The sequence below is a fragment of the Amia ocellicauda genome, chromosome 16, assembly GCF_036373705.1.
Source record: "Amia ocellicauda isolate fAmiCal2 chromosome 16, fAmiCal2.hap1, whole genome shotgun sequence".
NCBI lineage: Eukaryota > Metazoa > Chordata > Actinopteri > Amiiformes > Amiidae > Amia > Amia ocellicauda.
Genome location: NC_089865.1, coordinates 17960136 through 18188764, shown reverse-complemented (window position 1 = coordinate 18188764; position 228629 = coordinate 17960136). Strand labels below are relative to the sequence as shown.

Below are 228629 nucleotides of genomic sequence, written 5' to 3'. Positions count from 1 at the left end.
AAAAAAAAAGTCTGGTTTAAAGAACTAACCCTAGTCATTAACTGTACTGTATAAATTCATACCCTGTAGCATACCCTGCTGTTCTTACTGAAAACCACAGACGATACGATGTACAGGCTTCCAAAACAGCTGACTCGATCAGTTGTGCTTTGGGGCAACATCTGCCTGCTCTCAGCAGAGTCTGCTCGGATCGGCCGTTAGCATGGAGGTGACGAATGCTTGAGTTTATTTTTGACTTTCACAGGATCGTATCAATTAAGACATGCAAGACAGTGCCTTTGTTCAACCCAGTAAAGGACAGGCATGCAGGTACTGCCAAGTATCCATGTTTATGCAATTACATTAGTGTATACTGTGATGGAAGTCTAAAAAACTATTGCACCAGCCACAGAATTAACAGATCAAGATACCTTTAAAATGGGTAAATGCCAGGTAAACATACTGTTGTCAATATCACACAAGGTGACAGTTTTTTTGTTTCACAAAAGGGCCATATTTGTCTAAAACACACAATCATTGCTATGGTGTGGTATGATCTCTTCTCATGAAAAAGTAAAGGAATTGATTGAGTAGGTACTGTGGTGTAGACCAATTTTAGTGCAACTAAAACAATATGCATCCCCTAATACACACACAAATAATTGATGTTGTTTTCAGTAATAACATCACATCAATGTTTCCAAGTTTTAATTTATTACATAGAAAAACAAAACAGAGGAGATTTAAGGTCTATATATACACATAGGTACAAATCCAGCAAAAGACTTCCACCTCCATTATGCCTTTTAAACGACACCATGGAGCAAGAGCTAGAATTTCATACAATTCGGAATACAGACACAGAATAAATGGACTGATATTTACTTACACAAAAAGAAAAAGCTACCTCATCCCTTCAAATAATATTTGTGTAAGTTTTTATTTTTCTATAAATATTTTTGACATCTTTAACCAAATCTTAATGCTGAAGGATTAACAAAGTTACTACAGCAGAACAGAAGACAATGCTGGTATTAAAAGATTCCTCCTAATTTGCATTACATTACAAACACACAATGCATCCAATAAGGAGGTAACTGAAATTACTTTACCAGTTCAGTGTATTACAGCAATTACACTGAGAATTAAGTTGATAAGGCACTTAAACCCATATTTGGCGAAAGACAAACTGACACACACAAAAAACAAATCCCTGCCCCAAAACAACCCCCTCTCAAACCACTACAAACCGGAAAATACAATAAATTGGAATTGGCAGATATGGGAAATCCTCGGTTCCCCCTCCCTCCATCATCAGTTTAGCGTTACATTCTTTCATTGTAATTAAATATTCATTTCAGAGCTGATAAAGATAAAGGGTGATAGACAGCTGCTAGAATACTCTACAAGGGGTGGCCATTCTTATTTAATCGTAATACAGCAGATGCATAGTATGGTTGCTTGTATCTCATGTTACTTTTTTATGCAAGTAATACAGAGATCAATGGAGCATAAATGAATACCACAATACTACACCTTGCATTCAGTTTCCAGCTTTACGTTCACTTATAGCTGCTCTTGATAGAACAATCACCATCAAGATTATTGCCCCCCCCCATACATACACAAACCACTTGTGACAAAAGGCCACAATTGATCATTGAGGTTTTCAGTCATCATAAATTAGACCAGTGCTATCAACGTTTCTCAGGCCAGAATCAGATTGAGCCAAAAATCTCTTGCCCAAGTTGATTTTTTTTTACAATGAATAGCTTAGAATGGCATTATATCTGGTTAACTAATAAAGATCTTCTTTGGTCTCGAAGTCACTGCTAGGATCTTTTTTTAGTTTCCAGATATTATTATTATTACAACCATCAGTGACAATTTAACTAAGCTTAATTATTTCTCAAATGTTTGAATAAAGTACATTTATTGTAATACTGTGCTCACAGGTATTGCATTCATTTAAAAAACCCAACTGCAAGTAACATTGAATCAGGGAAAAAAAAGTTAGTGAAATGTGACCAGACATTGTATACATTTCAGAATAACTTTTAGGTAACTCTATAGCAAAATACCACAATAAATAAATATGCATACCATAACGAGGAACTGCTGTTCGACAGACATGCAAGAAATGGGGTCTGTCAGTTTCCACACACTGCGTACAAGACCAAAAACAATGAGTTTGCATAGCTGAAACAGATCTGAATAATACTCTTCCTTTGTACTAGCAGCAGGTCAATCAAACTCTCTCTCCTGTAAGGGTCCCAGAGAGTTTGGCACCGGGAAGAAAGATTTCAGATAACAGAAGCTGATAAGAAAAGAACTGTAAGACAAAGTGCCTCTTGCACAAATCGGAGCAAAACCAAAATAAAATTTGAGGAAGAATCATATTCAGACAAAATTTAAATTTGAAATGAAAAGGTCTGGGAAGAACTCTTGAGGACAAGTGGTTAATGCACAGGAATATGGTTTCTACAAAGATCAAAACAGAGTTCGGCACATTTCTGCCAAGTATCTACTTGGTTGCACAGTTATTTTTTCCTATGAATATTTTATTGTAATTTAATTGTATTATTTATTTGTTTTAATAATCTCCATGGAACAACAGAAAAAACTAACCAAAAAAAAAAAAAAACAAAAAAAAAAAAAAACAAGGATTCTTTACAAATGTCAACAAAAAAACAAAAACAAAAAAACAGTGTGCAATTATAATCAAAGTGCATAGAACGAGCAGTCATACTACAGTCCTATGCTTTGGTCTAGCTGCATTTTATACCTGTACTAACACACGTGCGCGAGAAGAAAGGAGGTACGAGTTCTCTTCAGTGCCGACCCCACAACTGTTCTCACGCCTTCACAGCAGCTTCTGGTTCACCACCTCCCACATCATCCTCTTTCTGAAGTAGGGCATGTGGCGCTGAATAAGAAAAGAGAAAAGACAGAGTGAAGCTGCAGGGAGGAAACTTAAAACGATACCTCCCCCAAATCTGCAACACAAGTGTACCTGTGTAAAAGTGAGGGGCCACCCTCGTGCAATGTAATCGGCGTATTTACACGCAAACACCCCGCAGTCACTACCGTTGTTTTGCTGAGGGATCTCCTAGGAAAGTCAGAGAGAAGGCATGAGTCCCATGGGAGCTCAGGCAGGGCTAGAGAAGCAGAGAAGTCAAGCCTCATCACCCCGCACTTACTGTTGACTTGGCACTGGCCACCGTCCACTTGGAAACTTCCAGATCTTTGTTCTTCTTAATCTTGAACTCTTCTTTTAGATAGTGCCTGAAAGGATGCAATAAAAGCCCTTTTTAGAACTTCAACATTAGCCATATACATGACAGATGTAAATAATACCTTGCATCGTTTGTAGAATTAGTAATCTGCTATGAAGTGAATTAATCATGAATTCAATATTAATAATATGTAATACTGCCATCGACAAGGAAAGAATGTTATGGCTAAATCACTTATCAAAACACCACCACTAAGGAAACCATTGAACTATACCACAAAATGATCCATGCTTACAGTAAACGTCTGCAAATGTCATCTTTTCTTTGGCCCATGGAGTCGTAATAATTCACAGTCTTGACTCTGAAGTCTATCACCTGATACATTGGAATGAAAAGGACAAAATTAACATTTGGATACAACCAAAAGGTAAAATGCTCTGTGCATTAAGTTTCAGCTCTGCAAAAGTGTACTCACTGCTATTTGCTAATATTATATTCATGCAAAGAAATTTAACACTTTAGGAACTAGTGGATCAATTAGGATAAGCACTACAACCAAAATACAAGCATGGGAGTCAAATGCAACACACATCCCCAGAAGCAAAACCAGAAACCAGTGTAAAATCTGACAATTGTTACATCCATCTTGATGACAGCATGACACCGACTTAATCATTAGAAATGGAGCAGAGCATGACACCCTGACCATGCCGTCATCTTAAAATTATGATCTCATCCTTCAACTAGCAAATGAGATCAAACAGCTCAATTACAGTAAAGAAAATAACTGGCATGCACTCAAGATGGCAGAACAGACAGAAATACCCCGATTAAGCTCTCAAAGTTCATCATCTAAAGAAAGGGTGTGAGGCTGATGTAAATGGGTGACAAGATGAATCATTTATCTGGAACCGAAACGGGAACCAATTTGATCACGGAACCTTAAAACACACCCTAAAAAGACGAACAGTCAAATGAAAGCGAGTGACACTCACTGCTAAAGACCAGTGCACTCCCAAATGCAAGGGCACCAGAACAATGTCCTTCTCGAACAAGTCCACTGCTTTGGTCCAGCGCCGCACTGCCTGGTGCCCCCCCGAGCACAGCTTGTTGAAGAAAAAGGTGCTGAAGGCGTAGACTTTGCAGTGCCCCTCCTGCTCGCTACGGGTCATCAGGAGGTTCATATAGAAATTGATTACCTAGAGAAAAGACCGCAGTTTGGCATGAGCACAAATGCAGCAAGCCACACGGAGAAGAAAACATATAAATCTATTCTCACAAGGACACTTGTGCTGCTAGGTCTATAAAGGCATGTTACTTCTGATCAAATGTAATGAAACAAGGTCAATTTGTTTTCTTCACAATTTTCTAAAATTATTTAATAATTAAAAGTCAGTGACACTTCCACAGTGCTTAACAGGACAGTGAAGATACTGTGAATGAGAACCTCGTCGTTGAGCCAGCTGTGGTCTCTCAGCGTACTGAGGTCTCTCTGCGTTATCCTCAGCTTGAAGGCACTGCTGACGACTGTATCAGGGTTACTGTGGCCCAATGCTTTACGGATATCCTGCTCCATTTCCTATAAAAATAAAATCAAACATTTTAGTCCAGGTCATGGCCGGGGTGGATGAACAGTAGAAGAAAGCACGGTCAAGACCAGTGCCTACCTGCGTAAACTTCGGGAACTCCTCTGAATCACGGTGGCTCTGGGCAGCTTGTTGGGAATGGGAGATGGGAGGTCGGGCAGAAATGGTCAGCTCACGGTCCACCAGGTTCAATCGCTTCGCAACCTCTGCAGACAGGTCCAAGTCCACGGGTAGTTTCGGTTTCTGACGATAACAAGAAAACGTTAACTAGGATTCACAGATGCAAGAGAAAAAACAATGATCCCAGAGTAAAAAAATAGAACAATATATAAGATTAGGTTATTTTTTAATTCAGTAGCATTGCTTTTCTGAACTATCTTAATTACTATGAGACAGCAGTGTGCATTAAGTGTGTATCCTTGCCATAAGGAATATTGTACTTCACTTCCATGATGCAACCAAATCCTCTCAACTGACAATGGATTGGCTATAGAGATCCAACTGCTATGTCACTGGCTTTCATGGTGTTACAAAATAAAGCACAATTTCAATTTTGTCTCAGTTTACAACTTTAGGTACAGAATGACTCGCACCTCCATTTTTATACTGCAGTCACCACACCAATGACTGCCATCACTGGGAAGCAAGCAGTATCCAGTGTTTTTTTTTCCCTCCTCTACCCAACCCCCAGCTTCTCACAGATCACATGTCCAGTTAAATGAAGAACAGGATCACAAGTAGACCCTGAAGAAAAGTACATGCTGTGCTCACCATTGCAGGATTATCTGGATCAGAGCTGACGCGCAGCGATGTCGAGCTGGCCTGCCTCTCGTCAGGCTTTGCCAGCAAATCTTCCACCTGTGAACAGTATTGTGCAGACAGTAAAATCGAGCTCAGAATGTGCTGCTCACTAAAAGCAAACACACAATGGAAAGGAATCACATTAAACTAATGCAAGGTCGATATAGTGAAGACATGATTTATAGAAGAAATTAATTCCTGCCATAGCCTTGAAGTCCTCACCATTTTATATTCCCCCGGTTGGCCTTCCACTCTCCTTTCTTCACAGTCTTTAAAGGAGCTGCGGAAGTTGACCTGAACCCTTCTGTGAATACAAAGTTGCAATTTTAAAAACTTTTTAATGTGCAGCTCTCTCCGGTTCATATTCAGGATCATGCCGAAGTAATTTGTTACATTTTACAACCTTTACAATCTTAACATATACAGTTAGGTCCATAAATATTTAATCATTTTGGCTCTGTATGCCACCACAATGGATTTGAAAGGAAAATGTGCCACTTTCATCTTTAATTTGAGGGTAGTTACATCCAAATTGGGTGAACAGTGTAGGAATTACACCCATTTTTATATGTGTTCCCCCCAATTTTAGGGGCTCAAAAGTAATTGGACAAATTAACAATCATGAATTAAATAGTGAGTTTCAATACTTGGTTGCAAATCCTTTGCAGTCAATAACTGCCTGAAATCTGGAACCCATCGACATCACCAGATGCTGGGTTTCTTCCCTGGTGATGCTCTGCCGGGCCTGCACTGCAGCTGTCTTTAGTTTCTGCTTGATCTTGGGGCGTTGCTGCTGACAAAAGCAGCAGGATGAATTTTGAAGTGCTTAGGACTATATTATCTGCTGAGATTCAGTCAAATGCTTCAAAACTCGTTGGATGGACAATGACCCGAAACATACTGCGAAAGCAACCCAACACTTTAAGGTGAAGAAGTGGAATGTTCTACAATGGCCAAGTCAATCACCTGACCTGACCTGAATCCAACTGAGCACGCATTTCACTTGCTGAAGGCAAAACGCCCCAAGAAATCTTAAATCTTAAAAACACTTAAATCTTGATTGTTTCCTTTCAAATCCATTGTGGTGGCGTACAGAACCAAAATGATGACAATTGTGTCACTGTCCAAATATTTATGGCCCTAACTGTACATAAGTGAATGCAAGCCTGACATTACAGAGCGTATTTGAGAAAATTGATTTCTGGGGGGTTGGGGGTGAAAGGGGGTCCTTACCCATCTTGGTTGTGCCTTGTCATGCAGTCATCTGTCCACACTGAAGCACAGGGTTTGGCTGTTGAAAGAGGTAATTTATTATATTATATGGCACAAATTTTATTATATAGGGAAGTTATTCAAGTGTTAAATATAGAAAATCAGAAAATATATCTTATTTGTTTCAATACATCTTGCTTTGGACACACCTGATGGGCACCTAGAAACACAACTACTCAAAATTCAGTGTCTAGCCACGATCTGATCAGGCTTTACCTCTCATTCGCATGAACGCGGCTGAAGCGTCGCAAGTTCCGTTTCGAACGACTGGCTTCAAATGCTTAGGTTGATAAGATCTAGGAAGTACAGAAAGAACATTTTAATTTAAAATTGGAGTGAAGTAAATAGAGTAGGTGATTGATTAGGAGATTTACCTTTTAGCAAAAACAATGCCGGGGTCCTAAATATTCTTTAGAGACAAATAGGGCAAAACAGATCAATTGGCAAAAGCACAATTACACTCCTGCTTCTGAGGTCATTCCATTGGTTGTCCATTACCAAATATTTATTTATTCAAATTGATTCAATTAAGTTGCTTGATAATATAGTTTTCTGGATCCCAGGCTGGTATGTTCCTATTACATACCACAGCATGCTGTTTCCTGGGCTATGAAAATAGATCTATCACTTACTTCCTGATACATGCAAAGATAAGTTTAAGGCCCCCATGCTTCTCAAATGATCAGGTTTACTCTTGAGGGAATATAATTCGTTCAAAAAGCTCAACTTGGAAAGGGCAAAAAAAAAAAGTTTGAAAAGAAAACCACAATCTGGGAATCAAACTTGACACAAGCACACCTTTTAGTACATTTATAACATGCAAGGATGGGTTACTTACATATACTGTTTGGCCTTGCTGAAGGGCAACTGTTGATGTGTTGAGTATTTCTCAGATACCATCTCCACTAAAAGTCTGTATTGTTCTCTGCCACTTTCTTTAAGATCCTGAAAAATAATTCGATTCATATGATGCTTGCTCCGATGCCAGCCAATGACAGCCCACAAAAAGCTCACACGTTGGCTATTAACACGTTTAAACTATCCCTTTTGTGTTAACAGTGAAGCAGCCCCCTCCCGACGTACCTCCTCCACTGCCAGGCAGGGTTTGTGGCCCTGGCCGGATGGATTTTCTGTGGACAGGAGGGTGCCGCACCGTGGCAGTCCAGTCGGCAGGAGCTGCAGAGATCGCCGGGGGTTCCTGTATCTGTTCTTGTCTGCATTGCACGTGTGTGGGTCTCCCACACTACTCAAGAAAACAAGGCACACTTCCTTCAGACAGAGAGACGTGTAGAATGCAAACCCAGCAGAGTCAAGAAAAACAAGCAATAGGGAAAGACGCTAAAGAAGCAATTACTGCCAGGTTACAAAACAAACTGGGGAAATGGACAGCATTTGTAGAATTACCAGAAGCAAGTACTGAAGGTGAATAATGACAGTTTTGCAGTGTATTTCTCAACAGCGTTGGCTTTGATGCAGTGTAGGAATGTGAAAGACTCGATCCCTAGCTGCTGGGACAGGGATAAGGGAGCTCTTACTTTTGTTTTGTCATAATCTGTGCCGCTTTCAGATGCACATTCTCCCAGGTCTTCTCTGGATTGTTGCTTCCAGTTTCGACTTTATTTTCTAGAGACAGAGAGATTTACATTGTTTTATTTGGAATCTGCATTTTTTTTCTCTTTTATAAAATTTCCAATTTGTAATCTCTGTTAATCAATCAGCTATATGGTTAGGTCAGATTTGAACCAGCACTAACTTGAGCCATAGGGCTCAACCTATACCTCAGGTCACTCTCAGTCCCCTATATATATATATATATATATATATATTTTATTTTTTTTTTAAGAAAAAGAAAATACTTCGACTCTCCTGATGAACTACTTGTATTTGAAAACCAGTAACAGATTCAAGAGGAGGGGAGAGGGAAAGGGCAAAAAAATAATTGCTTGTAGAAAAGAAAAATTCATGGAAAATAAAATGCAAGAATTTCTTCCAAGACTCCTTCCTAAAAATAAGCAGTGTTCACAGTAAAGTACCACAATGTAGTAAGGTTGCCTCAGCAAATCTACAGAGATTAAAATAAAATAAGTGAAATATTAAGTGCTCACCTAACTTCAGCTCCATTCTGTTGTTGTAATTATTGAAAGTGTTGTTTTGAATGTCATTGACACCAGAAGATACTTCTGGATGAACCTTTGAAGTAAAATCGGTGAATTAGTACACCTTAAATACGAAACAAATGCTATTATGAAAATGCATAAGGCGTTTACCAGAATCTAAACCGAGAAAGATCATACATTTCTTCTCAGAACGTGTACTACGTCTGATTTTAACAACTTGCAAGTGGAGGGACTCAACTAAATGCCTATCTACTTGAGCATTGACACACTGGTGTGTCAATGTGGATGTGCTGGATCAATAATATCAATAACTCCCTTAGGTGTGTGACGTGTTGAAGTAAATCTAAGCAATTGACACAGACTGTGTGTAAGGGAAAACGGAGATGCCTAACCTGATCGGTGCCGTTGGCCTTCTGGTTTTCAGAGCGAGATGCAGTCAGAGGACTGTGGAACCTGAAAAAGCCTGCAGCGGCCGTCAATCTTTTCTTGACAGCACTGACAACACCATCTGGAGAGGTAAGGGAAAGACTTCACAAAAAGCAAGTTCATGCTAGTACACAGACTCCTGCACATTAGGATTTGGTTGTCTATTGAAGCATTTCAGTTAATTAGCAACAGGTTAACATGAATACAAAGAGTCTACAACTTTCATGTAAGTGAATATCCCTTAGAAGTTATTTACTTTATATTATATTACAGGAATTAGCAGACTTAATAAATATCAAGATATAAGTTAAAACACATGAAAGAAGTGGAATAAATTAATTTCACCCCCCAGCAGTAAACCCTGCAAAAATGTATCCCAATAAACATTTTATTGGATCAATCCATTATTTTTACACAGAAAAACACGTTTCTGCATATGAATATTACAAAAATACATGCAAGAGATTGATGGGAGATCAAATTCTCAAAATATTAAATATGCCTCAAGAAATACCTCTTCTGGGTCTTTTAATCTCCAAATATTCACAGGTGCCGTCTGGACCCTGGATACTTGGGTAAGAAGTAAACAAATATATACATTATACAATACAATTTCCAACAAAACGTTGTACTGTCGCAAGCTGATTAATACAGACTTTCGTAGCATGAGTTTACGTTTTATTATATAAATTGGTTTTAGATATCTATATATTCAAGTTAAGCAATATAATGGAGAGAAAATACCATTGTCACGCATACATCAAGACATGCTAAGGTCACTATATTTGCAAATGGACAACGTATGCTTACTACAGTGTGTTCAATGGAAACTTTCACAAAATACATCCACATTAAACAAGCATAAGGATTTATACAGTATCCTAACACCATTCCGACACAGCTATATCATATGAAAAGAAACTCAGCAGCAGCAGCAATATTTTCTCATATTGAAACTTGGCATTTAATAGAAAAAATACAATGACAATCGTTAATCCCAAGGGTCTGCTTTGCGTGGATCCATCATCCGCTCTCAACGCCGCAACACACCGACCTCTGGTAGTTCCTCTTGGCGGGGCTGATGTGGTTGTTCTGCCGCTGCGCTGGAGAGGGAGTCGCGGCGCCACTCGGCACGCTTTCGTTCCCGGGCCGGCTCCCCGACTTCTGCCTGCTGTTGTGCAAGAGCGACGTGAAGCCGTTAACTATCCATTCATACATCCCAGAAATCCAGGACAAAATGGGCACCTGTCCGTCCGTCTGGTCCAGATCGGTTCGGCGTTGTATTGCGCTTTCAAACTGTCAACACACAGCCAGGCTGCACCGCACGGGCTTGCGTCACTGCCCACTCTCTCTTTGTACGGCACCCGAATAGACCAATAGAAACAACCGGTTGGCTGAATAATTTAAAGCTTTTACATACCGTGATTTCATTGGTCGAATGGATGACGACAAAATATGACGTCAATATGTCAAAAAGAAAACAACATGGTGTACAAAGTATTTCCCTTTACAAGTGTCGGATACAAGTCCCTGTATATCAATTTGCGCATGCGTCGAAAAAACTCTCCATAATTAAACAATGTAAAATGCCCAGAACTGTACACAGTATCCAGATGAGCTCTAACTATAGCATTGTACAGTCTGAAAATTACTGCCCTTGATCTCAATTCTACACTTTTGACAATATACCTTAACATTTTGTTTGCCTTTTTTATTGCTTCCCCACACTGTTTGGATGGAGAAAGTGAGGAGTCCACATAGACTCCTAGGTCTTTCTCATGCGTTACTTCATCCAGTTCTATTCCTCCCATAGTGTAATTATAGTGGATTTTTTTTTTACCTGCATGTAATACCTTGCACATTGAATTTAATCTGCCAGGTGTCGGCCCACAACTGAATATTAAGTCCCTTTGAATAACCTGTGCTGCCAAGATTGTATCTGCTGAGTCACCTATTTTAGTATCATCAGCAAATTTGACAAGTTTGCTAACTATCCCAGAGTCCAGATCATTAATATAGATTAGAAGAAGCAAAGGCTCTAGTACTGATCCCTGTGGAACTCCACTAACAACCTCACTACAGTTAGAAGCAATTCCTCTAATCGACACCCTCTGTTTCCTATACATCAACCAGTTCATAATCCATCTACTTACATTACCCTGAATGCCTACAGCTTCCAATTTTCGGATCAGTCTTTGGTGCAGAACCTTGTCAAAAGCTTCATGCTTTCACGTGATCTACAGCTGCAGTTGCATGTTCAAAAAACTCTTATCAATTAGTAATCTATTTTCTGTCTATTATGTGTTTCCAAAATTTTACAAGTAATTCAGGTGGGACTGATTGGTCTGTAGTCATTATTTATTTAAACCATTCTTAATAGATGTAGACCAACAAGTCAACCAACAAATATAAAAAAGGTTTTGTTTAGAACAATATGAAATCTACCTCTGTTTTTCAGTGTGACTGCAGCTTTGTAATGTTTACTTCCTCTAGTGTCCTAAAATTGACAAAAATATGGAATTTCTTAGAAAAAGAATGAGCCAGAAACATATACTATAATGTATTGACATTTGTTAGAGTTCTGTTTCTGCATGTTTGTATTTAAGCAATTTATCTCACCGGCTTTGGATCAGAGAGCTTTTCAAAAATACAATGCAAAGTGAATGACATTTAATGTGTGTTGTTCATATGAACCACGGGCACTTTATTTAAGTACATATATCACTGTGGATTTACTTTCACCTTATACACCTTCTGAAAAGTAGGGTCACTGAACTAAAGAAACAAAATGAATAAAACATGAAACAACAGCTTGGAGTGGCTGCATATTGTTTATATATAAATATTCAAGTTTTCACATTCAAAGCAGATTATAAATACATTTAAAAAAATGTTTTCAATTAATACAAATAAGTGTACAATTTGATTTGCTATGTGTCTATGCTATGTGGCTAGAAATGTACAGTTATCTATACAATAAGTTGCTACTTTATGATGTTTAACAATTAACAGCAGAAAACAAAATACATACAGGTCATACTGCAGGATTTCCTGAGGAATTCTTCTGGTGCCATGTTTTTAAAACCATGGGATTGGATTTGTGTTTTATTTTAAATATTGAAACTGCAAGCACTGAATTTAAGTCAGGTTTAATAACAAATATGTTACTTCTCTCTTAGCATGACTGCTTCATGTGCAGGTCACAGTGCAGTTTCAGTGTGGTCTTTTAAAAGGAGATGAACATTCAGTTTCTGATGGTTTATTTATCATTAAACAAATGTTGTACTGTAGATGCACCTGTACATATAGTTTTACACTTGACTTATAAAGGGACATATGAGATACAACTTTACATTTTTATTCTGACTAAAATGATTGACCTTCAATTCCCCTCCTTAGAAAGTATTACTATTTGGAATTAAAAATAAATGTGGATTTTCCCACCTGCATCATTACTGATTGTAACTGTTGTAAAATAAAGCATTGGTAAAGATCTGTATTATTTTTCTAAGTTTAATATGAACAATCATTTTACATGCTGAGATGCTCCTCTCTAGCCTTGAACAGGAAAGAAGAAACTGTAGTGGACAGCAGCCCCCTCCCTCCATTGCAGCAATGCTCCTCAGACCTGATCAGATCCTTGTGGACGTACAGTTACCTGAATGACCTGTCGCAACAATATGGACAGGGTTTTTAACAATATTTACAAGTCAGCTTCATTTAAACCTGTGCCACAGTTAAGAGTTTAATTTGAGAAAATGTTGCCGTCACATTTAAAAAATATATACACCTCCCACTGACACTCCACTGCAGAAGGGATCATTTTATTAATTCCTCTCAAGAGGTTGGAGGAGAATAGTTGCAGACATTGTCCATAGTTTTGCCCCCATCATGTGAAATAATGGGAAACAATGGAACTGTTGAGGAAGACACTAGGTGTTCCAGTGGTTTCATTTCACTCTTCTGAAGTTCTGATGTATGAAAGATGAATCTGCCAATTCAGACGCATCCCACAGTGATAAGACACAGTACCATGTATAGGTGCCACAACTGAAATGAATTAAGTTGGAGGAGGAGAAAATGCCACAGTGATGAAGTGGTGTTAGTGTATCGATTTGACAAATGGCCATCAGACATCCTGGAAGGCCATCCTGCATAAAAAGGATGCTAACTAAAACAACAGCTATATATAATTTGGGGTCATTTTCTTTTTTAAAACCCTCTTACCTCAAAGACCCAGTGGGACTCTGCTGTGGAAGCCATCCATTCCTACCCTTAAAAACAGAACAAAGAGCAAAGAAGAAGACAAAAATTCAGTTATGTTTTTATTGCAGTAATGTTTTTTTATTATACAGTGCATCCGGAAAGTATTCACAGTGCTTCACTTTTTCCAACATTTTGTTATGTTACAGCCTTATTCCAAAATGGTTTCAATTCATTATTTTCCTCAAAATTCTACAAACAATACCCCATAATGACAACATGAAAAAAGTTTGTTTGAAATCTTTGCAAATTTATTAAAAATAAAAAACAAATACATAAGTATTCACAACCTTTGCCATGACACTCAAAATTGAGCTCAGGTGCATCCTGTTTCCACTGATCATCCTTGAGATGTTTCTACAACTTGATTGGAGTCCACCTGTGGTAAATTCAGTTGATTGGACATGATTTGGAAAGGCACACACCTGTTTATATAAGGTCCCACAGTTAACAGTGCATGTCAAAGCACAAACCAAGCCATGAAGTCCAAAGAATTGTCTGTAGACCACTGAGACAGGATTGTATTGAGGCACAGATCTGGGGAAGGGTACAGAAAAAATTCTGCAGCATTGAAGGTCCCAATGAGCACAGTGGCCTCCATCATCCGTAAATGGAAGAAGTTTGGAACCATCAGGACTCTTCCTAGAGCTGGCCACCCGGCCCAACTGAGCGATCGGGGGAGAAGGGCCTTAGTCCGAGAGGTGACCAAGAACCCGATGGTCACTCTGATAGAGCTCCAGCGTGTCTCTGTGGAGAGAGGAGAACCATCCAGAAGAACAACCATCTCTGCAGCACTCCACCAATCAGGCCTGTATGGTAGAGTGGCCAGACGGAAGCCACTCCTCAGTAAAAGGCACATGACGGCCTGCTTGGAGTTTGCCCAAAGGCATCTGAAGGACTCTCAGACCATGAGAAACAAAATTATCTGGTCTGGTGAAACAAAGATTGAACTCGTATCTGGAGGAAACCAGGCACCGCTCATCACCTGGCCAATACCATCCCTATAGTGAAGCATGGTGGTGGCAGTATCATGCTGTGGGGATGTTTTTCAGTGGCAGGAACTGGGAGACTAGTCAGGATCGAGGGAAAGATGTACAGAGATGTACAGAGACATCCTTGATGAAAACCTGCTCCAGAGCGCTCTGGACCTCAGACTGGGGTGAAGGTTCATCTTCCAACAGGACAACAACCCTAAGCACACAGCCAAGATAACCACAAAGGAGTGGCTACAGGACAACTCGGTGAATGTCCTTGAGTGGCCCAGCCAGAGCCCAGACTTGAACCCAATTTGAACATCTCTGGAGAGATCTGAAAATGGCTGTGCACCGATGCTCCCCATCCAACCTGATGGAGCTTGAAAGGTCCTGCAAAGAAGATTGTGAGAAACTGCCCAAAAATAGGTGTGCCAAGCTTGTAGCATCATACTCAAAAAGACTTGAGGCTGTAATTGGTGCTAAAGGTGCTTCAACAAAGTATTGAGCAAAGGCTGTGAATACTTATGTATACGTGTTTTTTGTTTTGTTTTTATTTTTAATAAATTTGCAAAGATTTCAAAGAAACTTCTTTCACGTTGTCATTATGGGGTATTGTTTGTAGAATTTTGAGGAAAATAATTAATTTAATCCATTTTGGAATAAGGCTGTAACATAACAAAATGTGGAAAAAGTGAAGCGCTGTGAATACTTTCCGGATGCACTGTATGATCAATTCAAGGTAAAATCCATCATATCTGTGATTCCGATTCTAAAAACTACATTATTATACTGTTTCTGATATTTATTTACTCCATGTTCCCCACGTTTCAAGTGATTTTATGACGTATTGCATGTCCAAGTAAATGTTTTATGAGTGATTGACTCTTGATAGTCATTGACTTGCTTTTATCAACAGTGACCAGGGCAAAAGAAGATAATGCATGGTTTGTAATAAAGTGTTGTGAGGAAGAAACCTGGCAACACCAAAGGCTTGGAAGCAGATTGTGTGATGTGTGACCCTGCAACACTTTTTATCCGTCCCTGCCTTGTGTACCTCCCTGGTGCTGAGGTGATTCTTACGCATTTAGGGCAGGGAGTGTGGTGGGGCCAGTCATGTGATGCACTGTAGGCTGGTAGCCACCACCTTGTCCAATCGGATTAGAGGACATCATCTGCGGCCATGAGGAGTAGCCAATGGGAGGGAGTTGTCCAGGAAAAGAAGAACCTTGCATGGCAGGAGGGGTGTAGTGATGGTGGTGATGCACCGAACTTCCATGGGGTCTATCTGACTTCAGGATGATAGGAGCGCCCAAATGACTGTCCTAGAACATTTCAACAACATGAGAGGAGATATTAATGACATGAATGACATATGTAAATAATGGTTTGCCTTAATAAGGAACACTTGTGTCAGCCCTGGATAAGAGCAGACCTTTCTTGTGGTTATCGCTGAAAACCACATAACCTTGGTGATTCACATTTCGTTCATGTGTGCTGGTAACATTTTCTTGGGAATTACCATCTTCCAAGGTTACCTACTTCCAGTGTGGCTGAGGACAGTTGTGTTGGGATGACTAACCTGTCTAGGCTGAGATTGGTATTGGGGAGCAGGAGCAGTTGCAGGGCTTCCAGCACCTCCAGCAGGAGAGAAGGCCATGGGAGGAATGGCCTTCAGCATCATATTGTGCATGATGATCTGGTGCATCTGGGCATTCTGCATCAGCATCAGCTCTACCATGTCTGAGCAACACAACAACACAAGGGACAGGGCAGACCATAAAGACCACTGCACTCTCCAGGCAGCAGTTCAAAAGCTGGTAAACTGTTCCCAGTGCAGATTTTGAAAAGGGAAATCACTTCATTTATATTTACTTATTTTTAAATCCCATAGTCCCACAATAACAAAATAAGTGGGTAACTCATGTTTAAAGAGAAAGCAGCAGAAGTCACACATGGTTGTTATATTTTTTATCATAGTTAACAATGAATGTTATATAGTATGTTATAATGTTAAAATGTTATATAGTAAAGCCAAGTCCATCTGACAGGTATTAAAATTGTCTTTTTATTCTAGGTGTGTTGTTAAATGCCTTACGCCTTACGTTGACACCTTCCAGAGGAACAATAAATTAAAAGCAAACAAAAACAAACACAAAGTGCTTTGGTATATCACTGAACTGGTACTCCACGGTTAATCATGTCAATGATGCCACTCATGTCACAAGGGACAGAGAAGCCACAGCACTTTTGAGTGGGGAACATTGGGCCACACCCCCACATCCTGGAAAACTGCATGACAGAAGAATTCTTGTAAAACTTACTGAGTTATATTTACTATTTACTTTAAAATAATCATAAAAAGTCAGGGTGTTCATTGAGGATAGAACAATCACAGGTATGTTACTTAAGATATCATATAATGTAACATTTTACAGAGCTTCACTGACTGTACCGGGTATACAGGACCATTGTTGTTGCCCCTTTAAAAAAGACTAGGACCCACCTTCTTTGATGCTTCCAGATTTGACTGGTGGAGAAGCCTGTGGGGGCGAGATCTGTGTGATGAGTGGATGTTGCTGTGGCAGCTGTTGGATGATTGTTGCAGGCTGCTGAGGCACCTGGTGAGGGACAGATGTGGAAGCTGAACACTTGAACAAACACACTTTACACACTGTGAATGGTTGCCAAACTGCAAGTGTCTGATTTGTTTGTAAAACACAATTTGGAGAACTAATCATGTCATGAACTGTACAGGACACGATTTTCCAACCCGAGCTGCAAAGCCAGTTAGATGACACTTCTTGCAGAAACAACAGTAAAATGTTACAAAAACAATTTGTCCTCATTGTGATGTAAATTGTAACCTGTACATTCATATTCAACATCAAATTAATTAAGATCATAGAATGCAATTTAAGCCCCATTAGTTTCACCTGAATTCACATCCTAGTGCTCGTGTTAAACCTGCTAAATAAAGGGATGGATTGCTCTTATAGTCAACACAATCGATCTTATTCTATTTCTGGTCTGTGGATGTATTGATTACTGCTTTCTGGTTGTTTGAACGAGAGCTGTGTATTGTTGCTCTACAACATTGTTATTAATGGTTACAAAGTAGAATTATTTCACCTGTCTCTTAAATAGTTCTGATTATAACTCCTTATTAAACATAAGCCATTTAGAAAGAGAGAGCTAAAGAGAACAAGCCACTACCATCTGCTGGATGATGCGTGGCGGCTGGGGCTGCAGTGGGGGCGGGGGCGGGGGCGGTGGCGGTGGTTGGGGAGGCGGCTGGTAGATGTGCATGGGCTGCTGCCAAGGACCGTCGTCTTGTCTGTACCTTCGCCGTGTCCCTCCCCAGGTGTGAGGCCGGTTCAGCTCCTCAAGCATGTGCTGTTCCTGTAGCAACACAAGAAGTCAAAATCTAGTGGCGAGTGGAAGGTGTCATTGCTACAAAACACAAACGTATAGTATGTCACACACATTTACATCTAAAAAGGACTTGAACAGAAATTGTCTCTATAAAAATGAATACATTTGTAATCGATTTGTCATTGCATTTGAAACACACAATTAAAAGGAAAACAAAAAAAACGTACACCAGTTCCTGAACCTTCTCACTGTTTCTTGAACATGGGTTTCATTTTGTAATTGCAATCAGGCTGAGAACATTCATCAGACAAGTATAATTATATAGCATAACATAACCATGATTAATGTTTAAAAATACAAAAAAAATACCAAACACAAAAAGCTTATACTTTTTCAGTTTCTTCCAGCAAAAGACTTACTTGTCGGCACCAGGGAGGAGGTTCTGAGATTCTGACATGCTATCGTGCATCTGTGTACGGTAGGTTGCTAAGGAATAATAGGTATGAAACTCCTGCCTTTAACTGCTTTGTCAAGCAGCTTAAACATGAATGCTTTTCAGTCCTACGTGTTAATTCAAGATAGCTGGTACAATTAGCTGTGTTTAACATCGCACAAGTAACCACATATTAAAAATCAGTTAACTGTAACATAACCTCATTTGTCAGAGCCACCAGCATCAGCTAGCTGTTTACAAACTTATTCAGAGGGCGAAAAAATGACCCCATTCATTGTTAGGCCAGTCAAGCATGGCCATAATGAATTAATTACAGTGGTCAAAGTTCATCATGAGTTTAAAACATGGCTAGAATGCTCTTAATAATGATTAAGTAATGTTGTTACCATGACAGTTTCTCTAGGAACATTTGAAGAAATTGTTTGTATAACACACTTTTGAAGAGGAGCACGGAGTTACTTAGAGGTGGTGGAAACATTTAGCTTCCTAATTTGATCCCTTGACTCTAGAAGTGCTGGTGATGGTCACCTGTGGTGGCATGGATAGGGATGCCAAACTCAAACACAGCTCTGAATGTTACCCTCAATTTTTGCAGTAGGTCCTTCTTTCGCCTCAGAGCATTGTGCAGTGCGTCCTCGTGGCCATCAACGCTCCCTGCCCAAACACAGTGTGCAGCACAGTGAGGAGACAGACACCCTGCCACACGCGAAAACAGCCCACACATCTGACGTCTCACTGTCCCTACATTTACCTCATACAGACTGTTATATAAAATAAATACCATTTTATAAAAAAGCTTAAATTAGACACCCAAAACTGGTCTTCCCTGTTGTCCATTAGTTTCAATAGGTGCTAGTTCTTCTGATGGATCTACTGTTTGTGGGTTACAGTGGGACATTCTAGAGCCATAATAGCTTTTTCCATTTTCTATTCTATACTTCGCCTTAAGCACCATTACTCTGCTTCAATGTGCAGATTTTGTTGCCTGAAACAACAATTCTATCACAGACCACCTGAGGGCACCAAAGTTCAACATTTGTAGCTGAGAAGTATTAGGACATAATTATTCCAATTCTGGACATAAATAATACAATCTCTCTCCTATACTTCAGACCAGGACAGGCAATGCGAGTCCTTACTTGCTGTGGAGAAGGCTGTTTCCGATCTTTCATCCAGATGATCACGTTCATTCTCCAGTCTCTGAGGAAGGGACAACATGGACATGTTAGGAGAGACTTTCAGGCTGCATCTGACCATATATGGGAACACAAATCTGGGCAAAAGTCAGCTAAATGAGCTCTGTGAACCAAAGTGCAATTATCAGCAGCCGATCCCCAGCTTGTTCAGTCTCTGTGAAGAATAACTTGTAGTATATAAGGGACTTAATGAACCAGGATAAAAACATAAATCACCAGTGGAGGTTTGAAAGGCAAAGGGTTACATTAGAAGGTATAATCTTGGCATATCTAGTTTCAATATATGCAGTTCATAAACAGTGGCATGCACTGTGTGTAGCATAAAGTGTGTACAAAGGTTAATATTCAGGATATTTTACCAGATTAAAGATTGCAAGTAATGGTGATCAATTTATAGTTGGCTACAGCTGCAGAAAATGGTCCTATGGATACAAAATGTTTGACAGAAATCTATTTAAATGTTGATGGGGGATTGGAGAAGGCCAGTCCAGGCAGTGCATTTAGCTGTTGAAATGACACTGTGCAGGGAATCTCATAATTTAGCATATGAGCATAGCCCTGCCACGGCAACTGGACTTGTAGCTTGGGTCTTCTGCGCTACTCTAAATATTTGAAAAGCAAACAAAATGGATTACTGTGCTGGCTGATAGTGACGGCAGAGATTGTTGCTTTGTAAAGCCACTCTCTCCAATGGGCCTTGATCCGGTTGAAGATATGCTGGCTCAGGATGAATGAATGCAATTTGATTGGAAAATGCACATCCACCTCAGACAAGATTGCACCTCCAAGCTTCACAAGGAATTCCTTGTCACAGTTTTCAAACACCTTTCTCTCACACCATCCTTGGTTGTCACATCAGTCCTCTGAAACTGTCACCTTGTTATAAAATTAACTTAAAAAGTGACTAAAAACCTATGTCAATAATGTTTATGATATGATTTCAAAGGCCGTTTATTCCCCTTAGACAATCTTCAGTTCGAGAATTCCTTCATATGAACATCTAACCTTTCAAGTATATTATCTCTGGAGGTTGAGCTTGATTGATAATTTATAAAATATATTAGCTACATACATCAAGGCCCAAGATTATATAATGCCAGCAAGAGCAAGCATTAGTATGTTAAAATCTAAAAATCAATAGCTCATATTCTGTAATCAGAAAGAAAGGGTAATAAAATGTTTGAAAACTAGGAAGCTCCATGGAGAGCAAACAAATATGTGAGATGTTGCATTTCAATTTAACCATTAACAAAGTACACTCCATCCTCTGGAGATGAAGAGGGTGTGGACTGTGAATTTATACATACCGGATTGCCTGCAATAACATAATCCTCAACACATGGGAGATACCAGTTGCCATGAGAGTTGAGTAACACAGATATGTTTTTAAACACCTGTTTCACTTCCATATGAACATTACCTTACAACAAAAAACTGATAAAAATACATGTGTAAAATAAATAAATAAATACATACCTACATAAAAATAAATCGATTGACCTTTGAGAATTACAATTCAAGGTGAAAACAAAAAAGTGAATGGTATATATTGCAGACCTAATAAACCAGGAAAAAAATTAAGCTCCAGTGTGAAAGGCAAAAGTAACATTGGAAGGTATTATCTTGGCATATCTAGTTGAAATATAGACAGTATATACATATAGAGTGGCATCCACTGCATATAACATAACATGTATATACAAAAATGTATATTTCTGATATTTTACCGGCTAAAAGACTGCCCAATTTGGTAGCCAAAGATTGTATGTTATTCCTTGGCAAATCCCTCAGATTCTTTCCCTGTAACCAGAGATTGGAACTGGCATGTATCTGAATATATTACAAGCTCTGCCATTATATAATACACCCTGCATTTCCATTAACATCAAAACCTGTTATGTTAGTTAAAACCCTTGTGAAATATATGTAAATGTTCTGCACCGTGTTGTTACTTTTTTTTAACAGAACATAAGCACGCTAGCTTATTGTAACAAATTAAAATAGCATTTTGTTCAATTAATGCATTTCGAGAAAGCGTAATACGGATTTGAAATGCAATGTGTGAACCACTTTGTGAAATAAATATGATTTACTTAAACAGCTGGACCTCTGGGAATATGACAATGCTACTGCTCACTAGCAGCAGAAACAATTATTATTATTATTATTATTATTATTATTATTATTATTATTATTATTATTATTATTATTATTATTATTATTACTATTTTAATCACATTTGAAAAATACAACACTGTGACTTCACAAAACCTAAATTAAGTTGTTCTAAAATAAAAAATAAAAAAAACGTTTTAATTAAAATAGTTATTTTAGAGCACAAATTCTACACAACTAGTATCTGTTATCTAATAACTGGAAGATTTGTATCTGCTTATTATGTAATTTAAACAGCTTTTGTGTTGGTTGCTTCAGTTATATACAGTGGGGGAAAGAAGTATTTGATCCCTTCAACTTAGTACTTGGTGGCAAAACCCTTGTTGGCAATCACAGGTCAGACGTTTCTTGTCGTTGGCCACCAGGTTTGCACACATCTCAGGAGGGATTTTGTCCCACTCCTCTTTGCAGATCTTCTCCAAGTCATTAAGGTTTCGAGGCCGACGTTTGGCAACTCGAACCTTCAGCTCCCTCCACAGATTTTCTATGGGATTAAGGTCTGGAGACTGGCTAGGCCACTCCAGGACCTTAATGTGCTTCTTCTTGAGCCACTCCTTTGTTGCCTTGGCTGTGTGTTTTGGGTCATTGTCATGCTGGAATACCCATTCACGACCCATTTTCAATACCCTGGCTGAGGGAAGGAGGTTCTCACCCAAGATTTGACGGTACATGGCCCCGTCCATCGTCCCTTTGATGCGGTGCAGTTGTCCTGTCCCCTTAGCAGAAAAACACCCCCAAAGCATAATGTTTCCACCTCCATATTTGACGGTGGGGATGGTGTTCTTGGGGTCATTTCTCCTCCTCCAAACACGGCGAGTTGAGTTGATGCCAAAGAGCTCGATTTTGGTCTCATCTGACCACAACACTTTCACCTAGTTCTCCTCTGAATCATTCAGATGTTGGCAAACTTCAGACGGGCCTGTACATGTGCTTTCTTGAGCAGGGGGGCCTTGCGGGCGCTGCAGGATTTCAGTCCTTCAAGGCATAGTGTGTTACCAATTATTTTCTTGGTGACTATGGTCCCAGCTGCCTTGAGATCATTAACAAGATCTTCCCGTGTAGTTCTGGGCTGATTCCTCACCGTTCTCATGATCATTGAAACTCCACGAGGTGAGATCTTGCATGGAAACCCAGACCGAGGGAGACTGACAGTTATTTTGTGTTTCTTCCATTTGTGAATAATCGCACCAACTGTTGTCACCTTATCACCAAGCTGCTTGGCGATGGTCTTGTAGCCCATTCCAGCCTTGTGTAGGTCTACAATCTTGTCCCTGACATCCTTGGACAGCTCTTTGGTCTTGGCCATGGTGGAGAGTTTGGAATCTGATTGATTGATTGCTTCTGTGGACAGGTGTCTTTTATACAGGTAACGAGCTGAGATTAGGAGCTCTCCCTTTAAGAGAGTGCTCCTAATCTCAGATTGTTACCTGTATAAAAGACACCTGGGAGCCAGAAATCTTGCTGATTGATAGGGGATCAAATACTTATTTACCTCATTAACATGCAAATCAATGTATAACTTTTTTGAAATGCGTTTTTCTGAATTTTTTTGCTGTTATTCTGTCTCTCACTGTTAAAATACACCTACCATTAAAATTATAGACTGATCATTTCTTTGTCAGTGGGCAAACGTACAAAATCAGCAGGGGATCAAATACTTTTTTCCCCCACTGTACATGTACAAACAAATGTGTTCTTGAACTTTTGATCTAAAAGCTTTCATCATCTTTAAGTGTAGAATGTGCGTAGAAGTTTACAAGAATTTCACATTAAAAAGCTTTCGAAAATAATTCAAAGGTAATCTATTAGCTCATTGACCAAAATGTTCTGTCTGTATAGGAGCAGATGTTTTTTTTTTTTTTTACTATTCTTGTGATAGCCATGTGAAAATCAAATCAGAGCTTCATGATGCTACAGAAGATGAAATAGAAAGAGAAGGAAATCCAATGCTCCAGGCACTTCTGCTGAAAATGTAATAAATACAACCACGATCCTTAATTCTTGTTTTTCCCAGTTACTTACAGTGTTGAGTCTCATTTTTAATTAGGAGGTTTTGGTAGATGAGAATGGCAATAGGGGAGACATCTATTTCTTTCTGTATGTCAATCTGGTTATCTCAGCCCTCTGATCCATGGTTGAAAATACCAGTTTAATGCCAACTTGACGAAAATCAGTTCTACATGACAGCGCTTTATATATTTAAACAAATAAATAATAGTAATAATAGTACAAACATTTAAATTGAAACATCATATACTTATTTAATACCAATAACCAGATTTACCAAAATTCTTTGTAAGGTCATTCTCCTTTTGACCAAAGGTAAGTCACACTACAGACCAAACACAATATAAAATGTATTTGATGACACAACAAATAATCAATGACCAGGAGGCCCTCATAAATTAATAATACACCTGATAATGTTCCAATTGGGAAGGTAGTTACATACAAACAGGACAGGACAGTGGAAAAAATGCCATGACTCCCAGCAATCATGACACACAACATTTAGCAGTCAATTGAAATTCTGACCATGTTCGTTGCATAATTTGTACAAAAATGTGTATATAAAAATGTGTATCAGTTGGAAGGCTGGTATTCTGTAACTAGATACATTCTGCAGTGTACAGTATTAAAGACACAGAAACGCTTACCTTTTCTAAAAGCCTGAGCTTCAGCCTGGTCATTTGTTCCACCATAGAGTCCGTCATGGTGAGGGGATGACCAAGCACTGCTTACCAAAGCTAGTCAGGTCTTGTCAAAGGTCTTCTGAAGCCCCTCAGGTTCCTTGGCCTGTTAATTGTATTTCTTCTCGCACTGATTAAATGTTTACACAATGTATACTAAATCTAGAAGCATGTACACCTCCAAAGTCCCACCAAAACATATCCTGCACACAACTTCCAAATAATCCCGGGACCCGGTTTCTCCTTATCAGTGTATTATGTATTGTGGCTTGTGTATTTTCCAGTGTTTCCTTCTATATCTCCATGCCAAGCCCTTGTCTTTCATATGGTTGCTAGACACTGAGTGCTTCAGTCTGTCCTGCCCTGCTTCCTGGTTGCTAAGGCTCAATTGGCCCACCAAACAACTCCATCTCCAGGCAAGCGCAACTATGCAATGTAAATAAGAAAACACACTTTGCACACCTCGTTGAAACACTGTACATCCAAAACGTGATTCCACTCAAAAGTCTTTTGTGGGTGTTATCGTCACTGTAGTATATATGATGTATTAGAGGTTTGTTCTGCTGTGTACGGCAATGAAAAAAATATTAAATCAGAGTATATTTCCGGTAAAACCCCATCTAGGGTGTGCATCCACATGCGGCCCATGACCAGACCCCCCATTCCCAAAAATAATATAAAAAATAATGTAAGTAGTATATTTTTGACAAATGCTTGTTTTGTATCAATGTGATAAACCCTTAATACATGGATGATATGTACTTACAGCATTATATTGCTTTTTTTAATTGAAATATAGCATCTGTAGCTTGTAATTGTGGCAAAAGGGGTAATGTGACCCAGGCAGTTATTTGACAGCTGCACTGATTAATTAATTTTGCTCACCACTGCACTGGGGTCTAGACCAAATCTAAACCAAACTTGGAAACCTTCAGTTTACAACAGGCAGGGAACACATTTCGATTTAAAAACATAAGGAAATAGGCTATGAATAATGGTAAGTGTATCTTACAAGCACTTTCCTGGTGGCGGTACCTAAGGCGGCTAATTGCACAGGTAATAAACGTGCTGTTTCATAACCGCACATATACCATAAATATTCATGGCGGTTATGAAAAGTACATTTACATCGTTTTTTTTTAACTGATTAACTTCATTTCCCCGGGGCGACGCTTAACATATGACGATTGGTTAAAGTATGCAAAAGGGCGGTAATGCCTTTACTAAATTAGTCCAACAAAAAAAACCAGCCACTCAGCATGCAAGCATGCTTTTGAAAACAAAGTGAGGCAGTTATACTCATTCTTTCCTGGATTTCTCAAAGCTTCTCTCTGATAGGCTCAAACGCCTGTCAGTCAGAGCCTCGCAAAGTTCAGTCCTCCAGTGCTAGTTGTTTATTGGCCCATTTCATATCAGTCACACTCAGGATAGACCGAAAAATATTTTCCCGACTGCGCAGGTAAAAAGAACCCGGATGGCTTATTTGATTGGCTAAGAAATGGACATGTTGTGATTTGATTGGTTGCTCTACTGGGGGCAATTCGATAAGGGCGGAGCTAACAGGGTTGGGCGGCCATGTTGAAATTGTTACTGACAGTTATTCGGAAGAGTTTCTTGTCTCAAGTGGACAATTGAAAAGAAAGATTTGTCCGGAACACAATAGTGCCAGAATACACGTTTATTTTGTATGTTTTGTTTTTAAGATGGACCCAGAAGAGCGACAGAAGAAACTAGATGCCGGCAGAGCTAAGGTATCTGTTTTAGTACAAAAAACCTTTGATAAGTTTGCATAAATCTAAGGGAGTTTGTTATTGATTAAGCAGATGGGATAGCTGTTCATTTGTATTTGGGGAAAAAAACACACGCGTACATGTCCTGTTGTTCTTGGAGGAACTGAGGGAATTGATGCATTTAAGTTGAATGCAGTCATGTATTTGAAATCGGTGCTGATGGATTTCCTAAATTCGCAGTTTGAAGGAGCAAGACCTCGTTGTATGATATTATAATATAAAGAAACAATTTAGGCTATTTATGATGCATATTCTGGGATCACACTACAGTATTTCTTAATGATCACGAACGTCTTTTGAAACGGTTGGTGTTTTGAAATCAAACCCTTTTTAATTGTTAATTTGTTCAGTCATTAGCTTAAGTTAAGCCTAGTATGTGCCCACATTATAATTAACTGACATGACTAATTGAAACACCTAAGTGTAAATCAGTTTTACTTAGTTGCAACTCAAGAACAGTTTCAGAGACCATTAAGCAAGTGTTTGGGGGGGTTAACATTAAGATTTAAAAGTTGCAAGTTTTGCATCATCGTTCTATGTATGAATACATTGCAATATTGACACCCTTTACACTGTAAAAGGCACAGAAACATCTGAGGTAATCTACTACAGTTCCCAATGCATTACCAGGTTATCAGCTTCAAGCAAAGTTCATTTTGGTCTTTCAGCAAAAGTGTTGCCTTTATATTGAATTTTTGGTTCTCTGTGTTGACTGGCTCTGGCCATGCAGGTTTGTTTCTTGCAAACAGCAGCTGGTGGGGGTCATGCTTTGGCCTGTGTGTGGGTGCACAGTCGGGTCCCTGTCCTTACAGCTGCCGTTCATGAATGTGAATCAAACTGGATGCTGCTAGTCAAGATAGAAATAACTCCCTTGCAGGCAACCTGCCACCAACTCTTACCAAGTTATCTAACACGTCTGTTTTTTAAATCTTCACATGCATAGAGCTACATGCGTCTGAGTGATGAGGTTAAGTAGCCAGTGCAGTGAAAAAAATAATTTAAAGGAAAGCATTCAGAAGCTGGTTAGAGTGAAATGCAAAATTGCTTTTGGATAGTGTATTACAACTTCAATAACATGCACTGAAATAGTAAGACATTATAAGAACCGGCTAACTTCCCCAGATACAGGACTTCCTTTCAGTCCAAACGCCTTGAGTGAACAATCAGTCTGAATCTGCATAGAAATCGGTGTCGTTTGTAATCCTGTCAGCAATCGTATTTGAACGAATGGGTTTAAGAGAAGAAAAGGTTCCTTGGTGTACAAAGTATAGATGGTTTCTCCTGGGGAATCTGACACACTTCTGTCTCTGGGTAAGACTGGATTTTCCCAGGTGGTGGCTAAATTTAGTACATTGTAACATATCTGATGCAGAGTTGAGGGCTGAGCTGCAGAGGCAGTCTTGTCTGAAGCAAAGCCTAAAGCATATGAGACAACAAGTGCCTCTATTAGGATGCATTTCATTTGCTGAAAGCAGGACAGCTTAGGAATGAAATTCTAACTTCTAGAACAGCTGTTATAATGTGAAAGTTTTGCATTCTCATTTTGTTAGTGCATTGGGTTATATATATACACATGAGAGTAGTATGAACAATTTATTTTCTGCTTTTAGGTCAAATTTTTCATTCCCTTAATATGTCATGGTTACCAGTAGTCTGCTATTGTAACTAGTCTGCTAAATTAACCATAATAGAAACAAAATTGTAATCTGAATTGTAGGATGTTTCTCACATTTGCAGCCTCTTGTTAGGTTCAAACTGTTCCATATTTGAGATCACCTTGTTGTGTGGCCAAAGTTTCATTGTGTGTCAGATCCTGTAGATGGTGTAAGAGGGCCATTATGGGATCAGCTGGAAATATCAATGGAAAGTCCTGACAAATGTGCAGATAATGTGTACAGCTGCTTGGATTAGCACACATTCACCAGGATTTAATATCAACATATGAATCTCAGAACTTTATTTTATGCCGTAATTGTATTATTGGATTGCTCAACCTTGGCCATCAGTGCTTCTGGAGACCTGATCCCCACAATGTGTTGACCTTATGGCCCTTCGTGGTTGCAGAAAACCATTCACAATTGTTTGATCCTCCAATTCAAAATGAATATCCTAGTAACTAGGTTACACAGCTGTGTATGTTTGAAACCCACAAGAAACTGAAGTCATGTGCATAATTGTTGTTGTTTTTAATTGATGAGTTACTGACTAGAAGGCTCAAACTGTGATGTAAATTTCTAATTTATCAACCCAATTTCTCTTTCTAAGCACAATCGTCAATAGGCAGAGTAGCAAGAGATAATGAAAATATGGAGGGATCAGTATAGGGTGAGGAAGAAGACTTGTAGAGTTTGAGGTGACACAAGTAGGGGCAGGAGATGGCTGTTGGACACCTCTTAAGTGCATGCCCCCCCCCCCCCCCAATAATGAAACGAGTCAAATTTATAATAACCCAATTTTATTTTTCATTCAATTATGCTGAAGAGTTTCCTTAGATCTCCTCATTCTGTAGAGTGTATGGCTTTAAAATGTATATTTCCACAAATGTGACATACATTCACTATATTGAGTCCAGAGATTTTGACCCGATTTCTCCTGGAAACGAAGTCCATTTTACAGCTCCCGACTTGGCTGTAATTTGAGACTTGGCTTGCATGCTATCGTGGTGCTGTCTGGCCATTGAAATAATTGTTGATGTGGTGACGGTTCAAACCAAATGGGATAATCTTCTTAAATTAAAATGGTCTGTGAGGCAAACAAATCGAGATCAAACCTAGAAACATGAAGCAGATAAAGTCAATGTGAAACTGAAAGCTTGTTCCATTAGTGTGACATCGATTTTCCTGAAATCCACTTAATCCTGGCCTAGGCTTTAACCCAAAGTATTAAAGCCTTTGCCTATGTAGCAACAAAATCTTATCAGATTGCACTGGATGTGTTAGTAGTTGAAAGCGGCATTTTTGTTCTAAGTTTTTGTAGGATCTGCATGCCATGCATTGATGGGTAATTTAAAAACACTTTTTAGTGTGATAAGTTTGGATTGGCCTAGTACTGAAGTGATAACTGAAATGTTTGAGATTTCTTCTCTACATTTAGTGGAAACTAGAACAAAATCTGTTTAATATGTTAAAACGAAGTCAAATTATTTTGCTTTTTTCTTCCAGTGTTAAACTTGCTTCGGTCTTATTTTGCTCTCATTAGTTGGATAGAGTTAGAGATAGAGTTCGCACATGGATGTGGAAATAGTTCACTATTGCAGCCCCCTCATGTATAGTTGAATAGTTTGACACTGATTTAATGCACTGTGGCAATTTGGGGCATTAGTTTGTTCATTGGACTTCACTTCCTCCATGAAACTCATTGTAATAAATCAGTCAGGTCTGTAGTTGCAGAAGTCTTTTGAAATGACACTTGCTGTCGTTTTGCATTTCCTGGAGATTGAAAATAGAGAAATGTAATAATCTAATACAGATCCGAGGGATTGCATGCATTATACACAGTATATTTCCATGTCTGTGATTGTGTAGTATTCAAGCCCGTATCTGTCACTCACTGTTCTTTTTAACCTTGGCATAGAGTTTCTTGTTGGAAGGTAATCAAGTCTTATTTGTCTGCCTGCGAGACAATCATAGATGCTCCCTGTACGCAAGTTCCTCACTTTCAAATGCTCTAATCTACCCTAAGCTGCTTAAGGAGCAGCAGAGAGATGGGCAGTGGAATTAAACCGGGCTACTGTACTGTAGCCTTACAGCTGGACACAGTCGAGTGTTTGCAGCAGAGTTTGGAGTTGTTCAAGGAAACCCTGAAAAGATCTGGATTTGAGTGCTGAGCGTGCTGGAATGCTAGAAACAAATCTGGAAAACATCTCTGCCCATGACGGGACATCCTGTGGAGTGTGCTGTGGCCGGGTGCTGTGTCCACTCTAAACAACCACTGAGCTCCCTTCCTCCCTAGATAACATGCTGATCCTGTGGTCCTGCTACCTTTTCCTCACATACCTCTCCCTCTACCTCTCTTTCACCTTCCTTCGCAGCTTGCTCATTTCAGACAGCGAAAAGCAAAAGGTGACGGCACGCATCCGCCGAAAAAGACGGCGAAGAGGAAGGGCGTGGCTGTCCACTCGGATGACCTTCCAGCGCAAGAGTGCCCACTAGTGACAGAGGAGCTGTCCACCGACTGTGTGCAAAGGAGGGAGAGCAGCAGAGCCAGCGAGGTGACTAAAACTCTTCTCAATCCACAGTGTTTTTACAGTACTGATAAGCTACAGGCTTTGGGGTTTATGCATATTTTAATCAAAGCTATTTTTATTTCAACTTTAATATTAACATGTTAATGAGTACTGAGTTCCAGTTTTTAGATTCTTGGCATTCATGCTAGCCTACACATGTGCTTTGTCCTCAGAATAATTGTGAAATCCAATAACCCCTTTGCATGTTTTGCATGATCAAAGTTTTTTAAAACTTGACACCTGGGCTTCAGTATTAGTTTTACATGCAAAAGGAGTTTATTCGAAGTGCTGTACCAAAGAAGTATGAAAGGTTTCATTGTAAAAGTGAAATCTTTATGTATGTAATGTTTTTCTGTGCATTTAATCTATTCAGTCATGCTGTATTTAAAATGGTAGTGTTCAAGTTCAACAATCGATTGGTGAGCTACTTCACTTGGTGTCCAGATTACGGAGACTGTTGACTTCCTCACATGACAGCAGTGAAGTGCCTCTTAGCTGCTGTCAGGTGGAATTGGTACTTTACTCCATACACTGTGACAGCTGGCTATTTCACTTACTCCGGGAGACTTTTCCTTGATACACATTACCAAGTTGTTTGGAAGTGCTCCTGCCATTCAGGTTTTGTGGTTGTGCCAGTGTAAAGGACATTTGTGTCCAGGAGCAGCTGTGATCATAAATCTGACAGCGGAAGTGCAAAGAAGTGGTTTAAAGTTGCATGTTGCTGTCTAACATTTCATCATCTACTTTATTTTACCAGGAAATACAGGTTTGGTTTAATACAAATTGATTGCTACACAGGCCCCCTGATTCAGAGTGACCTTTCTCTCTTTAGCTTGAAGGCATTACTCTGTGCTTGTTTATCCTTATATGAAGGACAACCTCTATAGTGAGTTATTGCAATTTTTATACATGTGATTCTCTTTACACTAGACTCATGGTGAATTCTCAAGTTCCAGCACAGTTGGAGACCCTCACACTGAAGTAAGTAAATGCACATACTTTACAGGATGACTGAATGTATTGTTTAGAGCTCCAGGATTTCGCCAGATGTTTAAATGTTACCATGCCTACACAGTTGCAACCTTTGGTGCATTCAGAGCATTTATTTTCAGGCTTTTACTTGTGGCTTCTCAGCCTGTTTGGTTCAGGCTTTGTGGAGTTTGACAACATCCAAAAGTCCTGAGGAATACTCCAAATACAAAACATTGTAGATGGTTCTCAAAATAGTGATCGGAAAAATGCCCCAAGTATGAAAATTAAATGTTCACATTGTGCTGCAAACTCCCACATTATCCACTTTCCTTTCACGCAGGCAGCTATGTTATTAGACGACACCCTCCCACAGATGAGAAATAGGTCATCTGTTAAGCTGCTATGAGCAGATAGTGACACACTTAATCCTTAATAACAGGATGAATGTATGTTTTGGTTGAACCCGTAGGAGGAGCTTAACTCCGCCATGGAGCCGGCCCAGCTGGAGGTTCAGGAATATAAGCTGCGGATCATGGATCTCGAGGAGAGGCTGCTGGGGAAGCAGAGTGCTGTGGACCAGCTGGGTGTTGAGGTGGAGCAGTTGAGAGAGAAACTGGCAGCACAGACTGGTGGAGGCCAGCTTCAGGTATTCAAACACAATGGGGCCAAAACACTACTTTCACAAAGAAACCAGTTCATAGTAGGGCTGGGCGATAAATCGATAACAATAATTATCGCGGTAATTACTTATCTCGATAACGATGTAAAGACATTTAGATACATTTTCGATAATGTCGATAATTCGGTACAGCAGTCCAGTTCACCTCTGTGACGCAGCAGCAGCGCGGAGGAGTGACAGTAGCCCGCGGAGAGGAGCCCCCACTGAAACACTGTGCCTCAGACCCCTGCTCAGCACCCCAGAGTTGTCTGTGAATCCGGGCCGTGTCGGAATATCATTTGTTGTGGAGGAGCAGAGCAACTGTGGGTTTGGTTTGTTTAGTTTTAAAAACAAAAACCGAAAACAACACTACAAGCGATAGTCTGATGTGGAAAGGACTTTTGTGTCTATTTTATTCTTTCTGCTTTACATGATTGGAGACCGTGTAATAAATACACTTTTCTGTTAAGAGAGATTAAGAAGAGCTAAATTTGTATAGACAACATTATATTCAGACACGCATTACGTTACTGTAAGAAAATTTTTCCATTTGCAACAATACAATATTCGCTATTTATTGTTGTTATTGCAATCATCAAGATATGTGCTAGTAGATATGTATTTTAAACGGCACAACTTGACTCACTTAACGTATTACTCTTACTACAGATTTGTAACTGCCGTATTATTTTTAATTTACTTAGGAGACGCCCTACCAGGGCAAGTGACAGTTGAAACAAAATATACACGTTTCACGATTAATCATACAGTAACAGCAGCTACAATATAGCAGGTATAATTTAAAGTCTGCACGTTTCAGTCATGGCGTTTATGGACGCATTTATAAACCAGTCCTTAATATTTTAGAGGGAAACCCAGATCTGCTGTATTTATTTATGTATATTTATTCATTCATTCATTCATTTAACTTGTAAATGGGCACACGTTAACTAAATCGTGTTCGCCTTCATGCCAATTGTCTCTGCGGGGCTGTTATACATCAGACTGCAGATATTTATTTTGTTGACTGAAAAGGGAATTTACTTAATTTTACTTTAAAACATAATTAACCGTCTGGTTTCTTCAACTTTCACTCGGGGGCAAAAATCAGCCTTTAAACTTGAAAGAAATAATGATTGGACATTTATCGTGATAATTATAGATATCGACTGATATGATTTTTTTTTTTATCGTGATAACATTTTTGGCCAGTTTATTTCCTAGTTTATTTTCCATCTGATTGCTTGGCATACTGGGCTTCAAGTGGTCAAGGGAAGTTCTGAATGATCTGTTAAACATGTTTGCCAGGACTGCAAAGATGCTGATGTGGTTAGTCATAATTATTAATAGTCATAATTCAGCAAAGAATTTAAGGTGTCATATCCACTCTATGGGAATGAAGACTTTAATGTTAAAAGGTTGTCTGCTCACTTAACCATTTATATTTATATTATAACAATACTAGTTCAATCTGAACTAGTTTTATTTTTTAATGAATGTTTTTTTTTAAGTTCGTTTGGTGGAAATTATATTTGCTTGCTATAGATTGTCTTTTACTGCCTTTGGTGACCTAAATAGAACAAATAAGATTTGCTGCAATCAATAAAGCCCTGCTCTTCTAGCCCTGTACCATATATTTTTAAAGCATAGTTATTTTATTTATTTAGAGCAAATCTTTAAAATGCATTTTCTTAAGCCTTGTGATAAAATAGATTCTGGGTATTTGTAAGGTGTCATGGTTAATGCTTTTTACATAGTAACTCAGATACTGCATGTTTTAAAAGATCTATAGACAAACGAGTGACCCAGTTACACATGATTTTCACTGTAAATAGTTTGTATTACATTTTAAGCCTAGAGTATAATTTGTACAATTTGATTTCCTGCTGTTGGCTTAGATAACAAAAGCCTCTACCCTGCTGAGCACAAACGATTTGTTTTTAATGTAAACACACTGCTTTCTCCCAACCCCCCGAAGGAGCTTGAAACAGCTGTCCAAAACCGCAATGAAATAATCACCCAGCTCAGCGCCAACCTGCAGCAGGCCATTCAGAGCCGAGAGGAGGTTCAGCTGGAGGCCTTGCAGCTCACTGAACAAATCCAGGCCCTCAAGCTGCAGCTCCAGCAGGTGAGGCTCAGAGAGGACTGCTCAAGGCATTGCAGGAATCTTTATCTCTCCAGCCAAAGCCTTTGTATTCAAATAGAATACAAAGTATTCTTTAAAAGCCCTGTACACTCCAAGTTTTTACAGATTTAAACTTTGGGGATCTCATTGTTATTTCATATAGATTTTTCATAAGCTGAAACAAATACTGGATGTAATATGCATGAGGGTAAATATAATGTCTGTAATTGCAGGCAAGTGACTTCTTAAGGTTGAAGAGCCATAATTGTGCAGAGCTAGTCCAGGCGCAGCAACAGATAAGTGCCTTTCAGCACAGTCTAAACGATCAAATCTCCCAGCTAGACGCTCTTCAGCAGGAGCTTGAGGAATCGCAACAGGTAAGCGTTAAGTCTGCTAGCTTGCAGAAACATGATTGCATTGTATATGGAATATCCAGGTTAAACTTTCACAAAAGCCTCAAGCCTTACGGTGCTTTTTTTGTTTTTTTTTCTCTCCCCCTTCTCTCATGTAGAATGCTAGAGATCAACAGAATCTAATTGCACAAAAGGAGAATGTCATTACAGAGCTGCAGCAGAAGTTGAGCATCACCGGAGATACGGTATCCCAGTTACACAGTGCACTTTCGCTCAAGGACGAGGAGATGTCGGTCTTGCGGAACGAGATGCTCGCGCTATCGTCGCACCATGAAGCGCAGCCTGCTGGTGAGGATGGAGAGAGCCATGAAAATGTTCATTCACAGCTTCATAGACTCAAGCTAGAACTGGAGGAAGCTCACAAAGCCAGCCAAGGTCAGATCAAAGAGTTTGAGAGAGAGAGGAAGGAGATGGAAAAGCAGCTGTTGAGATACCGGGAAGATTTGCGGATTGCAGAAGAGCAGGCGAGAGAAGCACTGCATTTCAAAGCAGAGAAGGAGATGCTGAATTCAGAAATTGTCAAGCTAAGTGCTGTAGTTCAGGATCTGGAAGGAAAGTTGCTGGAGGAAGAGGAGGCTAGACAACAGCTGAAGGTAAAGTATGAAACGGACATCTCTAAGTATGACCTGCAGCTGCAGACACTGGTGCTGGAGAAGGAGATGGCCCTGGTGCAGATGGCTGAGACCAATGATAATGCTCTGAAGCACCTGCGAGATGAACATGAGGAGGAGGTCCAACGCCTTAGGCAGCAACTGGAAGGTCAACATGGCCCAAGTGTTGACTGCTACCGGCGTAACATAGAAGACCTCAAGGAGAACCTGAACAGAATCAAAGCCCGAAAAGATCAAGAGAACCAAGAAACTGCTAGCGAGTCCCAAGATTTTCTTGGACTGGATTTCTCCCTGCCTCAAGACCAAGGTGGTCATTTAATGGAGAAATACCTGTCTTCTGCAGCACCACGAGAAAGCTCCTGGTCAGAGGACTGTGTCAAAGAACAAAGCCTTGATGATCATTCTGAGAAATACAGGTTTGAGCTTGACAGTGAGATTTTACATGACCAAACAAAGAGTATGGTTTCAGTCCAAGGTTATCTTGATTGTTCAGAAGATCTTACTGGCATATCATTATCCATTGAAGATATAGATAATCGGGCTAAACCAGGCAATAAGCCCTTATCTTCAGTGCAGTTGGAGAAGTATACATCTGCCTTACAGGAGCTTGATGAAAGTACAGAGGCCATAGATTTGGAGAAAGCACTCTTAATACAACAATGCAAGGATTTGACAGAGGTGCTTGATGATAAAACGAAACAGCTGGAGGCACTTCATGTTGAGGCTAATAGATCATCTAATGAAGTACAAGAGGTCCTGGAGAAGTGGATGAAAGTGACTGAAGAACTTGCAGATTTACATTCTGCACTGGAGGCTGAAAAGCAGCAGCGGCTTCAGTGTGAAGAGAGAATTCGTGAAAAATCTCAAGGAGAAGAGAACTTAAGGAATAAGCTTAGTCTTCTTGAAAGTCAGCTGGAGCATCAGGAAAAAAATAATGCTAACACCGTGGTCAAAGACTCCTCTTTCACTATAGGAATGAAAGAGCTGATGAAGGAATTAAAAGAGGAAAATGAATTACTTGTGATCCAACTCAGAGAACAGGAGCAGTTAGTGAAGGATGTTCAGGAGCAGAAGTTGGCTGGAGATTCTGTGACCAGTGAAGTCCAGACTCTATTTGGTCGTCAGCTGTCTGCCCTGCAAACCCAACGGGATCAGCTACAGGCCCAGCTTGATGCACAGAAAGCCAAAAACCAAACTACCTCCGAGCTGCTGGGGCAGAAAACGCTCGAGCAGGAGACCTTGCAGGGGCAACTTCGGCAGCTCAAAGAGAGAGAGCAGAGCCTGCAGAAGATTGAAGAAGAAAATAAGGAATTGGAATCGAGGCTGCTGTGTGTTGAGCAAAATCTCTCCAATGCAGATGAAGCACTCTCTCAGAGCACTAGAGAGAAAGCTGATCTGGAGGAGCGTTTGTCCCAGTATGATATCAAACTCAAGAACATGGAAAACACTCTGGCTTCTGAACAAGAGGCTTGGAGCCATGATCTTCAGAAGTTTGAAGTGGAGAGGAAGAAAGCTGAAGTGGAGTATCTCCAAAAGGAAAGTGCCTTGGAAACGCAGCTTGCTGACCTCAAGAAGTCTATGGCAGATCTGGAAAGGGCACACGCAGAGGCAGTGGAGTGTCTCTTGCATCAAGAATCAGACAAGCTGGAGAAGGCAGTCAAGGAATCTGAAGATCAGCTGCGCTCCTCTTACAAGGAAGAGAAATGCAGACTCGAAGAGAGGCATCAAACAGAGGTGAGGGATTGCGTAGCAAAGTCCTTGTCTAGCAAGTTGTCTTTAAACGTAAACAGGTAGGTTTAGAAAACAAAACTACATGCATGCAGTGTAGAAGGGTTTAAAAAAACCTTTCGTAAACTCTTCATATTAATGTAATGTAACATTTGTTTTTAGGATTTCATGTTTATTAGAAAACATCTGCACAAATGAACTCTAGTTATTGATGGTAATTGTAATAAGTGGTTTTAGTCAGTTGTGTGTTTATTTTTCTAGATGAAACAGCTGAATGCTGAGATGGAAAAGAGGCTGTCTGATCTCAAGGCTGGACTGGAGGAGGAACAAAAGAAGCAGATTGGGCTGATTAAACAGGTGAGAGGCACATGCCAGCAGATGCCGGCACTACCTGGCTTTGCTTTTTCAGAGTGTTTTTGGAAGTTCTGATTGTTCTCCCTTCATAATGCTGCCTTCGTCTGGTCTCAGGTCCACGAGCGCGAACACGAGCGAGAGATGGCTCGTCTGGTCTCGACGCAGAAGCAGGAGCTGGTGTGTCTGCGGGCGGAGCTGAATGCTGAGCAGCAGGAGCTGTTTGACGAGCTGAGAGAGCGCATGGATGTGGCGCAGCAAGCCGAGCTACACCAGGCTCAGGTCAGACCTTTTCATCTTCATCATACTACCCTTGGCCCTCCTGGTCCTCTTTTGGTTTTGTGTTCTGCTTGGTCAAAGCATTCACTTATTTATGTATTTATTCAAGATTAGACCAATCAAATATATTTGCTGGAGACGGGAAATCCTCCTCATTATTTCTGGCTTTACCCTGAAGGTGTTGACCCTGTTTCCATGGTGGCATTGCCGTCCTTACAGATGGAGATGAACTTGGAGCTGGAGGCTCTTAGGCTGAGCCTGACCAATCTGCACACGGCCCAACTGGAGCTCTCCCAGAGCAACCTGCAGCGCGAGAAGGAGGCGGCGCTCAGCGAGCTACAGGAGAGCCTCAACAACAAGAGGGCCCAGGAGTGTGCCATGCTGCAGACGCGCATGCAATTTGAGCTGGAGCGCCTGCGGGAGCAGCACTGGGAGCAGGCCCAGCTCACTGCCCGGCAGCATCAGCAGGAGATTGGTGAGCAGAACCTGTATTCAGCTGCCTTCATGACAAACCTGTGCTGAAGGGGAGAGAAAATTTGAATATATTGAGAGAGGTTATATTTCACCCGTTTCATATTGCCCACACCTACCAGGTTTTTTTTGCGCCCTGTTTTTATTAACTTAATTTACTTACTATCAATCAATTACCTAAGTTTGCTTTTTGTAGGCTGTAGAATTTATAGTATTTTTCCTCTTTCAATTAAAAGCTTTCTTTAAGGCTCAAAATATTCCTAATTCTTGGGCTGCGTAATGAATTGGGATTATAAATTATTATAAAACCAATATGTTCGGTTTCCTGTAATGTCCCATTGAACCGCACCAAGCTTGACAACTTTTTTGTTTTATATCAAAGCAAATTGTTTCCATGGAGATGCATGTCTAGAGACATTAATTTTTAAGGAAGCATCTGTTTCTTGTTGTATGTTTCCAGATGAGCTGAAACATGCGTGGGAAACCGAGGTGTCTGAGCAGAAAGCCCACATGGAGGAAGAGCAAGCCAGTAAAATCGAGGTACAATAACTGCTTTATTTCAAAAGCTGTATTTGAGTAGGTACTATCTACATTTTTTTTTTTTTTTTTTTTTTTTTTACAATAGGTGCTGATACGCAAGATATAATGGGATTTAAATGTTTAATCCTGATTTGCTATTGAAAATGAACATTCTTTATTTGAAATTCTAACTGTATGTTGCACATTAAAAACATTTAATACCGAAGAAAAAAGCAGTGTGTAACTCAGATATGGGGAGATGCCGTAACGCTCAAGACTTGGTCTTCGCAACTTTCTCCTTTGTGAAACACTTGCTGTGATTGTCGGGATCTTATGTGCTGTCTGTTTTGCCTGCAGGGTCTAAAGCTGGAGTGGGAACAGGAGTCTCAGAGGAGGCTGGAAGAGCTGCAGCAGAGACTGACTGAGAAGCAGACAGAGCTTCAGGGCAGCAGACATCAGGAGCTGCAGAGACTAGAGGAGGAACTGAGCCGGGCACGGACGGACCGAGAGAAGGCTACACGTGAGTGTCTACCTTGTTAGAGGACTACTTGTCCATTCCTGAATGTGAAGGGTCTGGCTGAAGCATGTTGTGTATCATTTTCCACTATATGGCAGATCCCGTGGAATGAATTGCTGCCCATTTTTTCAGTAAGGCTTGGAATGGGATGCCTTTTTTTTTATATAACAGGGAGCATGTTTACATTAATTTATTTCATATCCACTGTACCCATTTTCAGGTGCGCTGGAGGAGTTGGAAGCGAGTCACAGGGACGTTCTACAGGATCTGGAGGATAGGCTGTCTCGTGAACACGCTCTCCAGCTGCAGGAACTGGGTACCAAGACCTCACAGACTGAGCAGCAGGTAAGGACTGCCCGGTTTAGAATTGCACAGCACTGAATTAACAGCGGCCATTAGTATGGCCTTTCTCAATTACCCAGTCAGACTGCTGCTGCTGCTCGCATGTCTGGTACATTGCTCTTCTTAAGTGTGTGGAAACTATGGATGAAACGGTTACCTGTTTCACGATAAACCACTGTGAAATTCATGATGGTTAGTATTACCGTTTCCAATTTTAATTATCATTAAAACAGTGTTTGATTACCGCGGTTTGAAAAACACATGGTAAATACTGTCCAGCATCAACCAAAGTTAGCAGCAGTCTGATGCAGGCGAGGTATAGTGTGGGATTTGTTTTGTGTGAAAACATGGCAGAAGGCAGTGACGGCGTTCGGGAGCGTCCTTTGTTTTCTGATGCAGTTTTGCCAAAACCACGCCCTGTTTATGCTAGGGGCGTGTCCTAGCCTTATAGGTCCGTGTCATTGGTCAACAGCTTGAGAGCGCTGATTGGACAGACTTGGAGAGACTCACAGTACGGTTACTTGTTCTGGTGTATTATATGAGTGCAATGTCTTAGTGTTGCGGGTTCTCTCTTATTGTGCTCTGTGCTTGTCAGATGTGATGAATGCACTTACCTTGTTTAAAAATGCCATTATATATGTGTTTCGAGGTCCTTCATATAAACAGTTACTGCGCTTCAATCTTACATCTCATACACTTATTACTGATGGATCTTCAGTATTTGAACATCATATAACCTTTCCTGTCCTTATAAGCTCCAGACATACAGACATATGTAAACGTTAGACATTGTCTGATTAAAACGCAGGTGTGTTTTAGCTCGGCGTTTGAGCAGGCATCCGATCTGGGAGTGTTTGTTTACAATGTAAATCGTGTTCAGCAATCAGGTCAACAATGGCAACGAGCTGAGAGAGCAGCGCACTGACTGATGATCGTGTCGCAATTGACCTGCCCAGCAGCAACACTCATTTAATGATTCACTGATTCTCGAGTCTGGCTGATTCGTTCGATTTAAAAAGAAACCAAGTTGCCTCTCAACTCGTTGAGTGTTATACAACTGCAGATGGGATGTCCCATGTTGGTTACACATTCGTTGCTTAGTGCATAGAGAGAAATAACTGTGTATGTATTTGTGTGTGTGTGTATATATATATATATATATATATATATATATAAATATAAATATATTAGGGCTGTCAAAATTACGCGTTAATAACGCATTAACGCAAATTCATTTTAATGGCACTAATTTTATTAACGTGCAATTTAGTGCAGCGCGCATAGCCTAGCCCGTAGTTGGAGAAATGGAGATGCAGCCATAGTAAGCCATAATACAGGAAAGGAAGCAGCAGCAAAAAGAAATGGAGAAAGAAAAGTTCTTCTGAACGGAAAATTCATATACAAAACGATGTCTGATGGTCCTGTCGACAAGACAAAAGTTGTCTGCATTTATTGTCGATGTGAATTAAATTATCACTGCAGCACGTCGAGTTTAAATATCACTTGATGGCGAAGCATACAACTGATGCAGAGAGCTCTCCTCCCCCTCGCTAAAGGCAGACCACACTAGATAATTTGCAGCGGAGACCGATGGACAACTCCACAGGCAATACACTCACCACAGCGATAACTAAATGGGTGGCTAAATAACTAAATGTAAACAGGCTTGTGTAAGTAAATTGCTCAGTGCAAAGAAAGAGAAGTAATGGGAACCTGGTATTTCCATGTTATTTTTTTAATGTGTCTAATAGACATGAACAAGTTTGAAAAGCATCTATGACCTTTGAAACATGTCTAGTCTTCATGCTCTATGTTGTGTATGGTTTCACTAATAATTACAGATTTGCATAAAGCATCAATATTTGTCCATGCCCATGTTAATTAGAGTATTAAAAACTTGAAAAGTATTAATTTAAGGTACATTTAGAACCGATAAAAATGTGCGATTAAATTGCGATTAATCACGAGTTAACTCATGACAATCATGCGATTAATTGCGATTAAATATTTTAATCTATTGACAGCCATAAAATATATACACTCACCTAAAGGATTATTAGGAACACCTGTTCAATTTCTCATTAATGCAATTATCTAACCAACCAATCACATGGCAGTTGCTTCAATGCATTTAGGGGTGTGGTCCTGGTCAAGACAATCTCCTGAACTCCAAACTGAATGTCTGAATGGGAAAGAAAGGTGATTTAAGCAATTTTGAGCGTGGCATGGTTGTTGGTGCCAGACAGGCCGGTCTGAGTATTTCACAATCTGCTCAGTTACTGGGATTTTCACGCACAACCATTTCTAGGGTTTACAAAGAATGGTGTGAAAAGGGGAAAACATCCAGTATGCGGCAGTCCTGTGGGCGAAAATGCCTTGTTGATGCTAGAGGTCAGAGGAGAATGGGCCAACTGATTCAAGCTGATAGAAGAGAAACTCTGACTGAAATAACCACTCGTTACAACCGAGGTATGCAGCAAAGCATTTGTGTAGCCACAACACGTACAACCTTGAGGCGGATGGGCTACAACAGCAGAAGACCCCACCGGGTACCACTCATCTCCACTACAAATAGGAAAAAGAGGCTACAATTTGCACAAGCTCACCAAAATTGGACAGTTGAAGACTGGAAAAATGAGTCTCGATTTCTGTTGAGACATTCAGATGGTAGAGTCAGAATTTGGCGTAAACAGAATGAGAACATGGATCCATCATGCCTTGTTACCACTGTGCAGGCTGGTGGTGGTGGTGTAATGGTGTGGGGGATGTGTTCTTGGCACACTTTAGGCCCCTTAGTGCCAATTGGGCATCGTTTAAATGCCACGGCCTACCTGAGCATTGTTTCTGACCATGTCCATCCCTTTATGACCACCATGTACCCATCCTCTGATGGCTACTTCCAGCAGGATAATGCACCATGTCACAAAGGTCGAATCATTTCAAATTGGTTTCTTGAACATGACAATGAGTTCACTGTACTAAACTGGCCCCCACAGTCACCAGATCTCAACCCAATAGAGCATCTTTGGGATGTGGTGGAACGGGAGCTTCGTGCCCTGGATGTGCATCCCACAAATCTCCATCAACTGCAAGATGCTATCCTATCAATATGGGCCAACATTTCTAAAGAATGCTTTCAGCACCTTGTTGAATCAATGCCACGTAGAATTAAGGCAGTTCTGAAGGCGAAAGGGGGTCAAACACAGTATTAGTATGGTGTTCCTAATAATCCTTTAGGTGTGGGTGTGTGTGTGTGTGTGTATATATGTGTATATATATATATGTGTGTGTGTGTGTGTGTGTATATATATATATATATATATATATATATATATATATATATATATATATATATAAATTTACATTTAGAATTGTTATTACCTACTCTTGTAAAAACACATGTTGTTCTGCTGCTGTATGCGTTGTGTGTCTGCAGACTCTATTCGCCCATTGCACACGATAACCCGTTATGTAGTTTAGTCACCCAACCAACATATTTTGTTCATTTAAAATCCGGCAGTCATCGACTTCATATTGCTTTACTTGTGTTGCTTTTATATGCACATTTGATTTGCTTACTTAAGGTTATGTTCATTCAAACCTGCACTAGGGAAACTACCTCTAATGGCCACATGGTGTATCTTTAATGTTAATATTATTTTAATGTTTATGCACACAAAAAGTGCATAGTGCTGCTAATTTTATGTTTGTTGGTTTTCAATATAAAACTTGGTGAAATGATTTCAGTGTGTGTATCAGTACTTTTTGAACATTTCCAGCACATTTTAACTATACCGCGATAATACTGATAACCGTGATAATTTTGGTGACTATAATCATATGAAATTCATAGTGTTTCATCCTTAGTGGAAACAATACATTTTTCTCTTAAACTCCATCATTGTTTTTCCACGCTGTCTGATATGATGAGCACTGATCTGCCTCTTTTACTCCAGTTGCTGCCAACCTTATTCCTTTACCTTTGATGTTGCTTCTGTAGATGGAGAAACTCCAGGCCGAATACGATGAGCTGAAGTCCCACTCGGAGCAGGAAGTTGCTCATCTGTGGTCTCAATTGGAGAACATGAGGACCAGCCGGCAGGAGCTGGGGGGTAAGGGCTTTGCAATTCACTGAACTTTTGAATGGTTTACACCAACTAAAACAGCCTTTTGACTTCTCCTTTTTATTCCATGGGATTCCTGGGTATCTTTTAAACAACCTTTTCTGGAGTGATACGCGTTTCCTAAATTCCTTGCTTTGCCTTGCCACCACTGTTTCATTCAGAGCTGAAGGAGCAGCTGCTGGCACGCTCGTCCCATGTGGAGGAGCTGGAGCGGCTCAAGCAGGAGTTCAACCAGCAGCGCCGGGAGCTCCAGGCACACAACGAACGGGAGCTGGAGAATCTCAGGACCTACTTCGAACAGAGACTGCGCAAAGCTGAGGACAGCTATCAGGAGGAGATCACACTGCTGCAGCTGAGACTGGAGCAGGGGCCCAAGGAGGACTCTGTACTGGAGACTGGTGATGTCAGGTCAGTTAGGCGCCGATCTGGGAAATCCTTGCCCCACTTTACACCTGTCCGTTCCTGCTTCTGCTTGGGCCAGTGTGGTATTGTGATTATCAGTTTGATATTGGTGCCCTGGGCCAGGAGTCGGAGGATAATGTGCATTGTTTTTCAATCCACATTTCGAAGGACACCCTTAACTTTTAGCATTTAGATGTAGCAACAAAAGAGCTGTTAACCACACAATGTAGTAGACTTTTAAAAGTGACCACAGTGTTTTCAGCAGAGCCAATGTAAATTCCAATGTTTGGATTTCAACAGCTACCTGTCTGAAGGGAGATTGGATGAGGGGAGAAGTGATCTACTTGGGGAAATAACTCAAAAACTGGAAAAGCACAAGGTATTTTTTTTTATTATTTTTTTTGGTGAAAGGTTCTCCAATAATTATGGTTACAGACTAGGTCCAGCTTTTTGAAGACATAGAGCTAAGTAGGTAACTCTTAAATCAGGCACAAATTTGGAAAGAGGAATGACTACTTTTGTGACTCTGATCATACTGTAACTTGTATCAGTAATGTGTAAGCCATGTCATGCTGTTGAGCAAACGTCAAAACGAATTGACAAATATAGAATTGCAGCACTTTTTGTAACCTATTCACTAGTACATTATACCAGTGTGATGTGGGCAGTTAAATACACCAGCCGTCTCTTAAGGTTTATGAGTCTGCCTCTCTCGTGTCTCTCTCTTAGGAGGAATTGGATTCCCTTCGTCTGCAGCTGGAGGAGAGACACAAGCAAGAGCTGGAGAACTTGAGATCCTGCTTATCCCTCCAGTACAGGGAGGACTTGTTACAAGTGAAGACGGACCTTACGGATCGCTACTTCTCAGAGATTCAAGATTTAAAGACCAAGCACTCTTTGGAGTTGGAGCAGCTACGGGCTAAACTGTCTGACAACCACATCAAAGGTTCCATGTCTACTTTGTATAAATATATACCTGGTCAATTTAGATGCCCATAAATGAGTCTCTTAATAGGAATAACTAGTCTTTAAGCAAAACAGGTTTGGTTCTTATCAGTGTTATTCCTTTATTTTGACAAAATAACTGGAAGATTATAGACATGGAACAAAAAACTATCAATGTGTCCATAATTGGATATCTTTGAAGTACTGTACTATCAATATGGGAACAGCAATAAATAGAGTAATCCTCAGTGTAGGAGAAAATGTTTAATTTATTTTTAGTCTTCAACTCATTCTTTTTCAAATTAAAAGTAGAGTTTTTCTCTCCTTTGTTGGAAAGTCTTACTTCTGAAACCCTAACACGTCGACTCTTTAGTGTGACTGATTGAATCTTTGCCCTTCAGAGATCACCAAGCTGCGTCTTCAGAGCGCCCAGGAGGCGGCTCGGCAGGTGGAGGCCGAGGTGGCCGAGCGGGTCCGGACCCTTGAGGAGGAACACTCTGCCCGACTGGCCCAGCTCCGGTCGGAGAGCGATCAAATCCATCAGCTGCAGACCCAGATTGGCCTCCTGAAAGAAGAGCAAGCCGCAAGGGTCAAGCGCATTAAGGAAAAGCACGAGGAACATCAGAACCTAGCTGAAGAGCAGGTACGGTTGCATGTTCGGCAGAGTGAAATGGGAAGGGTCTTCATGAATGAATGCAGCCTGTCATTTGTCATTGAAAATCAGAAGTCTTTAAAGATTCACAGTATGCACTTTTAGAGGGCCTTCTAAACTGGTACTGGATACTTTCATAAACTCCTTATTTAGTGTTGCAGAACTGATGCGTGTATTTTCAGTATTTGTCATTGATTTTGAAAGCTTAAGCAGGACTTCCTGGAAGACCTGAGGGTGAAGGTAGAAGATGCCAGGAAGGAGGAGGTAGAGAGGCTTTTGAGCCAGCTCTCACAGCAGAAGCAGGAGGAGATGGATCACCTGAGGAAGGAGCTGCAGGCCCAGGCGGAGGAACGGCTGATGAGCCTGAGGGAGGAGCTGGGCTGCCAGGCTAAGGAAGAGAGGGAGGCTGCAAGACAGGAGCTCCAGGACAGGGAGCAAGAGATTAAATGCCTGGAGGAGAAGCTCCGACAGGAACAGGGTCGACTTCAGCATCTACAGGACAGCCTTGAGACCGAGCAGAACCCCCAGATGCTCGCTGTTCGACAGAAGATCCAGGCACAGTACGACAGCGAGCTCAGCACTGCTAAAGCCACCATGGCCCAGGAGCTGAGAGAGCTCAATGCTGCCCTGCAGGAGCAGGCCGATGCCAGGCTGCAGGAGGCACGTGCCAGGTAGGATCAAAAGCTGCATGTTTTTCTGTTGCTCCTTAAGGTGCCTTAAGTGTAATCTTATGTCTTGACCTACATTATGAAATCCATACTACATGCTTATAAAATGGTCCACTTTTGCATTTGTATCCGAAGTAAGGTTTAATTGGCTCATTAAGTTCAGTTGGAAAATCTGCCAGTCTACTGCTACCATTTGTATCACAGCTCTTGGAATCTTTTGATTGACCTTCATGTAGAATTTATGCTTTGTCTGTTATCTGCAGGTTCAATGAAGAGCAGGAGCAGCTAATGGAGAAATTCCTCCTCCAGCAGGAGGCTGCTGTAAATGAGTTGAAAATTAAACATGCAGAAGAACTACAAGCCCAGAAGTCCAACCTGGAACAGAGTTTCTCTAAACAACAGGAGGATCTCGAGAAGGAATATGAGCAGCTCCAGCAGGCCAGTGTCCAGGCTTTAGAGAGAGACCTGAATGAGAGCCATCTCGTGCAGTTGGAGGTTTTGGAGGCAGAGCTACAGGCCAAACACAAGCTGGAGAGAGATGAATTGGAGACCAGGATGTTGTCCAACATGGACACACTGGAGTCCACGTACCTCGCTGAGATTCAGTCCATCCGGGATGAGCGTGAACGAGCTCTCCAAGACCTCAAGGCCTCCTTCAGTGAGCGACAGGAGCAGCAAGAGAAGAGCCACACCATGGAGCTAGAGAGACTGAGAGCGGAGCACCAGGCCCAGCTGAAGTGTGCTGCCGAGGAGCTGAGGAAGGAGCTGGCTCAGGTTCACATGGTCAAATTCAAAGCCATGGCTGCCGAGCTGGAGGAAGCTCAGAAGGTAAACGCTTAAACCACTTTATAATGGATAAGTGTGTCACCTACCTAGTATAGACTTCAGTACCAGAACACCATCGTCCTTCACACTAGCCTTCCCTTTCAATTCAAATTACCTAAAATAATTCAGTAGTGGGTAATATAACACACAGGTCTTAAGGTTTTTCAGGTGCGTTTCCATAAGTGTTTTTACTGTTGATTTTTAACTTTTTAAACCTGGGAGGCCTCTTTCTATGCCTTTCTAATTGAATAATGTATCAATCCTCTGAAGCATAAACAAACGCAGGCAATTGTCTACCCTCACTTCCGTTATCAAGCTGAAGAGAATTTTATTCTCTGAAGAATTGAGCCCTTGTTGCTAGGTGGCTCCAGGACAACAGGTCCTGACTAGTGTCTCTTACACACTGCTTGCAAGGTATTTATTTTCCATTTGATTGATCTAATTTGGGATGATCGCATTGATCACCTAAACATGGTCTAAATAGTGTACACAATGTTGATCTGAACTACTTATCTTGTTTTTCTTTGTCTTTTTTTACGAGATGAGTGCAGTTTGTAATGTTACAGCAAAGGGAGATGTCTTTTAACCTGATTATTATATACATTCTGATGTAACAAAGTATTTTGTGGTTCCCAACATTTCACATGTGGATCTATTTAAGAGCATGCTTATTTTCAGTTGTTTAACTCTCACTACTGTTTTCTATACAGTTTTATAAATGGCTTGCATACAAACTTACTGAACAACTGTTCATATGAATTCTGGGAAAACTAGATCATGTAAACATCCTCTTGGCATTTCCATTTACTCCATATAGTTCCTGGTTTTGTTTCTTAGGCCTTTAAGTCTTTGTACAGGTCTGAAAATCCCTTCTTTATTCTCTACATACTTATTGACAACTGACATACATTCCTTTTATCATGGTAGGCCTAATTTGTCTTGAGGGGGCCATATCTTATGTGTTCTGTAATGTCTTTACAAAGTGAGTTATGGTCTGACTGTGTTTACCTGTATGCTAGAACGTGTAATGTGTGCCAATATCACTATTTGTTACCAGTAGTCAGTTTGTTATGGATGGCTTGTACATCACTATACATTATTTAAGCATGAGCCTGTATCTCTTTTAGAGGGATGACTAGATCATAGGTGGTGTTTTTAAATTATAACTTTTTGGCATTTTGTTGAGGGAGTCCTCAGTGACAACTGTTCCTGACCTGTGGCCCATGTGTTTGTGCAGGAGGAGCTGGCCGCAACCCTGAGCAGTCAGAGGTCAGGTCTGGAGGGGGAGCAGTGCCGAGCGTTGCAGGCCCTGCGTGAGGAGGTGCTAGCGATGGAGGAGCAGCACAGCAAGGTGCTGCAGGAGCTCGGAGAGCTGCATCACTCTGAGGCCCACCGCCGGGAGGAGGAGCTCACACAGCAGCTGGCACGAGACATCGACACACTTAAGGCACAGCACGAGGAGCAGCTCAGGGTCAGTCGGGGGCCATGCAGCAGTACAGTTGGGCATTTAACTCCTCTTAGATGGTTTTTAACCTCGCTTATGATGCTTAAGTGTAGCAAAAACCTTTCAACATTGGTCTGTTTGTAAAGGTGTTATATTAGATAGAAAAAAATATATATATTAGCTTCAATAAATATTGGTGGTATATTCCTAGCACAGCGGTGTTATTTGGCATTGGGTGTGTGATGCAGTAGTGACCTGTGTGTCATGTTCCAGGAGCTGTCCACGGCTTCGGCGCGGGACCTGCAGGAGCTCAGGAGGCAGATGAAGGAACAGGCGTCCCGCCAGCGGCTGGGTTTCCAGGAGGAGATGGAGCTGCTCAAGTGCCAGTCGGAGATGCTGCTGGAGCAAGAGATCGCCCAGCTCAAGGTGAGCCAAACTGAACTTGCCATCTGTCGGTTAACACAGAATCGTAGTACGCCAGGCCTCAACTGATGGCCCACTGCTGAAGAAACTAAACAAAAAAAATAATAATACTTTTGACAAGCTGTTATTTCAGGGGAGCAGTAGTGGAGGCAGTTATCTCAAAGTTAAATATTTTTGTATTATTGATTGTATAACCTGACACGATTGCTAAAACAAACTCCAAACAGCAAAATCAAAACAAAACCAACAGCGTGGTGACTAGCAGTAGCAGCTTATATCCTGCCGGGGACATGGCAGTGACTGGAGTTTTCTTATAGAAAGACTTTGTAGCACATCGTGGCTGCCAAATACATTCGCATTTATGTGACCACGAGGAAGTACATGCAATGTTTTCCATTTAAAACCAAGCTGGATTAAGAGACACTCACAATTTAAAATGTGGTGATATGATGTTTAGTGTAGTTTTTAAATTTGCTCTGAAAGTATAAACCTCTATCCATTTTACATACTGTATACTCACACCAATGGCAGCTATTTAAATGACAATTGTAATGTGTGGACAGTATTTTAATTTTACTAGCTTTAAAATGTACAATTATCATGCCATATGATCAATACAAATGCTTAACACTCCTATAATATAAGTAATTAGTAACACTATCACAGTAACAAAATACAAAGGGCGTGAGTAGTTGTATTAATTTGTAAAGCTTTTGTTCTTTCACAGATCAGGTTTTAAAATCTGAACCTGTTAATAAAATAAAAATAAATATAAAGCCCTCCTTCCCTTGATGGCTGTTATTGTCCCAGGAGATGGAATTTAATCTCCACATTACTTCCATCCTGGCTGCACTCCAGACAGGGTTGGAAAAACTCAGTCTGTTGTCAACATAATCCCTCCTCCATATGTGGTTGAAAAAGATGGCAACCATGTGACACACAAGGTGTCTTTTAAGACCATTTTTAAGAATTTCTACGTACAGTATGGTGAAAGTCTTCAATATCCTACCACACTTGTATCTTAAACCAAAAATGATTATCTGGAATCATCAGTGTATGTTTTTGTAACATAATGCAACATTTGTTAGGAGGAGTTTGAAGCGCAGAAGTCATCGGCGCTTGAATGCCAGGCGTTGAGTTTAGAACAAAAGCATGAGAGGACAGATGCGATCCACCGAGAGGAGAGGGACCAGCTGACGGCGCAGCTCCAGGAACAGGCAGCAGGGCTTGCGAAGGTAAGAACAGCACCGGGCACAAGCTGCTTTTATCATTGAACTCAGGCCCTTTGCAGTTTAGATTTTTATTTGTATTCATTTATATGCTTTGGAAGTAGTTCACTAATGGCCGTACAGTGATAAATTGTATATGTATTATGTAATATGCATAAATGAGAGCATTTTGACTTAATACTAGACTCATAATACCAGAGATTGAATGTAGGACACATCTGAGGTGAACATGCAGTGCTTTCCTGTGAATTGATCACATGCAATACCCTGTAATTCATCAGCCTGATGTTTTTGCAGCGTAAACTGCATCTAATGGACGTGCTTATGTTTGTAAAATGGCAAACTTTTTCTTTTAACCAATCTCGTGCTATGTTGAACAAGGAAACTGCCTATGTAAGACAATTAAGGATGCCTCTGAAATATAAATGGAACTAGGTTGAATATCCCTTTCTAAACAAATGACATTGTGCATCTGTCTATCACTGCTTCTGTTCAGCTTTGGAACAAAATTAGTTTTAGAAAACGTACGGCACAAGCTCTTTATTATTTTATTTGAGAGGCTTTCTGTCACTAAGCTTTCCCTGGAGTCCTGTGAGTTTTGTAATTACAATACATTTTCCTTTTGATCTGAGAGCTCCTCCTTTTATCTCTTTCCCCAGGCAAGTCCAGACAGGTTTGTTTGGCCAGATGACACTCACAGTAGTTTACTTGTGGCATGTGAAATCGCAACTTGTGCAGGAGGCTAATGATCGACAGGCAGTAATTAAAATAAGTGGACAAATTCTCTAAATGATTTTTAGGTATTTGAATTTAAAACCTAATGGAGCATTCATTAAAAATATTAGCTGTACAAATTTAGTAAACTCCTACATTTCAGGTTTTATTTTGATGGATACATGTGCTCTTTCATAACCGGAATCTGCTGGAACTGTATGAGTTATTAGATTGTCCTAGATTCACAGGCATCCAAGCTTTTAAATGATCTCGGGGTTAATCTACAAATCTATGCATGCACCACATGTTGCATACTATTTATTCTTATTCATACTTCCAGAAACTCCTGCCTTTTTCTGCGGATATTGTATTTACTAGTAGTATGACACAGGGCTGTCCTTACACTCTTTAAGGTGAAAAGCTGCTAAAGATAGGAGGGTAATTGGTAACAAAAAAATGCTTTCTCCAGGCAATCTGTCTTTAAATCCGTAGGCTGTGCATTTTAGCAAAATATCCCCCAGAGTTCATCACCATAGCTTCTGCTGCACAGTTGTGTGACGGCGTCTGTCAGTGTTGTTCATCAGCAGGCATTCAGATCGCTAGCAGAATGTTAACTGCTGGAAACAGAATAGCAGGAGAATGTTTGGCAGACTGTGCCCCTCGCTCTGCAGTGTAATCGAGCGCCAGCCGGAGGATCGTTTCATTCCTGTCTGTTGCCATGGTAATGTAGTGGTGCTACGCAGTAGGTGGTCAGGTGTGACTGCTTGGATGTGAATGCCAGGATTTAAAATCGGCTCGACTTATTCCAGTTTGAGAAGTTTTTTTGGAAAACAGAAACCAGAGCTACGCGGACGTTATCGGCAGAGAACTTCACGAGGGGTGTGAACAGTAATTTAAACTGAGGCTGTTGTTCGAGGTGTTTGTGTCCAGCTTGGTTATTCAGTAACTTTTTGTCCTCTCTGTTGTAATTTTTGCATGTGGGTTTTCTAAAGGAACTTGCTGAATCCCCAGCTTGTGTTGTGAGTAACTGGTACTGATCGCAAAGACCATGTTTTTGTTGCTGAGGTGACCTCTCTCGGCTAGTGTTTACAAGCGAATGGACTCGGATACCATTGCCTTGTCTTTCCCGGGTGCTTCCGCTTCCTCGTGTGATGACAGGCTTCTTGTCCCTGGCCTCTCTGTTGTCCCTGCCCCAGCTGCGAGAGGAGGTGGCCGTCTTGCAGAAGGAGATGGAGAACAAGAACTCAGAGCTGGAGACGCTGCTGCAGCGAAGGGAGAGAGAGAACGAGGAAGGAGGAAACCTGGTGGCCATGCTGAGGGCTGACTTGACCAGCGTCACGGAGGAACGGTGAGCATTGGCAAGCTGCTCCATGATAACTACTGAGAAGGGGTGTTGATATTGGACATGTAACCACAGCAATGTAGACCTGTACTGACTTGAATATACTGTAAGTCCAAAGATATTTGCAATCAAAATATTAGGTGAATCAATCCACCAAACCCACTTTTGCTGCCCTGTTGTACTGGTAGTTGTACGTTACTTGGTACTCCATAGAGCACAAAGATCAGATAGTGGCTCCTATTATTGTATGTGGTTTTAAATGTACATCTTCAATATGTTTATACACAGGCTGAAATAAAACTATATAGGTTAGCATTGAGTTTAAAAGGGAATATTTGAGAAGTAAAAAAATAAGTCAAAGATAATACTGAATAGAAGAAGAGAAAATGTTACAATCACTTGCAGAAAAACACATTAAGTCAAATCTCATGCAGCACCCATCATTTTACATTTATTTAGTCAGATATTTGTAATCTACTTCATGTTATGCTACAATGATCATCCTAAAATTGTTTATAGTATTTGCTTATTTTAATTTAATCTATATTGTAAACGAGTAACTGCAACCCAATGCTTGATTTATACTATAGTGTTCTTATTTTATAGTTATGATTGCAAATCAATAAAATTGCGATACTAGACAGTATTAACCAATGCAAAGTTATTTTTAAAGCATCGTAAACATTTTTCCAACTTTGTCTTCCTAAAGTATACTAGACACCATAGTCCAGTCTCGGAAAGCCATGCTGAAATCTTGTGACATTACAATTTCACATCTCATCTCATTCTTTACTTGCTTGTTTGCTGTAGCTCTGTAAAAGTATTCAAGATATTTAAATATAATCTTTAGCAAGTGAAAGACAGTATGAGGACTTTGAATAAGAAGCATTCACTGTCAGTAAATAAAATATTTGGGCTGGAAATATTTGTGAATGACCGTTCTTTGGAAAAACTACAGGAAAGCCCTGCAGGATGCCCACGAGCGAGTGCTCAAGGTGCTGCTGGAGGTGGTGAGGAGCACGATTGCTACCGAAGACCTAATTAGCAGGAGGATTGGTCTGTGCATGGACAGTGGACTGGACCTTCCCCAGGACAGCCACCGCACCGAGCCTGGCCAGTCTCTGCAGGGGATCACTGAGAGAGGTTTGATCTGCATAATGCGAGACGGTCACACACCACTGCTTGTTTTCTGATGACATAATCTCTGTTTGCATGGCTTGAGCCCACACAGAATTATTTTGGGAAATGTTGGAGTAAATAAGCCGAATGGAGAGGGCTGCTATTGAAAAGCTTCTGTTCTCCTGTTCTAATCTTCATGGGTTTCTTTGAAGCACTTGCTAATCCTTTAGAAGTTATTTTGTGTGCTTATTTTTTGCTTGTTTACTGTTAAATGGATCCAGATACTACAAAAATTAGCCATGGTCTTGTGTAACATAATGTACAAGGATCACTAATTCAAGCAAATGTAAAAGCAGTGATTTGACTAGACCCTGAATGTTAAGCATGATTTATGTGCACACTTTACAAGTTAGATTAGATTATCAAGACCTTTTTTGAGAATACTTGTGGTTTTGGGGATCACCTCAGCAGCACAGTAAGCTACTGCTCTTAATCTTATGTGTTTTTTTTGGAGTGAAATGGCTGTTCACTCCAGTGTTGACCTGGCTGGTGTGACACTCCTCAGGTGAGGCAGAGGCAGGTCCTGACAGCAGCCTGTGGTCCGCCCAGTCTGACGAGGGCTGCGAACTGTCTCAGCGCCTCTCGGAGAGCCTGTTTTGTGGGCCGGAGCTGCAGCCAGACAGCGAGGAGGGCATCTTGAGAGTGTGTCATCGCCTGCACTCTGCTGTGGAGAAACTTCTGGAGCTGGTCACAGAGTCCACCAGACAGGTATGGCCTGAAGCTGGACTGAGAGCTCGGCTGATGATGCAAATTACAAGTAAATGTTTAGCTGCAGTCTACTAAACACCTTAACGCACAGAATGAAGATCAATGTTTAATGCAATATTGCTTTAGCAAGTATACCAACTAAATATTCTGTCTTCCAGCTGGAGCAGACCCAGGGCGTTCAGGCCCATCTGGAGCAGCAGTTCAGCCGTGGCCGGCAGGACACCGCTCAGCTCGTCACCCACCACCACCGGCTGCTGGAGCAGATGGATCAGCAGGCCGGGTTCAAGAACCAGCTGGAGCTAGAGCTGCACAAAGCAGAAGGTAAGCGCCTCAATGCACCATCATTCTCTTCAGAGGCACTAAACGAGGGTCGAGGGACAGCGCTTCTCATTTCATGTTTTCACTAGGAGGATCAAAATCATGGGTGGACAAATCACTTCTATGTGTGGTAGTCCAGTGGTCTACCAAATGGTAAACTATGGTAGCCCGCTACAGATTTTGGTAGCCCACATTTTTCATTTCCATTTAACAGTCCAATAAATAAATTGTAGACCGATCTAATTTCAAGGTGATAAAAGGTTCAGAACAGAAAAACACAAACATTCCCAAGTACACAAACTATAAATGCTTTTTGTTTTGTTGAAACATTCCACATTTAAACTGTCATATAAACTTGACAACAATATACCCCTGACAGAAAAAATATAATCATAGACCTAGTAGTAGCTCATAAAGTAATTCAATTCGGCATAGTTTTATTTCTGATGCATTGGACTCACGTCGGTGTTAATACGTTAAGGACTCTCATCCGGAAAGAGATGCTCTCCTTTCTCAATCTCAGCACTCATTCCTACATAGACTTCTCAGTTACCCTACAGTTAATAAAATACATCACGTTACTGCAAAATTTGCCTTCCCATCCACACAATACAAAGACTGCCACTGTATCTGTTTTTTGACGATCGCACGCAGTCTACCTGCGTTTTGATGTACACAGATGAAATGCCCTCGTGGGGTTTACAGGGTTTTAGTTTATTGCACTCGAGACAAGCTGCTGTTTACCCGACGCCGTGCAAATTCATAGCAAAGAAGTGAATTGATATGTAAATTAGCTCTATGTACAGCTCTCGCACTGTTTTTGCAGAAAGGGTGGTTTACTTGTGCGAGAACAATACTCGAGACAGTCTGTATTCAAAATTGCATAATATACATACTACATGCAAGCATTTCAACATTACTGAAGTGTTATATAGAACGTGTAGTACACAGTTTCGAATATATAGCTACTGACATTATTTAATCCATTGCTGTCATCGCAACACTGATGGAGCAGCAAGCCATGAATAACACACAATGCATTTAACACAGAACTCACCCCGACATGTTGTCAATCAAGACCAAGTCTATAAACTATTGTTTTAGAGTCACGGTAGTCCCGCCAGCTTTGGGACATTGGTAGTCCGGTCTCAATTTTTGGTAGTCCCGGGCTTCCGGACTACCGATTTGTCCACCCCTGAAAATGCAGCCTTTCAGATGTAGTTCAGTCTTCTGCATGAACTTGCACAGCCTAACTGCAGAGGATGCTTTTCACTTTGCTTTTATTACTCCAGTCAATGTTTATTTTGTTCATAGACTACAAATATTTCCATGTCATAAGTGCATTTACTATATTTTTTTGTTTAAATAAATGCTCCTCTGTTTTTTTTCTGGGTGTGAGATGTATTGTTCCTTAACAAAGGAACCAGGTTGCCACGCAGGTTTCTTAACAGAGTGCTAGTGCTTTGGGGAATATGGGTGGCCCTTGTTGGTCTTCGCTATAGTGTAATTTGAATATGTAAGCGAGCCCTTGAAGCTTTTTGACACACCTATGAGTGTGGTCATGTGACGGAGCGTGTGCTGTGCTGTGTGTGTAGGCCTGATCGAGGGCTATGTGGCGGAGAAGGCAGCCCTGGAGGAAGCCCTGCAGCAGAAGGAGAGCACTGAGCAGCGGCTTGTGGAGGAGCTGGAAGCCCTGAGGGGGAAGCTGGCGGAGCTGGGAGAGGAGCACAGCTTGCTGCTGCGCCAGAGAGAGGCCATTGTCGCTGATATGGGTGACTCCCAGAAGGGTAAGAGAACAGGGCCACCAATACACATCTATACCCTTTGAGCCTTCTGAAGCGTCTAACTACAGGGCCAGTAACGATAGCCATAATTAAAAAGCATTGTTAATCTGACAGCTCACTGAATACTTCATCTGTTTCCAAAGGGCTGCTTTCTCTTATTAAAAAGCTTCTTTCAACAATCTGTCCCTGAAACACTCAAAATAGCCTCCAGCTTTTAAATGGTTAATTTTACTCAATTAAACATTGCTTTTTGCTCATCCGTCACATAGCATGAAAAAGGCAGGTGTTATTCCATTTAAGTACAGTGGTGTTGTGTTTCCCTAGTTTCCGTTGATTGAATGGCTTTGAGTAAGCAGTGTTTTCTTGCTCTGTAGGATGTTCTGATATCACAGAGGAGGACACAGGTTTGTGGTTTTTTGGCATGTCTGGACATGTGGGCTTAGTGTGACTCTGTTGTGTTGGTTAGATGAACCATGAAGGGGGACCAGTAAAAACATTGAAGGTTTAATCAGCCTGTTTATATTCCCTGACACAAACATCCATCCTCCTTTCATGACTAATGACTGTCATTCTTGACACATTTTTGTTTTTCGGCCAGTCCGGTAGCTCTATTGGATCCCCAGTTTAAGCATGTTTCAGCTCATTCCCAAACCCTCTGTGTGCTTATGGATGTCCCACTGCTCAGTTAGGTCAATTCACCCACTCTCCATCCTGCACCAGGGTGAGGCAGTACTGAGCAGCCCCTGGGGATGTTTAGCAGTCACACTTCTGTACCAAGGGGCTTGCAAATGGACTACTTGTGCATGACTTGCTTCTCCTTTCAGTGAATTAAATAAACCCTGTATGTGAGATTACTCAGTTTGTTTTGTTAATGCTTTTGGGTTTGCATTCAATCAAGTGTAATCTGCCTGTTCAACAATGTAGGTAATGCTCATGCGTAACTTATGAAGTTAAGATTGAACCTTGGCTGTATTATGATCAATAACACTGGTAAATACTGCACTTTTTTTTCCAGTCTTGGTTTCTCTTTACATTCTGCTGTTGCAGTTTTTCTTTCTTCCAGTTTCTATGAAGTTGTGAGCTTTCTGAAAAAAGCTACATAATCAGCAGTTAATGTATTTTTATAATATTCTCCAATTCTTAAAACTGGTGCCTGTATAATGTAACTTGAAATTTAAAAATCTTTCTCTTGGGAGAGTGGAGGAGGGATTCACTAAGCCTATTGAGCCAAATCAATCCTGTAGGTAAAACGACTTGCTGGGCTTCCTTCCTTTGTTTCAGCAGCGAAGGATGGATATTTGTGGTGTAAACTACGATAACTAACCAATAACTAATCTGCAAAAATAAGGGTGCCATCATGTCAAAGCATTAGTTAAAATAACCCCTCCAATCCATGAGGTCAACTTATGATTTATGCAGTTTTTGAGGGCCTTCTACTTTACTAGCACCCCCCACTACGAGAGCCATCGTCCTGAATCCCTCAGAGCCTGTATGAAGAGGTCACAGGTGAGTCGGGCTGCTGCTCCAGAGCTGAGTGATGGGCTGACGTCCCGCTGGTCTCCTATTGGCAGGCCTGCTGGAGGAGGCGGAGCGGTTGGCCAAGGAGAAGCTGGACGTGCAGCGACAGGCAGAGAAGGACCGTTCCAGCCTGGGCTCCCGGCTCAAGCTCGTGGAGGCCGAGCTGGAGGAGCAGATGAGCCGCAGCCAGGAGCTGGAGGACAAACGGCGTGTCCAGACCGACGACCTGCAGCAGCACATCCAGGCCCTGGAGAAGCAGCTCCGCAACAACCGCCACTTCATTGACGTAAGGATAGACCAGACAAACTGTGGGGGGGGGGGCGTTCAACAGTCAAGTCAACACTGTTTCTCTGCCAGTGTTTTAATGGGCTGTGAAATGGCTTTTTGCTCCCTCTAGGAACAGGCCGTGGAGCGTGAACACGAAAGGGATGAGTTTCAACAAGAGATCAAGAAACTGGAAGCCCAGTTAAGACTCCCAGCGAAAGCCCACACTGGCGGAGACAACCAAGGCCAGAAGGTAACTGACCAATCAGGTGCAACTTGTGTGCAGGTGCTGCTGTTTAGGCCAAGGGTTTACAATTAGCACAGCACTAAGTCAATTGAATTGTGTTATTTGGCAGACTGCATGACTGTATCAAGCACTAAGGGTTTAAATCTCTCTGGGCATGTGACCAGATTCAGCCAAGTTATTGTGCCAGTCAGTTAATTGCTTATTCTTTGCATTTTAAAAAGCATAACTGAAATATCTACTGGCATTTGTAGACTAGATGAGATTTTAAAACTCCTATCTTCCGCCTCATATTTAAATTTTTTACCGATTTGACAAGTATAGATTCTGGTCCCAGGCTGATTTAGGTCTGTGGTGTACATGTACTGGGTTTTTCTAATGGTGAATGTTTTATAATAAGTTTCATCTTTTTTTTTTCCTTTATGCATTGTTATAGATTGAGGACTTGGTTTTTCAGGTATGGTAAATTATTGGTATTGCTTTGGCCCAGTAGATTTAATACTGCATAGCTTTAATGTTTTTTTTTTTTCTTTTTCTGCTGTTATTTGCTGCTTATTGCACTGCTTGGCACTTTACAAATATTTTGACAGTAACAGTGTCACTGGTTTACATATATAATCTAATTGTCATGAGCTTTAATTCTATCAAAAACTGGCTTTTCAGAATCGGATGGTCTAATATGCTTGACTTGATCAAATCTGTGAATTGTTCATTTAAAGACACTAAGATTTTATATAGCTCACGCAAGTTCCCACACTGTCCCTCCCAGATGTTCTAAAACGTTTGCTGTTAATTCATTCTTCCAGACCAACGGGTGATATTGAACCCCCAGTAATGCTTTTCCTAACTGAATTTGGTTTTATTTACAAAATACTTTTTCCAAATGACACATCCACTGTTGATGAATAATTGTTTCCATGTGATTTAAATCTGTGACCTCACTGTTTCCAGTGATAACACTAATATGTGCCTGATGTTTACTCTAATTTATATTTTGTACAAGGAAAAAAGAAATTAACTTAGTGGAAACACATCTTGGATTGTAGAAACAAAGCTTTGTAAAATCTTAATGTCTTTGTGTGCTGCTTAGCCTGCCTTCACTCATCTTTCAGCACCTGCTATGCATTGCTAGTTACAGCATTGTTTGAATGGCTCTTAATTAAACTAGCTAGCTTAATGCTCATTCTCTCTATTGAATATTTTCCCTGCTCAATGACTGTTATTGTACTCGGTTTGAATGTGGCTTTAGCCAGTGAGGTACAATACACAGATTTAAGAATTAGACTCTTATTCTGACAGATTTCACCACTACTATTAGAGGCACTTGTGAAGATCAAGGTTGAGAGCTAAGCCTGATCCCAATTTTAGGAAATTACTATTTGGCGATGAGTACAGCAGACAACTTCAATTCAGTAGGTTCAGGGAAGCAGTTCTGCATTTGAATTATGTATTGTTAGTACCAATGTATTCCTTCTCTCTTCAATATAGTATTGCAACAATGAAAAGAGCTCTTTAGCTATTGGCTAATGAATATCTTGAATCTTGTATTCATTATTTTGCTAAGTAATGATTGGTTTTAATAAGTATATTTATAAAAATTAATACAATTTTCTCCCTTTCAGATGCATGTTTTTTATGATCGTTTTTGTTCCCAGTCCTTTGACAGAGAACCTAAGATCCTCAGACAGAGTAGCACACTTAGACTGAGTCGGACCGGTTTGCACTAAGTGTTCAGCAGTGCTCTGATGTGCTGTTTTTTTTGTTGAAGGTGCAGTCCCTGCAGGCGACCATTAAGAAGAAGATGGAAGATTACAATGTGCTCCTACTGTCTAAGGAGCAGTACGAGCGAGAGGTCACTGAGCTCAACGAAGAGATTGATAAAATGGCAGCGAGGATCCGGGAGCTAGAGCAGGCTGTGCTGAGCAACTCGGAGGCAGAAAAGCGGGTCAGCCAACTGGAGCAGGAAGTGCAGAGGAGGAAGAAAACTGAGGAAGACCTTGTTCAGGTACGAGTAGGCGAGCTCACCGTGATGTACAAGTAGTTTGCCAGTGTGAGTGTTCGTGTCCCATGACCACTGTTGTGCATTTGATTTGTTGCAGGATAAAGAAGCCCTCCAGCAACAGCAGTACGCCAACCGGATACAGATATCCGCTCTGCAGTCCAAGCTTGACGAGACTCGCCACAGGTTCCCCGAGAGCACCCTGGACCAGGCTCTGAAGGACCAGCTCGAGGCTGGACACGAAGCCCTGCTCAGCAAAGAGAAACGGGTGTGTATAGCTCATCGGTCCAGATGAGGGCCAAAGACTCAGAGGGGCTGGGACTTGTATAGGGCTTACTCAGGTGAAGGGCTATACCAGTGAGGGTTTGCAAATGTAGTTTTGTGAACTTCCAATTCCACATCAAGTTTATTGTATTTTGGGTTTCATGTTGTTCTGCTCTTTCCAGTTCTGGATGAGGCAGTTATTAATGAGATTATTGTATGGGGTCTTAGAAAATAAATACAGAACTGAGTTATACATGTCTAATATTTTAAAGCCTTGAAAACAATTTGTGCTGTTTTAACCAAATCTAAACTGCTTCAATATTGCATTTTATTAGTTTGTGACAATATCTTGCATTCTGTGTGTTTGCCAAGAACTTCCAAACCAAATGTTCCCTCTAGTGGTCAAAAAGTTGTTTTGTATTGCTTGACCAGATTGAAGATCTCACAGATCAGCTGGAGCACCTGCAGAGAGATCTGGCAACTAAATCGGAAGAGGTTCATCGGATCAGCATTCAGCTGGAGTTCCAGACAAATCAGAGCTCTGCCTGCATTAGCCAACTGCAGGACGAGATCATTCAACTGAAGGTAGGAAGACGCCATTGGTCCTTTGCATTCCATTACGTAAGGCCATCGCTATTGGAGCCAAGAAGCTGAGCCAGACCAATAGTAGTAGTAGTAGTAGTAGTAGTAGTAGTAGTAAGAACAAATAGTCTGTCTTTAAGTCTCCTGAAACTGTTTATATTAACACCAATATATTTTCCTTAAGGCACTACATACCATTTATCAAATAGCAGGGCTTTAATCCCATTGGTCTGTTTGTCCTCCCCTCATTAGGAGACCTTGTCCAGTCTGCGCAGGCGGCAGGGAGTAGACCTACAGGATGACGAGGCCTCAATGCTGCTGTTTCCCCAGGCTCTGCTGGAAGAGAAGAACCAAGAAATTGACCATCTCAATGAGCAGATCATGAGACTGCAGCAAGAAGTAGACAACTCTCAGGACAACAAGGTATCCTCTTCTAGTCCTGCCTTGGAGTTTATGAAGAATTTGAGTCAGTCATTGAGGTGTCCAGTCATCGCTGATTTTTGGACTAAGGTTTTGTGTAAACATTGATCTAGTATCTCGTATAGTGAAGCAGAACTATTTGGATCTTGGTGACTGCATAGGATAATGAAATTAAAATCAAATCAAAATAAACCATATTAATTGCACATGGTATTATCTTTTGATAACAATCACTATTTCCTACACTACTATAGGTGCTTTCTGCTTCACATTAATTTCTTTATTTAAAAGCACAGGTACCAACATTTTTCTGTCTCAAACCATTCTAGGTTCTGGAAGAGAAGCAAGCTGAGATTGAGGAGCTGAAGTCTCAGATTGAACATCTCCAAGGAGATCAGGAGCGCATGCGGCACGACAAGGAGCAGGAGGTGGAGCAGCTGCACGAGGTCATAGAGAAGCTGCAGGAGGAGCTGGCCCAGTTGGGGCCCAACCGCCATGAAGTCAGCGACTCTCAGGGCAGCCCTGAGCCACAGGACTTCTGGCAGAATCACAGCCAGGAGGACAGCTTGGGCCACGAGCTAGCCAGTCATAGCCTACAGTCCTCAAAGGCCCGGCTGAAAGAGCTGGAAGGACAGCTGCATCTGGCGTCCATGGAAAAAGACTCCATCCAAAAGCTCCTTCAGACCCAGGAGGAGACCTTCAGGGCTCAGGTGGAAGGCCTGGGAAAGACCCTGCAAGTTGAACGCCGGCAGCTTGAAGGCCTCCAGGATGAGTGCAGCCTGCTGCGTGCCCACCTGTCTCAGCGCCAGGCAGAGGTGGACCTGCTGGCTGGCCGTGTGCAGGAGCTGGAGGACATCTTGAGAGAGCGGGAGGCCCAGCTGGTGGAGACAGAGCTGCAGCTGAAGACAGCCGAGGAGAGGAGGGCGGGAGTGGTGGCAGACCTGGGGCACCTCCCAGAAAAGGTGGCAGAGCTGGAGAACGAGCTGCGCCAGAGACAAGCTGAGGCAGAGGAGCTCGGGAACGTCAAGAGGGAGAAATCCCATCTGGACTCCCAGTTGCACAAGCTGCAGGAGCAAGAGGTGCAGAGCAGGGAGAGTGCAGAGACTCTACAGGTTGAAGTACAGAAACTGCAAACCCAGGTGAACGAGGGCTTCACGGAAATTCAGACTCTTGTGACCGTGAAAACGGAACTATACGCAGAGTGTCAGGCACTGCGGCAGAGGGAGAGGTGTCTCCAGGAGGAGATCGAAAGACTGAGGAATGAAATTACCTCAAAGAGCTCCGAAGTTCAGGAGCTGAAATCGCAGCTAGAGGACAAGAGCGCCAGGAGCTCAGAAGTACAGACAGAAGTACTGGTAAGTCCAACTTGGGGTGTGACAGATTCCTGGGCTTCCCACGCATTAGTGTGACTGAAGTGGAGACCTACTGCTCAAAGAATTATATTCACTGCATTGCTGTATTACAATGGGGTGGGGGTGGTGGGGGAGGTTAAAGGGAGGGAAGTAATAGGTTTAAGTGGAGAAAGTCCTATGTGTAATAAAAACATTTTAGACATTGAAGGGCAAATGGCATGGGGTAAAACACTTGACCTGATGAACACTACATTTAACATGGTGTGAATTTGATCCTTTTTTTTGGTACTAGTGTTTCCAAGTGCTGAAATGTTTTTTTTTAGAATTCTGTATATTTGGTTCATACCATCGTTTGATTCACTTTTTGGTTTTAATGTCACTGGCTGCTAATCTATACACTCTGCAAGACTGCAGTGTCAATGTCTGGTTAAACTTGGGCCCAGGAGCTGCAGGGAGTCAGAGCAGGTGGCCATCAGCTGTCTGCTCCAGGGGGGGCCGAATAAGGCAGCTAAATGGTGTCAGTTGCAGCTGCATGTTGTTCAGCCAGTGTAGATCTTGTTTGGAACCATTTCTCCTGCACTGTTTGACTTGTAACTAAGATGCACCTTGACTCTGTTTTGGTCACTTTATTCGGTTTTGGCGGTATGGAAATCTCTACTTTTTTTGCTATTTAAACTATTGAGATGCGGTAAGAAAGCTAACCAACAAAAGTATGTGTGCCTAATCATGTTGTGTTCATTTCTGGTTTAGTTTGATTTTACCGGCATCCTCAATACTATAATTAGTAGAGGAAAAGAGAAGGGAAATAGTATTACATAATACATCTACGTAATGTTATGTTCTGTATAACTGCAGCCAAGCTATGCATGTTTTATGGAAAAATGTTATACACTTGTGAAACAGATTGGATTGATTTAGCTCTTGGTGAGCTGGCTGCCTTTACATATGACCTCCAGTGTGCCAGTCACAGGAAAAGGAAGTGTGTGTGTGTGTGTGTGTGTGTGTGTGTGTGTGTGTGTGTGTGTTACGGGAATGAGGAACTCCTGAGCTGTGAAGGCTGCACATCTGTAAGATTTGTGGTATTTACTGGTGGGTTTTGTTTCTGCATGGACCTTTTTATAGAAATAATTAAATTTTTAATTGATCTCACTGCTGACGGGGTAAAAATCAGGATTGTGTTGCTTGGGAATAGATTAATAGTGTGTTCCCATTTTAAGCTGCTGCTGCTGACTTTGATTAGAAGTTATGGTTCTGCTTTAGATTAAGTTAATTTTAGAAATGATAGCGATGTAATCTTGCCCCACCCTTTTGCCTGAAGCTGTTTGTTTGGGTGCAGGCTCATTTGTATACGCTGTTTTCCTTTTTTGTGTGTGTATGTGTGGAAAACATTTTAATCTGTTTTAGTGCAGAGGACCCGCCCCTGGTTGATCAGTTTATAGTAGTCTCAAGGACTGATCAGACTGTCTTTTTCAGACGTGTGCAGAGGAGACGCTGGCCAAAGCAGAGAGTGCCCTGCGGCAGAAGGAAGAGCAGCTTGGTCAGCTGAAGCAGGAGCATGAGGCCCTGAGGGCGGAGCTAGCGGTGCTGAAGGAGGGCCTGAGCTCCAGCACTGAGAGAGCAGAGAAACTGCAGGAGGAGGGGCAGGTACTACAGCCCCGCCCACCATATTAGACTGACTTTAAATTGTTTACATTCTTTTGCTTGAGCGTGAATTTTTCATTTAAACAAATAATTGAAAGGTTAAAAGTAAATGTAGCATCACTCTGTTGTAGCCGAGTTTCAGACTTGTACCTCTATAGAAGGGATTTCACGATACTAGAATTTTGAACTTTGATAGGATACCAGTTCAAATTCACGATACTCAATACCACCCAAAAATAAATCTGCACACACAACATACATTAACATTTCTTTCATAAAGATAAAATTTTCACTCCAGATTAAATGGGCAGGAGCAGTAAACACAAGTATCAGTATTAAGTTAACTTTTTTCAGAATTCAGTAACCATTCAAACATTTTCTTCAGAACAATACAGGTGTGCAGGTAGCTAATAACACAGGTATATTTGGTAATTTATTTGACAGACATAACACAGAGCAGTGACTGGTTTAATCTGGCTTGTTAGTAACCAATCAATTTTGAAAAAATAAGAAATACTTACATTTTCAATGTGAATGCAGTGTTGCTGCCATGAAAATGTGTGATCATGTAAAATAAGTTTAATCCAGCTGTTTATTTTTCATTTTCTTCACACATCTGTTTTATAAAGGATACACACATTTTGCGGGTGCGGTGGTTGTATTTAATCTGAAATCTCGGTGGTTCTAGTGTTAAGAGCTCACCGAATGTAATCAGAATCCAATCAATAACAAACTTGAATGAAAATACTACAGAAAAGTGTTGCAATGTATTTGTGATAATTCAGGCTTTCCTTCTGTTTTTCTGCTGGAAATCTGAAATGACAGGGCTTTAGGTCCATCATAAAGGGAATCACTCGGAACACAACAAGTTTGTTTTATCTCACTTCTGGAATTTTCATGATGCAAGTAGAGTACTCCGATACTTCAGTATTACTGAATGCATAGCTCAGAACAGATTCTGAAATTTATCGAGGTTTATTTATTTTTGACAACCATACTCCATAGTCAACCAATTTATTCCACTCTGCTGAATAAACTGAAGCTTTATAAAATGGGCAACTAATACTTCAGAACCTCAGGTATTATCTGGACAGTTTCGGTTTAACTACTTGTAATCCTGTAATGCATACTAAACTGAATTGCGTTGGTTTCTCTCAGACAAAAGACAGAGCCGTGGCTGAGCTGGAAGTTGACAATCAGAGGTTGAAGTCGAAGCTGCAAGGCCTACAGGCTGACCTGGCCATGCAGGAGGAGGAGCTGGCCTTCCAGCAGAGGGAGCTGCATCAGATGAAAGAACACTACAGCTCCCAGGCCTTCTCATCGGCCGGAGAAGATAACCTCGATTGCCACAGCTCAGACCGGCCCTCCCCAGAGAAGCACCAGGACTACGTGTCCAGCCTGTCTGGTGAAAGCTCCCTGTCCTCGCCCGAGGTGTTGAGGAAGTACGACGCCAGCGTGGAGCGTGCCACAGGCTTCCACTCCTCCCACTTCTCTGAGCTCAGCACCCTCCACAGCACTGGCCTGGACCTCCTGCACAGCAAGGCCTCCCCCCTGCAGCAGGACTGCTCCCAGCCCCCAGAGCACCTCCCCCCTGACACGGACCACCCCAGCATCTGCTCCCCAGGCTCCCCTTCGGCCTCTGATGGGAACTTCTCGCTGCTGGACTCCATCGAGGCAGAGAAGGTTGGTCATTTGTAACCCATTGCTTAAAATATAATTGTTACTTGGCATCTTTCTGGTCCTGTGACTGCTCTTTAACTTAGCAGCAAAGTTAACTCTCTAGTGGTGTTATATTTTACATCTAGATCTTGTGCGTGCAATTTTAAACTTTTTCTGTCTAATTATGTATAGTTGAAGGAACTTGATGACCTGGAATCAATGCCATCTCCTTCCCCCGTGTGTGCGGCTTCTGCAGTCTCTGTCCAAGAATGGGCCAGCGATGGCTATGGAAGCAGTGAGTTCTAGTCATTCCGCATGGGTTGTATTGACATCCATACACGATTGATTATATTGATTCATGAACACTCTATGCCTGTGGAGGATTATGGAGGGTCGTCTTCCGCTTCTTTTCAGATGCAAGCTCAGAGCTGGGGGCCCGGCTGAAGTTGGAGCTGGAGACGACCGAACGCCTTGACGCCAATTTTGTGGAGTACCTGCAGCAGCGTGGCATGACCCTGCCGGAGAACATGGACAGTGTCGCCGACGGCACAGTGAGACCAGAACAGCAAATCTCTCCTGAGCTTCAGGTACAGGCAGCTCAATGAATGATTGGTCCCATCCATCCAGACCGGATTAGGATGGTGTGGTTTGGTCAATGCAGAATACTCGGTGAAGCTTTTTGTGTTTGTACATCAGGAGTATATAATTAACTTTAATGAGGTGAAGGGGACATAAATGGACTGTCCGGATTAGTTACATATTTCTTTGGGGGTGCCCTAACACAGGTGACTTAGTCTACACTATAAAATGGTTGCAGAAAGTGAATTGCTTTATTTCTTAAGGCTTTGCAGATGCCACTGTATTTTTCTGCAGTCCCTACCTGCCTTTAAAATGATCATTGCTAATCCATGGCTTTTCCAGAGTTAAATCGCAAGCACCTGATGACGAATCGAACATTTATTCCTGTTCCTCTTCCATTAACCTGATGCTGTTGAAACGGACATCTGCACTGTTGCCCCTTCTGTCAGTGTGCCATTATACAATTCTTTTAGTGAAACAAGCCTATTGAATTTGTTCATATTTTAAAAAATTATAATTTAATTTAAAACTTCTCTCTGCTAATGTTTTTGTATAACGTAACTATATAATTACTATAGAATCGGGTAGTACAGAACAAATGCACATTTTAGATTACAAGGTGTCCTTTTGTGAAAGCCAATTTAGAGTTCTCCAAGTTTTCTTGGGCACATGACAGGGTAACCTAAGTGTGTCTTGCGTTGTGTCAAGTGGATGGTAATGGCCTCACTGCATGTTTCTCCAGGGCTTGCTGAGGAAGGTGTATGAGGAGAGCTGCCGGGTGCTGGCCCTCTCCGAACGCCCCTTCCCCACCTCTGTGACTGTCTACCAGCAACCCCTGCCTGCTGGGCCACACAGCTGGCACAAAGAGAAACAGTCACTGCATGAAACCATCCATTCCCTCAAAGAGCTCCTCTCCAAGATGATTGATAAAGAAGAGAAGGTCAGTGTTTTGATATAGCGGCAGGAAAGATCAGGGTTCCTAACTGGACCTATGCTTAGCAGGGTATTAAATGTTCGTCTTTCTCTGCCCCTGTGCAGCACGGTGATGGGCTGGACTGGCGCAGGGAGCTGCTGCAGGCCGTGCGCAGTGTGTTCGACAGTGAGAGGGACTGGCTCAGGTCTGAACTCCACGCCATGATCGTCAGCAAGGGGCCCGAGGACATGAGCCCCTTCGTAGAGCGGCTGGAACGGCTGCTTAAAGACCAGGTGAACACCCCCCTCTGTGAGCCCTCAGGCATACAGCTTGCTAGTGATACCTGGTTTGGGGGACATTTTAAAGTTATCTTGGCAAACCTTTCAGCATTGGATCTCTATGTGGAGAAGTAGTTACTTAAAGAGTGCAGAGTTATTTGTATTGTTATCAATATCCGTTACAAGATGTAGCCTGTGAGTATTGGACAATTAGCAATTATTGTTTATGTAAGTTTACCAAATTAGCCCGAGAACCTCTTTAAAAGGAGCAAATCAATCACTATTTTGAGTAACTTACCAAACAGTTTGTCTGAAGCAGTCTACTTTTCCTGCACAATGTCTTTTTCTTTTTATCTTAACAGTTTAAATTTAGTTGCAGTGTATAGATTGTGCATCTGTGCTGGTGTTGTAAGCAGTGCTGTCTGTGTGTGTGTGTGTGTGTGTGTGTGTGTGTGTGTGTGCGCGTGTTGTATAGGAGCAGCAGCAGCAGCAGTCTCTGCAGCGCCTTCTCTCTGCGGACCGCAGCAGCCTGCTGGCAGAGGTGCACAACCTACAGGCCCAGCTGCATATCTGCAGCCTGCAGAGCCAGGAGCAGCTGCAGCAACTGCACGGCACACTGAGCAGCACTGAGGAGCAGGGCAGCCAGCGCCAACACCAGCTGCACAGGCAGGGTGAGCTGCACACATGCCCCTTCACACGGCTTGTTAAATGCCACAGCTAAAATGGCACCAGGCTAAATCGGTCTGAGGCGTTATTAAAGTTAAATGGGATAATTTACAGCATTAAACAGATGCTCTACTAATGAGGTGTCTCACTATGGTTTAGATTTTTCATATGCATTGTTGTGATCCTAAGTTTAATGTTTTATCACTGATGTAAAATTGAAGTTTTTGCCTTTTAATTTGCCAGTAAATCCTTTTAAGCAAATGGATGTCTTTTTTTGGAAGTGTTTCTCGCATAGTATGTTCAGCCAATAGAAATAGACCTGACAGTGGTTTTGTTCGATAGCTTTCTTCCATCGAATGCAGAGGTGTGTGGTGAACACTGTCCTGTGTTTCTCTGTAGTGGAGCTGCTGGAATACAAGCTACAGCAGGAGCGGACGCTGGTGGGCGACCTGCAGAACTCGCTGACGGCAGAGCAGACAAGGTCGTCCGAATGGCGCGCCCACCTCCGCACCGAGCAGGAGGCTGTGACTGAGCTGAAGAAGGAGCTGGCCAAATCCAGCCAGGAGCTGCAGAGGGCTTCCAAGGCACAGCAGGAGTTGCAGAATGAGATCCGAAAGCTGAGGTATGGGCCGGGCACTAGGTCCATTGTGTTTTTTTTGCTCTTGGTGAGCAGCTCTTAATCTCTTGGAGGACCTTTTTCTCTTGAGCCTTGTTATTCATAATCAAAGGAATGCATCTTTAATGCTGTGCTTTGTTTCACACTGTGCCCATCTGTGACTCTTCAATACAAAGGTGGCATTCATATTGTGGTTATCATCCAGCTAGGAGATTTTTCATCTTGTGTTGCATTGTGTACATTTTCATATCAGTTGTTCATGTGGATATTTGTTAGATATTTTGAATACTCTATTAGTCCATGCTTCTAAAAAGCAGCATTTTTGGTTGAGCCTGCTGTGCCACATGTGTCTGGCAGGTGTAAGCTGGAGAGTGTGGAGGCTGAGCAGAGCACCTGTACGGAAGCTCTGGAGAAGGAGCAACACAGAGCACAAGAGCTGCAGGCGGAGCTGGACCAGGAGAGACTGCACCTCCGGCACCGACAGGACCAGGAGGGACAGACGCACGAGGTGAACGGCGCCTGACATTAGACGTAAAGAAACTGTACGGGCTGTAGGATTTGTCTGACTTGTGCACTGTTTTGAGATTAAATGCACAATCATACAAAATAATGCGCAGAATGAAGGTAACGTTGCACTCGCCATAGTAGTGTAGGCCACAGTTTGTGGAGAATAATCCGAATCAATCATCCAAATTCCAAAAACCAAATTTATTTTTTAAACTGCAGTTTTTTTCAATTGAAATAAGTTAGAAAATGTAATTCCAAACTTCAAAACCTTTAAAACATAACTTTAGACATAGTAGCTAGTGTTTACTAGTGTTGATCATTTTCCTTTGGCTACGGTCTTTCTGAAACATCCACTAATACAGCCCGGATTGTGTCTTTTGTGTTGGAAAGCTTTCATTTACCATCTCGCACACCGTTGCTTGCGGCTCAGTGTGATGTTTTCTTTCACAGCGCCAAATTTAACCAATGATTTTCAGTGGCACTGTAAATTATGCAAGTGTTTATTTTCTCAAGGACTGTTGTCGTTCAGCTATTTTTGCTGCAATTATTAATCATTAAATATTTTGTGTAATCGGATCCTCTTGGCAGGACTCCCAAAATATTATGAGCTTTTGAAAACAGTGATGCCTCCTCTGTAAACTGGTGTGCTCACCTACCTGTTGCTAAACCACACAGGTGCTGCGACTGTCACTGGAAGAGCGCAACCTCCAGAACAGCCAGCTGTGCAGCGCCCTGGAGCAGGAGCGCACCACCTGCAGCAACCTGCGCAAGGAGCTGCAGATCGAGCAGTCCCGCTGTGAGGCCCTCATCTCCCAGGAGAGGAGCAGGCTGAAGGAGCTGGAGTGGCAGCTGGAGCAGGAGCGCTCCCGCTGTGCTGAGCTGCAGGACAGACTGGCCCAGGAGCAGCAGCGGCTCCTGGACGAGTTTGGCCAGAAGTTGAAGGATGAGTCCCAGGGCCGGGAGGGAGCTGCCAGCCAGGACAGGACCTTCATCCAGGAGCTGCAGGCCCAGCTGGAGCAGGAGAGGGCGCGGGGCCTGGAGCTGGCTGCCATGATGGAGAACACCCAGCAGCAGGTCATCCACGCCAAGCGGCAGCTGGAGGCGGAGGCCCAGCAGAGTCGCGACAGCCTGCAGAGGGAGCAGGAAGCCAGCGCCAAGCTCCGCACCACCCTGGACAGCCTGCAGAGCCAAAGAATGGAGGCAGGGCATAGCCTGGAGGTGGAGAGGCAGAGGGCTAACCAGCAGCAGGCTGAGCTAGAAGAGCTGCGGGAAAAGATCCAGGCCCTGAAGGAGAAGGAGAGAGTCCGGGAAGAGCAGAGGGAGAGGCAGAGGAGACAGGATCGGCAGGAGTTGGCGGAGAGAGAACGCAGGAATGAGCGCACTAATGAGAAACTGGTGAGGATATTACATGGGCTCTGCAGGTTTACTTAATCTCCTTATAACTGGTTTAAGAGAATCTGTAATATGCCCATTATTAAATTAGAATTTGAATGCATCTTATTGACGTTTTAAAGCTTCTGCAGTTTCTTCAGGACTTCTGACTGCATCAGTCTTGAACAGACTGGGATTGAATGTCTGTCTTCTGTCCCGTGTTTTGTGTCTCAGCATGAGGTGGAGCTGCAGAGACTGAGGGACCAGCAGCGCATCCGGCAGCTGCAGCAGACACTGGCCGAGCTGGAGGAGCAGGAGAGAGAGAAGACTTTCCAGAAATGCAAGCAGAGCCACCTCCCTCCTCCTATGGAAATGGACGCTGCCCAGCTGCACCACCAGCAGCTGCAGTTCACCCAGCAGCAGCTCCAGCTGGCCATGCTCAGACTGAAGGACTTCATCCACAGCTCTCGCGATGGGTAACCAGTTTTTTTGTTTTGCACTGCAATAGATAAACCGAAGCAACAAATCAGAAAACGATCAATACGAAAGCAGTCAGATTGATTTTGTCTGTCCACACGAATGTTGTACAGGACCAGCAAGGGCCGTCTGTGCGATGACGATGATCTCCGCTATTTGCTGAGGACTTTGACTGGCCTTGACCGAGATCTACAGCAGCTGTGCTCCAGCACTCAGGTGAGTGAGGATAGATATGAAACTCAAACATGCAGTGGCTTATATTGGAGAATCATACAGCTGGTTAATTGCTCATCTAGGTTTCCAGGTGCGCAATAACTTTTCTACAGGCACAAATGCGATTGCCTTGGTTTATAGACTCACCTAAAGGATTATTAGGAACACCATACTAATACTGTGTTTGACCCCCTTTCGCCTTCAGAACTGCCTTAATTCTACGTGGCATTGATTCAACAAGGTGCTGAAAGCATTCTTTAGAAATGTTGGCCCATATTGATAGGATAGCATCTTGCAGTTGATGGAGATTTGTGGGATGCACATCCAGGGCACGAAGCTCCCGTTCCACCACATCCCAAAGATGCTCTATTGGGTTGAGATCTGGTGACTGTGGGGGCCAGTTTAGTACAGTGAACTCATTGTCATGTTCAAGAAACCAATTTGAAATGATTCGACCTTTGTGACATGGTGCATTATCCTGCTGGAAGTAGCCATCAGAGGATGGGTACATGGTGGTCATAAAGGGATGGACATGGTCAGAAACAATGCTCAGGTAGGCCGTGGCATTTAAACGATGCCCAATTGGCACTAAGGGGCCTAAAGTGTGTCAAGAAAACATCCCCCACACCATTACACCACCACCACCAGCCTGCACAGTGGTAACAAGGCATGATGGATCCATGTTCTCATTCTGTTTACGCCAAATTCTGACTCTACCATCTGAATGTCTCAACAGAGATCGAGACTCATCAGACCAGGCAACATTTTTCCAGTCTTCAACTGTCCATCAACAAGGCATTTTCGCCCACAGGACTGCCGCATACTGGATGTTTTTCCCTTTTCACACCATTCTTTGTAAACCCTAGAAATGGTTGTGCGTGAACATCCCAGTAACTGAGCAGATTGTGAAATACTCAGACCGGCCCGTCTGGTACCAACAACCATGCCACGCTCAAAATTGCTTAAATCGCCTTTCTTTCCCATTCAGACATTCAGTTTGGAGTTCAGGAGATTGTCTTGACCAGGACCACACCCCTAAATGCATTGAAGCAACTGCCATGTGATTGGTTGGTTAGATAATTGCATTAATGAGAAATTGAACAGGTGCTCCTAATAATCCTTTAGGTGAGTGTATATTGCCTTTCAACTTGACAAAATCTGATTGTGCCCTGCAGAGGCCGTCCCAAGCCTCGTCGAGCCTGCCTGACCGCTTGCTGAGGGAGAACGCAGATTTAACCAGCCGACTGACCGCACTAACTGAGGAGAAGGTGGACCTGAAACGGTCCATCGCTCGCCTGGAGAAGGAGGTGCAGACCCAGCACAGGGCTGCCCGAGAGGAGGTAAAACAAAAAAATAAGTGTACATAATGCAAATAAAATACCATATAAAAATGTCTTGGTTTTGGTTCAATGCTAGCAAAATTGCCAACTACAACCATGAGATCAAATCTGAAGTGACCTCTGGTCCTGGCTCTTCCAGATGAGCACTCCAGAGCTCCACAATGCCACGCTGTCATCGGAGAAGCTGGCCTGGCAGAAGGAGAGGGCTTTCCTGCAGGCAGCCCTCAGGAAAGCGGAGTCCGAGCTCTCCAGAGTGACCGCCGAGATCGAGAACCGACCAGTGGTTGACATCACTGGCAACAAGGTACTTGTTCCTGTACTGTCTGTGCTGCCTACCGGTCTGTGTACATTTGTTTTAGGAGAAAATTAAACCTGGCACAAAATTCTTGGATTCTCTACATACTTTAAGAAAGTCCACTGTACCAGCAGACTTTTTTTTAATGATTCATTCATGGTTTAGTTTCGATTTTAAACCAACGAACCTCCATTTTAAGAAACCTCAATTCAGGTGTGTACAGCTGCAAATTCCCCAAGAGCAATATTTCCTAGACAGATTAAACAATATGCATTGAATTTCAATTTCGCTGTGTAGTTCCAGCGACTGTATGGGAAGTACCTGAGGGCTGAGAGCTTCAGGAAGGCCCTGGTGTACCAGAAGAAATACCTGCTGCTGCTGCTGGGAGGCTTTCAGGACTGTGAGCAAGCCACCCTGTCCCTCATCGCCAGAATGGGCGTCTACCCATCCCCCGGGGATCTCCAGGAGTCGGCCCTACGCTCCAGACCCATCAACAAGTTCCGATCCGCTGTCCGAGTAGTGATCGCCATCTCCAGGTTAGTGCTGGGAAAAGGAGTTACAGAGAAGCTGTTCAACATAGTGTCCAGGTGCGATCTAGAAATGAACGTATGAGGAAGAACGTCAACAGGGTGTCACAGTTTATATAAACTAATAAAAATAAAAAAAAAAGGAAAACCTGAGCTTTGGAACTGTCGTAGCTCAAGTGACAAACTTGAATCACAAGACAATGAGAACCTTTTAATTATTTACCCCATAAGCACTATTGCTTACTCATAAACTAGTGATTTGACTGAGACTCTGAGAGCTGCTGACCTCAAACCTTGATAGGTGTTACTGCTGACTTGACTTGTCCGTTTGTGTCATCTGCAGATTGAGGTTTTTGGTGAGGAAGTGGCAGAAGGCCACCAGAAAAGGTCAGTCGACAGCGGTGATTGTGAATGGAGCCGGCAATGGTGAGGAGACCTGGGTGATGGTGGTTAAATATTGTATCCTCAAATGATTGATTCCACACACACGGCCTATTCAATTTCCTCTTGCATCTTTTGAAATGGTAGTGTTTCTTAAAGGGATTAACACAGGCACCATATCGTGGTATAAATGGAGTAAAAGAGGTCTCCATTTTCAAGAACTTATCTCTCCTGGCTCTCGCCCCAGACCCGGCTGTCAGGAGTGAAGTGTTGAGACCGCAGCATCCCGGGGTCATCTCCAACTCCCCCCCAACCCGAGACGTGACGATCTCCTCGAGAAATGTCTTCACACACGTGGTCCACTCGCCCAAGTCTCCTTTCCTGTCGCACAACAGGTAAATCTAACCAGCTCTTGCTTGAACAATATGCGAGTCAGTTTTTCACCACATTGGCAGCATGTTGGACATAACTGGACTGTACTGTTGGTGGGGATGTTGAGATCCAGATGGCTTGTGTGATTCTTCTTAATTTTCAAGTGATCAGTGTTACAGCACACAATACGAGCACTGAGCTTTTTGTCAATGAGGTTTAAAGCACTGTGCTGTGCTTTGGTGGTGAGCAGCACACCTCTCTGACAATCTTTGCATCACAACCTGCTTTAGTGTTTATATAATGTGATATTTTATATAACATATTGCATATTTTGTTTTTATGACTTTTTACAAGTTTCATTTTATAAGCTGTGTAATCGGCATGTACTCTATGCAGACAAATTTAAGTCTGGAAGTATAACAGACTTTGACATTGGCCTGTCAGTCCTAGGTCGTATCCCAGTGCGATGGTGCGGTCCAGTGAGCGCTCCCTCACTCCCTCCCAGGACCCCGAGCGCACCCTGACACAGTACATCCAGCACCTGGAGACCATACAGCAACGCCTGGGGGGTCTGCAGCCAGGTGAGCAGAGCCCACCCCTGTCCTTAACTGCACTCCAGCACCGTGATCAGAGATCTCTGCTGCCATGGTCTAGAATATCAGACGACTTGGTGCGATACTCCAGTCAAACAGGGTTGTTTAGGGTTAAGAGAACGTCTGTTCCATTTCCCACTTCTCTTCGCTTGCAACACTTGGGAACCAGGAAATTCATTGATTTTTATGAAGGCCTGGTTACACGAGACAATGCGCAAAGGACTTGGTCAACATTGTTTTGGTATTGTATCAGTAATATGTAGGTAAGATCAGTGAAATCTGTACCTCCTGGTTTACTTTTTTTTTTTTTTTAAAGCTAGTTAGTGAAATTGGCTCGTTCCTAACAAGGTTTTTTGTTTTCTTGACACAGTATATTACCATCCTGTAAATGTGCCTCAGGGGAGAGAGCAGAGTCAGGTGAAACGCGTCAGTGATTTGATTGGATACCGTCGAAAGTGGTTGCTTGAAAATAGAACCTATTTGCATTGTCCCTCGCCTGTTTTGCAGTTCTTCTCAGGTGAGTTTCTGTTGATGCACTGCTGGGTGGTACAGCAAACGATTGTAGCTCCTGTCAGCCGTGAAAGACTGAGGTTGCTTGAACGTTTCTCTCGTGTAATCAGGCCTAAGATTTGATAAATGGATCATTGACTCACTTCTGGTTTTGGGTACTTTGGCTTCCTGTCTTCTACCTTTTTATTTATTTTAGCAATTCTGTAATCATTCTCTTTTGTTCAGGTTCACCAGCTGGACTCTTCTATTCCAGAAAATCGGACAGATGAAGGAACATTTCTGAAGTGTATTGGAAGACATATCCTGGTCTTTGGCACTATATGTATAGATGTATTTAAATAGTACAGGTTTTATCTTTTAGCAGTGTATTCATTTGTCTTTTTTAAAACAAGATTAAATCTTTATTTTAATTATATCTGGAGGTTTGCCTCACCATGTAAATCACCATGTAAGAGGTCACCTGAAAGTGCAGCTTGTTTTCTTGTGTAAATATTTTCACGTTTGTTAACACTGTTACTACACTTGTACATATTGTTCTTAGTTTGTACATGAAGCCAAATTAAGTTCTTCACTGTTTGAAAGCACAATGATAAACACACATGTTTTGTAATGTATTTTTTTTAAATCTTTTTTTACATCTGGCTTTCTACCAAATGAATAAATCTTTTAATTACCATACATCTTCAGATTGGTGTTAATTCTCTGAATACTGAACCTGAAACTATGAAGAATTGTATTTTAAAGATCTTTCTCATTTTATTTTTTAAATATGTGTCTGTCTCAACACCAGAGGCACATGGAGGCCATGTAGCACAGTATACACTGAGAAATGTAGCTCCATTTTAGCTGCTTTGCTGACCAGTTTGAGTTTTTAGAATAAGCTAGACATTATTTCACTGGTAACTGGTTTTACCATTTAGGTTGTTACAGAGTGGGGGAAAAAATACAAACCATAATGTTACTGTAGACATTTTATGTTTCACTACCTGTAGAGAAGAAAATGGAAAGGAGAGAAGTTTAAAACAGGCGAAGGAGTGTTTTAGGAGAATCTTTTTATTCATGAAAAATGTTATTTCCTTGGGGATGTGATGGGGTTGCAGGTCATCAGAGAGGGGGGAGTATTGATACTAGATCAAACTTTGTTCTTCATCCAGACTCATACAAGACCACCTTGTGGAAGAAATGGGGGGGGGAAAACAAATCAGAAATCATTATCTAATTAAATGATATGCTTACATCTCATATTTATAAAAGACTATATTAAGACTATCTGCAACCCTTTTAACACTGACCTGTTTTTGCACTGACATTTAGTAAGTGATTTAACTATTTGATGGATTCCACATTGTTTCCATGTTTTGGACAGTAGTTGAAAACCTATATTTATATATAAAAAAAAAAAAGTGTGTGGTCACCACTGGAATTGGTTTGTATGTATTAGTTTGATAGTGAACTGGAGTTTGCTTTGACTGTTGCTATTGAGCTGTGGAAGCTTAGACTTGAAATAAACTGCCTCTATGCTGGCGATGGTGTGTGTAAATTGGAGTGTTTTATCTCACCACATTCATAGAGGAGGTTTATTTTGTGTATGTCCAGGGTGCTGGGGCCTTCGCGCTGTCCAATTGCAACATTAGGGTTTGGTTTGGGGATGATTGTTGGTCCACCGTCCTCTGAGAAAGCATACCTGGGGAGTGAGATGGATACAAATTGATCAGTTTAGGTCTCCCTTACCATGAGTTTTATCCCATTAGACACTGAAGTCTCCAGTCACCCCATATCACACAGCTGCAAGTACACTGCTGCTTGCTCAGAAAGTGTCCTCCAGTGTTGACTGCCCTCTTTGGTCACCTTGTGAATTGAAGTGATAACCAGATTTCCCCCACTTCAGTCTTCCTGAGTGACAATTGAAGTCCCAGAAACAAGGAGTATACTATATATTCTTCAGTTTCCTAACCCTGATATATAATGGTAAACCTGAACATGATTGTTTCAGATTTTTTTGTAATGCCACCCACCGACTTATCTTGGCATGTGGAGTCTGGTGTTACCTTGGTCAGCTCCGCCAATACTTACTTTCCGTAGTGCATTAAGGATCCGTAGTCATAGATGGTGTTCAGATTGTTTGTATTGTACTTCTGGAAGTTATGCTCCCGGTCTGTAGGGACAAAATGAAGTTTAAAGTTGGAGAGGAAGACACTTTCCCTAGCATCTGTGGCACTCTCAAGAGTTGCCTTAAAAGCTCCAGGGGGAAGCAGAGTCTTCAATGGCCTGTGCGGTCTACTCCACAAACCTGTGTGGCTACTGACCTTTCAGGATGTTCTCCCACACGATGGTGACGTGGTCGTCTCTGTCGGAGCGGGACTGCTCGTGGACGAAGCCCAGCGCATGCATGAACTCGTGGGTGGCAATGCCAGACCACATGCAGCCCGGGGCCTGCAGGGACAGCGGCTGGGTGCCACCATTGACGCCAAGGAAGGACCAGCACCTGCAAGAGGCACTTTAAACTCAGACCCACACTGGACAGAATGGTGAGGGCATTGTTTTGATTTAACCTGTTTTGCTCTGGGGAATTTGCTCATTGTGTTGTAAAGAACTAGAGTAGGGGGAAACCATTCCAGTACTTGAGGCTAAAGGAGTTTGTTCTTGTAATTTCACCCCAGAAGTCCAATCACCAATTTATTACATGTCAAAATCAGTTGCTATTTGAAAGGTATCTATAAAACCTACAGGATCTTGCCTATATTTTCATACCCTCATCCTAAAATACAGCTGCTGTGAATTTAATAACTCATTTAATAATTAACAAAGTCCATAGAATACAAAAAAAAAAAACTAATTAATCTCTAAACTCTGAAAGGGAAGACTGACCCAAGTTTATTCTGGATGTCCAAATAGTTGGCTTCGTGGCTGCGTGGCACGAACTTCACACAAGTGCTGGCTGAGATGTCCTGCATGCCAATCTCAATGGTTATTCTGTCCATGTCGTCTGTGAGGTGACCCGAGAAAAGTGCCAGTTATTGTCGAGTACTGAGATCATGCTTTACACCAAGAAATACTGTTGCTTCAAAAGTAAGGCCTTGGTACTTATTGCTCCTGAGGGTTGGAAGAAGGAGCGAAGTAGGATGTGTAAGCTTTGTCATGATCTTGGATGTCTAAAAAAAAAAAAAAAAATCCCCACTACCAACGAAAGCAGTAATTTACACAAGCCAGCAGATGACTGGAGTTTTCAGAAATACTATCAGTTCATTTTAGGAATAGATGCAATTCCTCCACTGGGTAATCGTGCGGTTGCTGAAAGCTGAATCTGAAATGGGTTTTGAAGTAATGTGCTCTAAATTCACTCGCAGGCTGCACATAGGAATCGGATGATTTTGTGGGAAGGCTCTGTTGAATACTCACTGTAATCCGGAGAGATGATGTAAGGAACGTACACGTAGCCGTCCACAGACTTGGGCCACAGGCAGCTGTTCCCTGCACAGCTGATGGCACTGCGCTTGCTTGAGACTGCAATGTCCCCTTCTTTAAAAGTCAGGCCAGTGAGTTTTGGGGACACTGTGAATTTGAGATGGACACTATCATGTCAGAGTGATGACAATTAGAAATCTTGCTGCTGCTGCTCAGTTTGATCTTCATTTAGATATTTTCAAATCCTTTTTCTTCAGGATTCTCAAGAGATGGGTACAGATCAAATAAATGAACCCTTTTTGATCACGTGCACACTGATTTAGAAAATGTAATTGATTGTAATTTAATCTATCTGCAGAAGTTGAGCCAATTTTTGCACTAAACAGCTATACTGTCATTGTATTACACACACAGATAAAAACCTGCATATGCTTCCTACCCAGTAACCAAATAGTGACTGCCTGCTGGTTGCTCTGGGTTGAATTTTCTGCCGTATTAACTTACAATGATACTCGTTGGTTATCAGGATTTTGTCCATTGCGTTCATATCCTTCAGGGCCACAAATTCTCCTGCAACACAAGAAACCATATGTGAAAATGCTTCTGCAGGGTTAGTCCTTCACTGTTTTCTATTTGGCTGTACAAATACCCCAATAAAATCAATGTCCCATTATGAGTACAGCTTCAGAACTCACTATCCAGAAAATCATAGAATCTCAAATCTTCTTGGGTAGCTCACATTAGTTCTCATATTTTACAGTTTCTTGCAGCACAAATTCCTTTTAACAGTTGAAGCAATGAGCTTCCTAATCTAAGGCGACATCTCCCTGGCACTTGGACATTCAATTCCCCAATGTCCTCACTGCACCCAAACCACATGACACTTCAAAATTAATTTCATTTTCTGATGGACATATTTCTGACTTGAAACTGTTCCTGTGTGAGGACTTTCCTCATCCTCACAAACACTTTGAATACTAATGAATAGGAAACACCTGAGGTGAGAAAATGTATCTCTTTTAATCAGCTGCTGGTAGATGTATTCTTTCCTGTTTGACAGTTTTGCAGGTTTTTTAGGTTTCCTGCTGCTTCGCTTTATCTTTTGATAAGGTATAAAAAGGTTTGCTTGTGAGCCTTTGAATTTGTAAATAATATCCTTCTGCTCATCCTAGCTGCTCATAATGCGACATTTAGTAATTGGATGTAAAATGTTACCTGAATATCCTCTTTTAAATCTGTGCTTTTCCCCGTGTGTCCCAGTTGAATTCTACCAAGGAAACAAAGATAATTACAAATATGACCAAGGCAGACGTCAGTTTTCCAGCGTCAAACAGCCAAGTTGATGAAGAGAATTTACCTGAACGGGAAAGGCACAGACGTGTGCAGCCAGGCCCAGCAGGAGGAAGATCATGGTGGAGTTCATTGCAGAGCAACAGACAGGTCTGACTCCAGGTCTACTGCTCTGCGTCTGTCCCAACCCGGGCCATTTATACTGCTCTCCACCTGCACTTCCACACAAGGGATTTGCTGATACAACACAAGTGACTGGTCTAGCATCTATCCTTGAATTGTCACCTGCACACCGTGATGTCATACTTATCACGAAGCAGGCCCTAATTAGAAGAGCCGTGAGTCAAATTGACTTTAAGGAAGGGGTTTTGGGCTCCTACCACACCCTCTAGCATAAGCACTTTAAAATGAGGAGTAGGTGGATTTTATTTTATATTCATCTACTCTAATTGGAGTGAAATTTGACCATACCAGGGCTGGAACTGTTGCTGGGGTGGCGTACAATGTAAGCATGGCAACAGGCCTTTTCAATTGGATCTTTCTAGTTCTACTTTTTAATCGTTGGTCATTTCAGTGCGTTTCATACTGGTTGGGAGAATTATCAAAGAATAATTCATCAGACACCCATCTTGGTATCTCTTTGAGATGTAGGAACCCAACCCTCTTTCTCTCCCCTTGTCTGCAAGAACTTTTATGAACCCTCTTTCCATGACTGAATTCCTACAGCAATGGTGAGGGCAAGTATATCTGCAAGGCATTTGGCACATTAAGCAGTGTCAAATTGTCTATTCCTTTAATTATTATTACCTGATTTCTTAGTAGAGACTCTTATCCAGGGTGACTTAAATTGTTACAACATATCACATTATTTTTACATTGGTACCCATTTATATACAGCTGGGTATTTACTGGAGCAATCTACCTTGCTCAAGAGTACAACAGCAGTGTCCCCCACCTGGGGATTAAACCCACAACCCTCCACTCCAGAGTCCAGAGCCCTAACCACTACCCCACACTGCTGTAGGCAGTATACTGTCCGATATGTCTATGTTTAGCAAACCAGGGTTCAATATAGCACATGACCTCTGGCACGGCCTATTACCAGTATATGGAGAGTTTTCCCATTACCTTTGATAATATAGTAATATGTCTTGTCCTGACCCTTTGACTTTGAACACAGATTGTTGTACATCACCTATGGATTGAAATGACAATGGATGAGTCACTTTGAAGCATTGTTTTATTATAGAAACATTTGTAACACATCATTGATTGAGTTTCCTATATCATAACAAAATATATAGAGAGAATACATTGATCATCAGACATACATTTGCTACTGACTCATCAGAGTCCCACTGATATTCCCAGCAGTGAGAGAACAAGGGCTGGTGATATTTCACCACTCCAGACAAGGAAAAGATATCTACTTTATAGTTCAGTAAGGTCCTTCCTCCTGGTATCTGTGGGTCAATTTGTGTCCATCTGAATGGGGAAATTGTCTTCAGTCCTCACTCACACACGTCACACAGAGGCCTGGAATTATAGATGTTGTTAAACAAACAAATGCAGAGTAGTTTATTTTTAAATGTGTGTTTTCAGTCCAGTATGATAGTAAATACATTATGTAGAGAGGACCATTCTGAGAGCAAAAGTACAATGGCAATGGACTCTGCTATAAATGCTTTCAGCATTTATGTTTAAGGGTTAAAGCTGGGAAACAGTCAGGGTGAGGTGACTGTGCTGGCAACCTCTCCCTCACCCTGTGTAGACTCTCTATCCAGGCTTTGGCAGAGTGAAAATCAGTTGTAGTAGAGAAGGGAGGTGATGTACAGGGGACAGTGGCCTGAGGGTGTTTGATATTTAGTTTTGTATGAATTAACACTTCTCATCTTTGTATTGTATGTATACCTAATTGCTAAGAGTTTTTTCTATTAAGCTCATACAGGAAAGGTTTATACATTTGCTAACAGCCAGAGTTAACGAGGGGTTAACATCACTGCAAAATGGGAAAGCTGTGAAGGATGAGAACTCATCACAAAGGTTAAGATACAGAATTAACTGATAAAGTGTGCAACATCAGTCACCAGATCCACAACACAATGTACTTCTTTACCTTTCTTTGAAATTATTTAACTTTGTTCGTATCAATTCCCTTTTTATGTAATTAAAAATACACTGGGGCCTCGTCATTTTTGTTTTTTAAAATACATTTCTCAGTTCACTGACCACTTTATTTTCCACCTACACTGTGGACAGTGGCTGGTGATTATTTGTGTCACATATCTTCAGCCTAAATACTGCTTTCTTGAAAAATGAGTGAAAGTCCCAATAATGCTTAGTAACATTACAAAATAGTGTGTACTGTTGTGGCTATATATAGGCTGCCCTGTCTCCGCACGGGTACTTGCGGCTCGTGTGTTTCCAGTCGGACTCAGTAGCCACTGGACTAATAGGAGACACCTGCCGGCAATGAGTTCGGCTGTGATTATCACCCCCACGGGCACCAGTGATGACCTTATTTAACCTCCCCCTCTTGACTAGCAGTGACATCCCCCACACAGACTGTTTTCCCCATAATCCTCACAACCCGCCGTGAGGCCGAGCAAGGTGAACCCCATGTTTTGTTTGTTTGTTTGTTTGCTTCGTTCTCAAATATGAATCCCCTTGGTGTTTGTTTTCTTATTTAGCACCCTTAGGTTTGCTAGTCTGAAGATTTACCCGAGGGAATTTGTTTTGATTTTAGTTAGTGTCCCTCCCTGCCCTGAATCGGCTACAATTGTAAAACATGTCTTCTAGGACAGCAGCTATACTCGGTTAAAATGGAGAGCTCTATACAAGGTTCATGTTGAGTTGCTGTTTCAGGGTAAACATTCATTTATATATGAATTCTGATATAATTTTCCATAGTAATAAAGATGTGATGCAGTATTACCTCAGTTAAATATGTTTGAAGAAAAAGAAGAAACTGCAGTCCCTGTTTTTAATATTGAATGTACTCTCCACTAAGAGATTTCCACTTGTGATATCCGTTTTTGTAGTGTCTTTGTTTCACCATATGGTGACGGTACAGGCCCTTTGCATTTCCCACTATACACTATTGTCACTTAATGATGGAATATTAGAGTACATTTAATTAACAAGGTATGGACAGTCCTGTCAGTGGCATCTCATTGTGTATTTCTACATTGTGTCACTTTCCTTTTAATTCCCTTTATGTACACAATGAAAGAAGCAAGCCTGCCCTTATAAAGAAAGAAATAAAGAAAGGACAATGGAGACAATAGCTCAGTTCATGGAAGATCATTTTTATTAACTAATGGATGAGTTTGCGCTGTTCTAATGGCAAGGTACTGTTCTTCTGCTACAGACTCCTCAGTGAAGTGCCGCAGGTGGGTCCTCTGGTAGGTTCTGGGAGAGGGCTTGTTCTGGTTACATGCCTTTGGCAGAAAGAGAGGGATAAAAGCAAATTGGCAGATGAGAAGACAGAAGAAGAAGATCGGGCCAGGCAATGTTGCAGGTGAGTGGATTGAGACTGTGGGTGTTAGTAACTGGATTACTGAAACAACAACAAAATATATATATATTTTGTCTACACTCTGTCTGTCATTGAAATTTGCAGTTATGTCGGATGTCAGATACCATCATCAATAACCAGTTTCCAAAGTTTCTTCTCATTCTACCAATTAGTTGATTCAGTTGTGTCACTTACAAACAAACAGAGACCTACAAAACGTTCCCAGAGAAAACCAGTGATTATATATCACTTCCTAATGATACCCTTCAGCAAATATAATGATTGTTTATGTACCATCCTATTCAAGCTGTCTTAGGGAATTCAGGGAAGCAGACAATAAGACAGAGACAGGCTCACAAGGACAGCAATGTGAGGTAGCGGCTTGATAGGAAACTCTCTCAGGGTTCCGTTTTATCTTTTGTTACCAGAATAGACTAAACAAAATCTCACAAGATAAAGGAGCACCTGATTTCACAGGCTCTTGAGTTCTTCTGTTTGCTGATGATATTCTGACTCTAGCCGTTTTTATATTTCTAAACTGTGAACTAACCACACTTGTAGAGTTTATTGATTTTCATCTTGTCGATAGCACTGGGCCCGAACCGCTGCCCGATTTGGATGTTTGGGTTGGGTTTGGGCACAATGGTTGGGTCACCATCTTCGGAGTAGGCGTACCTGCGATAGGTGACAGCGATATAGAATGTTAATATGGAGACACATATAAACACTACTGTAGTCTGCATCCCAATTACATGGTTTATCCTGGTGTTCAATAACTTGAAATTATATATTATGTTGTCAATTAAAGGCACCAAATACAAGCTCAGGACTTCTAAATGTATCTATTTTATATATTTTTTTCATAGTCTGTTCCTAATTCAGCTATAGCATTACCATTTTACATTTTCAGAGCCTATATTATATGGAAGTTTCAAACAAGGTTTAACATGCAATTAAAACTTCTTGATTCACAGAACCTACATGATGAACACACTCTAGTCATGAAGAGACTATTTAATTCACTCACTAGTTTTATTGAAAGCTTGTATGTTTATTAAGCAGGTATTTTACCATAGAACTAGGTATAAAGGATATATATTTATATATTTGTTTTTGTATAATACAGAAATTAACTTATTGAGCTTTTCTGATGAACTTGGTACATTCCACACTCTGATTTATTTTAAAATCACATACTTACTTCCCAAAGTGCATAATGGAGCTATAGTCATAGGGGGTGTCCAGATTATTGGTCTTGTACCTCTCAAAATTATTCACACGATCTGTCAGGTGAGAAAATAGCACAGCGTGGCAGTGTAAATAAATGGTTTTGTGTTCGCTCCTACTTGGAAATGGATGAAATGGGGGGGTTGAATGGAAACAAACACTTGCAAATATGTACAAAAGAAAAAAGGGAAATAAATACATGCGTTTTGTACTTAGCTTTTAAGTGTTACAATTATATATGTAAATATATATTAAGTTAGTGTCTCATTTATTCTGGATCACTGGCACATCTGAGCTGTGGGATACTGGGTAGTGTTCACCATACCTTTCCAGATGTTGGCCCACAGAATGGTGATGTACTTGTCCCTGTCAGCCCGGGACTGTTCGTGCACGAAGCCTAGAGCGTGCATGAGCTCATGGGAGGCGATGCCGGACCACATGCAGCCTGGAGTCTGGAGGGACAGCATCTGAGCCCCACCGTGGACTCCGAGGAAGGACCAGCAGCTGCAAGAGACGCACAGGTCAGAGAGGCCCTGAAGGAGCTTCCTCACAGAGTGCTGGTACATCACCTGGCACTGCGGGGAATTATGCTGTCACATTAATCTCAGACAAGACAGTGCTTTCACTTCCAAAGCTCCCCCTTTCAGTCTGGTCTTGCAGAAATCCACGTGTAGAGACCAATAACATAAATTACTTTAAAATACTCTCTCACTTACGAAAGCAGTTTGTCAAAAACGTACCCAGGATATGTGAATGACTTACCCAGACTTGGGCTGGATGTCCAGGTAGTTCCTTTGATGAGTCCATGGCACAAACCTGATACAGGTGCCATTAGCAATCTCCTCCATCCCGCTTTCAATTGTGATTCTGTCAATTTCATCTGCAGGAAACAACAGAAACCTTCATGGGCATATGTGAGATTATTGGCACTCCAGTCTTCGGTCATAAAGCTTGTATACCAGGTGTGTTACGATTGTGTATTTGTGTAATTCATATAAATCCCTTTTTACCAATTAATGGTGTAATGAAAAGCAAAACCCCTTTGCTCCCTGTATTGTGAGTTTGGCAGTAAGCTTTCATTTGGTCAGTAAAACATTAATTGGAAAATGAGGACAGCAGATCATTTTCAAAGCAATAATAATATGCTACAGTATTTTAAATAAAGGCTTTTTACAGGGATAAAAAGTATATATTTGTTTGCGGTTTCCTCAATTATTATGTATGTTTTATGTAATAAGGCATTGTCATTTAAAGTGAAATGCAGACTGTACTTACTGTACTCAGTTGACATGTTATAGGGAACATACACAAATCCGTCCACAGACTTGGGCCACAAGCAGCTCCGGGCAAAGCAGTTCTCTGACCTCCTCTTATTGGTCACTGCAATGTCGCCCTCTCTGAAGCTGGTTCCCTGCAAGGTCAGGGCGGCTGCAATACAACACGTGTGCTAGTTAACACACACAGCACTGCAAAAAACAGCCATTTAATCAAAACTGTTTTAGGATTTGTCTTTTGTTATATCCATTTAAATATACTCAGGTGCTGCGGAAATATACCAGCAAACATGAACCCAGAGCACAGGAATACACATTTTAACAGCAAGTGGTGTTTTCAAAATAACTTACAGATACAGACACTTCTGTATCATTCTTCCTCTGTACATTTTTTTCTCAGGTGCAACACTTACTTCGCAATTCATTGGTCTCCATGATTTTGTCCATGGCTGTCATCTCATCTTGACTCATGAGCTCTTCTGAGAAAAAAGACAATGTTTTCATTAATGGCATTTGTCATTTTACAACAACACTATTGTGCTTTCAAAATTAGGGAAAAGGGAATATTAATTAATTAATTAATTAATCTATTTTACTCTGCTATTGCAGTATTACGGTATTTTGTGCAAATTAAATGCACATTTCAGTATAGATGATGTAATTCATAGAGCAAAGGGAATTACTTTTCAGTCTTGAGTCTGGAAGGCTGCTCGTTATACTTTTAATTAAGCAGGGCATTGAGGTATACAGAATAGACCTGACTTACCTGAAAAGGCTCTTTTAAACCTGTGTGCTTCTTCATTTATTCCAGATGTATTCTGGAAAATTACACAGAAAAGACAATTACAAGAGGAGTCCGAAATGGACCACAGATAAACGTATGCTACATTTTACATTTGAAGGTGTCTCTCCTTGGATCTAGCCATGCTATATACTCTTTCATAAACTGTAGTATCTAAAAATGAAGTGCTATATTGACAAGCAAAACTGGCAATAGAAACCATGAAAAGTATGTTACAGTGTACTGAAGTTTCTTGGATCATTTCTTTTTGAATGTTTAAATTGATTTATTTCAATTTTGTTAATAATTTTTTTATAGAATGAGTGCTTCAAATGATTGGAGGCATGTCCAATACTTCTATGTCTGAGAATCTATTCCCCTTATGAAATAGTCAAACGCTCTTACCATTCATATATAAGGTGGAACTGTTAAATAAGATATTCCATTACAAAGATTCAAATAAGATGTCCATTGCAACAGTTCTCTATTTCAGAAAAATGCACTCAAAGTAAAATAGCAAGCACAAAACACCAAGCGCCTGAGTTTGCCTACAATCGAGAGCCTGCAGAGACCAGTCGAATGTACCTGAATGGGGTAGGCACAGACGTGTGCAGCCAGGCCCAGCAGGAGGAAGATCATAGAGGAGTTCATTGCAGAGTGCCAGACAGGACTGAGTCCAAGTGTTCTGGGTCCGTCCCCAAGCCTGGCCATTTATACTGCTCTCCCCTGCACTCCGACACAGGGGATTTGCTGATTCACAGATATCCTACATCTGTCTAACAAGCGGCTGCCCTTGTGCCTCTGTGTTTACATGGTCATCGACAAATGAATGGCTGTATATTTAGGCTGATGCTCCCGGCTGCACACCCAGTAGTTGGCTCAAGCTATCTATCACTTTGAGGGATGATGGCCATTCCACGTACAGGAGATCAGAGAGGACGAAGTGATTGCCTTCACCTATCCTCTGTATCTCCCAAGAGCTGATGAGGCAATCTGCTGTGTGCATCATGCGTTTATTCCTAACTACCTAGTTCTTAGCCAGCTTTAATGGTGCTTCGCATGCTTTTATTTTTGGTGTCATCCACACCCTGTACAAGATATGACTTAATTCCCATAATAACAGGTCGGACCGTGTCTGATTTCCATGATGACAGCAGAAAGATCCTTTAATGTTATTTGGTATTGAATTTATCAGTAATGTTCCTGATTTGTTGGTGATATATTGATGATCCCTTTTTTACTTGTTATTCTGTAACACTAAGTACTCTGTTTGCTGTTGGTTGTTTTCGTCTGGGTTTGCGTCCCGGGCCGCCCGCGCTTATGTCTCCTGATCTCATCCATCTTGCCTACGTCCATTTCTGTCATTCTGCCTCTCGGGTTTACTGTTCTGGTTCTGTTCTGGTTTCTCATGTTCTACGTCTAATTCCCTTACATGTACAACTAGAATACTGTCATAAAAGAAACAAATGTAGAATCTGGAACATTGATAGTGTTTGGACCGAGAAAACAAATTATTTGGACAAAGGTGCCTGCAAAATTACATAACCATAATCATCATAATCATAATAATAAAGTAGGTAAAAATATCCAAATAAATGTTATGCACGTAATCTCAGCCCAGGACATTCAGACAGTGCTTTTCATTCTGTAATACCTTTTCTTCATTCTTCAACTGCTTACATATCTCAATGATTTCTCCACATAAGATTATTGTGATGTGATTTATTGACCACTTATATCTCGCTGTCATCATCATTATTATTATCATCACTTTTATGATGAGTGATATGTGACTCTGCCTGTCTAGACAGCCTGTGCTGCTGCAGTGCTTCTCTCAATAAGATTGCTAGTTTTTGCACACTAAACAACAATTGAGCTCAAGACTGCTAGTGCCATTGTGCTCTCTGTCAAATGCCAACTGGCCAGTGTCTGTTGAACCCAGACTAACCTGTGACCGGCTGTGTTAACATATAATCATCAAATTCATAATAGGCCTATCAATCTTTACATTTTCATATACATAATTCCTATTGGAAGTACATTGGTATTCATTTTTGGATATCAACAATTCGATTTTGATAGCAAAAACAGAATGGCTGACATCAAGAATAGTATTTTTGATTCTATTCTAAATATATATATCTGATATCAAATGTTACATTTCTTTATATCAAAAATTGTATTGTTGATAATAAAAATGGCTTACCATAGTCTGAGCATGCCGATAGATTGCTCACATTAATCTGTTATTGTGCTAACATTAACGTTGTCGACATTTTTAATACTGAGTTTCAATGCAAAAGATGTGCTTTCGAAACAATAGATGACTTTGGGTGTTGTTTCCTCTTGTTGTGGGAATCACAATACACACAACGCCGATCTGCAATAGTTTGCTCTCCGCGATTGGAAATGCACTGTATTGGATGGGGGAGTGTTGTTGTGGTAATTAGCAGCTGTGTTGTGTTGCACAGGTCGCTGTGGCGCCGTCATAACGTGTTTTTTCGAGCCGGTTGTGAATGGCGCATGTTGTAAAGCGGTGCCGTGGCCTGTATTCGTGGGCAGGTGTAGCTCTCAGTCTCACGCATTGCCCCTAATGTTAAGCATTTGACACAAACATGTTGTGCGCACCCCCCCTCCGGCTCCTGCTTTTGTCACCGCATTGTTGTTTTGAAAACTTAAGAGCTATGCAAAAACATTGTGTGTAATTGTACTATCGATTATTGTACATCCTGTGTTATCATCGACCGAAAATAAATCTAAAAGCGCTCGTCCTGCGTCAGACATGAATATAAAGTGTGTTGGAGCTTCACACTGGACGGGAGTTAAATGGTAGCGCTGCCTGTATTTCAGTAGCCGCTCCTCACTGCTGAGATGTAAACGGGCTGCTTTCTCCATTTTAGCGCCGCGACTGGAAAGAATCTGACCAATCAGAAGTGACGTCACCCCCACGTGGAAACACGCACCGTATACGCATGCGCCCCATAACAAACCGCGTGGAGATGAGAAGGTAATTAATGAGCTCCAGCAATATCCATTAGTGCATCATTGCACATTGAAGACAAACTCATTCATTACAAAGACAATGCATGGGTGAACATCACAGGAGCTCTACTTTAGTGACAGCTGTCCATAAAAGATACAGTATTCATAAATAATATGCATAATTAAATGTGATTTTTATTTTACATATTGACTTTATTATTCACTTTATGATATAAATAGTACAATTATATATTAGAAAAGGTCCCAAAATCATGTCCATGGTGATGTTTACACTTTATGTAAATCAAAAGTTTTTAACATGGTGTGCATAGGGGTGGGCGATCTTCCCAAAAAATCATATCACGCTCCACGATCTGAATCACGATCTTCCCAATTTTTAGATGTACTATAGAGAATATCCAGAATGGAACACGCCTATGGATTTATCTATTTGTACAATTTTAAACACAACATTAATTAAAAAATCAAATGGTCATTAAATGGCCTGAGTTTAACTTTATTTTAAATATTAAAGTTGCGATCCGCAGTCAATAGATAAACATTAAATAACACAAGATTTTAAAGTACTCTGAAATTGCAGTAATAAAATATAAACAACACAAAGGTGTGCACTTTTCAACTTCAAGTGGCAATCACAGCTAATAGATAATATGATAAAAAAGTAGAATGTGACCGCTTCTGTCACCTCTTTCCATCGTTTGCTGTTTTTGTCGTATGTTTTCGACTGCTCTAATGTGTCGGTCAGTGATAACTGTTTCAGGACCTCGTGAGATACAGATGAGTGAGGTTGTACCGACCTGAGTGAAACACTGTCGGCATGTGCCTTCGGTTGCTTGCTTTTCAGGTGGTTGAAAAGATTTGTCGTTTGACCTCCAGAAGAGCTGACCGTTACCCGACAAAGTTTGCAGATAACTTTTCTCTGAGAAATGTCTGACTTTGCATAGCCACACATCTGATGTTGAATATTTTTTCAGCACCAGCTCCTCATCCGCCATTCTGCTAGTTCATGTTGATTTTTTTTTCTAATATGTCACCATGCATGCAAGACACATGATTGAGACACGTGGTATAATTTGGCCAATCAGCACAGCCATCTAGTAGGCTGTCGTTACAGTTTTAACATTATGAGGACATAAAAGATCGCGATCTCTACGATTCGCTTGAAAAGTAGATCGTGGATGTCTTCAAGATCGATCACGATATAAAATCGTCAGATCGCCCACACCTAGGCATGTGTAAGAACAACATCAAATTATATATATATATATATATATATATATATGTATATGTATATACACCTATCAGCCATAACATTATTCACTTCACCTGTCAGTGGGTGGGATATATTAGGCAGCAAGTGAACATTTTGTCCTCAAAGTTGATGTGTTAGAAGCAGGAAAAATGGGCAGCGTAAGGATCTGAGCGACTTTGACAAGGGCCAAATTGTGATGGCTAGACGACTGGGTCAGAGCATCTCCAAAACTGCAGCTCTTGTGGGGTGTTTCCGGTCTGCAGTGGTCAGTACCTATCAAAAGTGGTCCAAGGAAGGAAAAGCGGTCAACTGGCAACAGGGTCATGGGCGGCCAAGGCTCATTGATGCACGTGGGGAGCGAAGGCTGGCCCGTGTGGTCCGATCCAACAGACAAGCTACTGTAGCTCAAATTGCTGAAAAAGTGAATGCTGGTTCTGATAGAAAGGTGTCAGAACACACAGCGTATCGCAGTTTGTTGCGTATGGGGCTGCGTAGCCGCAGACCAGTCAGGGTGCCCATGCTGACCCCTGTCCACTGCTGAAAGCGCCTACAATGGGCACGTGAGCATCAGAACTGGACCACGGAGCAATGGAAGAAGGTGGCCTGGTCTGATGAATCATGAATCAAGGTGTTGACTTGGCCTCCAAATTCCCCAGTTCTCAATCCAATCAAGCATCTGTGGGATGTGCTGGACAAATAAGTCCGATCCATGGAGGCCCCACCTTGCAACTTACAGGACTTAAAGGATCTGCTGCTAACGTCTTGGTGCCAGATACCACAGCACACCTTCAGAGGTCTAGTGGAGTCCATGCCTCGACGGGTCAGGGCTGTTTTGGCGGCAAAAGGGGAACCTACACAATATTAGGCAGGTGGTCATAATGTTATGGCTGATTGGTGTGTTTATATATATATATATATATATATATATATATATATATACACACCAATCAAAAATACAAAAATATATTTTTCATTTTATATATATAAAATGATAAAAATATTTGTGTAGCCGACACTCACTTACTAGGTATGTATAGCCCAGATGAAGACACAGTAGTGTCAAAAGGCATTGTTATTCAATAAAATGAAACTGCTGAAATACAAGAGTCCTGTCTAAATACCTAATAAGTGAGAGTGCGACTACAATATCATTTTTTAATTATATATTTTTGCCTTATTTGGGCTAGCACCTCATGGGAGTGAAGACGCTGCAGTGCACGGATGCTTTTAAGTTATATTCACTAAAGAGGTACATATTTTATATTGTTTATTTTGTTTTGTGTTTTATTATACAACTCTTTGGGGGGGGGGGTGTGAACAGTGAGTTTGCTAAGAAAACTCAAAAAAGGCTATTATATAAACCCCCCAGTGTTACCCTTTGTTAGTATTGAATACAATTGAAAGTAATTTCCAGATATGTGCCTAAATAACATTTATTTTTGTTGGATGTGGTTTTCTTCAAGATAAAATTGAGGAACCATAAAAATAAAATACCTTGATAATTTATGGAAAATAAAATGTTGGGATTAAAACATCAAATGAATCGCCCCTTTATAAGGCTCACAGAAACACATCCATATTCACTTTAATACTAAAATCACAATTTACTTTTACATTTGGTACTTAAGTACTCTTGAAAGTAGCTACTTTATAACTTTTTCTCAAGTACTGTTTGAAAGGGAGACTTTGTACTTTTACTGGAGTAAGTTTTTGATAGAATATTTGTACTTTTACTCAAGTATGACTTCTGACTACTTGTTACACCTCTGTACAAACCATACATTAAGTTATTAATATAAAACATTTAATGTTATGGCGGTTTGGGGGTCATGGTACCTGACATAAACAAAAGCACATATCTGCACTGGGAAAATATAGTTTAAAGGGATGCCTGTTTCACTTTATTACTAAATGAAATACTTGTGCAACATTAACAACTATCCAGATTGTGTCTCGCTAGGGTCTTCAGTCAGGCTGGTGTCGTATTACAAACCCCTCTGTACTGATGTTTTATTGGCGTTAGGGAACATTGCGACCTGCTGCTATGAAAATATCTGGTCACTGTAATGAAACCCCGGTCTAATAGTATAATGTATCATTTACATTTTATTTTTTTCCATTAACATTGCATTTTTAAAGAAAATATCCGCCCGAACAGGGACTTGAACCCTGGACCCTCAGATTAAAAGTCTGATGCTCTACCGACTGAGCTATCCGGGCTCTTAAAGAGGCTGTTTACATGCGCTCTGAAATGTAAAAGGAAGGTATAACTAATGTAAGCATTTACGTACGTAGCCGGCCGACATAAATGCATCGTTGATTTGGATATGTTGACTAAAAAGCAATTTCCCGGGGAGGATGGATTAAGGGCAAATAACCAAAATCACAAGGTGAAAGTGTTAAACGAAAGGGATCTGTGTTCTTGTTAAGGGAAACCGTGATGCTGAACCACTGACAAAGGCCGCGTTCGTGTAGCGCAGATTCCCGCAGTTCTGCGCAGAGCTGCAGAATCCCACCGATCCCATTGGCGTATGTCTGCGCTACACGAACGCGACCATTGCATTTGTCTCAAACAACACGACCGTGGCTGCAGCAAAGGATCCGGAAATAGGAAGGCATTTGGAAAGCAGCGCGAAAGTTTGAACTACATTATCAACAAAACAGCTCCATCCATATCATTTGCGTAGTAGATTTGTTTTATATAGAACATTTATTTTGTTGCAGTTCAGCATGTCATAGCGCATTGTCTGTGTCGGACTTGCTGCAATGTGTCTTTTTACACAATGACACGTAACGTGGGCAGCTGCGTTGCAAACAACCCCAGTAGCCAGCTTATTTAACTGACTACCGAGAAGTCAGGATGGAGAACCTGAAAAACGTGAAACTGCCAGAGGACGATGAGATTCCTAATCTTGACAAACACGAATTGGAGGTAAGTGACAGATGCCCCCCACGCACTGTTCATATACAACCTGGGCAAGACTGAATTTGTGCAATAATATAAACAAGTGCACTGAGAGAGGTGTATGCATATTCAATAGCTACAAATAATCGCCCACAGCACACTGTTGCTGCCTGTTAATGACATATAGTGTGTGTGTGTGTCTATATATATATATATATATATATATATATTATATTAATCCCATAACCTTTTCTTGTTCAGTAACATTTCTATAACTGCAGTGACCAATATGTATCTTGTTTGTGTGGTTGAATTGAACCTTATGCCATCTTTTCTCTGCCACCCCACCCTCCAGGTGCTGTTAAAGCAGCTGAAAGATGTGGTCTGGGAGTCGAAACAGCAGCTGAAGGCCATCCAAGATGAGACCCAGTGCACAGAGAAAGATATTGAACACAGGTACTGGTCTGGTTTACAGTAATGTGAGCTCCACATCAGTCCTGCTCTTTGCGGAGTGATTTCTGAAATATTCTGTTGAGAATCTCCATCCATTACTACTAAAACATGGTGCCACCTTTCTCCTTCAAATGACAGTACTTGTGTTGGCAACTCTTCACTGTATAGGCATCCAGCAGGCCTGTAATCACATTATATTGTGCCAAATGTAAATGTGTTCTTCTCAAAGCTAATGTTAGACAGTGATTTCCAAAGCTGTCAACATGCAATAAACCAAGTGGGCATGTAATGTGTGTGTGTGTGTGTGTGTGTGTATATATATACACTCACCTAAAGGATTATTAGGAACACCTATTCAATTTCTCATTAATGCAATTATCTAACCAACCAATCACATGGCAGTTGCTTCACTGCATTTAGGGTTGTGGTCCTGGTCAAGACAATCTCCTGAACTCCAAACTGAATGTCTGAATGGGAAAGAAAGGTGATTTAAGCAATTTTGAGCGTGGCATGGTTGTTGGTGCCAGACGGGCCGGTCTGAGTATTTCACAATCTGCTCAGTTACTGGGATTTTCACGCACAACCATTTCTAGGGTTTACAAAGAATGGTGTGAAAAGGGAAAAACATCCAGTATGCGGCAGTCCTGTGGGCGAAAATGCCTTGTTGATGCTAGAGGTCAGAGGAGAATGGGCCCACTGATTCAAGCTGATAGAAGAGCAACTTTGACTGAAATAACCACTTGTTACAACCGAGGTATGCAGCAAAGCATTTGTGAAGCCACAACACGTACAACCTTGAGGCGGATGGGCTACAACAGCAGAAGACCCCACCGGGTACCACTCATCTCCACTACAAATAGGAAAAAGAGGCTACAATTTGCACAAGCTCACCAAAATTGGACAGTTGAAGACTGGAAAAATGTTGCCTGGTCTGATGAGTCTCGATTTCTGTTGAGACATTCAGATGGTAGAGTCAGAATTTGGCGTAAACAGAATGAGAACATGGATCCATCATGCCTTGTTACCACTGTGCAGGCTGGTGGTGGTGGTGTAATGGTGTGGGGGATGTTTTCTTGGCACACTTTAGGCCCCTTAGTGCCAATTGGGCATCGTTTAAATGCCACGGCCTACCTGAGCATTGTTTCTGAGCATGTCCATCCCTTTATGACCACCATGTACCCATCCTCTGATGGCTACTTCCAGCAGGATAATGCACCATGTCACAAAGGTCGAATCATTTCAAATTGGTTTCTTGAACATGACAATGAGTTCACTGTACTAAACTGGCCCCCACAGTCACCAGATCTCAACGCATTAGAGCATCTTTGTGATGTGGTGGAACGGGAGCTTCGTGCCCTGGATGTGCATCCCACAAATCTCCATCAACTGCAAGATGCTATCCTATCAATATGGGCCAACATTTCTAAAGAATGCTTTCAGCACCTTGTTGAATCAATGCCACGTAGAATTAAGGCAGTTCTGAAGGCGAAAGGGGGTCAAACACAGTATTAGTATGGTGTTCCTAATAATCCTTTAGGTGAGTGTATAACATGATTTCTGCGTAATCTGTTGAATTGGGAGTCCATCTGGAGCAAAAAACAGCTTCAGACATAATCGATCACGGTTCTTTTTCTGTGTTGGTGGCTTTGTGTCTGTCAGAACTGCTGAGCGCAACCGGCTGAAGCCCCTGGCAACTCGGGCGGCGGGACTGAGCGATGCCCTGAGGGAGCTGGACACGGTCAAGCAGCAGAGAGAGGACCTCTCCCGGCAGCTTAAGGAGCAGAAAGCGGCCAGTGCTAGGTACTGTCCTCTGGTGCCTTTTTAGGACCCTGCTGGAGCAGTATTCTTCACATCCAGCCATCTGTGGTACAAACTTAAATCCATGGGGTTGTATTTCTGTTGAAACTTCTCAGGGAAGAATCTGATCAGGTGTTTAAACCTTTACACTGTGGATTCAAGTTAAGACTAGAACCAAGAATAATAGATAAACATCCTGAATACTTTGGTGCATGAATACATTGAACGATTAGTACATGTGGCACGCGTGCTGCAAGCACACAAACACACCCGTTCCTTCCGTCCTTCTGCAGCTCCCGGGAGGATGTGGAGAACAAGCTGAAGGCGATGGAGAAAGGGATGAAGAAGGAGCTGGTGGCCCTGAAAAAGCAAGAAGCCGCTCTGGTAACGGAGAACAAGCGAGTCGGCCTCCGGTGCAGCAAAGTCCAAGAGTCTCTCTCGGTGACACTGGCCCAGCAGCAGGCAGGTCAGTCTGGCATACCAACATCTAGACAGCTCTTCAGAGTGGACGAAGGGGCAGGTGTTTGAATGCAAATTGAGCACTATGCCTTGTGGCCTCCAACCCTGGTACTGGAGGGTATAATATAATATCCTAATAAATCTGGCCTAATATGATGGAGGGACCCTTGTGTCTAAGTTCTGAAGGGCTAGCATTTATTTAAGATCTTCCTTTTCTTCATGTCGATTAATGAAAATCACTTTCCCTGCATTTGAACGAAACCTAATGGTTGGTTTTCCTTTCTCTGTATGACAGCGGAAAGGGAACTCCAGCAGCTGAAGAGTGACCCCCACACGACAGGAACGGCCCAATTGCAGGGTAAGAAGGGGGACGAGCTGCTGGATGAGTACGTAGCCAAGCTTGGCATTCCGGCCACCCTGGGGAAAGCGGGCATTAAGCCACTGAGGGGCAAAATTGTCAAGTGATGCGAAGTTCCACTGCCCCGAACAGCTTCTCGCACAGCTGAAATATAGACGTCTCTAGCAGAGGACTGAGAATTGTTTTGCACTGGCTGTCAGAATATAGAATCTGGAACTGGATCTGCAGGAAGAGGTGGCACAAGAGATGGGATAGGTCTTGGGTTCTGAGGTCTGTCAGTGTTTTTTCGACCAATTTATCTTAATGAGCATTCTAATGAAGTCTGGTAAGCTCACAATATCAATATGATGTGAATTTCAGCCATCACAGTTGATCATTGAAGTCTATTTCTTTATGTGAAAAATAGAAGGCCTTTTAATTCCTTTAATTAAAAATATCTGGATGCGAATGGGCATCGTATATTGAGGCAGCAAGCACAGCTGCTGAATAAACTGCTAAAAAGTTATTATTGCTGTTGAGGTGTGTTTTATTGTTTGTCATTAATAAAAATAAAAAATACAAAGTTTTAAATTTTTCTTCCTACATTGAGTTTGAACTCTTTCCATAACCAACCCCATAGCCACAGTCCATCTTTCCGAAGATGGACAGAACCAATCACAAGCTTGATATGTTCCAGGGGCGTTTCTCTCAGCAGCAGCGCTCTCTTCAGGTTACCAAGACAAGTGCACATCACTCCAGCGAACAGAATTCTTGACTGAGACAGGTAATGCGTTCCATATCTGAATTAACCTAATGGCCGTACAGAAAATATTAATTTATTTTCTGTATCGTGTAACGTTATAGCAAAGTGTCTTGACAAGTGTCGTGATTAAAGCTAGACTCACTAGCATGATTTTTTATATCCCAACCGATATTTAAAGTGGTGGGCTGCTCGCACTTAACGAAAGGCAGGATTTCACCGAATGCATGTCTTTGCATCATGATGCCCCAAAACAACTATTGTTATTTGAAGTATTTTAATAAATACTTATGAAAATCTAAATCAAATACTCAAAATAATGTAACTTTATTTTCGTCTATGTGCTCGACCCTCATTGGCTGCTGCCAGTCTCTGTTCTTATAATGATCTTTGACCTGAGTCGAATCTTTAATATTAATCATGTTTAATATGCTCTTAGGCTGCTGGTTTTTGTCCCAATCAAACTCTCAATTACTTAATTGAACCTTAACAATCTGCTTAGATTTTACTTTAAAAAGTGTTTTTAATTTTTCTTAATACATTGTGCTCAGATGAGTTTGAATTCTTGTTTGGCTTTGATCTATGCTGTGATTTTCAAGAAGCAAAATTATTGATTGATGCTAAAACATACATTTGTATTCACTGCTAAAAAGATCTTTTGTATAGATGGGCAGATTAAAGTATAAAAAATAAAATTATTTTTAGTTCTCTGAGCACCAAGGCATTTCAATCATATATGCATATCTATTCCTTAGAGCAGTTATAAGAGCATTTGTTTGTGTGGTGTGTCATTGAATAAATAATGAAATGTACTTAAAACTCATTAAATACATTTTATTAATGGCTATACAGTTGTACAAAATATGCAATATTCAGACCTTTAATCTATAAAAGAAAAACACCATTATGCACAGTTCTATTGATAGTCACATCTGATTAATGAAGACTAATCTGACTTACACATCCACCTGATGTTACCTATTGACACGCATCCGTAATAGGAGCTACAGTGCAGGAGTCGTGCGTGTGTCTGGGGGAAGCTGGGAACAAGAGGTTCAGTTGAACAGGGAATGTGTTTGTACACAAAACCTATAAAGTAGAAGCTTCTGAATGTTGGGATTCTGATGCCTAACAGCTGCTGGGGAATTTCAGAATACAAATTTGTGCTGTGAAACTAGGATTATGGGTGCAGGACATTGAAGCTGCTGCTGTGCTATTTTTCCTATCTCCCCAATGGGAATGCTTCCTCTCATCGCTTGGTTACTGTGTAGTTGGCTGTTTCCCCACTGAACACAGGGCTAGTGTGTCCAAGAATGTGGTCAGTATTTCAATAACTAAGTATCCACCTTTGATTTGATTTATTTATTGCTTGCTTCAGTCATACTTTCTGCAAACTCGGATTACTAACATATATGAATCAGAACAGAACCTTCCAATATAATTCCCACTCGCCCAACTTCCTGCAATCACAATATTACATTTAATCTCATTTCATGTTTCATCTTCTTATTCCCCATGTGTGTGTGTTTAAACTTCCTCTTGTCTCACCACTGTTCTGCGGTTTTGTTTTGAATTTTTAATTGTGTGCCAGCTATCCAAAAAAAAAGTTTCCTCACCTCCTAAATATTTATACCGGCTGTATGATACCAGCGCACTCTACCCCACCCCTGTGCAAAGTTCCCATGATCTGGGAATGTGATAGACCCCCTCTTTTACAACTCTGCAAAGTCTCCCTATTGGTTCAGTGTTAAAATCCCCTATCATTAATGCTAACAGACAATCTTGCTTAGAAAAGGTATCATTTGTATTGGTAAAACAATGTAAAGTGCATACTAGGTTAAGTAGAAGCAGTGTAATGAGCAATTGCACATCCTGTTGGGCTTGTAGTTCTCTAATGAAAGTCAATGTGCTTAGTTACATGTAACCACAGAGGGTTCTGGATTCACCCACAGATATATCTAATTAGCACGGACTGACATTTAACCAAGATGTCATGGCGGTTTAAGCAGGCAACTTTCACAGACTATGAACAGAACGTAGCCATGAGCCACCATTCTCAAAAGCCAAGAGACCTCTTACATGAGGCTGAGACCATTAACTTGCACAACGCTGATAAATGCAACTACGTATTTGTTTTGAAAGCCAAATACATTTTTGCATCGCATAATATCTAGCTTAAGTGCTTTATTGTCCTTCCCGTTGTCAAATAGGTGTATTGAAGGTTGTTTCTCTTAAATTAACATTTATTTTACAGGTTACGTGTGAATTTCACAACAACACAAGTTTGTGGGCTGTTATTTACAGTTTGCTGCCTGACACACTACACACGGGCATGGATTTGTCAGTACTGAAGACACCTCCTTGTGAAAACATTGATCGAAAGTAGTTTTTCAAGTCAAAAACTTAATCCCATTCCTGTGTAATGCATACTGATGATACAAAACTTGCAAGAAGATGCAATTTGGGTGCAGAGAGAAGCAGTTTGTGTATACCATTGACAGCATACCAGTCAATAAATAAATATAAGCAGAATAAATCTGCATTTAAGTTGTAATAGATGCATCCTAATAAACATCAGGTTCCGAGCTCCTGACTTTTCACTTAAAGGGTTTTTCACATCACAATTAAAGTGCTGAAATGAAATAATATTCTGTTTTTAAATTAAAATGCATTTAACCATTACCTCAGTTTGAGTACATGTGCTCAACAGTGATTTTTGCTGCAAAGTTGCCATTTCTTCTGTAAATAATCAGTCATGCCTAGATGTTAGAGTATATCAAAAGAATTCTGCAGTTAATCATTTGGATTTATAACTATTCAGAACATAGTCCCACTTTCAGGTGAAGCTATTGGTCATGGAGTGTGTGAGAGAAGGTAGAATGTTTGGGACTATCTTACACGTTTTCATCTCAAATCAAATCTGCTTGAAAATTTAGACAATAAATCAAATTATAGCAAAATTTCCACCACCAATTTCCACCGCAGGCCCACTGACTTATTAGTCAAATTCTCGATTCTGGAACAAATGATAGTCACTTTAAACGTAAATGTCTATGGCTTTGTGTTGAAAGTGAATCCAGGGGAGCATCTGAGCTGAGGTACAATTTCCAAGGTAATTTTTCTTGAGGACACATCATAAGTGCTCTTCTTTGTCAGTTTCATGGCCTTACATCGTTACTGTCAATTGTCTTTAAAACCAATCCATCCAGCCACCTTGTTGCGTTACGACTTGAAGAGGCATGACAGCAGTCGTGTTTCACAGCCCCATTCATTCCTACAGGAAGTTGGCTCGGGTAGTTTGTGATTATTCGAAGTGTAATGATCCAGAATAAAAACGACTTGGCCTTTTCTTGTCAGTGTTTCAGTTGGTCATCTAGAAAGCAGGTGCAGGTGCCTTCAAAGATATGGTGAGCTTGGCATCCTCCAGTTTGGCACTGACCTCAACCAACATTGTTAACTTGAGAGCATCTTCTCCTTAGTCCAGAGTGGGCCCGAGGTCCCATCACCTTCCCCGCATAGAACATGGAGATCTTTTTGTCATAGAAAAGCAACTGGCTATCAGGTAGCAGCGAGGATGGCAAGATGTGGCTGCAGCTTGGAGGTGCAGGTGGGCTGAATGTACTGCAGGTCTGTGGTTCTGTCCGCTGTGGGGAGGATGTGTTTTGGTGCAGATGGGTGGACAGTTATTACTGGAAGTCTGAAAACCTCTTCCATCAAGAATGCTTGCTGGATGTCAATTATGTCACCTGAAGCAGGAGCAAAACAGGGAGAGGGAAAAAAATGTTTTCTTAGGCTTATTATATACTATCTGTTATACTATGAACAGCACTGAACTTTATCACAGACTGCTTTTGTCTCCTGGACTGCAACCACATGAATGACTGATGTCTCTCTTAGTCTCTCAGTTGTCCTAAGGGCTGTACCGGTCTCTGGCGGCTGTCTCGGACGGCGGCCTTGCCCTCACTGTGGGCGGTGTACCTTGTGGATCTGAGGTGGCAGCTCGTCCTCAGAGCCCTCCTCTGGCACAGTGTCATGCTGCCGTCCTGCCTGGGCCTCCTCTGCCCAGCCACCCATAGGGAGGCGGGGAGCCCTGGGGGCAGGCCGGGGGGGCCCACTCAGAGCATCTGGGGAGACGCACAATGAAACACCTGTCAATCTAGGGGCCATACATAAATATCCTCACAGACTAAGAAGTGGGAACAAACCTGGAATAGCTTTACTGTGTTTTCAGTATGATATGCAAGGCTCTCTGGATAAAGTCATAATTACTGCGTGGGCAAATCTCTCCCCTTGTTTTCTCTCTCCTCAAGACCTTTTCTGTCTGCCACCCATTTGCTTGTACCTGTGGTGCCCCCATAACGGCGGTGCCCAGTGGGCTGCAGTGGCGCTCCCTCCTGGCGCTGTGTGCCGGTGCTGGGGAAGGTGTTGGAGCGGGGCAGGGTGCGTGGGGCCTCGCAGTCCTCGGGGATGCTCTCGCTGCTCTCATCGCTCTCCTGCCGGTGCCACGTGTGCCGTGACAGGTCGTTTCGGGACTGCTGCTGGTGGAGCTGCGCACAGACACACACACAAACCACTAAGACAGGTTCAACCTGCAGGTGTTTGCTTGCCAAACCAGCCAGCAAATAGATAGTACCTGGTTGTACAAGAGGAAAGGTGTTAAGCTGTGAAAACTGACATGAATTTACAGTATGGAAGACTGTAATAAGAGTCAAGTTTTAATATGTTCCCTTCACAAAAGTTTTTTTTTTTTTTCTTTTGCCAATTGAGTTTCATGGGAAATTACACTGGTTGAGCAATTTGAATGCCCTTTTTTAATTAACATTTGTTTTAACCCCCATAAAGCGTATATTTTCACATAAATGATTATATATATAACGACATGGTTGTGCTACAAACTACTGTAAGATAGCAAAAATATTGGACACTTCAAAAATGTAGGTTGCTGCCTTAGACCATGGGCCACTTGTGAAGGGAAATTTTTTTTTCTAGTGAATGGCAAAAAATACAGCAGTTAGGGCCCGTACCTCGTGGATGTAAAGTGCGTGGATGCTCATCTCTGTGGAGGCGTACTCAGACAGCACCAGGCTGGTCATCTGACCCTCCCACGCACTGCTGCCAGAGCTGGCAGTGCGGGCGTCTGTCCTACATGGTCACAGAGATCATCAGTGTTAACACATCTTGCAGAATTAATCACACATACAGATGCAAAAATGGATGAGGAACTGCGCTCTCACCCTGAGCCCGCCATGGCCCTGGCCCCGGTGGGAGGAGCGGTGTCACTGCGGGGCAGGCGTGTGGAGGTGTAGCTGCCGCGGAGGTGCTGGCTGGTGCTGAGGGGGGATAGCGAGCGCAGGGCCGAGGCCACGTCGCTGCTGCCCATGCTGGAGGCATGATTGGGCACAGGGCCGTCCCGTCCCAAATGGAGCGATGCCAAGGACGGGGGCCCCACCAGGAGGTTAGCAATCAGACTGTGGGGCTGAAACACAGACACAGTCAGGGCCGGCGTTTCAAGGCATTTCTTCAGGGAGCAGTCAAGACATGTGTGCAACTAATGACTAGCAGCTTTGATACTGAATGGCAGTGTGGAAGAATGGAAGCCAGTCAGGCAAAGGGGTCTGAGTTAAGGGGACTGACAGACAGGAGCAGGTGGGGTACCTCAGACTCCGACTGAATGGACTGGATAGAGGTGAAGAGGTGGTTGTCTGGCAGGGGCACCTGCTGCCCAGTGGCAACCTCTCGCTGCACCCGCTCTTTCAGCTGGCTGATGAAGTGCGTGCTCTCACGGGGCGGTTGCCAGTGCGGGTTGGTGATGGCGAAGTGCATCAGAGAGAGCTCCGTCTTCCCGTCCTCGGCCTGCTGGTAGATCGAGGCCTCCGTCTTCCCGGCTGACATCCACTGCCAAAGAGAACGCCGGGATGAATTGCACACGGGAAACACTCGCAGTGAAAGAGCTCAATCAACAGCCAAATTTTGTACTAGATGGTCCACTCTTAGCTAAGCCTGAATTTGAACATGGAGGCCATGATTTGAAACTATTTCTAACATATGAACACCGCTATACCACTCCACAATTTCCTAACAACAAACATTTCTTATCGATGACTTAATATTACATGCATTGTTTTATCAGGATCTCCAATGTTATCAGAATAGTTATCGGCCCTCTGCAGTGAAAACAAAATGTCTGCATTCCACAGAGCAAGTGTTAAAACAAGAAACAGGAGCCATATTTGAATATGATTGTGCTACTCAAGATGGTAACCAATTGAAATGTTGACAGTTCTTCTCCCGCTGACCCCTCAGTGAGACCGGGAATTCACAGTCTCTCCAGTCCTGCTCAGACGCTGCTCTTACCGCTGGATGGCCGTGCTGTCGGACATCCATCTGTGCAAAGGAGCAGGTGTCCCCCACGCCCACGACCTCCACGGTGAAGTTGCGGAAGAAGTCGATGATTTCCAGGGATTTGCGGCGCAGACAGAAGATCAGGATGAAGGGAGTTATCACTGGGCTCAACAGCTCCTCCAGGATGAACACCTGCCAGGACAGATCAGGGTTATTATTCTTAACCCTCCAGGAAAGGAAAGAGTTCAGTTCCTCACAGTCCCTGATGAAGTTGCCAGGCCATAATTTTTAAATATCCACATTGTATCAGTCACAATTTTGCAGTATCTGTAACATCTCCATTCCCTGTTTTCATGATGAATCAGCTGGATATAATGCCCCAGCTAAACGTTTACCTCATATGATGCAGTTCTTAATGTATCTCTAAAGAAAAAAAAGCCCCCATAGCTCCTTGCAGACCCCGGATCTCCTCACTCACGGCTTTATACTGGAAGAGCTGTGAAAACTCGTCACGAGTCTCATAGCGGTGCGCGTTGCCCTGCCAATGGTCTGGCATATAGTGGATGTGGGCCAAGATCACCTTCAGAAGCTGCTCTGGGCAGAACACCATGTGCTTGTCTGGGATAAAGGACCTGCAGCAGAGAAGCAGAATGAATAAAACAATATCTCACCGCGTGAAATAAAATCTACTCAGCATTTTCCATCCTTTTTCAGGGTTTATGCTGTTAAAGTAAGATTACTGAAGAGACTGTCAACGGCATGAAATATAATTCCTTACTAGAGGTTCTCCTGAAGTAAAAAGAGATGCCATAAACATGGCACAAAGGAAGATCATTATGTTCCTTAAGCCTTTAATAATGATCTACAAGAAAGCACCTTGTAGTCTCTCATGGTATTTTATAAGCTTGTTCTCTGCCTGTGTGTCTATCACTCTTACCTGCAGATGGTAACACAAACCCCCAGCAGGGTGATGCTGGTGAGGACGTGCTCCACAGCCAGCACATCCTCGTCATAGATGGTGAGAGCAATGAGCACGGCCAGGATGGATCCGGCAAAGAAGGCCACATTCTTGGCCACCACAGTGAGCAGCGGCGACATGAAGCAGTTCATGTACTTGGACGAGGCCTTGTAGCCCTTGCTGAGGCGGGACATGAGTTCGTGGTCCAGCTCATTGAAGTGGCGCAGGTAGCAGCGGCCGAAGAGGGACCAGCAGCGGGCGCCCAGGCTACCGGGCTCCCTCTTGATCACCTCGGTGTAGCTGAAGAAGGCGTACAGGATCTGCCAGATCAGGATGACTGGGCACAGCAGCAGGTTGGCTACCCCAATCCACAGGATACGGTTGCTGAGCTTGTCCGCCAGCTCCAGGCGGTTACCCCCCCGCTTGTACTCGGGCTTCAGGCTCCACTCGTTCTCGAAGAGGGAGCCCGGGCCCCAGAAGAAGATCAGCTCGAAGTTGTACTTGAGCCCACGGGTGTAGAAGACCACGTCGCCCAGCAGGGGCATGCTGAAGCGGATGGGCAGCAGGGATTTGTTGACCATGGCCACCATGTAGTTCTTGAAGCGCAGGATGCGGTGGTAGATGTCCAGCTCAGTCAGTTCCTTCTTGTGGATACATATCTGGTGCTCCTTCTGGATCTCGATGATCCTTGCCTGCACTTCTTGCCATGTGAAGTAGGGCAGGTCGGCCTGTGAAGGACAAAGATCAAAGCTGTTTCATATCGTCCAGAGCTACGGTGGTGCATTTCACTCATGTGCCATTCTCTATAAAATGTAAATGATGTGCAATCTTAATTTTGGTTTCACTTTAGTAATCTTGCGCCCTAATAAATAACAGCAAGTCTGATTAGCTTTCAGGAAATACCCCCTCAAAAAACTAAACAACAACATGAACAATGAACAAATATACATGTTTTCCACACTTCAACCGATTCCTTTGGTACGGCACAAATGCATTTAATTTCCCACAGACATTGCAGTGAACCACTGATAGAATAGCAGACATTCTTTACCATGGGTATTTTCAGTGCATTGATATAGAAGGAACGGATTTCCCAAAAGCAGCAGATATTGTAGATGAACTTGACCAGGCGATGGAGCCAAAACACCCCTGCTATTACTATGATGAAGATGACAAACACATTGTTACGGATCCTGGAAAGAAGAAAAGAGGAACATCTGGATGAACTTTCCCCACATTTTTACAAGCTGTCAAAATCTCATATCACAAAATGATTTATTTTATAGATCATATTAATAGTTATAATGGTATATAATCTTATCTTAATGGTTAGGCCCAAAGCACAGTTATTTTCACAAAGGTTGAACAAACATCATATATCACATTTCTTTAAAATTTTTAATACCAATTTACCTCGCGCTGCAAATGTTGACAGGCAGGAATGCATCGGGAAGCGTCACTTTTGAAGTCTCCTGTGTGTGGTGAGTGTGGTTAACCATTTTGTTGGCAAACAAGATGTCATAATCAACACAGTTTGCCAGGAACACGGTGAAGGCAACAACAAACACCAGTTGCCTAGGAGAGAGAAAATATAAATATTTAATAATCGTAGCTGCAGTGAAGGGCACACATTTTCTTTTGAGATTATCTGGGAATGCACTTCTTACTGGAGAACTTGTTTCAGATGTAACATATCAGCTGCACAACTAGACTCGAACAGCCAATTATATCTCGATGCAAGCTTTAAACAAATTATTATTATTATTATTGATCATTATTATTTAATCAAATCTATGTCATCAAATACAAATAAATTCTGAATTTAAATTATTTCCAACAAACAGTTAAAGAGAAGGCTGGTACAGTCTTCAGATATCTTCAGATAAATCTATAATATACTCACACAAGCTCGAAGATTTCTCCCAGCAGCATGCATGTGAAGCCATTTTTCTGGTGCAGGTTATACACGTGGGATATCAGAGTTAAAGAACAGTTTTTGTACTTTGATAAGCAGTGCATAATAAACAATAGTAATTGAAAGTGTTTACCTATAAATAAATACATTATATATATATAAATTAAAAAAAATAGCTACTGTTTATTTTTGAACAAATAAACCCTACAATGTCTCGTCTTCATTTTTAAAGAGCAAGTTTCTTTGGTGTAACTGTACGAGATTAAGATTACCTATTTCTCAAGACGTCTATAAATTATACTGAAACTGACAGCCTTAAATAATTTGGCCTATGTGCCAACCTGGCCTTTAACTCCGACTTGCAGTTGACATTGATCCCCTGAAATCACAGATCCTATGTAATAAAATGGCCTAGCAATATTGTTCATGGTATGAAAACCAATTATTCAAATGAAGAGAAGCTGCACAGCAAGGGTTACATGAAGCCATTCAAAGGATATTCTCTGAAAAAACAGGTCCAGGTTTTCTATGTGATGCCACTGGGCTGTATGGGGACAAAAATAAAGAGAAAACTATTTAACAATGCCAGCAGTGTATTTCAAATGCAACATAACATAGAGAAGTCTTTAAATTCTGCCCTTTGTTTTTATCACCAGTAGATCACAATAACCAATGAACACTTTTAAGTTACAGTCATGGCACTTTATTTTCACAGCAACCCCTAAACAATGCACTTTAAGATGAAAAAGTGGAAAAACAAGGAGCAAGTTGTCAGCTCATAAAATGTTGTACAGATTGTGGGTTCTATGTGTGTATTCACACATGTTAATCTATGTATAATGTATCAGTGTGGCACACCTACTACCACTACAGCATAATTAGGCCTTGTGGGAGGGTGCCAGGCTGGTTTGAATCCTGACTGCATTAACTGGCCTACCAAAGATAAGAAACTAAATGGGATTACTGTAAAGCATGAATGCCAACAAGCTTAGATGTGAGAATTAGCACTGTGTCATAGTACTATCCACCGCATACACAACCAGGCCGATCCTTGTTCCCACAATTCCATAGTTGGCAGGACTCTTATGCCGATCAAACTAAAGACGAGCCCTGTCTAGTGTCCCACATCCAACTGATTAGTTAGCCAAACTGGAAAGAAGGTCAACTTTGAGGCAGTGTAAATGAGATGAGATGACTTACACTTGGTGCCCTCTGGGACATGGACCAGCATGTCCTCCTCTCCTGGCGGCGAGTCATTGTAGGATGCCTCCAGACGCTGGTACTCGGTGTCAAAGTGGGCCATTTTACTCTCTCATTCTGCAGCATGCATCACACAGAGCCATCACTCGCCTTTGTGAAAGAAAGAACAATACAGAATATATGTATAACTCCACTTCTCAATCTTCTCATTTAGACATCAGATGACCTAGATTGCTGTATGTGCTTTTGACTGTTCATTTCCTGAATTATTTTGAGAACTAATTATTTCAATACACAGCTTCTTCTGAGGAATTGACTTCTTATATATGACGCTCAAGAGAACAAGGGCTATTGTGTACAGATTTCAGATTCACTTGGTGGTCCATACAGTTCATCGATAATAAAACAAACTTAACATTGTAACCAACAACCATCCATATCATCAGTAATGCATTTCTGAAATCAGCGTTCTGTTGCTGTTTTGTCATCCTTCTAAAAAAACGAGTGAATAACAATCAAAGAAACTTATTTCCAAACGATGCTGCACATAGTTAGGACGATTATCTTTTTGACATTCAGTCAGTTTGGCCTAGTTAGAAAGTACCAGTATCAGATTATAATAACTGCTGTGCTTACATGTTATCAATACAGTGCTGCATTAATAAAAGAAAAGCCTTTTTGCATTTTTGTCAGTCCTATTCTAAAGGAAGACAAAAGCGTATTACAAGCATGCAACATGTTTTATGCAACTGAACTGAATGTTTTATTCAGTGCATACTATTCTGTGGTTCCTGAAGGGTTTAATGTAAATGTTAATCTAGTAATTCAATTGATTAATACTAAATTGTTTAGTTGCAAATTCACTTTTGGATAAAATATGCTTTTCATCCGGGTGTTTCCATTATTACCCCTTTGTAAAATGACTCTAACTTACAACAAACTCTCTAGCAAAGAAAAAATAATATAAGGCAAAGACTACGAATAACTAGTCTTTTCCCTGCAAAGTGATGATCACAATTTCTTAACGGGACAAATGTCACTGGTTCCAGTGTGACAGCTGAGGGAAGGGCAGGTGTACAGGACACGTGTAATAGTGCATCTATATACAAACCCGCACCTGTAATGTAAACACTGACACTGTTGGATTTCATCAGTTTCCATTAGAAAAAAAAATACTATCTGGAAGGCAATGGCAACGATTACAAATCATTCAGGGCGTTGCAAAGATTTTATCAAGATACATAACTCACCTGGGACACGTTTAAAACGGAAAGAATATTCAAGATAGGACACACGACCCAGCAGATACATGTTTACCCAAAAAAAAGAGTCAACCGTTTATGACTACAGTTTCCGTTTGCAATTATTTTGAATACCTGTTAGAAACATTCAGTCCCGATAAGGTAAACGTGTCGCGCACAGCTACAGCACGGATACGGGTTGCCCTGACTGCGTGCACCACCCACGCAGATATTACAATATAGGGGTTTTGTAGCGCAGATTCCTTTATTATGACCTTTCTTCTGAAAATGACGTTAATGTATAGCCTACATACTACCATGACACACACAAACATACGGGGGGAAACGTGCTTCGCGGTACATTTGTTGACATGCTAGCCGTATTTATTTGGGCCGGCACTATTTCATTATTGCTCAACTGCAGTCTACCTCTCCCATTTACATCGACTCGCCTGGATTATAAAAATGACAGCTGCCACATATCCTTGTCCTGTGTGTCCAGTGAAACCGATGGCACAGCGCTGTGTAAACACACACTGACTTATTCAGCCCCAGTAAGGTAACATGTAGCCCATACTACAGCACGGAATCGGGTTGGCCTGATGGATGTATTGGACGACTATTAGGTTTCTGAGTGTTAATAACAGTAATCGAGTTACCTATTTCCTATTCTTATTGTATTTCCCCTCAATGTCTCCAAAAGATACGTTTGTATGAATGTGTGCACGATCTCAGTGAATAGTGTTTCTGTATAAAACGTACACGGCATCGTATGTCTGCCACAATAAACGAATACACCCCTAGTTCCTGTTGTTGTAGTGCATTACATAACGTCCCACCTTTCATTGAACACTGCGATCCTGCCTTCCGACATTCCTCCACTTACCTTCATTTGACCTTTTCCAGCAATGCTGTTTCTGACACTATATCGCGATTTCTTTTTCTTTCTTTCTGACAAGTCACAATCACCCAGTTTTGGTTTCATTTCTCACACCACCCTGGGAATCTGTCAGTCATTGCTGTGACTGGCAGCCCCTACGGCCAACCAGCGACGGCTTCCTGGAGAGCGAGGGCAGAAACAACCAATCGCTGCCCACAGGGGGCGGGTCTCTGTTCTCATTTCTGTCTTAGGGCTGGTGTCCACATTGACTGCAGATGAGAAACACAACATGCCCCTCCACACTGCACTGCCAGACACACACTTTTGTGTGAAAATGACGATATATATATAGTAGAAAACATAATTCACTAAAAGTCAGTTAGTTTAAAAAACAAACACACAAACCCCATTGACATGTACAGTATACTGAATACATTCAGTTAAACTGAGTAAATCAGCATTGCAAGATGAATAAAAAGTTATTCGTGTTTATTAATGTTGATGCCAGTGTATAAACCAATAAAACTATTATATTAAGACATTTAAGGAAAGTACATCGTTGATCCACCTACTAACGCAATTTACTAAATATATGCAATGTTACGAGGCTAACGTTTAGTTAATATTAATGTAGTAAAGATCACAATGGTCGGTGTAAACAAGTGAGGTGTGTTAAAACAATAATCATTAGTATTACTGATGACCACATTGTTAAAATGACCATCACATTTCTTTTACAATGGTATATTTTATTGAGGACTCTTAATGAATTGGCTTTTAAATGCCCGTGTATCTCGTTTCCTTTTACCAGTCTACCTTAGATTCGCACATTAAAATTTTTAACAAATTTTACTTTGGCTATTAGTATTATATTATAAGCATTCAGATCCAGAGATATTCAATATTTGAATTGAACAGTTTTTCAAAGCCTTGAGGAATGAGATATCCACGCCTTTAGAGAAGGCACAGTAGTGGTTACAGAGGGCCAGGTAGCGCTGTGGGCTGTTTTTAAATGGACGTGTGCTTTTCTCATATCCAGTGTCCCAGGGCGCCAGAAGGGAGAAAGGACACCAGACTGATAAACAATCAGTTGGAAGAGTTTGCTAAAGTCTGGACAAACTTGGAGCATGAAAGGTCTTCTCAACTATTACAATGCAAATAGATATTTGTTTAGCTTTTGATAGATACTTTAATCTCGAGTGCTTCCACAAGGTCATCTTCAGAAAACAGGAATACAATAATGAAATGTCCTTTTATTACATTTAAAAGTAAAGGCAAGGAAAAAGTTAAATCTATTTGGAGTATCGGAATAATTTGGAGGAATAAAACAGGAAGGTTTGTTCTTGGTAGATAAGGTGAAGTTCTGTTTATGTTACATGTTGCGGACATATTTTGAGAGTAATGTTGAACAGTGAACCACAAAGACAGTGTAAAGAGTATTTTCAGCACAATCAGAAGTGCTCAGCACCTGGCAGAGAATCAAGAACAATGGAAAAATAATTTTACTGATTTGTATTGCTAATCTGTATTTAACAAAAAATGAGGTCAGTACATTAAAAATAAATAAATAAATGAATAAATAAATAAATAAAATTCTTCCATAAGCCCTGGTAGGGCTAATAGCTGGAGAGTGAAACCAGTTGTGAAATGTCACCCTGGCATGAGAAAAGTGCAAAAGCTTACAGCACCTAGTATTCCCAGGCAGTCTCCCATCCAAGTACTGACCAGGCCCGAGCCTGCTTAGTTTCCGAGATCTGACAAGATCAGGCGTATTCAGGCTAGTATGGTCGTAAGAAAGTTTTATATTCACTTACACTCTGCAACACCTGTTTCAGATTTTTCTACTGCCATTTGCACTCTCTCTCCCCCTCTTAGGATGCAAAGGCTTTAGATCAAGCTAGATGGTAGAATAAGCTCCAAATACTTAAGTTTTAGTATTTAATTATGAACTGCTTCACAATTGAATCTAGGCACAGTCCTGTCACAGTGGGTGAACCAGCCATCGCTGGAAACACTGCTCTGTGTTAGAGTTTCTACATTAAACTTCCATCTTATCATTCAAGTCACAGGCGTTGTACCATCATGGAGATCAAGAAGCCTGGAGGACGCCTGCTACTCCACCATGGATACACAAACTGGATACTAAAAAACTAAAACTAAAACTTTGAAAAACCGCACTGATTCTGTGTACCCGAGTACGTGTAACTGGGCACATTGTGCACATGAGCTCATAACAGTGACTTAAATGTTGGCATTTAGACTAGGTCTCAAGGTGGAGAGTTGCTGGTGTCCGTATGATCCTTTCAAACAGACACTGCCAGCAACAAAATGCCACCAAAAAGGCGGCATACGTTTGTGTGAATGGGGCTTAGGATATCTGGAAAATAAAACCTTGATACAAATGAGTCATATGTGTGCAGGTCAGTCTCGTTCCCCTGGCATGCCAGTGTATGAAGTGCACCTGTGTGCCAGAGATGATGCCAAAACTGAGTCAGGAGCTTTTGGCCGCCTACCTCTTCCTCCAACTTCCAGTTCTTCCTGAAGATCTGCTCCCGGAGCTGCATGTTTCTGGTGAGGAGTTCTCTGGCCGGTTTCCACCATCATACCTGGGGGGTCAAAACCTACCTTTTCAAAATCACAGACCTGCCCAGTATGAATCATGGGGGCTTAATTGATCCCAGTTGAGGCTGAGGCAACTACAACTGTGTATCCAATTAAACTGACGAGGATTAATAAAATGACCCAAAATAGCTGAACCCTTTATAAGTAAAGGAGATACAGCATTTATAAAGGGTTCATTGATGTAGTGAAAAGATTGTCTGTACTTTGGATCCACAAAGCACAACAGACTGAGGGAAGTCCAGCAGTGTCTGTAGTTTAATTCAGGCAAAATGCAACACGGTGTCGTAGTGACTTTCAGATGCCCCTTCCCTTTAGCTCATAGTAGGAATTCCTATGTCCGCACATACCTATTTAACTTGCATGCATTCTTTTATATTAACTTTATATTTAATATATGTTTTAATATGCGTCTTTATATCCTAGTTTCTAAATATAAAGATGTCCACAGATTATAGAAATTGGCTGGGGAACACCAACTACTGCGATTCGGACGCCATCTTGTGTCTCGTAGCCACCTACACAGCGGCCACGTTTCCCGCTCAAATACACATGACATATTCAACACATAAAACACAGTTTTACACATCAACCTCCCTAGCTTCACATGCGGTGCACTTTCAACGCAACTAACTTAAAATAACTACTGAGTTACTCACACATTTGCAGGTTGGAGCCGAAAGGATACTGCCTCAGTGCTGGGGGTCCCCTCTGATCTGCGGGGGTGCGCCAAAGGAAGAAGAAGGTAAGAAAAGGATGACCGGGGGGTGGGGCGGGGTGAAAGACACTGATGAAAAGTGGTGTGTAAAAATAGGAAGCGACAGTGGGTAGGTGGGGGATAAGGAGTACAGGCTGATTTAAACTTCTATGTAGGTAGGAGGAAATCCGCGGGAAAAAGAGCATGCGGCGCCCCTGCACCAGCTGATACCGCGTTTTTACATAGGCGGGGCAAAAGCATAAACGGGCGCTGATAGGCAGATTGCGCTGCCACTCAAATTATACCTCACGGCCCCGCCCCAAAATCGCAGATTAAATTTCATATGACCAAGTGAATCTGCGCAATAATTCACATTGCCTGCTTAGTTTAATGTATTTTGTCTGATTAGACCAATATGCACACAGACAGGACAAATAGATTGTTCCTTTGGCTTGTGTACACACTATAATCTTCACTTAGGCTAGTTGCAGGTTCCCCATCACATAGGCCTGATTCTGGGAAGGAAAACCCATGTATATCCTATGGCAACAATTTAATATTATTACAATAATCATCATAATCTCCTGACACCTTGTAATACTTTTAATTTGCCAAATTATAATAGTTTAAATGTATACCTAGAAAGTGTCAGTGTTAAAGCTTATTATTTAAGACCAATTTATCCTGAGGCTCAATTCTGTTTGTTAAAGAAAGTGGACACATAAATCACAGATAATTAACAAAGCATTTTGATGTTTATGTTGTAATGTATATTTTAAACTGTTGTACAGTGGGTGACCTGGCCATCACTGGCAACATTGCTTTGTGTTGGAGTCTCACCATTAAACTTCCATCTTATCATTCAGTCACCAGAGTTTTACCATGATGAGGCTTTCAAGATGTATCCACTCATGTTCTCCTCAAATCAGCAACTGATGGCAGCTGGTACCTTGGCTGTGAAACCAAAACTCACCAAAACATCATTATTGTAAGACATGGTGTGCAAGTTGCAACTGCTAATGTCTAGACTTATCTGATCAAAGCACCTACTCACTAAACTCTTGATTGTGATTCCATGATAATGTTAAAGTAAGGGAGAAACCATTCAACTCTACATTTGACACATCAAGAGCAACAATAATTGTAATTGGGACAACCTATTTATAATGCATGTAATTAAACTACACATGTTCAGTCTTTCCACAAACTTATAACTAACTCAAATACTTGGAGTCACAATTGATTTTTGTTGTGGGGTATGTGAAATGAGATGGAGAAGTGTGCGAAGGGATCAGCTCTTTATTCATTGTGCACAAGGGAAGCCCCCACTGTACATCCTCAGTTATACAGCAGTGACTTACAATCATGTCATTATTTTAAATTTTAATGACTTCAAAACTTACCCTCCCAATGAAACCCAACCCTTTCCACTCAATATATATAAAACTATTGGATGCCGTTTATATTTGATATTTTAAATCGTTAAAATTATGTAAAGGACACCTATCGGATCAAAATAATATTTGTTGTATACATAATGTAACTAATTAAATTTTAAAGAATAGAGACGCGCACATGAAAAAGCGAAGAAAGATTTCATCATCACTGATGTCATGTCCTGTTTCGGCTTCCGTAACCAGCAGGGGTGGTAGTGTAGTTGCTGGGTTTTCAAAGGCTCGCCGTAGTAATAGTAGACGATAAACTATCAAGTACTACATGTTCAAATATGTATTATTAATATAGTCATACTTTCTAATGTAAAGACAAGTGCCTCTGGAATAACAGCACAGGTAAGTTTGTACCTGAAAAATACGACATGATACTAAAACGTGACGTGTTATAATGTAGCAAACTTATCTTGTAATGGAAGAAGCCTGAAATTGTATATTGCAGATTCACAACTCACCCATATTACATTTTAAGTATATGGCAGCACCTAATCCGGATCAAAACGAAGCCTAACCAAAAGCAAAACTTGTAGGCAATGAATAAACGAGGGAATTATGTAGCAGCTAACTTGGAATAGTGACCCCTGGTTTGCAGTGAAAGGTGGTATGAAATGTTGAAGTTGGTTTTATTTTAATAACTGAGCTCCTTGCTGATTTATGGACAGATCGTTTACTGCTGTCATTTTCTTTATTTTGTCACTTGCGCTAATATTGTGATATTAGTTAGTTAGTATCATACAGTGGAAATACAAAACATTGTTTTGATGGTCAGCCCATAGAAAAATCAAGTTTGTTTTATTTAAATCTTACAAAATGTTAAAACAGTTGAGATAAGTGTCCATTAGCCATATTGACAGAGTGTGCAGTGTCTGATCCAGTGAGATGTATGTCCATGTATGTGATGCAGGTATTGCCCCAGTGTTGGCGATGACAGCGGTGCCAGAATCCCAGTCGTTGTTTGACAGCCTCCAGGACTCCGGTCTGTTGGCAGGGCTGCAAGAGGTGACTGCTGTCCGGGGCCTGGCTGTGCCTGCCAGTTCTCTTCCTCCTCATGAAGGTGTGGTATGAGCAAGTCTTCTGCATACAGAGTCCTATTGTAACATTTTGAGCCAGCCGAAACTGAGATGATACAATGAAATACTCGCCAATGGTGTGGGGTGGGGTAACAAGTTTCCTAACCTGCCCTCCAGCTCCATCTGAAGCAAACTAATAATGACACAAGATATAGGAAATCATTACAGCTTCAGGATAGCTGATTTCTGACCTTTGAACTTGTTTATTGCATATATTCCATTATAATAGCAGTGTATATTTGGTTTACAGACATTTCTTAGGAAGAAAAAACAAAAAACAAACACCTGATCTGCTATCCTTTGTGAAAGCGAGGTGCCAGTGTTGGTATGTGTTGCTAATGCCGAGTCCTGTCCTCTCCTTAGAGGAGAGCCTCGAAACAGACAGCAGTAAGAGAGAGAAGGTGACCATCGGTGAGGTGTCTGACCGGATGTTTTGCTCTGCCTGCCAGTGCTCTTTTGACAGCCGAGAAGAGCAGGTGAGCTCTCCTAGGCCCCTGGATGCCCTTCTTGTTTTGGATTTAGTTTATTTATTTAAAGCTTGAGTTGAAAGAGTTTCCACTTTTCACATATTAAGAGGCTTCTACAGGGTGGATGTCTTCTAGTGAATCACTTTCTGATGCTTGTGGATAGAAGCCTGTAACACTAGGAGCCAAATAGCCACTTTTTTGTTGCCATTTGTACTTTTCTGTCCTTTGTGTATTTTGACTTACCTTCTGCTTGAATTAGCAACAAAATCTATGTTACTCCTGTGTTTTCAGAGAGAGCACTACAAGCTGGACTGGCACCGGTTTAATCTGCGCCAGCGTCTCCTAGGGGGGCAACCATCCACGGCGGAGGAGTTTGAGAACAGGACTGGCACAGGTACCCAACAGCACTGCATAGGCAAGGCCAATGGGGGCATCCAGGCACATAGAAAGACAGGTTCTGTCTTTGAACACCAGCTCAGAAACTGTCCCTCAGCTGTGGGCTTTTGTATTAGTTACCTTATGGTTTGATTGATTGAAGCTCATGCTGGGTAAAGGCTCAGTGTAGGTGTGCTAATCATCTGGTGGAAAGACAGATAATGTTGAGGATTCCCACAGTAAAATAGTTTGAATTCAGTACAGTTTATATTAAGTAAAGAAACACACCTGCTTGATCGCAGATTTTAATGCTTGTATTCCAGGCGAGCTCTCCAGTATCTCGGGGTCTGACTCTGAAGACGATAGCTCTGACAGTGACTGGGGTTACAGCGGCGATAAGGACAGTGCCTCTGCGGGGACAGACAGTCCTCTGGAGATGGAAGTGTCCTCTGCACGCCAGTCCTGCAGGGTGATTTTCCGTAACACCAGGGGGCAGTATTTGTCTGTCTACCGCTGCATACTGCACAGCAAAAAGGTACGCCACTGGGCACAGATATTATCTACACTGCAGAATATAACAGTATAGCAACCCAGCTCTGTATGTATATTAATCATTATTGCCTACACAGTCAGTTGGGAGCGACCTGTATCAACAAGGTTTTACATTGAAGATTTCTGGAAAATTAGTTGGTTTTAATTGTCAGTTGTTTGATAGGCATGATTTCAAAAGTATATGTGTTCATTGTACTGTCCACACCCTGGTACCAAAATCAGATTATTCTCTGAAACCAAACCTTTAAACACTTAATTGTAGACTTTGTCACACACTTTGTATACTCGAAAGTTAAGGAGGATGATGATGAAAAGAGCTTCTGATCGCTGTTAGCAGGACATCTAGCCCACTGGTGAAGAATAAATGTGAACCCTGATGTCTTTCAGATGGGGAGTGAGTGTGACCTGGCAGCCTCTCTACTGAATATCAGCAGCAAGGCAGTGTGGGTAGTCCTGATGACTGGAGGAGGGCATTTTGCTGGTGCCGTTTTCCAAGGGTATGAGGTCTTTTAATTTATTACAGAAAAGTGATTAATTATGCATTTATTGAACAAATGGCATACAATCACTATTTAATGATTCATCACCAAAGGACAGTCTTTAAGTAGGAAATAAACTAATAATAGTTATATTATTTATAATACGTTCTTTTAATAAACTACTGGGCATGTCTGGTTGTAAATTCCTTCTCCTGTTGTTTTTTCAGGAGGGAGATCCTGCAGCACAAGACTTTCCATCGGTACACAGTGCGTGCCAAGCGGGGCATGGCACAGGGCCTCCGGGACTCCCAGAACCGCAGCCACGCCCCCAAATCTGCCGGTGCTGCCCTGCGCAGGTACAATGAGGCAGCTCTGGTCAAGGTAGGACAGTCATTTCTGTTCATCACTCTGCTGTCTTAGAAGACTGGCTACTACCTCACCTATGAAAGTCTTCCCAGCATTCATTTTGGGTGCTTTGCAACCATTTTCAAACGAAACCAGGAAAGTTGATTGCCTGTCTGTGTTCAGCTGCTGCAAACTTCACTATGCAGCAACATTCACCAAAGTAACTGTAGAAGGATGAATTATACCTAGGGAATTCTGCTGTTTTAACCGTTTGATGTAGACATGGGAGATTCCTCTAGCATAATTACACACATTCATTTCATTGATATTGATGTGCTTAGCATTAATGCTCATGCTCCTGTAAATTGATTAAGCTCAAACAGACCGATGTTAAACTGTCCTTGATCATGCTTTCAGGATATCCATGACCTGCTAGAGAGTTGGGCAGAGCAGCTGAGTGAAGCCAGTATTATCTTCCTCCGTGTCCCCACTTATAACCGGGCCATCTTCTGTGGTGGGCGGGTGGCCCCGCTGGACCGGAATGACCCCCGTATCCGCTCCCTACCCTTCCCCACCCGTCGGCCCACCTTTCGCGAGGTCAAAAGGGTGCAGGAGACCCTCTCCACACTGCACGTCTACGGTACGCCTGTCCCAACCAAACGGGTGGAATAGGTGCCCTCTCACCTGTTCTGCCTTCAGTAAATTCACAGCCCAGACAAGGGTTAAATCTCCAATCTCAATTGCAGGAAAAGACACAGAAGTCTGTGACATCATCAGCCCGGCCAAGAAAATGTGGAAGAAAGCAGCCAAACCAGTGCAGAAAACCCCTTCTGACAAGATAAACAGTGAGATACCTAACCATGCTTATAGCTCAACAGGCTTATTTAACCTCAGCTTCAGATATATCTCATGTCCACCAGAGGATTCGAGGTTGTGTGATGTTGTCTGCATAGCCAGTAATTGTGCATGGTCATCTTGTTGCTGGTCTCTCACTCTCAGCTGTTGCAGTGGAAGGGGAGAGCTCAGGGGAAGAGAGTCCCGTGGGGGAGCTGGAGACTGTGGAGCTGACCCTGAGCACGCTGGAGCTCCGGGAGTCCGAGGTGTTCCCACACAAGAGGAGGCGCAAGAAAAAGATGAAGGAAGGCCTGAAGGCAGAAGGGGCAGGTACTCTACTCTGTTGTATAGTCCAGGATTTAGATCTGTAACAGTCCCTTATTGTTCAAGTTGAAGTTTGCCTCGGGATGCAAAGCTTATTCAGTCTTCCCCTGCAGTTCTCGCTGGTCCTTGTTAAGGGGGCTGCTGGGCTGTGAGGGCGCTGTTGTAAGCTTGAGGCTGTGTTAGATGGGGGGTGGTATACCGTAAAAAACGATATACCTGTATTGATTTATGGACCGGTCTGGACTATACCTTCATATCGGTATTTTAAATTTTTGTATGCTAAATTGAATAATTTACTAATGACCGTGTCATTCAGTCATAGCATTAAGCTGCCAATAAACTGGATTGTGTTCGCGTATCCCGCACCTTACTTCGCGGCTGTTTGAGACTGTGCAGTCTAATGTGAGACGCAGCTTACCAAAGAACGCCGATAGTGTTCGTGTAATGCAAATTTCCGCAGATTTGCACAGATCTGCACGGCTCCACCAATGGGATCGGTTGGATCCTGCAAATCTGCGCTAATAGAACGCGACCACCTTTCTTTGCAAACCCTGCAGAAATCGATGTAATTGGATTGCTTAATTTATTTAAAAAAAATTACATTATATTTTTTAAAATAATGGATGTAATTATTTAATAAAGCATTGACAATGCTAAAGTGTCGATCTAGAATTCTGTATCTATGGTTTTGACAATAACTGTTACCAGCTTCATTGTGTAATGAAAGTTGACAAGGGGGCAGCAGTAGTTTTCATTCAGCTGAACTCGTCCCTCTTGATTTCTGCACAATCTTGTCTCGCAGCCGCAGCTCGCCTCCCGCAGAAGCGTTTCAGCTGCGCAGATGTCTGTGGGCGGCGCTTAGTGGCAACCCACAGAAACACTCCGAGAGCATGTGTGAGTCTGCGCAGAGCTGCGCTTCTCAGTGAGACCCTTGTTCTGGAGTGAATGCGCCTCAGACAGATACCGACAATAAACTCCTTGTGCACGGGCAGCACTGTGGAGTAGTGATTAGGGCTAGGGATGGGCGATACCACTGATTTTATTTTCGATCCGATACCAGGTAATACCAAGCCTAGTATCCCAATACCGATACCGATACTTTTAAAAGTGTTCTTATGTACATAAAAAGGGGAAATCTTTGTGATTTCTACAGTGAAAATTGGTAAATACAAACATCAAAAATTATATTTGAAAGCCTTTACATTAGTATTAAACTACCAATGATCAGACTTGTTTGTTTTCTGTTTAATAGCAGCAATTATAAAACACATGTTCAAATTGTTCTGGCTGGCATAAGAGTTATATTCACCAGATCATTCCTGAAGGTATCAGCAACCTGAGCTCTTTACTTTCAAAATGGTAACATTTTATAAGATCTATCCTGAGCAATGCATATCAGTTTTTCCACAAAATTGATATAATGCATTCAGATATTGTTTGAAAATGTGTCCAATCTAGCAGCCTATTGAGTGAGTTTACATGCAGAACCAAACCCCGGCCGGACAAAATGAGGTTATGGCAATAATTCAACTGAAGTGTTTACATGCACAGCAATACTACGATTACACAAAAAACCTTGTTTACATGGGATCGGTGAAATAGTGGGGTTTCTCTTTACACAGGACCTGGCGCCGGTTACATAGTCAGACATGAACGCATTTAAAAAACAGATAGAAATCTTTGATAACATGCCCAGATTAATCAAAGTGTTGGGCAGAAATCTTGGGGTGTTAACTGCTATTAAGACCCTGATTATAGATATCAGATAAAGGTGTTTACATGACTTTTTACATAGCCAGATATTAACCTTAGTCGGGGTATCGGAGTATTAGTGTATATGTACATGCACCCACTGTAATGTTATGCTCAAGAAATACAAAGTATTAACTGATTTCTGTTCAAATGATTAAAATAAGCTAATATTATCACTTAGATAACTTGATAATGCCTGCCTCTCAGAAAAGCTTCTGTCAGAGAGCTCTGCCTCACATTGTCACCAGCTGGTATCGATATGTTTATGTGAGGATCGATTCTCAAAAATGAAACGTCAGGATCGGAAGTATCGATACTTTGGATCGATCCGCCCATCCCTAGTTAGGGCTCTGGACTCGTAACCGGAAGGGGTTCAAATCCCGGGTGGGGCAGTGCTGTTGTACCCTTGAGCAAGGTACTTCACTTAGATTGCTCCAGTAAACTGTATAAATGAGTACAAATGTAAGTCGCCCTGGATAAGGGCGTTTGCTAAGTGCCGATAATGTAATGTAATTGCGTGTGGACATAAACAAACAAACGTGATAAATGCACAATGAATGAAGATGAGATGGAGGAGAGGAGTGTGGGTGACACTTCACAGCAAAGTGACCCAGTGAATCTGTCCTGAATAGGGAAATGTAATTCAGGTGTGTCCTATTATTTTTGCTATAAATAAATAATAAATACTATCATACCATCAAAAATGTTAAAAATACTGTGATACTGTATTTTGGCCATGTCACCCAGCCCTAGGCTGTGTGTGTGTGTGTGTTTGTGTAGATGCTGTATGTGGGGTGGATGAGAAGCAGGGAGAGGACTCTGAGAGCGCAGACCCAGGGCTGGCCCAGAGGTCAGAGAGACCAGCAGGGAGGAGCAAACCCAAGAGAAGCAGGAAGGCACAAGGTCAACCTTCAAGGCAAGGTGAGAGAGGCTGGGGAAATGCAATCACACCACTGCCCATTATTGTATTATCATCATTTTAATTATACATTTTGTAATGAAGATCATCCTTTGTTGTCTAAAAAAAAACTCACGTTTTTTTGTTTTGTTGTACATTTAAAGGGAAGGTCCCATCATTAGGAGAAAGGAACCTTTTTTCTGATACCCTACCCTAACCATTTTTATTCGCAGCACTGTTTGGTGATCACACACTGTTTTTTTCAAAGCAAGCAATTGTTTATCGTTTTCCCATCCCTGTAAGATTGCATAGTTTTGCTCTTGTGTTCCTAGACGCCGGGCCAGAATATCAAGAGTACGGCCTGCGCGACGCCCTTTTCACCGCCTGTAAGTGTGGAGACGTGGAGACCCTGCGCGACCTCCTCCGGCTTCCAGGGCCAGAGGAGGCCGAGGGGAGCCGTCCTCCCGGGGACGTGCAGGCTCCGACAGCCTCTGCCCTCCTGAAGAGCGAGATCAACCCCTCAGGGTTCACCCTCCTGCACGTGGCCTCCGCGGCTGGACACAAAGCGGTGGTCCGACTGCTGATGGACGCTGGCAGTGACCCTGCAAGCAGGTACCTATCGTGCAGTTGTCCGCAGCTCCAGTGACTCCTATTATTGAATCGCTTCTGTCTTTAGTCAAGAGAAAGATACATCTGATGACTTTAGAATCCAAAAAGATAATGGATGTTTTTTTGTGTGCGTTGTGTGTTTTTTTGGGGAACAACAGCCTTATTCTTTGAGAGGAGCTGAACTGTTTTTAAAGAGTTACACTCGCCCTCTCTAGAGACAAGAAAGGACAGACTCCCTACTCTGTGGCAGCTGAAAAGGACACCAGGAATGAGTTTCGCAAGTACATGGCTGAACACCCTGATAGATACGACTACTCCAAAGCACAGGTAGGCCAACACACGGCTACCGAAGATAAATCACATATGAGAAACCAGTCAATCACAGAAAATGTCAAAAAATCGGCTAAATGTTAGAAATATTGAATCTCAAAATGAGGGACACTGAGGGGAAAGTGTTTTAGTGGGAAAATCATGAGCATTGTGTAGCTGAATGTGAGTGTGTTTGTGCGTGAGGTCCCAGGGCCTCTAACAACAGAGATCGAGTTGAAGAAAACAGAGAAGAAACGAGCGCAGAAAGCAGTGAAGAAGCAGCGTGAGAAGGAGCAGAAGGAGGAGAAGAAGAGGCAGGAAGCTGAGGAGGAGGAGAAGAGGAGATATGCAGCACTGAGTGATCGGGAGAAGGTAAGAGCAGCTTTGGAGAGGAGGTGTGGATGAAGCACTGACTATGGACTCTGTTCAGATCAGCTCTGCTTGATATTTCCAAAACTGCCGTGCCCCTCACTGAAACCTGTGTAGTTAGTAACAGAATGAGAGTGAATTTACAGATGATATTGTCCCTTCTACAGAATACTAATTCCTAACATGAGAGTGATTCCGACATCAAACATATAGAGGACCATAATCTAATCCTTTCCAATATGATTCACTTTTTTCTAATGATATACAAAATAGTTGCAGACAGAACACAATGCCCATTCTCCAGTCCAGGAACAGATCATTCAAATGTAAATTATTCATTTGTACTTCTTTTAACGGGGCCTCCCTTGATGATAATTTCTCCCATAGAAGGTGTGAATGCATAACCAGATGTTGACTGGTTTTCCGTTGCAGCGAGCCCTCGCAGCAGAAAAGAGGCTGGCCAGCCAGATGGCAACAAGTGGGGTCACTGTTTCCAACCCAAGGTATCACATTTTCATGTTTTTATTTGTCTGTGCATGAAGCGAAGGGTGATAATTAATCTAAGAGGTGGACTGTTCTGTAGTTTTCCTTCACAACTGCTTCTGAAAGGCCCTTTTATAAAGTGTATTTTCGTGCCTCTGTTCAGTTTTGAAAGACATTTACAGAAATACCCCCCAGGTGGAAAAATATGACTACTGCACGTTCTCTGATATGAATGAGCTTTGCCTCATTTGACAGCCTGTGCAGTACTTTGCCATGTTGTGTTTCAGACGCTGCTGGCAGTGTGGGGAGACTCTGCTGGGGAAGATGCCCTTCGAGTATCTGGACTTCTCCTTCTGCACCACGCGCTGCCTGCAGCAGCACCGCCGCACCGGAGCCCCCCCCAACCGGCCCTGATGCATTTGCTGCCCCCCCACCCTGAAAAACAACCAGACCGGCAGGTGCCCGTGTCCCTCCTTCTGTGGTGACTGCCGTGGACTAACACTGGTGATAAAAACACTCGCAATTTTTTGTGTTTTTATTTTTCTTGTTTAACTTCCATTAAAATAGTTAACTGAGAGGATAAGTTTATAATTATGAAAGAAATTGTTTTTAAGGAAATGGGTGCTGCCAGATTTGAAGATTAATCCACACTGACTTTTTATGCAATCACACATTTAAAATCATAACAAATTCTCTACTTCTCTAAACAATATTTCTGTTAACATCAGTATGTTTGGGCTCAATATCAGATTGCATACTAATCAGAAGACCCATAGCCATTGGTTTGATTCAGATATCCAAAGCACTGCATTAATTAATAGGTGATATGTTTGACACATTGAGCCTTTCTGATTAACTTTATGTATTTGATCTTCAAGAAGAACATTATAATATATGGAATATCCAGATATTCTCTGTTCAAAGGGATATTTTTAATCATTCATTAGAGAAATATGTACCATAGAGACATTTTCCACTTAGAGTGTGAGTATTTCTGCCTTTGGTAGCACTAAACACAATCTCATAAAGACAACTAAGACCTACAAAGACAAAGAACTATGAAAAAAACAAGTAAGAAATGAACAGTAATTATATTACAAAGTCAATCCTGGAATAGTTATAATTTAAATATAGGGTGTATATATATATATATATATATAATGCATCTTCATACCGAGTGACACATATGTAAAAGTTTGATAAGGTTAAAAAGGATCTCAAATGACTGAAGTGTTTTCAGCAGGATATTTTCTTAAATATGAAATGAGAATGTATGTAATCTCAAAGAGGGACAACAAGAAAAGATGTTCTAATAAAAGACAAGGCATGAACCTTTGTAATATTGTATTTTGTCCGAACCGAACACCTGCAGTAGTCAAATGCCTATTTTCACTCCAGAAACACTAAAGGGGAAACCCATCACTTTAGAAGAAACCACAAACAAAAAAACAGGCAGGACTCAGGCTTCCTTGTAAAAGACCAAAAAACTAAATATAAAACTATATGTATTATCTCAGAATGCATTCTATTTTAACAAAATGTTTAATATTTTGTTTTTCTTTAGCAGAATGAGAACAAGCTGGAAATTACTAATAGACATCATTACTGTTGAATAGTTACTGTAAAGAGCTGCTACAGGTGGGGACTGTGAGTGGCATCTATGGAGATTTATGAGGTCTTATATGACCCTCAGCCAAAAATTGTTGTGAAAGGTTTTATTGGATTTATTTTATCATCCTTTTAAAATAATGAATTGCTTTTCTAATTGAGGTTACTATTGTATTGATAAAAGTATAATATAAAATGTAATTTCTGCATGGAAGAAAAATTAATTTTGAATTGAGCACGGTACCTTTCACACATTGTACTGGCCACAGCTTCCACACATCAGCAGTACAATGTTGATCGATAGCAGTCTTTTAAACACTTACACAAAGGATACTTTATGCAAGAGTTTTTAATTGAAAGAATCGTCCAACATTAAAAACTAAAGTCTTGTACAAAAATCACACCTGCTTTTGAGGCAGCAACATTCCTTGGAAAATTCATTCTTAAAAAATTGCTTCCAGAGCTATCTATTAAAATTGAACAGGCATGTCAAGACTTTGTTCTCCTGTGCAACATTTGTTTTTAAATCTATTTTTCAAACCCACACTGCCATTAGCAAAATCTCCTTTAACCCGTTACAGTTTCTCTTGGTAAATGCAGAAAAGAATCTTTTACCAATCACCTGATGTTAAACACAGTTTCTTATTACTTTACATAGCTCTCAAGTTTTGAAAACAATGCGTGAGATTTGTCACTTAAAAAAAATGCAGGGACAGAAACTGCTCCCACTGGCAAAACCAGCAGCCTGTGGGGGTGTGCGCGTATTTGTTGAGCTGGGGGAGGCATGCATATTTGTTGGGGGGGTGGATTGATGCGCACATAATATTTTTGTGGAAATGCATGAGATTTTAGCAACAGGGCGTGAGAGCGTGAGGTGAAGCCTCAATGCGTGAGACTGTGTTTATAAATGTTTTCTCTACAGCTCAGACGAATGAAGCTATAGTCAAACATTATTTCCAACAAAAGCCTTTTTAGAGTCTGTCACGAAGCAGCAGGAAAACTGCTTAAACTGAAGTGTGAAAGTAATTCCTGTCCTTTCAAAATAAAAAAAACAATGAAAAAGGAGTAAGTAGGCCTAGATATATGACGAAGGCAGGATGGCATTGGATAGTTCTGTGGAATTAATCCTGAATGCGCTGAGAGAAGGACTGGAGACTGAAGCTCGTCCTGTCTCTCTGGGTTTCAGGGTGAATGAGGTGTCAGGACCTCTCTGTGGATCTGTTGAGCTGGGCACGGTCCATGAACAAGACGCGGGGATCAGAGGGCACTTCCTCGAGCTCCAGGACAGTGATGTTGTTAGGCTGGGAGGTGCTGAGCAGAGGTCCTGGGACATACATTGTCTGCTGGGGACCCTTCTGCGGCCAGTATCGTCCCAGATTCACCCCGTTAATCCACACTTGTCCCTGAGAGAGCAAGACAGACCAAGAAGAACAACCATTCATTCACAAACGGGACTCTTTAGAAAAAATATTCAGATTACTGTCTCTAAGATAAAGGTTGCTATTAATAGGTAAAACTCAACGTAAATGCATCACAAAACACGAACACCAGCCTCTACATAACACACAATCTGTGATATCCTTTCCAAGCAGGTGGAGCCTTGACCTATTACTTTTGACAATGTAGTGTATATTGACAAGTCGCAAAATGTAAAAGTCTCTTTACTCTTATTACTAATGTAACTACTAATCAGGTTAAATGGTCTTACAATTATAATTATTTATGACCAAATGACACATTGACAGCTTTCTTAAGTCAACATCAGTCACATGAACACTAAGTTCAAAAAGCTGGGATTTGCCAAGCTGCTACTCACCTTGGTCCAGCCTCTGAGCTTCAGAAAGGTGTCCCAGGCCAGCCCCGTTGGCTCCAGGGTGCCCATATAGAACACTGGTCCTTTACAGTCCTGGCTGCTGGCTGTGGGATCGGTGTGTTGAGGCTGGGCATGGGGCCAGCCAGTGGCTATGGCCCCATCGATGTCAAGAGAGTAGATCAGCCAGTCAGAGAGGATATCCTGCCCCAGGTACAGGTTGCTCACAAGACCCTATGATTAGCAGTATAGGGAGCACAAACCAGTTAAAGAGCTTTACTCAGTCATGATGGTTATACATTTGACAGCCAGATCCCTCACCCTCACCCTCAAACGACTTTATTGAATCTAAAGAGTATTGTTTTCACCTTATTGAATGAGTTCCTTGATCCATAAGAAACAGCTGCAACTCATTGGCTCAGACTGGAGTTCAGGTCTGGCTCAGGTCTTCACTGCCTTACCTTAAGGTCATTGATATAGGGTCCGAAGTTGACTCTGCCCATGTTCTCCACCAGGATGTCCAAGGTGTCACCTTCTTTTCCAGTCACATTCAGCACCAGAATTGTCTCTCTCTCCAGCAAACCCTGGAAGACCTGCCACGACATGACTGACTGTCAGGTACCGATACACTACTATAAGCACTGTTATCTGTTGCGAGGGGCAAGAAATTATTAATTTAGTTTGCTCTATGTTTATCTGTTTATCTGTGTAGAGGTTTCAAAAAGTCACAGATTTGATTTCAAATTGTTTTGCCAGACCCTGACCATCATATATTCCCAATCCCTGGAGCCGACTTAAAATTTGTATGCAAAACTTCACACTAAAACTACTTAAAATATTGTATACTTGTTTCGTTTTCTGTGTATATCGATGTGCTTCAATATCAGACAGCAGTCGTCTTTAAAAGAGGAAGCAATTGGTGCAGTAGTTACCTGCTGATATCAATGTTTATAGTTTGAATGTTCACCAAGTGGGGTTACCCTGAATACAATGATCATTTATCCAACAGATGTGATACCAGGCTGTAATTCACTTGAAAGGGTCTGGGTCTGTGGCAAACACAGGCTAAATTCGCTGTTCTGTGGTGCAGTTACATGACTCTTGTTCAGTATATTAGAAGAGGTTGCTGCCTGGGGAAAAATCGCTACAAAATAGTGACCTGCTGCTTTGACAGGGCACTTCTCCAAGTCCTCTTACCCCATTGACTAGGACGTAGCCACGGTCATGAACGCCATTCAGAGGGGAGATGAGGGGCGTCTTGTCCTCGAGTGTCCTGGGCAGTTTCGTCCTGTACAGAACGTATCCGTAATACTGAAACACACATATGCACACAGTCAGGTTAAGGCAATAGAAACAGGTTTGCTAAACCTCCAATCAGAAGCACAGACCTTTATTTATTTATTTGTTTGTTTATTAATAATGTAAATTGACACCTAATGCTGAAAAAGCCATCTTGTATTTACAGTATAGGCCCTCAGTTAACTTTTGAACATGCTGCTCGTTTCTAGTTGCCAGGACACAGCCTACCTGTTTAATCTCCTCGAAGGTCAAAGGGTATTGGGAACGGAGAGGGCCCTGTGGGGAGAGGGTGTCCAATAGGGCGGTGATGTTGCCCACCTGAAGAAAAGAAGAGATTACAGCTCAGTTTGCAAAGGGAAATGTGTGGAACAATACAAGGCAGAACCTACCTTAATAAGTGGACAAAAATAAGATACCTATAACTTAGGAATGACTGTCAATTACAAAATATAAAAACGGCCTGGTGTTTTTGCTACATTTGTATTGTCTTGCTCTGAAGGCTGCTCATTTGAATAGGGCTGAATTCAATCATCATAACCTGTGTGTCGTGGTAATTCAGTGAAGATTACTGCTGCGCAATGACTGAAATGCCACGGACCTTTTTGAGAGTTACAAAGCCATAGGCGTACTTGGGAGTGGCAGGGGGCATGGGTCCCTCAGGCACCGCACGGAACTGGGAGAGAAACAAAATAACACATTTATGTCAGAAGGATGGATTTGTGCCATTGCCAAATATTTCTATATTTGTCTGATGAATTTCTGTTTCTGCACCACCTTCAACTTCAAGAGAAAACATTAGCAAGCCGAATCACATTGTTCACAAGGAGTGCTGCTGTTCAGATGTCTTCATTAATAAATTCTAGCCGGGTCAGCTGACAGATATCCAAGCGGTCCTCTAACTGTGTACCTTGCTGATGACGTTCTTGATGGCTAACAGCTTGTCTGTGGGGTCTCCAGCCTCTGACAGAGGGGCATCATAGTCATAGCTGGTCACCACCGGCCTGAATCCGGTGTCGTAGTCGGCTCCTACAACAGCACCGCAACAAAAAACCCCACAGAACTCAAATCACACACTACCGCACATGGCCACCGGGGAATATATGTTGGGAGTGTTTTAAATCTGGACTGGTATATTTAACACCATATAAACCCAGCTAGTCCTGTGAAGTTACAATGACACGTATAATATATGCGTTTATGAATTCACGATCTTTGGCTTTTGGTGAATGTCCTTCCTAACCAACTACATGTTAAACAAAGTTTCACTAGACAGACAACTTAGATTCATCTTATGTTTAAAGAGGATGCCACGCCAGAATTTCAAGAAAATATCTTGAGAGTCTCATATGCGACTTACCATTCCAGTATCCGAAGTTAGTTCCCCCTTCAAACATGTACCTGCAAAAATAACTGGATCAGCTATCTTCAAGGGTGAAGAATTGAAGAATTCCACTTCCGCACTACAGATTGTGTATAAACAAACCCAGTTAAATACATTTTAAAATAATATAATACCTGCTTCAAAATTAGTCACAAAGATGCGTTTTAAGTAAAGGCTATAGGATGAGTAAGAAACATGGTCTGAGTGGAACACCATGATGAACTGGGGTCTCTCACATGTTGACACTGGCTCCCAGGGTCAGCATGTCGTCCAGCATCTGGCTGACCTTCTCCAAGCCCACCTGGGCATGATTGTCGCCCCAGTGATCCAGCCAGCCTGTGTAGAACTCGGAGTTTACCTGTGACACAGCAGACCCGGGTCAGCAAAGTCATGGCAGCTCTCCTTTTTAAATTTTTCTCACATTGCATGACCAAAATGAGTCCTAATTCATAATAAGGAAAATCTATTTAAGCTTATATTATTGTCATTTATATGTGGAAAATAGTGCATCACATTCTCGTTGCTGAAATGGTAGCTGTGGCTCAGTACACTCACCAGGGGACCACTTGGTTCAAATCGACGCTGCCGTTGAAAAGCTTTGGTGATGTTGGTGTCTGAGACAGAAATCCAAGATTAGCTCAAAAGACCACTGCTGCACACGGCTGTTACAACAGCTCATATTTAATAAAATCCTGCTGTGTGGCCTACCTGTCCCAAAGTCAATAGTGGCGTAAAGGCCCTCTAGGGTCCCGCAAGCCATCTCTGAGTCCGTGTTGCCGTCGGTGGTAAACAGGAAGGTGTCCTCCAGAAATAACTGGAACAGCGTGTGCAGGTGGCGGAGGTAGTTGTAGTCGCAGGCGAAGTAGCTCCCGTACTCGTTCTCCACCTGCCAGTGTACAGGGGGAGAAAACTTTACAAACCCAGAGCTCTGTCCAATCACAGCGGAACTGCATTCAAATCTAAAGTGCTTACAAGCGCAGAGAATGTTATTAGATCGTGTAAAGCACACTCAAGTTGAAATCGTTCCTCTCTTTATCTGTGACACCAGTCTTCATTGCTTGCAATCCTGATATATTGTTGGGATTATGTGATAATTAAGAAAAAGTACTATAAGAAAGGAAAAGTAAAACTCGCAGTCTGTTTTGACAATTTCAGAAACCGTGAACGTAAACTGGAATTGTGGAACTTCAAATTCAGAATATTCTGCTCTGCCAAGCTTCACAGTACCTGGACACTGATGATGTTTCCTCCATTGCTGTAAAGCCAAGGCTTCATTTTGGGCAGAAGCACAGCCAGCCAGCTATCTACGGCCTGCAGATAATCTGGAACGAGGAACACAAGTAGACTGGTCAAGATCTTTGAGTCAGTCTTTCACATATCTGATTTAATAACTAAACAAAAAAAAAAACTACACAAAATTGCCTAAATTAAACTACAGCAGACGTTAATAATAATAAAAAAGAGTAAGTAGCATCCTGTTTTGCAATCTAAACGTACAATGCCAATGAATCTCTCAGTAGTGTATGACAAAGGGAAGTATCTCATGACCTACAAATGACAGTACTCACAGTTGTTGTATATGAAGTGTACAAACTTCTGTTTATTGTCTGATAGTGTGTGGTATCTCGTGTGGAATCGCCCCCAGGTGAGACCAAAAGACATACCTGGGTCTGCCGAGCGCAGGATAATGTTGGGCTTGTGGAGAAGCCAGGCCGGAAGCCCACCCTATGAAAGAGACAAAAACACCAGAGAATATACCAGTCAAAAAACCCACCAGACTTACACCAGTTGTAAGATTCCTTAGTATTTAATTGGTGGTGTTGTAGCTTTATATTTTTTTTAGTGACCAATGTGAGAGAAGTCAGAAGAGTATATTACATCATTTTCATATCATGTATCATTCAGTATAATTTTACATATCATGGGAACATAACATGATCTGTTGTTTTGACTGTCCTGACATTACTCACAGTCTTGCTTTGCGGTCAAATATTTATACTCTGCACGAACTGTACAGAAACCCAACAGACCTTAGCTGCAGAATTGCACATTCTGGATTACTAATTACATGCCTACAGTAGGAGCAGGAGGACAAAAGCAGACACTCAGTAGAGCATGATCAAAAGCATGTGATTGCCAGTCAGTCGTCTTTTCAAAATGCGATGACTTCACAGTATTTAAGTAAATAGGCCTCAATGACACTATGGGTTTTATGAGTCCACAGGCCATTCACTGGTTAGAACATGTCAAAACTGCTTACTGGACAGATCAGACAGAGACCAGTCACTAAATGACACCTTGCTGAAACCCCTTTAGCACTGTGATCTATATATTTTTACAGTATTCACAGCTTCAGGTGGGATATAAGGGCAGATTAGACTGTTACGATATGTTACTCTCAGTATACAATAGCTAAACCTGCAAAACTATGCAGGGACTATCTTTTCCTCTGACCAGGAACATTAATGAGGAGAAATAGCTTGTAATCACAAAGCCTTTATCTCTGTAGTTTTGCATAGGAAATTATTAACATAGTGCAAGGTATTACATGCAGGTAACAAAAATGTCCACTATAATTACACTATGGGAAGAACAGAAATAGATGAAGTAACGCATGAGAAAGACCTAGGAGTCTACGTGGACTACTCACTTTCTCCATCCAAACAATGTGGGGAAGCAATACAAAAAGCAAACACAAAGGGTATATTGTCAATAGTGTAGAATTTAAAACAAGAACAGTAATGTTCAGACTGTACAGTGCACTAGTTAGAGCTCATCTGTATACTGTGGACAGTTCTGGGCTCCACACTTCATGAAAGATATCGCTGCTCTAGAGGCAGTTCAGAGGATCAACCAGACTTATTCCAGGTCTGAAGGGAATGTCCTACTGAGAGACTGAGGAACTGAACCTTTTCACCTTGGAACAGAGGACACTATGTGGGGACTTGATTCAAGTCTTCAAAATCATGAAAGGCATCGACCACATCAAACCAGAGCAGCTTTTCCAGATCAGCAGGGACACACACACCCGGGGACACAAATGGAAATTGGGCTTCAAGGCATTCAAGACGGAAAACAGGAGACACTTCTTCACAGAGAGAGTCGTCACAATCTGGACCAAACTCCCCAGCAATGTGGTTGAAGCTGAAAATTTGGAAACATTTAAAATCAGACTGGATAGGATCTTTGGATCACTTAGTTATTAACAGACATTGTGTTTTACTGTTTTTTCAGAGCCTAAGGATCAAGGAACCACAGCATTCACAGTCTGGTCTCCATCACCACAAGCCAGAACCCCCAAGCGTCTCAAACGTTACGCTCTTCTGGTGCCACCCAGCCACACCGATACTCTAGTCAACTCTAATCGTTCTGCCTATCTACCACACAATACTGTGTCAACTTAAGAAGACCCCTGCCACTAAGACCCACCATCTCCCACTCTGCACAGATGTAAGGGCCTGGCCGCAGGATCACCAGCAGGCCAGTCTGGTTGGCCAGGTCCAGGAAGTGCTCCAGATCCCGGTCACCGCTGAAGTTGTAGATCCCTGGTGTGGGCTCGTGGTAATTCCAGGGCACATACCTGCAACCGCACAGGAAGCCAAGACAGTGGGACATTTAACTTGTTATTTAAAAGGTGACACACTCCCATGGATTTGAAGGCCCTTTACAAATATTTTCTTATCTTCCAAACACTGGGTTGGGGCCCCATTTTATAATACGTTTTGAAAGTAATTAACCACACCTCAAAATCTGAACTCAGCTGAAGACATTATTTGGAAATGCTGAAAAACATGAATGCTGCATGTATGAGAATGGTTTTATACATGTGAACTCACGTCTGGATGGCATTGAGGCCAGCCATGTACATCTTGAGCAGCCTATCCTTCCAGTAGACTCGCGGGATGCGGGAGTAGTGGATGCTGCCGGAGATGTACTGGAACGGCGCTCCATCCTTCAGGAAGCAGTTGTTCTTGTAGTCGACACCGAAACTGTGGCCCTCTGACAGCTGGGAAAACACAGAGACATGGAGGATGGAGGAAACTTAGCAGGGGGTTGGCAGCTTGTGTGTGCGGACACCAAGAGATCTTTCACCTGGAGTCTACCATACATTTATAGAAATGTATTTACTTGATCAGTTAATGGATTTGCAGACTAGATTTTGTTTTAAAGGAAAAAATATAAAACAACTGAATACATCGACAGTGTATCACTGTTTCAGTCGCATGAATGCCTGATAAGCAAGAAACATTGTTCAACTGCCCTTCAAATTTAAATACCATGTAGCATTCAAAGTATTTCACAAGACGATTCTATGTAATATACAGAATTGAGGTTTTTACCATTTACAGGACATTGTCACAGCACACCAGTTCATTTCTGTTTGTGAACCGAACAGTTTCTACGGGGCAAACAGCAAAGTTTATTTTAGTTTTACTTTTTGTAGAAGATCAAAGAACTTTTTCCAAGTATTTGAAACGCTTGCATGTAAACTCCTGTAACATACAGCTATTTATTTAGCAATCAATCCCTTTTGTGCTGCAAAATATATTCAACTAAATCCTCCAAGATCAGCTGCTTCATCGCACAGCTGGCAAACCAAAGATTTTAAAATGCTGAACCATACGCTTCTCTAGATGTTAACGAAACATTGGTATTTTTATAAATGCATTTGAATGTTTAAAGACAATATTTAACTTTAATATGTACTAGTCTTGTACCATGTACAGTGTTTCCACGTCCATTCATATTGTATTGTATGAATATTCATAATATTGTGTTTATTCGAATGTTATTAATAGTAATTAATTTGCTAAGCAGGCGCCATGGTCATGGGTGACATGATCACAAGTTGTAATTAAAGTGAAAGTACATACACGCCAAAAGCTTTAAAGCAGAAAGCAAAAGGTTTAAACACAAGAGACCTACCTCCGTTCGGCTTGTTACTAAAAAAAGTAAACTTGTAACAAAAATGAAACCAGGTTTAAGCTTCATAATTCGTGGTGCTGCCTTCTTCAGCGCATGCTCCGTCGGTTCCAGTGGCAGAACTATTCGCTAGTGATCGGGAGGGATTGTGGAGGTATGATCGATAATGTAGGGACGGGAATGAACAGAAAGTTGTCCTGCACACTATGCGTTACACAGTCATGTGATAAAAGCGCTTTTTTCTGCTGGGTCCTAAGCTGTGCCATGTCATTTTTGTGCGTGGATATTTAAGCCTCAAGCATTTATGCCTGTTTTCATGCATGTATGTATGTTATAATCCAGTATATCTGGAAAATAAACCGTTATCTTTAATAAGGGATCTACGAAGATTGATAGGCTTAACACAGGGACAGCCCCTATACAGTACGTTTTGGCAGTCACCCTAAATTATGAGGGTCCGTTTCGGAAATATTTCAAACCTTTCGTGCACACACATATTAAACACTCACACATTCACATATGTCACATTCACACATGCATCCATACTATACTCACACGCAATATACTGCACGTATCTAGCTTTACTGAAAGAGCTGGGGTATTGCAGTACGTCTGCTCTGCATGTGATCTGTGCACAGCATCACTGAATAACACGGGGCATTCACACAGGACGAGTACTGCAGGTAATATGTGTGACTGAGCTCAGAAAGCACGACTGCATTAAGTGTGAATACAGGGTCGAATGCAGCCTTTAATGCGGGTTTTCCATAATTAATCTAAAGTCCTTGAGTATTGTACAATTAAGTAGTACTGCTAATAATACACAAATACAGGAAAACCATTAAGTGTCATGATCTATATATTATTAAACATTAAGTTAGCATTAGTTGCATTATCTTCTTAATCTTGTGGTTAATGTTGAACATATTAATCAGCTAAATGTATTAAATACATTCATACATGCAAACACGGTTACTATACAGGGTTTTTCTTTGTTTGCATAGTTTCAGCTCTTTAGTTTTATATTTATTCACTTTAGTTCATTCCATGGTTTATTTTGTGCTTTATTTCACTAGGTGATCTCCCCTCCACAGTCTGTTCTAACTAGCAAACATTTTAATTGATTGTTAATTGGATAATTGGGAACAGATTTTTCCTGGTTTTTGTTTGTTGTAGGATGGCCAGCCTGGCCAGGATTGTGTGGGTGGTGCGGTGCGGTGCGGTAGTGAGGGGAATTATTTTCCTGCTCTCTCCTGCACTTCACTTGTCTTGAAATGTTTGTACCTCAATGCCAGAAGTATGAGGAACAAGACCTAGAAGCTAAAGTGCCGGTGAGTGTGACTATGATGCTGTAGGAGTGACAGAAACATGGCTTACAGAAAATTATGGGGATGAACACAAATTGAAAGGATACAAACAGTTTAGAAGAGCCAGGCATAATTGAATTGGTGGGGTAGCATTATATATCAGAAATGACATTGAAGCAGAATAACTCAAATTAGATCCTGCTAAGTAAATGTAATCATTGTGGGTACAACTTTTGAATGAAAGATCTGTAGGATTAGTGGTAGGAGTGTTACAGACCACCCAACTCAGATATTCAGAAAGATGTTGCACTGTACAGTGTAATCAGGACTGCATGTAGCAAGGATGTGGCTTTTATAATGGGGGATTTCAGTTTCCGAATCATAGACTGGGAAAGCCCAGTTGGGACTACAGAAGCAGAAATCGAAATGTTTGAGAAGGTAAATGACAAACTCAATTTGTCTAAAAACTAAAGGGACTAGCAGAATTAAAAACAAACAAATCACCTGGGCCAGATGGTATATTTCCTACAGTACTTAAAGAAATTAGGGAAATTAAATATAGGCCACTAACTCAAATATTCCAAATGACACTTAGAACAGGGGATGTGTCAACTGATTGGAAGACGGCAAATGTCACACCAATCCACAAGAAAGGTGACAAAACCGAGCCAGGAAATTACAGATCATGTCTTACTAATTTATTAGAATTTGTTGAACATGCAACTGTAGCTGTAGATCACATGAACGCATATGATATGATATACTTAGATTTTCAGAAAGCTTTTGATAAAGTACCATATCAAAGGCTGATCCTCAAATTGGAAACTGTAGGCCAGGGGTGTCAGACTCCATTCCTGGGGCGCCACAGTGTCTCAGCAGGCTTACCTAAAACTTTCACATTTTACAATCCCTTATTTGTTGATGACTCAATACATTGAACCCACAGAACAAGAGAAGGTTTAAATTAATCCAGTTAATTGTTTAATTAGACCAATTAAGGAGCCAAGAGCTGGGCTGGAACGAAACCCAGCAGACACTTCAGCCCCAGAGGACTGGAGTTCGACACTCCTCCTGTAGGCATTCAGGGTAATGTAAGTAGATGGATTATGAACTGGTTGATGTGTAGGAAACAGAGGGTGTCGATTAGAGGAGTTGCTTCTAACTGGAGTGAGGTTGTTAGTGGAGATCCACAGGGATCAGTACTAGGGCCTTTGCAGTTTCTAATCTATATTAATGATCTGGACTCTGGGATAGTTAGCAAACTTGTCAAATTTGCAGATGATACTAAAATAGGTGGCTCAGCAGATACAATCTCAGCAACACAGGCTATTGAAAGGGACGTAGATAATATTCAGTTGTGGGCCGACACCTGGCAGATGAAATTCAATGTGGACAAGTGCAAGGTAATACATGCAGGTAACAGAAATGTCCACTATAATTACACTATGGGAGGAATAGAACTGGATGAAGTAACGCATGAGATAGACCTAGGAGTCTATGTGGACTCCTCACTTTCCCCATCCAAACAGTGTGGGGAAGCAATAAAAAGGCAAACACAATGTTAGGGTATATTGTCAATAGTGTAGAATTTAAAACAAGGGCAGTGATGTTCAGACTGTACAATGCACTAGTTAGAGCTCATCTGGATACTGTGTGCAGTTCTGGGCTCCACACTTCAAGAAAGATATCGCTGCTCTAGAGGCAGTTCAGAGGAGAGCAACCAGACTTATTCCAGGTCTGAAGGGAATGTCCTACTGAGAGACTGAGGAACTGAACCTTTTCACCCTGGAACAGAGGAGACTACGTGGGGACTTGATTCAAGTCTTCAAAATCATGAAAGGCATCGACCACATCAAACCAGAGGAGCTTTTCCAGATCTGCAGGGACACACGCACCCGGGGACACAAATGGAAATTGGGCTTCATGGAATTCAAGACAGAAAACAGGAGACACTTCTTGACACAGAGAGTCGTCACAATCTGAACAAACTTCACAGTGATGTGGTTGAAGCTGAAAATTTGGGAACATTTAAAAATAGACCGGATAGGATCCTTGGATCACTTAGTTATTAATGAACATCAAATGAGCACGATGGGTCGAATGGCCTCCTCTCGTTTGTAAACTTTCTTACGTTCTATGTTCTAACAGAAATTATTCATCTTCCATTTGATTATGTGACCTGTAGGTGGTGCTATTAGACGGAGCTTTTATGCACTCAATCAAAAATATGTCCTAGTTTTTTTTTTTTAAGACAATCTATTTTTACGTCTTAATAGCAGCATTCTCACGACCCCCATGTTAAGAACTGCTGTAATACTAATATTATGAACTATGCCATTGCATGCATTAGGCTACTACAGCTTTTTCCGATTTTGTAAAATTATTATTATTATTACGGCACCGACAATGTATTGTGTGAGCCAAGTTAAGTACTATACAGTGAGCAGATGTCTACAGTGAATACACGGGTTCACATAACCACGAAGTTACCGTATAGTAAGGAATGCACATATAATGCTTATTTTCAATTGAATATTCAAAACTGAACATAAAAACCATACTCTTATAAATAAACCGATTCCCTTGGAATGAATTATTTACTAGAGACAATTATACCAAACGCAAAGATTATAGGCTATTATTAGTACCTATTTTCTCTGCTAAAAGTGACAGCACTGCAGCTCAGCTACATTATTATTCAATGCAATTTTGAATATGAGCAATGCAACATTTAAATAAAATGCCGTCGCAGCATGTCCATTATTCATAGCAGAATGCTTTAAAAATGAATTTACCAGCCTTCTTGTTTTTGTTTGTTTTTTACAGATGCTTTAGTTTATTGAGAGTCGCTGGTTGCAATTTTTTGGACTTGTTTTATTTGGAATGTGGTTTGGGCTTTAATTATTAGTAGCCTACATTATTAGCCATCTTAAATCGACATGTCTATACAAAAAGACAACAATAAAGATTCAGATGTAGTACTGAAGGTATTATTATTTTATAGATGTATTTTGAATCCAGAATTATATAAAAAAAAGGGGGAAATTAATAAATTCATACAATAATCCGGTATAGTGTTTTCTATGGGTGCGTTCATAAGTCGCAGACTTTCATAATTGTGTGATGTAGTAATGAGTGCCGCTGCTCCGCGCCGGGTTTGGGAAGTGTGCGCAGCACTACGACTGCAGGACGACAGATTACAAGAGAGATGTGAGTGATGTGAGTGGTACAGCGATTGTAGGATTTTGATTTTCATGTAGTTTGAAGCCGGTTTAAATTGACCATGGTGTGTTGTGCTGTTGCTCGACCTAAAGTGAAATAGACAATTATTGCTGCTGCTGTAGCGTAAGGTACAAATTTCAATTAAATAAGTGAATTTATAGTATCACTTATCACGAATCCTGGAATCTTGTAGAACTCAATTTCTGTAATAATTGGACGCAGACACCAATTCCAAAGATATAAATTGTCAAATGTATTCAAAAACAGACTAAATGTAGCACTACACTAATTATACAAAAGGGAAAAACTAATTAAAATTCAACTCTAGATCAACAAATCAAAGACAAATCACTTCCGTGAAAAATTAAGGACCATGGGATCGCATATGATAACATACAAATCGTTAAACAAAAAAGGTTATAAACACATTGACTACAATACCGGTTAGTAAGACGAAGGTGAGTCTCTCATTAGTATTGTTAGTCAGACATTAAATAACTACGCAGGTTAGTATTTATGTCAGGTAACTTCTCGTTATATATATATATATATATATATATATATATATATATGTCTCATTTACGTTTAGGTGCCGAGAAAGATCCTATCATTACTTGTTACCACAATTTCCCTTAGCTGATTATTATTCAATGATTAAGGATAGGCAGGGCCACCAATAATCTAATGTCTATTAACTTGTGTCAATTTCAGACTAAACAGTTAAACAGGAGTGAGAAGATATTTCTCGGCGTTGATAGATTTTATTTCTAAAATTGCCAACAAAACAGTTTAATGCAACACACATTTATATTTAAGCAAAACTAAATGATATTATACATTCTAGAGTTATGAATCACAGATTAACATTTCTAATTGATTTCTCAAATGTCATGAATCATGAACTCCAAACTGTTAGAGGCCTCTCTGCCTTCGGGTTCAGATAACAGCACACGGCACGAGGTCTGTGTAGTTTGGAACAAATGCAGTCCAGTTTCGGCTTTGTTGGGGGGTTTCGCGAAACAGAGTCTTTTCCAAACAGATTTTCCACTGGTTTGAAGGCTCCAAGGTTGTGCACAAAATCTTCTTGGTAAGCAGGTTTTTCCACCGTAGTTACTTGAAGACAAAGTCTTTGAGGAAAGCAGGGCCCTGTTCGTTTCCAAGGGTCAGGTTTCTTAAGTCTCAATAGCTATTTAAATGACTGACACTTTCGTATTCAGTCGACTTAGTCAATTGTCCAGCTGTAAAACTCCACTGATCAGGTGGGCACAGGCGGGCAGCGCAGTCTGTAAAGTTCTTTATTTAATAAAGTCCTTTAAAAGAATTATTCGTACGGCTCAATCTCCGTCTCCCAGTTTAAACTCTTCTGTTGCCGGCAAAGACTTGGTTGGTTCCGTTTTGGTTCTGGCAACAGAGCTGTAGGTTGAGCTGTGGCAGCGGGTTACTGGTTCAGGTGAGAGAGCAAGAGAGAGATGTCGTGCGCTACCCTTTATACGCCTGTCAGATCAATAGATGATTGGTTCTTGAGTTTGTGAGATTGGATTTCGGTTTCAGCCCCCAGTGTCCTATTGGAGGGGGGCTTGATTTATGACTGATGTCAATCCATGCCATCTTTTGGAAATGCTGGTTGGCCCGGGTTCGTAGCTCTGTGTCGGGATTTTGGCTCTCGTCCATTTCAAAGAGTTTTTATTACCTACAGGCCCCCTTCCCCAGTCATCTCACAGCAGGGATTCCAAGCTACACTCACCTAAAGGATTATTAGGAACACCATACTAATACTGTGTTTGACCCCCTTTCGCCTTCAGATCTGCCTTAATTCTATGTGGCATTGATTCAACAAGGTGCTGAAAGCATTCTTTAGAAATGTTGGCCCATATTGATAGGATAGCATCTTGCAGTTGATGGAGATTTGTGGGATGCACATCCAGGGCACGAAGCTCCCGTTCCACCACATCCCAAAGATGCTCTATTGGGTTGAGATCTGGTGACTGTGGGGGCCAGTTTAGTACAGTGAACTCATTGTCATGTTCAAGAAACCAATTTGAAATGATTCGACCTTTGTGACATGGTGCATTATCCTGCTGGAAGTAGCCATCAGAGGATGGGTACATGGTGGTCATAAAGGGATGGACATGGTCAGAAACAATGCTCAGGTAGGCCGTGGCATTTAAACGATGCCCAATTGGCACTAAGGGGCCTAAAGTGTGTCAAGAAAACATCCCCCACACCATTACACCACCACCACCAGCCTGCACAGTGGTAACAAGGCATGATGGATCCATGTTCTCATTCTGTTTACGCCAAATTCTGACTCTACCATCTGAATGTCTCAACAGAAATCGAGACTCATCAGACCAGGCAACATTTTTCCAGTCTTCAACTGTCCAATTTTGGTGAGCTTGTGCAAATTGTAGCCTCTTTTTCCTATTTGTAGTGGAGATGAGTGGTACCCGGTGGGGTCTTCTGCTGTTGTAGCCCATCTGCCTCAAGGTTTTACGTGTTGTGGCTTCACAAATGCTTTGCTGCATACCTCGGTTGTAACGAGTGGTTATTTCAGTCAAAGTTGCTCTTCTATCAGCTTGAATCAGTCGGCCCATTCTCCTCTGACCTCTAGCATCAACAAGGCATTTTCGCCAACAGGACTGCCGCATACTGGATGTTTTTCCCTTTTCACACCATTCTTTGTAAACCCTAGAAATGGTTGTGCGTGAAAATCCCAGTAACTGAGCAGATTGTGAAATACTCAGACCGGCCCGTCTGGCACCAACAACCATGCCACGCTCAAAATTGCTTAAATCACCTTTCTTTCCCATTCAGACATTCAGTTTGGAGTTCAGGAGATTGTCTTGACCAGGACCACACCCCTAAATGCATTGAAGCAACTGCCATGTGATTGGTTGGTTAGATAATTGCATTAATGAGAAATTGAACAGGTGTTCCTAATAATCCTTTAGGTGAGTGTATTTGGCCCATTCTCAGTGCCATCCTCCCAAGACTGCCACTTTGATGTAAACCAGTTCACACGCTGATGAGCTAAGGAAATCTGATAACTTTGGGGGGAGAGGTCTTCTTTAGATCAGTGCTTCAGCTCAGAGCTAAAATCCACCCCCCATAACGCTACACTGCTCACTTTAAATATGACTGTGATTGGACAGAGGGGAATGCAGTTTTGATCTTAATATGTTTCAGCTAGTTCTTTAAGTAACATTATTTATTTTTACTTTATATTTTTGGGTAGGGTTTTAGCCATTTTTATCGCCTATAAGATTAAAGGCAGTTTTAAAGGTTTTATAGTTACATTAATTCCCCGTAGATACTGTTACTTTTTGCCCTGTCCTGGATATTGTAACCTGAAATAAATGTGTGTATTAATTTACTTTGGCGTCTCTCTTGTTGATGTTTCCGGGGTCCTAACGTCCTATGCGGGGGAAGGTGTGGTTGAGTTCCCCGAGTCAAGTTTTAAATCAGGATGGCATAGTCTTTTCTAGATGGGTGGCACTGAACACATGCCCCCTTATATTAAACATTACATATGCCTTATTTTTTCTGCAGGTTAGCCATATATGGGTCTTCCTGACCAGTTGTCAGGCAAAAACTGACCTTCCACTCATCACTGGACAGACATGAGGGGCCGTTATCTATCTCTCCTGTCTGGTCTGAATAAAAGTGCCTGTAGTATGTAACTCAAACACCTCTTCCGTGTGGGCATATTAAATTCCTTTTGATTGACCATGCATCGCTCTCGACTATTTGGACTCTTTGGGATCTCTGCTCCGAATAGCTCTTCCCATCTCATCCCACAGATGCTCAATTGGACTGAGATCTAGTGACTGGGAAGGCCACTGTAGTAAAATGAATTCACTGTCATGTTCATGGAACCAATATTGGACAATCCTAGCCTCATGGCATGGACCATTATCCTGATGAAAATATCCATTCACAATGGATACACTGCTGCCATGAAGAGATGCACCTAATTGGCAATGATGTTCAGATATCCGTGGCATTCAAATGTTGCTCCACTTTCATGAAGAGGCCCAAGATGTGCCATGAAAACACACCCCTCACCATCATATTATCGTCACCAGGCTGCATTGTTGACACGCGGCATGATGTTGAATGTGAAAAACTTGGCAGCATTGCATTTCTTGACACACTCAAACCAGTGAACCTGGCACCTACAACCATAACTCGATCAAAGGCACTTGCCCATTTACACCCTGAATTGCCTATATAGAATCCCTTCTTTAACCTGTCTCCTCCCCTTCATCTATTTTGATTGAAGTGGATTTAACAGGTTACATCAATAAGGGATCATAAGAAAATCAAATTTACAGACAAGAGGAGGCCATTCAACCCATCATGCTCGTGTTAATGAGCTCTCTTAATCACTAATTGTTATTACATTTCACTTTATTTGATTTGGTTGTGTGTACTGTGTTTGAAGTTATATTGTCTTTTATTCTTGATTTATCCTTCACCTTATTGTTAATTTATCATTCACTATTATTATGACTGTTTGCATGTGTGCCTTATCATTATTTGTTTTAGCAACTATAAGAAGAAGGATAAAGACAGTTATTCTAGCTTACAGTGTTTGGTTACAAGCAAATTTGTTTCTCCCCAAACAAAGCATTATTATAGTGATTGGATGAATACGTACCATCATTGTATATCTGTGTTTCTTTTGCTTATGGAAAAATATTGAGATTCTTATTAGTACTTATTGAGGAACAGTGTGGTGTATAGCTATTTTTATTGTATATTTTTACTAGCATTTGTTTTTCTTTATTTTTCATTAGGTTAGGGTTTTAGCTTCTTTTACCACCCCTTGCAATTAAAGTAAATTTTTTAGGTTTTATTGATTGTTATTTTGCACACTGTTTTATGATTGCAGACTTCATGCTCTGCTTTTATTTCTGTTTATTGGAATAAATACAACTTTCTTACTTACCTGGGCCTATTGTGGTGTTCTGGGGTCCTGGTCCGAACCTGCGCATGGGGTGTGGTTGGTGGCATGAGTTCTGAAGACTGTATAGGATGTTGAAGAAAGTGTTTTGTGATAATTATATAATGTTTTATATTAATACTAGCATTAGAAGTAGTTTGTATACAGACTGAGCAGATTAGATTTAGCAGGACAAGTAAAGGGTCAACAAGGTTGGTTTGTTAGAATCTCCTGTCAGTAATGAAAGATTACACAGTGCCGAAATAGCCTACAGATGTCTGCTGTGAATTTGTATATGACTTAATCGTTTCTCAAGATAGGCTGAAATTGTATCTGTTAATGGGCGATTGACACTAGGTAAATGACGACCGTGGGATTGCATCTTCCTAGTGCACATCAAAGACAGACATCTGCTTTTTGGATCCATCACCTCTCCACGGGAGGACAGATCGTAAACGGACCCGGACCTGTATCTTCTGATTGGATGAACGGCCATAAGATGTTACGTCATTTTTCCTATAAAGTTGTACTCATGTTTGTAAACATTAAGTCTCACTGAAGGAATTATTCCTGACGTGGGGCTTCTGAGCGGCTCGATTAAAGTTCTATTTGCTTTATCTCCGCGACTTCTCCACTTATTTCCCCACACGGTTCTACAACTTGGCGTCACGAACGAGGATCTGAACTTGCCTCCACTCCTGGGACCAAAATATGGGTGAGTAGCTTTAAAAATGACCACCCTGTATATTTAGATTTGATCTCGGGATTGTGTGAGGCTCTTAGATTGTAATTTAAAGAGAACCTGTGAAGAGGCAGAGGTAAAACAAATAGAAAGGTTGACTGTACAGCGCAGGTTCACAGTAGGGTGAACTCCAGGTAAGACAGAACTGCGGGGAGAGATGCCAAGGAAACCTAAAGGTACGACGAGGCCTGCTGAGCTCCAAGTTAAGCAAGGAAACCCTTGTACACTAGGGCCAGAGTTAGTGGCAGTCAATAACCAGACGGAACCCGAGGTACATAAAGTCCAGCGATATAGCCCCATCGTTGGCAAAGATAGGATTGGCATAATGGCGTTACAATACGTGTCTGTATGTGAATTCCTACAAGTTTAAAATGTTAAACTTAAAATGGTAAAGGCAAGATAAAAAACCGACAAAGTTTCCATAATTCTTTGTCTGAATAATAAGAATTTAGAGAAGAAATTGATCATAATAGATCAAGAAAACCCCAAAGTAGTGTATTTCAAAGATTATTTTACATCTGATTTTTAATAATAACAATATAATAAATAAATAAATGCTAAGGGCTGTTTGAGACACTGCAGGGTCAACAAAACACGCCACTAATCTAATATCTGAATTATCTTTGGATTTCAATCTGTATGTGCTTAGTGTGTTTATGTATATATATAGTCTGAAAGTTATGTAAGGTAAATGTCTGTTTTGTATGCTTTGTATTTTTAATATTGTGCATAGTCCAGAATAAGACTGAGAAGGGAAGTAACCAATAATTTCAGAATCATTTTTACAATTACGCAGTTATTGATGTTTTAACAACAGATTAATGAGGATTTAGACATTTAACTGTATACAGAGTGCATAAAGCATCAGAAATAAGAAATGAATAATGCATTCTATTATAAGAATAATGTTAAAGTAATACAAAATATACACTAAATACATAGATTAATAATACTAATAAAGTAAATAAATAGTAATGGTGTCCTCTAAGACTCAGAAGAACAAGAATTTGTTTGTTAAAAATCATATTATGGACAAATTCTGTAAAGTCAAATTAAAGGAAAACTAAAGGCTGGAATCCACAGGAGCAGCACTCTGGTGCAGCCCTGAGTGACAGCCTGATGTAAAATCCATAGCAGGAGAATGTAAACAGTATAGTGACATATTATAGTCTTATTTTAGAAAATATTTGGTTATTGGTGCATAGCATAAAATACCTGAAATAAAAGTTAAAATTAGACCTTGGATTTAAGATGAGTGAATTAGTCAAAGGGTAAGAATTTTAAGGATACTATAGAAATATAAATTATGAGCATTGAATAAGTGAGCTAAAATTAGTATTGCATAATTTTGAAGGAGAAAATAAAACATAAAAATACTATTAGAATGAGTTTTACGAACCAGAAATAAAAAAAATAAATGTTGAAAATTGAATTAGAGCTAATTTTTGAAATGGGAATCTGAGGAAACAGTGAAATTTGGTGAAGATATGAATACATAGATAACCAGATACTCCAGGAAATTAAAGGTGTGGTCATTTGGTAGCTGTGAGTTCCACAATGAAGAGTTTTTGAAATCCCCAGATATAAGATCCCTAAATACAAGGTGTAGGTAAGAAATGAACTATTGATCAGTTCAGTCTGGCTTTGGGAACAGTTCTTCTGAGCCTGTACCGGTGTAGATTGGACTTCAACAGGAGGAAGTGACACAATAAAGACATATATGAGCCGTGCAGGCGGACAGTCTTAGTGCCCACGCAGGCTCTTCATTGGGGAAATCATTGACTGAACACATTTTTTGAAAATTTGATTTCCTGAGGTATCTGGGAATCATTATTGAAATCAATTAAAATGCTTATTTTCTAAAAATATATTTTATTAGGAAAATATCTACAAATAATGGAGCGAAATATGTGTATAAATAGTAATAATACATGTCAATAAATATAACTTGAATTGTCTAGTAAGAAATTAGGAAAAGGAGAAAGAACAGCTGTTAGGATACAGAGTGATGTTTTCAGAGGGTCTGAGCGATGTTCATGAAGGTTTGAGGAAGTTGACAAGGGGTTTAAGAGTTGATGAGGCTTGGGAAGCTGTAAAAAGGGAGTTTGGTATGTGTGAAAGAAATGTGCTGCCACTTTCAGCACAAGAGTTTTGATGGCGATTGAATGGAATATGAGGGAAAATAAGGAAGTTACTTAAGGTATAACTTAATGTAAAATAAATAAATCATTGAATGAGATATAGTTTAAACTCTAAAGTCTTGAAACTGTATGGAAATACTGCTTCACAAACAGAAATACCCTATTAATCAGGAAGGGATTCACCCCCCCAAACAAAAAAAAAAAAAAAAAAAAAAAAAAAAGGGGGGGGGGGGGTTAGTCCACAGGTTCCCTACTCACATGCCATGACACATCAGTGCATAGTCTCCCTTCTCACACTGGCCTCCGCTCTAAGTGCTGCAGCCCATAATCCGTCCTCATGGCCACTGATGCCAGTGTGTGTGGACGGACAGGAGGGAGGGGGATGGTGGAAGCATACGATGCTTACCATAATATTGTGAAAGTGATAAACTAAATAACTCTGCTGATTCCAATTGACAACAGGAGGGTGGCGATGTCCAGGAATAGGTGGACAGATTATTAACAATTCATTTCTGATTGATTTCAGGTGCTGAAAATAACAATTTTATCTTTCAGGAAAAGTTGGAGAAAGGCATGAAGAAACAATATGGAAATAGATTGAAAAGAAACATGAATAGTCATACAACTCCAACCTCTTTTAAATCTAAGCGCAATTGAAGGATACAGACTCTGGTGGGACTATGGGCATTTCATGAACTATTCTTTCCATAGTTTAATAGAGTGACTACTGGATTGAAAGAATTGTGCTGTTTGGATGTGTGACTGAAATGTGAAATGATATGTGATGTTTCAATGTGATGTAAGTGGATACACACTGAATAATGCTACTATGGTGTATTGTATTATTGTATATGGGAATTGAGTGAAAAACTAGTTCTAAAAAACGTGTGTGATAAGAAAGCCAATGCTTTGTAATGAACGAATTATACATATTTGCTCTAGTTAAAAAAGGTTTTATTGCATAAGTCTATTGGGCGATAGAATTGGCTTTAGAGCTGTGCCAATTTGGTTCTAACTTTTGGGAAATATAATGATAATGTTTATGCAAAGATGTGTACAGCAGTCATTACAAGGTTTAGTAGAATAAGGATGGAATTATACAAGGAATTATATAATCTATTCTTAAAGATGAAGGTTTATTCGAAGTAAATTTATATATGGAGACAATGAATGTCCATTAATGGGTAAAATACAAATCAAGACACTGGCAATGTTGGAAGGAAATATTAGAGAAATAAATAATAATAATGAAAATAGGAATAATAGGAGTTGTTCCTAATGAAACTATGGAAATAATTTCAAATGATGGTTCATTTATAAAGAATGAATTGAGGAAAAGATTAATAGCAGCCATCATTTACCTAACAACTATTAACTATGTTGTTGAAAGAGCTGCTGTAATAATTATTAAAATAGTCTCAGATATTTAAGTCAGATAAAAGCAAAGAGATAAGCACATTGTTTTGAAAGTTTGACAGCTCCACACAAAAGAGTATTTACACTAGGAAGTAAAGTTGATTCAGTAACACTGGAGATATGATGCTGCTGATGACAGCTGAGTGCTGTACTGAAATAATCTGTGATAAATTGGGATCAAGATTATTATGAATTGTCCCTTTACTGGAAACCTTATAGATTGTGTGAATGTCAGCTACTGTCCATGTGATAGAGATGCCTTTTATAAAGAGGATCTCTAATGTTGTGCAAACCACACATTGTGTCTTCAGATGACCGATTTATTCCACATGGGAGATATGCACATTATGTATCGTGTCCTGAAGGAACCGATGTCTGACCCGTAGTGGCAGAGGTGCATATGGAGAAGACGCTGGTGTTCTCGTTGAGACACAGTAGGCCGAGGGCGCGACTTTAAAGACAGCCTCACAGCATCTTGAACAGACCGATGTTGAGGTCCACAACGCTGAAGTGATGCTTGACTTAATGGAGAAATAAGTTAAAATACTGCTATTAAAGGTTGTCCAGATTATAGGAATCTGCAATACATTGTGAAAACAGCTCAAATGACATCTGCAGTAACATATATTCTTGTAGTGGTAGTTAATTTATAATGTACTTTTGGTGGAGATGTCAAATTACTCAAATGAATAGAATAAGAGTCATGAAGTAAGAATAAGGTTGTTGGTGCCAGACGGGCCGGTCTGAGTATTTCACAATCTGCTCAGTTACTGGGATTTTCACGCACAACCATTTCTAGGGTTTACAAAGAATGGTGTGAAAAGGGAAAGACATCCAGTATGCGGCAGTCCTGTGGGCGAAAATGCCTTGTTGATGCTAGAGGTCAGAGGAGAATGGGCCGACTGATTCAAGCTGATAGAAGAGCAACTTTGACTGAAATAACCACTCGTTACAACCGAGGTATGCAGCAAAGCATTTGTGAAGCCACAACACGTACAACCTTGAGGCAGATGGGCTACAACAGCAGAAGACCCCACCGGGTACCACTCATCTCCACTACAAATAGGAAAAAGAGGCTACAATTTGCACAAGCTCACCAAAATTGGACAGTTGAAGACTGGAAAAATGTTGCCTGGTCTGATGAGTCTCGATTTCTGTTGAGACATTCAGATGGTAGAGTCAGAATTTGGCGTAAACAGAATGAGAACATGGATCCATCATGCCTTGTTACCACTGTGCAGGCTGGTGGTGGTGGTGGTGTAATGGTGTGGGGGATGTTTTCTTGTCACACTTTAGGCCCCTTAGTGCCAATTGGGCATCGTTTAAATGCCACGGCCTACCTGAGCATTGTTTCTGACCATGTCCATCCCTTTATGACCACCATGTACCCATCCTCTGATGGCTACTTCCAGCAGGATAATGCACCATGTCACAAAGGTCGAATCATTTCAAATTGGTTCCTTGAACATGACATTGAGTTCACTGTACTAAACTGGCCCCCACAGTCATCAGATCTCAACCCAATAGAGCATCTTTGGGATGTGGTGGAACGGGAGCTTCATGCCCTGGATGTGCATCCCACAAATCTCCATCAACTGCAAGATGCTATCCTATCAATATGGGCCAACATTTCTAAAGAATGCTTTCAGCACCTTGTTGAATCAATGCCACGTAGAATTAAGGCAGTTCTGAAGGCGAAAGGGGGTCAAACACAGTATTAGTATGGTGTTCCTAATAATCCCTTAGGTGAGTGTATGTATTATTTAACTGGGGATTGACCTTTATGACCTGGGGCAGGATGAAATATAATTTGAGATACACAGTATAGCTCCAGGAAATTGTAGGTGGCCACTGCAATTTCCATAAGAGAGCTCAATATTCATTAAGGTATAGTTATGATATAATTGTTTGCCTGACCAGGCAAAGAAAAAGACATTCCTATCCCCTGATTATTTGAATACCTCACCGTACATACATACACACCTCGTAGGTGGCAGGTTGGGATGGATGGAACCTGAAAACGCAGCACTATACCACCTGCCCCTCAGGAGAAAGAAATTATTGTAACTGACAAACACGATTATTTTGGCTTCTATTCGCTTCGCTCTATTGCCAAAAAGGAGGGAATGAAGACTCTTTATAGGATGTTGAAGAAAGTGTTTTGTGATAATTATATAATGTTTTATATTAATACTAGCATTAGAAGTAGTTTGTATACAGACTGAGCAGATTAGCTTTAGCAGGACAAGTAAAGGGTCAACAAGGTCGATTTGTTAGAAACTCCTGTCAGTAATGAAAGATAACACAGTGCTGAAATAGCCTACAGATGTCTGCTGTGAATTTGTTTATGACTTAATCGTTTCTCAAGATAGTCAGAAATTGTTTCTGTTAATGGGCGATTGACACTAGGTAAATGACGACCATGGGATCGCATCTTCCTAGTGCACATCAAAGACAGACATCTGCTTTTTGTATCCATCACCTCTTCACGGGAGGACAGATCGTAAACGGACCCGGACCTGTATCTTCTGATTGGATGAACAGCCATAAGATGTTACGTCATTTTTCCTATAAAGTTGTACTCATGTTTGTAAACATTAAGTCCTCTCTGAAGGAATTATTCCTGACGTGGGGCTTCCGAGCGGCTCAATTAAAGTTCTATTTGCTTTATCTCCGCGACTTCTCCACTTATTTCCCACACGGTTCTACAACGATCAATCCAAGTCAACTCTAGATATCAGTTTGATCCCTCTGGGCATCCAATTTGTCTGTGTTGTAGTCAATCAGGTCATATTGCACGGTATTGTTGTCAAAGGTAAGAAGTGCAGGGAGGGGCTGAAAACCAAGGAGCTGGCAGAGTCTAGGAGTGCTAGTGAGTTGGTGGAAAGCTAGCACCTTCTGATGTGTAGAGTCAAACATTGGAGGGAGGCGTCTTGGGCTCAGGTAGTACAGCTTCAGTGTGTCCTACATCTTTCCAGCGATTGGTGGGCCATTGTCCAGTGGTTAATGTCATTATGGGTGGGCTTAATGTCTCTTGTCTACTCGACACCGGTTCCATGGTAACCACAGTCACAGAGGGTTTCTTTACTAAGTTTTTTTTCATCTTGGGGTCGGGAGCATTTGCGTGATTGTGATTGGCTTCAGCTTAAAGCAGCCAACGGACTGGAGATTCCTTATGTAGGATACATAGAGCTGGAGGTAATAGTATTGGGGAAGTTAATTCCACAATGCGGGGTGTTGGTTGTTAAAGACCCCCCCGATGTCTACACCCAGCAGCGAAAAGGTGTTATCCTGGGGCTATTGGGCATGAATATAATCAGTGCCTGTTATTTAATCAGCATGGCGCTACACTTTTTGCTTCTTCCCCAGTGATGCAGTTGGACCCTGACTGGAAGCAGGTGTTAAAACACTGTCAGCAGATTGAGGCAAGGACTGAATCCTTTAGGGAGGGTAAGTTAAGAGTACAAGGGAAGGCCATTATTAGCATTCCCACCGGTAGTATGACATGGGTAGAGGCCACTTGCCCCCGGGGGAGTAATTCCATCCAGTGGTCTGCCCTTTTAGAGCCTCAGCTTCCAGGAGAGGGTAGTTGGCCTGTTGGTGTCCTCAGCGCTAATAACTGTGGTAGGGGGTCTTGCCCATGTCCCTGTAATTAATGTAGGAACTAGAGAAGTACGACTTGGGGCATGAGAGGTGTTGGGAACCTTGCATTTGGTTGATGTAATAAGTCCTGTAGGGGAGGGTATAGTATTCTCCGAGGACATGACTGGACCAGAAAGGGTGCTTTATATTCAGTCTACTAGTGTAGGGGGGGTAACTGAAGAGGTGCAGCGAGAGATACAGTTCATGTGTTGGCCAAGGCTTTCTCCAGTGGATGAAAAACTGGTAGGATGGTCTTTGCAGTGAATGAAGGAGACCTGGGCTGCACTAGTTTGATACAGCATGACATTTGTACCCCCCCCCCCCCCCCATCTCAATATGAGGCTGTAAAAGCCCATATTAAGCAATTGTTAAAGAGCCGGGTTATTAGAGAGAGTAGAAACCCGTACTCCGCCCCAATCGTGTAGAAGAAAGATGGCGGCATCTGAATGTGTGTTGATTACCACAAACTGAATGCCAAGACCCAGAAGCCTACCCCCTGCCCCGTATAGAGGAGTCTCTGGATGCTCCAACAGGTGCTAAATGGTTCTCCACCCTGGACGTGGCTAGTGGCTACAACCAGGTACCCGTAGCTGAAAGGGATAGGGCTAAGACTGCATTTTGTACGCCTTTGGGGCAATTTGAATTCAACCGCATGCCATTCGGACTGTGCAATGCCCTGGGCACTTTTCAGTGCCTAAAGGAAGGATTTTTGGTGACCAGAGTTTTCACTCTTTGTTGCTATATCTGGACGATGTGGTCGTTTTTTCCTCCTCTATCGAACAGCATTTGAAGTGCTTGGAGTTGGTGCTTTTGCAATTGAGGCAACAGGGATTGAAAGTGAAGCTTGGCAAATGCCATTTTTTCCAACATGAGGTCAAATATCTTGGCCATGTGGTTTCATCTGAGGGGGTGGCAACTGACCCTGAAAAAATTGCTGCAGTTTCACAATGGAAGTGTCCAAGTCATGTCATTTGTGGAGGGTTTTGCTAGGGTGGCCAACCCCCTTCACCATTTGGTGGCTGAGCTCATTAGGATATCCAAGAAGGGCAAGAGAGACTCTGGGTTTATCCAGGAGGGATTATGGATTGAATATTGTGATACTGCATTTCAGGTCTTAAAGTCTAAATTAGTTTCTGCCCCTATATTAGCCTATGTTGACTTTACTAAACCATTTGTTGTGGAGATTGATGCTAGCCATTGTGGGCAGTCTTGGCACAAGAATGTGAAGATAAATTGCACCCTATTGCTTATGCCAGGCCTACTGAACGAAACATGGAGAATTACAGCTCCATGAAATTGGGAGTTTCTAGCCCTTAAGTTGGCTATTTTGGAGAAGTTCAGGGAATATTTGTTGGGCCATTGGTATATTGTATACACTGATAATAACCCTCTAAGTAATTTGCAGATGGCCAAGCTTGGTGCAGTGGAACAGAGGTGGGTGGCACAGCTAGCTGCATTTGACTTTGAAGTATGTTATTGCCCCGGTTGAGTGAATGGAAATGCAGATGCCCTCTGTCATCAATATCTGGAGAGTGTCATCCCTGGGAGTAGTGTACCAAAGGCTTTGCAAGACCGGGCCATGCAAGAAGAAGTTAGACATGCGGCTTTACAGGCTGCTGACCCAGTGATTGGGTCCTTTATGAAGTTCTGGTAACGAGGACATGGCCCAGATTGAACTGAACATGGGCGGCTTTGTAAAGGCGTGATTTGAGCTGCTACAGCAGTGGGATCGCATTGAGCAGCAGGAAGGGGTCTTGTATCATCGCATTTATACCCCAGAGGGGGGTCGGCACCCCTATATGAGCTGATTTTGTCACAGGCATTAACTGAGGTATTAACTGCTCTGCATGATGACCATGGCCACCAAGGAGTTGAGCGGACTATGCAGTTGGTTCGGAGACAATGTTACTGGTCCAGAATGTCACTAGTAATTGAACAGTGGTGTAAAAGCATGCAAAAAATGTACATTGACTAAAGCAGTACAGCCAGAGGTTTGTACTTTTCAGGGTAACCTGTTAGTGTCATGTCCATTGTAGGTCTGGGCTATAGATGTTACTCTGTTGGAGCCATCTAGTGATGGCTGAGAGAATGTGCTGATACTGACCTATTTGTTTTCCAAATACACCCAGGCAATACCTACTCAAGGTCAGCGTGCTACTACAGTTGCAAAAGTTCTGATCAATGAATGGTTCTACCGATTTGGTGTACCAGGGAGAATACATTCAGATCAGGGACGTCATTTTGAAAGTGCTGTGATTCAACAACTCTGTCAGCTGTATGGCGTCCAGAAGAGCCACACCACTCCTTACCACCCACAGGGGAATGGACAATGTGAAAATTTTAACCGTACCTTACATGACCTGCTACACACCCTTCCCCATGAAAAGATACATTGTTAGGCAGAACATCTTCCACAAATGTTGTTCGCTTAAAACACTTCTGTTCATCAATCAACTGAACTGATAGATCCCCTTATTTTCTTATGTTTGGACAGGAAGCTAAACTGCTAGTAGACTTTTGTTGGGCAGGGGTTACAAATGTCTTTCCATACTCACTGAGTCTTTCCCCGTGGATTTCTTTGTTCCAAGCCATACAGTCGGAATCTCCATGATCCATGGCATGTTTTGAACTTGTTGTAGTGGCAATTTCTTGCAAGCCGTGGATATTCCAAATAATAATTCAAAGAATTATTCCAAAGAATAATTCAACAAAATGAAATACGATTTGATATGAAAAATCTAATTGATTTGAAATCCAAAATTATAATCCAAAAGACTTTCCAAACAAAAAAGTCAAAGAAAACAAAACGTATGTATGTGTGGTTCAAAAAATATATGACATACACCCTTTCAAAACATTTTCTAAATCTTTCCTGCCCCACCCCTCAATCGATAGATAACCCCTTACCCAATTCCCCTTGCTTGTGCCCACTAAAGGGCATTTAGTCAATATACAAATTGAACCAACAGAATCAAAACAAAAATAAATGCATAAACAAAACCAAGACATACATAAACCATAAACAAACTAAATTAACTCTGTAAATAATAAAAATAACCTTAAACTAATAAAGATAGCAAAAAAGGAAAAAGAACAGAAAAGCTTAATCTGGCTCCAACAGTGATAGTCAACATGGGTTTAGACAAGGCAGATCACATCTTACTTATTTTTTAGAGTTTTCTCAACATGCAACTGCAGCTGTAGATCACATGAAAGCATATGATATGAAGCTTTTGACAAGGTTCTGCGCCTAAGACAGATCCTAAAATTGGAAAATGTAGGTATTCAGGGTAATATAAGTAGATGTATTATGAACTGGTTACTACCAGACTACATCTGGCATTGAAGACTACGTGGGGACTTTTTGAGCTTCATGGCATTCAAGACAGAAAACAGGAGACACTTCTGCACACAGAGAGTCTTTACAATCTGGAACAAACTCCCCAGCGATGTGGTTGAAGCCAACATTTCGGAACACTGAAAAATAGACTGGATTTGATACTTGGATCACTTAGTTATTAATGGACACCAAGCGAGTTTCACAGCTAAGGGTGGCCAATTTAGCTGGAGCACTATCCACCACGCCACCCTCTGTTTAACGAGAGAGGGAACTTGTAGAACCGTGTGGGAAATAAGTGGAGAAGTCGCGGAGATAAAGCAAATAGAACTTTAATCGAGCCGCTCGGAAGCCCCACGTCAGGAATAATTCCTTCAGTGAGACTTAAGCATCACTTCAGCGTTGTGGACCTCAACATCGGTCTGTTCAAGATGCCATGAGGCTGTCTTTAAAGTCGCGCCCTCGGCCTACTGTGTCTCAACGAGAACACCAGCGTCTTCTCCATATGCACCTCTGCCACTACGGGTCAGACATCGGTTCCTTCAGGACACAATTCATAATGTGCATATCTGCCATGTGGAATAAATCAGTCATCTGAAGACACAATGTGTGGTTCGCACAACATTAGAGATCCTCTTTATAAAAGGCATCTCTATCACATGGACAGTAGCTGACATTCACACAATCTATAAGGTTTCCAGTAAAGGGACAATTCATAATAATCTTGATCCCAATTTATCACAGATTATTTCAGTACAGCACTCAGCTGTCGTCAGCAGCATCATATCTCCAGTGTTACTGAATCAACTTTACTTCCTAATGTAACTACTCTTTTGTGTGGAGCTGTTAAACTTTCAAAACAATGTGCTTATCTCTTTGCTTTTATCTGACTTAAATATCTGAGACTATTTTAATAATTATTACAGCAGCTCTTTCAACAACATAGTTAATAGTTGTTAGGTAAATGATGGCTGTTATTAATCTTTTCCTCAATTCATTCTTTATAAATGAACCATCATTTGAAATTATTTCCATAGTTTCATTAGGAACAACTCCTATTATTCCTATTTTCATTATTATTATTTATTTCTCTAATATTTCCTTCCAACATTGCCAGTCTTGATTTGTATTTTACCCATTAATGGACATTCATTGTCTCCATATATAAATTTACTTCGAATAAACCTTCATCTTTAAGAATAGATTATATAATTCCTTGTATAATTCCATCCTTATTCTACTAAACCTTGTAATGACTGCTATACACATCTTTGCATAAACATTATCATTATATTTCCCAAAAGTCAGAACCAAATTGGCACAGCTCTAAAGCCAATTCTATCGCCCAATAAACTTATGCTCTAGTTTTTTTTTTTAACTAGAGCAAATATGTATTATTCGTTCATTTCAAAGCATTGGCTTTGTTATCACATACAATTTTTAGAACTAGTTTTTCACTCAATTCCCATATACAATAATACAATACACCATAGTAGCATTATTCAGTGTGTATCCACTTACATCACATTGAAACATCACATATCATTTCACATTTCAGTCACACATCCAAACAGCACAATTCTTTCAATCCAGTAGTCACTCTATTAAACTATGGAAAGGATAGTTCATGAAATGCCCATAGTCCCACCAGAGTCTGTATCCTTCAATTGCGCTTAGATTTAAAAGAGGTTGGAGTTGTATGACTATTCATGTTTCTTTTCAATCTATTTCCATATTGTTTCTTCATGCCTTTCTCCAACTTTTCCTGAAAGATAAAATTGTTATTTTCAGCACCTGAAATCAATCAGAAATGAATTGTTAATAATCTGTCCACCTATTCCTGGACATCGCCACCCTCCTGTTGTCAATTGGAATCAGCAGAGTTATTTAGTTTATCACTTTCACAATATTATGGTAAGCATCGTATGCTTCCACCATCCCCCTCCCTCCTGTCCGTCCACACACACTGGCATCAGTGGCCATGAGGACGGATTATGGGCTGCAGCACTTAGAGCGGAGGCCAGTGTGAGAAGGGAGACTATGCACTGATGTGTCATGGCATGTGAGTAGGGAACCTGTGGACTAAATGTGAGGGAAATTCATTGTTGCTGGTTCCTGTGAAGACAGATAATAGTAGTTATTTTCCTATTCATCTGTATCAACATCAGTATTATTAGCATTAGTAATGTAACTATTCTCGATTTCCCAGGACATTACTGTCTGTTGACAATGTTGCTTGGTTTGTAGTAGTACATCTGTATTTAGTTACAAGGCAGCTCTCTTATCTCTCTCAGTGGGGAGCTGACCTCACAGACACTTTCACTGCCCCAACCCCCCCCCCCCCCCCCTTTTTTTTTTTTTTTGTTTTTTTTTGTTTTTTTTTGTTTGGGGGGGTGAATCCCTTCCTGATTAATAGGGTATTTCTGTTTGTGAAGCAGTATTTCCATACAGTTTCAAGACTTTAGAGTTTAAACTATATCTCATTCAATGATTTATTTATTTTACATTAAGTTATACCTTAAGTAACTTCCTTATTTTCCCTCATATTCCATTCAATCGCCATCAAAACTCTTGTGCTGAAAGTGGCAGCACATTTCTTTCACACATACCAAACTCCCTTTTTACAGCTTCCCAAGCCTCATCAACTCTTAAACCCCTTGTCAACTTCCTCAAACCTTCATGAACATCGCTCAGACCCTCTGAAAACATCACTCTGTATCCTAACAGCTGTTCTTTCTCCTTTTCCTAATTTCTTACTAGACAATTCAAGTTATATTTATTGACATGTATTATTACTATTTATACACATATTTCGCTCCATTATTTGTAGATATTTTCCTAATAAAATATATTTTTAGAAAATAAGCATTTTAATTGATTTCAATAATGATTCCCAGATACCTCAGGAAATCAAATTTTCAAAAAATGTGTTCAGTCAATGATTTCCCCAATGAAGAGCCTGCGTGGGCACTAAGACTGTCCGCCTTCACGGCTCATATATGTCTTTATTGTGTCACTTCCTCCTGTTGAAGTCCAATCTACACCGGTACAGGCTCAGAAGAACTGTTCCCAAAGCCAGACTGAACTGATCAATAGTTCATTTCTTACCTACACCTTGTATTTAGGGATCTTATATCTGGGGATTTCAAAAACTCTTCATTGTGGAACTCACAGCTACCAAATGACCACACCTTTAATTTCCTGGAGTATCTATGTATTCATATCTTCACCAAATTTCACTGTTTCCTCAGATTCCCATTTCAAAAATTAGCTCTAATTCAATTTTCAACATTTATTTTTTTTATTTCTGGTTCGTAAAACTCATTCTAATAGTATTTTTATGTTTTATTTTCTCCTTCAAAATTATGCAATACTAATTTTAGCTCACTTATTCAATGCTCATAATTTATATTTCTATAGTATCCTTAAAATTCTTACCCTTTGACTAATTCACTCATCTTAAATCCAAGGTCTAATTTTAACTTTTATTTCAGGTATTTTATGCTATGCACCAATAACCAAATATTTTCTAAAATAAGACTATAATATGTCACTATACTGTTTACATTCTCCTGCTATGGATTTTACATCAGGCTGTCACTCAGGGCTGCACCAGAGTGCTGCTCCTGTGGATTCCAGCCTTTAGTTTTCCTCTAATTTGACTTTACAGAATTTGTCCATAATATGATTTTTAACAAACAAATTCTTGTTCTTCTGAGTCTTAGAGGACACCATTACTATTTATTTACTTTATTAGTATTATTAATCTATGTATTTAGTGTATATTTTGTATTACGTTAACATTATTCTTATAATAGAATGCAGTATTCATTTCTTATTTCTGATGCTTTATGCACTCTGTATACAGTTAAATGTCTAAATCCTCATTAATCTGTTGTTAAAACATCAATAACTGCATAATTGTAAAAATGATTCTGAAATTATTGGTTACTTCCCTTCTCAGTCTTATTCTGGACTATGCACAATATTAAAAATACAAAGCATACAAAACAGACATTTACCTTACATAACTTTCAGACTATATATATACATAAACACACTAAGCACATACAGATTGAAATCCAAAGATAATTCAGATATTAGATTAGTGGCGTGTTTTGTTGACCCTGCAGTGTCTCAAACAGCCCTTAGCATTTATTTATTTATTATATTGTTATTATTAAAAATCAGATGTAAAATAATCTTTGAATTACACTACTTTGGGGTTTTCTTGATCTATTATGATCAATTTCTTCTCTAAATTCTTATTATTCAGACAAAGAATTATGGAAACTTTGTCGGTTTTTTATCTTGCCTTTACCATTTTAAGTTTAACATTTTAAACTTGTAGGAATTCACATACAGACACGTATTGTAACGCCATTATGCCAATCCTATCTTTGCCAACGATGGGGCTATATCGCTGGACTTTATGTACCTCGGGTTCCGTCTGGTTATTGACTGCCACTAACTCTGGCCCTAGTGTACAAGGGTTTCCTTGCTTAACTTGGAGCTCAGCAGGCCTCGTCGTACCTTTAGGTTTCCTTGGCATCTCTCCCCGCAGATCTGTCTTACCTGGAGTTCACCCTACTGTGAACCTCCGCTGTACAGTCAACCTTTCTATTTGTTTTACCTCTGCCTCTCCACAGGTTCTCTTTAAATTACAATCTGAGAGCCTCACACAATCCCGAGATCAAATCTAAATATACAGGGTGGTCATTTTTAAAGCTACTCACCCATATTTTGGTCCCGGGAGTGGAGGCAAGTTCAGATCCTTGTTCGTGACGCCAAGTTGTAGAACCGTGTGGGAAATAAGTGGAGAAGTCGCGGAGATAAAGCAAATGGAACTTTAATCGAGCCGCTCAGAAGCCCCACGTCAGGAATAATTCCTTCAGTGAGACTTAATGTTTACAAACATGAGTACAACTTTATAGGAAAAATGACGTAACATCTTATGGCCGTTCATCCAATCAGAAGATACAGGTCCGGGTCCGTTTACGATCTGTCCTCCCGTGGAGAGGTGATGGATACAAAAAGCAGATGTCTGTCTTTGATGTGCACTAGGAAGATGCAATCCCACGGTCGTCATTTACCTAGTGTCAATCGCCCATTAACAGAAACAATTTCTGACTATCTTGAGAAACGATTAAGTCATATACAAATTCACAGCAGACATCTGTAGGCTATTTCAGCACTGTGTAATCTTTCATTACTGACAGGAGATTCTAACAAATCGATCTTGTTGACCCTTTACTTGTCCTGCTAAAGCTAATCTGCTCAGTCTGTATACAAACTACTTCTAATGCTAGTATTAATATAAAGCATTATATAATTATCACAAAACACTTTCTTCAACATCCTATACAGAGTCTTCAATCGTTGTGGGCCCTGCGCTGGATCCCACCTTTCCATAGCTTTTAACAGTCTATGCAATTGCATTTGTTGTCGGGAGACCACACTTTTCAACTCATTCAGCTCCAAGACATTATCCGACTTAGGAGACGCCACTTCAAAGTTTGCCCTGGTTGCTACCTAGGTGTCACAAGTATGTGGAGTAAGGTGACCTGCCCCACTCTACCCTCTCTCCTTTTCCCCTACCCACCAGATAGCCTCTTTCCTTACCTCCAGCAATGAAAGCTGACGTGTTTGAAGTAACAAACGCTTCAACATGTGCTGTATTGGTTTTGTAAATTATATCAACTACCACTCAGAAATAAAGAAAGGGGTCCAGGGAATCAAAGCTAGAAAGACATAGATTACGTAGGGTACAAATACAATAATGGGTCCCTCGAACATATCATCAGATCGGCCTCACCACTAGCATAAACACTTATCACTGATAACAGCAACATAGGCAACATGCAAAAGTCCAGGAACTCTTCCAGTGATGTCTGGATCTTACCACAATCCCCAAACGTTCAATTGTCCATCCAAAGTAAAGTCAGTAAATCCCAGATGAAAGGTGGAAAGCCCAAGCGCCAAAGATGTCAGCAACAAAACCCCAAAAGGTCAAGTCCAAATCTTGTCAACTCCCAAAAGTAGATTCTTGAAGTTAAAAAAAACAGATGGTGATTCACTCCTCCATAAGAAAACCAAAAGAAACTCTGTTAGCCCCAGAAAATGAAAAGTCCTTCTACAGAGACATTACTGTCTTTTGCAAGCACCAAAAATCAAAAATCAAAAATATACACCGACCAGATAGCCCTGCTCTATTGTTCTCCCAACAGCCATTCCCCCCCGGTCAACATCTAGTGGCCATCTTTAAAATGAAAGTGAGGCTATCTTAAAGAAACACACTCCCATTATGTGGCATCGCTACAGTGCAACATACTGTCTCACACATGCTCAGTAAACTGATCTCTCAACACCACCTGTGGATTGGCTATAGGATTGGCATTACTATGAGTTACTGCTTCCATTAACTCCATTAGAGCATGGGAAAACTCACGCAAGGGTTCCCCCTCCCGCTGCTTCCTTTAAAAAAAATTCTGTTGCAGATCCACATAAGAGGTAGAGCACCTGTATACTTTGGACAAAATTTCTAAAATCTTGTCTGGATCTTTCCTTTCCTCCTGAGACCGATATCGTATTTCGGCACGTGCTACCCCCTCCAAATGGTCAAACAAAAATAAAGCCTGATCAGTGTGAGACATATGCCGAGCTCCAATACTTGAGTGAGCCTCCGCTACACACTCCTCTAAAGAGGACACTAGCTGAACTAATGCCCCCCCGAGAATTTTGGACACTTTCTTCCTCTGGGCCCATACACTGACGCTCTACAGGGCCCTCTCTGGGACTAGACACCCCAGCCTGCCCTGCATTAGCACTACAAACCACTTCTCTCTCCCAGGCCAGGCAGTCATTGTCAGCTTTTAACCGTTGCAATTGTTCCCGCAGGCTAATCAATTCTAACTCTTGCGCCATGATTTTGAAAATCTACTGTAGCCAGGGATATAACTATTCTCCTATACTATACGTACTACTATACCCAATTATATATATATATACACTCACCTAAAGGATTATTAGGAACACCTGTTCAATTTCTCATTAATGCAATTATCTAACCAACCAATCACATGGCAGTTGCTTCAATGCATTTAGGGGTGTGGTCCTGGTCAAGACAATCTCCTGAACTCCAAACTGAATGTCTGAATGGGAAAGAAAGGTGATTTAAGCAATTTTGAGCGTGGCATGGTTGTTGGTGCCAGACGGGCCGGTCTGAGTATTTCACAATCTGCTCAGTTACTGGGATTTTCACGCACAACCATTTCTAGGGTTTACAAAGAATGGTGTGAAAAGGGAAAAACATCCAGTATGCGGCAGTCCTGTGGGCGAAAATGCCTTGTTGATGCTAGAGGTCAGAGGAGAATGGGCCGACTGATTCAAGCTGATAGAAGAGCAACTTTGACTGAAATAACCACTCGTTACAACCGAGGTATGCAGCAAAGCAGTTGTGAAGCCACAACACGTACAACCTTGGGCTACAACAGCAGAAGACCCCACCGGGTACCACTCATCTCCACTACAAATAGGAAAAAGAGGCTACAATTTGCACAAGCTCACCAAAATTGGACAGTTGAAGACTGGAAAAATGTTGCCTGGTCTGATGAGTCTCGATTTCTGTTGAGACATTCAGATGGTAGAGTCAGAATTTGGTGTAAACAGAATGAGAACATGGATCCATCATGCCTTGTTACCACTGTGCAGGCTGGTGGTGGTGGTGTAATGGTGTGGGGGATGTTTTCTTGGCACACTTTAGGCCCCTTAGTGCCAATTGGGCATCGTTTAAATGCCACGGCCTACCTGAGCATTGTTTCTGACCATGTCCATCCCTTTATGTCCACCATGTACCCATCCTCTGATGGCTACTTCCAGCAGGATAATGCACCATGTCACAAAGGTCGAATCATTTCAAATTGGTTTCTTGAACGTGACAATGAGTTCACTGTACTAAACTGGCACCCACAGTCACCAGATCTCAACGCATTAGAGCATCTTTGTGATGTGGTGGAACGGGAGCTTCGTGCCCTGGATGTGCATCCCACAAATCTCCATCAACTGCAAGATGCTATCCTATCAATATGGGCCAACATTTCTAAAGAATGCTTTCAGCACCTTGTTGAATCAATGCCACGTAGAATTAAGGCAGTTCTGAAGGCGAAAGGGGGTCAAACACAGTATTAGTATGGTGTTCCTAATAATCCTTTAGGTGAGTATATATATATATATATATATATATATAATTCTAAATAAATCGGACCCAGTATGTTAGAAGACCAATCCTCCAATAAATCCAGCACACACTCCTTGTCCTGGATCACATCTGAGGTTATGCAATTCTTTCCAAAACTTGCTCTTCTTTGTACCAACTACTGTTTCTTTTTTTTTTTTCTTAAAACACACAAAAAAAAAATTCCTATATCCCTAATTGACAATTACACTGCTTAAACTGCACCACTGTCTCTTAATCCTGCCAACTATGCCATAATGTAACCCCTGCCCAATGATAGTGAAGGCAAAAAAGGGAAATCAACTTCTAGGTCCCCTTCAATTCAATGAAGGAATGAGAGACAGTAGTGCAGTATTACAGTTTATTACAAAAGTTAAAAATGATAAATTACAAGATCTTCTTTGCTAGGTAACAGTTGATCTATACTCAGTTGGAGGTTTCTAAAGTTAAAGGCAGTGTCACTGGAGTTCTGCACACTTCGATCAGCCAATAAAAGAAAAACAAGAAAATACCCACAATAACAATATCCATAACTGAATCACCGATACAACCAAACAACTTCGAAAAACCTCAAACCATAATAATACAATCACACAGTGCATAAATCTCAAATAAGTGTAAATTAACTTAATCTAGTGGTCAGAAACACCAGGCGCTAAACTCCACTCTTCTCAAGTAACCCGTTAAAGGGTATACATAAGTATAGTCAAGCGCAAAGTTGCACTAACACCACAAAGAGATCACAAAATAGTCTTAACACAGATTAAACCCACTAAAAGAAAAAGTGGCTGGTTGCCTGGATTCCTCAATTGATCAGGAAATAATGCACACACCTGTCCAAGTCACAGGTGGAATACCAACTGGAAAACTTGGGAAAGAGGGCTGCATTTAGCTATGGGCTGCAATCTCTACCACTAGAACCACTGCACGTTTTATAAGGCAGGCCCTAATTGACTTCATCCAAAAACCTGTGCAACCACTTATCCCTGGGACTACCCAGTCTCACCCGCTACACATTGTTTGCATATGTTTTTATATGCTTGTTTTTGGAAACAATGGAAGATGCCCGCAACTTATTAAATTTTGAATGGATTCTGTGCAAACGTGTATGCCCTATATGACTGAAATTCTTATGTAAATGTGGGGGCGCAAAAATGGGGTATGCAGTGAATAGGGGCGCCGAACGAGGGGGGGCGCCATTATGCCAAAATCATTCTTTGAAAATATTCTTTCATAAAACGTTATAAATAATCAAAAGCTTATTTGTTAAATAATGAAAGGAAACATTTGTATTTAACTTTTGTTTAGTATTTTAAATGAGTTCAATTGAGTGAGTTCAATTTAAATGAGTGATTGCAACCGCTCACCCTCCGACAATACTCTGTCTCAGAGACAGTCACATGACCAACATGGATCGAGGAGGGAAGCGTTCTGGGGCGCAGAGCAGAAAAAGAAAAAGGGAACATGAAAAACAGTGCATTAAAATGAGGACAGCAATGTCCGAGTGGATTAACAGAGATTGGTAAACTTGACCTATCATTTTTATCACTGTAAGTCTTAAAGTTAATCAACATTTAACGTTGTTGCCTGAGAGGGCAAAGTGATTAACGTTAATAACTGTGTATTTATCTCTTATGTCGCTCAAAAAATAAAAGAGTGGCGGTATGTTTGTGAATGGGCGCTGGATTTATATTCGAGAGAAACGGAGGAGATTGTTCAAATTGAGCCCCTCCGCCAAACACAAGCTCGTTATTGCGCTTCTCGCCTCACCCTCTGTTAATGCAGACGAGCACCGGTATGTGTTGCAGCGCGCAGTCAACACGGTATCACAAACCACTGGATGTGCTGCGAGGAAAGTCATTGACTTGCTTGTGATGGGGAGGTTGCTTAGAACCAATCATTTGGAACAATTAAGCATTTTTTTTCTATTCTATTGAAAATAATGGTGCAGATAAAATTAAATTAATAATGTACTGTTTAGCAATTTTTATTTGTATTTGTATTGTGTGTGTGTGTGTGTGTGTGTGTGTGTGTGTGTGTGGTATATATAGTTTACGAAGACTATTCACTAATTCTCTTCTATATTATACACATTTATGCTATAAACAAACACTTAAGCATCCTCATAAAACAAAATGCTTAAAAATAACATTAAATGAAGATTTTTTTTAATGTAAAATGCAGAAAGTTTTCTTTGAGGGTTAGCGTTAGGGGATAGAATATACAGTGGCAAGAAAAAGTATGTGAACCATTTGGAATTAATTGGTCATAAAATTTCATTTAATTTCATCACAAGTATAGACAAACACAATGTGCTTAAGATAACAACACACAAACAATTATAATATTTAATGTCTTTATTGAACACATCCCATTAAACATTCACAGTGCTGTGGAAACAGTAAGTGAAAAGTTTACACCCCCCAGCCCTTGATGCATCATGTTGCCTTCTTGAGCATCAGTGAATGTTTTCACCCTTTGTAATAGTTGTCTATGAGTCCATCAGTTGTCCCCAGTGTGAAAAGATGGATCTGAAAATCATACAGTCACTGGTGGAAAGGGGTCAAATATGCAGAAGATGCTGGAAAACCAAAGAATGTGCAGGACCTGGAGGATTTTTCTGAAGAACAGTGGGCAGTTTAACTGCTCAGGATAAACAAGGACTCATGAACAACTATCACAAAACTAAAAAACAGTTGTGGATCATCCAGGTAACAACAACAAGGTAGTCACTTACAAAGTTCACTTACTGTTTCCACAGCACTGTGAATGTTTAATGGGATGTGTTCAATAAAGACATGAAATATTATAATTGTTTGTCTATACTTGCGACTTTGATGATGAGATGATATTTTATGACAAATTAATCCAAAGGGTCCACATACTTTTTCTTGCCACTTTATAGTCTGTACAGTACAGAATATACTGTTGAGAGTCTTCATAAACCACAAATAATAATGTGTGTATGTGTGTGTTAGGACCTGGTAATATTACTTAAATATTATATTTAGTACTTTTCATTTACAGGCACTAATACAATTGTGTGGAAAAAAACAGAGTATGCTAAAATTATAGGATTATATACTTTTGTTACATGTAGCATATTTCTCTCATATTTACTTCACCTTCACTGTTCCTGGGCATGGGGCGGATTTGGGGGCGCCAACATTGATCTTGCATACCTCTTAGCAAATGTGCAGTTGCGCCCCTGTGTAAATGATAAGTTATAGTGCTATCAGACTTAGTGTTTGCTAAACTGATGTATCGTTGCTAATGCGACTTTGGAATTTAATTATTTGAGTGTGAAACTGTGAAGTAACAATGGAAAAGATGGATATTGACACTGAACAGTGCGTGGATGAGCAGATGAACAAATTTTTTTTCACTTGGAGATATAAACTCGGCAGCTTATCTAAGAAAAAGAATGAGATTCCGGTGCTTAGGGACCAAATTGCAGAAGGTGATGTTGTCAATAACCATGTGCCATTATTTAATGGACTTTATGGAATTTCATGTGGCTGTACAAATGTATAGACTGAAGAGGAAAGAGAGTTTGACCATGCTGACTGGTATGAACCAAACTTGTTACAATTCAAGTCCTTTCTTATTAAGGTGGAAAGGTGGTTGCATGGGGAGTTGAAAATTGATCTGCAATTACAAAGTGTTAGTGGTCCAGATGAGAGTGCCATTGTACCGGAAACTAGTGATTCTGTATCTATGTCTCAGGCTGATGAGGAATTGCAAAGTGCCATTGGACCAGATGACAGTGTTTCTGTTATGTCGAAAAGATCACACAGGTCAAATGCATCTAGTATGAAGTCAAGTGTAGCTACTGTTAGAATGAAAGCAGAATCTGAACATGCTGCCCTGAAAGCAAAAGCTGCAGTGTTGGAAAATAAAAATGCAATTGTGCTGGAGGAAGCTCAACAAAAAATTAAGACAAAAATTGTAGCGTTGGAAATGGAAGCTGAGTTGGCTGCATCAGTTGCTAAACTTGAAGTTTTGGAAGAATGTGAAAGGCCCTCTCTTATTCAAACAAGTGGAATAGTGGTCAGGGCTCAGGACTGTTGAGTGGAGGGTTGTTGGTTCAATCCCAGGACTCAACAAAAAATTAAGACAAAAATTGTAGCGTTGGAAATGGAAGCTGAGTTGGCTGCATCAGTTGCTAAACTTGAAGTTTTGGAAGAATGTGAAAGGCCCTCTCTTATTCAAACAAGTGGAATAGTGGTCAGGGCTCAGGACTGTTGAGTGGAGGGTTGTTGGTTCAATCCCAGGTGGGAGACACTGCTGTTGTACCCTTGAGCAAGGTACTGCTTTATAAATGGCTAAACATAATGTGATATAATGTAATAATTATAAGTCACCCTGCTTAAGAAATTGAGTAATAAAATACATTTTGAATAAAATAGAATTTGCTGGTGCACAGGCAAAAATAACAGCATTGATGCTTTAGGGTTACAGTCTGCTGCACAGACCTCCCTCCCTTAACATTGGAGGTGTTGGCTACTCCTACTGAGTATAGGCCAAGCCATGGAGCATCAAGGCTCCATTCTACTTATGAAGACCTTCAGCCTCAGCAGGCATTAGTTACAACCACAGATGGCACTAATGTGCAACCTATTATTCACAACTTAGGGCCTAGCCAAATCACTGCCACTGTAAGTAATGATAATGCTTTGACCAATGACAGAATGACATTACTGAATGTCTTATTATGCACCAGCAGCTTTCTCTACTTCCTACTAGAAACATTCCAGTTTTTGATGGTAATCCACTTTATTAGAACTTTTCAACATGATATTGAGCACAGAACTGACAACATGCAAGATAGGCTTTATTATCTAGAGCAGTGTACTAGTGGCCAACCTAGAGAACTTGTTTGTAGTTGTTTACATATGTATCCAGTAAGGGGATATAAAGAAGTATTGAAATAACTTAAGTTCAATTTTGGCAATGAAATGAAAATCACAACCGCTTATATGGATAAAGCTCTCAGCTGGTCAGTTATTAAAGCAGAAAATGGAAAGGCATTACGTTCATATGCATTGTTTTTGAGAGGTTTCTCTAATACAATGCAGGATATTCAGTACATCGGGGAGTTGAAGAATCCAGCCCACCTTAGAGTCAGGAGAAGCATGATTGCAGGGTTAAGTTTAGAGATTTGTTTGAGTTTGTGGAGAAGCAGGCTAGAATTGCTTTAGAGACAGTATTTGGTGATATCCAAGACACTACTGGTCAAAAACCAGGTTTTAAGTCTAGGGGCAGAGATTTAAAGACAAGATTTAAACCTGCCAGCAGGGGGAACAGTTTTGCAACAGTTTTGCAGTTTTACATTAGTACCAGTGACTGAAAAGGTTGCTAATACTGACTGCACAGACAAAAGACAGGAAAGCTGCACCTCCAATTCGTATAAGAAAAAATCTGTTTTCTGCAATGGTAATCATATATTGGAACTCTGTCCGCAATTAAAACAAAGGTCAGATAAGGAGAAAGTGCAGTATCTTAAAGGCAAAGGGTTGTGCTTTGGATGTCTTACAAGGGGACACATGAGTAAGAACTGTCAGAAACGCATGACCTTTGTGGAGTGTCAGCAAAAACACCCTAGTTTGTTGCACATTGAACTGAGTGAAAAAGAGGCATGCAAGATAAAAAAAACTTTATAGCAAATAGTGAAAAGGCACCAGTGACAAGTGGTATGGTCTCTTTAGACAGTAATAGTCATGCTGGGGCCGGTTGTAAAGACTGTGGTCTCGCCATTGTTCCTGTTATATTATTGTCAGGTCAAGTTGTCGAAAGGAGGCAAAACTGTGCAAACGTATGCATTTCTTGACACTGGGAGTACAGCTACATTCTGCACAGAGGAGCTGTGGTGGCTTTCTGTGGTGGCCTATTATTATTATTATTATTTTTATTTCTTGGCAGATGCCCTTATGCAGGGCGACTTACAACATAAGTGCAAACAAAGTGCAAAAATACAGAGAAGTGCAAGGCATCAATCATTACAAATTCAACTTTAGCTAAAACATAGCAATTCAAAATAATACATTTTACAAATTCCAATTTACAATTTACACAAGTACAGTAAGAGACTTCCTACATCCTGGACGGTGAAAGCTAAGTGCTGTCAAGATGTAGGGTTACAGACGAGGGCTACGGGAAAGGGAACAAGGAGGAAAACAATCAAGAACGCGAGGAGCATAAAAAAGCTGAAGTGCAATATAGCAGGTATAGAGGACTAATATTACAAGTGCTGTCGGAAGAGATGCGTCTTGAGTAAGCGCCGGAATGAGGTCAAGGACTCTGCTGTTTTGACTTCGGTGGGCAGGTCGTTCCACCACTTAGGGGCCAGGGATGAGAAGGAGCGGGCTCTGGAGGAAGGAGAGTGGAGAGGAGGCAGAGTTAGCCTTCTGGCACTGGAGGAGTGCAGTGGTCTGGAGGGGATGTATGGAGAGACGAGTGACTGAAGGTAGCTTGGTGCAGTGTGGTCAAGACAGCGGTAGGTGAGGGTCAAAGTCTTGAACTGAATGCGTGCCGCTATCGGGAGCCAGTGGAGGGAGCGCAGCAGTGGAGTAGCGTGTGTGAATCGTGGCAGAGAGAATACCAGACGAGCCGCAGAGTTCTGGAGCTGGAGTGGGCGGGTAGTGGATGCAGGCAGGCCGGCCAGGAGGGAGTTGCAGTAGTCCAGGCAGGAGAGGACCAGTGACTGGACGAGTAGCTGAGTTGAGTAGTCGGTGAGAAAGGGACGGATCCGGTGTATGTTGCTCAGGAAGAATCTGCAGGTGTGCGTCAGCGTGGTGATGTGCTGGGAGTAGGAGAGCGCAGGATCGAGGGTGACTCCTAGATTTTTAGCGGAAGAAGAAGGAGAGAGTGTAGTGGATTCCAAGGGGATCAGGATGGGGAGGTCAGCAGAAGGTGAGGAAGAGTGGGGGAAAAAGAGGAGATCTGATTTGGAGAGTTTGAGCTTGAGGTGCTGCGAGTGCATCCAGGCGGAAATGGCAGACAAGCAGGAAGAGATGCGTGAGGGGATGAGAGGGTCAGAAGAGGGAAAAGACAGGAAGATCTGGGCATCATCAGTGTAGAAGTGGTAGGAGAAACCATGGGAAGCGATGAGGGGGCCCAGGGAGCGAGTGTAGAGAGAGAACAGGAGCGGACCCAGGACGGAGCCTTGGGGAATGCCTTCGAGGAGAGGTTGGGGAGTGGATGAGGAGCCTCACCATGTCACTTGGTAGGACCGGTCACTGAGGTAGGAGGAGAACCAGGTGAGAGCAGTCCCAGAGATCCCAAGGTCAGTGAGGCAGGAGAGGAGGATGGAGTGATCAACAGTGTCAAATGCTGCAGAGAGGTCAAGGAGGATGAGGACTGAGGAGAGGGAGGCCGCCCGAGCACGACTGAGGAAGTCAGTGACAGCCAGGAGAGCCGTCTCAGTGGAGTGAGCTGTGCGGAAGCCGGATTGCAGAGGATCAAGGAGTGAGTGTTGGGACAGAAAGTCCGAGAGCTGACGGTGGACTGCCTGCTCGAGAGTCTTGGAGAGGAAGGGAAGTAGGGAGACAGGGCAATAGTTCTGTGGAGAGGTGGCATCAAGGGTTGGTTTCTTGAGCAGTGGGATGACAGCAGCTTGTTTAAATGCAGAGGGGAAACAGCCAGAGAGGAGTGAGGAGTTGAGGAGGGAGGAGATGAAGGGGAGAAGATCAGGAGCGGTTGCTTGGAAGAGACGAGAAGGGAGAGGGTCCAGGTCACATGTTGTGGGTTTGTGACGTAGGAGGAGAGCAGAAACTTCAGCATCTGAGAGAGGTGAGAATGAAGAAAAAGAAGCTTGGTTGGTGGTCGGTGTGATGGGAGATGAGGGTGGAGTATTGAAGAGCCTGCGGATGTCTGCAATCTTGGAGGAGAAGAAGGAGGCGAAATCATCAGCAGTGAGAGATGGGGGAGGAGGAGGGGGAGGGGGGGCAAGGAGGGAGGAGAAGGTGGAGAAGAGTTTGCGAGGGTTGTTGATAGTGGATTCGAAGAGAGATTGGAAGTAAGACTTCTTGGCTGAGGTGAGAGAGGACGAGAATGTGGACAGTAGGGAGCGGTAGAATTCGAGGGTAGCTGGGAGTTTGGTGCTTTTCCACTTCTATTCGGCGGCACGCAGACTAGTTCGGGTTGCACGGAGAACAGCAGAGAGCCAAGGCTGAGGAGGGGAGGGACGGACAGGACGAGACGTGAGAGGACAGAGAGAGGCAAGGGAGGAGGTGATGGAGGAGAACAAAGAGAAGGTAGCACAGTTGACAGATAGATTTGAAAAACAGTCAATAGAAGGCAAGAGAGTGAGGACAGTGGAGGCAGGGGTGTAGGGGGGAGGGAGGGGAGAGAGGGGAGGGAAAGGGAGAAGGAAATTAAGTGGTGGTCCGAGATGTCCATGGGTGTCACCGAGAGTGTCGAAGGGGAGCAGCCTCTTGAGAAGATGAGGTCTAGCTGGTGGCCAGCCCTGTGAGTGGGGGGAGACGAGGAGAGAGAGAAGTTAAAGGAGTGAAGCAGAGGAAGAAATCCGGCACAGTGGGAAGGGTTGGAGAGGTGGATGGGATGTTGAAGTCTCCCAGGAGGATGGTAGGTGAGGACAGCGAGGGGAGAGAGGAGAGAAGAAAGTCGAGTTCATCCAGGAAGGAGGTGAGTGAACCAGGTGGACGGTAGAGAACTAGAAGGAATAGGTGAGAGGGAGCATGGAATTCAAAGCAGTGGGTTGAGATAGAGGAGAGAGAGGGGGGGGACAGAGAAGAGGCCTAATGGTGACACTTGTCAGTAACTTATTGAGTATAGAATGATGGTGCATCTTTTTGGTGCTGTATCGTCTCCGGGTTGTGCCACCTTTGCCTTGAGGAATACAGCAGATGACAATGGCAAAGATTATCCACCTGAGGTTGCAAAAACTAGCAAGAATGATTGCTGTGGGGAAACTTGCTTAAAAGCTCTTAATTCTGAGAGCCAAGTCATATCTCTTTACAGAGATGTCAAGGACATGTGTACTAATTGGAGGTTTCAATCTTACCAAGTGGATAAGTAAGTCGTTCTGTCCTTTCTTTTATCCCAGAGGAGGAAAAGGCCAAAGAGGTGAAGACACTGAATTGGATAGGGAGCATTTGCCTATGGAAAGAGCACTTGGAGCTCAGTGGAATGTTGAATTTGATACATTCAACTTTAGTTTGGCCAACTACAAGACATGGCATTCTTCCCATGGTGAGCTCTGTGTATGACCCCCTAGGTTTCCTATCCCCTGTCATACTTAATGCCAAACAAATTCTTCAGAACTTGTGTAAAACCAAATGTGGATGGGATTCAGATACTCCAGGTGTGGCAGCACAGCAGTGACAAAGATGGCTGTCTGAATTGCCCCAGTTGGATGCTTTTTATGTGAACCGCTGTTATGTAACAAAAGACTTTGAAGAGGTAACAATTGCACAATTACACCACTTTTGTGATGCCAGTGAGTCTGGATATGGAACAGTAACCTATCTTTGTTTGACAAATGACAGGAATGATAAGCACTCTACCTTTGTAATGGGGAAAGCTAGGGTGGCACCATTAAAACAGACCACCATCCCAAGACTGGAGCTGGTTGCTGCAGTCCTAGCAGTTCACATGGACAGGATGCTTAAAGCTGAATTACAATTTCAACTGGAAGAATTATTTTTCTGGTCTGATAGCATGACAGTCTTAAAGTACATTGCAAGCAGTACAAAAAGATTCCAGACCTTTGTAGCTAACAGAGTCCCCACCATTAGAGATCTGTCCAAGCCATTGCAGTGGAAATACATCAATCAAAGCTCAATCCTACTGATGATGTGTCTAGTGGCCTGCGAGCTGATGTTGAAATCTAAAAGATGGATTAGAGGACCAGTATTTCTCACAAGTCCAGAGTCACAGTGGCCACCAAAGCCTGCAGAAAATATAGGTGATGTGTCTGTGGATGACCCTGGGGTGAGAGAAGAAGTAAACTCAACAAAAAAGAAACGTTCCTTATTCAGGACACTGTATTTTAAAGATAATTTTGTAAAAATCCAAATAACTTTACAGATCTTTATTGTAAAGGGTTTACACAATGTTTTCCATGCTTGAATAAATGAACATACACCTGTGGAACGGTTGTTAAGACACTAACAGCTTACAGACGGTAGGCAATTAAGGTCACAGTTATAAAAACTAAGGACACTAAAAAGAGACCTTTCTGAGACAGTGCTACAGGGAGACAGGAAGGACAGCTGATCATCCTCGCAGTGGCAGACCACATGTAACAACACCTGCACAGGATCGGTACATCCGAAAATTACACCTGCGGGACAGGTACAGGATGGCAAGAACAACTGCCCGAGTTACACCAGTAACGCACAATCCCTCCATCAGTGCTCAGACTGTCCGCAATAGGCTGAGAGAGGCTGGACTGAGGGCTTGTAGGCCTGTTGTAAGGCAGGTCTTTACCAGACATCACCATGGGCCTATGGGCACAAACCCACCTTCGCTGGACGTGATTTCCTGGAAGACAGGAATGTCAGTGTTCTGCCATGGCCAGTGAAGAGCCCGGATCTCAATCCCATTGAGCACGTCTGGGACCTGTTGGATCGGAGGGTGAGGCTAGGGCCATTCCCCCAAAAAATTTCCATGAACTTGCAAGTGCCTTGTTGGAAGAGTGGGGTAACATCTCACAGAAAGAACTGACAAATCTGGTACAGTACATGAGGAGGAGATGCACTGCAGTACTTAATGCAGCTGGTGGCTGCACCACGTTACTTTGATTTTGACCGCCAGGGACACATTATTCCATTTCTGTGAAACTTGTTCAGTTTATGTCTTAGTTGTTGAATCTTTTTATGTTCATACAAATATTAACACGTTAAGTAAAATAAAATAAAAGCAGTTGAAAGTTTCTCGGTGTCATCCTCCCAAAACTGTCACTTTGATGTAAACCAGTTCCACACTTAAAGGAAATAACTTTGGGGGGAGAGGTCTTCTTTAGATCAGTGCTTCAGCTCAGAGCTAAAATGCTCTTATCAAAATACACCCAACATAATGCTACACAGACGTGAAACATGATGGGATGCAATATTTATTGTTTTGAGCTCTGGTTATGTACTGCATATTCTGACAAATATAGCAATCCATCCAGGTACTTTTACCATACTACAATTTCATATACTACATCCAATATGAATATTGCATACTACTGAAATGTTGGTATGTAGTACGTCTAGGATGGTAGTATGTGGTTTCAAGTGTCACGGTCCACATGTTAATTTGTCATGAACCCAAGACAGTTTAAGCTACAGACTGTTGCAATATTATATAAATCACTCATTTAATTCAATTACCTCAGTCGATAATTTGATCTTTCAAGACCACTGTGTTTATAGCCTAATGTTACCCTTTGTTGATACTGAGTACAAAAAAGACAGTTCCACATCTGTGATTCAATCAAATTTATTTTTGTTGGGTGTGGTTTTTGTCAAAACGAAATCGAAGGAACAGTAATAATACCTTGATTGTTTAAATAAAATGTTGGATTAAAACATCAAATTCAGTGTAATGTTTTATTTGTCATGTAAATAAATTCAACAGCAGAGAGAAACACAATATTAAAACCTGACAATTTCCTATACTACACATTCAAAGTAAATAAATAACTAACACAATATCTAATACATTTATTTCAGATTTTAGACACCTGGTGTAAGATCAATAATAATGAATATTCTACCCAAATATACAGTGAATCACTCATCACTTCACTATTGTAAAGTGTTAACATTTGTATGTGTTTCTTCATTGTTTGAGTGGAATCTTCATTGCAGAGCTATGACGCTACTCAGTCCGGTTCATCCCAGTCCTGCCAGTAGACCTGTGGGTTTCAGACACTCACTGAGGTGGGATCGTGTGCTCATGCCATGCTGCTCTTCACCCTCTCAAATATCTGCCTGACTCTGACGGCTGGGACACAGCCTTCTCTCACAATGGTGATGGTGCCTGGGAACAGAAAGCGGCAATGACATCCTGCTCAGTGCGTCTGCACAGTCTGTCAGATGTTGGTGATGTGTGAGAAGTGTTGTGAGACAGTATCTCAGAGAGTCTGATTCAGTGTCAATATGAAAAACAAATATTTACAAAATGAAGTAAACATAAGTAAAGTAAATGTAAGTATATAAAAATGTATTAAAATGGTTAAAATGGTAATTAAATGGTAAAATGGTAAAATTAAAATGGTATTAAAATACATGCTTGTGTTCTAAGTTCTAAGGGATAGTGAAAATATATTGCAGGCACAAGTAAAGAAATTTAATTTTCTTGTGAAAAAATAAATTATATTTTTTAAATTAATATCAGTGTATTTCTCCAGGCATAAGTTGACAAAGACATATAAAATGAAGTGAAGGCAGTGTTCGTCTGTGATGGTGTTTTCCGGCGTGAATACCTGACTGTAATTTACCTTCATCAATTTTCAGGCAGTTAACGACGGTTGATGCCACGACCTCGCTGGACTCTCCGTCACACAGAACTCCATTTAATTTGTGTCCCAGACGCCTGGACAACAAGATCAGGATTAGGCAAATCAGGATTCTGCCTCCACTTGCGCGTGAGAAACAGCCAAAGTTACAGATTTTCAGTAATATCCCGACAAAGCTGAAATCAACATCATACTGAATTATAAAAAATACATTTCAGGGCATCTAAGTTTCCCAGTACCACAATATCATGGTGAGTAGAGACACATGGGCGTTCCACAGTGACACTCACGTGATGACCATATCATGGTGTGTGCTGTCTGGCTCGCCGCTGGGGTTGGCGGACGTGATGGCCAGCGGGCCAGTCATGTCACACAAGTGTGCGGTCACCGTGTGGTCGGGCACGCGGATCATGATGCTCTCCTCGGTACCCACGCGGTCATAGGCGGGACCCACACCTGCATCCACAGAGAGTGGACTGTCAGTACTGGAGGGCAGGTGACTCCTCACAGCACTGGCTTCTGTTTATCTATTAATTTTAACATCTACAACGTACTCTTGTTAACTGACCTTGTATAAAGGCATGTGGCAAACAAAATAATAATAATCATAATTATTATTATAATATGAGACATCATCTCCTATGACACACCAGCCGTTGCGCAGCCCCGTTTTCATGTCTCAGGGCCCCCCCACTCACCCAGCTGGAAGAGCCACTGTCCCTTCTGCACGATACAGCTGATGCCCCCGGGGTAAACGTTCCTCATGAACTCCCACAGCAGGGGGCTGAAAGGGGGCTGGGCAGTGACCAGCTGCTGCAGGTTTGAGATGCAGATGCAGATGGGCTTCTCCGCCGGGCGGTCCTGAGGAGCAGAATCCCAGAGGCAGGGTGGGTGACTTGTCAGTGACAGCCGCCAAGTATGAACAAATTATTTCTAAATTATTTCACATTTGAGAAAAACGTTCTGAAAGTTGTAATAATCCGGGCTCTGTATTAAAGAATGTAGCAATATCTTCAGAAGCACATAGGTATAAGGTATGCATTTAAATATATGTTTGTATAGGCAGTCGCCTTTGAAATTATATGTCTGTCTGAGTAGTATTGAGTGCCTGTGTTTTTGTCACCCATGGCAGCTTGCTGGGCCTTACCTTGATGTTGTAGATCCTCTCTATGGCCTCGGGGTGGTGGCAGGAGGCTGCCAGGGCATACACGGTGTCAGTGGGAATACCACAGACCCGGCCGGTGTCCAGCAGCTTGGCAATGGTCAGCAGCCCGCTGGTCAGCCGGGAATTGGCCAGGGGGCAGGGCGCAGGGGGCATCTCCTCTGTCCTCTTCTGCAGAACCTGGGAGATATGAGAAATGATTGAATGAATTGATGCAATATCCTGCCAGACCCAGGAGAGGGGCCTATCCTTTTCATGGTTAAGTCTGCACTTCCCTAAGCAGTGTTCATCTGTGTTTTTGACCAAGGATGCACTCTCACTCACACATGAGAGCTGCTATTTAGTAATAATGAAAAACAATTCTCACCTTCAGCACTGGGGGCCCCAGGGGCAGCAGGTCCTTTGAGAAGATGGAGTTGGCCAGAGAGGCCAGCATGCCGTACAGACACACGATGGAGAATATCGCCAGCATGGCAACTGCAATAGAAGCCCAGCGGTTTGAGGACAGTACAAATAGTCAGGCCTGGTCTTGCCAAGCCCATCCTGTTGTCCAGCTCATGTGTTGTGTTCAAACTCTCAGCTGGGCAAGGTCTACACTGGCATCAAACACAGATATTCCCCAGACTGTCGCACACAACAGCAGCATCACTCTACATTAAACCACTGTTGTGACACAAGAAAGACATTATATACATTATTTATTTTTTATTGTATTGCAGGTGGGGGATATCTTACTCTCCAGCTTGTAGGGCAGCTTGCCCAGAGTGGAGAGGAGGAAACACACCAAGAGGACCTCCATCAGAGCAGTTAGGGCAAGCAGCACCAGGTTCCCATAGGCAGCTACACACGGGGAGTGACAGGAAATAGAGGAACCCATCAGAGACTGGGACAGACACTACACTACAGCCCTGGCAAGAGGTTCAAGGCATTGATTCTCTGGCCTGTGGGACCAGTTCACTGTTTTCATTCAGACAGAACAGGAAGGCATTAAGCGATGTGAATGTGCAGTAAGGATTGAAGGAATGATTTGACTATGTATTTATTTATTTAGTGATGCTAAATTACATGAATGCTTCTACAGCCAAGAACACCCAGGTATGAAATTGAAGTGGCATTCCATGGCATAATCTGAGCCAGGGGCAGGATAGGATATCAAAACTGAGACAAAGCTTTGTCCTATATCAAATAATTTATTGCAATGTGCAATGTAGCCCAAAATAAACAATTGCTAGGTTGGGTTGACTCACCAGTGAGCATGAGGAAGCCGTTCACAATCAGGAAAGCAATGGCACCAGCTGTGAAGCCCTGGGCTGAAGCCGGAGTCACATCAAGCAAAACACCTGAGAACAACATGCATCTCATTACCCAAAACAGGCCTGTCTGTGAATGACTGTGGCCATTAACTTAACAACAAAATAGCAAATAGAAGGTGACAAAGGAGGAGGTCATCCAGTGAGTTCACTAGCTTAACAATTAATAAACAATATTTTACTGATACCCACAAGCTCAATTTGCTACTTACCTGCAAACCGGTACCAGGTCCAGGTAGCCCAGATGGCAGCGTAAGAGAAGGCGATGACGGGCCCGAACCTTCGCCCTCCCTGGGCCTGTAACCTGCTTACATAAGCCTGCATGATGGCCCCAGAGACCAACACCCAGGGCAGGGAAAGATGCAGGAATGTGGAGGAGGAGTGGCTGTTGTGGACAGCAGAGAGGGCTGCCACCCCATTGGTGAGGTAGAAGAGGACATCGGGCAGTTGTGAGACTGTGCTAGGTGGCAGGTCCTGGGGTTTCACCCAATGCTTGAGGAAGCCCAGAGCGCTCTTCAGCCTGTCAGTGGAGAGAAGCTGGGGCCCGACGGGGATCAGAGCTTTCTCCGCTATGGTGTTAATTAGCCGGGCGAAGGTGCCGTAGAGGGACAGGGCAAGAAACAGGCAGCAGGCCACCCCAAAGAAGATATAGTAAGCCTGGAGAGGGATCTGGGGGACAGTGGCGATGGTCAGCAGCAGGAAGAGAGCATTGTGGGCCAGCTCAAGGATGTCTCTGTTCAGAGACATCAGGAAAAGCACGATGGCAGACATCAGTAAGAACCAGTCTCCGACCATCCCCTCCCGGGCGCTGGCAACTGCTGTCTCCTGCTGGCGGCTAATCAGCACCGACAGCACGAACTCCTCCCATGCCATGACCAGCCAGTAGGTGCAGTGCAACATGAACTTGGTGGCGTGGTAGCAGTCCTGGCGGAGGTAGGCGTAGAAGCTGGAGAGAAGCTGCGCCAGGGAGACAATGGAGACCCAGGTGACACCCACGGAGAAGGAGGGCACATAGCCAAAGCAGTAGAAGGCAAAGACGAAGGGTGACACAGTGTCACAGAGGAAGCCCAGAGCCATGGGTTCAGCATACTTGGTGTTCTTCTTCTTCTCGTCACCTAGGCTCTGAGAGCTATTGCCATTGACCGTGCCCAGCAGCAGAACATTGAACAGAGGGCTCCCAAAACCACTGAGCACGTACCTCTGGGTGACACCTTTCAGCAGCAGAGCAGCCGCCCCATACAAACTGCATGCCAGGATCACCAGCTCCATGACTCCCGAAACCACCAGTGCCCAGCCCCCCACCAGCCCCACTGCCTCGAACACCAGCGTGAGTGTGATGGCGCTGAAAACAAAGGGCATGATGTAGTTGACCGTGGCTGAGCAGAAGGCCAGGATGAAGGAGATGCAGATGTAGGGGACCAGACCCGCGATGGCAGACTGGCTGATAGGGAAGGGTGTGAAGATAGGGCTCCCCAGAGACAGATTGCTCTCTGAGCCCGAGCCGATGTCCAGCCCTGGGGTGCTAACTGTGAAGTTGCTCAGTGGTGGGTTGGCGCCCAGGAGGATGCGGGTGGCTCCATAGCTGCCCCAGAGCGCTGCATAGGCGATGAAAGAAGTCCCGCTCAGGTGGTCGTACTTGCGGAAGGAGAGCAGGCCGGCCACCAGCTGAGACACACCACCGATCAGGATGATGTGCACACCTGTGGGCAGGAGGCATGTCAGGGGTCAGAGAACAGTCAGGGGTTCATCTTCAGAGGTAGAAAGTTCTCTCAATAAATCTCTCATCTTTAGAGGCTGATAACTGTTGATATTCTGTGTAAGAATGTTGAAGGTCAAAAAGGAACCAAACAGGCCTTTCTAGCAGTAAGACCTGCACTGGCTCTTCAAGGGAAAAGAGAAGCCTGAATAGTTTTTGCTTTCTAGGGACATTACCTGAGAAATGTTGAATTGCATTGTTACAATACTGGCTGAACCTGAATCTACTCCTACTTCAGCTTTATCAGAGATCTGTAGATGAATATCAAAGTCTGAGTCTTTCTCGGAGAACTTGATAGACTAAAGTGTTGCTGCAGTGTGGCAGTGCGGATGGGGGGGGGCATACCAGCCAGGATGTTCTCCACGCCAAGCGGTGCCACTCCAGTCCGTGCACCGTTGAAGTTCTGCAGGAGGATGAGGAAAGCACTGATCCCATTGGCCAGTAGCCCCAGGACGCCTGGCTCTCCATAGAAACTGGCAGGGAAACCGTCTGAATGCCCCATGTGGTCTGTTTGTCTGTCTGTCTGTCTGTGTGTATCTGCTGAGAGAGAAAACAGAGCACTGAACTCACAGCAGGTGAACCCTAACCCACTCTGTAACAGGGCTCTTAGTCTGCCATCCTAAACAGTGGAAATACAGACAAGTGAGAAAACATAGACTTTAAATAGCGTTGGGATGGGGAATGGGGAATGGTGGGGGAGTTTCTACTAGCTAAACTGAAATGATTGGGCAAAGTTTTCTGGCACTGGGATTCTGGCTATCTTCAGGGCTGGAGGAGTAGCCAGAATCCCAACCTTAACAAACAGATTAAATTAAACCTCATGAACTACCATGTCTCAATTATATTACATTACATTGCTGGCTAAAATGGGACTCTTGGCAAAGGTGTAGGAACACATTTTATGGTGACCTTGGGAAATATTACATTTAATGGAACAGGTATTGCTCTTGGTTTCCCTGTTTTTTGGCTCAAGACGTTTCCAGACCTGAGGAAATACTAGAAACCTTGAATATATATTTCAAATGCCTGTACTGTCTCCTAATTTTCTACTCCCCACTCATCACACTGTATGTTTAGTGGAGAATGAAGTACAGAGTGAGGGATACAGGTGAGAGCAACAGCATGGAGAGATACAGGACAGAGTGGTACAACAGAGGCACAGACACTGAGTATCTGAATACAAACTCCACAGCACAGTTGTCACTTGGACCTAGAGCATGGTAAGTTTCCCTTTAAAGTTAATAAACAACCTGCGTGTCCACAGAAATGGGGAATAAGAGACTGAATAAACAGGCAAGTATTATTTTACAAATGTTGCTACAGCAAGTCCCAATTGGTAACTCATACATTTCATTATACTATTTTGTATGTGTTTAAGAATATTACTTTAGTTATAGGCTATGTAAGTATTTTCTGTAGTGATGTCACACATTGCTATGTTGTGTACATATAGTGTCTTGCATGATAGTTTGATCAAATGTGTGTTGCCTTGGGTAATGGTAAAGACTTAATAACTTAAGAATACTATTTATTATATACATTCCGACTATTTTTATTAGTTTAATTCATAATTTTAATTCTAGTTGGCTTTATTGGCTTCACCATTGCACAACCTCCTCAGTCAGCACACTGTACAGCAGAAAATGAATCACTAAATGCCAAAATAAGACAATATTGAAAGAAAATTAAATGTCACTTCACAAAATGCAATATAATACATACAAAAATATATGAATATATTATTATTATAATATTATCATGCATGCTTCATGAAAAACATGTTAAGATATTGAAGCAAGTGTGGTATTTACCTGGCAGGAGTCCAGATGTACTGCACTGTGGGTGTATGGGCAGTGTATTTTTTATACCATGTGTGTCCTTGGGACAGCAGGGGGTGGGGTGGCAGGAGGAGTTTGAAAACTTCCCTGACCATCGTCCCATGCAATGAGTCCCCAATCCACCTGACAATGGAATGACATCATCCTCCACCCAATTACATAACTAATTTCTTTGTGAGATGTTGAGAAATTCCCACTGAAAAAATACAAAGATTTGCATATGACCTCGGGGGAAAAGGGGTGTTTTGGTGAAGCTCCTGCCCAGCTCATCTGCAAGTGAGGTGTATAAGACCTGCAGGAGGTCTGGGGAGAGTATTAGGAGTTCAGGATTTCACCGAGACGATCACAGAGACACTGCTCACTCACAGCATGCTCTCCACACTGCAGGTAAGCACAGACTGACACATGCCTTGACTGCAATAGTTCAAGAGCTTGGTTAGAACTGTCTGAGAACTGAGGGATATTTCATATAAAACAAATGTGATTTCAATTACGAGTATACATACTACAGATTTAACTATTTGGACACATCAGAAGACAAGGGCGTCTGCAAATGAATAAATAATAATAATAATAGTATATACGTATAAAAATACTACAACAGTGAAGTTTGTATAAAGTTTTTTGTTGTTTTAGATGATCACACGCTTAACACTAACTGTATTAGAAGAAACTCACTGTTTCCTTTGTTATAATGAGAATGATACATATTTATTTTTACATCTTTCATGCTGTACATCCCCTGTGTTACAGATGTGATTGTCTGACTTAACTGACAAAGAGAGACTGAATGAGTTCCAGAATGCTTTGTTAGGGACATAATATGAAATAAAGGCAGCTCAAGATAAGCAAAAGAAGATAAAGAATTAGTTAACGTTTCATCTCCAAAAGATCTTCCGAGACGTTTGACCTGTTCTAATCGCGCGGTGTACACTTGTATGTGCAGCAGATAAGATCATGTGTCTGTTGAAAGCCAAAGGTGAGTTGTTCTGAGCATTTGAGCGTCTCCTCCTTTTTTCAGAGATCGGCCAAGAAGGTCTTCACCGTCCGCAGACTGCACACATCTGGACTGGAAGGTAAAGAAAGTGCTCAGCTCTCTCTCTGTCTCTCCACTGCATCAGTTCTTAATACATTCAGCTGTTTATGTTTTTTTACCAATTTTGTAAATTTATCAAAATCCCCTTTTTCTGTGTGTGTGTGTGTGTGTGTGTCCTGAAGTGGTGGAGAAGTCAGTGTCAGAGGACACAGTGACGGGCAGTTTCGGGAGCTTTATCCAGGGCGTGGTGGCCCAGCAGCTGTCCCCCATCCTGCTGCAGCGCAGTAAGAGGATGGTGCTCGACAGCCTGGGGGTGGGACTCCTGGGCAGCACCACACAGGTGTTCCAACTGGCCCTGCAGCACTGCCAGGTGAGCCACACTGTACTGTACTGTACTGCACTGCACTTCCACCTGTCCCTCAGTCAGACCCGTACTAACAGTCCCGTCAATCTGTGTCCAGACTGTGGAGGCTGGCGATGGGTAAGCTGGGTGTGGTTAGAGTGCCCAGCCTGGACACTAACCACCACTGTCTTTGCAGCACATGTATGCCCTTGATGACATCAGCGCTGTATACGGCCGCAGTCAGACCCGGCTCTCCCCGACACTGGCAGCCTTCGTGAATGGCGTGGCGGTAAGGAGACGCCGCTTGGGCACAGCACCCCACACTCTACGACACTCACCCACACACCACCATTCTCACTCACACACCACCACTCTCACTCACACCCCACGACACTCACTCACACCCCACCACACTCACCCTCATCCCACCACACTCACTCACACCCCACTACACTCACCCTATTACACTTAATGCACGAAGGCACAGGGAGAGAAGCATGCAGTTTCCTTGTGTTGTTTGTGAAGCCAGTCTCTCATGCCCTTATAACATTCTCTCTCCCATCTTTTTCCCCCCAGGCCCATTCTATGGACTTTGATGACACCTGGCACCCAGCTACCCACCCCTCGGGGGCAGTACTTCCTGCCCTGTTGGCTGTCAGTGACATGTTGCCCAGCTACAGCAAACCCAGTGGGCTGGACTTCCTGTTGGCTTTCAATGTGGGCATTGAGGTACAGGGCCGGCTGATGAGGTTCTCCAATGAGGCACAGAACATCCCCAAGAGGTGAGACCCCCAGAGAGAGAGAGAGAGAAAGTGGAGAGAACAGAGAAGGAGGCAGGGACTAGAAGTACAGAATGAGCTGTCGCTGGAGATGGTGTGCAAAGCAGTTCTCAGTGAGCCAGGCTCTGTTTGACCATGTAATCAGTTTGTAAAACTGGTTGTTCTTTGAGCAGAGTGTCCCTGTCTCTGACTCTTCTCTGCTTCTGTTTCCCCTGCAGGTTCCACCCCCCCAGTGTGGTGGGCACCCTGGGCAGTGCGGCAGCCTGTGCGCGGCTACTGTCTCTGGAACGCACACAGTGCTGCCATGCCCTGGCGATCGCGGCCTCCTTGGCAGGTGCCCCCATGGCCAACGCAGCTACGCAGACCAAGCCGTTGCACCTGGGCAATGCAGCCAGGCTGGGTCTGGAGGCGGCGTTGCTGGCGTCTCGTGGGCTGGAGGCCAACGCTCAAGTGCTGGATGCTCTGCCTGGGGTCGCCGGTTTCAGCGCCTTCTACGAGGACTATGTCCCACAGCCACTGCACCCTCCTGAAGACAGGGACCTGTGCTTCCTGCTGGAAAATCAAGACGTGGCCTTCAAAAGCTTCCCTGCACACCTGGGCATGCATTGGGTGGCGGAGGCGGCGGGCTCGGTGCATGAGCTGCTGGTTGGCCCCCAGGGTGGCAGTCTCTCGCCCCCCGTCGTGAAGGAAATCCTGCTCAGTGTGCCACCTTCCAAGTACATCAACCGGCCCTTCCCCACGTCCGAGCACCAGGCACGCCACTCCTTCCAGTTCAGCGCCTGCTCCGCCCTGCTGGACGGGGAGGTCACGCCGAGCTCCTTCTCCCCCGCCGCCCGGCGGCGACCCGAGCTGCACACCCTGCTGTCCCTGGTGCGAGTGGAGCACGCTCCCGACAATCCTGCCAACTTCGACCGCATGTATGCAGAGGTCCATGTCACTTTGGTGGACGGCACCGTGCTGCAGGGGCGGTGCGACACTTTCTATGGGCACTGGCGCCACCCGCTGAGCGCCGACGCCCTGCGCAGGAAGTTCCGTGCCAACGCGGGTGCTGTGCTGCCGGAGGAGCAGGTGGAGGAGCTGCTGCAGGCAGTGGAGGGGCTGGAGCAGCTGGAGAACTGCACCTCTCTGCTCTCTTGCTTGCATTGAGCCTGCCACAGAAACCTTCACCCTCACCCAGTGACTCAGGGGACATGTTTCAGGCTCACTGCTACTGCTACTGCTCTCACTACCTGTCCTTATTTTATGGAAATTACAAAATGATTACTGCTCTATTCTTTCTATTGAAGGGCTGTAAGATTGTCTATATAGAGGCATACAGATATACATAAATAATATATTTAATCACTGTATGTATTCTATTGTATCTGTTCTTCTGCTGTACATTATTAACTATAATGACATAATATATCTTAATATATAACTTTATCATTGATTTTGTAATTTAACTTAGAACATGTATTTTTATGACAAATAAAAGAGATAAAAACTGTGCTGTGTCAGGGTGTTTGACTCTTGAGGCTGCAGTGTCCATCTGTCCATTATTCCCTCTGACTAGGCTCCCCTCCTGTCTCTGTCTCTCTGTCCCTACAGTTCATACCTGATACCTTGAAGAACAGGGTCTGATAAGAGCCAGTTTTCACCAGCATCACATGGCATGTGGGCTCTGTTATCTTTGTTTCCTGTCTGGTGTAAATAAAAGTTCATGCACTTTGTAACTTTGCCTCTCGAACACCTCTTCTGTGTGTGTGCTCGTATTAAATTCCTTTTGATTCACCATGCATCTCTCTCTCGATTATTTGGACTCTTCAGGATTTCTGCTCTGAATATCTCTTCCCATCTCATCCCACAAATGCTCAATTGGACTGAGATCTGGTGACTGGACAGGCGACTGCAGCAAGTTGAATTCACTGTCATGTTGGTGGAACCAATATTGGAAAATTCTAGCCTTGTGGCATGGGGCATCATCCTGCTGAAAACACCCTAGCAGATGGATACACTGCTGCAATGAAAGGATGCACCTGATTGGTAATGATGTTCTGATATCCTGTGGCATTCAAACGTTGCACCACTTTCATGACACACTCATACCAGTATGTTTTTTTCCATATTTCTGTAGTACTTTGCAGTGAGCAGTAGAATATGACATCCTACTGGAAAAACAAACAAAAAAAATTAACAGGGCTGTGTTTAAATAGGCAGGAGGGAAACATTTGGGGCTTTTTTTTATGTCGTCTGTGTACAAATCTTTCCAGTATCTTCATAACAGGCTGTTTGTGAGAATGCAGAGCAGTGTGTCTGTGGTTAGGGCACCAGGCTCTTCCAGGGCTGGAAGGGGTGGTTCCTGGTAAACAGCATGGAGAAGAAAAACATGTTCTCTGCCTGCCTGGGTAGGGGGGGAGAGGGAGAGAGAGATGTAGAGAACAGAGAGGTTTGGGGCTGGAGTCTCTGTGTTAAAAGCAGTTCATGGAAACAAACAGATTTTATGAAAGGTGGTGGAACAGTGTCCTGCCAGTGAGCTTGCAAAGAAGGGGCTGTGGCTCTTTCCTAGCCTCTTTCCAGACCCTGAAGCACGACACAATAGATGGCAAGGTTTAAAGGAGAAAGCAGAGATGTGGTAGGGTGAAGGACCGCACCCTCTCTTTACTGCTAGTGTCGAATGCCACGTGAGAGTCCAGAGGGCACTGTTCGGTGTCAAGCTCTCCCTATAGAGAGTCCGTGTCGGGCCAGAGTTTTCAAAAAATAAATACGTAATCCATGCCCAAAAGGAAACTTCCCAGAACAGTCCCACACTGTTACTGCTTGAAGCCTGAGACACATCCTCACTGACACACAGGGATGGGACTCTCTTAAGGGGAATTTGCAGATGGTCTGCTCCCTGCTCTTAATGGCTTTCTCTGTCTACGTCCTAGAGACACACTGGCAGGGAGCATCCCGGAAATGTCCTATTGCTGAGAGCAGCCAGGCGAGGGTAGGACCTGTCTCACTGCCTGGCTCTGGCACTTCCTCAGCAGCCCTGCTGGGCTGGGCTTTTAAGCCCATCAGGCCAGCATAGAGCACCTCAGCAGAAGCTGAAGTACATGGCAGGTTGTAGAAGGAATTATTAAACTTAAATATGATTGTGAGTGTGTTCTGTGCTGTGCACAGCTGCACACAATTAGTTGAATGGCTTCTGTCTATGTGCAGTAAAAGTGGTTCTTGTGATTTCAGAGTGAAGAACTGCATTTCTTTCCCTGTGTGTCTGTGTGAACAAGGTCACTGTCTCACTGTATCACTGTGCTATGGTACTGTGCTATAGTTCAACCCTGATACCTAGATGAACAGGGTCTGATAAGAACCAGTTTTCACCAGCAATTTGGGCTTGATACATCGTACAAACCCCCCCTTATATTAAACATTACATATGCCTTAATACTCCCCAGTTTGACTATATATGGGTCTTCCTGAGCAGTTGTCAGGCAGAAACCGAACTTCCACTCATCGCGGGACAGGCGTGGGCCTGTTATCTTTCTCTCCTGTCTGGTCTGCATAAAAGTCCCTGTAGCTTCTCTAAGACTGTTCTTGAGATTGCCTCTTGAACCTCTTCCTTGCAGCTGCTTGTAATGAAAACCTTTTGATTGGAGGTACATCTCTCTCTGGATTTCTGTGACTGTTCAATAGTAATAATAGTAAGGCTCAACCATGAAGACCAAGAAGCTTTCGAAGGAAGTCAATGGAAAAATCATTGAAAAACACAGGTCAGAAGAATGGGACAAAAAATGTAAAAGTCTCTGATATTCCCATGTACACAGTCTACTCAATAATCAAGAAATGGAAGATGCATTGTACCATCCAGACACTACCTAGGTCAGGCTGTCTCTGCAAACTGAGGAGGAAACTGGTGAGGGTTGCCACTATGAGGCCAACAACAACTTTGACGAGGCCAAATTGGAAATTCTTTGCCTAAATGCCAAGTTTTGTTTTTTGCACAGGTGGGAGTGTGGGGAGCAGACAGGTGACTGGACCTGCTTTTGCTCGGCTCTAAGGCAGGTGGAGAAGCACTGGAGTACCAAGTCACAGTCCTGCAGATAGACAGGGATTCCTGGCTGACACATGGGTGGAAAAGACCAGGAGGGAAAGTGACCCAAAGACGCGGTTAAATAAAAACAGGAAAACAGTTTTCCTTTACACACCAGGAAAACCACAGTGGCCCCCACCTAACTGATACCACCCAATTCCCTGCACTCAGAGAGGAGGGCACTGTACTGCAGCCACGTGACTGTCCCAACACAGACCTTTTGGAATGCCCTGCTGCGACCCCAGTGCTGGCATGCTTCCTTTCCTCAGTAAAAGAAGGCACCTGCCTGTTGAACTCTGTTCTTATAACAACATAAGAACATAAGAAAGTTTACAAACGAGAGGAGGCCATTCAACCCATCGTGCTCGTTTGGTGTCCATTAATAACTAAGTGATCCAAGGATCTTATCTGGTCTATTTTTAAATGTTCCCAAATGTTCAGCTTCAACCACATTGCTGGGTAGTTTTTTCCAGATTGTGACAGCTATTTGTGTGACAGGGTCAACCAAGGGTCACTAACTCTGCACTCTGCCAGTTGTAAACAAGGTGGCATTTTCAACACAGGACCGAGAAACAACAAGCTTATCTCCACAGCGCTCACATAACAAATTCCACCAGCTAAATATTTAATTTCCTTCCCTCAACTGTGATAAATGAGGAACAAATGGCTGAATCTGTGGAATCTGCTATACCTTCATAGAGTGACATGCCTGCTGGTCCAGAACTGCATGGGACCCACCCATGAATCAGAAGTTCATGTTTAGCATTGATAAACCTCTCCAGTAAAAAAAAAAAAAGCTTTATCTATCTTAATCTGATTGTTACAGTAATAAGATTAGGAACAGATTTAATCTCGGCTGCTCAGCTACTACTGTGGCAGGAAGAGAACAACTGAAAGGGTGACCTCATTCTCTCCTGCTGATTATTTAATCATCATTCCTGTCAATTTGCTCTAATCAGCTCACCTGACCCTCGTTCCCTAACTCTAATACACTCTATATAAACCGTTTGTCACTCACGTTCTGTGCAAAGTTTTGTCTTCTTCCGAGTAGCAATCCTGGGCCTTTGTTCATAGTGTTAGCTTTTCTGCATAGCATAGCATAGCATAGCATAGCATAGCCTAGCATAGCCTAGCATAGCCTAGCATAGCCTAGCATAGCCTAGCATAGCCTAGCGTAAAGTTGAACTTATCGGCTCAAGATCTTCATTGCTCAACTACCTTTAATTGCAAGGCACAACTAGCTTCATAATTGGTTGCATATTTTTGATCACAAGTGTGCTGAAAAATTTTGAAGCACACTTGTGCAATTGTGCAACACTGTTGGTTTATGCAAGGTATGTGTAGCAAGATGACTTCACGGAAGATTTGCTGTGTTGTCTGATTGAATTGGGCTAATTTTAAAGGAGTAACAAGCGATGGTGCAACAAATGATGTGATTCTAGTGATAAGGAGACCCGCATGGTATCTTGTCTGTCTAGTGCTCAGGTTGCAGATCTCCCTAAACTAGTAGATGGGATACTGGCCAAAGCTGGGGGAAATCCACTGGTCATGGTCCACATTGGAACCAGTGACATAGGAAAAGGTAGGGCAGGAAAAAAACTAAAGAGCAGAAAACTCCATGGAAGTTTTCTCCAAAATACTTCTGATACCATGTGCCAGGCCAGGCAGACAGGCAGAGATTAGAAAGTTCATCACGTGGCTAAAATCATGGTGTAGGGAATAGGGCTTTAGATTTATCGGGCATTGGTCTATCTTCTGGGACATCTAAACAGAAGGGGGGCAAATGCATTGGGAGAGCATATGTACAGAGAAATTAAGAATCATTTAAACTAGGGACCAGGGGGGCAGGGAGCTCTGACAATGGGACATTATCCACTAAGGAAAGAAAACAAAGGGAAACTGCTAGTAGGAAAGTCCTGAAATGTTTGTACCTCAATGCCAGGAGTATAAGGAACAAGATGTTAGACCTAGAAGCCACAGTGCTGGCGTGTAACTATGATGTTGTAGGAGTGGCAGAAACATAACTTACAGAAAATGATGGGGATGAATACAAATTGAAAGGATACACACAGTTTAGGAGAGACAGGCAAAATCGAAGAGGTGGTGAGGTAGCATTATATGTCATATTTGACTTTGATGGAGAAGAACTCAAATTAGATAATTCTAATGAAACCTAGCATATGTTTAATAGCATATAGTCTGGCTGACGATACTGTGAGGAAAGATTTCAACTTCCACCTCCGGACAAATTTCTCCTGTATCCCGAGTGAGGTCAAGGACATTGAGTCTGAATGGACCTTGTTCAAGACCTCAATTGTGGAGGTGGCCTCAACAAGCTGTGGCATGAAGGTGGTTGGTGCCTGTCAAGGTGGCAACCCCAGGACCCGCTGGTGGACACCGGCGGTGAGGGAAGCTGTCAAGTTAAAGAAGGAGGCCTTCCGAGCGATGCTCACGTTTAGGTCTCTGGAGTCGATTGAGAGGTACCGGCTGGCCAAGAGGGCCACAGCAGTAGAGGTCACCAAAGCAAAAGCTCGGGTATGGGAAGAGTTTGGAGAGGCCATGGAGAATGACTATCGGACGGCTTCAAAGTTGTAGTCAATCGAGCTCTTTGGCATCAACTCAACTCGTGTTTGGAGGAGGAGGAATGCTGCCTATGACCCCAAGAACACCATCCCCACCATCAAACATGGAGGTGGAAACAGTTATGCTTTGGGGGTGTTTTTCTGCTAAGGGGACAGGACAACTGCATCGCATCAAAGGGACGATGGACGGGGCCATGTACCATCAAATCTTGGGTGAGAACCTCCTTCCCTCAGCCAGGGCATTGAAAATGGGTCATGGATGGGTATTTCAGCATGACAATGACCCAAAACACACAGCCAAGGCAACAAAGGAGTGGCTCAAGAAGAAGCACAGTATGGTCCTGGAGTGGCCTAGCCAGTCTCCAGACCTTAATCCCATAGAAAATCTGTGGAGGGAGCTGAAGGTTCGAGTTTCCAAACGTCAGCCTCGAAACCTTAATGACTTGGAGAGGATCTGCAAAGAGGAGTGGGACAAAATCCCTCCTGAGATGTGTGCAAACCTGGTGGCCAACTACAAGAAACGTCTGACCTCTGTGATTGCCAACAAGGGTTTTGCCACCAAGTACTAAGTCGAAGGGGTCAAATACTTATTTCCCTCATTAACATGCAAATCAATTTATAACTTTTTTGAAATGCATTTTTCTGGATTTTTTGTTGTTATTCTGTCTCTCACTGTTACAATACACCTACCATTAAAATTCTAGACTGATCATTTCTTTGTCAGTGGGCAAACGTACAAAATCAGCAGGGGATCAAATACTTTTTTCCCTCACTGTAGATCTATCCTATCTAGACAGAGGATCTTTACTGTAGTCCTTCCCCCATGGGATGCTGAGATTGTGCCAGATAATTACTTTCCAGTAAAAATTATGGCTGAAATTAAATAGAAACTTCTCAAGAAAAGCAGGTGCTTGTCATACCTCTATACCCATAATTTATAAAGCCTGATGAGTTAGTACCAGTGGTACAGTGGAGCTATACTGAAATTTGTTAATTTAGATGCAGTGTATGTGCATCATCTTACATGTCACTTACACCTACTCTTGCATATAGTCAAACCACACAATACATGTCGGTTTTTATGTACAACAGAAACCACAGCAGATTCACAATTTAAAACATGACATTACCTTTGTTTTATTAACACATAGTAAATGATATTGAGATATAATAAATTTTTTCATGATCTATGTTTCATGTTTAATGCTTCGCCATTGCACGGATGAACACTGAGAATGAACACTGAGATGAACGTTCAACCACCTTATGAAATAACAAATTAATGACGTAGTAATTCAAAGGGGTCAGGTGTGAGCTGGACTGAAACACAGCACTCTGGGAGTAGGTGAGGGATGGGGGTCTGGGGGCAGGGATTGTCCCAGGCTTTGAGGAATCAGTTTCCTCTTCTGTTGTTGCATGGACACACCCTGGGTGCCAACAAGACTCAAAAATTCTAACCTTTCCTCACCCAGCCCTTCCTAACCACACACACACTGGTCTCTAAAGAAAGAACACTATCACTGCCTGTGCTTTTCCAAACTTCAGTCACCAGTCATAAACTTCCAACACATGTTGTTGTATTAAGGAGTCCAGCCTTTAAATATGTATGATTTTTTTGAATGACACCTATACCCTAATATAACACGGTCCTCGGGAGCCAAAAACTCTGTAATAATAGTAATATTATTGGCTATGCAAAAACTGAAGCACTCTGCAATATCCATCTTCTGCACTTTGTCACTGTTTACAGCTTCTGGCATCAAGGTAATCCCTGCCCTCCTGGCCCAAATCCTCCCCCTGCCCCCTTTCTCTCAATGAGCGCCTGCAGAAGCTCGCTGTATGCACGCCGCTCCCGCCCTGGTCGAAAATTCAGCAGCACCTCCACCTCACACCACCCTAGTGGGCAATTCAATGACATCCCCTCTAGCCTAGACACTCTCCTTTTACTGTCCTGTGCACGGTACTGATTAGTCCCTCCAGAAATCTGCATTTCCGCAATTGTGAAACTTGCCTTCTCATGCAGATTTCTCTTCCTCCTGCAGAATTCTGCAGAATAAGACACTTTTTGAATGATAGACAGGGTGGTACCATATATAACCACTAGGTTACATAAAATAAGTAACACATGGTTGCCAAGTCTGCGAATTTCCCACAGATTTGGGCTTCTAGCTAGCTTAAACACAAAATAAAATAAGAAATTTCAATTTTGTATTATTTTTATGAGTGCTTGAATCTTTACGATCAGAGGCGCTATTGTACTTGCTTTCCCAAGCTTTCTGTGCCATTTTATGAATTTCGGCTATGTTCATATACGTTGCGTCTGCATGTAATATGATAATTTCCTTAATCGTTGGGAACAAATTAGCAACAAACAACCCTTTAAAGCTCACCTCTTCCTCGGCCCGAGTCGATCTTGACCCGCAAAATAGGTTTTCCTAAGCTTTTCATAGTAATCACGGGGGGACTCATGCTTACCCTGTTTGATCTGGTGTGCGGCAGTCACTGCTGCCACTGGATCAATGAACCTGGAATAGTCCCTAATTAATGCTCTGCACAAGCGTTGAAAACTATCGCAGACCATTGACCTTTGCCTCTAAATCCAAGAATGGACTTGGCGAGAGGTAGTTTTGCGTATTAGGAGAACCTTTTCCTTCTCCGTAGCCTCAGGATAGAAGCGCAAAGCATACTTAATGTCCTTAATATACGCTTCCACATTTCCTTCCTTGTCTGCTGGGTTAAAGGTTTCACAATCTTTAGCCAGTTCTCTCAACTGGCGCATGTTAACCTTTCGGTCAGGACTCTCGGGAGAGGAAGTTCGTCTGTGCGACGAGCTTCTTACCCTGGGTGGAGAAAGACTACAGGGAGGGGTACGATCAGGACGAGGCAACCCGGGGCCTAAACGTGGAGACGGTGTGCGACTCCGTGCATTGGCCGGTTCCGGCTGTTCCTTTTTGCTGTCAGGTGTCAGCTTTGCAGCCCACCGAGAGGCAGCTTGCAGGGCCCCTATTTGTTGCTTGAGACGCTCATTTTCAACTTCAGTTGATTTGAGTTCTCCCCTAAGCACCTGATTTACTCTCCTCATTTCTTCACTGTCCCTTTTTAAATGTATGACCTCGCCTTCGAGTATCTCCATTTTTACAGTGCCCAAATCTTTCTCCCTGACTGTTTTGCAAAGACGCATTTCCAAAACATCCCGGTCCTTCAAAACTATCCTTTCATTTTCAACCGCTTTACATCTGTCATTTTGCAGACCTTTTACTTGGATCAGAGTTGTTTCCAATTCGTCTTGACATTGTCTTAAATCATTTCCTAATTGCTCTCTCTGTTCAATTAAGTCCTCTTTTTCAGCATTCAACACAATGACTTGTTTTCCACAAGTATCTAGCTTTCCTTCAAATTCTAAAACCATTCCATGCCGTTTGGCTCTTTCTTCTTTCGCTTTTGCATACATTTCTCCTAGCTTTTTCAGTTTTTCAAACTTGCTTATGCTCCAGTTCACTAACCTTGAGCTCGCAAGTGCTAAGCTAGCCATAACTTTCACTACCTCTATCGAGTCTTTTTCGAGTTGCGTCGTAGTGTCGTTTAACAACTGAGTTCGACGTAACTCTACTTCAAAGTCCAAACTGCATAGGCGTCCAAGGAATTCAGGAATCTCTGTTCCTGGTACCTTTACAATCAATGCTTCACATGGGGACATTTGGGTAATCATTGTTTTGGCTATTCAGTAACAACCCAACAGAACAGTACTCGATTAATCACCTAATGACTCTAATGCCAACGCTTAGGATATCAACAATTGATCACAAGTAACTAAACAGACTTAACCTTTTGTGACTTTGGAAACCATACACATACCACGTGGGCAGTTCTAGAGCGTCCTCTAGAGTACAAACAGTGTATCACACCTACAAAAGTTTTCTTGTTTCAAAACTTTGGAATCTGGATTTCTGGACAAAGCTATCCAATAACTATTACAGAAATTAGTTATTTTCAGTCTAAGATTCCTCACACGGGGCACCAATTATGTAGCGTAAGGTACACTTATAAATTTCAATTAAAGAAGTGAACTTATAGTATCACCTTATCACGAATCCTGGAATCTTGTAGAACTCAATTTCTGTAATAATTGGACGCAGACACCAATTCCAAAGATATAAATTGTCAAATTTATTCAAAACAAAGACTAAATGTAGCACTACACTAATTATACAAAAGGGAAAAACTAATTAAAATTCAACTCTAGATCAACAAATCAAAGACAAATCACTTCCGTGACCAAATCAAAGACCATGGAATCGCATATGATAACACACAAATCGTTAAACAAAAAAGGTTGTAAACACATTGACTACAATACCGGTTAGTAAGACGAAGGTGAGTCTATCGTTAGTATTATTAGTCAGACATTAAATAACTACGCAGGTTAGTATTTATGTCAGGTAACTTCTCGTTATATATATATCAGTCTCATTTACGTTTAGGTGCCGAGAAAGATCCTATCATTACTTGTTACCACAATTTCCCTTAACTGATTATTATTCAATGATTAAGGATAGGCAGGGCCACCAATAATCTAACGTCTATTAACTTGTGTCAATTTCAGACTAAACAGTTAAACAGGAATGAGAAGATATTTCTCGGCGTTGACAGATTTTATTTCTAAAATTATCAACAAAACAGTTTAATGCAACACACATTTATATTTAAGAAAACTAAATGATATTACACATTCTAGAGTTATGAATCACAGATTAACATTTCTAATTGATTTCTCAAATGTCATGAATCATGAACTCCAAACTGTTAAACTTATCTGAACTTCATCGCAGAGAGGCCTCTCTGGCTTCGGGCTCAGATAACAGCACACGGCACGAGGTCCGTGTGGTTTGGAACAAAGGCAGTCCGGTTCGGCTTTGTCCAAGAACTTCCACTCAGTCGATGCACCTGGAAGTTGGGGTTTCGTGAATGTAGAGTCTTTTCCAAACAGATTTTCCACTGGTTTGAAGGCTCCAAGGTTGTGCACAAAATCTTCTTTGTAAGCAGGGTTCCACCATAGTTACTTGAAGACAAAGTCTTTGAGGAAAGCAGGGCCCTGTTTGTTCCAAGGGTCAAGTTTCTTAAGACTCAAATAGCTATTTAAATGACTGAACACTTTCGTATACAGTCGACTTAGTCAATTGTCCAGCCGTAAAACTCCACTGATCAGGTGGGCACAGGCGGGCAGCGCAGTCTGTAAAGTTCTTTATTTAATAAAGTCCTTTAAAAGAATTCTTCGTACGGCTCAATCTCCTTCTCCCAGTTTAACTCTTCTGTTGCCGGCAAAGACTTAGTTGGTTTCTGGTTCCGGTTCTGGCAACAGAGCTACAGGTTGAGCTGTGGCAGCGAGTTACTGGTTCAGGTGAGAGAGAGAGAGAGAGAAAGGCTGTGCGCTGTTCCTTATAGTCTGTCAGATCAATAGGTGATTGGTTCTTGAATTTTTGAGATTGGATTTCGGTTTCAGACCCCAGTGTCCTATTGGAGGGGGGCTTGATTTATGACTGATGTTAATCCATGCCATCTTTTGGAAATGCCGGTTGGCCCGGGTTCATAGCTCTATGTCGGGATTTCGGCTCTCGTCCACTTCAAAGAGTTTTTATCACCTACAGGCCCCTTTCTCCAGACATCTCATAGCAGGATTCCAACCTATTTGGCCTCTTCTCGGTGCCATCCTCCCCAAAACTGTCACTTTGATGCAAACCAGTTCCAAGCTGATGAGCTAAGGAAATGTGATGTGGAGAGGTCTTCTTTAGATCAGTGCTTCAGCTCAGAGTACAAATGCTCTTATCAAAATACACCCAACATAACGCTACAGAGCTCTTCCACTCTGTACTGTTTAGTTGAGTTGGATGCTCTTGTGCTGCGCGCTGACAGCATGAAGGTCTTGCTGTCACGCAATATATATGTATTGTGTATTGTTCAGCTCGGCTACTCTGTTGACTAGCCAGCTATGTATTATATTGTATTTTTCTCATTGGGTCTGTGGCCCCGCTCCTATTGGATCAGGGGTCCACTGCCATGATATTGCGCAGAGGACGCACATTGATTTATGTTATTGTTATTTCTTTGTAGAACCAAACATACATATTCATCAAACTTAATATTACAATTACTGAAGACACCGTTTTGGATACAGTGCTAGTGATGCAATAAAGGGACACTGTTTGAATGAGAATTGTGCATTCTTACCGAAACCCCACAACGATCACACCTTTTGAACGATCAGCTATTTAACTCTTTCATCAACCTCCATTACCTATAACATAATTTTGAGAAATACACCTTTTCTGTGTGCTGCACGAACCATCCACTTATTCTTAATTTGTTTTATGTCACTTGTTCGCTGCAAGATAGGCAAGGCGAGTAAGGCTGTAGAACAATGTTACATTATGCATATTGCACTAAGGTGTCTGTAATATAGTTTTTTCGTGCAATACTCTAATTTACATTGTATTTATAATTAGTTTTTTGTCACTTGTTTTTGACAGTACCGTGGTACTAAATGTACTATATGTACCATGGTACTGTCAAAAATACCATGGTACATACTTATGTACATGTGCTTTTTTTGTTTTTTATTTTTAATACATTTGCTAAGATTTCAATCAAACTTCTTTCACGTTGTCATTATGGGGTATTGTTCGTAGGATTTTGAGGAAAATAATTAATTTAATCCATTTTGGAATAAGGCTGCAACATACCAAAATGTGGAAAAAGTGAAGCGCTGTGAATACGTTCCGGATGCACTGTAAATTGGAACAGTGGATTATTTGTTTCAAATGAAGAAAATGTGGACATTTGAATAAACATTGTTGTAACTAAAAAAACACAAAAACAAATCTTAACAGAAATCTTAACATTTTAAATGTAATTAAAACATGTAATAAATTACAAAATATAAAAAATATATCTATATATGTAATATATGGCTCTATTTTATTGTTAGATAATTGTGGCATAGTACCTATGGGCATTCCAGTCCACCCCCCTATGATTTATTTTTGGTTATTACAGTACAAGTTTGAGTTACTGAAGGAATTCATGTCTTAATCTCTTTTATTATTTGAAGTTATTGCTTGCTGTGTGGTGATTTTGTGTTTATTTTAATTTATTTACTAAATTACTTGGGTTATGGGTTGATTGGTTATTTGCCGGGCGAATGCCACCCGTTGATATTCTTGCATGGATTCACCCGTATCGCTCCATTCTATGCAGCGAACCAGCATTGAAAGATTTCCTGACATTGTGATTTACAAATTGCTAAAAGACCACCGGAAGGAACCAGTGGATCCAGCACTTCAGCAACCGACAGAAGAAGCAGATGGCATATTCTCAAGGAAAAGTACTGGGATTCAAGCCTTTTGTATACACTGTAGAATTGCATGGAATACGTGAACACTGCCGGATGGAAGGATGCCGCACAGTTGGAGTTTATCCTTGTAGACAAGAGGATCGCTTCGATGAGGCTTCGTGTCTCAGAGAGGAAAACTTTGACTGTTGTCTGCGCATATGCGCCGAACAGCAGTTCCGAGTATTCAGCCTTCTTGGAGAAGGTGGGCATGGTGCTCGATAGGGTGCAGCCTACCGACTCTGTAGTCTTATTAGGGGACTTCAATGCTCACGTAGGGAACGATGGAGATACTTGGAGGGGGGTGATTGGGAGGAACGGCCTCCCCGATCTGAACCTGAGCGGTGAGTTGTTATTGGACTTCTGTGCTAGTCATGGATTGTCCATAACAAACACCTCGTTCGAGCACAAGGATGCTCATAAGTGTACATGATACCAGAGCACCTTGGGCCGAAGATCGATGATTGATTTTATAGTTGTATCATCGGACCTAAAGCCATATGTTTTGGACACTCGGGTGAAGAGGGGGGCAGAGCTGTCAACTGATCACCACTTGGTGGTGAGTTGGATCCGACGAACGGGATGCCAGCCGGATAGACCTGGGAGACGCAAACGAGCAGTGAGGGTCTGCTGGGAACGTTTGGCTGACGATACTGTGAGGAAAGATATCAACTCCCACCTCCGCACTTATTTCTCCTGTATCCCGAGTGAGGTCAAGGAAATTGAGTCTGAATGGACTTTGTTCAAGAACTCATTTGTGGAGGTGGCCTCAACAAGCTGTGGCATGAAGGTGGTCAGTGCCTGTCAAGGTGGCAACCCCAGGACCTGCTGGTGGACACCGGCGGTGAGGGAAGCTGTCAAGTCGAAGAAGGAGGTCTTCCGAGCGATACTCGTGTTTAGGTCTCCGGAGTCGATTGAGAGGTACCGGCTGGCCAAAAGGGCAGCAGCAGTAGAGGTCACCAAAGCGAAAGCTCGGGTATGGGAGGAGTTTGGATAGGCCGTGGAGAATGACTATCGGATGGCTTCAAAGTTGTTCTGGCAAACCATTCGGCGCCTTAGGATGGGACAGCGGGACAGCACCCAAGCTGTTCTCAGCAAGGGTGGGGAAACACTGTCCACTACTGGGGAGATCGTTGAGAGGTGGAAGGAACACTTTGAGGAACTCCTCAATCCGGTGGACATGCCCTCCTTGCAGGAGGCAGTGCTAAATAGCTCCGGCGGGATCGGATCTATTGCTGTAGCTGAGGTTGCTGTGGCGGCCAAGGGCCTCCACGGCGGTAAAGCTGCAGGGGTAGACAAGATTCGCCCGGAGATGTTGAAAGCGCTGGACAATGTTGGGGTGGCGTGACTAACGCGCCTCTTCAATGTTGCGTGGAAGCCGGGTACAGTTCCTTTGGATTGACAAACTGGGGTGGTGGTCCCCACAGAGGGTGTGTTCCAATTACAGAGGGATCACACTTCTCAGCCTCCCTGGTAAAGCCTATGCCAGAGTGCTGGAGAGGAGACTTAGTCCGATAGTTGAACCTCGGATTCAGGAGGAACAATGTGGATTCTGTCCGGGCCGTGGAGCAGTGGACCTGCTCTTTGCCCTTTCACAGATATTTGAGGGGGCATAGGAGTATGCTAATCCAGTCTACATGTCTTTACATGGACAGGATATCAAGGCGCAGCCGAGGTAGAGAGAGTATCCAGTTTGGGGGCTTGGAGGTGGCATCTCTGCTGTTTGCAGATGATGATGTGCTTCTTGCCCCATCCGACTGTGATCTCTGACACGCACTCGAGCGTTTCGCTGCCGAGTGTGAAGCAGTTGGGATGAGAATCATGACCTCCAAGTCTGTGGCTATGGTTCTCTCTCAGAAAAGAGTGGATTGCCCGCTCCAGATTAGGGGGAGCAGCTGCCTTTAGTGGAGGAGTTTAAGTACTTTAAATACTTGCTGGACTCACCCTTTGGGATAGGGTGAGGAGCTCAGTAATCTGGGAGAGCCTCGGAGTAGAGTCGCTACTTCTCCGGAATGAGAAGAGCCAGTTGAGGTGGTTCGGGCATCTGCCTGTGCAGCTCTACCGGGCACGCTCCACTGGGCGGAGACCCCAAGGCCGACCCAGGACACGCTGGATGGATTATATCTCCCGGCTAGCCTGGGAACGCCTGGGAATCCCCCAGGAGGAGAATCTGTCACTGGGGAAAGGGAGGTCTGGTCTGCCTTGCTTAGTATGCTGCCACCGCGACCCTCACCTGGACAAGCGGTATACAAAATGGATGGATAGATGGTTGAACACTGTGCGAGAAAATAAGTCTTTATTCAAATGGACAGGTGTCCACATTCATTCCTCCATGGGCTAGAGAAGGCCCTGCACTTTAATATTGGTTTCACTTTGGTTGTAGAGCCTGTCTCCTCCCCTTCTGGTGGCGATGGGTAGTGCTGCCACTCCTGAAAAGATTTCATTGTTTTTTCATTCGCAAGACTTAACAGTATTTGTCTTCTCAGGTGCATACTAGAGCAGCAGGCAGTCGAGATACCATGCGGGTCTCCTTATCACTAGAACACACTTTGTGATCTACACCTCTAAGAATCTCCTACTATAAGGACCTCCCTGTTCTGGAGGGGGAGTGGGCACCGTGATTCTCTGGTGCTCAACTGCCCTCCCATACCTTGGAAACTCAAAGTCGACTGTTTACTGTGGAGGCTGGAGCCATTTCACTGGCTGTATTTGTAAAACTATCTTACTACATACTACATACTACATACTCCATAAGTGCATACTGCATGATACATACTGATTTTCTGACTAGTAAGTAATGCAGTACGCAGTATGAAGATGATTCAGTGTACTATATCTGTCATGTGATCTCACGTGACAGACACGAAGCATGATGGGATGCAGTATTCATTGTATTGAGCTCTGGTTGTGTACCGCATATTTTGACGAATGTAGCAAGCCATCCAGGTACTTTTACCATACTACAATTTCATATACTATGTCCAATATGAATACTCTATACTACTGAAATGTTGGTATGTATTACATCTAGTATGGTAGTATGTGGTTTCGAATACATCCAGTGAATATACTCCAGAGCTGCAACCTCATTATGCCAAAGCGGAGCATCCTGTGAAGAGGACAGCCCTACACGGGACTTTTAAGCGTCGCTCTCATCCCTCTGTGTGTACCTTGCCTGTGCACCCTGGCTGTGCAGGATAGTGGCTGTCACACCCCTCCTCCCTTTCTCTTCTCAATCACAGCCTGCAGCTCATGTAGAGCAGTGGGAGTAGTGGTTGGTAATAAAAGAGCTGTTCTAATTCAAGTGTCACCGTCCACATGTTAATTTGTCTTGAACCCAAGACAGTTTAAGCTACAAACTGTTGCAATATTATATACATCACTCATTTAATTCAATTACCTCAGTCTATAATTTGATCTTTCAAGACCACTGTGTTTATGGCCTAATCTTACCCTTTGTTGATACTGAGCACAAATGAAAGACATTTCCAGATCTGTGATTCAATCAATTTTTTTTTTGTTGGGTGTGGTTTTCATCAAAATGAAATCGAAGAAACAGTAATAATACCTTGTTTAAATAAAATGTTGGATTAAAACATCAAATTCAGTGTAATGTTTTATTTGTCATGTAAAAAATCTTGAAAACTGAAGTTCAGATACACAATAATAAAACCTGACAATTTCCTATACTGCACATTAAATTTAAATAAATAGCTAACACAATATCTAATACATTTATTTCAGATTTTAGACACCTGGTGTAAGATAAATAATAATGAATATTGTACCCAAATATACAGTGAATATGCTAAGAAACAGTCACACAATGGGCACATGAAGACACTAGTAAAAAAAGCATTGTTTTAAGTGGAACGGAATTTTCTTGCAAAAAACTTAATATCTACAAAGTGAATTGCTTTATTTCATAGCTTTGCATTCATTTTATGATGTCCATGTGTTCATGTGCACTCACTCATCACTTCACTATTGTAAAGTGTTAACATTTGTATGTGTTTCTTCATTTTTTGAGTGGAATCTTCATTGCAGAGCTATGACGCTGCTCAGTCCGGTTCATCCCAGACCTGCCAGTAGACCTGTGGGTTTCAGACACTCACTGAGGTGGGATCATGTGCTCATGCCATGCTGCTCTTCACCTTCTCAAAAATCTGCCTGACTCTGATGGCTGGGACACAGCCTTCTCTCACAATGGTGATGGTGCCTGGGAACGGAAAGCGGCAATGACATCCTGCTCAGTGCGTCAGCACAGTCTGTCAGCTGTTGTTGGTGATGTGTGAAAAGTATTGTGAGACAGTATCTCAGAGAGTCTGATTCAGTGTCAATATGAAAAACTAATATTTACAACATGAAGTAAAGTAAAAGTAAGTATATTAAAAATGTATTAAAATGGTTAGGAGATACACTTTTAAAAGTAGAATGATAATATATTACAGGCACAAGTAAAGAAATGTACTTTTCTTGTGACATAATAAACTATATTTTTAAAAGTAATATAAATGTATTTCTCCAGGCTTATAATGACAAGGACATATAAAATGAAGGCAGTGTTCCTCTGTGATGGTGTTTTTCGGCGTGAATAGCTGACAATACTTTACCTTCATAAATTTTCAGGCAGTTGACGACTGTTAATGCCACGACCTCGCTGGACTCTCCGTCACACAGAACTCCATTTAATTTGTGTCCCAGACGCCTGGACAACAAGATCAGGATTAGGCAAATCAGGATTCTGCCACCAATTGTGCGTGAGAAACAGCCACAGTTACAGATTTTCAGTAATATCCCGACAAAGCTGAAATCAAAATCATACTGAATTATAAAACATACATTTCAGGCCATCTAAGTTTCCCAGTACCACAATATCATGGTGAGTAGAGACACATGGGCGTTCCACAGTGACACTCACGTGATGACCATATCATGGTGTGTGCTGTCTGGCTCGCCGCTGGGGTTGGCGGACGTGATGGCCAGCGGGCCAGTCATGTCACACAAGTGTGCGGTCACCGTGTGGTCGGGCACGCGGATCATGATGCTCTCCTCGGTACCCACGCGGTCATAGGCGGGACCCACACCTGCATCCACAGAAAGCGGACTGTCAGTACTGGAGGGCAGGTGACTCCTCACAGCCCTGGCTTCTGTTTATCTATTAATCTTAACATCTACAAAGTCCTCTTGTTAACTAATCTTGTATAAAGGCATGTGGTAAATAAAATAATTGTTATTATTTTATAAGACATCATCTCCTATGACACACCAGCCGTTGCGCAGCCCCGTTTTCATGTCTCAGGGCCCCCCCACTCACCCAGCTGGAAGAGCCACTGTCCCTTCTGCACGATACAGCTGATGCCCCCGGGGTAAACGTTCCTCATGAACTCCCACAGCAGGGGGCTGAAAGGGGGCTGGGCAGTGACCAGCTGCTGCAGGTTTGAGATGCAGATGCAGATGGGCTTCTCCGCTGGGCGGTCCTAAGGAGCAGAATCCCAGAGGCAGGGTGGGTGACTTGTCAGTGACAGCCGCCAAGTATGGACAAATTATTTCCATCCCGACACATTTGAGAAAAACTTTCTGAAAGTTGTAAAAATCCGGGCTCTGTATTAAAGATTGTAGCAATATAGCATCTGCACTATCTTCAGAAGCACACAGGTATAAGGTATGCATTTAAATACATGTTTGTATAGGTAGTCGCCTATTGCTGTCTGTCCGAGTAGAATGTAGTGCCTGTGTTTTTATCACCCATGGCAGCTTGCTGGGCCTTACCTTGATGTTGTAGATCCTCTCTATGGCCTCGGGGTGGCGGCAGGAGGCAGCCAGGGCGTACACCGTGTCAGTGGGAATACCACAGACCCAGCCGGTGTCCAGCAGCTTGGCAATGGTCAGCAGCCCGCTGGTCAGCCGGGAATTGGCCAGGGGGCAGGGCGCAGGGGGCATCTCCTCTGTCCTCTTCTGCAGAACCTGGGAGATATGAGAAATGATTGAATGAATTGATGCAATATCCTGGCAGACCCAGGAGAGGGGCCTATCCTTTTCATGGTTAAGTCTGCACTTCCCTAAGCAGTGTTCATCTGTGTTTTTGACCAAGGATGCACTCTCACTCACACATGAGAGCTGCTATTTAGTAATAATGAAAAACAATTCTCACCTTCAGCACTGGGGGCCCCAGGGGCAGCAGGTCCTTTGAGAAGATGGCGTTGGCCAGAGAGACCAGCATGCCGTACAGACACACGATGGAGAATATCGCCAGCATGGCAACTGCAATAAGAAACCCAGCGGTTTGAGGACAGTACAGATAGTCAGGCCTGGTCTTGCCAAGCCCATCCTTTTGTGTTGTGTTCAAACTCTCAGCTGGGCAAGGTCTACACTGGCATCAAACACAGATATTCCCCAGACTGTCGCACACAACAGCAGCATCACTCTACATTAAACCACTGTTGTGACACAAGAAAGACACTATATACATCATTTATTTTTTATTGTATTGCAGGTGGGGAATATCTTACTCTCCAGCTTGTAGGGCAGCTTGTCCAGAGTGGAGAGGAGGAAACACACCAAGAGGACCTCCATCAGAGCAGTCAGGGCAAGCAGCACCAGGTTCCCATAGGCAGCTACACACGGGGGAGTGACGGGAAATAGAGGAGCCCGTCAGAGACCGGAACAGACACTACACTACAGCCCTGGCAAGAGGTTCAATTCATTGATTCTCTGGCTTGTGGAACCAGTTCACTGTTTTCATTCAGACAGAACAGGAAGGCATTAAGCGATGTGAATGTGCAGTAAAGATTGAAGGATTTATTTGACAATGTATTAATTTATGATGCTAAATTACATACATGCTTCTACAGCCAAGAACACCCAGGCTTCAAATGCCAATTTGAAGTAGCACTCCAAAGCATAATCTGAGCCAGGGGCAGAATAGCAAATCGAAACTGAGACAAAGCTTTGTTAAGTGCAATGAAGCCCAAAATAAACAATTGCTAGGTTGGGTTGACTCACCAGTGAGCATGAGGAAGCCGTTCACAATCAGGAAGGCAATGGCACCAGCTGTGAAGCCCTGTGCTGAAGCCAGAGTCACATCAAGCAAGAAACCTGAGAACAACATGCATCTCATTACCCAAGACAGGCCTGTCTGTGAATGACAATGAACAATTAATTAACGATATTTTACTGATACCCACAAGCTCAATTTGCTACTTACCTGCAAACCGGTACCAGGTCCAGGTAGCCCAGATGGCAGCGTAAGAGAAGGCGATGACGGGCCCGAACCTTCGCCCTCCCTGGGCCTGCAGCCTGCTTACATAAGCCTGCATGATGGCCCCAGAGACCAACAGCCAGGGCAGGGAGAGATGTAGGAATGTAGAGGAGGAGGGGCTGTTGTGGACAGCAGAGAGGGCTGCAACCCCATTGGTGAGGTAGAAGAGGACATCGGGCAGTTGTGAGACTGTGCTAGGTGGCAGGTCTTGGGGTTTCACCCAGCAACGCTTGAGGAAGCCCAGAGCGCTCTTCAGCCTGTCGGTGGAGAGAAGCTGGGGCCCGACGGGGATCAGAGCTTTCTCCGCTATGGTGTTAATGAGCCGGGCGAAGGTGCCGTAGAGGGACAGGGCAAGAAACAGGCAGCAAGCAGGCCACCCCGAAGAAGATATAGTAAGCCCGGAGAGGGATCTGGGGGACAGTGGCGATGGTCAGCAGCAGGAAGAGAGCATTGTGGGCCAGCTCAAGGATGTCTCTGTTCAGAGACATCAGGCAGAGCACGATGGCAGACGCCAGGAAGAACCAGTCTCCGACCATCCCCTCCCGGGCGCTGGCAACAGCTGTCTCATGCTGGCGGCCAATCAGCACCGACAGCACAAACTCCTCCCATGCCTTCACCAGCCAGTAGGTGCAGTGCAACATGAACTTGGTGGCGTGGTAGCAGTCCTGGCGGAGGTAGACGTAGAAGCTGGAGAGAAGCTGCGCCAGGGAGACGATGGAGACCCAGATGACACCCACAGAGAAGGAGGGCACATAGCCAAAGCAGTAGAAGGCAAAGACGAAGGGTGACACAGTGTCACAGAGGAAACCCAGAGCCATGGGTTCAGCATACTTGGTGTTCTTCTTCTTCTCGTCACCTAGGCTCTGAGAGCTACTGCCATTGGCCGTGCCCAGCAGCAGAACATTGAACAGAGGGCTCCCGAAACCACTGAGCACCTACCTCTGGGTGACACCCTTCAGCAGCAGAGCGGCCGCCCCATACAAACTGCATGCCAGGATCACCAGCTCCATGACACCCGACACCTCCAGTGCCCAGCCCCCCACCAGCCCCACTGCCTCGAACACCAGCGTGAGTGTGATGGCGCTGAAAACAAAGGGCATGATGTAGTTGACCGTGGCTAAGCAGAAGGCCAGGATGAAGGAGATGCAGATGTAGGGGACCAGACCCGCCGTGGCAGACTGGCTGATAGGGAAGGGTGTGAAGATAGGGCTCCCCAGAGACAGATTGCTCTCTGAGCCCGAGCCGATGCCCAGCCCTGGGGTGCTAACTGTGAAGTTGCTCAGTGGTGGGTTGGCGCCCAGGACGATGCGGGTGGCTCCATAGCTGCCCCAGAGCGCTGCATAGGCGATAAAAGATGTCCCGCTCAGGTGGTCGTACTTGCGGAAGGAGAGCAGGCTGGCCACCAGCTGAGACACGCCACCAATCAGGATGATGTGCACACCTGTGGACAGGAGGCAGGTCAGGGGTCAGAGAATAGTCAGGGGTTCATCTTAAGAGGTAGAAAGTTCTCTCAATAAATCTCTCATCTTTAGAGGCTGATAACTGTTGATATTCTGTGTAAGAATGTTGAAGGTCAAAAAGGAACCAAACAGGCCTCTCTAGCCTGAATCTACTCCTACTTCAGCTTTATCAGAGATCTGTAGATGAATATCAAAGCCTGAGTCTTTCTAGGAGAACTTGATAGACTAAAGTGTTGCTGCAGTGTGGCAGTACGGATGGGGGGGGCATACCAGCCAGGATGTTCTCCACGCCAAGCGGTGCCACTCCAGTCCGTGCACTGTTGAAGTTCTGCAGGAGGACGAGGAAAGCACTGATCCCATTGGCCAGTAACCCCAGGACGCCTGGCTCTCCATAGAAACTGGCAGGGAAACCGTCTGAATGCCCCATGTGGTCTGTTTGTCTGTCTGTCTGTCTGTGTGTATCTGCTGAGAGAGAAAACAGAGCACTGAACTCACAGCAGGTGAACCCTATCCCTCTGCTGTAACAGGGCTCTTAGTCTACCATCCTAAACAGTGGAAATACAGACAGGTGAGAAAACACTTTAAATAGCATTGGGATGGGGAATGGGGAATGGTGGGGGAGTTTCTACTGGCTAAACTGAAATGATTGGGCAAAGTTTTCTGGCATTTGGATTCTGGCTATTTTCAGGGCTGGAGGAGTAGCCAGAGTCCCAACCTTAACTAACAGATTAAATTAAACCTCATGAACAACCATGTCTCAATTATATTGCATTACATTGCAGGTATTGCTCTTGGTTTCCCTGCTTTTTGGTTCAAGACGTTTCCAGACCTGAGGAAATACAAGAAACCTTGAATATATATTTCAAATGCCTGTACTGTCTCCTAATTTTCTACTCCCCACTCATCACACTGTATGTTTAGTGGAGAATGAAGTACAGAGTGAGGGATACAGGTGAGAGCAACAGCATGGAGAGATACAGGCCAGAGTGGTACAACAGAGGCACAGACACTGAGTATCTGAATACAAACTCCACAGCACAGTTGTCACTTGGACCTAGAGCATGGTAAGTTTCCCTTTAAAGTTAATAAACAACCTGCGTGTCCACAGAAATGGGGAATAAGAGACTGAATTATTGTTTTAAAAATGTTGCTACAACAAGTCCCAATTGGTAACTCATACATTTCGTTATACAATTTTCTATTTTCTTAAGAATATTACTTTAGTTATAGGCTATGTAAGTATTTTCTGTAGTGATGTCACACCTTGCTATGTTATATAAATATAGTGTCTTGCATTATAGTTTGATCAAATGTGTGTTGCCTTGGGCAATGGTACAGACTTAATAACTTAAGCATACTATTTATTATATACATACTGTCTATTTGTATTGGTTTCATTCATATTTTTAACTCTAGTTGGCTTTATTGGCTTTACCATTGCACAACCTCCTCAGTTAGCACACTGTACAGCAGAAAATGAATTATTAAATACCATAATAAGACAATATCGAAAGAAAATCAAACGTCACTTCACAAAATGCAATATAATACATACAAAAATAGTTCACAAATCAATATATTATTATTATAATATTATCATGCATGCTTCATGAAAAACATGTTAAGATATTGAAGCAAGTGTGGTATTTACCTGGCAGGAGTCCTGATGTACTGCACTGTGAGTGTATTGGCAGTGTATTTTTTATAGCATGTGTGTCCTTGGGACAGCAGGGGGTGGGGTGGCAGGAGGAGTCTGAAAACTTCCCTGACCATCGTCCCATGCAATGAGTCCCCAATCCACCTGACAATGGAATGACATCATCCTCCACTCGATTACGAAACTCATTTCTGAGATTTTGAGAAATTCCCACTAGAAAAATACATTGATTTGCATATGACCTCGAGGGAAAAGGGGTGTTTTGGTGAAGTTCCTGCCCAGCTCATCTGCAAGTGAGGTGTATAAGACCTGCAGGAGGTCTGGGGAGAGTATTAGGAGTTCAGGATCTCACCTGAGAGAGACGATCATAGAGACACTGCTCACTCACAGCATGCTCTCCACACTGCAGGTAAGCACAGACAGACACATGCCTTGACTGCAATAGTTCAAGAGCTTGGTTAGAACTGTCTGAGAACTGAGGGATATTTCATATAAAACAAATGTGATGTCAATTACGAGTATACATACTACAGATTTAACTATTTGGAAACATCAGAAGACAAGGGCCTCTGCTAAGAAATAAATAATAATAATAATATTAACAATATATGTATAAATATACTACAACAGTGAAGTTTGTTTAAGTTTTGTTGTTGTTTTAGCATTATTTGTTCTTGATCACAAGCTTAACACAAGCTGTATTAGAAGAAACTGACTGTTTCCTTTGTTATAATGAGAATGATACATATTTATTTACATTTCTTTCATGCTGTACATCCCCTGTGTTACAGATGTGGTTGTCTGACTTAACTGACAAAGAGAGACTGAATGAGTTCCAGAATGCTTTGTTAGGGACAGAATATGAAATAAAGGCAGCACAGGATAAGCAAAAGAAGATAAAGAGCTAGTTAAAGTTTCATCTCCAAAAGATCTTCTGAGACGTTTGACCTGTTCTAATTGGGCGGTGTACACTTGTATGTGCAGCAGATAAGATCATGTGTCTGTTGAATGCCAAAGGTGAGTTGTTCTAAGCATCTGAGCGTCTCCTCCTGTTTTCAGAGATCGGCCAAGAAGGTCTTCACCGTGCGCAGACTGCACAGATCTGCACTGGAAGGTAAAGAAAACGCTCAGCTCTCTGTCTCTCCACTGCATCAGTTCTTAATACATTCAGCTGTTTTTGTTTTTTTACCAATTTTGTAAATTGATCAGAATCCCCTTTTTCTGTGTGTGTGTGTGTGTGTGTGTCCTGAAGTGGTGGAGAAGTCAGTGTCAGAGGACACAGTGACGGGCAGTTTCGGGAGCTTTATCCAGGGCGTGGTGCCCCAGCAGCTGTCCCCCATCCTGCTGCAGCGCAGTAAGAGGATGGTGCTCGACAGCCTGGGGGTGGGACTCCTGGGCAGCACCACACAGGTGTTCCAACTGGCCCTGCAGCACTGCCAGGTGAGCCACACTGTACCTTACTGTACTGCACTGCACTTCCACCTGTCCCTCAGTCAGACCCGTACTAACAGTCCCGTCAATCTGTGTCCAGACTGTGGAGGCTGGCGATGGGTAAGCTGGGTGTGGTTAGAGTGCCCAGCCTGGACACTAACCACCACTGTCTTTGCAGCACATGTATGCCCTTGATGACATCAGTGCTGTATACGGCTGCAGTCAGACCCGGCTCTCCCCGACACTGGCAGCCTTCGTGAATGGCGTGGCGGTAAGGAGATGCCGCTTGGACACAGCACACTCCACACACCCCACACTCTAATACACTCACCCTCACCCCACCACACTCACTCACACCCCACTACACTCACCCTATCACACTTAATGCATGAAGGCACTAGGAGAGAAGCATGCAGTTTCCTTGTGTTGTTTGTGAAGCCAGTCTCTTATGCCCTTATAACATTCTCTCTCCCATCTCTCTCCCCACCCAGGCCCACTCTATGGACTTTGATGACACCTGGCACCCAGCAACCCACCCCTCGGGGGCGGTACTTCCTGCCCTGTTGGCTGTCAGTGACATGTTGCCCAGCTACAGCAAACCCAGTGGGCTGGACTTCCTGTTGGCTTTCAATGTGGGCATTGAGGTCCAGGGCCGGCTGATGAGGTTCTCCAATGAGGCACAGAACATTCCCAAGAGGTGAGACCCCCGGAGAGAGAGAGAGAGAGAGAGGAGAGAGGAGAGAAGGAGGCAGGGACTGGAAGTGTAGAATGAGCTGGAGATGGTGGAGATGGTGTGCAAAGCAGTGCGCAGTGAGCCAGGCTCTGTTTGACCGTGTAAACAGTTTGTAAAACTGGTTGTTCTTTGAGCAGAGTGTCCCTCTCTCTGACTCTTCTCTGCTTCTGCTTCCCCTGCAGGTTCCACCCCCCCAGCGTGGTGGGCACCCTGGGCAGTGCGGCAGCCTGTGCGCGGCTACTGTCTCTGGAACGCACACAGTGCTGCCACGCCCTGGCGATCGCAGCCTCCTTGGCAGGTGCCCCCATGGCCAACGCAGCCACGCAGACCAAGCCGCTGCATCTGGGCAATGCAGCCAGGCTGGGTCTGGAGGCGGCGTTGCTGGCGTCTCGTGGGCTGGAGGCCAACGCCCTAGTGCTGGACGCTCTGTCTGGGGTCGCCGGCTTCAGCGCCTTTTATGAGGACTATGTCCCACAGCCAATGCACCCTCCTGAGGACAGGGACCTGTGCTTCCTCCTGGAAAATCAAGACGTGGCCTTCAAAAGCTTCCCTGCACACCTGGGCATGCACTGGGTGGCGGAGGCGGCTGGCTCAGTGCGTGAGCTGCTGGTCGGCCCCCAGGGTGGCAGTCTCTCGCCCCGTGTCGTGAAGGAAATCCTGCTCAGTGTGCCACCTTCCAAGTACATCAACCGGCCCTTCCCCACGTCCGAGCACCAGGCACGCCACTCCTTCCAGTTCAGCGCCTGCTCCGCCCTGCTGGACGGGGAGGTCACGTCGAGCTCCTTCTCCCCCGCCGCCCGGCGGCGACCCGAGCTGCACACCCTGCTGTCCCTGGTGCGAGTGGAGCACGCTCCCGACAATCCTGCCAACTTCGACCGCATGTATGCAGAGGTCCATGTCACTTTGGTGGACGGCACCGTGCTGCAGGGGCGGTGCGACACTTTCTATGGGCACTGGCGCCACCCGCTGTGTGCCGACGCCCTGCGCAGGAAGTTCCGTGCCAACGCGGGTGCTGTGCTGCCGGAGGAGCAGGTGGAGGAGCTGCTGCAGGCAGTGGAGGGGCTGGAGCAGCTGGAGAACTGCACCTCTCTGCTCTCTTGCTTGCATTGAGCCTGCCACAGAAACCTTCACTCTCACCCAGTGACTCAGGGGACATGTTTCAGGCTCACTGGTACTGCTCTCACAACACTACCTGTCCTTATGTAATGGAAATTACAAAATTATTACTGCTCTGTACTTTCTATTGAAGTGCTGTAGGATTGTTTATATAGAGGCATACAGATATACATATATTATAGTGAATCACCATATGTATTCTATTATATCTGTTCTTCTGCTGTACATTATTAACTATAATGACATAATATATCTTAATATATAACTTGATCTTTAATATTGTATTTTAACTAGAACATGTATTTTTATGACAAATTAAAGAGATCAAAGCTGTGCTGTGTCAGGGTGTTTGACTCTTGAGGTGGCAGTGTCCATCTGTCTCTGTCCATCTGCCCCTCTGTCCATTTGTCCCTCTGACTGACAGTGTCCCCCTGTCTCTCTGTCCCTACAGTTCATACCTGCTACCTAGAAGAACAGGGTCTGATAAGAGACAGTTTTTACCAGCATCACATGACATGTGGGCCCTGTTGTCTTTCTCTCCTGTCTGGTGTGCATTAAAGTTAATGTACTTTGCAACTTCTCTCAGACCATTCTTGAGATTGCCTCTTGGAACACTTATTCTGTGAGTGTGTGCTCGTATTAAATTCCTTTTGATTGACCATGCATCTCTCTCTTGACTATTTGGACTCTTCAGGATCTGTGCTCCGAATAGCTCTTCCTATCTCATCCCACAGATGCTCAATTGGACTGAGATCTGGTGACTGGACAGGCCACTGCACTAAGTGGAATTCACTGTTATGTTCGTGGAACCAATATTGGACAATTCTAGCCTTGTGGCATGGGGAGAAGGGGGTGTGGCACTTTCCAGACCCTGAAGCACGACACAATAGATAGAAAACTGTTGTTGACCGACTCTAAGGTTGAAAGGAGAAAACATAGAAGGACCGCACCCTCTCTTTACTGTGGGTGTCGAATGCCACGTGAGAGTCTAGAGGGCACTGTTCGTTGTCAAGCTCTCCATATAGAGCCCCTATCGGGCCAGAGTTTTCAAAAGATAAATACATAATCCACACCCTAAAGGAAAAGTTCCCTGAGCAGTCCCACACTCTGTCACTGCTTGAAGGCTGAGACACATCCTCACTGACACACGGGGATGGGACTCTCTTAGGGGGAATTTGCAGATGGCCTGCTCCCTGCTCTTAATGTCTTTCTCTGTCTGCGTCCTAGAGACACACTGGCAGGGAGCATGCTGGGAATTTCCTAGGGCTGAGAGCAGCCAGGCCAGGGTAGGACCTGTCTCACTGCCCAGCTCTGGCACTTCCACAGCAGCCCGTCAGCCCAGCATAGAGCACCTGGCTAATTCACCTAATGGCTCAATTAAATAATCGGAGGGTCAGCTGCAATGAGAAGCAGAAAGGCACTGTGGTGCATGATGGCCGCACCATGTCTCACAGCTGTTCCGAGCTTCCTGTTTCGCAAATACTAAGGCCAATATACCCAAACCTAGTCAGTACATGGCAGGTTGTAGAAGGAATTATTAAATTTAAATATGATTGTGAGTGTGTTCTGTGCTGTGCACAGCTGCACACAATGAGTTGAATGGCTTCTGTGCAGTAAAAGTGGTTCTTGTGATTTCAGAGTGAAGATTGCATTTCTTTCCCTGTGTGAACAAGGTCACTGTCTCACTCTGCTTCAGTACTGTGCTATAGTTCAACCCTGATACCTAGAAGAACAGGGTCTGATAAGAACCAGTTTTCCCCAGCAATTTGGGCTTGATACATTGTACAAACCCCCCTTCTATTAAACCTTTACGTATGCCTTAATACTCCCCGGTTTGACTCTCCTGTCTGGTCTGCACAAAAATGCCTGTAGATTGTAACTTCTCTAAGACTTTTCTTGAGATTGCCTTTTGAACCTCTTCCTTGCAGCTGCTTGTAATAAAAACCTGTGGCTCTGAGGTTCCTTAGTCAGGTAGTGAATCAAAGGCTCAACCATGAAGACCAAGAAGCTTTCAAAGCAAGTCCTGGGTAAAATCATTGAAAAACACAGGTCAGAAGAATGGGAAAAGAAATGTCAGTCTCTGACATCTACTCAATAATCAAGAAATGGAAGGTGCATTGCACCATCCAGACACTGCCTAGGTCAGGCCATCCCTCCAAACTGAGGAGGAAACTGGTGAGGGTTGCCACTTTGAGGCCAACAACAAAAAGAAGGCCAAGTGAATACTGTTTATTAGGTTGAGTATTTCACATTTTACATAAATAAAAACAATTCCAATTTTAATACTTATGATTAAAATCGTTTAAAATATCAGTTCTTAAAATCACTTAAAATTTTTAAAATCTTGTGATTTTTAACCAAACTAAAACAATTAACTTTAAAATAAACGTGCTCAAATCAAATAAACAAAACGTGATAAAAGCAAAAAATTGCACACCAACAAAAGAGTCAGATACATTGAAAATAACTGAAAATGCATTGAACAAATTAAAAAAACAATTAAAAAGGAAAAAATAAAAAACAAACAAAAAAAGTCCAATGCATTTTAAATTAAACCCAAAACGGTCAATGTATCTGACAACACAATATAACAAAACTATACCTAAAAAAACCCTAAACAATGTGATTTAAAAACAAATAAATCTTTAAAAACAATTAAGATTCATTATTTAAAATCTTCTTTTAAAAACAATCATTCATAAAATCTTTAAAAGATCTTTAAAAGATCTTGGACTCGGGCTCCAGCAGGGGGAACTAACCGTCCCCGGAGGTGGGTCCCATCATGGGATCCTGAGCTCCCCCAGATCTTGTATGCGCCAGTTCTTAAAGGCTTCCTCCTTGCCCCTCTGATGGACCTCCAGATTGACGTAGTCTTTTACAAACACCATGCCCCTCCGCGCGATGACGATCGGGTCCAGCTCCTGCTTATTAAACAAACAGATGTTCCGTCCCTCCCACAGTGCCTGCTTCACTGCGCAGACGACACGCCACCAGCACCTCAGGGTTGATGTTGAAATTCCCCTTGCCGGACCGTATAGGATCTGCTGGGCGGTCGCCCGCGCAGGAACGGCGAACCTGTGGAGGAACGGAGAAAACAGGAGCCAGACCCTGTGGGCGGAGGGGCACTCACTAAAGATGTGAGCCTCCGTCTCCTTCCCCAAGCAACCCTTATAGGGGCAGGTGTCATAAGGAGCTATGCCCCTTCTGTGCATGAACACTCGGGTGGGGAGACACCGACTCACAGCCATCCAGGAGACATCTTTCTGCGTATTCGTGAGGCAAACGTGCGTAGCGTTAGCCCAGATAAACCGGCAGGTTTCGGGAGGGAAATCTTCTATCCGGCTGGTCTCCTGGGCAGATCTCATCTGACTACAGATGGTCTTATAATCCCAGGAGGCCAGCACGACTTTATGGAGGCCTACTTCGAGCGCAAAGGCTCGGAGCGCCCTGTAGAACGGCGGGGGATCCCACGAGTGCGGCCTGGTGTTATCCATGGCGCAGAGGCCGAATGGTCTCAGGCTGCTGGCAAAATAAAAGCGGTTCATAAAACTCACTTTCTTGCCAGCAGCCTGGATGTTCTTGACCACATAGGCCAGCCCCTGCGCCTTTATCAGCCGCACAACGTCCGGGACCCCCCTGCCTCCATCCAGGGTACCCTTCACCATCTGCACTCTTTTCAGCCTCTCCATTTTGCTCCCCCAGACAAACCGAAATATAATTCGGGTCACTAGTATTGCGATAACCTTGTCTGGGGGGAAGATCATTCCTACGTAGAGGAGTATCGGGAAGAGGATGGCCTTTACGACCAGCACCTTACCAGCCATCGTCAAGGTCCTTGTGCTCCAGCCGTGGATCTTCTTTTGGACCTTTGCTATGGCCTCCTCCCAGCTCCGGGCGCCCGTGTTGGTCCCGTCGATCGTGATCCCCAGAACCTTGACAAACGGCTTCACAGGGAACACGGTCGGCGGGCCCCGGCCGACAGGCCATGCCCTGGAGAGGTAGACCTCGCTCTTGGCCTTGTTCACAGCGGCCCCCGTCGCCCTGCAGAAGCCGTCCAGCAGTTCCTCGACCCTGGCCACGGACGGAGCGTCCGTGCAGACCACGGCCACGTCGTCCATATAGGCCAGGGCCTTCAGTTGCTCTCCGCCGGAACCCGGGAGATGGAAACCTGTCACCCGGACGTCCCGGCGGATCGCCTGCATGAACGGCTCCAAGCAGAGGACGTACAGCAGGGCCGACAGGGGACAACCCTGCCGGACCCCCGACCTGACCGGAAATGGTTCGGTCAGGTGGCGGTTCACAAGGACCCTGCTGCTTAGGCCGCTGTAGATGATCTTAACCCACTTCCTCAGGCCAAGAGCGAGACCCATCCTCTCCATAACGAGCTGCAGGTATTCGTGGCCCACTCTGTCGAAGGCTTTCTCCTGGTCCAAGCTGATTAGGACCAGGGGAAGCCCTCTCTCGTTCGAGTAGGCCACGACATCCCTGAGCAGCATGGCGTTGTCGGCCGCCGATCTCCCCCGGGCACCACAGACCTGGTCGGGACCCACGACTTGAGGGAGTGGCCGCTGCAGCCGGAGCGTCAGTGCTTTGGCCAGTATCTTGTAGTCGGTGCACAGGAGGCTGACTGGCCGCCAGTTCCTCAGATCTTTTGGGTCTCCCTTCTTGTGAAGAAGGGAGAGGATACTTTTCTTCATCGAAGGGGCCAATCTGCCCTCTCTGTACATCGACCCCAGGACCTGGCCCAGATCTTCCTTAAGCACCTCCCAAAAGATCTTATAGAACTCAGCAGGGATCCCATCGGGACCCGGTGTCCTTCCAGAGTTAAGACTCTTTATCACCTGGGAGAGTTCAGTGGTGGTGATCTCTGGATCCTCCTCCTCCTCCTCGTCCCCCTCATTGCGGGACTCCAACAGGGACAGAAAGTGATGGATCAGATTTTGATCCACCACCTTCTGGTCGTACAACTCCCTGTAGAAATCCCGCACCACTGTCTCAACAGCCTCTCTGCCCTCCACCTCTTGCCCCGAGGAGTCGATCATGGAGGACATTGCAGGCCGCCTCTCCTTCGTTTTCTTGAAGAAGAAGCGGCTGCATTTCTCATCGTCCTCCATGATGCGGACCCTGGAAAGGACCTTGATCTTTTCTTGCTCCTCCCGATAGAGGGCGGAGAGACTCAGTTTGACCCGGGCCACCTCCTCAGCTAGGTCGAAGCCTCTGAGCTGTAAAAGACTAAGGCGCTGGAGGCGGGCGTTTAGATGGGAATATCTCGCCCGCCTCTCGCGAGCTTTCCGTTTCCCCAGCTGAATGAAGTAGCCCTTGGTTCTTTTCTTCATCATCTCCCACCACTCTATGGGAGAATCAAAAAGGTCCTTCAGGGTCCTCCACTCCTCGAGGCGTCTGCTAAAGGTCTTAATCACACGAGGGTCATCGAGCAGAGAGGTGTTGAGCTTCCAGACCCCAGGCCCCGACTCCCGTGTGCTCGGAATGAGCACCTCTGTCGTCAGGAGCCTGTGGTCTGAAAAGAAGACCGCCTCCGAAGACATGGCGGTCCTCTCCAGTGGCTTGCTGAGGAGGACGAGATCTATCCTGGAGAAGGAGGAGCCAGAAGAACTCACCCAGGTGAACAAGGGGACCAGGTCCCGACCTGCGTCGCAGAGTTCAAAGTCCTCCACGAACGCAGCGAGGTCCCTGCTGGATCTATCGTTACGGGGCTTACTCCGGTCTACATCCCTCAGAGCACAGTTGAAATCACCTGAAATGATAACTGGCAAGGTGCCGATCAGGAGCGGGCGTAGCTGAGGGAGAAAGAGGACTCTCTCTCTCTGGCTGGTGGGGGCATAGACATTGACCAGCCTCAATACAGCCCCCTTGTATTTAAAATCGAGGCTGGCCAGTCTGCCCGCCTCTATGACCTTAAATGTTTTAACTGTTAAGAAGGGGTTTTTCAGGAGTACGGCAATCCCGTCCGCTCGGGACACATTGGACCCCGACCAGAAGGATTCTCCTAGGGTCCAAGTGTCCCGGAGATCTTTGTATTCTTTTTGGAATGGGATGCCGCACTCCTGCAAACAGATAATATCCGCCTTCATTCCAGCCAGAGAGTTTAAAACATCGGTCCTCTTTTTCACCTCAGCAATGCTCCTCACATTAATTGAAATAATGGTTAATGCCATAATGGCTGTGAGGGCAATTACCCGCTCCGTAACAATCATGTAAAGAAACCTTTCTCTTCCCCACTCCTCTCTTCTCCCTCACCTAGCTTAGCGCTAGCACCCATCATTTCAATCATTTGCCTCACCGCTTGATCCTCTAGGAAGACTATGGGGGGGGCTCGGCTCCCGCCACCCGGTAAGGCGGGCAAAACTCCACTGGGCTCAGGGCCCGTGGTGCTGGAGGTTCTCCCTGGTTCCTTTGCGGCCGAGGCCCGACGAACAGATGGCAGGGCAGAGGCTTTATGTACAACTGGGGAGAAAACTGTGTAGACCCCGCTAGTTGTTCTTTTAACTAATGGTGGGGGAGGGGGTGGTCTCTCCCTTCCCGGCTGTCTGCCGCCGCAGGCCTCCTCCCCCAGCGCCAGTGACCTTGCCATCACGTCCCTGATGTCTTTCTGGGAAAGGACACTGGCGCCGACTCTCGTCTCCTGAGGACCTGCGGCTCTCCCACTACTGCCGGGAGGGCATACCTGACCCCTCCCCTGGGAGAGTCTCAGTTGTGGGGCAGGAGGAATGTTATTTCTAGGGGGCCTCTCCTCTACCAGGCTGCCCACTCGGGGCAGTGGAGAAGGCCCACCACTCTCCTCTCCGGAGTCAGAGTGGGGCGTATAAAAATTTGAGGGAGGGGACTCTGGAGCGGGGGAGGAGCCGGCAGGGGGGGGAGAATCTGCAGAATGAATCCTCTTTTTCATCATACCCCCCCTACCCATGCTCCTCTTCTCAGCCCTCCTTCTCTTCCCCGCTACCACTGTCCACTCTCCCTCTGCCTCCACTTCTGACCCAGAGTCAGAGAGGGAGCCTATGAGGCTCCTGAGGATTGTTTCCTCTCTACCCCCATCTTGGGGTATCACCTTTGGAGGAGCCTCCACTTGATTTTCTCTCTCTCCACCACCCCCGAGGGCCCGCGCCCTATTTGCATAGGAGGAGGGACAATTCCTAAAAAGGTGCCCTCCCCCACCGCACAGGTTGCAGGCCAAGTGTTGAGAAGTGTTGAAAATGTTGTTTTTGGCACAGGTGGGAGTGTGGGGAGCAGACAGATGACTGTCCTGAAATGTTTGTGCCTCAATGCCAGGAGTTGGAGTGACAGAAACATGGCTTACAGAAAATTATGGAGATGAATACAAATTGAAAGGATACACACAGTTTAGGAGAGACAGGAATAATCGAAGAGGTGGTGGGGTAGCATTTCATGTCAGAAATGACATTGAGGCAGAAGAACTCAAATAGGAAGAAACTGAATTTTTGTGTGTTAAGATTTTGAATAAAAGATCTGCAGGATTTGTGGTAGGAGTGTGTTACAGACCACCCAATTCAGATATTCAGAAATATGTTACATTGTACAATGTTATAATAAGGGATTTCAATTTCCCAAACATAGACTGATCCCAGTTGGGACTACAGAAATGGAAAAAGAAATGGTTGACATAGAAAACAGTAGGTTTCCAAATTCAATTTGTCAGGGAACCAACCAGAGAGAGAGCATGCATTGATTTGATTTTTTCAAATGACCACAATCGAGTCAGATTTAGTTAGAGAACCAATGGCAAACTGTGATCACAATATGGTTAGCTTTGAGGAATACTATCAAAAAACAAGGACCAAATCAAAAACAATGGTTTATAATTTTAGAAAAGCAAACCTTGATGGTATGAGGTGACACTTAGAAGATTTAGACTGGGGCACAATAAATACAGATTCAGTTGAAAGTGATGGTTATATTTTAAGAATATACAACTTGAGGGCCAGGAGAAATTTGGACCAAAAAACAATGGCCAAAATGGTTTAAATGAAGTATGCAAAACAAATAGATAGAAAATGTTGTATTGTGCGTACAAAAGGGATAGGGACGAAACAAAATACAAAGAATATGTTGAGCTGCAAAGAGATCTTAAGAAAGAGATCAGGAAAGCAAAGAGGGAAATAGAAAGAAACAGCTCTTGGAGCTAAAACTAATGCAAAGAGCTTTCTTCAATACTACAACAGCAAGAGGTCAATAAAGGAGGAAGTGAAATAGATAAAGGGCAAAAATTGAAGTTTCTTGGAAAACTAACAAGATGTGGCAAATGTTCTAAATGAGTATTTCACAGAGGTTTTTACACAAGAAAAACAGATAACATGCCACAGGTTAACAACCAGTCAAACTCTAAACTCGAAATCCTCTGCTCCCTATACATCAACCAGTTCATATTCCATCTACTTACACTACCCAGTCAAATCAGTCCAGTCAAACCCTAAGAGAGATCAGGAATAATGAGGAGGAGGTACTAAAGGGACTAGCAGAATGAAAAACAAACACCTGGGCCAGATGATATATTTCCAACAGTTCTTAAATAAATTAGGGAATTAATTTATAGGCCACTAATACAACTATTCCAAATGACACTTAGAACAGGGGATGTGCCAAATGATTGGAAAACTGCTAATGTCAAACCAATCCACAAGAAAGGGGACAAAACTGAGCCAGAAAATTACAGACCAATCAGTCTCACCTGCATCACCTGTAAAATGTTTGAAAAAATGATTAGACAGAAAATAGAGGAGCATCTAAATGAAAACCGTATTCTTGAGACAGTCAACATTGGGTTTAGACGATGCAGATCATGTCTCACTAATATTTTAGTGTTTTTTGAACATAGACCTGGGGACACAAATGGAAATTGGGCTTCATGGCATTCAAGACGGAAAACAGGAGACCCTTCTTCACACAGAGAGTTGTTACAATCTGAAACAAACTCCCCAGCTGAAAATTTGAACATTAAAAAATACACTAGATAGGATCCATTGATCACTTAGATACTAATGGACACCAAACGAGAACAATGGGTTGAATGGCCTCCTCTCGTTTGTAAAGTTTCTTATGTTCTTAAAGGAAGCTCGCTGAACAGCAGGCTTTTGGAAGCGTTATGCTCAGAATTAGGAGTGGAGCACACTCATTGACTGTTTCACACTGAAGTACGGTGGCTGTTGTTAAGTGCTTACAAAGGTGTATGAACTCAAGAATGAGGTTCACATTTTTCTGGTAGAGAAACAGTCTAATTTGGAAAATGTGTGTGACAATACCAGTTGGTTAATGAAAAAATGTAAGTGAGATATGACAACTTCAGTCTTCAACTTATTTTGAAGTTACAAAGAGGTGGCAGTGATTTATTCGGACACTGGGAACACATACAAGCATTCCAGAAGTCATTAGAACTGTGGCAAGCATGACTGAAAATTAACGGTCCCAAGTACTACATGTTCCCAACACTGTTACAACACACTGAGGAGGACAGCATCAGTGAAGAAAAAGTGAGTTACATTAAAATTGTCATTGTGTCACATCTCGCTGCTCTGTCTGACAGTTTAAATTGCTACTTTCCTGCAGAGGGGTTTGCAAACTTGGAGAAAAAGAGTTGGTGCAACTCACACTGAAAACACGCCACAAGTCATTACATTTGTCATCGGTTTGGATCAGTATTTTCAAAGAATATCCACTGCTAAGTAAGATTAGTGTTCTGTTGATGCTGCTATTCACAGGAACCTGTATGTGTGGACTGGGATTGTTCGACTTTGATGAGGTTAACAACAAAAGAAAGAAACCGACTCAACAGCGCACCTTTTTGCTATATCGATACAATAGCAATTGGCAATACTATAAAAATTAAAAGGTTGCTACAGAAATGTAACCATTACTTATGTCTTTTTCCTGACGTTCTGAAAAAGTAATCATTAGGCTTACTTATGTCTGTTGCCTGGTCCTCCAAAAATAAGTCATGGTTAATTATTATTGTTTCACAGCTCTCAAAAAATAAGTACTAATGTATGTTTCCAGGTTTTCCCCAAAATATATGTGGATAAAATAACAATTACAAAAACACTTCTCGTGATTTTGAACGGGGTGACAATGACCTATGGGCTCCAATTAGCACCAAGTAATGAATTCAAAATAAAATATAAACGATGTCTCACTCCTATCATTCACAGCTGTGCCTGAACTGTATCAGGTACAATCTCGGTGGATGTTGACTATATATTAATCTATTTTTTGAGAGATCTTCTATTATATGAGCCTCACTTTTTCACTCAGTGCCCAGTTGTTCTTCTGAGAATGCATGAAGAATATACGATTGACACAGAAGAACATACTTCCATGACACAGTGACATGGCTGGAGAGGGAGGATTGCTGTGCAGTGGAATCTGTTAACATCCTTAGCAATCTGGAAAAGCAGTCTTCTGCAAGCTATGAGGAACTGTGCCAGTTTTATTCAGGAAACTACTTGAAGAGCAAGAAGGGGCTGGGGTCTTGATGCATGAGTGATAATTGAATGTTTCGCACTCGCTTTGTGACATACCTGTGGAAACACACAGATTACCTAAAATACCTGGAATGTCTGCTTTTGAGAATAAAGGGCCTCTGACGTAAAGACAAAGGAAGTGCTCAGAAGTAACAATTGATCAAGTGACTTTTCTTTATTATCACATTTCTGCCCTTATCCAGAGTCCCATCTGCCCCACGGCACAGTGTTTTCTCTGAAGAGTGACGTTGGGACAGTGGAGAAATTGAGACTCAATGAACAGGGACCTGGGGACACAAATGGAAATTAGGCTTCATGGCATTCAAGATGGAAAACAGGAGACCCTTCTTCACACAGAGAGTTGTTACAATCTGGAACAAACTCCCCAGCTATGTGGTTGAAGCTGAAAATTTGGGAACATTAAGAAATAGACTGGATAGGATCCTTGGATCACTTAGATACTAATGGACACCAATGGACAGCATCAGTGAAGAAAAAGCGAGTTACATTAAAAGTGTCATTGTGTCACATCTCACTGCTCTGTCTGACAGTTTAAATTGCTACTTTCCTGCAGAGGGGGTTGCAAACTTGGAGGAAAAGAGTTGGTGCAACTCACCTGTGATAGCACACTGAAAACACGCCACAACTCATTACATTTGTCATCGGTTTGGATCAGTATTTTCAAATAATATCCACTGCTAAGTAAGATTAGTGTTCTGTTGATGCTGCCATTCACAGGAACCTGTATGTGTGGACTGGGATTTTTCGACTTTGATGAGGTTAACAACAAAAGAAAGAAACCGACTCAACAGTGCACCTTTTTGCTATATCGATACAATAGCTATTGGCAATTCTATGAAAATTAAAAAGTTGCTAACAAAAAGGAACGATTACTTATTTCTGTTTCCTGGTTCTCCAAAAATAAGTCATGGTTAACTATTATTGTTTCCCAGCTCTCATAAAATAAGTAATAATTTACGTTTCCCGGATTTCTCCCCAAAAGTATGTGGATAAAATAACAATTACAAAAACACTTCTCATGATTTTGAAGGGGGGGACAATGACCTTTGGGCTCCAATTAGCACCAAGTAAAGAATTCAAAAGAAAGTATATTCGCAACCTTGAAAAAATAAAGTTGAGAGAAAATGGATGTTGGGATCAAAAATAAAACAAATGAAAGCAAAATGTGTAGAATTGTAAACAAAAATAATTATATCTAAAGCAATACAAAAAAAACGTGAAAGCAAATAATTTTAAATCGAGAGCAAAACTCAAATTGATTGAGTCCATTTCACTCATGCGCTCGCCTGGAGTTCCTGACTTTGGTTACAATACTGAATTCTTTGCTTCGCCACCGGTTTCTTTGGATTTGCTTTTTTTCGTCGTTTATGAGTTTTGGCACTGTTTTGCTCTGAGGACAGGGTTTAGAGGGAGGCGTAGATCATGGGTCTACCTTGGCCCACTAGGTTTGAGTAATGGTTCTTCCTAACCCAGCTCAACAGACAGTACCTCAAGTTCAAATAGAAAATTATAGAAGCACGCATGGGAAGACAAAGGTACCTGATTTTGTTGAACTAAAAGTGAAACGGCAGAATAAATTGCAGGAGAGATGTTTGCTTTTTTAGAAATGTTTCTCTTTTACAATAAGGCTGTGGCTTGGTCTGCCGATAACGCAAACACACACTTCAGTGGCCGATGATGAAAATGTGCACACTAAAGTCAAGGTAGCCTAACAACAGGCCATGCCTGTATCAGGTACAATCTTGGTGGATGTTGTCTATATCGTAATCTGTTTTTTGAGAGATCTATTATATGAGCCTCACTTTTTCATTCAGTGCCCAGTGCTTCTGAAAATTCATGAAGAATATACGATGGACACAGAAGAACATACTTCCATGACACAATGACATGGCTGGAGGGGGAGGATTGCTGTGCAGTGGAATCTGTCGACATCCTTAGCAATCTGGATAAGCAGTCTTCTGGGGTCTTGATGCATGAGTGATAATTGAATGTTTCGCACTCGCTTTGTGACATACCTGTGGAAACACACAGATTACCTAAAATACCTGGAATGTCTGCTTTTGAGAATAAAGTGCCTCTGACGTAAAGACAAAGGAAGTGCCCAGAAGTAACAATTGGTCAAGTGACTTTTCTTTATTACATTTCTGCCCTTATCCAGAGTCCCATCTGCCCCACGGCACAGTGTTTTGGACAGCAGAGAAATTGAGATTCAATTAACACCCATGTGAAAACCATTATCATTGAGAAAACAAACTATAAACTGTTGGGTCTAGAAATAGTGTATATTTATTGTAGTCTTTTTCACATGGGATACTGAGATTGCGCCAGATGATCACTTTCCAGTCAAAATGATGGCTGAGATTAAATAGAAACTTCTCAAGAATAGCAGGTATTTGTCATTCCTCTATGCCCTTAATTTAAAAAGCCTGATGAGGTAGTACCATCGGCACGATGGAGCTATATCGAAATATTTATTTCCACTCTGTGTGTGTGTGTTAATTTAGATGCAGTGTATGTGCATCATCTTACATGTCATCTTGGACTCGGGTTTCCCTCCAATAGTGAGAGAAACCTTTGTCCAGCAGGGGGCTTTTTGAGCTGTATTTGACAGTCTTTTTTCCTTGCAGGGAGCTGATCCATCAGGCCAGACCAGACGAGATGGGGAGGTGCCGGTTGACAGAGCTGCAGAGTCCTGGGTCCTTGGAGCGGTCCGGAGGCCGAGGCGAGTGGAGATCGGGACGGACCGGGAGCGACAGGGGACCTAGCCAGAGGAGTCGGAGGACTCCTCACGGAGTGGGTCCCACCTAGAAGCCCGGCCGACCATCTACCCGGAGCCCGGCCTGACCAGGACTGCTCCCCGCTGACGTCACCAGCCAGGATCCAGGAGAGGCCTCGGATTCCAGGGACCGACCAGGCCGATCGGCAACGTCCCTGAGGGAGGCCTCCTGCAGCCAGGGCCCGGACTTCTCCCCGTAAGGCCCGCTCCCTGCAAGAGCCCCGGAGGTGGAAGCTGCTCCCCAGCCAGGTGGACTTGCCCCGACCTCCGGATTGAGAGCCTCCCGACCCTTCTCCCAGGTAGGAAAAGCGCAGCATGGCCCAGCGAACCGCCGGTGTGAGGCGCCATAATGCGGTGCGCTTCAGCCGTGAGGCTGGAGCCGAGACCGCGGCCCTCACCCGGCTGGAGTTCAGCAGGTCCGTGCTGCAGAGGGGCCTGGGCTTTGCCCCTTCTGAGCTGAACTGTGTGGTAAAACTGCCTGGACCTAGGGACGTGTTTGAGGTGAGCTTTAAGAACCCTCAAGTGCTGGAGAGTTTTTGGAACCTGTATAGGGAAAAAAAAGACAGCATGCCCCTGAATGACTTTGTGGTCGACGCCCTGACAGATAGAGAAATTAAAATTGTAACTATTCAGTTTTACAACGAAGCAGTGGCAGAACATGATGTAGAAGTATGGCTGAGGAGACACTGTGAGATCCTGTCAGAAAGCAGGAGAGTTAATGATGATGATGGGGTCTGGACCGGTGCTCGGCGGTGGCAGGTGCGCCTGCAGGTGGAAGTGGCCGCCATCGGCGGAGTACGCCACCTGCCAAGCACCGTGGTTTTAGGAGCAAATAGGGGGCTTGTCTTTTATCATGGCATGCCCAAATTATGTAGGAACTGCGGGGCCCTGGGTCATTTAGCCGCAGCCTGTACTGTTATCAAGTGCAAGGTCTGCGGCGGAGAACATCAGACCAGGGCCTGCAAGCAGGAGAGGGCCTGCAACCTGTGCGGTGGGGGAGGGCACCTCTTTAGGAATTGTCCCTCCTCCTATGCAAATAGGGCGCGGGCCCTCGGGGGTGGTGGAGAGAGAGAAAATCAAGCGGAGGCTCCTCCAAAGGTGATACCCCAAGATGGGGGTAGAGAGGAAACAATCCTCAGGAGCCTCATAGGCTCCCTCTCTGACTCTGGGTCAGAAGTGGAGGCAGAGGGAGAGTGGACAGTGGTAGCGGGGAAGAGAAGGAGGGCAGAGAAGAGGAGCATGGGTAGGGGGGGTATGATGAAAAAAAGGGTCCATTCTGCAGATTCTCCCCCCCCTGCCGGCTCCTCCCCCGCTCCAGAGTCCCCTCCCTCTAATTTCTATACGCCCCACTCTGACTCCGGAGAGGAGAGTAGTGGGCCTTCTCCACTGCCCCGAGTGGGCAGCCTGGTAGATGAGAGGCCCCCTAGAAATAACATTCCTCCTGCCCCACAACTGAGACTCTCCCAGGGGAGGGGTCAGGTATGCCCTCCCGGCAGTAGTGGGAGAGCCGCAGGTCCTCAGGAGATGAGAGTCGGCGCCAGTGGCCTTTCCCAGAAAGACATCAGGGACGTGATGGTAAGGTCACTGGCGCTGGGGGAGGAGGCCTGCGGCGGCAGACAGCCGGGAAGGGAGAGACCACCCCCTCCCCCACCATTAGTTAAAAGAACAACTAGCGGGGTCTACACAGTTTTCTCCCCAGTTGTACATAAAGCCTCTGCCCTGCCATCTGTTCGTCGGGCCTCGGCCTCAAAGGAACCAGGGAGAACCTCCAGCACCACGGGCCCTGAGCCCAGTGGAGTTTTGCCCGCCTTACCGGGTGGCGGGAGCCGAGCCCCCCCCATAGTCTTCCTAGAGGATCAAGCGGTGAGGCAAATGATTGAAATGATGGGTGCTAGCGCTAAGCTAGGTGAGGCAGAAGAGAGGAGTGGGGAAGAGAAAGGTTTCTTTACATGATTGTTACGGAGCGGGTAATTGCCCTCACAGCCATTATGGCATTAACTATCATTTCAATAAATGTGAGGAGCATTGCTGAGGTGAAAAAGAGGACCGATGTTTTAAACTCTCTGGCTGGAATGAAGGCAGACATTATTTGTTTACAGGAGTGCGGCATCCCGTTCCAAAAAGAATATAAAGATCTCCGGGACACTTGGACCCTAGGAGAATCCTTCTGGTCGGGGTCCAATGTGTCCCGAGCGGACGGGATTGCCGTACTCCTGAAAAACCCCTTCTTAGCAGTAAAAACATTTAAGGTTATAGAGGCGGGCAGACTGGCCAGCCTCGATTTTAAATACAAGGGGGCTGTATTGAGGCTGGTCAATGTCTATGCCCCCACCAGCCAGAGAGAGAGAGTCCTCTTTCTCCCTCAGCTACGCTCGCTCCTGATCGGCACCTTGCCAGTTATCATTTCAGGTGATTTCAACTGTGCTCTGAGGGATGTAGACCGGAGTAAGCCCCGC

General features: G+C 42.6%; 14 protein-coding genes, 1 non-coding gene and 1 pseudogene across 30 annotated transcripts; 5 read left to right on the top strand and 11 right to left on the bottom strand.

Moving 5' to 3' along the window:
* Positions 1 to 672: 672 nt before the first annotated feature.
* On the bottom strand, positions 673 to 10763 carry senp2 (SUMO specific peptidase 2). 2 transcript variants are annotated; one of them, XM_066687948.1, is made up of 18 exons: positions 10472 to 10763; positions 9932 to 9987; positions 9384 to 9499; positions 8980 to 9064; positions 8410 to 8497; positions 7958 to 8117; positions 7713 to 7819; positions 7091 to 7170; positions 6836 to 6893; positions 5825 to 5906; positions 5573 to 5659; positions 4883 to 5044; positions 4663 to 4794; positions 4211 to 4414; positions 3511 to 3590; positions 3180 to 3264; positions 2993 to 3088; positions 673 to 2905 (listed from the first exon to the last, which is right to left on the bottom strand). In XM_066687948.1, exons 1-18 carry the CDS (start codon positions 10633 to 10635, stop codon positions 2843 to 2845), a joined length of 1905 nt encoding a protein of 634 aa, XP_066544045.1. In that variant the 5' UTR covers positions 10636 to 10763; the 3' UTR covers positions 673 to 2842. The 2 variants fall into 2 exon arrangements, with proteins under 2 accessions (XP_066544045.1, XP_066544046.1); XM_066687949.1 differs by lacking the exon at positions 2993 to 3088.
* Positions 10764 to 12234: 1471 nt separating this feature from the next.
* On the bottom strand, positions 12235 to 24922 carry c16h21orf58 (chromosome 16 C21orf58 homolog). 7 transcript variants are annotated; one of them, XM_066688150.1, is made up of 9 exons: positions 24509 to 24913; positions 19620 to 19680; positions 19061 to 19134; positions 17868 to 18053; positions 17158 to 17272; positions 16234 to 16394; positions 15735 to 15976; positions 13645 to 13686; positions 12235 to 13467 (listed from the first exon to the last, which is right to left on the bottom strand). In XM_066688150.1, exons 1-9 carry the CDS (start codon positions 24563 to 24565, stop codon positions 13368 to 13370), a joined length of 1038 nt encoding a protein of 345 aa, XP_066544247.1. In that variant the 5' UTR covers positions 24566 to 24913; the 3' UTR covers positions 12235 to 13367. The 7 variants fall into 7 exon arrangements, with proteins under 7 accessions (XP_066544247.1, XP_066544248.1, XP_066544249.1 ...); XM_066688151.1 differs by having other exon boundaries at positions 12235 to 13084; positions 24509 to 24911; XM_066688152.1 differs by having other exon boundaries at positions 12235 to 13084; positions 13645 to 13691; positions 24509 to 24910.
* A 1213-nt stretch (positions 24923 to 26135) lies between these two features.
* On the top strand, positions 26136 to 76558 carry pcnt (pericentrin). 5 transcript variants are annotated; one of them, XM_066688580.1, is made up of 55 exons: positions 26136 to 26292; positions 30362 to 30541; positions 31487 to 31537; positions 31998 to 32174; positions 34165 to 34314; positions 34545 to 34688; positions 34823 to 37069; positions 37325 to 37420; positions 37532 to 37696; positions 37913 to 38168; positions 38625 to 38704; positions 39041 to 39203; positions 39421 to 39545; positions 43543 to 43654; positions 43828 to 44074; positions 44369 to 44447; positions 44798 to 45014; positions 45415 to 45656; positions 45870 to 46336; positions 46597 to 47161; positions 48396 to 48629; positions 48876 to 49028; positions 50114 to 50260; positions 52165 to 52316; positions 53269 to 53453; positions 53995 to 54197; positions 54356 to 54518; positions 56111 to 56302; positions 57871 to 58103; positions 58215 to 58334; positions 58762 to 58782; positions 60094 to 60330; positions 60425 to 60592; positions 61021 to 61173; positions 61501 to 61593; positions 61920 to 62945; positions 64416 to 64586; positions 65742 to 66266; positions 66435 to 66537; positions 66657 to 66829; positions 67564 to 67761; positions 67860 to 68027; positions 68488 to 68683; positions 69078 to 69300; positions 69652 to 69802; positions 70477 to 71196; positions 71407 to 71648; positions 71763 to 71865; positions 73038 to 73202; positions 73342 to 73506; positions 73795 to 74033; positions 74368 to 74450; positions 74653 to 74800; positions 75222 to 75358; positions 76106 to 76558. In XM_066688580.1, exons 1-55 carry the CDS (start codon positions 26245 to 26247, stop codon positions 76147 to 76149), a joined length of 13245 nt encoding a protein of 4414 aa, XP_066544677.1. In that variant the 5' UTR covers positions 26136 to 26244; the 3' UTR covers positions 76150 to 76558. The 5 variants fall into 5 exon arrangements, with proteins under 5 accessions (XP_066544677.1, XP_066544674.1, XP_066544676.1 ...); XM_066688577.1 differs by having other exon boundaries at positions 61423 to 61593; positions 68494 to 68683; XM_066688579.1 differs by having other exon boundaries at positions 61423 to 61593; positions 74368 to 74411.
* A 370-nt stretch (positions 76559 to 76928) lies between these two features.
* Positions 76929 to 79823, bottom strand: LOC136711935 (high choriolytic enzyme 1-like). Its single transcript, XM_066688530.1, has 7 exons — positions 79790 to 79823; positions 79280 to 79432; positions 78749 to 78866; positions 78187 to 78365; positions 77954 to 78035; positions 77440 to 77564; positions 76929 to 77050 (listed from the first exon to the last, which is right to left on the bottom strand). Exons 1-7 carry the CDS (start codon positions 79821 to 79823, stop codon positions 77037 to 77039), a joined length of 705 nt encoding a protein of 234 aa, XP_066544627.1. The 3' UTR covers positions 76929 to 77036.
* Positions 79824 to 83863: 4040 nt separating this feature from the next.
* LOC136711673 (hatching enzyme 1.2) lies at positions 83864 to 88875 on the bottom strand. 2 transcript variants are annotated; one of them, XM_066688062.1, is made up of 9 exons: positions 87960 to 88875; positions 87360 to 87411; positions 87007 to 87069; positions 86595 to 86747; positions 86082 to 86199; positions 85645 to 85823; positions 85294 to 85375; positions 84643 to 84767; positions 83864 to 84015 (listed from the first exon to the last, which is right to left on the bottom strand). In XM_066688062.1, exons 1-9 carry the CDS (start codon positions 88083 to 88085, stop codon positions 84008 to 84010), a joined length of 906 nt encoding a protein of 301 aa, XP_066544159.1. In that variant the 5' UTR covers positions 88086 to 88875; the 3' UTR covers positions 83864 to 84007. The 2 variants fall into 2 exon arrangements, with proteins under 2 accessions (XP_066544159.1, XP_066544158.1); XM_066688061.1 differs by having other exon boundaries at positions 87007 to 87072; positions 87960 to 88874.
* Positions 88876 to 93776: 4901 nt separating this feature from the next.
* Positions 93777 to 93849, bottom strand: trnak-uuu (transfer RNA lysine (anticodon UUU)). Its single transcript has one exon. It is a non-coding gene; the product is annotated as a tRNA-Lys (tRNA).
* A 362-nt stretch (positions 93850 to 94211) lies between these two features.
* LOC136711765 (golgin subfamily A member 6-like protein 7) lies at positions 94212 to 98106 on the top strand. The gene is made up of 5 exons (XM_066688221.1): positions 94212 to 94561; positions 94890 to 94990; positions 96647 to 96787; positions 97078 to 97250; positions 97539 to 98106. The coding sequence occupies exons 1-5, from the start codon at positions 94490 to 94492 to the stop codon at positions 97706 to 97708; spliced, it is 657 nt and encodes a 218-aa protein (XP_066544318.1). The 5' UTR covers positions 94212 to 94489; the 3' UTR covers positions 97709 to 98106.
* A 1047-nt stretch (positions 98107 to 99153) lies between these two features.
* On the bottom strand, positions 99154 to 111008 carry atg9a (ATG9 autophagy related 9 homolog A (S. cerevisiae)). 2 transcript variants are annotated; one of them, XM_066687782.1, is made up of 15 exons: positions 110883 to 111008; positions 108756 to 108905; positions 108056 to 108099; positions 107544 to 107608; positions 107054 to 107215; positions 106692 to 106833; positions 105620 to 106368; positions 105161 to 105314; positions 104695 to 104874; positions 103996 to 104235; positions 103575 to 103816; positions 103365 to 103482; positions 102683 to 102887; positions 102264 to 102464; positions 99154 to 102086 (listed from the first exon to the last, which is right to left on the bottom strand). In XM_066687782.1, the coding sequence occupies exons 2-14, from the start codon at positions 108856 to 108858 to the stop codon at positions 102301 to 102303; spliced, it is 2568 nt and encodes an 855-aa protein (XP_066543879.1). In that variant the 5' UTR covers positions 108859 to 108905; positions 110883 to 111008; the 3' UTR covers positions 99154 to 102086; positions 102264 to 102300. The 2 variants fall into 2 exon arrangements, with proteins under 2 accessions (XP_066543879.1, XP_066543881.1); XM_066687784.1 differs by having other exon boundaries at positions 102319 to 102464.
* A 1544-nt stretch (positions 111009 to 112552) lies between these two features.
* LOC136712020 (uncharacterized) lies at positions 112553 to 112671 on the bottom strand (annotated as a pseudogene).
* A 3146-nt stretch (positions 112672 to 115817) lies between these two features.
* Positions 115818 to 125840, top strand: ankzf1 (ankyrin repeat and zinc finger peptidyl tRNA hydrolase 1). 3 transcript variants are annotated; one of them, XM_066687351.1, is made up of 16 exons: positions 115818 to 115982; positions 116548 to 116697; positions 117077 to 117189; positions 117472 to 117574; positions 117879 to 118090; positions 118495 to 118604; positions 118814 to 118967; positions 119349 to 119571; positions 119678 to 119776; positions 119931 to 120095; positions 122622 to 122762; positions 123072 to 123351; positions 123564 to 123675; positions 123862 to 124029; positions 124459 to 124529; positions 124797 to 125840. In XM_066687351.1, exons 2-16 carry the CDS (start codon positions 116568 to 116570, stop codon positions 124921 to 124923), a joined length of 2208 nt encoding a protein of 735 aa, XP_066543448.1. In that variant the 5' UTR covers positions 115818 to 115982; positions 116548 to 116567; the 3' UTR covers positions 124924 to 125840. The 3 variants fall into 3 exon arrangements, with proteins under 3 accessions (XP_066543448.1, XP_066543447.1, XP_066543449.1); XM_066687350.1 differs by having other exon boundaries at positions 122589 to 122762; XM_066687352.1 differs by lacking the exons at positions 115818 to 115982; positions 117077 to 117189 and having other exon boundaries at positions 116617 to 116697; positions 122589 to 122762.
* On the bottom strand, positions 125420 to 135737 carry glb1l (galactosidase, beta 1-like). Its single transcript, XM_066687353.1, has 16 exons — positions 135534 to 135737; positions 134444 to 134613; positions 134037 to 134187; positions 132272 to 132332; positions 131835 to 131929; positions 131316 to 131493; positions 131163 to 131221; positions 130844 to 130965; positions 130584 to 130624; positions 130134 to 130252; positions 129825 to 129899; positions 129455 to 129544; positions 129125 to 129238; positions 128389 to 128520; positions 127934 to 128161; positions 125420 to 127520 (listed from the first exon to the last, which is right to left on the bottom strand). Exons 1-16 carry the CDS (start codon positions 135597 to 135599, stop codon positions 127317 to 127319), a joined length of 1905 nt encoding a protein of 634 aa, XP_066543450.1. The 5' UTR covers positions 135600 to 135737; the 3' UTR covers positions 125420 to 127316.
* Positions 135738 to 175974: 40237 nt separating this feature from the next.
* Positions 175975 to 181761, bottom strand: LOC136711803 (uncharacterized). The gene is made up of 10 exons (XM_066688274.1): positions 181558 to 181761; positions 179669 to 181156; positions 179394 to 179486; positions 178882 to 178986; positions 178514 to 178623; positions 178132 to 178326; positions 177683 to 177845; positions 177275 to 177440; positions 176967 to 177061; positions 175975 to 176506 (listed from the first exon to the last, which is right to left on the bottom strand). Exons 1-10 carry the CDS (start codon positions 181712 to 181714, stop codon positions 176421 to 176423), a joined length of 2658 nt encoding a protein of 885 aa, XP_066544371.1. The 5' UTR covers positions 181715 to 181761; the 3' UTR covers positions 175975 to 176420.
* Positions 181762 to 183278: 1517 nt separating this feature from the next.
* LOC136711790 (cis-aconitate decarboxylase) lies at positions 183279 to 186923 on the top strand. The gene is made up of 6 exons (XM_066688258.1): positions 183279 to 183437; positions 184072 to 184126; positions 184269 to 184456; positions 184626 to 184718; positions 185006 to 185211; positions 185427 to 186923. Exons 1-6 carry the CDS (start codon positions 183420 to 183422, stop codon positions 186352 to 186354), a joined length of 1488 nt encoding a protein of 495 aa, XP_066544355.1. The 5' UTR covers positions 183279 to 183419; the 3' UTR covers positions 186355 to 186923.
* A 16438-nt stretch (positions 186924 to 203361) lies between these two features.
* Positions 203362 to 206339, bottom strand: LOC136711934 (putative threonylcarbamoyl-AMP synthase). Its single transcript, XM_066688529.1, has 8 exons — positions 206234 to 206339; positions 205741 to 205845; positions 205383 to 205492; positions 205001 to 205195; positions 204546 to 204708; positions 204150 to 204315; positions 203842 to 203936; positions 203362 to 203447 (listed from the first exon to the last, which is right to left on the bottom strand). The coding sequence occupies exons 1-8, from the start codon at positions 206337 to 206339 to the stop codon at positions 203362 to 203364; spliced, it is 1026 nt and encodes a 341-aa protein (XP_066544626.1).
* Positions 206340 to 207420: 1081 nt separating this feature from the next.
* On the bottom strand, positions 207421 to 208441 carry LOC136711482 (uncharacterized). Its single transcript, XM_066687781.1, has 2 exons — positions 208220 to 208441; positions 207421 to 207930 (listed from the first exon to the last, which is right to left on the bottom strand). Exons 1-2 carry the CDS (start codon positions 208374 to 208376, stop codon positions 207425 to 207427), a joined length of 663 nt encoding a protein of 220 aa, XP_066543878.1. The 5' UTR covers positions 208377 to 208441; the 3' UTR covers positions 207421 to 207424.
* A 1448-nt stretch (positions 208442 to 209889) lies between these two features.
* Positions 209890 to 213037, top strand: LOC136711786 (cis-aconitate decarboxylase-like). Its single transcript, XM_066688255.1, has 6 exons — positions 209890 to 210015; positions 210666 to 210720; positions 210859 to 211046; positions 211216 to 211308; positions 211529 to 211734; positions 211953 to 213037. Exons 1-6 carry the CDS (start codon positions 209998 to 210000, stop codon positions 212878 to 212880), a joined length of 1488 nt encoding a protein of 495 aa, XP_066544352.1. The 5' UTR covers positions 209890 to 209997; the 3' UTR covers positions 212881 to 213037.
* Positions 213038 to 228629: the final 15592 nt, after the last annotated feature.

Bases quoted from the DNA above. Each gene is read 5' to 3' on its own strand.
- senp2 (XM_066687948.1), bottom strand. From the start codon at position 10,635: ATGTATGAATGGATAGTTAACGGCTTCACGTCGCTCTTGCACAACAGC. The intron at 5,660-5,824 runs GTGAGGACTTCA...TACTGTTCACAG, and splicing joins AACCGGGGGAATATAAAATG to GTGGAAGATTTGCTGGCAAA. The intron at 4,415-4,662 runs GTTCTCATTCAC...TCTTTTCTCTAG, and splicing joins ACAGCTGGCTCAACGACGAG to GTAATCAATTTCTATATGAA.
- c16h21orf58 (XM_066688150.1), bottom strand. From the start codon at position 24,565: ATGACGGACTCTATGGTGGAACAAATGACCAGGCTGAAGCTCAGGCTT. The intron at 19,681-24,508 runs GTAAGCGTTTCT...TCCCTTCCTCAG, and splicing joins AGCTCAGGCTTTTAGAAAAG to AGACTGGAGAATGAACGTGA. The intron at 18,054-19,060 runs GTAACATTCAGA...GTGTTGCTACAG, and splicing joins ACCTACTGCAAAAATTGAGG to GAACAGCACATGCTTGAGGA.
- pcnt (XM_066688576.1), top strand. From the start codon at position 26,245: ATGGACCCAGAAGAGCGACAGAAGAAACTAGATGCCGGCAGAGCTAAG. The intron at 54,198-54,355 runs GTATGGCCTGAA...TCTGTCTTCCAG, and splicing joins TCACAGAGTCCACCAGACAG to CTGGAGCAGACCCAGGGCGT. The intron at 56,303-57,870 runs GTAAGAGAACAG...TCCTATTGGCAG, and splicing joins TATGGGTGACTCCCAGAAGG to GCCTGCTGGAGGAGGCGGAG.
- LOC136711935 (XM_066688530.1), bottom strand. From the start codon at position 79,823: ATGGACAAAATCCTGATAACCAACGAGTATCATT. The intron at 78,036-78,186 runs GTCAGTAGCCAC...TTGTCCCTACAG, and splicing joins GTGGGAGAACATCCTGAAAG to ACCGGGAGCATAACTTCCAG. The intron at 77,565-77,953 runs GTAAGTATTGGC...CTCACTCCCCAG, and splicing joins TCCTTAATGCACTACGGAAA to GTATGCTTTCTCAGAGGACG.
- LOC136711673 (XM_066688061.1), bottom strand. From the start codon at position 88,085: ATGGCCAGGCTTGGGGACGGACCCAGAACACTTGGACTCAGTCCTGTC. The intron at 87,073-87,359 runs GTAAGTCAGGTC...CTTTTTTCTCAG, and splicing joins GTTTAAAAGAGCCTTTTCAG to AAGAGCTCATGAGTCAAGAT. The intron at 84,768-85,293 runs GTAAGTATGTGA...CACCTATCGCAG, and splicing joins TCCATTATGCACTTTGGGAA to GTACGCCTACTCCGAAGATG.
- LOC136711765 (XM_066688221.1), top strand. From the start codon at position 94,490: ATGGAGAACCTGAAAAACGTGAAACTGCCAGAGGACGATGAGATTCCT. The intron at 94,562-94,889 runs GTAAGTGACAGA...CCCACCCTCCAG, and splicing joins TTGACAAACACGAATTGGAG to GTGCTGTTAAAGCAGCTGAA. The intron at 97,251-97,538 runs GTCAGTCTGGCA...TCTGTATGACAG, and splicing joins ACTGGCCCAGCAGCAGGCAG to CGGAAAGGGAACTCCAGCAG.
- atg9a (XM_066687782.1), bottom strand. From the start codon at position 108,858: ATGGCCCACTTTGACACCGAGTACCAGCGTCTGGAGGCATCCTACAAT. The intron at 106,834-107,053 runs GTAAATTGGTAT...TCTTCTTTCCAG, and splicing joins GTCAACATTTGCAGCGCGAG to GATCCGTAACAATGTGTTTG. The intron at 104,236-104,694 runs GTAAGAGCAGCG...TCTCTTTGGCAG, and splicing joins GACAGCACGGCCATCCAGCG to TGGATGTCAGCCGGGAAGAC.
- ankzf1 (XM_066687350.1), top strand. From the start codon at position 116,568: ATGACAGCGGTGCCAGAATCCCAGTCGTTGTTTGACAGCCTCCAGGAC. The intron at 118,091-118,494 runs GTACGCCACTGG...GATGTCTTTCAG, and splicing joins GCATACTGCACAGCAAAAAG to ATGGGGAGTGAGTGTGACCT. The intron at 122,763-123,071 runs GTGAGAGAGGCT...TTGTGTTCCTAG, and splicing joins AGGTCAACCTTCAAGGCAAG to ACGCCGGGCCAGAATATCAA.
- glb1l (XM_066687353.1), bottom strand. From the start codon at position 135,599: ATGAAGCTTAAACCTGGTTTCATTTTTGTTACAAGTTTACTTTTTTTA. The intron at 129,239-129,454 runs GTAGGCTGTGTC...TGTGTGTTTCAG, and splicing joins CCTTCGAGGAGATTAAACAG to TATTACGGATACGTTCTGTA. The intron at 128,521-129,124 runs GTAAGAGGACTT...ATGTCGTGGCAG, and splicing joins GCTACGTCCTAGTCAATGGG to GTCTTCCAGGGTTTGCTGGA.
- LOC136711803 (XM_066688274.1), bottom strand. From the start codon at position 181,714: ATGGGGCATTCAGACGGTTTCCCTGCCAGTTTCTATGGAGAGCCAGGC. The intron at 178,987-179,393 runs GTGAGTCAACCC...CCCCGTGTGTAG, and splicing joins CGGCTTCCTCATGCTCACTG to CTGCCTATGGGAACCTGGTG. The intron at 178,624-178,881 runs GTAAGATATCCC...CTTCTATTGCAG, and splicing joins GCTGCCCTACAAGCTGGAGA to TTGCCATGCTGGCGATATTC.
- LOC136711790 (XM_066688258.1), top strand. The intron at 184,457-184,625 runs GTGAGCCACACT...CTGTCTTTGCAG, and splicing joins TGGCCCTGCAGCACTGCCAG to CACATGTATGCCCTTGATGA. The intron at 184,719-185,005 runs GTAAGGAGACGC...TTTTCCCCCCAG, and splicing joins CCTTCGTGAATGGCGTGGCG to GCCCATTCTATGGACTTTGA.
- LOC136711934 (XM_066688529.1), bottom strand. From the start codon at position 206,339: ATGTTGTTCTCAGGTTTCTTGCTTGATGTGACTCTGGCTTCAGCACAG. The intron at 205,846-206,233 runs GTGAGTCAACCC...CCCCGTGTGTAG, and splicing joins CGGCTTCCTCATGCTCACTG to CTGCCTATGGGAACCTGGTG. The intron at 204,316-204,545 runs GTGAGTGGGGGG...CTGTGGATGCAG, and splicing joins ACAGTGGCTCTTCCAGCTGG to GTGTGGGTCCCGCCTATGAC.
- LOC136711482 (XM_066687781.1), bottom strand. From the start codon at position 208,376: ATGGGGCATTCAGACGGTTTCCCTGCCAGTTTCTATGGAGAGCCAGGC. The intron at 207,931-208,219 runs GTATGCCCCCCC...TCCTGTCCACAG, and splicing joins CGTGGAGAACATCCTGGCTG to GTGTGCACATCATCCTGATT.
- LOC136711786 (XM_066688255.1), top strand. The intron at 211,047-211,215 runs GTGAGCCACACT...CTGTCTTTGCAG, and splicing joins TGGCCCTGCAGCACTGCCAG to CACATGTATGCCCTTGATGA. The intron at 211,309-211,528 runs GTAAGGAGATGC...CTCCCCACCCAG, and splicing joins CCTTCGTGAATGGCGTGGCG to GCCCACTCTATGGACTTTGA.